This window comes from Gopherus flavomarginatus, chromosome 5, assembly GCF_025201925.1.
Source record: "Gopherus flavomarginatus isolate rGopFla2 chromosome 5, rGopFla2.mat.asm, whole genome shotgun sequence".
Classification (NCBI taxonomy): Eukaryota; Metazoa; Chordata; order Testudines; family Testudinidae; genus Gopherus; species Gopherus flavomarginatus.
Window position 1 is genome coordinate 97,701,147 of NC_066621.1, and position 288,358 is coordinate 97,989,504.

At 45.2% G+C, this 288,358-nt stretch overlaps 3 protein-coding genes across 7 annotated transcripts; 1 reads left to right on the top strand and 2 right to left on the bottom strand.

Annotated features, from left to right (window-relative positions):
- Positions 1-15,585: 15,585 nt before the first annotated feature.
- Positions 15,586-174,845, top strand: LTK (leukocyte receptor tyrosine kinase). Of its 3 annotated transcripts, XM_050954788.1 has the most exons (30): positions 34,144-34,244; positions 34,936-35,183; positions 72,741-72,854; positions 79,059-79,211; positions 80,293-80,515; positions 98,675-98,814; positions 101,952-102,089; positions 103,808-103,963; positions 104,972-105,072; positions 108,038-108,204; positions 116,823-116,917; positions 123,967-124,068; positions 127,395-127,572; positions 128,027-128,177; positions 129,333-129,464; positions 130,886-131,042; positions 132,955-133,137; positions 133,548-133,646; positions 134,169-134,321; positions 142,234-142,344; positions 144,233-144,419; positions 145,564-145,654; positions 149,052-149,116; positions 151,402-151,531; positions 155,050-155,147; positions 167,825-167,917; positions 169,167-169,268; positions 171,373-171,507; positions 172,369-172,459; positions 173,224-174,845. In XM_050954788.1, the coding sequence occupies exons 3-30, from the start codon at positions 72,824-72,826 to the stop codon at positions 173,992-173,994; spliced, it is 4,233 nt and encodes a 1,410-aa protein (XP_050810745.1). In that variant the 5' UTR covers positions 34,144-34,244; positions 34,936-35,183; positions 72,741-72,823; the 3' UTR covers positions 173,995-174,845. The 3 variants fall into 3 exon arrangements, with proteins under 3 accessions (XP_050810743.1, XP_050810744.1, XP_050810745.1); XM_050954786.1 differs by lacking the exons at positions 34,144-34,244; positions 34,936-35,183 and adding an exon at positions 15,586-15,689; XM_050954787.1 differs by lacking the exons at positions 34,144-34,244; positions 34,936-35,183 and adding an exon at positions 15,586-15,689 and having other exon boundaries at positions 103,811-103,963.
- Positions 174,846-180,207: 5,362 nt separating this feature from the next.
- ITPKA (inositol-trisphosphate 3-kinase A) lies at positions 180,208-234,772 on the bottom strand. 3 transcript variants are annotated; one of them, XR_007774631.1, is made up of 8 exons: positions 234,106-234,770; positions 197,924-198,020; positions 195,740-195,953; positions 193,060-193,264; positions 186,675-186,776; positions 185,371-185,442; positions 183,845-184,333; positions 180,208-180,461 (listed from the first exon to the last, which is right to left on the bottom strand). XR_007774631.1 is itself a non-coding variant. In XM_050954843.1 (7 exons), exons 1-7 carry the CDS (start codon positions 234,598-234,600, stop codon positions 184,130-184,132), a joined length of 1,389 nt encoding a protein of 462 aa, XP_050810800.1. In that variant the 5' UTR covers positions 234,601-234,770; the 3' UTR covers positions 180,499-184,129. The 3 variants fall into 3 exon arrangements, 2 of the variants coding, with proteins under 2 accessions (XP_050810800.1, XP_050810801.1); XM_050954843.1 differs by lacking the exon at positions 180,208-180,461 and having other exon boundaries at positions 180,499-184,333; XM_050954844.1 differs by lacking the exons at positions 180,208-180,461; positions 183,845-184,333 and having other exon boundaries at positions 185,410-185,484; positions 234,106-234,772.
- A 42,892-nt stretch (positions 234,773-277,664) lies between these two features.
- LOC127052402 (carbohydrate sulfotransferase 9-like) lies at positions 277,665-279,117 on the bottom strand. The gene is made up of 3 exons (XM_050955999.1): positions 279,012-279,117; positions 278,343-278,509; positions 277,665-278,204 (listed from the first exon to the last, which is right to left on the bottom strand). The coding sequence occupies exons 1-3, from the start codon at positions 279,115-279,117 to the stop codon at positions 277,665-277,667; spliced, it is 813 nt and encodes a 270-aa protein (XP_050811956.1).
- Between the last annotated feature and the right edge of the window lie 9,241 nt (positions 279,118-288,358).

A 288,358-nucleotide genomic window follows, 5' to 3' on the forward strand; every position in this document is an offset into this window, starting at 1 on the left:
TAATTTATTGATACATTAAAGTAAATGAATAAATTAAATAATTTATTCATGTGCCTTGATGTGTTGATTTCATTACACTAGCTGTTGGGTACATTTTTTGTAAAGGCAGAGGAGTAGTGAAAGAGTAATGGAAAAAAATCATTGTGCCATTGTCATGCAGTGACTATTCTGGGCATTCTGAGTTTCTCTACATACTCCATCCACCCCCCAGTGACTGAAAGTTTTCTAAGGGTATTTGAAGGTGATATGTATGTTCTACCTCATGTCATTGCATTGAGGTACAAAGTTTGCAGGGCTTCATTTAAATATTGTTCTGAAGCAATTCTGACTTATATTAATTCTAGCTCGAGGCCAGAATTAATTACAGTATGAAGAGAGTGAGGCATACCCGTGAGTGGCTTTATGTTGGCCATTCTCGGAATCAATGATGTTTTGCAAATGCAGACTGGGGAGAGTTGTCGAACCGGAGGATGAGGAGGACACCCCGAAGCCTCCAGGTGTAGTGGTTGAGTGTTTGTTAAGACAGGTGTTTAAAAGCTTTTCATCTGATCCATGCCTGGCTGATGCGTCCCCACACTGCATGAGAAAGCTTTGGACAACTTGCTGTTGCTGTCTTGAAAGGGTTACACTCCCGAGAAAGCCCAAATAGCAGCACATGTCCTCTGTGCTATGTATTGTGCTGCAGATAAGCTTGTAAGGGAGTGAGATGTTTTGGAATGTCAGCGAGATGTTGTGCAAGAAAGTTTGGAACAGGAATTGGAAAAACTAAAATTGCAGAACGAAAGCCTGAAATGTGACTTGCAAACTGCTGTAGAACAAAATGTAACTAAGGCTCAGCAGATAACAGCTTTATCCCATACATGTACAGGTGGAAGAGAAAGAGAAGCCCCTTCCAGGGCCTCCGGAGCCCAGCCAGTAGTGATAGCAAAAATAAAACCCCTCACGGCATATACAAAAGGAAGTAAATCATCCTCTGACTGAAACTAAAAAACAGGCACTGGCGAAACAAATGGACTCTTTGATTAAGAGAACATGTTTGTCTTGGCTGTTGGAATACATGGTTAGAAAACCTTTAGATCTTGAAGATTTAAGAGAACTGACAATAACTTGTGCTGGCCCTATAGAAGGAATGGCTTTGCTTGCAGAAATGGAGGCAGAGTTAAACAAAGGTGATAGACACATTGTTATCCAGAAGGTAGCCCGATGCTTTCTGATCTCCTATGAATTGAGAAGGATGGCTTTGTTGATACATCAGAAGGAAGGAGAATCTGTTATGGCTTATTGTACTAGGTTGTTGTTGGTATGCTCTCTGGCTGAAATTAAGGAGAAACGCTGACAGATTTAATCTATGATGGTTTAAGGAAATCTGTTAAGGTATTTATAGGATCCTGGATGAATTTAGATCAGGTTGAATTGATTAAAGCAGCTCAGGAGTCACAAAGGGTAGTAAATGGAACAGGTAGTTCTTCTCGGAAAGTGATTAGTGAGGCTCCCTACAGCAATCAAGCAGGCTATAATGGCTCCAACCACACGGATATAGGACATGATGGTTGTAATGAAATAGGACAAGGCTGAGGACGGTATGGTAGAAGACTTGGGGTGTGCAGTGGGGGATCATTGTGAGCACAGGTATGGGCTCAACTTCAGGAAAGGGGGCAGATATGTCCCATTTGGATGGGCAACTGCTGAAGACTTTGCTAGCTGCTTTAAGTGATTTGATGGCAAGAACTAGTCAATGCTGCAGTCAGGGGTTAAGGCTGTTGATACTGTGGGAACAGGTACAGAAGATCTGCTGGTGAGTTCTTATGGCTTGTTATCCCCGGAATTGGCTCAGATGAAATTGGCAGCTCCCTGTCAGGGTGGCTCCATGTTTCAGTAAAAATGCCTCGCCCTTAGCAACCCCTGTCCCCAAAGATAAATGTTAGTAGACAAATTACAGCCTCACATAATTGGTAGATCTTACATGGAAGAGGGGACAGAAGGAAACATATAACGATTGCTGGCATTAATTAATACAGGAGCAAAGGCAACTTTAAGTATTAAAACACCTGCCATGGGTAGCAGATCAAACTAAATTTGAAATAAATACAGTGGTTTGTAACAGCATAACTGAAAAAGCTATATTAAAAGTAGATATGCCACAACTGGAAAAGTAAATGATTAATTTGGCAGAAAGGCTAGTTGTGAAGAAAGAGACTGTAAATAATCAGGTTGTTTCAGAAGGATTAAGAAAGTGAGCCTGTAAAGCTATGGCAGCTGTGGCACTGCCAGACAGTAAGTGGATAAGGGAATTTCTCATGGTTGGACTAGAAAGAAAAGGCAGTGGTAAGGACAGTTGGGGGGAAATGTGTAAAGTCAGCTCCACAGTATTCCTATCCAGCAGTAGCTGTTCCCCACATAAAAAAAAACCTGTTGCAGGATCTAAGATCACAAGGGGTAGTAGTAAAGTGTCAAAGCCCCTTCAGCTCCCCAATCTGGCTTGCACAGAAACCAGATGGCAGATGACATCTCATGATTATATTATAAAATATAATTGTAGCCAACCTGCCAACTATAATGGCCAGAGCAGTGGCCAGGGCTAAATGGTTGGCTACTGAATTTATTTGTTAATTGTTTCTTTGTTATGTTGTTAACCTTTTTGAATTAATAACAGACTAAATTATCAGAATTCCTGACTTCCTGTTAACACCAAAGAAACAAATGCCTGAGTAGGTACAGAAGAAGATCTGAGTAGCAAATTTGATGCAAACATTGGAAAACATTTGGACAGAGAAATCAACACAAACAAAAGGAAGAGGCAAAGGAATAATTAAAATATTGATGAAAAATAGAAAACACAGTGATGCTTAAAATGGTAAACAAAGGTAAAATAAACTCTGTATAAAGAAAACCCTTTCCAGTTAACAGTTAAGAATATGGCCAATCCCGTGGCAGTTTTAGTAACCACTCCGGATGGAGATGTGTAAAAACATTCTGATCAAATCTACTTATACTTGCCAAGGGACTAAATATAACATTTTTCAGAAATTAATGCCCAGTATGTACTAACTTATAAGGTCTGGTCAGAGGCCTTGTGTGTTTTGTTTTTGTTTGCTTATGTTTTTTCAGGTTAATCTATAAATTTATGGAAGCAAGAAGTATGCTGTCAAATTTGCTATGGCTTGTTGGCGATGTGATTACTAGACCTGTCTGTGCTACAGGATTCCATCTGAAGAATAAGCCAGAAGATTAAGTTACTTAAATTTCAATACAGTGAGCACACTTCTTAGGGGCACAAGCATAAAAACATGCTGTGTCAAACTAAAGGTCCACCTAGCCCAGCATCCTGTCTTTTAACAATGACCAATGCCAGGTGTTTCAGAGAAAATGAACAGAACAGGCAATGATCAAGTAATCATTGCAGACCATTCCCAGCTTCTTGCAAACAGAGGCCAGGGACACCATCCCTGCCCTCTTGGCTAATAGCCTCTATTAATGTATCTCTTCCTTTTATTTAAAACCAGCTGCTTAGTAATCTTAATTGGTAACCCCTAGTTCTTGTGTTATAAAACAAAAAGAAGTAAATAACACTTATTTACTTCCTCAACAACAGTCAGGATTTCATAGACCTCTATTGTATTCCCCTCTAGTTATCTCTTTTCCAAGTTGGAAAGTCCCAGTCTTGTTAACCTTTTCTTATACAAAGTTGTTCCAGGCCCCTGATTATTTTTGTTGCTTTTTTGTGTGTGCTTTTATTTCAGATATGACTGTTGCACATTAAGTGAATGTTTTTAGGGATCTATACACAGTGATTCCAGAACTACTTTTTGGGGGTGGGGGGGCAGAGTGTGGTAGCAGCTAATTTAGACCCCATTTTTTATATATCTAGTTGGAATTACATTTTTCCAGCATGCCTTACTTTGCATTTGTCAGCATTGAATGTCATCTGCTTAGTTACCCAGTTTTGGAAGATCCTTTTACAACTCTTTAAAGTCTGTTTGGGACTAGACTATCGTGAAGTTTTGTATCATCTGCAAATTTTTGCCAATTCATTGTTTGCTTTTTTTTTTAATATAGATCATTTAACAGTACTGCCTTTTCTCAGTACAGACCCCTGGAAACACCACTGTTTACCTCTCTCCATTTTAAAAATAACCAGTTATTCTTGCCTTTTGTCTCTTATCTTTTAACCAGTTATTGATCCATAAAGGACTTTCTCTCTTATCCTATAACAGCTCACCTTGCCTAAAAACCTTCCATAAGGGTTCTATATCTTTGTTAATCCTCTCAGTGAATTCTAGTAAACTGTTCTTTACTATAATTTCTGAACTGTAAAAATGAATGCAAATTTCTTTGGTTCTTCTATATTAGCTTTATTCTTCTTGGGTGTTCAAAGGTGCGAAGGAGACCTTAATTACCCAGTGGCCTCACTGGTTGTGTAGTAGGCTGTCTGCTTTTGATATACTGTCAGTACAGGAAAATCTCAAAATTCAAAAGCAGCCTCCAGGCTTAATTCTCTGAGGAGGGGAAAGTTTTAAAAATCTTTTGGAAAGTCTAAATTCCAATATTGGGATAGATAATGGTGCAGACTAATCAAAGGCCTAGCCAGAGTAAACCTTACTGTGGGCAACAACTTGAAGCCAACCTCTGCAAAAAGTCCTGCACAAAAGTCATGTTAGAGATATTACCTTGGTAATGTTCACTCTAGCAGCATTTATTTCACTAGGATCAAAGGGAGAGGAAGAAGGCTAAAAGAAAGCAAAGTAAAAGGGAATAAAAGAAATTTTTATCCAGACAACTGATTTTCCAGTACAAAAGCTCTCCACAACTCAATAAAGGAGTATCAAGTTGCTAAACCCAGTAAAGGGGATGATAAGGAAGAATGTGGAAGATGGGGAAATCTGGTACTCTGTGGTAACAGAGTCTGTCATTCCCTTTGAGGCCATAAAAGACACTCAGGGAATGTGGACATTTCATCTACCAAATAAGGCATATATTTCTGTGTGGGTACAGGGATTAACATCCAAGATATTAACAAAAGGGTGGCAAGAAATGTCAGAAAAACAAACTTTAGTAGTTAAGAGGGAATATAATCCACCTAACAAAAGGTGTTTAGGGACCTCAAGTGTAACAAATGGTGTATATGCTTTGGAGGCCAAAGTATCCCAAGCAATTAATCCCAAACGTGGGGAATTGTGGGACCCGCCTACACCACATAAAGAAACTCTCAGACACATGAACACCATCAGGAAAAAGCAACCAAAAGAATACATAATTCAAGGGGTTTGGGTTTAAAATAAAACTAAAATTCCAATCATAAAGATAGGATCAACGGTAAAATTGTATAACATCACTGAGAATATGGAAATGTGTCAATGAAGACGTAATTGGTGCACACAGAACACATGTTTACTTGGGTATGGTAATAAATCTGTATTTAAAGTATCCAAACAAAAGTACCCTGACATAAATATGCTTTAAGATGCCATACCTCATATGGGGACAATATGTAATATATGGGAGGCTAAACATGCATTAATGTAACCAAATCAACATAAGAACGTCACAATGTTCCTAAACATATAAAATGGTTAATTCCAGATTGTAATCATAGTGTATATATACACAACAAATCTAAATGTAAGATTTCTGTAATCTTAGTCCCTAAGAAGTGGATAATCAACAGTCTGTCACAGAATCACCATGCTAATGCTCTAAAACTGCTCTCTAAAAAGCCAGGCAAAACCCTGGTAAGGCATACCTCCCCTCACACCTTTTGCTGGGGCAAAAAAGCCTAAGCGGTCTTGCCCTTCCTGTGTCCAACCTGGGGCATTTGGCATCCCCTCAGTGAATTTGCCTGGGCATGGCTCCTGGGGAAGCCACAGGGCCTGCACGTCAGCTCTGTAGTCAGCTGTAACTCTCAGCCAACATTGCAAAATGGAGGGTTTATTAATTAACAGATACACAACGTGGAACAGACTTGTTGGCATGGGAATTGGTAACTTTTAGCCAAGTCCATCTTGGACTCCCTGCCTTTCTCCCAACCACAGACTGCCCAGCTTCTAGTGACTCAGCCTCCAACACACCCATTGCCCCTCCTCCTGGTCTTTGGCTCAATTCCCAGGCAAAGTGTCAACTGGTCACATCCCCCCTCCTAGGCTTTAGATTATGAAGAGCACCTTTTATAGCTTACATGCAGGCAACTGGAGTAGCCTTATCTGTCCCCCAGGGTCTTAGCCAGTCACATGCCCTTGTTCCTACCACCTAAGCATTAGTGCAACACACAGAAAAACTAAGGCAGCACACAGTATTTATGCAAAACAGTCAAAACTCACATAGACTCACTTACAACAAAAAGTGTACCAGGTAATATATGCCAGCACCTAAAAAATAAAACAGGGTATTATAAAATAGTACCAAAAGGAAATGGATGATGGTAAATACCCAAAGTGAAATGGAAACAAATAATAGGAGCCCAGTAAAAACAGGGCACCTTAATCACAGAAGGAAATTGGAATTTGGAATGGAAACAAGGTAACCTCACCACGAATTTACAGTGGAACAATGGTTGGTGGGAATTATATAAAATAAACAAAGATATATGTTGGCATCAAAAGGAAAAAGGTAATGTAGTAATAAATGACCTGGTTTATGGACCAAGGGATGTGGTGTACTCATTGAGATATTACTCATTTCCAGTATGAACAATATCAATGGCAACCTCAGATAACTAAAACCTTTGACTTACCCTAAATTAACATTGCCAAATTTAAGGGAAATAGAGTGAAATAATACAGATTGGGATATGAAAATACAAACTAATCAAGACACACTAGACCAAATAGAATAGTCAGCTAGACACTATAATATCTGTAAAAGGTATGCTTGCTCGAAAATACAAAATTGTTGAAAAAGCTGTAGAAAAAATAAGATCTCAAATGTGTATTTGGTATAATGTTGTATGTCAAGGAATAGCATGATATGGAGTAAAAAGGGCAATATTATTTTAAATTTTTGAAACTGCAGCGTTATTCCTTGTATGTTTCTGTTTTGAATATCAGATGTGTAAGCAATATAAAAAAAACTTTGCAAAAAAATTTATAAAATTAAGTTGTTCAGTTATGCTACTAAAAATTGTAAGATAATGCTTTGAGTTTTATAAAAAAACAGAAAAGGAAACACATAGTATACTAGTTAACATACAAATTGTGGGTATGATTGATGCGATATTACAATTATCTTTGGTAACTGAATATCGAATGGGGGAACTTTTGGGATGGTGTTGAATTGCTGTGGCCATACTGAATGAATGGTGTGAGAACATGGCTTGACATGACTGAACTGTGAAAGAGGATTCTGGGAGCAGAATCCTTCTCTTAGCATCAGGCAGATGGCAGAGGTGAAACTGATTGGCTCCATGCTGCGTGTATGATCAGTACTGATGTTTGAGTCAGCAAATAGGTCCACTTCAAAGCAAACAACATGTGTAGAACATCCTGAGTGGAGCATGGGCTGACTGGGGCATCTCAACTCTGTTGAGGGACATCACATAGGTGGCTGAAGTGAATGATTGATAAGGGAGTGAATGTGGGGTAATGTTAAGTTGGCACCACCCTGCAGTCTCCTCCTAAAAATACTAATTAGGTAAAAATTAGTAACCACATGCCCACTGGACATGCCTTTAAAGATATGTAACTCCTTTGAGGAAAAAAAGAATAAAAATCAAGCAAATTAAATTGCTGTTGGAATTCCTTAATTAATGCTTAAAGAAGCAACACTGCTAAACAGAGTAGCCAAAACTCTGCTCCGTGGGCTCGAGTAGAACTGTGAACCAGAGGGGTCTCAAGGCAGCCAAGGCCTTGCCTGAAGAGAATCCAAGACAGGCCAGAAGGCTGAGAAGAACAAACAAGGAGAGAAGAAGCCATCTATAAAATTGGTAACCACCTTCTTGGTTTGCCAAGCAGGAGCTGCATGAGGCTAGTGCAGGGCCTGTTTGTGTATTTTTTTGAAAGAGAGAATAAAAGGGGAATGTATAGTCTTAATGTATAGCTCTTAATGTTTAACATAGGAGTTATGTGCTTGATATAATCCTTTACTGCGTGTGTAATTCCTTCTCAATAAAGTACTGTACTGTGCATTGAAAATAATGACTGGATGTTTTTCACTGGTATGACAGTAATCTGCTTGTCCAGGAGCCAGTAAAGATCCATTTCAGGGGTAGTAGCGCCCTCTGTTTTCTACAAAATTGAACCCTTTTTCCAGGGTCCCTGACATTAGGGTATGGTTTCATGAGCCATGACAGGAAGAGATATGCAAGGTCCTCCAGAATAACAGTTGGCACAGATTGACTGTTCATAACAGTACCATTCGTCTGGAAGAAGGTCCCTGCTTTCTCCTTCAGGTACAAGCCAGAGTGCCTCAGAACCCTGGCATCATGTGTCTTTCCTATGCTGCCAACGTTAGTGATCATGAACCTGCCTCTGTGCTTGACCAAAGCCCTGAAGAACAATGGAATAGTACCCTTTGTGGTTCATGTACCCACTTGCCCCATCTAATGGACAAACCATGGGCACGTGAGGGCCATCAGTGGCCCCACCGCAGTTTGGGAACCCCATCTTCTGAAAGTCAGCTCTTATTTCAGGCACATTTCTTATGTCCACAGGGGTAAACTCCAGTGTTAATCGCAAATCTCCACTACCACACCCCCAGCAGTTGACTTGCCAACACCAAAAAGGTTCACTGCAGACCTGTAGCTGGCTGGGGTAGCCAGCTTCCACAGGGAAATAGCAGCCCACTTCTGTTCTGATAAAGCTTCTTTCAATGGACTGTTCTTGCACTGGAGTGTTCTTGCATGTTCCTCCCATAGATCCACGTGGGTCTGTTTTCTCGTGCCCAAGTTCTGGAGCCACTGCTGGCCATCCCAAGAGTGCTGCACAATGTGATCCCACCACCCATGCTAGTTCTCCTGCACCAGAAGCGATGCTAAACCCAAAGGGGATTCCACATGACAACAGCAGCATTCCTCATGCCTGTGCAATCTGTTGTGACTGAACGGTCTTCATCTCCCAGGTCTTGCTGCCTTCAGTGTGTCAGAAACTGCTCCTGAAATGCTATCCAGCTTCTCACCTACTGCCTACCCCACTGCATAAACATTTTACTCTGAAGAAGGAGCAGGAGCTGCTCATTCAATAGATCCATGGCTTTGACCCACTGTTAAATTGACAGAAATGAGGAGTGACCTCATCTGGAAGAGCCACTAGTAAATGTGAAGGCAGGAAAAATCTCTCTTCCTCACAAGGATCCAGGAATGACAGGAACATACTACCCACAATAAACCACCACAAACTGGTTCCTAGAGTATCCGCATCTGATGCAAAGATCCTGCGATATGCTCCCTAAAATCGGAGCGCTCAGCTTGTTTCCCTAGCATAGCCATGTGGATGTGGATAAACAGGGTTCCATGCAAATATGGACTCTACAGTGGATTTGCCTGGCTTGCTCCTTAATGCACATGATCCAAGGGCATGAACATGCGTACAGTGTAGACATACCTTCAGTCTCTCTCTGTCTCCGTTCCCCCTCTGTTTAAAAAAAGGGGCAGGGATAATAGTATTTCTCTACTTTAGAGGGGTGTTGTGAAGACAAATGAATATGCTCAAATACTATGTTAATGGGGGCCATATAAATATGTAAGATGGTTGGATAAAGAAGGGAAGGGGTGAAAGAAACAACAAAGGAGAGCACAACTCTTCCATATATGGGTGTCTCATTCCAAAAGGAAATCCTTATAATAGTATAAATGTCCTCATGCTTAAGCAATGAGTGGGTTGCCTGATAACCTTATATTAACACTCAAGTCTTACTGTCTAACGGATGTCTTGCTCTACGGACAGAGATGGTAACAGGCTAGTAAGGAGTTGACTCTTCCCTATGTCCATTCCTGTCAAATAATAGATTCTGATCAATATGCATAAACACCTGCAATATTTGGTAAAAGTCTGTCTGCCTGATGACAAGATCACATACTTAGCTTCCAGGCCAGTAGGCCAAATTGAATGATAATGATCTTACATGTAGATGGACACACATCTTGGTATAAAAGTGGCCAGTTGTCTCCCAATCCGTCAGGAATAACGAGAAATGTCAGAGGACGAATTCTCCCTGGAATTCAGCTATGATGTCAGATGGTTGGTACCTCTCCCGTTAGAAATGTCAAGTGTCTGCCGGTTTTCCTTTGACCAGCAGTACTCAGCACTCAGCCTCACATTCCAATCCAGAGCAGCAAGTCTTTGAAGCCCACCTACACACATTATCTTCCCCTCACTACTGGACCAAGGTACTCAGGACCGGCTCTAGGCACCAGCGTTCCAAGTATGTGCTTGGGGCGGCACTTTTCAAGGGGCGGCACTCCAGCCTTTTTTAACTTTTGCTTTGGTGGTGGCACTCTGCCCCCCCCCCTTTTTTTTTTTGCTTGGGGTGGCAAGAAACCTAGAGCTGGCCCTGAATGCACCTCCTCACTGCCTTCATTGTAGAGTCCCTTCCTTCTCCTGCTCCAGGATCTCCAGCTGCTGACTGCAAGAGAGAACAGTTGTCTCTTGTATTCTCATGTAGCAGTCAGTCATATTCTTAGTTCTTTTACTAATGAGAGAGGCAGACAGATGCCAGGATGTTGAAGACAAGTGAAAGCTGTGTCTGTTGCCTGCTTGAAGATACTTGGCTTTTATCAGCATCACTATGTGCCTGCCTTTGTCCATGGAGAAGCTTCTTGTGGATTTTTGGAACAGTCTGCCCATCTCCTGAGGTACTTTCTGTTCCCAATCTCTCTGGAGTAATTTGTGCCTTATGACTGACAATGTAGAGCAGTGGGTCCAACCTTCTCAGTCAGTAGCCCAATATATTATTTCAGTGTGCCAAGGAACCACAGTTCAGCTTCAAGCTGCCTTTCCCACCCCACCCTATACCCTCTCTAGCCCCTTCTCTCTCCTAAGTTCTTAAGAAATTGAGCTGGGAGCCTAAAAGCAGTTCCTAACTCCAAACTGTGGGTTCAGAACAGTATCTCAGAGGTTACTTTGTACTTCATTCCCCTTTGTAATCAAATGCAAATTTTCTTCTTAACACAGTCTCCCTTGAGGGTCACAATTAAGAGCCTTGAGGGCCCCAAGGTCCAGAGGTTGAACACTTCTGATCTAGGGCAAGGTGCTCAGATAATGGGATAAATAAAGTACTACAATGTCTGAGTCTCTATCTCCAACAGAGGTCACATCAAAGAGCCTAGAAGCTAGGGTCATGGGCCTAGGATGCCTTGACTCGTAAGAGGCCAGGAATCAAGATACACAACTACCTCACTGCTGCTTTCTCTGCTATTGAAGTTCTCACTAACAATAAAAAAACCAGAAGGTTTTGTTTCCGTGACCTGGTACACACTCTCTCTCTCTCTCACTATTTCTTTATTTTTTTAATTGCATCATAAAACCTATTTGTAGTTAAACAGAGCACTGTAGGTCTATCAATATACAAACCAACGTTCCCGTTTATTATTAAATCTAAGCAAATAATTTGAGACTAAATTCTTGGCCTTTGGGAGATATCTGGAGGGAAGAAAAATTAGGAATTAGTTACAGCTTTTTTAAATTACAGTGACAAGTCTCTGAGTTTCAATCACTGCAACCTCACTCGGGGAGTTACACCAGCATAAAACTTATGAACACAGCATGGATGAAATTGTATTGGTGTGAAACTGGAGGAACGCAGTGATGAATCAGCCCTTAGGGCCTCACTCCTGCAAACACTTATGCAGCAGCTTAATTTTACACGTGAGTAGTCCCATTGACATCGTAGGAGCCGTGGACAGCTGTGTGCAGATGGCACCAGCCACACTCCTTCCCACCCCTGAAATGCCCTCTTTCTGTCCCAGCATATCTCTTGCGTCCTGCACTAGGAGTAGAGGGAGAAAAAGGAGTTCCTTGTAGTCAATGTCTGCAGCCACAATTATGGTAGTGTGGTCACCCTGGGAGAAGGGAATCTTAGTTCTGTATTTCCTGGTTTGCTATATTTGAGGGTGTTTTTTTTCCTGGTTTGCTATATTTGAGGGTTTTTTGTTTTTTGTTTTAATTTTTACATCATTGTGATGTAGAAGGCAGGGAGTGAGTGTGGGGCAGCAGCAACTTTATCTCATGCCTTATCAAAACTCTTTTGTGGGGGAACAAGTGTCTAAGTAATGCTCTTGTAACATCTGATATAAAGGGTGTTAAACCTAAGTACTGATTCAAATCTACTTTATGAATGTGTCATGAGGAACAAACTGTTCCCTCATCCACAGAAGTGGTCCCCTTATGTTAAAGATGGGGTGATAAGGAAAAGCTACTGCCATTTCTGAACATAAGAGGATTTCAGTTTTCAGGGCTATCTATTTATCTTGGTTACTTACATGTCCATATGATGGGATGTCTACCCCCTCATAGATGAACAAGGTTTAATGGAGTCTGACAACTCAGTGACCCACCTGGCTGCCTCGGTGGGCCAGCTTGTACTCTGCCCTGGTCCCGAGGCCCGCAGGGGCTCCTTCACGGGGCCGTGAGCACGGGCGTGTACTTGGCGCGGTTCACGTCTGTCCCTAGCACCTGCCCTTTCTGTGGTGAGAAGGAGACCTTGGCGCACATTTATTTGGAGTGCGCCAGGTTGCAGCCCCTGTTCCGGCTCTTCCTGAATATTTTCTTGCGTTTTTGGTTGCACTTTTCCCCTCACCTTTTTATCTACACGCTCCCCATCCGTAGCCCCACAAAGTCGCGGGATCTCCTTCTCAACCTCCTCTTGGCCCTGGCCAAACTGGCCATCTACAACACCAGGGAGAGGAGGTTGGCCAACGGGATTTCCTGCGACTGTAGGGCCTATTTCCGTTCCTCCGTCTGTTCACGCATCCAGGCTGAGTTCCTCTGGGCGGCGTCCACTGGCTCCCTTGACGCCTTCGAGGAGCAGTGGGCGTTGTCCGGGGTTCTCTGCTCAGTGTCCCCATCAGGTTCCCTTCGTTTAGCCCTATGACCTCACTCCCGATCCTGTTTTTTCATTAGTTGTCCCCCGTAATTACTTGGTGTCCCAGACGTGTGGGTCCTCCCCTTAGGCTGGGTGGAGGCCCTTTAGAAGTGGGTGGGCTTTGTCCGCCCACCGCTGCTGGACGCCAATAGGACCCACCTGGCTGCACCTGGAGAGTGTTTTAGGCTTGATTTGTTATTAGGCCCACCTGAGGAGGAACTGGGTCTTCATAAAAGGAAGGAGTGAGTGACTAGGGAGTCTAATAGAAGGATCCAAGATAGAGAAACCCAGGAGATCCCTCTCTCTGTAGGAAGGTAGACTGAAGAAGGCCACAGGGATGGAATTAATCTTTGGGGTGGGCCCTGGAAAGTGGCAAGGCACAGAGAGGCGGTCCTGAGGGCAGTGTTATATTAAAAAAGGAGCTGGGAAGACCTAGGGAAAAGCCTGACTAGGAGTCAAAGGAGGCTGTGTTAAGTACAGTTGCAAGGAAGCAGCCCCAGTGGCTCAGAGGTAGGAAGTGGCCCACAAAAACAGTGGAGCCCAGAGCACAGGGTGGGATGGGGTTCCTGTACCAGTCTGAGGAAGGGGCATACTAGCTTTATATAAGGACTATGAGCTGAGCATGGGGATGGGTTGAGAACTAGTTAAAGAAGTCTCTTTTGTTTGGGGATTGTTTGTTGGGCTTTTTATTACACCAGAAAGGGTGGGACTAAAATGTCACCTGGCTGGAGGGTTGAGTTGGAAGAAGAGGTTCACCACCACTGCGATGACCAGCAGGGGGTGCTAGAGGACACAGCACTGCTATGCCCCACCTAGCTATGAGGGGGCACACCTGCAGTGAGTCCATTCTTCCACAGGCCCCCATTACCAGAGTATCAGCCCCTCACAATCTTTAATGTATTTATTGCCATAGCACCCCTGTGTAGGTGAGCCCTGCTATTGTCCCATTTTACAGGTGGGGGACCAGAGACAGAGAGTCTAAGTGACTTGCCTAAAGTCATACAAGAAGCCTGTAGCAAACAAGCAATTGATCCAGGGTATCCAAAGTCCCAGGCTAGTGCTCTTGCCACTGGATCATCCTTTCTCTCATTAACTGCTGTTAATCCAGGGAGGGAGAGATTCTCATAGATATAAGAGAACTGGTTGTAATTACATAACAATCCTGTTCTCACAAGATTTCCCCCCATAAGAGAATTTAGAGAAGCATGCAGGTGCTGTGAATCTTTTGAGGTTCCCTTATCCCTCCCTTTGCACCAGTTGGAGTAACAATAGTGGCTGTGTCAAGACCAGATCTACCAGGGATTTGTGCAAACTTCCCATTGACATCAGTGGAAGATTCGGTGTGGATTGAGGGAGTAATGGAGTTTGGGATTTATAACCCACTCATGTGTCTGACAAAGTGGGTATTCACCCACGAAAGCTCATGCTCCAATACGTCTGGTAGTCTATAAGGTGCCTCAGGACTCTGTCACTTTATACAGATGCAGACTAACACAGCTACCCCTTTGACACTTGAACTCACTCCATGAATCATAATTTAAAGATGGAATTCAGGGCTCTCCACTGAAGGAGTTTGACACTCTTGGTTTAGAGGGAGTCTAAACTGACGTAAACTCTGCCTTCCTCCACCTCCTTCAACATGTAGGGTGTTCAGCTTAGACTCCCTTAACAGTTTAGTTTAGACTCACACTCACTTACCACTGTGCAAGTCATCTGCATCTTACGCATACACTTCCATGTCACTGGAGGTTTTTAAGAACAGGTTAGACAAACACCTGTTGGAGATGGTTTTGGTTTACTTGGTCCTGCCTCAGTACCAGGGGCTGGACTAGAGGATTTCTTGAGGTTCCTTCCAGCTCGACGTTTCTACGATTTCATCCCTCTGAATGTAAGTGAATCTAAGGGAGCGTAAATTGATGTAACTCATGCCTGAGGAACCACAGGGAAAGAAGAAGTTAATAAGTAAAGCAACTACCCAGAGGGTATCAGAAGGTGGAAGGTAAAGCACAAACGGTACTGTAACCCGCACCTCCTGCTCCATGTAACCCAAGTTAGACTCCCCTGCACATGGGTAAATGGGTGTAAGTGGATCTAGGGAAGTCTAGCTTAGTGTAAGGGAGTCTAGCTCAGTGTAAGGAGATCTGATTCCCCTCACATACCAGTGTCAGCCAGAGTAGACTCAGGCCTAGGGGAATCTATTTTACAATCACCTTACATATCACCTGAACTTGGCCCACAAACTGTGCGCCTTGGGGCCAAGGTAACGGAGCAGTTCCATCCAGGCAGCTGCAGGATGAGAGCGATTAGGAGAGGGAAAACACCTAATAAGATGCTGAATTCAGTTCTTCCAATTGAATGCAGGTGTTTGCAGAATGTATTCCCGGATGCGTTAATAATTGATGTGAGTTCTGCTCCTTGGATTCGCTGCTCTGCGCAGTAGCTGAACCTACGGGGGGGGGGGGACCGGGCGGGTTTTAGGACCCATGAGAACCTTCTTGAGCAGGAGGTGGGAATTCTTCTATAAGCCAGCAAGAGTCCGAGCCTTAACCTCAGAGCTGCCGCGGAGCCCGAGAGCGAGCGAGCTCCGCGCTGGGAGACGCACCCAGGACCCCGCAGAGTCATGGATTGTCTCCCGCCTCTGGCCAGCCCGCTCCAGCTGTTGCTATGGCTCGCCACGCTAGGTGAGTGAAGTAACTTCTGCCCCCCGGCCGCGCAGAGTCCCTCTGACCCCCAGGCACCAAGCCCCCCCGACTCACTTCCTGCCCCCGCTTTCTGTTAACTTTTGTCCGTGGGGAGAGGACAAGGGGAAAGAAGCCGGCGGTGCCATTAGCTCGCTCCTGCTGGCTAGCGACTGAAATGAGGAGGGCTGCGGCTGAGGGAGGTGAAATGAAGCCGTGGAAGGGAAGGTGCCTCTGGGGGGCAGAGAGAGGCTGGGCTGGGGGCGAGGGCACAGCTTAGGGGCGATGCAGTGTGGCGGGGAGCGGTTCGCGATGCGAAGGGGCGGCTTGGGACTTCCCACTCGCCGCGGCGCTCAGGCTGAGTTTCGCAGGGAGTCTCTGTCTATGGTGCGTTGCCAGCTTTGGTACCGAGCGGGAGGGACCAAACCGGGGTCGGCGGGGAGCTGCCAGGAGAGAAACCGGGGTTGGGGGGGGTAGCGAGTCACGCCACGAAAGCCTGGAAGGACAAGGCTCCGGGTGTCTGCCAACGCGCCCTGCGTTCACGCGGTGCAGGAGATACAGCTGGGAATGCAACTGGGGACGGCGTCTGGTCGCTGGGGCTGCTGTCAAGCGAAGTAGTTGTGCTTCCCAGCCTAGTACTGATCTGACTTCCCCGGGTGGGGGAACTATTGTTTTGCTCCTGCAGGGGGCTGGGTTCGGTCTTTGCTAGCTCTGGCTAAGTGCTAAAGAGATGTTGCATTTTGATTTTGCACTGGGCCATTCCAGGCCAGCGGCTTGGGAGCAGGTTTCAGCACTTATTGAAATGGAGACTTCTGCTTGCAAATAGATGGCCTCGCCCAGACTATCTGTTGTGTTTCTGGCTGTGTGCCGCAGTTGGTCCCATTGGGAAGACCCCATAAGTTGGCACACCCGTTGTAAGCAGAGCTGCTGTATATTTCGTTTTCGGAGAGCCCGGGTTCTTTGGTTGCCTGTGGTCTGATTCAGAGCCATTGAGTCTTGTTTCAGTCTCTGGTTTTGGTGCAGTGGTTTTCAAACTGCTGCCTGCGATGAAATCATACTTAAGTTTTCTCATGGTGCCTGTCCGTACGCTCCTAATTTAAAGGGTGGCTGTCCTAGAAAGAGGCAGATAAAAAACACACCTTTTGTTAGAAGGCACAAGTAAGGAGCTAAAAGTAAACAAACATACAGTTTGTAAGCTCTGTTCTGCCATATGCCAAAAATATTCTCAATTGTCCAAGAAGTGACTGGGACAGAGAGAGGTTTAACCATCTTAGTTGCTTTTATGGGCTTCAAAAGGGCGTAATCTGCCTTGGAGAAGGAAGATCCTGAGACTCGGCCCTTGTTTCATTTAGGGCCTGCTCCTGAGGGAGTCATGGGGAGTTTTGCTGATGACTTCAACTGAAGCAGGATCGGGCTGTTCATGGCCACTTGTTTCCTGCTGGATTTAACCGCCCTAAGTCCGGCAGTGAAGACCGCTCCAGCCCCATGCTGACTTTCTGCTGTCTGCCTGGTGAAATGCACATTCCTAGTGGGCCATGCCCTGAATGGACTATACCAGTGTCCCTCTCTTCTGCTGGTTTTAACTTTCAAAGTGCTTGCGCTTGGTGGGGGGGGGGGGGGCAAAAAGCTTTAAAAAAAGCCCAGAAAATCATATGGCAGCAAGAAGCGCAAACCAGGGTGTTGCTGGGGAGGTACATTAGTCAGACCGGAGGAGCGGGGAAAGAGACCTGTGCTGCTTCTTCAGGGGCCAAAGTGGAGGCTATAGCCGTAAAACACTGCTGGGGAGGGCAAGAGGAAACCAGACAGAATGATTGTCTAGAAAAGAGCCTAATTTTTCATCATCTGTGTTGTTCTGAATCCTCCCTGTTAGCAGGTTTCTCCTTAGAATTCCATGAAGGCCAAACCCCTAAGGAAGACTGAGTGCTGATGCACTCCCTTGATAGAAAGCTGAAATACCCTGTCAACAGAATTACAGACAAACATATGCCCTAGCAGAGCCTCCTGTTTCTAACACACTGTTTGCTCACAACTATACCATGCAGTCATTTTACTGCTGGAGGAGCAAGTGGTGGCTTACTGGTTATGGCTGCCACTCTACAGCTAAGGTTGCAGAAACTCTTCTGTTCAAATACCTGTTTTCAACCCTTTCTATTATCTGCAGTGAAATTTTTATGGGATGGGATTTCTCAAGTTTCATCTCAGATGAGAGAAGTTTTTTGGGTGGAAGAGTTTGAGTAACCTGTCCAGTCGCTTTTGACTTGTGCAACATTAGAGCAGTATTGGAATTAAGAATGTGCTGTTACTAGGTATCTCCTATCAACTTTCATTTCTTAGTAAACTTCTACTGGCAGCAGCCAGGGAGCTTTTCATGCTCTGTCTTTTGGGTTTGTCTAAACAAGAAAGTTACACTGGTTTAACTTAATGTGGAAATTGAAATGAGTTTCCTTAAATCAGTGCAAACCCCTGTGTGGACACTCTTATTTCAGTTTGAGTGGCTTATTTCGGTTTTGCTTAAGTTGCTTGAGAACAAGTTTTAGCACCTAAAATTAAACCAGTGTAACTTTCTCACGGAGATAAGTCCTTTCTGTGACATCTCAGGCATTTAGGTATCTTTCCTTCCTTTCGCCTACCTGGAGGTGAACATTCTGTGAGAGGAGGTAACCCTTTCTCCTTCCTATTGTGGAATAGCCTTCCTTTTATTAGTCCCTCAGTCCCTTTTGTGCTACCCATAACAAAGACAGGTTTGTGGTTTCATTAGACCACTCCACTAGTCCCAGGCCAGGACAGCACCAAGTGATCCTTGAAAACTGTCTTAGAAGGAGGAGGATCCAAGCTCCCTTACTAAATAGCACGCTGTCTCTGGATATGATGTCCGGCTGAGGATGCATGGTATCAGGCACAGCTAACAGCACTGAAGGTGAAGCAGCTGAGGGAGAGTGCCAGTTTGGGATGCTTTGAAATGGAAAGGAACAGATCTTTAGGCATGAAGATTGGGGAAGTGGAGGGAATCTTTAAAGTACAATGGAGCAGGTCAGGCTAACTGGAGAGGAATTCTGTTTTCAGGGGAAACTTTGTAAGGTGTGAAAACAGGGGATTTTCAGCCTCTTATGCAGGGAGGACACATCCAGCAAACAAAGGCTGGAAAGAGGGTGGAACAAAGCAAGGACTCGCATGCACTGTTCTAAAGTCCTCCACTTTAGAAGACAGATGTGGCCCTTCAACTATGGGAGGCAAAATCCAACCATTTGTCCATGCTCCTCCGTTCATTACATTGCTAAAACACTGCTTGCTGCTCACTTAGAAACAGGGAGATTCAGTCAGAGCAAAGGATGTACCAGTTCAGTGACATCACACAAACTGCATACTGTAAGTGTGTGTGTGTTTGCAAGCTGTTTATATATGTGCCTAGCGATGCATGGTGTGCTTGTATATGTATGTGCCTCTATATGCTGTGTGAGACTACCTGTTTAGATGTGCTCTATCCTGTACTATTTACTTGCGTTTGTGTGCAAGTTCTTGTCTTCAAATTGGAGTGTGTGGCAATTATATTAGTGGTTGTTTTCTTTCCTGGAAGGAAACTCCTGCTTGTAATTCCATGTGGATCATGGCAACATTCCTTCTGGCCCCAGAAAAATAGTAATAGAAACAAAGATAACTTGAACTTTTCTTACTCTTTCAGTGAAAGACAGAAAAAAGTGAGGGAGAAGAGACAGATAAACTTCCTGGAAACAGAAATAAACAGAAGGGAAATTAGAGGCTAAATTCTGATCTGATGTAAATTGATGTAGCTCCATTGACTTGAGTGGAGTTACACTAACTTGTATCAGCTGAGAATCTGGCCCTAGATATTTAAAGACCCTTGATCCAAAACTAAAACCTACTTAGCACAGTATGATTCCTGACCCAAGTGCTGGAATCACAGCAGGAAAACCACCACATTGATTACTGAACTAGACCAGGCTCACAGCCCTCCCCTGCACCTGAGCATCAGTTCCTCCCCTCTCCCTCCCATTCATCTTGCTCCCCTTCCTGTCTCCTCTCCCACATTACAGCACTGGGTTCACTGTTGGCATGACAGAACCTGTTGATGCAAAGAAACAAAAGATGGAAAGGAATCCTTGTGTACACAGCATCAGATAGGTGAAAGGTGCGAAAGCAGGGCTGCATGGAACAGCAGAAGTGTGACCACAGATATGACACATGGCTGTATGGGTTGGAGGGGAATTCAAAGCCAGATAGCCAGACTGTGACCAGTACCTTTGAGGGTGCAAGGAGCTTTCTCTGCCCCATGCACAGGGGTCAGCCACAGCCAGAGTCTAGGATCAGTGCCTACGTACGCCTTTGAAAAAGAGACAGTGGAGGTGGGACCAGAGCCTTGCACTTAATAGTGGAATTGGCTGACTGCAGGGTGGAGTGTACTTCCTAATGAGTGGCATGTCCTGGGCTAGTGAGACTCAGTGATGCCCCCTATTCAGGGCTGTAACTTATCTGCATAATCAGATCCATAATGAGCAGGGCCGGTGCAAGGATGCTTCGCCCCCTAGGCAAAACTTCCACCTTTCTCTCCTGGCAACTCCCCACCGACCCCGGTTTGGTCCCTCCCGCTCGGTACCAAAGCTGGCAACGCACCACAGACAGACTCCCTGCGAAACTCCCACCTTGCGCCCTCCCCACCCCTCCACACTCCTGCCTTGAGGCGCCCCCTCCCACGGCAGCTCTGCCCTGAGGCCGCCCCCTCGTCCCAGCTCACATCTGCTCCACCCATGAGCATCCCAAGCACGCCGTGGCTGCTTCACTTCTCCCACCTCCCAGGCTTGCGGCCCCTAAGCTGATTGGCACCACAAGCCTGGGAGGCAGGAGAAGTGAAGCAGCTCCTCCCCGAGCACGCCATCGCTGCTTCACTTCTCCTGCCTCCCAGGAGGCTTGCGGTGCCAGTCAGCTTAGGCGCCACAAGCCTGGGAGGTGGGAGAAGTGAAGTGGCCACAGCGTGCTCGGGGAGGAGGCGGGGCAGGGGTGAGCTGGGGCAGGGAGTTCTCCTGCTAGTTGCCCCCTGGCTTACTTGCTGCAGGCAGCCCTCCCCGCACTCCCTTGCCCCAGCTCCCTCCGCCTAAATGCCAGAGGCGACCAGGATGGCCGAAGATCTGGCCGCCATGGTTGCTGCTGAAGAAAATGGCACCCCCCCAAATGCTAGTGTCTGAGGCGACCGCCTAGGTCGCTTAAATGGTTGCACTGGCCCTGATAATGGGGACTGGGTAACAAACAAATAACATTGGCTTAGCATAGAATTAAGGGAGATTGAACAGCCACCTCCATCAGCAAGAAGGGAACTCTTACTCCAGTGTCTATCATAGAGAAGAGCTCTGATTTATCTCCATTGAATTTCCAGGCCAAATAGAACTCCATTAAGGAGTTGGTAGTGATTCTGTATTTGAGCCTTCAAGGTAGAGTTGGTTGAAAAACATGAAACTCTTCACGACCATTTTTGTCAATATATTTTTCTCACTTCTAATTGAAAAAAAAAGGATGTAAAGTTTCTAACCAGATTTACTTAAGGGAAAGAAACCTTAATGTCCTAGATTGTAACAAATAATACTAAATGCATCTATTAGAAAAGGAGGACATTCAGAATTAAGGTTAATATTTTTTTAGAAGTAGGGGAAATGTGGAAATACAGAACTGAAGTAACAAACAACCTGGGACTTTTCTGTTCCCACATCCCAACTCCTCTTCCAGGTAGAGGTAGATCCATATCGGTCATAAGCACCACAGATTTACAGCTAGTCAGTGTGTGAAATCCCTTATCCCTTGGCATTTCACCCAGGAATGATGCCTATTTGTATGTGTTAATCTATCTAGTTGTAGCATAGTAGGTCTATCAGAATATGGAGAACAAGCCTGTGAGAGTATATGGGGCTTGAGATGTCCACAGCTATCCACTGTTTATATTAAAAGTTTGAAATGGTAAAATTCCCACTTACAGGCAGAAGGGAATAAGATTGGGATGGGGCTGGATGGGTTTTCTGTGTGTGTGTGTGAGGGAAAATTGAGATGTTTGTGTTCCTCTCTTGTTAGGGAAAACATTCTGAGTATAGTTTGCATACACATAGATGGTGGGTTACACATTGACTGACTGGTATACTGAGTAAGATACAAAGAACAGGGTTAGACTAACACAGCTTATGCTGTCGATGTTGAAAATGAATATTGTGCAGGCATAAGACTCATGATTTAGTTGAGGATGTTTGAGTACCTTGACTCTGCAATTCCATCCTTTCCTGGGTTTGTTTTCATTGTAGTTATGTTAACTTTAATCTGTTTCTTCTAGACTTCCATTATTTGTGGTTTTCCTTAATTTTTCACACTACAACATTCTTTGGGTCCTCCCCCGTTAAGTGGTTAATGCATGTTTGCTATTGTAATAGAAGTTCAACAAACTTCTTTCTTGGGAATTTCCTTAGGCTTTTAAAAAAGGTATTTTAAGATTTGTCCTGACATTTGACTGTGTGTTGTTGGTTTATGGAATCCATGTCTCTGCATTTGTAACATTTTTAAAGCACATGATTTGCCACATGAATGCTTTTATGCTTTATATACCCTTCAGAACTGCTTCACGTGTTCATAAACTCTGCAAAACTGTGGGTTTGTAATCCCCGTAGGAGCCTGGGCAGCATTTAAAATTTCAAATCAGGAACTGGCATAAAGATTGGCACTTTAGCTATAGATTTTTAAGAAGTCATAGTAGATCATAAAGTCTACAAGCCATGATGCAATATTCACACCTGGCAACAAATGTTTGGAACTGTTGACCAAGGATTGTGGTGGAGACTCCATCACTGACAACTTGTAAGTCAAGATTAGATATTTTTCTAAAAGCTCTGCTCTAGGAATTATTTTGGAGAAGTTCCATGGCCTGTGTGATCACAATGGGCTCTTTTGGCTTTGGAATCTAGGAATCTGCCTCTATCTTCTCTCATTCAATACATCGCACTCCCAGGACCAGGAGTAGAACAGAAGAATCCTCACTCTCGGCCCCTGCTTTCACTCACTTATGAGACCCAACTCCACTTCCGGGAAAAAGTTTGGCTAAAATATGCATTTTTCAGAAAATTATTTGCCACAATAAATAAATTGAAAACATTCCCCAGCTCTAGTTATAAGTGAACAAAAAATGTTATGAGAATTTTCCCCAAAAAGTAGTTCTAATTTTTCTGTGTCTGATATCTCAGAGTTTGTCCAATTCACCTCAAAAATAGAAAGGCATAACATTTCTGGCTACAGACTCTCTGCAGTAATGGGTACAAAGGAAAGATCTGAATGTTTTTCCTCACTACCCTCAATATTAGCATCTTGGTATCATTTTTGCAGACTGGTGCTTTGGCTATCTAGGTAGTTTTAAAATACATCCATGCAACGAAAATTCATCTCTACTCAAGAGCTGTAATGCGTTCACTTCCTGCTACCAAACACATACTCACCCTTTCCTTTTCATGCTGTTCTTGCTGCTTCAAGGCTCTTAGAAAATACTTTCTGTTCAGTTACCTATTTTCGTCTTTCGTGTTTGTTTTCTCTGAGAGATCGGGGGCAGCTTTTCCACTGCAATCCCAAAATATTCCTGTCCTTTTTCCAGGTCAATATGGAAAACAAAATCTGTTTAATTTTTTATAATACCGCCAACTTATTTTGGATCCCATTTCTGCACTGATACTGAGAGCTGAAAAGATGTGGAGGGAATTCATTCATTTCTTGTTCCATATTTTTCCTCCAAAATCTGACTCACAAAACTCAAACGGTTAACAACAATATTTTGACTAATCAGCTCATTATTACTTGAGTACAGATGTAAGTAAGACTTAGGGTGACCAGGTAGCAAGTGTGAAAAATCTGGATGGGAGTAGGGGGTCATAGGTCCCTATATCCCTATATAAGAAAAAGCCCAGAATATCAGGACATCTGGTCACCCTAGTAACACTCATGTTAATATCAGAAATGGTTACATCTACCTTATCCTTTCATAGCTACTGACATGAATACCATTGTGACTGTATCAACATTAGACAAGTATCAATTTTAGTAACATTTATGACTATATTCCTGTTTTCTATGAAGCCTCAGTAGAAGTATCATGTATGCCTGTTTCAGTGTATATGTTTGTCATTAATTTACAGACAGTGTTGTAGGACATCTTTCCCATCCCCCCAGTAAATGTAGACATTAAAATGTAGAATTGCTGACTTTTTCCAATAGACTTTTTAGGGATCATGAGGGTAAGATTAGTAGTGAATAAACCTCTTCATATTTTCAAAGTTCAGGCTACAGTAAGTTAAACATTCAGATGCTCAACTACTTGAACCTTTTGATTTTGCAAAACTGACTGGGAAATCTGAGAATGAGCTTCATCAACAGATTTCCAGGACTTCCATGTGTGATTGTAGCCAGAAATGGCCCAAGAAGCATCTTTAGTAGAATTCTTCTGATTTTTGGTCCCAGCCAGAGTTTGGCCATTTAAAAGAATATGAAAATGAAAGGGAAAAGTGAACCACTGCTAAGATTTTTTTTTTTTGAAGCATTTGAATAAGATCACATTTGATTTGGGACATGTTGGATAACATGGGAAGGGTGCGATTCTTATTTTTCATGAACAGGTTCACCAAGCTCTAAGGTAGGACGAAAAAAAGAGTGCTCAATTGGCTATTCCAATTCCATTCCACTGTGGGGAAACAAATGCTAGATATGAAACTTGTTGACAAGCACACTAACCTCCCAACATCAATTTGTAACATCACAAAGACAATTTAAAAAGCCAGCAGTAGATATTTTTCTTTCTATTGGGACCTGAACTTGTTTCCATGGGAGTTGATAGCAAAACTACCATCAGCTTCAGTGGGTGCAAAATCAGGCCCTTTGCCTTTTAAGTTTTTATATTGGATTTTAATTAATTTTAAAGAAATACAGAGAAACAGATTCACCAGACCCCATAGAGCCCTAAAATAAGAAATCGCTTTCCTTTTAGCCCCATGGCTGAAATAGGCAGCTGTTTTCAGATTTGACCAAGTCACAGAGAGGCTTATGGCTAAGTAAAGAAACCTTTATGCAGCTGGGGAGTGCATTGAAGTTGTTCTGAAGAGAAAGGGTAGGACTAGATTTATCTCCTTAAAGAGAGGCAGCCAAATAGTTTAGGGCCTAGGCTTAGGTTTTGTAAACAAAAGGTTTTATAGACTCTGTTCACAGAAACTTTTTCATGATTTTTGAAAAACACGTCAACCATATTTTAAAAAACAAAACAAACCCTTAAATATTCCTTTCTAGAGACCCCAGTTCGAAAGGATTAGGCTAGTGTTTGAGAACTAGGAAGTGGAACTGAAGACCTACTTAGTTTCTCTTCATGAGCTGAGTGAAATGTAAAGGGTAAATAAGTAGAATAAATGGTGATGGAAAAGCAGTACTGGCCAGCCCCCAAGCATTCAAGAGGTCATACACCAGCCTCTCCACCCACCACCTGCCGCTTGAAAATCATGAGATTAAAAATTGTTTTTATGTGCTTTCTGGGTTTTGGGCCTTTTTATAGTTTTTGTTTTCAAGCTTTTCTCAACAATCCTGAAGCCCTGAAACTTTTTTGAACAAGGGCTGTGATTTTTCATGTAAATCGCCTGACGCCAGGAGCTGGGCCATTAAGAAAAACACCAAATGTCATGAGAATTGGCAGCACTGAGGTGATGGTAATTCTTTCAGTTTTACTAACCATACAGTGTTACTGAAAGCACATGTAGGGAACATTTTTAAATCAGCCTTTCCTTGTTGACCTAAAGCAGGGTAGGTGAACTGGAAAGAAGCACTATCTAACATTTAGAACAGGGGAGTGAGAGTCAGGATTCCTGGAATCTGTTCCCAGTTCTGCCACTGAGTTGCTATCTGATTTTTGGCAATTCACTAAACCTCAGTACCTGTTTCCTCATCTGTAAAATAGGGACAATACCATCTACCACTTGGGGGTGATGGGAGCCTTAATGTTTGTGAAGAACTTTCTGACCCTCCAAAGCAGGTGCAATACAGTGCATAGCATCATTACTTGTTATATTTTATATACTATGCTCTATTATCTATTGCAAAAGTAACCCGGAACCCTGAACTCAAATTCAAGCAGATACACATTTTAAAGTAAAATATTCCAGTATCTGTCATTCTTGTTTCACCATGTATCTTCTGTTATGGATACAGGCTTTCAAATACATTTCCCCTGTTACATCTGCAAAGGCAATAAAGCATCTCTTTAAAGACTCTCTCTCCACATAGCTAAGGTGTGTTTTTGTTATCTCATGACACACCCTGTTGCATGCTGTGCCTTCAGGATAGCAGATGTAAGCAGTGGTGGAATCTCCACCCGTTTCAGTGGTGACCCGACACTTTCCATGCCAGTTCTGCCATCTATGACTTTCTGTTAATCTTCCAGATACAGTTTCATCTGGAGGCACAGGGATTTACACAGTTTAGCAGCAGGAAGAGCAAGAGGGAGAACACAGCTACAGCTGCTAGGGATGGGCTTCTAGGTTAAACAGCACTCGATGCCCTTTCAAAAAGACAGGTGTGCTGTCAGTGCTGATTGCTCCTCCTTTAAGGAAGCACCCAGCTCTGGTGAGAGAGCCAAAAGCTCGGACTCCTCCTCATTCTTCAGTGAATTCAATGTTGGGTCTTGGAACCCTTCTACTAAACCTCTGCTCTGTCCCTCACTGCAGCACGTGGCTTTACAGCTCTTCCTCCTCCTCCTGTACTGTGCTTGTTGCCTTCTGCTGTAGCCTGTTCTCCCACTGCTAGTTTGATGTTTCTGTAACATGGTGCACAGGAGTATCTAGCAAGTCTTCAATGGTTAAGCTTATGTGACCGTGCCTAGTTATCACCACTCTTCCTCAGTACATGTGTGTGGGTGCACACCTTTTCTCCCTCTTGCTTCACTCAATCACAGCTGGCTGGATCTTTAAAAGAAAGCAAGGCAATTACTTAGTGTCTTCATGCCGTTAAATTTAAGCCCAGATTCTTTGGCAGCAAAAAGAAAAACAAAATATTTTTAAAAGGGTACAATCTGCTCAGTATGTGAATGTTTGCGGACACTGCTTATGCCAGCACAGGACTCTAGCTGTGATGCAAGGGAGAAGTTGAAATCTTGGCTGCCAAATTCTTAAACTCCCTGCTGAAAATTTTGTTCAGTTTTTACATTCCAGCTTCTTAGTGTCCTTTGAGTGCTTGTTTGATTGTTTTACTGCACTGGAATCCAGCTGGCATCAACAGGCACAGCTTTTAGGAAGCCCACATTGGGAGTCTCAGCTGGATATTGTGGATAGGAACACACATTGCTGGAGTTTTGGCTGGCACTGTTAGGCTTACAGTGAGATTCCAGCTCATGTTGTGAGGAAGATCCTAGTGTTTGACTCACCTGGGATTGACCAGACACTGCTGTGAGGAAGATCACAGTACTGCGCATTTGGCCACCTTCAATTGGAAAGGAAACTGTATCCCTTTCTCTCAGACAGACCTGGCCACTGAAACAATGCCTTTGGCGGCCCCAGGCTGGATTATAGCTGAGCACTCCAATTAAGTCTGATTGAAAAGCCACATGGAAGTTTCATCAGGACTAGCATGCTGTAGCTTTCCACCTGACAGAGACATATCAGCAGAAGCATATCACACCAATGTCTAAGATGTGAACTGGCTTTTCAGCAGACTTCAGATTCACTTTATGATCCTAGTCGAGCTATGAAACAGTCATGGACAGAGATCTGGTGACCTTGAACTATTACTGTCTATACAACCCTTCCCAAAATACACTGATCCACAGGGATACTATTATGGTTACTCTTTCGGGTGCCAAGGAATGGGCATTTCTAAAGAGAACTCTTGGCCATGACCAGCGCTTGAAGTAGTCTGAAAAAGGTAGGGAAACTGAAAAAAATTGTCATGTACTCTGCATACAATTCACAAATTCTTGTATACATTTAATTTTTAGCTCATTAAGCTAGTTCTACTTGTTTTTAAATGAGGCAACAGGCCTCAAACAAATTATTAAAATGAAATACATCCTGGGAGCTTGCAGGAAAGGGGCCTAGGGGATGCAATGAGAGACAGTGGGGTTGTGGGGACTCTTTGGGAATAGGGGCCTGGCAGGCGCAGTGACATTCAGTGAGGTTGGGGTCTCTGGAGACAGTTTCAGCAGGGTTAGGAGTCTCTGGGGCTGGGAGTGCAGTGACAGTCAGTGGGAATGGGTGGGGGCTATCCTAGGTGTGCTGCCTCTGCCCTTCCATCCTTGCCCTGTCCTTCCTGCTGGTCTGGCTCACAGCCTGTCCCTACTAGATGCTTGGCAGCCAGCAGAGGAGGGTCCAGGCCCCCCTGGGTTGTCCGTGTCCCCTCATGGCTTCTTCCTGCCTCTCCTCAGGTTCTAAGTTGTGTTGCTACCACATCTGCTGCTCCCCCAGAGACAAAAGCTCTCCTGTGCATGTGATGGACAAGTGGATGGGCCAATGAGCAGGCAGTGGCTGCCCAAGGGGGAGTGAAATGGAGGTCTGGGAACTGTCAGAGACTGCAGCTGTGATAGAAGTTCTGCACCCTTCAGTGATCCGGCAGCACTAGCTGTGGCATTTCCTTCCCCTCTACTTCCGCAGAGGTGACCAGGCTGAGCCCGTGGTGCACCATGCACATTGCACCTCTTGACAAAGGCTGTTCCTAAACAAACACCACTTCAAAAAAAAAAAAACAAAAAACCCTCCTTCAAACTGTTCTCATCCTCCGCAAATGCCTGTCCCCTATATCTTCCATAGGATTCTCTCTGGCCTGTGGAGGGAGAGGAGTTAATGGTCTTCTGATGGGTATGTCCTGTTAACAGCTGATGAAGTTAACTGGAGCCAGAGAACAATTAGTGCAGCTGGTTGTCCTTGGCCCAGCTGAAGATTGAAACCCAGCTGGGTGGTGAGCATACAGGAGGAAGGCCTAATGAGAAGAAGGTAGCAGGGAGAGAAGGGAACAGCTCCACAGTCCATCTGTGGTTGTTAGAGAATGCAGGAAAGGCCTAGAGATACAGATACTGCAGGGTGGGACTGAGGGAAAGAGCCTGAAGGAAGCCCAGGGCAGGAAGAAGTCTGAGGGAGCAGGCCTTAGCTGCTTGCTACAGAGTCTGGACTGTAACCCTGAGAAGAGGGAGGGCCTGGATTTCCCCACTAGTCCACTGGAGAAGTGGTATGGAAACACCATGACACAAGCGGGAGAAGGATGACTGAATTTGGAGCCAGACCTCCAGGAAGACAGCGCTGGCAGGTTTTGCTCTGCACAAGGGAGGGAGGATACCTCTTCAAAACCTGGGAAGAGGTGTAGAATCTGTAGAGGAGTGAGCCTGGGTAGGTGTGATGAGTGATGTCTAGTTTATTAGACAGTCTTTTTTTTATGCTGGGAGGCAGGGACTATGTGTGCCCTTGTGGGGAGGGGGGAGTCATGAGAACAGGAAGATCACCACAGTGACTGACAGTGAGTGTTGGAAGATGAAAATGAGTTATGCCATACCCAGCTGCAAGTTCATTCCTTGACAGGGCTGTTTGCAGACAAGCAATGTGTTATCCTTTTTAATTACTGTGCCAGGCTCCTTGATATTGCACTAATAGGTGCCATACGAAGTCTTTAACTCCCACCTGGCATTTACAGGACAGTTGCTTAAGATGAAGCTCACATGGCGATGGCAGTGCTTTGAGCTGTGGTGTTCTAGGAAAGCCCTTGTCCTGCTGAAGGCCATGGTTAGCCCTGCTAAGAGACTGAGGAAGTGGTTAGCATTATGTCAGCTTCCCTTTCCCTGGGAGGAACTGTAGCGTGCTGGAGCAAGGTTTATAGCCAGGGTAGTGGAAGCTCTTGGCTAGAGTATCCAAAGGCACCATTGACTTTGAAATATGTATCCAGGTCTCTCTTTGCAGACACTAATTTGCTAATTATAGCTCCATTTCAGATTTTCTTATGATTTGAAGAGGCAAAATCCAGGTGTTGGGTGAGCAGCCGAAGTCCAAACATGATGATAAAGCATGGGGGTTTGTAAGATGACAGACTCACTAGATATAATGAAGCCAGCATGACAAGGAAGCCATGGTGGTTCAGCTAATTCATTTCCATCTCTCTCTAGTGTGTGCATGGAAGAGTTTGGGACTCTCAGGTTAAGGAAACCTCCCCATCGTGCCTATTCGCTGATGAATACCTCTTCACCTTGCAATGTGCCTTTGGGAAGTGGCACCACACAGCTGTGCTGCCCCTGAAGCAGAGCAAGGCCCGAATTGCCCCGGCTGTCTACACTGCCACTGAGAGGTAGGATTCCCCGGCTCTCTGCAAGCTAGCTCAGGTACAAATAGCACAAGTGTAGTCGCAGTAGCATGGGTAGCGGAAGCATGGCTGAACCATGCCAAGTGCAAACCTGCCTGAAATTGCTGGGTATGTACTTGGCACAGATCAGCTGTGCATCTGCTGCCACTACCTGTGCTGCTGCAGCTACACTGCTATTAGTACTTGCACTGGCTCAGTGAGAGCTAGCACGTGTGGACATGAGCAGAGGAATTACGTCTCTAGCTCCTAGTATAGATGTACCCAAAGTTATTTTAGTCTCTGCTTGCCCCTTACCTCTGGGAGAAGCAAGCTGTGCCAGCCCTTCCCCTGGGATAGTTTAGTTTATTTCCCTCAATAGTCTGGCTCAGCTTATGCTGAGTGGTGCATTGGGTGGCAGAGCCAGGGCTCCACCCACCAGGGATGCTGGAAGAATTTTTATAGTGAGGGTGCTGAAAGCCATTGAACCAAACTGTAAACCCTGTAGATGATGGAAGCCACTTCAAGCTAGGGGGTGAGGCAGCACCTCTAGTTCTGGCACCTACGCAACCCACTCTCTCAGCCTGCCCACCTGTGTGAGATAGGGAGCAGCAGCCAGTGTGGTTTCTCCCTCATGCTGTAACCTGCAATGCAGGTTAACTCACACAGGGGAGTAAAGGGAACCTTCACATCTCTTCCATCCCGTTTGGGTGGGATGGCTGCCATCTTGACTGACGCGCTGGAGATCTCCAGAACTAGAAGCATGAGCTGCTACTGCTGGAGCTAAAGAATCAAGCCTCTGTAGCCAGGGGCTGTAACAACTCATCTGCTGTGATCAGCACAGAGGGAGACCTGTACCGCACACTCACTCATGGATTATATGGGCCCATAGGCTAGCTCATACTTAAGCGCAAAGGAGTCTGTCAGATTCTAGCTTCATATACCCCAAACATTTTATAAAGAAATGGCACCCTCCTTTTTAAATGTCCAGTTCTGCATAGTGGGGATTGCTGGGGTTTCTTCACCAGCAGGGGACGCCTTTCTGGACATAGCTAAAAGAGTCAGAGAAGGGACAACATTTTGCAGGAACAATAACATGATATGCAGCCTCTCACATAAGTCCCCACTTAAAACATTGCTCAAGCCAGCAATGACTGAAAGCTGGTTGCCTACGTAAAGAAGCTGGTAGCTTCAGACCATTTCCTGGCAAGCTGTTTCCACAAAGCATGGAGTGTGTTCTCATGCAATCTGCCTTGTCAATCCTGATGATTCTGAACAGGCTTAGGAAACACTTAAGAGGCTGAAGGATTAGCAGTGGAAACTGATCTGGACTGCAGCAACCACTGTGTCTCATGCCTTGCAATGCTGTGCTCTAGTAAATGTTTGTTTGGTTTGTTTTTTGTTTTTTATTTTGTTCTTGGAAGAAACAGTGCTGAGATGAGCTGTTCAGAAAGTTGAACAGTAATTCTGTCTTTCTCTTATTGTTTTGGTATCTCTGCTTACACAGCACATGTTTACAAAATACCTCCAGAAAAAGTCAACTAGCAGCAGGCTTTCTCTCGTGCCTGCAAACAGAGCTGTTCAATGGTGGTGGGAGGGGTTGTCTCCAATACTCTTCTTTTTTGGTGCCATTTTGCTTTTTAAGAGATAATCAATTCATCCATGGTCTGAAAGAGAGAAGGAAAGTTTTCCAAGAGTCTTTGTTTCTCACAGACACTCATCCTGTGTTCCTTGCTCTTTGATGCTCTCACTGATTTCATGCTGGTGTTGAGGGTCTTATGTGGTATGCCCAGTGTTATGGACTCAAGGATCTTCAAGGGAAATGACACAAGCAAGGGGCCCATGTTTTGGAATGGAATGGATTGGATCAGCACTGCTGCAGTCCAGTTTACAGTCGGTTCTCACTAAGTCACTGAGTTATCCACAATATTTCTCTCAGTTGTTTGAATGTGAGAATCAGAGGTTGCCCAGGCATGCCTCAGTGTGTTATAAAGAACAGAAGGAGGTTGATCATATTGCAACCACCATGTCCTTGCAGAGAGAGCTTTTTGGAATCTACTGTAAAACTTTTCAAAGTCTGAAGCTCATCCTTGAGCTTGGGGGAACTAGAGGCAATAAATCTGAGGCACTCATCCTGGGATTATACCCAAGAATTTTGTTCAAAAAGTAGAATAAGGTTTTCACACCAAATATCTCATTTCAGGAGATCTCAGATTTGGGGGGTGATAGTCCCAAACTCTGCCCACTGATCTGGCTTCTCAGGTGAGCAGGACATAAAGTGTCACAATAAGATGGTACACTCAGTAGATTGTGTACCGGTTCATTGGGGTGAAAGTAACTGAGGACACCTACAGGTACAGGGAGGGGGTGGGGTCTCAGGCAGAAGGGGTGGGGCTGGGGGGGGGTCAGCATCCTCCAGCTAGCCCTTGGCCTGCACCACCTGGGGCTCCCATGTTGATTTAAAGGGCCTGGAGCTCTAGATGCCGGGGCCTCGGGCCCTTTTAAATCACCGACCCCAGGGAGCTGCTCCCTTTGGTCCATCCTGCCCGTCAGTGGCAGGGGAGCAAAAGGAGTAGGGATGTTAAAGTGCTGCAGGCTCCTGTGCTGCAGCAGCACTTTAACATTAGTGGGCCCACCAATGGGGGTGTGGAGAGTGCAGCAACATTAAAGTATTGTCGTGGCAAAGGACCATCCTTAAAGCACTGGCACAGCAGTGCTTTAATGTCCCTGCCCCTATTTACTCCCCTGTCAGCGGCTCAGCCGGTACATACCCTACCAGCAGGGCTGCCGACAGGGGAGGTGCGGGGTAGGGGGAGGGGAAGGGGAAGCAATGTTAAAGCATTAAATGAATAAGGGCAATTCTTATTTCTGGGAGCTAGTGTTTCAGGCCACCTGCAGACTTGAGTTCACATTTTGAAATTTATCTTTTACATTTAGATCCTGGAGCGTATGACAGTAGCCACTTAAACTAAGTACCAGCTTGCCAAGCTGCCATGAGCTGGTCCAATTTGATCTCTGCCTTTTGGTGTGTGCAGAAAGCCCCAATACCAAGGCTCCATGATTCAGTATGACTTATGCAGGATTCTCTTCCCACCATGCTAATCACCCTCCAAGTTTGAAGAGAATTCTGTTCCTACTGTGGAGCACACTTAATCCTGGGAACTTCTATAGTACTGTAGGCATGCCTCAACCCCAGCTTGGTGAGGGTAGTGCCCTCAGCTTGTAAACCTCTAGGACCAGTATGAACAGGATGATTCCTTCCCCCTTGGTCCCAATAGAGCACACAGAGCCTGAGTTAGGCCCTGTCTACACTGGCAAGCTTCTCCACAGTAAAGCAGCTTTCTGCGGTGCAACTCCTGAGGTGTACACACTGCCAAGCCACTTAGTGCACAGAAACCGCACAGTTGCAGCGCTCTCAAGAAAAACCACTCTGAGAGGCGTACAACTTTCTGCACTGGGGGTACAGCGCTGCAGTGCCAGTGTAGACACCCTGGTCGATTTACAATGCTGCAATTGGCCTTTGGGAAGTGTCCCACAATGCCTGTTCTTGCCTCTCTGGTCATCGGTTTGAACTCTACTGCCCAGCCCTCAGGTGACCAACTATGAGCCTCACTCCAAAATTCCCAAAGAATTTAAGGAAGTCCCCTTCCTGTTTGCTCGATGATGCATGCAGTGGACCTAGCACATCTTTCCAGGTGACTATTCCTGCTCCATGCACCAGGCAATCCCCCACTTTGAGCAGTGCCGAGCTGCTGGACCTCATCAGCATTTGGGGAGAGGAGGCTGTCCAGTCCCAGCTGTGCTCTGGCTAAGGGAATTATGATACCTATGGACAGATGTCATGATGTATGACAGAAAGGGGCCATGACCGGGATGCACTACAGTGCAGGGTCAAAGTGAAGGAGCTGTGGAATGCCTACCACAAGGCATGGGGTGCAAACAACTGCTCTGGTGCTGTGCCTGTTAGCTGCCAGTTCTACAAAGAGCTGGATGTGATATTCGGTGGTGACCCCACCTCCACTGTGAAGGCCACTACAGATATTTCAGTGGCTCGCCTGCCAGTCAAGAGTGGACCAAGCCAGGAGGAGGAAATCTTGGATGAGGAGGGGGAGGGAGACCTAGAGGCAAAGGATGACTCTGAGGTCAGAGATGCATACAGCCAGGAGCTCTTCTGTACCCTGGAGGAGGCTAGCCAGTCACAGCTGTTGAATCTTGGCGAAGCGTGAACAGGAGAGGAGGCCCCTGGTAAGTGAATTTGATTTTGGGAATTGTTGAAGAGAGTTGTTGGGGGCAGGAGGGTTGCAGAAAGCAGGCTTGTCTGTATGTTGTGCGTTCCACATGCCTAGTCTGAGCGGTGGAACAGGCTGTTGATTGCCTCCCTCACTTCACGGGAATCTGCCTCAGATCTCCAGGAAACTCTCATGGAGATACTAGACAATCCGCTGCCCCAGGTTCTTTGGCAGAGCTGCTTTGTTTCTTGCCCCATTAACGGTAACTTTCCCACGCCATTTTGCCATCATGGGGTAGGGGTGGGGTGAAACCATTGCTGCCCACAGGCGAGCCACATAAGGGCCTGGGCGGAAGCTGCAGTCTTGGAGAAGACTCTCCCTTGATTCCCTGCTCACCCTCAGCAGTGAGATCTTCCATAATCACATTCTGTGGAAAATATGGAGACAGGAATGATTATCAGGCCCCCTCTACAGTGCTGGCTCTCCCCAAGAGCCACGTGTACAGTTGGGTCCAGGAACACTGATTTTTACCCTGCCCCTGTGGCTACTCACCATTTTGGGGGTCTTGTGGCTCATGTGTGCTTGCCTGGGGTCAGCCAGTTAGTGACACAGATGTGTGAATACTGCTTATGTTAAATCATCAAATCAGTGTTGCCTGTATTGCAAACAATACTGCTTCTGTAAAATGTTGCATTTAAACTTGACAGAGCTGACCTTGGGAGCCCAGCCCCTCTCTTTGTTACCGCTGGCTGAACGGCTGTACAGAACTAGAAAGTGGCCATGAAGAACCAAGGAGGACTTTCTGCGTGATGTTATGATGCACTCTGCTGCCGAGAAACAGGAATTGAAGGAGTGGTGGGACAATGAGAAGAGACCGAAAGGAAATGCGGCATGCCAGAATGAAGCTACAAAGCAGCTCTTAAATGTTATGGAGTGACAAATGGACATGCTCCAGGTAATAGCACTGCAAACCTAGCAGCTCCACACTCACCCTCCCCTGCAGTCACTGACACACAACTCTTCCCCAGGCACCACCAACACACTTATCTAGCTCCTGGCTCCCATCTGTACCCACAGCATTCCACTCCTCTCCCCCATCACAATCCAGCCCTGTGGACTTCCAGTACCCTTTGCACTAACACCCATCCCTCTGCAGTTTGACCCTGATGAAGTACAGTACCCACTGCATTGTACTGCAAAGGAGAAGGTTGGATATGATCCCTGGACATACACAAATCTTTAGCTGTCCTGGGACCCCACCACCTCCTGAGACCTTCCCTTCCCCCATCCTCCTCAGTGCTGATGTGGCTTTTTGTTTTGACTCTCTCCTCCAGTTCTTTTTTTTTTTTAAATAAAAGAATTGTGTTGGTTTGAAAGCAATCTTTATTCTATTAATTGAAAGCAAACAGAGCCCTGCAAAGCAACAGATAGTTATGTTAAGCCTTCATATTGCATTGTCTGCACCAATCATAATCTCCTCTTAGCATTACAGGCACTGCACTCCCGAGCATAGCAACAAATATTAGTGGCTTTCAGTTTCAAATTGCTGCTGCAAGATATCCCTGATCCTTATGGCCCCATACTGTGCCCCTCTAATAGCCCTGGTCTCTGGTTGTTCAAACAGCCTCCGGGCGCTGAGCCTCAGCAGTCCAGCCCTGAATGAAGCTTTCACCCTTCCCTGCACAAATATTATGGAGCGTACAGCACATGGCTATAAGCATTGAAATACTGTCGTCAGCCAGGTTCAGCTTCCCATATAGGCAGCACCAGTAGGCCTTTATACAACCAAAAGCACGCTCAGTCATTCTGCATTTGCTCGGCTTGTTGTTGAACTGCTCCTTGCTGCTGTCAAGTTGCCCCATGTATGGCTTCATAAGCCAGGGCATTAAGGGGCAGTGGGGTCTCCCAGGATCACAATGGGCATTTTGATTTCCCCTATGGTCTGGGAAGAAAGTCCCTGCTTGCAGCTTCCTGAACAGGCCAGTGTTCTGGAAGATTCGTGTGTCATGCACCTTTCTGGACCAGCCTGCGTTAATGTCTGTGAAATGCCCCTGGTGATCCACAAATGCCTGGAGAACCATTGAGAAATAGCCCTTCTGATAAATGGACTTGGTGGCTAGGTGGTCTGGTGCCAGAATTGGAATATGCATACCATCTATCGCCCTTCCAGTTAGGGAATCCTATTTGTGCAAAGCCATCCACAATCTCACCCACATTGCTCAGAATCAGTCTTTTGAAGCAGGATGAGATTAATGCCCTTGCATACTTCCATTAACATGAATCCAACAGTCTCCCCCTGCACCCACTCCGAACTCATTAGTGACCAGTCGGTAGCAGTCTAGTGTAGCCAGCTTCCACAGTGCAATTGCCACGCACTTATCCAATGGCAGGGCAGCTCTCATTCTTGTCCTTGCACCGCAGGGCTGGGGTGAGCTCATCACACAGTGCCATGAATGTGGCTTTCTTCATCAGAAAGTTCTGGAGCCAGTGCTCATCCCAGATGTGCATGACAATGTGATTCTCGCCACTCAGTGCTTGTTTCCCGAGCCCAAAAGCGGCGTTCCACTGTGGTCAGCACCTCCGTGAATGCCACAAGCAATCTTATGTCGTAGCTAGTACGTGTGGTGAGATCAATGTCACAGTCCTCTTGCCTTTGTAGTTTAAGGAATAACTCCACTGCCACTCATGATGTGTTGGTCAGAGTGAGCAGCTTACTGGTCAACAGTTCGGGATCCATTCCTGCAGACTGAAGAGGCAGGGCATGCAGTGCACAAACCATTGAAAGATGGAACCGTTACAGATTGCTGGGATGTAAAGCAATGCACCACGGGACATTGGGACAGGACCCAGGATGCTCTGTGACCCCCTCAATCTTCCTACAACTCTTAGCAGCAGAAGAGGAAGAGATGATCTGTTGGATAGCTGCTCAGAGTGCACTGCTTTGAGTAACACTGCAAGTGTTACAAGGGTGAACATGCTATTGTGTGGGCAGCTGATGGTGTGAACACACAGCAGTTTCCCTTCAGCGCTCTCTGAGCGGCGCTGTAAGTCCCAGTGTTCTAACTCAGCCAGTGTAGACATACCCTTAGTGTCAAATCTCCCCTCCCTCCTAGGGTTTGGCATCATTGGTAACTCTGAAACCGTAAGGTATAAAACCTGCACCTTAAGCTTCTGCTTGGTGGACTCTGCCTAGTTCCCTTTTGTGTAAAAACCTAATCTCTTTGCCTTCATAGCCTGGATGAAACTAAGTGAATCCACTAGCAAGCCTGACTCAGCAGCTGTTACTCTAGTAGCAACCCCAGAAGGTATTTATATATAGGCTTGGAGTACCTTGTTAGCGGTAAATGCCACTTTCTCCCCACACACACACATTCCACCAATGATAATTGAAACTTACTAGTAAGAAAAATACTTCTTGAGAACTTTGTAGTTTGATCTGTTTTGGACAGTTGTTGATTTGTGTCTTAATGGTTATAAGCCTCTAACTTTGTTTGAATCTCTATGGCTATTATTTGTCTGCCTCCTCCCCCACAATTTTCTGCAACTGACAACTTAAAATTTTTTTTAAAAAAAGGGGGGATAATGCTTAAAAACCATTGCTATTATGTTTCAAAACTATATAAAGAAAATGAATCTGCCAAGCCTAATTATATAAGAAGGTGCAACATGCTCTCCTCCTTGTTCCTGTCCAGCTCTGCCATAGACTGGCCCATTTGGGGTGGTATGCACCCCCAGGGATACTAAGATCCCTGCAAGCATGACTGGCTCCTGTCTCAGGAATGAAAAGGGAGGGTGTCAGGGTTCCTTCCCCACTCTGAACTCTAGGGTACAGATGTGGGGACCCGCATGAAAGCCACCTAAGCTTATTTCTACCAGCTTAGGTTGAAACCTGGTACGCTGCCACCACCAAGTGATTTAACAAGAAACAGGGAAAGGACCACTTGGAGTTCCTCATCCCTCCCAAATATCCACTCCAAACCCTTACACCCCCTCTTCTGGGGAGGCTTGAGGATAATATCCTAACCAATTGGTTACAAAGTGATCCAAGTCCCAAACCCCTGGCTCTTTGGACAATGGAAAAATCAGTCAGGTTTTTAAAAAGAATTTTATTAAAGAATGTGTAAATCTCTGTAAAATCAGGATGGAAAATAACTTTACAGGTAATCGGATTCAAAGAGCCCAAGGGAACCCTCTGTAGCCTTAGTTTCAAAGTTACAACAAAACAGGGATAACCTCCCTCTAGCAAAGATAAAATTCACAAGTTGAGAAAACAAAGATAAACTAATACGCCTTGCCTGGCTGTTACTTACAAGTTTGAAATATGAGAGACTTGTTCAGAAAGATTTGGAGAACATGGATTGATGTCCAGTCCCTCTTAGTCCCAAGAATGAACACCATCAAAACAAAGAGCACAAACAAAAGCCTTCCTTCCCTTTCCTCTCCCCCCCCCCCCCCACCCCAATTTGCAAGCCAGGTTACCTGAGCTGATTAACCCTTTACAGGTAAAAGGATTTTGGTACCTCTGGCCAGGCGGGATTTTATAGTACTGTATATAGGAGGGTTGTTACCCTTCCCTTTAGTTATGATCCCTCCCCCACAAATCAGATAGTGTTGGACAGCCGGTTCCACACTGGCTGTGACTTCTTCCTGGAGCTCTAGGAGAAAACAGTTAAGGCACATGCACCTTTAGATGTACTACTGATTATATAAAATTAACAAATGTCCCACAGTCCAAGAACAATTTTTAACCAGTTGATTTTGGGGAAACTGTCATGGGAGAGTGCATCAGCCACTCTGTTAGAAGCTCCTGAAATGTGTTGTATTTTAAAATCAAAATCTCAGAGAGCTAAACTCCACCGAAGAAGTGTTTAGTTGTTTCCCTTGGCGGTATGAAGCCACTTTAGCACGGTTGGTTTGTAGTTGGAAACGCTGTCCCTAAACATATGGGCGTAGCTTTTCCAGCGTGTACACAATGGCATAGCATTCCTTTTCTCTGATTGACCAGTGGCGTTCCCTCTGTTTCTTGCTGAGAAACAACAGGATGGAATTTTTGATCCGGTCCTTCCTGCATTAAAACTGCTCCCACACCACGCTCGGAGGCATCTGTGGTTACTAGGAACGGTTTGTCAAAGTCTGGGGCCCTTAGCATGGGGTCAGACATGAGTGAACCACTCTCCACTGGTGCACTAAGTGGTATTTCAGGCTCTGGCTGAGCCTCTTGTGTAGGCTTATCGGCTGCTGCTCCCAGTGCAGGCTCAGTGGTGCCCTCTGGCGTTGAAGTTGTAGATGGTTTGCAAGCACTGGACACGGTGCTGGCAATGGTTCTGGTTCTGGTGCTGGTTGCTTTGCCGGTTCTGGGGCTGGCTTTGGCCCGGTCTCTGGGACTGGATCACTACAGCAGTTGCAGTCATTGGCAGGGAATCCGGTTCCTCCACCTCTGTCTGGGTCTCTGGTAACATAGATGGGGGCCTGGTGGAAGGCTCAGGAACAGGGATAGGTGTGAAAGCTTGCTTAGCCTGGCTGTGGGTGACCATTCCCGCCCTCTTGGCTAGCTTCACATGCAGGGCCGGCACTTCCATTTAGGTGACCTAGGCGGTTGCCTAGGGCACCAGGATTTGAGAGGATGGCATTTTGCCAACCTCAGCGGCAATTTGGAGACGGGGGGGGGTCCTTCTGCACTCTGGGTCGTCGGCAATTCTGCTGCGGGTTCTTCACTCGCTCCGGGACCCGCCGCCGAAGTGCCCCGAAGACTGGGAGCGCAGAAGGACCCCTCCCCCCCCCGCCGCAGAATTGCCGCCAACGACCGGGAGCACAGAAGGACCCCCGCCTAGGGCGCCAAAAACCCTGGTGCCGCTCCTGTTCACATGGTTGGCCAAATCTTCCCCCAGCAGGATGGGAATTAGATAACCATCACAGACTGCAAAAGTCCACATTCCTGACCAGCCATTGTACTGCACAGGCAACTCCGCTGTAGGCAAGTTTAAAGATTTTGATGTGAATGGTTGAATCGTCACTTGGGCCTCTGGGTTGATGAATTTGGGGTCCACTAAGGATTGGTCAATAGCTGATACCTGTGCTCCAGTGTCCCTCCACATTGTAACCTTCCTGCCCACACTCAGTTTCCCTTCATTCTGAGGGTACCTGGGAGGCATCTGGGCCTGAAGACCTTGGGTGTGATTCCAGCATAATGAACTGCAGTCTGTTGGGGTTCTTGGGGCAGCTGGCCTTCGCATGCCCCAGCTCATTACGTTTAAAACATCGCCCAGCTGACTGCTCACTGGAGAGAGGTGGGTTGCTGGAGACTGGTGTGGTGGGACAATAAGGTGGCTGGGGTTTCCCTTGGGATGTCAGTGGGGCCTTGGGTTGCCCCTGGTGATAGGGTTTGGTTTCAGGTTGCCCCTTCTGATATTTTCTCCTATTGCTACTAGGTTTTGTTTTGTTTTTCTGCCACCTCCACTCCTTTGGTCCACTGGGATGTGACATTTAACCTTTGTTTGTTTGAAGTGATTCTATACCTTCACCTACTGGGTGGGAGAGTGCATTCCTCTTACTCAACATTATGCTGAGCTGGAAGGCTCCCTTGCTTACATCTCCTTCCCTTTCTGGCTGTGCTAACTGATATGCTGTCCTCTCAGCTTCTTCCCTTGCCAAGAGAAGTTTCCTGATTTTAATTTAGGGAGATGCTGTTCTGTCTAGTACACTTCTATAACATCCTTTAATCAACATGAAAACGCGCTCTCCGTGAGAGCAACTGGTAAGTGAAAGCTACATTGACAGACCTGTTTTAATGAACTTTCTACTCTTGCTCTTTCCTGGCTCTGATAGGGAGGGACCATTCTTCCTGATATTATTAGTATTCATGTGTTTTACAGTAGTTCCTGAAGGGAGTCCCACCAAGATCATGGCCCTATTGTTCTAGGCACTGTACATACATATAGATCAGGGCAGCCCTAGACCTGCAAAGCTTACTGTATAAATAGAGAAGATGGACAAAGGGTGGGAGAAAGGGAGCATTCTTATCTCACATTCTACAATTGGAAATGTGAGCACAGAGTGTAAGGCCAGCATCGCACAGAGTTGGCGGGAGAGCCTGGAATTTAAACCAGATCTTCCACATCCCAGTCTAGTTTCGTGACCACTAACTACTCCGTGGTTAAGGCAGGGGAATCCAGCCTCTCTCTCTTCACACATTGACATAACGTGGCCAGGATATAATGGAGCAATCTGAAGTAATTTCACTGACGTCTGTGGAGTTATTTAGGAATTACACTGGGGTTACTGAGGGCAGAATTAGTCTGAGAGATTTTAGTGACTTTCCCAGAGTTGCAAAGTAAGTCACTGGCTAACTTGTTTCTCATTTATCCCCACTTCAGTCTACTGAAAACATCTCTGCTTGAGTCATCTTTCTTTCTTTCTTTCTTTCTTTCTTTCTTTGCTGCACCAACCATATCACTTAAATCCTTTCATTCTCTTACTGTTTTATAACCCCTTCAATTCAAGGTCTTTGTCCTTGCCTTTCAGATCCTACATAATCTTGACCCTGCCTACATCTATATTATTTCCTTGTGATCCCCAGTCACTCCTTGCTTCCTGCCCTATGCTATGCTGCCTGCCATTCTTGGAACAGGATCCCATTTCTTGTCTGTTACCTGTTCTCTTTGCTTCTCATTTCTGCTTAAAACCCACTTCTCCCATAAATCCTCCCTAGCATAGACTTCTCTATAGCTGAACTCTTACCAATTTTTTATGGTATGGTAGAGCGTAAACTCTTTATAGCACGTGTAGCAGTAGTTATGGGAGTTTCTGAATACAGACCCATGTCCTGTGTGACATGGATCTTAATCTTTTCCAATCCTGCCTCATAACAGGTGCCAGGAAATAAAGTTGTCTGTTAACAGCACTTGTGTGAGCCACACACCACTCAGCATGTTATAAGTATACTAACTCCTGGCAAAAATGGCAAATAAAGCTACAAGAAACCTTCAGTCCAGAAAGGAGCCTGGTAGAGCAACTGGTTACAGCACTTCAAATTTTCCTGGAAGTGGTATTGAAGAGCAATTATACAGGATATACTGCCACAAGTAGCAGGTCCCACAGTACTGGTGACCTGCAGTACATCCCCCTGAATAAATGAACCCGGCTGCAAACTGCTAATTTAAAGTATGCTCTGATCCACGCAAAAAATCTCATGTGGGAAAGAGATTCATTACAAGAAACTTGTTCCAAGGTACGCTTGACCATTATATTATGGACACGATACAGTTATGTGAATTTGAACTGCTACCAGACAAACTAATCAGAGAATGAATTATTTGTGGAATAACTGATAGCTGGGTCAAAACAAGGTTATTATGATAAACAGGCTTGTTATTGAAAGGAGAGTGGATATTTGTAAGAGCAATGACTAGTACACTTCCCCAAATAGATGTGTTAACAAGAATTGAAGTGTATCTAATTAAAAATATATACTAAGCCATAAAGAGACCAAACAAGGGCAAATAAATAGGAGACACCAGAGCTGGTTGTAAATAACATGGAGGCAATTACAATATAATGGAGAAGTCTTCAGCACAGAGGGACTAGCACCATGCAATAAAAGCAACCATTTTGCAAAAGAAGTTGGCCCTTGATACAAATTGTAAAGAAATGAAAAAGCAAAATAAATTTAATGGACTTATAGGAGAAAACTCAGATACAGAAACACAGTTGGATCTCTCAATGCATTTACACAGCAAAGTTCTGCGCCAGATTGCTTTATGACACTGGAATAAAATTTACAAAATATGTATTTCAAACTGGATACTGGACATCAGTGATGCATAGCAAGAGTATACAAAACTACTATTGCCCATCCAATGTTACAACTGAAAACAAAACTTGTTTCTTATAGTGTGCACAAAATAAGGTCACATAGCAAAGCTACACTGATTTTGTTTGTTTATAAGAATAGGTACCTCTCCATAGAGTTTCAGTGGAAGTCTAAATTATTCCTGGAATAAATAAGTCTGCAAATACAGATGAACTATAGACAAGTTTATACACCTCTTTGAAGAGGAGGAAAAAGACATTCTTAAGGAACTTGATGAAGAGTTTAACAGACTGGGATGCAGTAAAGATACAGTATATCACATTGATAGGGATTCCAGGGGGCCATCAAAGCTACATGCACAATATAAGGTCCCAATATTACTAAGAGATAAAGTAAAAATGAAACCTGACCGTATTATAAAATTAGTTATTATTGAGACTAGAGATACCAGGTGACAGATTACCAAACAAGCTAAGGATGTATAGATCCACCAGATAAAAAATAAGGCTATCAAACCCAGTCATTGTCCCTTGAGAACAGTTGAGGAAGCTGAGTCTAAACTTCCATAAAGAAGAGTCTTTTCAATTTTACATGTAAGCCAAGAGTTTTGGTGGGTTTGACTTGCAACTTCCCTTGTGATAGATGAAGTGAGTTTCCTTGGTGATTGCTTCAGGTCCCCAAGTGCACCAAAGCAGCATGTCCCAGATCTTTAAGGACCTGGGTGCAGCTGTTAATCACCTTTTGAGTTGGAGAGAAAATAATGAACACAATGTGAGGCTTCATTCTGTTCTTCTGCATGCTAATGGAAAGAGCCTTAAAGCAAACAGGCACAAATACCTGGGTTGAAAGTAACTTAAAGGACTTAGGAGGGGGAGGGGCCTCAACCAGAAGAGGTGTGGCCTCTATTGGAAGAGGTGGGGCCTTTAAATATCTGGGTGCTTTAAATCAGGATTTAAAGGGCCTGGAGCTGGGGATGTGGTAGCAGCATCTGGGAGCTCCAGGTCCTTTAAATCACCCCTGAAACTACCTGCTGCAGAGGTGGCTGGGAGCCCTTGGGGGTGATTTAAAGGGCCCCAGGCTCCAGCTGCTGCTACCACAGTGAAGCCCTGGGCCTTTTAAATCACCACAGAGGGGGCCCCAGCTTCTGGTGGAGCTTTAAAGGGCCCAGGGCTCCGCTGCAGTAGTGGCAGCTGGGAGCCCCTGGTCCTTTACATCACCGCCAGAGCCCTACTTCTGCTACCCCAGGGCTCCAGCAGGGCTCAGGTGACAATTTAAAGGGCCCCAGAGGGTAGCAGCAGTGGGAGCCCTGAGCCCTTTAAATCACCACCCAAGCCGCGCTGCCGGAGTGCTGGGGTAGCAGCGGCAGCTGGGGGCTCGGGCGGTAATTTAAAAGGCCCGGAGCTTCGGCTGCCACTACCACCCCAGGCCCTTTAAATTGTTCCCGGAGCCCTGGAGTAGCAGTAGTAGTGCTCTGGCAGCAAGTTAAAGGGCCCAGGGCTGTAGCAGTGGCCAAGCCCCTGGCGCTTTAAATTATCGCTGGAGCCCCACCGCCGCTTCCCCAGGGCTCTAGCAGGCTCTGGGGGTGATTTAAAGGGCCCAGGGTGGTAGCGGCTACTGGAGCCCCGGACCCTTTAAGTCGTCCCTGGAGCCCTGGGGCGGTGGCGGTGGGACTCTGGTGGCTATTTTAAGGACTGGGGCTGAAGCAGCTGCCGCAGCCCCACATCCTTTAAATAGCTGCCAGAGCCCCACCACCACCTCCCCAGGGCTCTGGGGACGATTTAAAGGGCCCAGGGCCGTAGCTGCGGCAGGCACCCTGAGCCCTTTATATTGCTGCCTGAGCTCTGCTAACGTTTCCCCAGGGCTGCGGCAGTACGGCTCCGGAAGCAGGGGTCTGGCAGCAGTTTAAAGGGCCCAGGGCTCCAGCTGCTACTGGGAGTCCTAGACCCTTTAAATTGCTGCCAGGGGAAGCTGATCTACCCCGGTACAGCGCACCAGCTCTTGCCCGTACCGGCTTACTTTCACCTCTGCACATACCAGATCTGGCTGGATGAGATTTGCCACAAGAATATCTACTCAGGGCAAAGAAATTTGGCTTGACCTAAGGAAGATGGAGCCAATTGGAAAGACCCTAAAACAAATAGGCATTACAGAGATTCATGGGCATGTTTATGGGTTGAAGCAATTTCATCCCTAATTTGTCGTAATTAAGAGCACTACTCTAAATGCAGTTGAGAACAGCACAGAATGTCTCTAAGATGCCTGACAAAAGAATAGTTTCAGGGATTTTTTTTTTAAGGAGTTGCAGAAGCTATTTTGGAATTAACCTGAAGCCTAATATCTCAGGATGAGGGTGGTTCTGCAAGATGACTGCCCAAGAATATATGATCCTAAAGGGGCACTGACTAAAACAAAATGGAACTATGCCCAGAGTGAGAAATAAATGCTAGCAACTGTTTTTGGTTGTCAGCAGTTTCGTCAATATGTGTTTGGACAGAAATCAGTTAAGAAAGCAGCAGACCATGAACCACTGGAAGCTTTACTACAGAAACCATAGCACCAGCGAGGCTTCAGCAAATGATCATGCCATAGCAAAAAGGACTCATTAAATGTACAACACTAATCAGGAGCTTTCTATAGGGGACATGTTTTCAAGAGTGCCTATAAACAATGAAAATGAGCAGAAAGAAGAATTTGAAGGAAATATAACTCCAGTACTGCCCATTTCCGGAAAAGAATTGACACTCAAATAAGAAACGCAAAAAGGCCCCACCTTACAACAGCTTGCGAATGTAATTACAGATGGATGGCCAGCAGGAAAATCCCAAGCACTTTCAAGTATAAAAACATATGTCTATAAATATGAAACTACTGCTTGTTATGCCATTCTATACTCTCAGGGTTTATGTCAAAATACCATAAAGCATGGAGTCGTAGATCCCAAAGCTAACGGCTCAATGAGGTTAAAAGATTAGAACTGATACAGGTGCTGAACCTCTTCCGTGGAACTGAGAGTTCACTGGAAAAAGGCGTCAGTGACCACTCCTCCTCAGCATGAATAGGCAAAATCCTGGGGATGCTGGAAGATGCCATGGGGAGAAATCAGTTTGATGAGTCTCAGGTTGTGCATTGAACAGCTGAGAAAATCAGCGAGACAGATAAGACATTGTCACTAGCATCCCACGTTTGCTGGGCATCACGCTTCTCCCTCTTGTTCACAGTTAATTTAAAGGTGGTTAGGAAATTAATGAAGATATCAGAGATACAGAAACTGGATTGCATGAAACCACCCTGGCCCTCTGCCTTCCAAACTGAACTTTTTCTTTGGGGAAGTTCAAAAAGATTTGATTAGTTACTCCTATATCCATCCTTCTGGGTTTTGTTTGTTTCATTTTCACATACCCCTGGACATCTAAATCCTGGTATGGGTCAGAAATAGAAATGCCAAAATACCAATCTCATGCGGTTTGAGGCCCAGCTAAAAGCGAGATGTACAAGCAATATCGGAAGATAACTTGTTTTTCTGGTTTTTCCTCTCCAATTTCCCCCTCCCACCGTCCCCCAAGAGACTCTCAGGATTGAGCAACCAAAGCTTGAACTGAATCTTATGTAACCCTTCTGCCCCTCTGAGTTGGCAGCAACAAGGGCCGGGTTCAGTATCCAGGTGTTCCGTTTCAATAACACCGTGCATAACCGGCTCGAGCCCCCACCCAGTGACCTGGGACACTTACATACCACCCCCCCGGGTGCCTTTAGGAGGCAATACTTCCCCTCTCACAAGCACGGAGTCTGAGTGTAGCAAAATCCTTTTAATAAAGGAGGGAAACAATGTGGCATCACATTGGAGAAACACCACAAACAGGATTATAACACAAACCATAAGCAAAAAACCCACCTCCAAATACATTTGGCAATGTCCTTTCCCCCTTAGGGTCTTAAGTCCAATCACCCCAAAGTTCAAAAGTTTATCTGCAGATTTTTACCCCCCTCAGCCTGGGTGGAAATGGGGGGGCCCACACAGGGTGGTAAGGGGCACCTTACGTGGTCCAAGGCCAACTGCTCTGCCTCTCCGTGGAGTTCTGCTGCAGCCTTCACCACGACCAGCTCCACTACACCAGCTGTGCCACTCCTCCAGCCAGCCCGCAAGCCACTCCAGCTGTCCCTGCAAACTGCTCCACTCAGCTCACTGTTCCATGGGCTGCTCCAACATGCTGCAAACTGCTCCGCTCTGCCAGCCGCTTAGTGATAGGTCTTCAGGCTCCCCCAGTAGTTAACACTGTTTCAGCTTGTAGTAGGGGAGCCCCAGTGCTGGTGCACCATTGGCCCAACATGAATTCAGCTCAGTGGCCTTTAGATGAACTCCTAATGGAATCAAAATTAGCTCTACTCTTTAACAGTGGGGAGAGGAGGATGTGCAATTGGTGTTCCAGGCCCAGGGGCGGGGGGTGCATACCATCAGGTACACACACCAATCTCTCTCAATTCACTGGGTTTTGGAACCCATGTCCCTTGTCTAGCAAGTACTACTTAATTGAGGTTGAGTCATCTCTGTTATAAAGCAGTCTCATAGTTCCTCATTCACATAATCAGGGTGACAACACTTTATTCTTCTTGCCCCAATAACAAAGAAATTGGGGATCCCAGAGCTGTCAAAATAACCATCCCAGGCTGCCGTGGGCTATGCTAGGTGAGGTGGGTGTGCCAATGCAAATACCTGAAATTCCTTTCCACACTCCCCATAATTCACCACCAGATGTCAGGGTAGAGCTCATCCTGACTCTGCTTACACTTAATACAGTCACCCTTAGGACTTTAAGTTGAGAGTCAAAAAATAAGTAAATTCAGCTCCCAATTTACACACACACACTCTCTCTCTCTTTCACTTCTTCCTTAACTAGCAGGAACTTCCTTGCCTCACTGCTCCTTCCTGATCATTTCCCCACATCCAATGTGGCCCTTTACATCTCCATAGCTCTTTACTGACCTTCCTAGAACAGGTACCAGAAGACTCTTTCTCCACCCATAGGCCAGCATTATCGACCTGCCTTTGTTCATGGAGCCACTGGGGGCTCACATTAGTTTTTCTATAGCCCCAGCTTGCCCTCCTACATTGAGCCATCTCCTCCACTATTGGTTCTCAGCAGGGAACACTGAGTAAGGAAGAGAGAAGTGGGGGTTCCTAGCAGACTTAAGGTATAGTGAGTTCCTTTTTCAGAGTTCTGATTTGACTCCTTTTCCTAGCTGCCAAGAAAAACCTCTCTCTTCCTGCCCTGGCATTGCCTGCTCTCTTTTTCCTGCCTTAGGAAACCAGCCAGTCAAGGTGCAAAACTCCCAAGGAATACCCACTTCCCTCAGAATTAAGTCAGACTAGCAGATATTAGCATTGCTTTCTGTGTGTGTTTAGGAAGAGACCGAGAGGTGGCTGCGGTATAATTTTAGATCCTTGAGTGGCTTCAAAATATGCTTAAGAAAACGAAGGGAAACAGGCCATCAGTCAAAAGTGTTATGGCTTCAGGGAAGGAAGGCAGAACAAGGGCTGCCCTTACAATGAAGAGAGAAAAGAGCCTCTCGACCTGTCAGACATGTGATGGACATTAGCAGCAGGAATCATGGAGAGAGCCCAAAATAGAGGCTCTATTGTCTTTAGAAGAACCAGTCAGTGGGGGTGGGGGTGACTTTTTTCCCCTTTAACAAAATTGACTGCATTCTTCCCTGAGGGCTTCTGGTGTTTCTGATGTATGGGCACAAACTGGGTACACTTTGTCTCACCAGGCTCAGGAGACTACAGGCCACATGTTCCTTCCGCTTTGGTATTCTTGGGGGACTTCCTTGACTAGGCCAAATTCTGCTCTCTTTACTCATGTTGAGCAATACCCAACACTACAAGTAGTCCAACTGACTTCTGCGTAGTACGAAGGAAGATGCTACTCAGCATGAGAAAGGGTTCGAGACTCTGGGCCTTTGAAAAGAAGAAGGCAGGAAGATTAGCTAACTAAACAAGAGGTGGTTTTTTTCTCTCTCCCTGCCTTTTTACAACTTGGGAGAGAGAATATTGCAACAGTAGGTCAAATATATGAAAGAATATGAACTGTTTTCTGTCTGGAGGCAAGTACTCATATTTACTCCCTGGCTTTTCTGCTAGCTTTTCTTCTCTCTTGCTTCATAACTTGTTTCACTAAAGGGGACAAGCCAGTTTTCCTTGTAGTTTTGGGGTTGTAACCTTTTCATAATAGGGCAGCGTGAAAGGGAAAGTTGGGAACGGAAGAAGAAAGATTGAAATCTGGAAAGATCTGATAACTGTATGATCATGGGGAACTTCAATATCAGTGACATACTGGATGTCTCACATTGCCTGTACTAAAACATCTTTGGGATTAATAGAGGACAATTTCTTAGCTAAAAGTGTTCCATCCAACATGAGGAAATTCTATATTATACCTCATCTGGTCAGATAAGGAGGAATTGATAAATCTTCTGTTTGAGGAGGTTTCCATGCAAGCATCAGAAGCTCCCTAGAAATTGGGGGAACCAAGGGTGCCTGGACTGTGACCCGCCCCTCAAGACCATGCCCCCACTCTGCCTCCTCCCACAAGGCCCCACCCTCACTCTGTGTCTTCCTGACCCTGCTCCACCCTCTCACCCAAAACCCAGTCCTGCTCCTCTCCACCTCTTTCCCTGAGGCCCTGCCCACTCACTTACTCATCTCCGCAGTAGGGTTGCCAGGTGTCTGGTTTTCAACCATAACACTTGGTCGAAAAGGGACTCTGGGGCTCTGGTCAGCACCACTGACTGGGCCATTAAAAGTCCAGTTGGCACAGGGCTGACAGGCTCCCTATCCAACTCCACGTGGCTCCCAGGAAGCAGCCGGCATGTCCCTGCAGCCCCTAAGTGCAGGGGCAGCCATGGGTGCTCCATCCACTGTGTTCCCCCTCCCCCGAGTGCTGACTCCACAGCTCCCATTGGCTGGGAACCAATTGGTGGGGGTAGCGTGTAGAGCCCCTGTGACCATGCTGCCATCTAGGGACCACAGGGACATGCTGGCTTCTTCCCAGGAGATGTCTGAGATAAGTGCTCCCCAGAGCCCACACCCCAAACATCCTCCCAACCTCCTACCCCAGCCCTGAGCCTTCTCCCATGCCCCAACCCTGTGCCCCAGCTTAGACCCCCCCTCCCATGCCCAAACTCCTATGCTCTTCTCCCGGCACCCCCTGTCAGCGATTAACTTCATCAGGCAGGTCTTCAGTGGCTCAGCCCTCCGTCTAAGTCCTACATAATTTAAACACATGAAGGTATCCTTGCCAGGGTAAAAGGTCCAACAGAGCCTGTCCCTGTGCCTTTGGTAATGTGTTTAGCCCCATCTCTGGGCTCAGTCCTCAGCCCCTTCTGCGCTAGCTTTAAATCTGTGTCTGCTTGGGTATAGAGCAGTGCCCCCAGGGCTTTCTCTCTGGAGACTTTTGAAGTCCTTCCCTTTACTTGGACCTTATCAAGCTTTATCAGGGACCTTAAAAAGACGTATCTCCTTCTTGGGGCTTAGCCACCCTGCCAGTGGCTGGTCAGAGGATCCAGGCCTGCCTGCTACTCCAGGTCCCAACCCATGGATCCTATAAATAGCAGCCACATGCTGCTTCCTGTAATAGTTGCTGCTGCTATTCCCTGGGCCACTTCCCACATAGCTCTTTCCTCTTCTTGGGTTCTCTGTCTGAGCAGGGTCTCTCCCAGGCCTTCTTGCCTGGAGAGTTTCACAAGCTTCCAGTCTTCATTACCCTTCTGGACCCAACCAGCAACTGAACTGCTCTGGCCCTGCAACTCCTTTTAACTGAGACTGCTGAGATCTCATTGGCTGCTTCCCTACAGCCTTTCTAGGCAGGCCTGGAGGACTCACTTTCACTGCTTCTTTTCTGGGGGAGTCGTAAATAGTGGACAGGTCACTGATACAGAGTGAACAGAATAGCTCAGTAAGCTGGGTGCAAGAAAACAACATGCATTTTAATAGAGCCAAATGTAAGGTCATGCATCTAGGAACAAAAAATGAAGGCCGTAATTATAGGAAGGGAGCCTCTATTTTGGGAGGTAATCACTCTGAAAAAGAGTTGGAGTGTGGTGGATAATCAACTGAACTTGAGCTCCCAGTGCAATGCTGTGGCTAAAAGGATTCATGCAGTCCTTGAATGTATGAACTAGAGATGTTTTAGGAAGAGCCATGAGAATGACTAAAGGATTGGAAAACAGACCTTATAGTGAGAGACTCAAGGAACTCAATCTCTTTCACTTAACCGAGAGAAGGTTAAGGGTGACTTGATCACAGTCTATAAGTACCTACCAGGGGAACAAAACTGTGATTACAGGGGGCTAAATGATCACAATTGCCTCTTCTTGCCCTTAAAACCTATGAAATGGTTGGAAGTAGGATCCAGGGTTTTTTCTATCTTAGCTAAACTGAAGCAAGGGTCAGTCCTAGGACCAATCCTATTCAATTTATTCATAAATGATCTGGAGAAAGGGGTAAATAGTGAGGTGGCAAAGTTTGCAGGTGATACTAAACTACTCAAGATCGTTAAGACCAAAGCAGATTGTGAAGATCAAAAAGATCTCACAAAACTAAGTGATTGGGCAACATAATAGCAAATGAAATTTAATGTGGATAAATGTAAACTAATGCACATTGGAAAAAATAACCCCAACTATACATACAATATGATGAGGGTTAATTTTGCTACAACGAGTCAGGAAAAAGATCTTGGCGTCATCGTGGATAGTTCTCTGAAGATGTCCACGCAGTGCGCTGAGGCAGTCAAAAAAGCAAACAGGATGTTAGGAATCATTAAAAAGGGGATAGAGAATAAGACTGAGAATATATTATTGCCCTTATATAAATCCATGGTACGCCCACATCTCGAATACTGTGTACAGATGTGGTCTCCTCACCTCAAAAAAGATATTCTAGCACTAGAAGAGGTTCAGAAAAGGGCAACTAAAATGATTAGGGGTTTGGAGAGGGTCCCATACGAGGAAAGATTAAAGAGGCTAGGCCTCTTCAGCTTGGAAAAGAGGAGACTAAGGGGGGATATGATAGAGGTATATAAAGTCATGAGTGATGTCGAGAAAGTGGATAAGGAAAAGTTATCTACTTATTCCCATAATACAAGAACTAGGGGTCACCAAATGAAATTAATAGGTAGCAAGTTTAAAACAAATAAAAGGAAGTTCTTCTTCACACAGCGCACAGTCAACTTGTGGAACTCCTTACCTGAGGAGGTTGTGAAGGCTGGGACTATAACAATGTTTAAAAAGGAACTGGATAAATTCATGGTGGCTAAGTCCATAAATGGCTATTAGCCAGGAAGGGTAAAGAATGGTGTCCCTAGCCTTTGTTCATCAGAGGATGGAGATGGATGGCAGGAGAGAGATCACTTGATCATTGCCTGTTAGCTTCACTCCCTCTGGGGCACCTGGCATTGGCCACTGTCGGTAGACAGATACTGGGCTAGATGGACGTTTGGTCTGACCCAGTACGGCCGTTCTTATGTTCTTATGTTCTAAGACTCTGAATCTTCTGAGGTTCACCAGTTGCTAATGTGTGTAATGTATATACATACACTTGAGCTAATGCACATCTATGTGCTTTTGGTGCAGTGGTGCTGTAGCCGTGTTGGTTCCAGGATATTAGAGACACAAGTTGGATGAGGTAATATTTTGTGGCACAGGCAGTTGCCTGTAGTTGTGTGTATTCATGTGCGCATGTGTAAAAGCTGAATAAAAGACCTGTTGGGATGGGAAAGAACTTGTTGGGTAATGTATTAGAATGATAGAAAGATTAAGGAATCCCCTCTCTGAAAGAGTATGTGAGCACAAACTTGTGTGCGAACAAGAGTGTGTGTATTTAGCTGCATGTGGTTTCCTAGTGCTGGCCTCATTAACCAGAGATAAATGAGCATGTGTTTTAGCACATGAGCAAGCAGATACTCTATGTAGAAAGAGGACAGAGAGGATGCGTGAACACAAAGTACCTGCTCATTTCCCCACTTCTTGTACCCACACTAAGTGGGGAGAGAAGGAAACCCATGCTGTAGGCCCTGGACAGTCTGAAAACTAAAGATTTCTTCTTTTTGTGGGTGTATTTTATTATATTGGAAATTGAGCCCAGAAGGTGAGAAAGGGGTGTTAAGAGCATCTTTAAAAAAAAAAAAAAAAGGTTCCTTGATACAGAGACCATCTTCCTTTACTGTATTGTACAGCACCAGTCATGGTGTCAGGCTGAACAAATAATGATACAAACAAAGCCTTTGGCAAGTTTAATGCTGTCAGGGTATGTCTACACTACAGTTTATGCTGGCATCATTTATGTTGCTCAGGGGATGAATAAATCACCCTCCTGAGTGACATAAGTTACATCGACATAAGCAACGGTGTGGACAGTGCTATGTCAGTGAGAGAGCTTCTCCAGCCGACATAGCTACCATCACTTGTGGGGGCTGAAGTAATTAAGGCAATGGGAGAGCTCTCTCCCATCAGCTTACAGTGGCTATATTAGAGTAGCCATGCCCTTACTGAGCAATCTTGAAATCTTGGCCAGACACCTGGAGGCAAGTGTTTTAGGGGGAACATATTCCCAGTCTGCTTTCTTCTTAAGTGGGATGCTTAATGGAATCAATATCTTAATAACAAGGAGAATACTTTGAGCCCGTTTCTGATCTGTGGACTGGGAGTAACTCCAATGAAGTCAGTGAAATCTCAGTTGTGTACATGAAATTGGAATCATGCCCTTTAAACTGACTTTGTGTTTCTATGGGGACTTTCACTAGAAGACCCAGAATATTTTTAAACATACATTAATTAAACCTCACAACACCAGCCCTGCAAGGTAGGTAAGTCCTATACTCACTCAGTACATGGAAACAGTCTCAAGCAATAAGAGATGTACCAGGAAAGTAGAGGAAGCCAAGCTGCCTCCTATCCAGAAGGAAACATGGGGTGAAAGTGGGGGAGGACAGTGGGTCTTTTTAACCCCTTTATTTCTTCCATCTAGCCACATGTTGCATAGTTAACCATTGCATCTAATTGGCTATATTGAAGATTGGCAGCATTACCCTATTTGATTTTGAGCCTCCCAGCAGAGAAACAATAAGCATATTCCAGAGAAACCACACAAGAAATGCCTGCATGTGTGCCCAGAGACCTCACATGCTGCACTTCCACACCTGTCCACCTGCATCGACCTTGGCTAATACAAATATAAATCAGAAGCTGTCATTGTAGTGTCCTTGATGGCAGGGTATCCTCCTGCTTGAAGGGCTTTAAAAATCAGAACCCCTTTGGAAATAAAAGAGAAAGCAATGAATTCTACTGCCCACAAACAGCTTTTGGAATATAGGTATCAACTTCTCCATGGATCTCAACAAAATGAAATGGTCCAATGGCTGAATCTAGGGCTTTTGCTCTCTTACATGTTCCTTCACTCACCCCAGACATATTTTTTCTTTATGCTGCTTGTTTTTCTTTCTCTGATTCTGTCTCTGCTTCTTAATCTGCCTGTTCTCCCATTGGTCATTCTCCCTCCCTCTCTCTCGCCTGCTTTATCTGCTTCTTAAATCATTTATTTTTCTTGCTCTCTCTGGTTTTGAGACATAGAGTTTAAGGCTAGAAGGAACCACAAGATCATCTAGTTTGACCTCCTGTGTATCACAGGCCACTAACACCACCCACCCACCCACTAAACATAACAACACGAATTAGACCCAAGTATTACAGCCCACAGGAGATTAAACTGTTGTGTGCTATAGGCAGAGAATAGGAGGGATTGAGATGCACCAGTGCAATGACAGGGAATTGATGAAGTGAGATGTACCCACATGATCCTAATAAGTCACTGTGATGGAATCCCTAGGGTACACCTGGAACTGTGGGACTGCTGCGCCCCCTTAACTCTCCAGCCTGGACTGTCTCTCACAATGCTTTGCCAGTGACAAGCAGCAACCTCCTCCAGGTACTGTTATCACTCAGCCACCAGTATGCAGAGGCACACCAAGCTAAGATGCATGAAAGCTCCCCAAGCCGATGGCAGATGTTTCAGAGGGAATGAACAGAACAGAACAATTATCAAGTGATCCATCCCCTGTTGTCCAGTACCAGCTTCTGGCAGGTAGAATTTTAGGGACACCCAGAACATGGGGTTGCATCCCTGACCTTCCTGGTTAATAGCCATTGGTGGACCTATCCTCTATGGCTATGTGTATTTATATTAATTTTAACTCAGTTATACTTTTGGCCTTCACAACATCCTTTGGCAAAAGTGCCACAGGTTGACTGTGCGTTGTGTGAACAAGTACTTCCTTTTGTTTGTTTTAAACCTGCTGCCTGTTAATTTCACTGGGAGACCCCCGGTTCTTGTGTGATGTGAAGGGGTAAATAACGCTTACTTATTCACTTTCTCCACACCATTCGTCATTTTATAGACCTCTATCTCATTCCCCCTTAGTCATCTCTTTTCTAAGTGAACAGTCTTTTAAATCTCTCCATATATGGAAGCTGCTATATATCCCTAAGCACAGGCATTCACCTGCCTTCTCCTATGTTCCCCCTCATAGAGAATATGTGTGGTATCATTTGGCTATTATTCATGGGTAGGCATAGCCCTGATTAAATAAACTGAGTTCTTCCATCATTATCTAGCAGGATACTGAAGAGTCAATTATTGTCAACTCTTCTGCTTTGTTCCTCTTTTTATTGACTCACCTCTGCTGCACAAAAGCTTCACATGTGCTGCACAAACATATCATAAAGTGTACTGATTCTCAGTGACCTTCCACTATCTGATGGCCCATCAGCCCTTCCTTCCAGCATGCTAGGGCCTACCATAACGGCAAGCAGCATGAGAACTTGTTGCCTTCTTTAGATGCAAACACGGCTTGACTTTTCCTAACAATCAATGGGAACTCTTACATGCATTTTGAACTCCAAATGCCACCATGTAGGCAGGCTCTGTCCCGCTTTTAACAAGAGACACTTGTTAGATACCGCACCATTTGATTGTTGACCCAGAAATCTATCAGAATTACACAGATGAGGCTGTCTATTTTGTCTTTGTGTGGTTAGTAAAATCCTGATTTTTCCAGTAAAATAATTCTGGGGAAATTCCAATTTTAGGGCAAGAAAGAGAATTGCTATAACCAGTGCAAATTGAAAGCTGCACTAACTCCCTCTGAAAAAGGCATAGGTAGTGCACACCATTCAAATGTGTTGCACCAAGACCTAACAGCTGCTTGAATATGCTCTCCAAATGAGCACCCAAAGAAGCGGCCTTACTAGCCATAGGAGTCCCAGCTAAGGACACGTCTTCACTGTAAATGATAAGCGCCAGCGCTTTTACATGGCTGTGTGGTCATGGCATAGCATAACCCACCTCCAAGAGGGGAAGAGCTCCCAATGCTGGGAGCACAGCTCCCAGTGCTGCTGTGCTGTCTCCACTGGCACTTTACGGCACTGAAACTTACAGCGCTCGTGGGGGAATGTTTTTTCACACCCCTGAGCGAGAAAGTTGCAGAGCTGTAAAGTGCCAGGATGGACAAGCCGTTAGTGTAGTCTGAATGTAGCATGATCTCTTTGCCTGGGACAGGATCCAGCTGCTGCTAATGACTGCCTTTGATGGCAGTCTCAGCAGAAAGGCCAAGCACCAAATAGGCCATGGACATTGTAATACTCTCAATATTATAATTGGTTACACCAGGTCAGGGTTGAAGGACCTATGGGGGGGGAAGCTTGCAGTGCCTCTGTACATTCTGTTTCTGATCTGTAGATATTGAGAAAACTCCAGTCTCCAGGGATTTCAATTTGGCACCTTTCATGCAGCACTAAAATACATTTTTTAAAGGGCAGCTTTCAGACACAGGAGAATGTGACAGACTCTCTTTACAAAAATCTCATGCTGTTCAAAACATGGTGGTTTCAATTAACAGGGCCTTGTGGGAGCCTTTTGATTGTTTGTGAACCCCATGTGTTTACAGTCCAGGTAGATTTCACTCTGGTTGTAGACTCAACTAAACACAGAAATCCAAGTTCACTCTAAACCACTGTGTTTCACTCAGTTTGGCACCACAATCATGAATCATGTACTTTTTCAACACAAATCAATAAATCATGTCCAGTTCACTCAAAACTCGGGCCAAGTTTGCTCTAAATATTTTGGAACCTTAACAAAGTTTTCAGTGAACTTGAGCCAGGTTTACAATGAAACCTTAAAAGCTGGCAATTTTCACATGTTTTCAGGGCTTAATAATACTGTGCACATTCGTAGCCCTTTCCAGTCAAGGATCTCAAAGCACTTTATGAATATTCATGAATCACATTTCAAAATACACCTGCAAGGGAAAAATTATTACTTCATTTTACAGAGGGTGAAAATGAGGTACAGAGGTGTTCAAGCTGGGCACCTAAAACCTGAGCCACCCAAAATCAGTGGCCACTTTTGAAAACTTGGCTGCACGTGAATTCGGGACTTCTGACACTTAAGTGGTGTGGTTCTTTTAAAATCCTTTTGAATGTTTCAGAACCATCAAGCTTTGCACATAACTAGATGACAGCAGCAATGTGCTTATTACTGTTTCCTCCATTCCCTCCTATTTGCCGCACTCATTCAGTGTGTCTGTTTTAGATTGTCATCACTTCTAGACAGGGACTCTGTTTTCCTTTGTGTTTGTACAGCACCTAGCCCAGTGGCCCCCAATACTTATCGGGGCCTTTGAACTCAACTGTAATGCAAATGGGGATGTGACCTGCCCAAGGTTGTGCAATGGAAGAGTAAGAATAGGACCCTGCTCTTCTGGCTCCTAGGCCTGTGTATTTGCCATAGGACCATCCTGACTGTCCCTGCATAACTGACATCTCACACAGCTCTAAAAAATCACAGCCTCCTACAGTTCTATAAGGGGTTGCCAGCAGCTGACTTCAAAATAAACATTCTAATCTCGTTCATGAAAATAAACCATTATTGTAATATTAAATTGCAAATAAAATGAGGAAGTTATATTGCCTTCCATGCAAGTAATTATCGTTTGAAATCACTCGGCTTAATGAGTGACTTGAGTCACAGGAGGGTGAGCAGAAGGTGGGGGGGGGTGGAATTTAAACAAGACAACGGTATTGGTCATTTTCCATCTTCTCCATGCAGTTACTGAAACATTTGTGTTTGTATCAATTTCTTCCTACCCGCACCTTGTTTCCTCCCTTGATCACCTCCCACTCTGACTCTGCCAATGGTGTGACCAGGGAATGTCACTCAACCTATCTAGCACCTTACAAAGGTGTTTACCTCTCTGCAAAGTGGGGCTAAGAATATTTACACACCTTTGTAAGGGTCCTTTGAGTTCCTTGGATAAAATCATTGTATACCGCTACCTCGATATAACGCCACCCAATATAACACAAATTTGGATATAACGCAGTAAAGCAGTGCTCTATGGGGGTGGTGCTGTGCACTCTGGTGGATCAAAGCAAGTTCAATATAACACAGTTTCACCTATGATGTGGTAAGGTTTTTTGGCTCCCAAGGACAGCGTTATATCGAGGTAGAGGTGTATAAATGCAAAGTGCTGTTGTTGTTGTTATTATTATTATTTTATTTTATTACTAGATGGTCAAGGAAGCTTGACAATAAATTAAACTGAAATAAGGAGTGTATGTAATAATAAGACTTTGACACCTGGAAGAGCTGAACTCTGTTTCCTGGTCCCAGTTAGTAGCCTTATCAGATTGAAGGGGTCAGGGTCCACTAACACCAGTGACTACTGCTACATCTTCTCATTACAAAAAATTAAAATAAAAATAATAATAACCCTGCACTAACACAACCAATTAATGAAACATAAAATAGTGATGCCAAGAATAGAGCTCAGGGTAGAAGAGCTGTCAGATGAGAGGATTACTCTGCCTCTGACTGGCTGTCTTCCAGTAACAGCCATCTTTGAATCTTGATATTTTTCTGATCACACAGCCACTTTTATCCTTAAAACAGGTTCTCCTACAGTGACCTATTCAGCCACCTGGAGCCTGTATCTACAGACCCTGATATTTTTCACTGGTAGTGGGTATGTGTTACCTCTGTCAGCAGAATTCTAGATGTCTTCAAGAAACGCAGAACCAGTGTCATGCCTGGTTTTGTTTAGGTGTTTTCTGTTCCTTCTCTAGAACTGACTCTAAGGAGTGGTTAGGACAAATGTCCCTGAGGCAAATAGTATCACGGTTCCCTAATGCCGATTGCAAGTCACCATCTGTTTGAAATCTTCTAATGTTCCCTTTGTATCATGATCCAGGGAACTGGAGTGAGGGGAGCCATGTTCCCTGGAGGGGGCAGGACAAGAGAAAAACAACAGAAACACAGGGAGTTAGGCTGGAAGCAATGCAGACACATGGACAGAGCTGTCCACTGTGTTTAATAAAGTTCCGCTTTTGTTCAACTTAACCCGTGCTCAGCTTCACTGTTTGCAAGTGAAATATGGTGGTAGCATCTGACCGGTGAGTTCTCTGTAGTGCAGCAGCTGGCAGCGTGAGCCATGGAATTCAGCCTGAAGTCCTCTAGAGGTCTGGATTTTGAAGATACAAACACACCCCAGCAATGGACCCAGTGCAAGGAGTAGCTCAAGCTCTTCCCAGAACTGGCTATGCAGGAGAGCAACAACAGCAGGAAAGAAAAACTATTGTTTTACCTTATTGAGGAACAAGGCAGAGAGGTCTGCAGCACCCTGGAGCTCACCATTGCCTCAAGCCTCCCAGCAGGCCTAGGAGCCTTGGGACCTATTGCTCCTCAAAGCGGAATGAAACTGTGGACTAAAGCAGGTTTTTCACTAGAGCCCACTCTGAAGGTGAGGAGATAGCTCCTTGTGTTACAGCCTTATGCACACTGGCTGCTATGTGCAGTTTGGGGGATTTGACAGACTCCCTAAATCTGGACAGGATAGTCTGCGGCTCTTGGGATCATCACTTGTGGGAGCCACTGCTCCAGAAAGGCAATCTCACCTTAGACAGATGCTTAGATGTGTGGAGTGTAATGGAAGCCACATCAGAAAGGATGAAAACCCTAGGGGGCACAACACCCCCAGAAGTACATGCAGGAGACAACAGCGAAGGAAAGCAGGTGGCCAGTGTTCCATACCCACAGTGAGATGCATTTACTCTGGGAGGCAGCATGAGTGGGTAAAGAAGTGCCCTACACTAGGACAGCTCTGCAAAGAATGTGGTAAGTTGAACCATTTTAGCCATGTGTGCAAGCGTAGAGGAAGGTCCCAGAAAGATTGTCAAACTTGTCCAAGAGGAGGGGGCACCTCAGCCAGTGCTGATGACATCCTGACTCTCTCCTTGTCTGAGAGCATATCATGTTCAGGCTGTCAGGACAGGAAAGCAACAAGGCACAAAACCAACTTCCCTGGGTACAGCAATGTTAACGGGGAAACACTCTGCAATTTCAGCTGGATAGCAGGGCCACTGCAATGTGATTCCTTGGGGTGAATTGGGCTTGCACACATCCATTACAAAGAGCAGGCATAATCTAATGATATGTAATGACAGCATGGGAAAATGTGACCTCACACTAACTAATTTGAAAAATAACAGACGGTATGTCATAACATTTTTTCCCAGATCTGGACCTTAGCGTCCAAAATATGGGTGTTAGCATGAAAACCTCCAAGCTTAGTTACCAGCTTGGACCTGGTAACACTGCCACCAGCCAGGGATTTATACAGTGCCTAGCTCACTGTGGTCTCCCCAAAACCTTCCTTGGGGGACCCCCAGACTCAGATGCCTTGAGTCTTACAACAAAGGGAAATAACCCCCTCCCCTTGTTTCCTGGTTACTTCCTCCCAGGCTCCCCTCCCTGGACGACCCTAGGAGATTTCCTGCTTCCAGTCCTGGAAACACAAGTACCGAGAAAGCTAATCTCTCTTCCCCCTTACCCAGAGGGTATGCAAAGTCAGGCTTAGTAAATCTAACACAAAGAGATTTTCCCCCTGACTTCTTCCTCCCACCAATTCCCTGGTGAGCTGCAGACTCAATTCCCTGGAGTCCCCACTAAAGAAAAACTCCAACAGGTCTTAAAAAGAAAGCTTTATAAAAAGAAAGAAAAATACATTAAAAATAGTCTCTGTATAAGGTGAAAATATACAGGGTCAATTGCTTAAGAAAAAAAGTGAATAAACAGCCTTATCCAAAAAGAATACAATTCAAAACACTCCAGCAACTACACACATGTAAATACAAAAAAACAATGTAAACCTATTGTCTTACTATCTTTGTACTTACAACTTGGAAACAGAAGATTAGAAAGCTTGGAGGTAGGAAAATCACTCTCAGAGCCGAGAGGGTCAGACCCAAGACAAAGAACAAAGAACTCACACCCCAAAACTTCCCTCCACCCAGATTTGAAAAAGTCTTGTTTCCTGATTGGTCCTCTGGTCAGGTGTTTCAAGTTACTCCTTTCCAGGTGAAAGAGACATTAACCCTTAGCTATCTGTTTATGACACGGTACCAACTGAAGTTTGTGGTGGCAGATGGTTGGCACCACTGACCTCTCTTGGGGGACAGAGCCATGCAAGCCATGGATCTAATCAGGACGCAGCATCAGAATTGTATGGCTGAAGTGCAAGAAGCAAAAGGAGTCCCATGGATAATGGTAACAATTTTAAAAGTGTTTGGGAATGTTTTCAAAGGTCATGGGTCCCTTGAAGGAAAGCTGTGACTGGAAGTAGACCCCACTGTGTGCTTACCCTAAAGGACAATTCTTGTAATCTTGCACATGTGGAGCTCAAAAGCCTGCAGCTTGGGAGTATCATAGCACCTGTAGAGGCCAGGACAGCCTGGGTAAGCAGCATGGTGGTGGTAAGGACTCAGTCAGGCATGTTATGCCTCCGCATAGACCCAAAGTCACAAAACCAGGTACTGGAAAGATGCCACTGTCCACTGCCCACAGTTGATGACCTCTTGCCAGAACTTTCCAAAGCCAGAGTCTTAGTATCAGAATCACTGTGGTGTGAGGAACAGGTTTTGGCACATACACCTAGAGAAAGAGTCCAGTGTGCTGACAGCCTTTGCAACACCATATGGTTGCTACAGATGGCTGCACATGGCAATGGGCATAAGCCCAGCCCCAGAGGTGTTCCAGAGAAGACTCATCCAAGCACTAGAAGGACTGCCTGGGGTGAAAATAGTGGCAGGTGATATCCTCATTGTGCTGAATGGTTTCAGAGTAGCAGTCGTGTTAGTCTGTATCTGCAAAAGGAACAGGAGTCTCTAAGGTGCCACAAGTACTCCTGTTCTCATTGTGCTGAAGTGAGCAATGATACAGAAGCTGAATGAGACCATGATGGAAAATGACAAGTCTTTCTACAGCAATTCAAGGACAGGAACATAAAACTCAGCCTAAAAAAATGTTGACTCGAACAGCGTGAGGTGACATACATTGGACATCTGCTCCCAGCAATGGACTGAAAACAGATCCCAACAAGATCAAGGCAGACAGAGACATGCCAGCCTCAGTGGATGTGAAAGGGTTACGGCACTTCTTAGTAATGATATGTTTTCTTTCCAAGTTCTGGCCACACATGGCAGAGGTAGCAGAACCCATATGTAAGCTCACAAGACAGGATGTTGAGTGGCACTGGGCAGGTCCCCAACAATAAGTATTTGATCCGCTGAAAAAAATGATAATGAATTTCCATGTCCTCAAATACTGCCAGTCAGGAGAGTCACTGGCCCTCCAGTGCGATACATTGGAGAAAGTACTGGGCATAGCTCTTTTGCAGGAGCAGCTGGTCACTTATGCCAGCAGGCCCTATCGGAGACTGAACAGGGGTAAGTCCTGTGACATTATCTAATTAAAATATAATCATGCAAATCATTGTTGCTACCACTGTTATATAATTGCAACTAATCTTGTACAAAGTGTGAAGTATGGCCAGAAAGGGTTAAGCAGCTTGCAGGCCAAATAACCCAGAGCCAACCTTTAAAGTCATATTAGAAAGATATGCGAATGGTAATTATGGCCATTTCATGGTAAATAGGCTAGAACTTTGAAATGCAAACCTATGTTGTTAGAAGTTAGAAGTGATGCTAATTGTATATGTTTACTTATAGATGCTAGACATGTAAACAAACAGTTCCTGTCTGTCACTATAGCTATTGATTCATAAATCAAAAGGGAATATTAACATCTAGATGAATCTTGGTGCAATAGTGTCATTTTCAATATGTCTCTTTAAAGTTTGTGATAAACTGCTTAATGGATAAATTATTTTATGTTAATCCATGTAGTTAATTACCGGTGAGATTTAGGAAACAGAAGGTTACATCAAAAGCCTGTTGTTCACCCAGGACTGTATGGTCAGGTGACTGCTAGAAAACTGTATAAAAGACCCCTGGGTCCTGATCCTGTCATCTCAGATCTGTTTGAGGTTTCATGCAGGGGAAGCCTAAGCCATAAGGCAGAGGTCAGCAACCTTTGGCATATGGCCCATCAGGGTAATCCGCTGGCGGACTGCGAGACATTTTGTTTACGTTGACCATCTGCAGGCATGGCCCCCTACAGTTTCCAGTGGCTGTGGTTCACCATTCCCGGCCAATGGGAGCTGCAATATTCCTACTGCAATACTCTTATTGTTCAAGCCTGGAATTTCCAGCAATAGAGATTCTATGATACAGTTGGATTCATATAAGATTTTTACTTTGTTTGACTCTATGCTTTCTTTCACATACAGTCCCAGTGCCCCGTCTCCACGACCTGTTCTGTCATTCCTGTATATTTTATACCGATATTACCATATCCCACTCATTATCCTCATTCCAACAAGTTTCTACAATGTCTGTTATATCAATATCTTAATTTATTGCCAGCCACTAGCCACTCCAGTTAACCTATCTTAATATTTAGACTTTTAATATTTCTATATAAGCACTTGCACATTTGGTCAATATTCAGTTGCTTGCCTTCATGTGTTATATATAAATGAGACTCATACATTTGACTGTTTCTCACTAGCCTCTATATGTACTTTACCAACTTCTTTCCTGTTTTGTTTACTAAGCTATACAGTTCCCCCTTTAATAAATCCTTTCCTAAGAGTTGTCTCCACCTGAACCATGTGCACCTGTCAGCTCTTCCCCAGCCCTTAATGTAAAACATCCTCTACAACCTTTTAAATTTTACATGCCAGAAATCTGGTTCCATTTTGATTTAGGTGGAGCCCATCCTTCCTGCACAGGCTCCTCCTTTCCCAAAAGGTTCCCCAGTCCCTAATAAACCTAAACTCCTCCTCCCTACACCATTGGCTCATCCATACATTAAGACCCTGCAGTTCTGCCTGTCTTCCTGACCCTGCACGTGAAACTGGAAGCATTTCAGAGAATGCTACCATGGAGATCCTGGCTTTAATCTCTTACCTAGCAGCCAAAATTCACTTCCCCCAAACTAAATGATCTGGATGAGGCTCTTTTTTTTTTTAAACTCTTGTTGTTAAGCTGTAAAAACTGGATTCAGTGCTCTCCCTGGGTAGTAATTCCTTTACACCAGCCTTTATTTGCCTTTGTCCCATGCTGGCGGGTGGGGGGTTGCTTCTATCTAGGTGCTTATATTAGAGAAACAAGGTGGATGAGGTAATATCTTTAATTGAACCAACTTCTCTTGGTGAGCGAGACAAGATTTTGAGCCACACAGAGCTCTTCTTCAGTTTGGGAAAGGTACTCTGAGTGTCACAGCTAAATGCAAAATGGAACATATTTAGCACATATTGTATTTAGCACATATTGTAAGGGACCATTCCAGGTAGAGTGACCTATAAACACCTCTATAGTCATAAAACAAAAAGGGAGATTAGGAGGTTAAAGATTGTTGTAATAAACCATAAATCCAATAAAAACAAGGAGTCCGGTGGCACCTTAAAGACTAACAGATTTATTTGGGCATAAGCTTTCATGGGTAAAAAATCCACTTCTTCAGATTCATGGAGTCTCTTTGTTTAGTCCATGATTTTTGGTGTCTATCAGAATTATGAATTTAAGCTCCCAGGCGTGTCTTTTTGAAAATGTTGGCAGGTCTCCTTAGAGGGTGAGGTCAGATATAGAGCGATTGCTTTGTGAAAAGTATTCACCCAAAGGCGATAAGGTGTTCTTATCTGTTATCATTTTCCTGCATGAGTTCATTCAAGAGAGTAGTGAGTCTAGTTTCACCCACATAGTTTTTATTGGGACATTCAGTGCACTGGATGAGATTCACCACTTGCTGTGATAGGCATGTGTAGGACTCATGGATCTTGAAAGGTGACTTCTGGGGGAACGTTGTTGATCGTTGTAGCAGTGGAGATACGTCTGCAGGTTTTGCATCTGTTGTTCTGGCAGGGTCTGGTGCCACTTTGAGTTGGTGTGTTCTGATCTGTGGGGAGCTTGCTTCCAGCTTGGAGAGACTGGGGGTTATTTGAAGACCAGAAGTGGTACTTATATGCCCCTTGCTTGCAAAGAATCTGAATGCCTCTCAATTACTTAAAAATAGAAATAATAATAAGCTATTTCTTCCTTCCTACTTGATGGGTGGTATGCATGCATGCACATGCCTTTGTGTGTGAAGACCTTTCTGAGGAAAAGCCAATTTGAAGGGTTTTGCACTTCAGTCCTATGGCCATTCTTATCTCTGGGCGTGCATTCCACAAGCTAGGTCCAGCGCCTGTGAAAGCTCTGTCTCCTGTGCTCAGGAGCATCTCCATATAGATTGACAATTGCATGGTCCCAGTGGAACATAGCTGTTGTGGGAGGTCTCCTCTACTGCTCTTAGAGCAAAGGAATGGGAATCAGGACTTCTAGGTTCTGTTCCTGCCTCTGCCATAGAGTTACCATGTGACCGTCCTCTGAAACATCTTCAGACGAGGGCAGGACTAAATGGATTAGTGCTCTGATCTAATACGTTCCTTAGTGACATCACCAAGCCCACCCAGAGGGAATCAGCCTCAGGCCTGGGGTAAGAATGCGGTAGTTCCTTGCTCTCAATGTTATGCGTCATCCACCAGTCACATTATTCTACCAGTCGTGTTATCGAGCTGTGCCTCCTAGTATCGAGAGCCGCACTGGCTGTTCAGTAGAGGAGCTGGTGCAACTGACTTGTGTCCAGGAGAGAGCTGGTAGCATTGTGCTGGCTGGTAACCCTCCTTGACCAGATGCACACTGATCTAGGATCTCCCCAAAAAGTGAGAAATCCACCAACATGTGTTCGTGGATCCCAAATGCCAGCCCTGGGAAGATCTATGGTGAGCCCTTGAAATGAATGGAAGCAGTGCAGCTTAAATCCTTTAGCCGGCTTTGAAAATCTCAACCAAGATTAAGAAAGCACCATGAGAAACTTTCAACTCTGGTGATCAGTGCATATTTTCAGGGCTATCTCCGCAACCGAAAGGGCTGGGAACACGTTTTTTATTTAAAATAAATGCCAAGATTGCCTTAACATTTTCAGATCTGTGGAGCACGCAGCCGCAGGCTTTGTAAGCCTCGTCTGCCTGCTCCTCAGATTGTACAGATACACAGGAAACAGGCTTTCATTCTCTGCAGCGAGACACCCTAAATCACAGAGTAACAGGGTGAGGGGTGAAATTATATCTGAGACCTTACTGAGTGCCATCTGGCTATTACAAAAGATGGAAGGATGAATTCAAGGAGGATTTGTCACTGGTCTCTCATTCAGGGAAGCAAGGCTGTAAAGAACCAAAGTGTGGTGACTTTGAACATACATCTTTCTCCCCTCAAAAACATAAAGCTGCCTTATCAGAGAAGTTCACATCTCCCCTCCCCCAGAACATATGCACCTTGATTAAAGACAAATCAAGCCCTTATCTCCCCTTCCACATCCCTTCCTAGTGCTGACACTGAGCTTCTATTTAAGACAGAGTGCTCACATATTCCTTTGTTATCAGCTCCCTGAAGGGCCAGGATTTGTAACCTCTGGTGAATGGAATTTTTCTCACAACTAAGCTAAGGCTACCATTTTATTAACCATCAGAACTCTGTTTAAGCTACTGAAAGGAAGTGGGCTGGCTGCCTGATGACGGCACTGATTGGGGTGCTGGAACCAAGCATGCTGGGGGTATAGCAGCACCCCCTGGCTTGAAGTGGTTTCTATCATATACAGGATTTACAGTTTGGGTCAATGGCTTTCACCATCCCCACTATACAAATTGTTCCAGCACCCCTAGTGCTGATCAGACCGTTTGACTGGAAAGGTCTTCCTGCAGGTCAAATACTAGATACTGTCACAGGTTTCAGATAGCCGTGTTAGTCTGTATCAGCAAAAATAACGAGGCGTCCTTGTGGCACTTTAGATACTAACAAATTTCCTTGTTGTTTTTGTAGATACTGTAAGTTCTGCAATTCCAGTAGTGGGCACCAACCAACCCTGATTTGGAAGGTGAGCCCACCCCACCTTGGAGTATGGAGAGGGAGGTATTTAGTCCCCAGGTTCATCCATCTCAAATTAAAGGGAGATACATAAATCTGCAAGTCATAAAATAATACAGCACATTAAATAAAATACGCATTTCTCTTAGACAGGAGTCTCTTGATAGAAAACAAGCCCAGCTTTATACCTGTGCAAAATAGAGGGACGTAATCCACTATATCTCTAAGATCATGAGTTAATTAATGTGAATGAATGGATAAGCCACTGGAAGTAATGAATCTCATTACTGGGGGTGCTTCTGGATTTTCATGAAGCTAGGAGCCAAAAACAAAGTTGCCTTTCTGTCAGACACTGAATAGGTACCAGAGAGAAACCTTGAATGAGGACGTAGTGCACTGAAGATGAAATGTATTAGGCTCAGTATTCTAAAAAGGCCCAGCCCCAAGACTAAGGAGCTCTTTTGTTTATGTTCATTTGCTTCTTTATGTTTTTAGGTTAAGGTAGGGCTGGTGAAAGGTGCCAGATGAACAGCCCAGGAGGCTGACGTTCTCTGCCCCCAGAACAGATATGGTACAGGGAGCAACAGTGCAAATTTGCTCATGGCACCCAGTAAATATGCTTTCTCTTTAGGTGTAGGGAGGTAGCTCATTCTTAATGACCTCTGTGGAGACTGCTCCCTTCTCAAATGTGTGTATTGGTGATGTGGACACATCTGTCCACTAAGGAATGGAATTGACACCACCAGCTTGTTTCACATAGGCTATGAACCACTGTCAGGTGGTAACAACTTTCCATCACTACTAACGTGAGGCAACTTGAAATTGGGATTCTGTTATTTTAGAGGTAATGGGGAACCTCAGACTCACTGAAGAAGAGCAATGTCTGTGTATATTCTGGCATGTCAAAGTGAATGGTTACATGTTTTGCTCTGTGTGTGTTCAGCGTCTGTATGTCTGAGTATGTATCTGATACAATGGAAGGCAGAGAGAGCGGATACAGTTTGTAAGATGATCCTATCAAATGGGTTTGGTTCTGTGGCTGTTGATGATGCTTGTCCTCCAGCAGAGGGAAAGAATATTGCTCAGATGTGCTATCTGACCATATCTGCTGATACCATCGAATTCAACAGTCTGAATAGACTCCTTGCTGTGCATCAGTATAGGGCAGGAAAATGTTTTTACTAAGGGAATAGTGCAATCAACAGATTGGGCTCCATGCAATCACATTTTTGTCTTTTCTGTCCATCTCTCCAGTGATCCTTGGGTACACTTAGCCATTCTGTGTGGATTCGTATTAACAATAATTACGTATCTGAGGGAAGAGGGAGGCCAGCCCAGGTATGGGGGTGAGGAATGGGAGAGGCATTATATAATAAATGTACGAGTGGGTTTTTTATCCTAGCTGTCATAGGAGTCATAGATCTTGTGATCCAGTAAATCGCTAGGTGGCTCTCTGAGTTACTCAACATCTTTCTCTTTTGTTTTACTCTTTCTGTATTGACAGTAAAGTAATGCAAAAAACTTTCTGCACTGTATAGTTCTGATACCTTCTGGAAATGTTAATGTGGGGCAAATCATTATGTGTCTGTGGCATGAACAGGCAGTTCAAACCACAGAATCAAGCATTAATTTACAAATCAACCAGTCGGGACAATATGAATTCTAGGATATTAAGGGAATTAGCTAGCAAATTCATTGAACTGCTGGCATTTATTTTTGAAAAGTCAAAGACAGTTCAAGAGGTCCTGAAAGACTGGATGAAAGCAAATGTAGTACCAACTTTCAAAACAGGAAAAACTGGTTGGTTCTGGCCATTTCTATCTTGTCAGTCTAACTTCAATCCCTTGTAAAATATTGCAACAAATACTTTGAGAAATACAAGCTTGAGGACAGATTCTCCAGTCTGCTAAGTCCACTTGGTGCTCTAAGTGGTGCAAAATGGATTTAAAATAGCTAGAGATGACTAGTGGTTCATTGCCCTCATGCAGGGGAACATTCCATTAGTGTCAAGCTGGCAGAGATGCATAGCTGCCTATTGTGCCAACCACTGCCCTATCTCTGGAGCAAAAGGAGGGAAGCAACAAGAACAGAGTGTGTCAGAACAGAGCTTCACTGTTTCCAATACCCAAAAGATCCCTGAGCAGCCTTTTGCCAGTGGCATAAGTGAGCAATGTTCCCTTGTGGCTCTAACAGAGCTCAAGCACAATCAAAAACGTTACCTTTTTCATCTGCAGCGTGACAGAACCATGAGCAATAAATGGCAGGGGATTATAAAAAATAAATCTCTCCAGGCTAACTTGATTGTTCAGATATATATACATAAAACTACAAAATTAGTAGCCACGGGGCATGCAGTAAACAGAATGTACTCTGATTTCAGTAGAGCATTCGACATGGTATTTCTGAAGTCTAATTGGAAAATTTGTTCAAATTGATTTGGGTTGGAACACTGTCATGTGGACTGAAAACTGAATCAAAGATCCTAGATAAAGTATAACATAAACAGCAATGTGTCCAGCTGGGAGGCATCCAGTGGAGAAACCAGAGAGATCATTGTTAGATCTTATTCAACATCTTCAATAATTATCCCAACAAGGGAGTCAACAGCTCAGTATTGACATTTACGGAGAAGGAGGAGTTTCAGACATCAGGGAGGACAGAGCAGTAACGCATAATGACTGGACAGATTAGAAGCATGGCAGAAAGTAACGAACTAGATTATCCTTGCAAAATGCAGGTTAATATAGTTTGGGGGAAAATAATGTGAAATAATACATTTAATGAGAGAGAGAATCCTAGCAATCAGCAACAGTAAAAAAGTCTGATAGGTGACAGTGGGCATCAAATTAGACATGAGTTTACAAGGTAACATAGATGTGAAAAAGATCAATGCCATTTCAGATGGCATAGGCAAAATTAACACTAACAACACATCATATACAAAACAAGTACACCATTTCTGATCACCACATTACCAGAAACCTAAAATCAGGATTTTTGCCATCACATAAACCAGTGTTGCAAATTGTGGGTTAGAAGGAAGAAAATTTGGATACATATTATTTTGAGGGGGACAAATTGATACAGGTTCCTTGATGCTGTGGTAAAATACAGCACCAGAAACAGCAACATCTCAGTTCTGGAGGTCCCTGTGACAGAATGCTAGGTATGAAAGCCTGATGGCATGGCTACACTTGCAGATGTAGACTACTCTGGGTACGTCTACACTACCCTCAGGATCGGCGGGTAGTGATCGATCTATCAGGGATCAATTTATCACGTGTAGTGTAGATGCGATAAATCGATCCCCAGTCACTCTCCCGTTCACTGCTGAACTCCAGCTCGGCAAGAGGCGGAAGCAAAGTCAATGGGGGAGCTGCATCAATCGACCCCGTGCCGTGAGGATGCGAGGTAAGTTGAACTAAGATACGCTATTCTTGTAGCTGGAGTTGCATATCTTAGGTTGATTTTGCCCCCCCCTCCACCACCAGTGTAGACCAGGCCTTAGAGTTAAACCAGCCTTCGGAGAGTGCAGTAGGGAAAGCGCTGCAGTCTGTCCACATTGACAGCTGCAAGCACACTGGGGTGGCCACATTTGCAGCACTTGCGGAGGCATTGGGGGTGGTGCATTATGGGCAGTTATCCCACAGAGCATCTCTTCCCATTCTGGTGCTGTGGTTTGTGGGAAGGGGGCGGGGCATTCTGGGTCCTATCCCAATGCCTCGTGATGCATCGGTTCACATCCCAGCAATCCCTCTGCTTCCGGCCACATTTGGCACCATCCTTCAACGTTTTTTGTGCTGTGCGCTCTGTCTTCCCTTTCGGTCTGCGGGAATGGAGCCCCAACTGCTGAGGCTAAGTGCTGTTCACTCAATGCCATGACCTACCCTTCCAAAAGAGCCTGCAGTGCCTCAGCCCTCAGGCATGTGGCAGCCTATCCCTGAGCAGAGCCTCAGTCTGATGGGGTTCTCCAACCTCTCCAGAGTTGCAAATTAGTCTGTGCAACAGCACTATCCCGCCAGGAACCCACACTGCAAGTCACCAGGCAACAGACTCTCTAGACTCCCAGCCTGCTCTTCTTCCTGTTCCTGCCCCAGCCTTGCCCAAGCCCTGTTCCAGCCTTGCCCATGCCCTGCTCTGACCTTGTTTCAGGCCTGCATCTGCCTCCTGACTCCAAGACCCATGGACTCTGATCACCCAGTTTTGATCTTTGGCCTGCATCTGGACTTTGGCTATGGTACTAATTTGGCTTATCTGTGGACTCTGACCACCTGGCTTTGACTTCCTCTCCAACCACCAGGCCTGACTGCTTGGAAGCAGCACCTGACAGTTTGCACAAACTCCACTGTACCAACTCCTGCCAGGCTTGATTGAGCACCTGGGTGCTGCAGTCCCAGAGACAGTGTCCCTACTCTAGAGCCTCCAGAATCAAATTGCCCAGCTGCAGTTAGAGAATGTCTCTCTTCAAGTGCAGGTCCAGACATCTCTAGGATCCTTGGTGGCAGCCCTGGAGCATGGTCTGAAAATCTCATTGCTAGTGTGGTTTGACGACGATCACCACAAGTTTTGAGGGTTCGTTAACCAGTGCTGCTTGCTGTTGCTGATGCGGCCATCCGTGCGCCCAGGTGATCAGGCAAAGATGGGACCTTTCAACTCAAGGTTCAAATCCTGCTACCATCTGAAACTCATGTATTTGATTATGAAATTACATGGTGGCCTCTAGTTTGTGGTGCCAGTCTCTACAGAGAAGCCAAGCATTCACTCATGACAGGTGACTCATGGGTTGCTGGTGGGTAGATGGTGTTGCCTCTACCTTCTCATTTCCAGCCACTTCTAAAATTATATATTCCTCCTGTGTATAGAAACGCACACACATCACTAGGCAGATAGATGGTTACACTATAAGGAGGGTATCATTGAATGAGTATATTGCTGTTGCATGGGCACTTGGGGGGGTAAATTGTTATAGCAAGTGCATCTTTGGAGGATGTTGTGATAACAAGGGCATAGGTGGGCAGAATATATCTGTACTAAAGAGGACATCATTATGGAATTATGTTGCTATAGTGTGTGCATCTCTGGGAGCCATACTGCTATAATGAAGACCTAATTGGGGGAGCACTGTATTGCAACTGTAGGATGAGGGCAGATTTTGGTGCAATATACTGCACTAACATGGGTTATACTGGGTGGATGTTCCTATTGTAATGTAATTGGATCCCTAAGAATTTTAATCCTGGATCAATATATATAAACATTAAATGTTCCCCATTCTTTATTGTTTTGTTACAGTTGCTGTGTCCTGCTCTGGATTATATGAGGAAAACCCTTCTTTACTGAGTCCCCATCCCAGACTGTCTCCAGGCAAAAATGTGATGATGTCATCTGATCAGTCTTCCAGTCCAGGTACTACAACTCCAGTCCCTTTAGTCCTTCCTATCTCTTAAGCAGGATCCACACTGCACAGAGGAGATCAGCTTCCCTCTTTGATAATTAGAAGCCTCCTGTGTCTATGTGTGTGTCTGGTTACTAGAAAGCCAAGCTGCTGGCTTTCACAGGATGATGGAATGGACTCAAACAAGCTAGTGTAGCCGTAAGGCACTGTCTCCATTTCTGGAAAAAAAAAAGCCTAGAACAAAAAAAACTCTTCTCCATCAACACACTATGAAAACGATCAGTGTAGAATATGTCGAGTCACTGAAGCAAATGCTAATTAATGGATCTGTTTCCTCAGCAAATAGAATTTCCTTTGAAAATAACTTCACTCTGTATTACTGCCAAGGAGTTTATTTTCTTTCTCCACCTGTCTGGAAAAACCCAACAGACCTGAGCAAGTAGCTGCAAGGAAGGTAGGATGAACTGGAATTTCTGTGGTACCAGGAGTAGTTGAATGAGTGCCCAGATTTGTGAAGGGCTGAGAGAATGAGCCAAGCGCTGCTAGAAAGGTAGATAACTGTACAAAGCTGTGGTACCCACAAGGCTTCAGGAACTCTATCCTTTCTTGTCTGCACTCTCAGCATAACTCTGCTTCAGGAAAGAGCAAAGGGAGAAGGCTATTACATGAGGCAATTCCTGATACGGGACCCTTTCAGTTAGAGCAGGATATGTATATTGTTACCAGAGAAGTTATCCTCTTATGCAATAGTGCAAGTGTCCTGTAGGGCCAGCTAGGAGTTGGCCTCCTGCAGTGAGAACATACTCGTGGCCAGGGCCGGCTTTAGGAAGTACAGGGCTCAATTCGAACAGTTTCGACAGGGCCCTGGCAGGGATGACTTTAAAAAAATAAAAATAAAATAAACACATGTAAAAAACTACGTGGGGCTTGTACTTACCGGGCGGTGCTCCAAGTCTTCGGCAGCACTTCAGCAGTGGGTCCTTACAGGAGCAGCGCCAGGGTTTTTGGCGCCCTAGGCGGGGGTTCTTCTGCGCTCCCGATCGTTGGTGGCAATTCTGCGGCAGGGGGGGTCCTTCCATGCTCCCGGTCTTCGGGGCACTTCAGCAGCGGGTCCCGGAGTGAGTGAAGGACCTGCCGCAGAATTGCCGACAACAACCCAGAGCGCGGAAGGACCCCCCGCCGCTGAATTGCCGCCGAGGGCGACAAAATGCCACCCTCCCAAATCCTGGTTCCTAGTGACCGCCTAGGTCGCCTAAATGGAAGCGCCGGTCCTGGGTCCTTCACTCACTCCAGGTTTTCAGTGGCACTGAAGGACCCACCACCGAAGTGCCACCGAAGACCCAGAGCAAGCAAAGGACCCACCGCCGAAATGCCGCTGAAGACCCGGAGCACCGCCAGGTGAGTAAAAATTAAAAAGGCACCTCTAGCCAGGGAAGGGATTCTCACTGGGCGTGGGGCTCTCTTAGGCGTGGGGCCCAATTCGGGGGAATTGGTGGAATAGGCCTAAAGCCAGCCCTGCTCGTAGCACTACCCTGTCAATGTCACCCAGGAATCTTACAATGTGGAATTCTTCCCTGAAGTGGTATGTCTGTGCTGGCTGGAATCCTATGGAGTACATGTCTTCATAGCAGTTCCATGGCAACTGAAATTTCCTCTTGTGGTGATTGGGGCAATTTTTCAATATTTCCACTTCTATTTTAGATTGTTTCCCTTCATTCTTTTTGCATGTATTCCTTGTGCATTCAGCAGTTCTTGAAACCGTTCCAGGATGTGAAATGCCTAGAAGAAGGTGAACAATTAGCTGTCATTACCTCGCCATTGTAATAAAACCCAATGTCCTGGAAAGCAAGTGGGAGGAGGAGAGTGACGAGGCACTTTTATCATGAGATCCCTCACGGAGGATGAACAGTATTTGGCAGTGAGGGAGAAAACTGGACTTGTTCAACCTTAAAAGGAACCATATTTTTATTTCAATAGCATTACAATAATTCCTCTCTAGTTTATGCTCCCTCCTTTCCCACCCCACAGTTTCTAAGACATACACAGAAATATTTCATGAGTGCATCCTTTCAACAAAATTTGCATCCAGCTGGTCATCCACCAAAAAAGAGTTCTCCTATTGATTTGAATTAGGTGTGTTATAATAAAACACTCATTAACTGTACATATCAAGAAGGGCTCTTTTTCTTTTCAAATCAGTAAACTTACTCCCATCTTGCATAACTCATTTATCATATGAATTTCTTTCAAGGAAGACAGTTTGCTTACTTCACCTGAACATGAATTTCCATAACAGATAGTGGGATATGGTTAGCAAATATAAACAAACAGAGCTGCCAAATACTATAAATTAATCAAGCTACCTCTTTTATTGGCTGAGAAGGAAAAAAGAGAGATTGTTATTTCTATGTTGAATCCTTGGGAGTTGCACAGATACTACAGAGATGGAGCCATGTAAGCACCTGGATAGATGTTTGATTGATTGATTGTCTAGCAAGCAATGTTCATACTTCATATTATCTCTTTGCACGCTTCACCAACCTACTTGCAGAATGGGTGTAGTCAGGGAGGCAGGAATATGCTATGTAATCATAGAATCATGAAAATGTAGGGCTAGAAGGGACCTTCCCTTGACTCAGTGGGACCAGGACTGCCCTTAGTCCCCAAGAAGAAAATGAGCCTTTGACAAGTTGGGAGAAAACCAGTTCATAAAAACCAAGTCCTAAGCTTGTGAAATGTTCCCCTTAATATTTAACACACAAAGTTCAGAATTAATAATCCTCAGGTGCGGGGCTCTGGCTCCCCATCCCCTGGTCTCTGGAGAAAGAAGACTCACATAGATGAAATAGTCCCTGCTCTTGTCCCAGGAATGGTTCCCCAAATCCCATCCCAACCCTAAGGTACTAGCCAAAGAGTTGCATCCCAGCCTCCACTGTCATGTGTCACCTGAGGAGCAGATGCACATTTAACCTGGGACAGATATTCCTTAATACTCAGACTATTTGATGTGCACCCGACACTTCCTTGCTCTGTAAATAGCCCTAGCTATCCTCTTCTAGTTGCTGACCGTTTCCCTTCATGCCACAGGTGAGATTGCCCTTCCCGAATAAGCCCTTCATGTCTCCTTCCAGATGTCAACCACTCCCAATTTCTCATTCTGTTATAAAGCTTGTTACTCCTCTCCCAAACATCAGAACCCTCACAACCTAGAGGTGATGGCACAGGGGCTTTGTACAGCTGGAGCAAGTGGGGAAATCATCTGCTTGTCACTGTGAAAGTAGTTGTTGTAGCTACTTTATTAGTGGAGCAGTTTGGTATGTGGCTGTATATTCAAGGGGTTAAAAATACATTGCTCTAATATCTGTAACTACAAGTTCAAGACTTGGTAAGGTATTTTGAAATGCAATAATTTTCCATAAATATTTATTTTTAAATAAAATTTCTGGAAAATGGTTTGGCATTTTTGCTACTCAGACTTCAGTTTGCTATCGCCGATGTTTGACTGTAGCACTGCAGACATAGTGATTGTGTTTTCTGGCCCTGAGTGGGTGTTTGGGTGCTACCAGATATAAATAGTATCAGAGGGGTAGCCATGTTAGTCTGGATCTGTAAAAGCAGCAAAGAATCCTGTGGCACCTTATAGACTAACAGACGTTTTGGAGCATGAGCTTTCGTGGGTGAATACCCACTTCGTCAGATGCATGTAGTGGAAATTCCAGGGGCAGGTATATATATGCAAGCAAGCTAGAGATAACGAGGTTAGTTCAATCAGGAAGGATGAGGCCCTGTTCTAGCAGTTGAGGTGTGAAAACCAAGGGAGGAGAAACTGGTTTTGTAGTTGGCAAGCCATTCACAGTCTTTGTTTAATCCTGAGCTGATGGTGTCAAATTTGCAGATGAACTGAAGCTCAGCAGTTTCTCTTTGAATCTGGTCCTGAAGTTTTTTTGCTGCAGGATGGCCACCTTAAGGTCTGCTATAGTGTGGCCAGGGAGATTGAAGTGTTCTCCTACAGGTTTTTGTATATTGCCATTCCTAATATCTGATTTGTGTCCATTTATCCTCTTCCACAAAGACTGTCCAGTTTGGCCGATGTACATAGCAGAGGGGTATTGCTGGCATATGATGGCGTATATTACATGGGTGGAAGTGCAGGTGAATAAACCAGTGATGGTGTGGCTGATCTGGTTAGGTCCTGTGATGGTGTCGCTGATGTAGATATGTGGGCAGAGTTGGCATTGAGGTTTGTTGCATGGATTGGTTCCTGAGCTAGAGTTACTATGGTGCAGTGTGCAGTTACTGGTGAGAATATGTTTCAGGTTGGCAGGTTGTCTGTGGGCGAGGACTGGCCTGCCACCCAAGGCCTGTGAAAGTGTGGGGTCATTGTCCAGGATGGGTTGTAGATCCCTGATGATGCGTTGGAGGGGTTTTAGCTGGGGACTGTATGTGATGGCCAGTGGAGTCCTGTTGGTTTCTTTCTTGGGTTTGTCTTGCAGTAGGAGGCTTCTGGGTACATGTCTGGCTCTGTTGATCTGTTTCCTTATTTCCGCGTGCGGGTATTGTAGTTTTGAGAATGCTTGGGGGAGATTTTGTAGGTGTTGGTTTCTGTCTGAGGGGTTAGAGCAGATGCAGTTGTACCTCAGTGCTTGGCTGTAGACAATGGATCGTGTGATGTGCCCGGGATGGAAGCTGGAGGGGCAGTCGGTAGGTTTTCGGTATAGGGTGGTGTTAATGTGACCATCACTTATTTGCACCCGTGGTGTCTAGGAAGTGGACCTCCCGTGTAGATTGGTCCAGGCTGAGGTTGATGGTGGGGTGGAAGCTGTTGAAATCGTGGTGGAATTTTTCCAGAGTCTCTTTCCCATGGGTCCAGATGATGAAGATATCATCAATGTAGCATAGGTAGAGAAGGGGCATGAATGGACGAGAGCTGAGGAAGTGTTGTTCCAGGTCGGCCATAAAAATATTGGCATATTGTGGGGCCATGCAGGTGGCCATAGCGGTGCTACTGATCTGGAGATGTATATTGTCATCAAATTTGAAATAGTTGTGTGTGAGGATAAAGGCACAGAGCTCAGCATCCAGTTGTGCTGTGGCATCATCAGGGATACTGAGAAGGGGTATATAGTACAAGTCATGGACAGGTCACAGGCTGTGAATTTTCGTTTACTGCCCGTCACCCGTCCATGACTTTTGCTAAAAATACCCATGACTAAAATGTAGCCTTAGCCATTATTACTGTGCTTTCTGCTTTTGAAGCCTCTCTAATCTCCCTGAGCTTTTCACAGTCACTGTCACCATCCTGGTCAGGTGGTTGGTAGTATATTCCTATGGCTATATTCATATTATTCGAGTATGGAATTTCTAGCTATAGAGATTCTATGGTACAGTTTGTTTCATGTAAGATTTTTATATTACTTGTATCTATGCTTTCTTTAACACCACTCCTACTTCTCTGTGACCTACTTGGTCATTCTTATATATTTTATACCGTGTATTACCGTGTCCCATTGATTAGTCTTACTTCTCCAAGTTTTTGTGATACCTATTATATCAAAATCCTCATTTAATGCCAGTTCACCCATTCATCCATCTTAGTTTTAAGACTTCCAGCATTTATATATAAGCACTGCTACATTTGGTCAATACTCAGTTGCTTGCCTTTAAGTGTTCTGTTTAAATGGGACTCTATTTTGTTTGATTATTCCTCACTAGTTCTTACTTGTACTTTACCAACTTCTTTCCTATCCTCTTTACTAGGTCCAGGGGTGACTTGATCACTGTCTATAAGTACCTACACGGGGAACAAATATTTGATAATAGGCTCTTCAGTCTAGCAGCAAAAAATATAACATGATCCAATGACTGGAAGTTGAAGCTAGACAAATTCAGATTGGAAATAAGGCATAAATTTTTAACTGTGAGAGTAATTAACCATTAGAACAATTTACGACAGATCACAGTGGATTCTCCATTACTGGCGATTTTTAAATTAAGGTAGTTTTTCTAAAAGATATGTTCTAGGAATTATTTCGGGGAAGTTCTCTGGCCTGTGTCATACAGGGGATCAGGCTATATGGTCACTAAAGTTACTTCTGGCCTTAGAATGTATGAATGAACCTATGAATCTAGATCTGCTCATTAACATCCTGTCTGACACCCTCCCTGGAGCCAGGTGGCACACCAGTGAAAAGTTCTCTCTCTGTTTCTCATCCCAGAAACCTCTTGTACCTATGGGTCCATTTGCTCCTGGGTAACATCTACAGACACCTCCGGAAAACCAGACTGGGTGCTATCTTCAATGAGTGCCTTGGTGTCGCAGCAGCAACATCAAGTTCTGGAAAACCATTCATCCAGAGGAGACAAAGAAGGTAGACAAACTTCCAGTTCATTCCCAAAGGGATACACATATGCACACACAGATTTCTATGGCCATCTTTCCCTGTCTATCTCCGAAGCCATCATGAAATTCCACTCTGAACTCTAGAGAACACACCACTAAGAATCATGTGTATATTAAAAAAAGCCATTGATTTTTCCATAGATTTATCAAACACTAGACTTGAGCATATTGCATAGATGTATGGAATATTTACTGTGTGGCAGCCTTGCTCATACTGCAGTGTTCAATGTGAAACTTGATACATATATAACACAGCCCATTTTTATACAGTGCACATACTGTAACATTTGAAATGCGAAGACAACACTCTCAAAGAACCACAGTTATTGGCAAGTCACTTCTCTTTCATCAGCAGTGCACAGTGTAGCTACTTCCATAGGTAGCTACTTCCAGACCCTGAGAAAAGCTGAGGAAATTCAACTCCTGGTATAGCTAATAGGTTTTGGAAGGGGCCCAAGTCTGCAGTATTCCAAGCCCTTTCAGCTCATCTTGCCTTTAATGGGAATTGAAGATGCTTAGCACTCTTCACTGTTATTCATCACTTCTTGGGATTTGGCCCATACTTTTTATGTTCTTATGGTCCAGTCCTGCTCCCACTGAAATGAGAGGTTCACATCAACTTCATTGGGCCAGATTCGGGCCCTTTGTGAATTAGCTTTGTTTCCAACACAGTCAGAAGAAGCCACTTTTAACTACAGAGGGTGAGAGTCCCAGGAAATTCAGCCCCTTGACAAGGCTAAGCTGACTCATATTTGTGTGCGCACTCGTGTCTGTGTTATGTTTCTAACCAGTATTATATCTATTGCCTCCTCCCTTTTTCCTTCTTTCTCTCTCCTTGGTTTCTTTTCCTCTCTTTTCCCCTCTCTCTCTTGATCTGTTCTTTACTTATTTTCTTTCTTTTTTAACTTAATTCTTCTTTCACTTCTTTTTATCCTCTACTTTTTTCTTGTCTTTTCTTCTCCTCTCCTTTTTCACCACTGCTTCTTTCAATTCCTCTTTCCTCTTGTTTTCTCTTTTTATGTCTTCTCCCCTTGTACTCTTTCCTTCAGGGAACATTCTCCTCCTGAACACCAGCAGGTTCTTGGATAGATGTGAGTTCAGTCTGCATAGCCCCATCCTGCCATGGAGTGTGGAGTCCTGCTTGCTGGAGCTGGCCATATATTCATGGGACACTGCTCCTCCTCTCCAGGGATTCACAGTTGAAATCCGACATGTGGAGACAAACCGGAACATAATCATCCCTCTGAGAGATGGGCAAGAGGAGATCACCTGGTAAGGCTAGCTACCTGCAGCCACTTAAATGTTGCCTGAGGGGCAGTTCCCTTAGGGCATTGCTTCAAGCAAAGTCTGCTCTGCTTCTCTCTCCACAAAGTCACTGGTTCTGTGAAGGCCAACTCTGAGGACTGAACTGAGAACCTCCATAGTTAAACACTTGAGGCTCCACAGCTTGATCTAAAGAGCTAGCCTCCATAGCTGCTGGCTGTAACAGACTCTCATCCTCTGGGGATAAGATACAGAAGAGGATGTATAACATACTCTTGACCAGTGGGTTATACTTACATAAGAACGGCCCATACTGGGTCAGACCAAAGGTCCATCTAGCCCAGTGTACTGTCTTCCAACAGTGGCCAATGCCAGGTGTCCCAGAGGGAATGAACAGAATAGGTAATCATCAAGTGCTCCATCTTCTGTCGTCCACTCCCAGCTTCTGCCAAACAGAGACTAGGGACACCATCCCTGCCTATCCTGGCTAATAGCCATTGATGGACCTATCCTCCATGAATGTATCTAGTCCTTTTTTGAGCTCTGTTATAGTCTTGGCCTTCACAATATCCTCTGGCAAGGAGTTTCACAGGTTAACTGTGCATTGTGTGAAAAAAATATTTCCTTTTGTTTGTTTTAAACCTGCTGCCTATTAATTTCATTTATTAACTTCCTCCCAAAGCTTTAGTAGGTAATGATGCCCCTATTTCATCTGATTCACTTACTGTTGCTGAGATTATAGGCCTCAAATCTACTGAGTCCAAAATGCTCCCTCAGTATTGGGCCAATTTTTCTAAGCAATGTCATGGGTTATCCTGGTCACAAGAGCTAAAAATTTCACATGGTTTGGTGTAGTTTTAACTATCATCATTCTTCCCCTCTTACTACCAGTATCTGCTTGAAAAGGCTTGTCAGTGCACATTCCTGGGCAGAGCATGCAGTCTGATACACCACCAGCATAGTCCTCAGCCACTATTGGTGTGGGTGAACTTTTGGCAGAGGGAGTGTTACCCAAAAAAGAGTCTCCATAGTTAAAGGAAATACATCCATACTCATCCCATTGGACCATCAGCAGCAGTTGCTACCATCAGTCATCACCACCAAGAAACTTCCAGGGTGAATAGAAACACCCTGAAAGGCCACAGATCAAGCACAGTGGGGCCGCTATTCCTCTACCTCCAAAATGCAAAATGTCTCACACAGTTTGGGCGTCATCCCCAAATTGTTGAGCATCTACAGAGCCACTCGCCAGCTGTCCATCACCCAAAAGCTCCCCATGTGCTGTGAGAATCATCTGGTAACTGGTTAGGCCAGTTTTCTGGCTCCTTCACAATGCTAGAGGGTTCAACAGGGGCTGTACTGGAGTCAAGCATCTGGCCCCTAATGCTTTGGCCATGAATGAAAAATTCTATATCTTCTTTCTTTTCAAAAGCTGTTCCTTTCTGAGATGCCTCCCTGGGTGGATGAGTTAGGTATAACAGTAGAGCCTGAGTCACAACGTTCAGTTCCCAGTGCTGATCCAGACTTTTCCAAAGTTCATGGGTATTTGCTTCTGGTCTATCTGTAAAGCTCTGGGCAGGGTAGAAGAGATAGTGTAGAAAGAGAGAGGAAGAGAAAGCAGATAAGAAAATGGGGCAATACCAAACCTTAGCCTGGATGTTCCTTACTTTGGTCTTCCCCACGGTTGCTTTTTCATTCCTGGATGTGCCAGAATGCACATGAGATGGGAACCAAGAGGGTGCCTTGAAGTGCAACAGGGAGACTGAGTTCTAACAGAGAAAGAGAGAGAGAGAGGAGCCCACATGGCTGTTTATTTACAATCTTCCTTGTGCTTGCTATCCTTTCCTCCTATCTGCCTTTGAGGGGCATGGATTAAGTATGCTGACTGTAAGCTTTTTGTTTATATCACCTGATTGGCTCCCATGGAGAATTTCACCAACAGATCCTTGCTCTTGTTTTCCTTGAATTCCCTGTCACCACCTTTTGTTGCTATAGAGATACCCAGTCAAGACTCCTGTTCTGGTGAGCCAAAGACAGCAAAGTTTGATTTAAAATTTGATTCTTAACCCTCATATCCCTTCCTCTCCTATTTTCAGTTCTTACTCACTTCCTTTCTAGGTGGGCCCTTCCCCCTCTGGATGTCTCCTTGCCAGTGTAGCAGGGAAAAAGTTGCCTTTTGGTGTCATTCTTATCCCCAGAGACTACCCATGCCACTTCAGGCATGTGACTCTTCTCTGCTGGCCAAGGCAGCTAGATTCACAAGTCCATTTCTGCTAATTATTAAATGATTGATTAATTGAGTGCTCCTCACAAGTACCTAGTTGTTCAGTGTCAATAGTGATCACTTCATGCATCACTGACATGCAGCTATCTCTGGAATGGAAAATCGCACCTATTCCATAGCCTACCTGAAGACTGCCACAACAGCTTTAGGAGTTGAAGTTAAGATCATCCTCTCTAATTAAAATAGCAGTGGAATTTAAGTAGGTAGAACCTAATCTGCTCAATTGGAAATTTGTTAGGACATTGGGGTTTCACCTTTGCTCTCATGAAAGGAGTGAAAAGCTTGAAGGGGCCTGTAACAATCATAGGTGGTCAGGGGCTTAGGTTTAAAGACATCTAAAATATGTAATATACTTCAGTCATGTTTAAAATATGTGGAAGAAGGAAAACAAGGGGATGGAATTAGAGACTCTTGGAAAAAATATGATTCCTTTCTTTTTCTTTTACAATGGATTGATTTAAAAAATATCTACACAAGTCCAGGATGGACATATTGATCTAGCTTCTCCATGGCAGGCACATGGCCCAAGACCAGTTTCTCTTTTATATCTGAAGGCCTGTGCTATCAATTGACAGGAAGACCAGCTTGAAGTAATTGGATTTTTGGATGGTTTGGGATTTTTACATGTTTTTGTCTGCTTCTAAACAATACTGTACGGTTAGGAGTAGAACAGGAAGTACAATGACCAAATGATAGTGTAGAGATAAGGCAGCATATCATAAACGTATGGCACTGTAGAAGTCCGCTGTTGGGAGAGGGGGTTCACCCCTCTCTGGGGTGGCTGGGAGCGAGGCCGCCTCACTACCTGGGGTGACAATGACAGTTCAGGACTCAGGCCCTCAGACCAGAGCTGAGCAAGTAGTTCAGTTTATGAAGCCCAGGCCCTGGATCAGGGCGGGGCAGCAAACAGTGGTGCAGGGCTCAGACCCTCAGGCAGGGGCTGAGCAAGCAGTTCAGTTTATAGAAGGTAAGAGGCCCAGGCTTCTGGGCCTGAGTGTTGGGGCAAGGGGGAGACTGCCACCCGTGAGTGGGGTGGCAGAGGGGATGCAGGCCACTCCTCTGCATCCCAGCCCAGGGCCCTAACAGCGGCAGACAACCTGCTGCTGTGTCAGTGGGGATCCTGGCCGCAACACACTGACATTGGCTCTGGTTCTGCTACAGTCAGACTAGGGTCGGCTGCCCACAGGCTACTTCCAGACTCCCCCTCGGGGCTTACCTGGATCCTGGGGTCGTCCTCCGCAGGGTCCAGGTGCATGGGTTCGTCCCAGTTGGGGCTGGAGGGTAGGTCCGGCAGCTCCTCTGGATAACGAGCACGGGGGAGCTCCAGCAGCTCCTCTGGATAACGAGCACGGGGGAGCTCCAGCAGCTTCTCTGGATAATGAGCACGGGGGAGCTCAGGCCACCCTGGACGGCTACCCCGGGTTGTAGGAGTCTTCCAGTCCCGAGTTCCCAGAGGGACATCCGCTCGCTCCAGCCGCTGGGGCCTCACTGAGCTCGGAGGGCCCGCCTTTATACTTCCAGGTCGGCGCTTGACCCTTTGCGGGGCAGGCTCAGAGCTCCGTAGCTCTGCCCAGTCCAGCCTCCGGCTGGGCTCTTCGTCCTCCGGGGCGGCTGGGAGCCAGGCCGCCTCATTACACACCCCCCCACTCAAGTCTGGCTCCTGTGCAGCGGGGCCAGACCCTTCCATGCCTCCCACGCGGGAAAGAACGTCCGCATTAGCGTGGTCCTTCCCAGCCCTGTGGTGAACCGTAAAGGCATAGGGCTGTAACACCAGGTACCACCACTGTAGCCTAATATTATGGTCTTTCATTCAGACCAGCCATTGGAGTGCAGCATGATCAGTGACGAGCGTGAATAGGACTCCAAGGAGATAATACTGCAATGCGTCACAGGTCCACTTTACGGCGAGGGCCTCCTTTTCTACTACCACGTAGTTCTTCTCCCTTGGAACAGCTTCCTGCTGATATAGATGACCAGATGTTCTTCCCCGTCGACCTCTTGGGAGAGGACAGCCCCAAGTCCCACCTCCGAGACATCTGTCTGGAGGATGAATGGCCGGTCAAAATCAGGGCTATATAGAACAGGTTTGCGGCAGAGGCTTGCCTTGAGTGTCTGGAATGCATTGTCGCACTCTCGGGTCCACCTTACTTGCAGCGGGCTGTCCTTGGTCAACAAACCAGTCAAGGGGGCTGCAATAGCCGCAAATTGGGGAATGAACCGCCGATAGTAGCTGGCCAGTCCCAGGAACTGGCGTACCTGGCATTTTGTGGCTGGCAGAGGGCAGGTTACAATGGCCTGAACTTTTCCCACGAGGGGTTTTACTTGTCCATTCCCGATGGTATATACCCCCAGGTAGGTCGTTTCTTGACAACCAATAAGGCACTTCTTTGGGTTGGCGGTCAGCCCGGCTGCCCGCAGGGACCTCAGGACTGCGGCTACCCGCTCAAGGTGGTTCTCCCATTGGTGACTATAAATAACCATATCATCAAGGTAAGCAGCCACGTAGTCCTAATGTGGCTGGAGGAGGCGGTCCATCAGCCGCTGAAACGTGGCCAGGGCCCCATGGAGGCTGAAGGGCATCCGGGTAAACTGGTACAGGCCCGTAGGGGTGGCAAAAGCGGTCTTCTCCCTGGAGGCCAGCTTGAGGGGGATCTGCCAATACCCCTTACTCAGATCAAGGGTGGTGATGTAACGGGCCTCTCCCAATCAGCTGAGTAGCTCATCTACCCGGGGCATCGGGTATGCGTCGAACTTCGAGATGGCATTGATGCATCTGAAATCGATGCAGAATCATCAGGTGCCATCTGGCTTCGGTACCAGCACCACTGGGCTGTGCCATTTGCTTTGTGCCAGTTCGATGACCCCCAAGTCCAGCATGGCCCATACTTCCTCCTCGATGACCTGTCGTACGTGATACGGCAAGGGCCTGGTCGCGCCTTGAATCACCACGCCCGGTTCGGTCTAAATGGTGAGATGGACGAGGGTGGTGTATCCCGGTTGGGTTGTGAAGGTGTGAGGGAACACCTGTAGGAGACATCGGGTCTGTTTAAGTTGTTCCGCTGTCAGTGTCTCTCCAAGCTGGGGTCCTTCGGGGTCCTCCGAACATGTTACCTGGGGTCCAGCTCGGGTTCCGGCTGGTAGGGGTTAATCAACAGCATTTCTCGCTCCCTCCACGGTTTGAGAAGGTTCACGTGGTAGCTTTGCCTTTTCTTGCATCAGTCGGGCTGGTAGATCTCGTATGTGACGGGCCCAATCTTTCGGACCACCTCATAAGGCCCTTGCCACTGGGCCAGAATCTTTGATTCAATGGAGGAGAGGAGGAGTAAAACCTGATCTCCGGGCTGGAAGTTGCGAGTCCGCACCTCGCGGTTGTAGGTCTGGGCCTGAGTCTCTTGCACGGCTTTCAAATTCTCGCGCGCCAGGGCCCCAGCCTGCGCAAGGCGCTCCTGAAGCTGGAGTACGTACTTTAAGAGGCCCTGGGCGGGTGACGGGGCTTGCTCCCATGTCTCCCGCATTAGGTCCAAGAGGCTCCGTGGGCATCGACTGTACAGTAGTTCGAATGGGGAGAACTTGGTAGATGACTGTAGAACCTCCCGAACCGCCAGGAGCAGAGGTAGAAGTAACTGGTTGCAGCGGCGGAGATCGGCTTGGGGGAACTTACGTAGCAAATTCTTAAGAGTCCGATTAAATCGTTCGACCAACGCGTCAGTCTGGGGATGGTAGACCGACGTGCGTAGCTGCTTGATCTCCAAGACCTCACACACCTGCTGCAATAGCCAAGAAGTAAAGTTGATGCCCTGGTCTGTAAGGATTTCCCGGGGCAAGCCTACGCGGGCGAAGATCTTCACGAGCTCACCTGCAATGCTGCGGGTCATGGTGTTTCGGAGGGGTATGGCCTCAGTGAACCGGGTAGCATAATTCACCATGACCAGTATATACTGGAACCCTGCAACGCTTTTGGGGAGCGGGCCCACCAGGTCCATGGCCACTCGCTTGAAGGGGGTTTCGATTAAGGGCATGGGGATTAGGGGCGCCTTGCGGGTCTGGGCTGGAGCAGCCAACTGGCAGTCTGGGCAGGACTTACAGTAGTTCCTCACCTCCTGGTGTACGCCTGGCCAGAAGAAGCGCGTCAAAATCCAGGACAAAGTCTTCTCGTGGCCTAGGTGTCCAGCTGCTGGGACGTTGTGGGCTAGTTTCTTGATGGCCCGCCAATGGCCCTGGGGCACGAGGAGTTGATTCTGGGACTCCCCCGTATGGGGGTCCCTCTCGACCCAATAAAGGTGTTCCTGTCGTAGTTCAAAGTGTGGCCACTGGGCCGCCCGGTGGGGATCAATGACGATGCCATCGACAGCGGCCAATTGTTCATACGCCCGCTTGAGCATGGGATTGGCCCTTTGATCACGGCAAAAGTCAGTCTGAAGCAGGGGCTCCTCAACCGCTTCCGAGGGAGAGTCCTCCGATTCTCTTGTCAGTTCAGTGGGGTTGGATGCTTCTCCTTCCTCTGCCCCAGTCTCAGGGGGATCTCCTCCCAAGGCTGGCGTGACCCTCGGGTGTTCCCTGGTGTTGCAGCGGAAGACTTCTGTGAACTCTGGCCAGTCCCGCCCCAGGATCACTGGGTACGCAAGGCTGGGGCTAGACCCACCACCATTGGTCGGGTGACCCCCTCTACTGTTAGCTGGGCCCGAGTACTGGGGTATGGCCGGATGTCCCCGTGGATACACTGCAGCCGGATCATCCCCAGGCGGGTGTTGGCCTGGGGACCTAAGTTTTGCCGGACCAGCGTCTGGCTGCAGCCTGAATCAATGAGGACCACCACTGGGTAACCCTGCACGACCACGGGCACTGTGATCTTGGCTGCTTGGGGATGTTGGGCACGGGCTTCCCCAGAGCAGACCTGGCCAAAGGTGCACTCCATCGCTGGGCAGTCCCGCCGTAGATGGTCGTACTCCCCGCAGGAAAAGCAGGGCCCAAGGTCTGCTCGTCCCAGCTGGGGACATGTCCCTGCGGCTCCCTGGGGAGGGCTCCAAGTGGCCCCCCATGCCACTGAAGAAGGGGCTGGAGCTTGTCACCCCGCGGCCTCAGCGGGGTCAGGGCTCAGAACCCCAGTAGGAAACTCAAGAATCAGCCCGGGCGGGAGCCCCCCTCCTTTCGGGGTTGGGGCACCCCACCCCAGGGGTGGCTACTCAAAGGGTTGGACCCATCGGTGTCTCAGCAGCCAGGAAGTTCTCCATCAGGATGATGGCAGTGGCTAGCATCGTAGGCCGATGGCGGAGGACCCAGGCATTTCCTTGCGGCGGGAGTATGTGGATAAATTGTTCCTATATGATCTGTTCCGTGAGCTCCTCCAGCATTCGGCTTTCGGGCTGCAACCACCGCTTGCATGCTTCTCTTAGTTCATGGGCCAACATCCAGGGCCGGGCCCCGGTGGGGTAGGCCAGGCTCCAAAACTGCTGCCGGAAGGTCTCCAGACTCACATCCAGGGCATCTAAAATTGTCGCCTTTACTTGGTTGTAGTCCTGGGCCGTCTCCGCGGACAGCCTCGATAGACCGTCTGAGTGGTACCGGTCAGGTATGGGGCCAGGAGGGAAGCCCATTGGTCTTGGGCCCACCCCGCGATGACCGCTACCCGCTCAAACGTTACGAGGAAGGCTTCTGGATCATCGCTGGGGCTCATCTTGGTTAGCCGGAGAGGCGGGTTTAGCCGCGGGGTCCCCTCCGGGCCTCCCGGCTGGGGTTCCGAGGGTCGGGACAGCGCCATCGCGAACTGTTGTAAGCATTGCCGCTGGAAGTCCTGATGCTGGGTGGTCAGATCCTGAACCAGCTGGTGTTGCTGGGCTCCTAGCTGTTCGACCAGCTGCTGTTATTGCTGGAGCTGGGCGGCCCGCTGCTCCTGCTGCTGCTGCAACTGGGCCGCCTGCTGTTGCTCCTGGCTCTCTGTCAGGAAGGCGAAGAACTGGGACAGATCCATGTCTTGGGGGGGGTTTCTCTCCCCTCCAGCCCCTTTCTCACTGGGGTGGAGGGCTCGTGCCCACATTCTGGGCAGAGTCCCCACTTCTGGTACCACATGTAGAAGTCTGCTGTTGGGAGAAGGGGTTCACCCCTCTCTGGGGCGGCTGGGAGCCAGGCTGCCTCACTACCTGGGGTGACAACAACAGTTCAGGATTCAGGGCCTCAGACCAGGGCTGAGCAAGTAGTTCAGTTTATCAAGCCCAGGCCCTGGATCAGGGCAGGGCAGCAAACAGTGGTGCAGGGCTCAGACCCTCCAGCACGGGCTGAGCAAGCAGTTCAGTTTATAGAGCCCAGGCCCCGGATCAGGGCGGGGCAACAAACATTGGTGCAGGGCTCAGACCCTCAGGCGGGGCTGAGCAAGCAGGTCAGTTTATAGAGCCCAGGCCCTGGATCAGGGCGAGGCAACAAACACTGGTGCAGGGCTCAGACCCTCAGGCAGGGGCTGAGCAAGCAGTTCAGTTTATAGAAGGTAAGAGGCCCAGGCTTCTGGGCCTGAATGTTGGGGCAAGGGGGAGACTACCACCCGTGAGTGGGGTGGCAGGGGGGACGCAGGCCTGCCCACTCCTCTGCGTCCCAGCCCAGGGCCCTAACAGCGGCAGGCAACCTGCTGCTGTGTCAGTGGGGATCCTGGCCGCAACACACTGACATTGGCTCTGGTTCTGCTGCAGCCAGACTAGGGTCGGCTGCCCCTGAGCTACTTCCAGACTCCCCCTCGGGGCTTACCTGGATCCTGGGGTCATCCTCCGCAGGGTCCAGGTGCATGGGTTCGTCCCAGTTGGGGCTGGAGGGTAGGTCCGGCAGCTCCTCGGGGTAGCGAGCACGGGGAAGCTCCAGCAGCTCCTCTGGATAATGAGCATGGGGGAGCTCCAGCAGCTCCTCTGGATAACGAGCACGGGGGAGCTCCAGCAGCTCCTCTGGATAACGAGCACAGGGGAGCTCTGGCAGCTTCTCTGGATAATGAGCACGGGGAGCTCCGACAGCTCCTCTGGGTAGCGAGCATGGGGAAGTTTGGGCCACCCTGGGTGGCTACCCTGGGTTGCAGGAATCTCCCAGTCCCGAGCTCCCGGAGGGATGTCCGCTTGCTCCGGCCACTGGGGCCTCATTGAGCTTGGAGGGCCCGCCTTTATACTTCTGGGTCGGTGCTTGACCCTTTGTGGGGCGGGCTCAGAGCTCCGTAGCTCCGCCCAGTCCAGCCTCCGGCTGGGCTCTTCGTCCTCCGGGGCGGCTGGGAGCCAGGCCGCCTCATTACAGGCAGTCATTACCACATGATATTGTTGAGGGATGATTAGTAACATATGAAGAAAAAATTAGCACTCCTACCTTTTCAGGTAGGCAGAAACCAAAGAAAAGCCTACCTCAGCCCTTCCCCATAATCCTCACCCCTGTTGTCTAGCCATACCCAATCCCCAGTTCCAGATAGAACACTTCACTGGGTTCTTGTCTTTCTGGTTCTGGGGGTCTGCTGTAATATTCAGCTCTTCATTCTGAATTCATCAATGGTGCTTTTTCCCTAGGATTCTGTCCTACATTTGTGTATTATGCATGAGAAGGAAGTGCTTTTCTGATTGGTGCTTAGCTCTCAGATTGGTGAACCATCCTCAGATTGGTAGTGCTGAAGCTACTGTTCTGTCTGTCATACCCACAGTTCAGATCAGTCTCTGTAAAAGCTTTCTAGTGAAAAAATGGAGAAAAGAGATGGCTAGAACAAACCAAATATCAGAGTCCCTGGTCTAAATTTCACAGCATAGGTGAAAACCCTAAAACTGCATCTGTAGTTGCAGTATTTAGAATAAAGAGGAGCTGCTAATCCTCATTCTTCAGGGCAAAAGATGACCACTAGCTGGGGCCAGGAAGTGCTTTTCTCTTCGATGGTATAGTAATGCTCAAATATCCAGGTGTACTATGTTCATTTTTTCTTCTTCCTCTAAAATATTAGGCATTGGCCACAGTGAGAGGCAAGGTACCAGAGCAAACAAATCTTGTTTGTTCTAGTATAGGAATTCCCATATTCCTGATGATTGATCAACACCAGCTAAAGGGACAATAATCCTCACTCAGATATCAGAAGTTACTGCTGGAGTTAGATGCTGGGTCTTGCCCTACGTGTGTGAATGTAAATTGCAGGACTGTAGAAGCAGGTCCATAATCCACGCCAGCAACAGCTCTCTGCTACTGAAATAAGGCTTATGTCGGGTTGGTGCCACCAATCTATTACATTCTGGTCATGTGGGTCAATACTCTGCCACTTAATGGAAAGTGTCCAAAGTGAAAGCCATCCAATAACAAAGTCTGTCCTAGGATCAGATATGGAGAAAACTCCCTCAATCTCTTAGTTCACTTGTAACAAGGAGATTAAATCAGTGGCACCCTGGAATGCACCCTAGGTGTAGCCTCAGGGAGGAAATGGGCTTTCTAGAACTGGATCTCTGTGCTACAATCCCTGACAGGAGAAAAAATGGAACTTGGATTTCTGTGCCTCTCTGAAATGGACTTGGGGTACAATTCCTAAGAGGAGACAAATCTGAGCCTGAGATGGACTGATGTTTGACATCTTTGTCTAGAGAGCCTCTCATATTTTAGGTCATCTCTGAATAAATTCTGAAGTCCTGAAGCAATTTTAGAATCATAGAAATGTAGTACTGGAAAAGAACTCAAGAGATCATCTAATCCAGCTCCACAACCTCCTTAGGAAGCCTATTCCAGTATTTAACTATCCTTATAGTTGGAAAGTTTTTCCTAATGTCTAATCTAAATCTCCCTTGCTTCAGATTACGCCCATTATTTCTTGTCCTACCTTCAGCTGACATGGAGAACAATTGATGACCATTGTCTTTATAACACCTCTTAACATATCTGAAGTCTGTTATCAACTCCCTCCTCAATATGCTTCTCTCAGTACTAAACATGCCCAGTTTTTTAAATCTTTCCTCATACACTGTTTTCTAAACGTTTTATCATTGCATGTTGCTTTCTGCTGGACTCTCTCCTTAGTTTGCTTTCCTTAGTTTGCTTATGAGAATGTCATAGATCATAGACTCATAGATTTTAAGGTCAGAAGGGACCATTATGATCATCTAGTCTGACCTCCTGCATAATGCAGGCCACAGAATCTCACCCACCCACTCCTGTATCAAACCTGTGTCTGACCCACTGAAGTCCTCAAAGCATGGTTTAAAGACTTCAAGGTGCAGAGAATCTTCCAGCAAGAGACCTGTGCCCCATGCTGCAGAGGAAGGTAAAAAAAAAAACCAGGGCTTCTGCCAATCTGCCCTGGAGGAAAATTCCTTCTCGACCCCAGATATGGCGATCAGCTAAACCCTGAGCGTGTGGGCAAGACTCAGACAGACAGACACCCAGGAAAGAATTCTCTGTAGTAACTCAGATCCCACCCCATCTAACATCCCATCACAAGCCATTGGGCATATTTACCGCTAGTAGTCAAAGACGAATTAATTGCCAAAATTAGGCTATCCCATTATATCTTCCCCTCCATAAACTTCTCAAGCTTAGTCTTGAAGCCAGATATGTCTTTTGCCCCCACTATACCCCTGGAAGGCTGTTCCAGAACTTCACTCCTCTGATGGTTAGAAACCTTCGTCTAATTTCAAGTCTAAACTTCCTGATAGCCAGTTTATATTGTTTTGCCAACACATTATGAAACAAGCATATTTCCTAAATTCACCATTCAAACAACAATAAAAATTTGTCTGTATCCAGCACACAGAGCTGGATCTATTTTACACACACTTTCCTCCTACATTACCTGCCATGTCTTGAATGGCTGCTTGTAGCGTCATATGGGTCTTCCACCTCATATACATTTGTATCATGGTCTTCCACCACACTGCTGGAATTCTCTCATTCAAACCATGGATTTTTATCAGAAGACTGAATAAAAGGCAAGTTTTCATACTCTGGAATTTCTTCATAGTAGCGCACATTCTCATATTCTAGTGGATAATCACTTGTAAGAGAATTCAAATGTGTTTGTGACAACTGCTTCCCTGAGAATATTTGTTCATCTAAAGACTCTAATCTTGTCATGTGGGACTGTGTCAAAAGCCTTACTAAAATCAAGATATATCACATCTACTGCTTCTCTCCTATTCAGTAGGCCAGTAACCCTGTCCAAGAAGGAAATTACTTTGGTTTGGTATTATTTGTTCTTGACAAATCTACGTTAGCTATTATTTATAGCACTATCATCTTCTAGATGTTCACAGACTGATTGTTTAATAGTTTGTTCCAATGTCTTTCCAGGTATCAAAGTTAGGCTGACTGGTCTAGAATTCCACAGTTCCTCTTTGTTCCCATTTTTAAAAATAGGCACTATGTTAACCCTTTGCCAGCCCCCTGGGAACTCACTCACTGTCCATGAGTTCTCAAAGAAAATTGCTAATGGTTCTGTGATTGCTTCAGCTAGTTCCTTAAATATGCTAAGGTGAATTTCATCAGGCCCTGCTGACTGGAATACATCCAACTTTCCTAAATGTTCTTTATCCTGTTCTTTCCCTATTTTGGCTTGTGTTCTTTCCCCTTTGTTGTTAATATTAATTGTGATAAGTTTCTGGTCACAATTTACCTTTTTAGTGAAGATTGATGCAAAATTAGACATTTAAGACTTCAGCCTTCTTGATGTTGTCCATTATTGTCCATGATTAACTTCCCTTCCTTGCTAAGTGGAGGATGAAAACACCACCTGCGCCCCCAACTCCTTCACCACCTGGCCTTTCCCTTAGTCTTTCTCTTGCTCCTAACGTACGTATAGAATCTCTCCTTACTGCCTTTTATGTCCCTTGTTAGGTGTCACTCATTTTGTGCCTTAGCCTTTCTGTTTTTGTCCCTAAATGCTTGTGCTATTCTTTTGTAATCATCCTTAGCAATATGTCCATTTCTGTTTTTTGTGAGATTTCTTTTTGATTTTCAGGTCATTAAAAGAGCTCCTGATGGAGCCATATCGGCCTCTTACAATTCTTCCTATCTTTCCTTCACACTGAGATAGTTTGCTGTTGTGCCTTTAATATTGTTTCTTTGAGAAACTGCCAGCTCTCCTGAACTCCTTTTTCCCTTTGATTTTTTTTCCATGGATCCATGCCCACCTGTTCTCTGAAATGGTTAAAGTTTGCTTTTTTGAAGGCTATTGTCCTTACTCTGCTGCTCCCCCTCCTTTCTTTCCTTAGAATCATTAAGTCTATTATTTCATGATTATTTTCACTCAAATTGCCTTCAACCTTCAGATTCACAACCAATTTCTCCCTGTTAGTCAGAATCAAGTCTAAAATGGCTGTCCCTCTGGTTATTTCCTCCATTTTTTGAAACAAAAAGTAGTCGCCAGTACATTCCAAAAACATTTTGTGTTTTGCCGTATTACTTTTCCAACAGATATCTGGGTAGTTAAATCCCCCTCTATTAACATTGGGTCTTGTGTTTTGGATATTTCTGTTAATTGTTCCATCTCTTCATCCATCACCTCTTCCTAATTTGGTGGTTTACAGTAGGACCCCTACCATGGATACTGTCCCTGGTTTTTACCCTTTTTCTTCACTCAGAGACTGTCAACTCTTCTGCCCCTGACCTCCTGCGCCTCAGAACAAGTGTATATATTCTTGATACATAATGCAATATGTCCTCCCTTTTTTCCCTGCCTGTCCTTCTTGAACAAGCTATCCCCCTTCATGAGATTTATATTCCAGTCATGAGATTTATCCCAAGTCTCTGTGATGCCAACTAAGTCATAATGCAGCTCATGTACTAATAATTCCAGTACTTCCTGTTTATTCCCAATGCGCCTTGCATCTATGTATAGATATCTAAGATGATGAGCAGATTCCATCACTGTTATCCCTCTTGTTGCTCCTACAACCCAACTGTAATTTTCCATTTACCCCGCAACACTTAGTTCTCTGTTAATTCCACCTTTTTTTATACTTACCTGTGGGCTTTTGCAACCTGCCTCCTTTGAGCCTAATTTAAAATCCTCCTTACTAGATTGGCGAGTCACTGTGCAAAGATTCTCTTCCCCTTTGTAGTCAGGTGGAGCCCATTTCTTCCCAGCAGTCTTCCTTCCTGGAACAGCATCTCATGGTTGAGAAAGCCAAAGCCCTCCCATTGACACCATCTGTGCAGCCGAGTGATCATCTCCAGGATGTCATCATCCCTGCCTGGGTCCTTACTCTCAACTGGAAGGATTGACAAAAACACCACCTGCACCTCTAGATCCTTCGCCCTTGCTCCCAGAGCCCGGTAGTCACTGTTGATCTACTCAGGTTTATACTTGACAGTATCATTAATGCCCATGTGAATGAGCAGCATGGGATAGTGGTAAGAAGAACAGATAAGCTCCAGAAATCTTTCTGTAATGTCTTGGGTGCAGACTCCATGCAGACAGCACACCTGTAAGGACAGCAAGTCAGGTCAGCAGATGGATGCCTCTTTCCCATTCAGAAGGGAGTCCTTAATAACCCCATTCTGTGTCTCTTCCTCTTGCTTGTGGTGGCCATGAGCCTCCTGGATTTGGAGGCAGGTGGCTCCTCATTTTCAGCCATTGGGGTCTGCTCCTCACCTCCTTTTTCCAGTCCCAGTTCTTGACCAAGTTGCAATGGGGAACTGGATTAGGGAGTGAAGTGCTGCCGACAGCTCGAGGTGGCCAGCAACCAGTCTCTTTCCCTTAGAGCAGCTGTGTCTCCTTCCTCACTGCGGGCCGCTGTAGCCATCTTTAGCTGGTTAGCATCCTCCATCCTGAATGTCTCCATATGCATCCTATTGATGAAGTCCTCCTGCTCCTGGATGCTACACCAACGAGCCATCTCCTCCTGCAGCTTTCTTACCTACTTCCTGAGGGATTTCACCAACAGGCACCTCACACATCAGCTGGCTTCCCCTGCCTGGCTTTCTTCATCAGGGACATGCAGGACACATGCCCACCAAGTCAAAACCAGTGCCTGTGTAGAAGCCTCCAGGGCCAGAAGGCCTGTCTGGCCGGGGCCCCCGCAGGTGCAGGCAGAGGAAGAATAAGCAGTGCTGTTGGCAATATGCCATTTTCCTCCCATTGCAGGTTCTTCCTTGCAGAGTACCTGTAAATTGACCCAAACCCTACCTTCCTGCCTTCCTCTGCTGCTAAACTCAGCTGGCTCACTCCTTCAGTCTCTCAGGCAGGAGTCTGCATAGTTTTTAAAGCTTGGGCCCCACACACAGCTGGAATAAGTGACATATCCTCTCTCCTTCAGCTACCTCTAATCACTAGCCTCTTCAAAAAAACTGCTCTGCTGTCACATCAAAGAGCCTTTCTAGGGCCCTTGAAAGAGTCCCATTAGAGCCCTGCTAGGAATCAGGCACTAACTCACCTAACTGCAGGGTGATCTAGCCCAGACAGTCAGCAACCAAACTTCAGCAAACACAGCAAAGTAGCCTGGAGCCCTCCCAAACTCAGTGGCAAGTTCCCAGCATACAAAAGTTTCTCCTTTTTTGCCTCCAAAAGTTAATCAATAGCAATAAGACAGAAGTACAGATATTCACCATCTGGCTAACTCCCTTAGGGCATGTCTACACTTACCTCTGGAGCAATTGATCCAGCAGGGCTCGATTTATCGTGTCTTCACTAGATGTGATAAATCGACCACTGAGCGCTCTCCCGTCGACTCTGGTACTCCACCGGAGCATCAGCAGTTGACCTATCGTAGTGAAGACACTGCGGTAAGTAGATCTAAGTACGTCGAGTTCAGCTACGTTATTCATGTAGCCTTCATCACATCAATCAACTACCAGAGAAATGAAATAGTTGATATAATGCTTCTAATTCTAATGCTTCTAATAAAGTACTCTGATTTAGCATAGTGTCACATCTATGTCCGAATCTATCCCTCTAGCTTAGAAAACATGCTAACTCTCCTGCTCATGTAGTTGAACTCATCATTCTTAATAAAGAAGTTGTCGTCTGGACTCTTAAATATTGTTCCTGGAAATTCAACAGCAGCTCTCTTTATTGGAGATAGTAAGGCACTGAGTAGACAAGACTGGTCAGAATTGGGGGGAAGGGACTTTGTTCAAAAGAGGGAGACAGAGAGGCTGCAAGCCTCCTAGTGCTAAGAATATTGATGAACAATAGAAATTACTGGGGCCACACAATGCGTCCTGAATTATCTTGAATTAAACATCAAGTTGTTTGCACATCCATACTCTTATTCTTTCCTTGAAAATTGCCCAGAGACATGTCAGGCTCTGAGATCCCCTAAGAGTGTACACAGCAGTTTCAATGTCTGTATTTAGAAGAGAAGTAATATTAACCAGTTTACTGAGCTCTAGCCTGACATAAAATCGATAGTAAAGGTATTGCCAGGCTGGGCTTATCTGAAAGCAGCTTCAATGATCCATCTTCTGCTGTATATACTAAAGGCTTTGTTCCTGATTCCATTAAGAAAATTAAATTGGCTCTGAATAGCCCCTGTTTGGAGACCAGGACCAAGCAAAGAAAGTGCAATATTTATGTATATAGAGAACTTGCTGCAGTTGGATTTTGGACTTAATCAGAATACAGCTGCCCTAGGGAATACCTGGGCAGTGCTCCTTGATAACAAGGTGTACACCTAAGCATTCTGGGTGATGCAAAGCTACATATCACTTGCAGTTTCTAGGTGCTGTGCTGTCATACTGGATAGTGGAGTTAATGGAGTCAAGTCTCAGTGCTGGAGCTTGTTGGAGACAGTACTATAATATATAATGGAGGTCATGCAGTCATGATTCAGTGCTGGAGGTTCTTGGATGATCTGCTGCAATACAGACTGGTGGTAATGTGATTGTGACTTAGTATCAGAGGTTCCTGGCTGCTCTGGTGTGATAATGCAGTGGTGACTCAGTTGGAGAAAGCAGGCAATGTGCTGTGTTACAGTGGAGGTAACAAAGCTGTGTCTCTGTGCCAGAGGAACATGATGGCTATAGTATATCAGGTAATATAATGGAAATGGTGGCACTGTGTTCCAGGGCTGAATGGTCTTAGATTTTGTGTGGTGTTATGGCAGAGAGAAATGCATTTCTAGCTTAGTGCTGAAGATTCCTGGAGGCTATACTGTAATATAATAAGCAGCAAAACAATCACATCTCACTGCTGGAGGCTCTTGGTTACATAGCTCTGTGGCAGATGTAATAGAGTTGTGTTTCAGTGCTGGAGATTTCTGAAATGGAATGAAATATTACAATCTTGGGAAAGCTAGAATTCTTCATGAAATGCCAAAAGTGTGAAAAGGGGAAACATTTTCATCTTCTGAGAGGGCTGAGGGCTACGCTGGTTTTGATTGGGGCGGGTGAACCACCAAAGGGATGGTGAGGGAGAGAAGATAGAGAAGGATAGCAGCATCCTCTGACAGAGCAAGAGTGTGTGGTTGATGTGAAACACTGGCAATGAATTAGGTAGATAATCAGGCTGATGTAAATGGGAAAGGCCATAGACACTTAAAGCTGCTGACATTTCTACTCAATTTTGTGTGCTTATAACAGAGGTTCTCATGTTTTCATAGTAAGCACCACATCTTAATCGAGTGTCTTGTGTAAACCTCCTATTCACCATTGTGTGAACCACCTCCCACCCTTTTGTGATCCAACAGACCTTTGACAATGACGTAACATCTCAGTGGCTAGCACGGAAACTTTTTGCATGGAAATGTAATATTAAGAATGTATTTTATGTGTTTTTAGCTGTCTTTTAAAGCCATTTAGGAACTAGAAACAAGGAAGGGAGCCAGCATCATGGGCCAGATATTTAAAGGTATTTAGTTGCCTCATGATGTAGATAGGCACCTAGTAGGGTTTACAAAGGTGCCTAAGCAGGTAAGGCACCCAGATGCTCAACATATGTGTGATTGCTGTTTCTTGTCTTGTTATAGGGTGAAGTGGAAAGTACTCATGGCTCAGATCGGCGAAGTGGAGAGGCCTTTTGAGATCTCCCTGCTGTATTCAACCTGTGGAGCACAAGGGGGTGGGCTCTTGGCATTGGGCTCCTTGCAGTTCAGGGACTGCTTCCATGGTAGGTTCCAACACATCTAGCAAGAGCTGGAAAATCTAAATGAATGTAGCCAGAAATTAAAAAAGAACACTGACTAAAATTGCTGAGTATGATCTAGAAGGCCGCAATAACCCCCTCCAACTGCATACCCCTAGTTGTCACCTACCACCCCATGCTGAAATCCATAGAGGGTATCATAAGACCATTACAACCCCTACTTGATGCTGATCCCATCCTGAAAGAAATCTTTCATAAACCCCTTCTTCTGGCCTTCAAACAACCTCCCAACTAATCCAAACTCATCATCAGAAGCAAGCTCCACACAGACCAGGACCCACCAACTCAAAGCGGCACCAGACCCTGCCAGAACTACAGATGAAAAACCTGCACACACCTTTCAAGATCCATGGGTCCCATGCACTCCGATCACAACATGTGCTGTACTTCATCCATTGCACTAAATGCCCCAATAACAGCTATGTAGATGAAACCAGACAATCACTATGCTCTTGAATGAACTCACCCACTGAAATAATAAAAGACAAAAACACCATATCACTAGTTGGATGAACACTTTTCACAAAACGATCACTCTATATCTGCCCTATCAGTCCCCAACCTCAAAGGAAACCTGCACAACACTTTCAGAAGACAGGTCTGGGAACATAACTTCGTAATTTTGCTAGACACTAAAAATCATGATATTTAGAAAGACACTCAATTTGTTTTTTATTACAACAATCTGTAACCCTTTAACCCTGTTTTTTGTCCTAAGACTACAGGGGTTTTAATGCACCACTTCACCTTTAGTGGTCCCTTAGAATATGTGGTAACTATTTTTGCTAAACTATCTGTTCAATCTTGTAATTAGCTGGGACACTCTTAGTACCTTTCCCAGATCTGAGGAAGAGCTCTGTGTAGATGAAAAGCTTCTGTCTCGCCAACAGAAATTGGTCCATAAAAGATATTACTTCACCCAGCTTGTCTCTCTAACAGAGAGTGGGGCTTTGCCTACACTACTAGCACTTTTGTCTGCAAAACCTTTTTTTTCACACCGCTTACCGACATAGATTTTACCAACAAAAGTTCTGGTGTGGACAGTGCCATGTTGGCAGGAAAGGCTCTCCTGCCAACATAGCTAATGCCGCTCATTGGGGGTGGTTTAATGATGCTTGTAAGTGAGCTCTCTCCCGCCGGCAAAGAGCAGCTACACGGGAGACCTTATAGCAACACAGCTGTACCAGTTCTGCTGTGTGCTGTATGGTCTTCAGTGTAGACATAGCGCTAGAAGCACACATGAATCTTTTAAAACAAAATGTCTGTGTTGTTTATAAAGGTTTGATTTTTTTCCTTTACTTAAAGGGCCATTGTTGAGATTAAAAAACCCTTCCTGTGTCACTAACACATGAGATCAGTAGTTTCGAGTCTTTTCCATACTGTGACCCTATCTTCTGACAGAAAAAGGTTTTACTACCTCCCAATCGCCTCCATCATAAAGTCATAAAGAGAAGGAGGGTGGTCTTGTCTACATGAAACCTATTTAGCACTTCCAAGTTAAGAACCTCTCTCTTAGGCCTGGGCTACACTAGCATAGGGGTTCGAACTAAGATACGCAACTTCAGCTATGCTATTTGCGTAGCTGAAGTTGAAGTTTCCTAGTTTGACCTACCTGGCCATCCTCACGATGGCGAGTCGACTGCCAAGGATCCCCCGTCGACTCCACTTACTCTTCCTGTCGAGGTGGAGTACGGGTGTTGATTAGCAGATTGATTTATCGTGCCTAGATGAGACTCAATAAATCAATCTGTGATACAGCGAACACAGCCCGCCGATCCGGCGGGTAGTATAGACGTACCCTTAGATTATTAAAAAGAGAACAATTCAAATTTAGTTTGTTTTTCACCATGTATGCTCCTTTTTACTTCATATGGTTCATTCAGCTTGGCAATGAAACTAGCCTGGGCAGTTTCATCTTGTTAAAGGCCCTGATCCTACTAAGTGCTACATGCAGACAGACCCCTGAACCTGTGCAATGCCTCACTGACTTCAGTGATGCTCCCTACAGGTGCAGGGGTCCATTTGCTCAAAGCAGCATGCAGGATCAGGGCCTTATTCAGCTTCATTTTATGGTTCTCATGCACTAGCATAATGCTATTGATTCTGGATTGCAAACTGCAGAAAAAGCTTTAAATTTACAAATATCCAACAAAATACTGTTTTCACTGACTTTTTAAAATGTTCTGATCCTATTAGTTTTTTCTATTGTATTTACTTTAGGTTTTTTAAACAAAACCTAAATTTTGGATATAATCTTCTTGTCTGTTGGAGCATTTATGGGTTTTATGTGTGTGAAGTGTTGCATGCAAAAAATAAAATCCCACTGTGGCAAGGAACTTGAGTGATTTAAACCAGAGAGGATAATTTATAGACATGGCTGTGGTTTTGAATATCATGCAAGAACAAAGAAGTATGGAGAGATGGTGGGAGGGAACTGGGAAAAAACACAATAAATCAGGTCAATTTGATAACCCGAGTGCCCTAAGGGAATCTTATAAAACCAGTGCTAAATCTACTAGCCATAAAGATTATCTATTATCCAGGGAATGCATTTCAAGGTCTCACATTTATTGAAAGTCTTAAATGATATAGAGTCTATTAGGAGGACTATCTTTAGCAACATCTGGGAACAGCTTCACTGGAACTGCTGACAGTTCCATGACACAGTCTTGAGAGAACAGGGAGCAAGGCCTTCTCAGTGCAGGGTCTGTGCCTTTCAATTGCTGCCCCCTTTGCCTGTAGATTAATTTTTTGTTTAGGGTGGGCTGTAAGATGTTTATTTACTATTACGAAGGTGGTGCCAGTTTGGTTCATTTGCAAGCTAGTTCTACTGATTGTTCATTGGGCCATATTGCTTTTTCATTAATTTCTTTTTTGGAGACATTTTGTTACAGGCTCAGAGACTTTCTGGCACAAACATTGAAACTAAATGAGTATTTATGATTATTATTAATAATTATTATTTTATGAACTGATTGTCTTTATAATGTAGCAAGGGGGAAGGCACGTGTGAGTGTGACTGAGGAACCATCCAAACCAAAACCCTGCTCTAGTCCACCTGCTGACTCCTCTCTCTGGGCTTCTTTCTTTGTACCCTTTAGAAAAAGAAAGAAAGGATCTTTCCACATATGACAAGGGCTCCACTTTCCCCTGCCCTCACAGTGGCTGTGTCAGCCACTTGAAGGTCTGTGATTTTCACAGTGATTGCCCTGCCAAAGAGGATGAAGAGGCCATATGTGGTGAGTAAGAAACCCGCTCCCTTAATCGGTTCCTTCAGTCATTCCTCATTTTAGTCCTGCTGAAATTCTGTGCCATGCCGCAATGCAGAAGTTCGTTTGAATTTATCTTTTTCACAGAATTTTATAATTTCACAGAGAATTTGTGATTTTCCCCCAGCACTCCTGCCCACACCTGTTACATTCAACTGGGGCTCCTACTGTCAGACCTGAGCGGCTGGGGCTCGGAGCTGAGAGCAGGAGTGTGATTATCTTGTGTTATTTTGACAAATAAAATAGGCAGAATTTTAAATTATTGTGCACAGACTTTTTAATTTTGGGAGGCAGAATTCCCGTAGAGGTATCATTTGTCATCCCAATTGCATCAGTCAAACCACCCCACCACAAAAGCCAACCGACCAAGACGGCTCATTTAGGCTGGTCATGTGAGCACTTAAAAAAGGGTGTTCCACCAAATCTATAGTCAGAATTAGGATGTATTTCACCAGGAATTTCTGTGGGTCACTGTACCATCTACCAACTACTAGTATCATATAACTTGTCAAGAAATATATCCCTTGAGATACTACTAGAAGTAGACACCTCGGATTAACCTAACCACTCACTGTATGTATATATTGCTTTATATAATAAAATATACCTATCCCACACACCAGGTGCATATAGAAACAATTTTAATAAAAAATGCATACCAAAAGCTACAAACCAGACTGATATTGTTAAAAAAACCTGCTTTCTACCTATTCAGCCCATCAGGAAGAATAATAATTTAGAAAGTGAAATAGATTAATTAAATTGATTACACATAGAGATTACTTATATATTTTGTCTGCCTAGTTTAACTGGGTACCTGGACCTGGGATATCCATACGGAATGCACTCCTGGGATGAGGAATATAGGACTTTCTATACAGGATGAAACCATTAGCTTACTAAGTCTGGTATCTTTCCGGGCGCAGTTCCTGCTACTTCAAAGGAAGGCAAAAGCTCTTCTTTTTACACCTGTCTCACTGGGGGGAGAAATCCCTTCCAGACCTTATCCCGATCAACTGGAAGCACTGACCATCCTTAGAACCACCACAAATGTTACTGGTCAGAAAACTATCCTTTCAAAAATGCAGATAAGTGTTTTACTCATGCAGTATGGTCGAGAATTCCATAGGCTGACTATACGCCATCTGAGGAAGTGTCATTTTTTTGTTCTAAATTTACTCACAGTTACTATAATCAGCCATTGTACCGTCTTTACATAGGACATGGGGACCCCTGGAATATCTGTTGGTATCCCATAAAGCAGTCACCAAACAGTTATCACATGATGGGTTCTCGAGAACCACTGTTTTCCACTGCACTTAGAATAAAAAATATCTCTCATCCTACTAAGTGATGAGTATTAAGTTTTTGATGGTGACTACTATACATGAAAATAAACTAATAAGCCATTTTACTGTTTCTTGGTAGAAGACTAATATGCAGTGTTGACCTGAGGAAGAGCTCTGTGTAATCTCAAAAGCTTGTCTGTTTCACCAACAGCAGTTGGTCCAATAAAAGATATTACCTCACCCACCTTCTCTCTTGGTAGAAGACAATAGGGTATTACCTTTGTTGCTCCCTAGGGAAACATAGTGAAAGTGACCATAGCTGACTTTACAGTTTTCTTGCTCTTTTGTTCCCTAATCAGCTCTGTGTGAAATACCCCCATTTTTTCTAATCCTTTCCAGCAGACAGTCTCCCAGAAGGAGCACACTGTTCTTTTGAGCAGGGTTCCTGTGGCTGGATATTGAATGACACTGTGTCTCCCTCCTGGTCCATCAGGGGCTTTGAAGAAATGACACAAGAAGCTCCATTCATGGGATCTGCCTTGCTAGCCACCAAAGGTATGTTCCTCATGGCGTACACTCTCTCTCTCTAGTCTCAAACATGTTTTTTGGGAGATGGTTTTAAAATTCTTTAACCCACCTCACCAAATCACCTTTGTGTTCATCAGCGTTAGCTGGGACTGTGTTTAAACTGAGACCATTGTGGTTTCAGTCCTGGTTCATAGACCTATATAAAAAAGGTCCAGAAGAACATCCGTCAGCTTGGAAAGTAACACACAGGGAGGCTAGAGCCCTCTATGAACTAAGGCTAAAAACCTATCCTGGTTCAAGGTTCTCTGCCAAGATTAGGGGCATTCGTGATATAGCATGTTTTTTCTCTTGCTTGCATGAATAGAAAGCGCTTGTGATAACACTGCCCTAGCTGTGGCTTAGAACCATGAGTTAGCACAATTCTTTTTGTAACATAGGCCCTAGGATTGCACTTTCATTGCTCCTCTCTCTTAGTTCTTTTCTTTCTCCTGAGAACCTAGCTAGACCTTCCTTTCTGGGGACAAAGGACCAGAAACTGGTAGTTCAGTCCAAGTCACTCCCAGCAAGAATCACTGGAGAGAATGTGGTAGGAGTACTGGCTGTGGAGGAGCTCACTGTAAATTCCAGTTTTTGTGCCCCCAAGCCAATGTTTGGAAAGGTGTTGAAGTGCTGTCTGAGGTGCACTCACTGGTGGGCCAATGAACGTCTTGCAATTTCAGCTCCCATGCTGCTAAAATTCATTTTTCCATAGGTTTTCAGGGCACCAATGTATCTGAGTTTACCACCTCAATGAGAGATCCACACTGAAGCCCTAATGTAGCCTCTATCATGCCCTTATGTCACAGAGGTTTCAGCACAAAGTCTTGAAATTATTTTATAAATGCGTGAAAAAGAAAATGCCAGTTTTTTTTAAACAAGATTCCTCTCTAATCAGTAGGCAGTGGGTATCCAGTAAGCAAACATCTGTCAACAAAGATTTTTTGTTGACTGGATGAATGTATGCCATTTTGTTCTAATTAATTTTTCTGCTCACAGGGCACTTCCTGTACCTGCGAGCAGACAGCAATCAGACAGGTGATGTTGCGAGGGCTTACAGTGTCAGCCTGCCAGCCAGTCTTGCCAGTGGAGACTACCAGGTATATTGCTCAGTTTTAGCATCCTTGTGGGGCTAATCCTCAGTTTACAGGTCCCTTTGCCTGTATGATGGCTACCTTCCCTATCTCTCTGTATGCCAAACAGCCTGGGAACATTGGAAATTAGAGTGGCTGACCACACAGCCCACCTAACCAAGCATCAGACACCGAAGTGTGGGCATGCAGGTGCATCCCACCATGGGCAAGTGGCATCCCCAACCCAACCTCCAAAGAGAGACCTCAGAGATCTGAAGTGTTTTGATGGTCAGGGAACAAGGCACAAGTGGGCAAACTGCCCAAGGCTCAGATGCCAGGGGCCTGGCAATGCACCATGGCTAGCTAACATACAGATTGTCCAGCCCGAGGAGGGGAGGTGGGATCTGCTACTTGGCCACTGGAGGGAGTGAGTAACACAGCTGGCTCATTTGGGGCATATAGTGTACATGTGGCTGAGCTCACATCTCAGGCATTAGTACATTTGTCTCACTGTACCCTCATGGGAACAGAAACACCAGATTCCCAATGAGGGGTGAAGGCAGAAGTTAATACAGTGACATTCTGTGGTGGGGGGATACCAGCATGGCCCACACTTCTGTGAAGCCCCATCTGCTGAAATCTCATCCGGTGTTGGAAGGCAGTCAGAGTTGGCTACAAGTTCCAAGAGTAAGCCCCCCATTTGTCCACCTGTATAGATCCTTGTAAATACTCAGGAACGCTAAGGGTTGCTGGTGGTGGGAGTATTAGAAGATATTCCATCTGATATTTTAGGGAAAATTACATTGTAAGTTTGAGGCAGAATCCACTTGTACTACATTGTGAACAGGCGACTTTGATCACTTATGGAACAGGTGAGTGTCTGTGAGAACACAAATGAGCCTGTGTTGGGAGGAGGGAGGAATGCTGCTCATTTCCCTACAGGTGGAGTGAGCCAGGTGTGCTCAAGTGCAGACACAAAGAGGTCAGCTTCAGTTCCCTGCCTCCCCTTACCTTAGAAAGGGAGGTGTTACCACAGGGAACCCTAGCTCTTGACCCTCATGGAGATGGGGCAGAGAAAGGAAACAGTCCCCAGGAAGGGAAGTGGTTTCCTCATATACACACAGCCAACAGGTGAAAATCAAGACCCTGAGAAGGAATGCCAGAGCTGGGGAGCCCTGAATCCCTTCCCTACTTGAGATAGGGTAACCAGAGCTCAGGAGTTACTGCTTGCTTAAGACCAGCTTCACAGGCGGCTAGGTCTGTCTTGACCACCCAGCCTTTCAAGGGGGTGCTTCGTACACCACTCCAGTGGGAGAGAAACCCCAGCATATATTTTTGGTGGGTGGCACATTAAGGAAGGAAGGAGCACCCACTCTCTAGCAAATGAGAGGGAGGAGGAAGTGGCAGGTTCAAGTCTCAGCTTCAAACCCGGAAGTTCTAGGGCAATGGGTGTGTGTGTGAACTCCATATATATATCTGTCCAGTGTGCTCTGAAAGGGGAAGATATATGTGACAGATTTGGAACTGCTCTGTGACGTTTGATGAATACTATATGTTGGTTTGGTTATTGAGATATTTACTGTATGACATATGGGATGGAGGAATTTGCCTTGACGTATATAGTATTTTTAATGAGACTTGGAAGGACCATGTTTCCCAAGGGAAGGGCTTTAATGCCAAATTTCTAAAATGGAGTCTGGCACTCATGTTATGATATGGAGGTGATTCATGTCAAAGGGGATGCAAACATTATAGCAGATCCTCTTATCTCGTGAGGAGATGTGAGAAAGTTCCTCAAGTATGCCTTCTCCATTCCTCTTCAATGATGGGGGAGAGACCGGGAGTATGTCTTTGTCAAACTGTAAACTCCATATTGTTTTGGAAGCACCATTTTTTATTGTAATCTTCCTTGTAACCTTCACTTTGCATTGTAATCTCCATCTTGGGTTAACACATCCAGATGGTGTTGAAAACCAGTCAAATCCTGACAATCATTTGATAATTACCTGTTCTGTTCATTCTGAAGCACCTGACATTGGCCACTGTCACAAGACAGGATACTGAGCTAGATGGACCTTTGGTCTGACCCAGTATGGCCATTCTTATGTTCTTAAGAGCAGTGTATTCTGGATAATGGGTGCTTATGCCAGGGAGTTGGGACACCTCAAGAGACTCGCAAGGAGAGAGCTGTCAAGGGCTATCAATTCTGAATGAGTCTGAGAAGGGGGTTGGAATCCCCCAGTCTACGCACATGACTGGAAGAGCTGCAGTTGCCCGGCCTAACCACATAAACTAAAGAGGAGAGCATTTATTTAAGGGAGCTGCTTCTCGGGGGGGGGGAGTGGGCGCATTTTATCCCTGCAGGCCCGGGGAGCTATCTGGCCTAAGGACTCAGACCCAACCTAGCACTCACTGTTGTGGTCAGCACATTGAGGGAGAATGCATTCGGGAGTTTGTTTTCCTAAGATCTATAGTCCTAATGCTATTTAAGAATAAAAGTGTCTGTGGTTAAGAAATTCCTTTGTTAAACCTATTTCCTTATCTTACTGCGATGTTGTCCCTGAGGGGTATAATTGGGAAACCAGAGCTCCCATAGTGAGGTAGAGTCTGAGAGAACATCTCTATGCAACTGGGGTCTTGGGAAGGCTGGGGCACTAGTTCTGGGCTCCAGGCATCCAGACTACGTGGTCCCATTGCCCTGGGAGGGTGTCAGACATGGGGACTGCACCTGGGAGTGTGCTTGAGAGACTCAGAGCTAGAAACAGTGATCAGTTACTGCCCAGACACAGCAGAGCTTAGAAGCACATGGGATTCAGCAGCTGGATCCAAATACAACCATCCAGGACATGGGCCAAGGCCAGGAGGTGACATGAACCACAAAGATTCCCACTTTAAAGGCTGGTTTGCGTGGTTATTAAAGACAATCCGTCCTTTCAATTGCCACCCTCCTTTCACCACAGGATGCCATTATTTTCCTCTTATTTTATTACAGATCCAATTCTCAGTTCATATTTTTGGCAGTTACAATGGCACCATCTCATTCTCTGTCCAGGAAGAGACAGGTGGAGTCAGTATCTCCCCTCTGATGTGGGAAAGAACAGGGAGCTGGAGCGACCGCTGGTTTCTCATCACCCTGCAAATGCCAGTGCTCCAGAACAGGTAAGAATGCCATTGGTTAACTAATTTGTTTGCTGGACTGTTGTGGAGCATGATTTACATTCTTGACTTCTTCCAGTGCCTCTCTTACAGTCACATATACTGGGGTTTTGTAGGTATGGCTGTAGGAATACATCCTCTTAAATCATTGCTCTCATGGATACAGACGTTGTTATCACCACCTGATGGTGACATGTAGAACTGCCCCTGGTCCTTTCATAATACCAAAGAGAGGCAATGGATAAAATAACGAGAGGCCTGATCAAATGCCTGTTCTGAGATTCTTCCTGTTGATTTCAGAGAGCTTTGGATCAGGGCCTAGATTTACTGTTTGTTCAAGCTGAATTGTTGTTTTGCATTGGCTGCATTAACTGGGCTACATTATGGAACACTGTGTTAACTTTACAATTTGTTCTTATGACATGCAAAGTGTTTGGAAAAGGTAGGATGTTGACTGAGGGTGTGGTAAACAAAGTGATCCATAAAATGCTATTAATAAATTCTGCATTGTGAATAGGTGAATCAGTCACATAAGTGTATGAATAAATATCATTAGATCATTAGGACATAATTCACCCCATCTGTTCTGTGGATTCAGCACATCATCCAAATTACCCCATCTTTCTAACTGCGTGAAGGACTTTTATGTATCCATTGCTGTTTGAGATTAACTGATATTGGATACAAAATGACTATGTTAAGGAAAAGTCTGTTTCCAAAATGAAAAATACCCAGATTTTCAAAAGGTCACACACATGCACATTTACTAATGCACACCCCTCAAATTAGCTCAGCACAACACCCAATGGGCAGCATGCACATGTCAGTGATTTGCATGCATATAGATGCTTGTGTGCAGCAGCACTGTGTGCACGTGGATTGGAAACGTCAAGTATCTAAGACAGGCATGCACAATAGTGCTTGTGTACATTTGTGTTCACCCTTTGTACAGATGGGGCTAATGTTTATTTGTTTTTCTGAATGGACTCAAGTTTTAAAGTCTATAGAAACTCAAACCAAGTATTTTTTAATCAGACTTTTCTCATCCCCTTTCCCAGCCTCAATCAGTTTCAAACCAGGAGTAGTATATTGGCAGCTTATAGTTTTGCACAGAGAGAGTGGTTTTAAATTGCACTCTTCTGTTTTTGATTCTTCCTCAGCAGAGCCTCACCCAAATGACATTTCTGACCAAAAAAATTAGAGTCCATTTTAATTATTAAATGTTACAATGAAAGGAAATATCCTATTTAATTTTTACAACAACTAACGACTTTGAAACGTTATTGTCAAGAAAAAAGGGGACTCCATTTAACACAGAGATGGGCGCATGGATCCAGATCCAAACCTCCCCAGAGTTTAAGCATGTTGGTATCTAGGGATTTGGCTCAGCTTGAAATACAGACCAATTACAAAGTTTGGAACAAGATCCAAACTCCAGTAAAATTCAGATCCAGGATTTTTGTTCAACTCCATCTCTAGTTTAATATAGGAGCCTCAGGTTTTCCAACCCTTAGACCATAGTACAGATCTTTGTCCCAACCTATACTTAAATATAGGGTGGATCCTCATGCTGGCAATATGCCTAATGCTCGGGCATGTTTTTAAACTCCCCCCCTTTTCTTGGTTGTCAGCCAAGTTTTAGCTGTGAGCAGTGTTTTTGAATGGGGCCAGTGTTTTATTTTTAGCCTGAGCTTGCTAGCTATTTTTTTAGTTAATTTATTTTGGAGTTTTTTTGTTTTTGGCTTTTTTTAACCTACAAAGGAAACTTTTACTTTTTATTTATATTTTTATTTTTTTTAACAATGAATACATAAACATTGCCATTATACAGTATATTAGTTTTATTATTTAGTGTATGCTACATATACCCTTTTAGTAAAATAACTTTATTACAGATCTTTGGAGCAACAAGCCAGGACAAGCACACCCACTTTGAGGAGTTTACTTAATACAACCTCTGGTGTTCCATAGCTTCCCACCATTCCCAGCCCTTTGGCTAGAAATTTGAGGTAGCCAGAAGAATCCCATGTACAATATGGGGAGTGGGTTAACTTTTCATGTCCTTGCTTCCAAAGACTGTTGGTATGCAAATTTTAATAACAATTTTTAATTAAAAGATTTGGCCAATGAAGTTTTTTTTTTATTTAAGGAAATGTATTAGACTTAGTATATTACATTTTCCTGATTTATTTAAATATTTTGTATTTTAAGTTGAATAAAATATGTATTTGCATTTTAATGTAATTTTTTTTGTTTGATTTTAAACTAGACTATTTTATAAAAATATTAAACACAACAATTTTGGCCACGAGACAAACACCATAAGACAGAATATAGAACACAAAATATCATTTTTATTGTGCCAGTCAGTGCATGGTATGTTGAATGCTGTTTAGCTGGCATTAGTTTTTTTTTTATTATTTGAAAAACAAAAAACAGAGGTCTACCCTTCTTTGGCTTGACAGTAACAGTGGAGAGGGCAGCTTCAGAGTCTAGAAGACAAGAATAAACGGTTTCTTTTTGACATTTTCTTTTGAACACCAGGTAAAGGCCATTTATTTAGCATATAATTTAAAGGGCTATTTTTAGAGAGGTTTTTTTTGAGATATACCCATTTGTTTTTTGACACTTAAACAGAGAATTAAACAGAGAGCAGAGGGAATTATGGTTTAATTCAGGATTTTTTTACTTTTATTACATTGATCGCTACAGGGGACGGGACAGAGGGATCTCAATTTGACCTTAGAGCTTCATTGCACGCTATGGCTTCCACCCTGAGGAATTACGAACGAGAGGCTCAGTTCCACCCACACCCTACCACCCAAATGTATAAAGCAAAAAAACATTAACCGGTTAACCAAAACAGAACAGAGCCAGAACCAGATAGCATTTCCTTATTTTATTAGGGCTTACCTTATCAGAGCACAAACCCCAGCTGTTAAAGGGGGTCGCCAGTAACTTTCACAATATTGAGGAGCAGTATGGAACCTTGTCAATTTGCAGCTCTTTAGTTCTGATCATGTAAAAGTTTGTTAATGTAACCAATGAATTGGTTTAGAATTAAACATCTTGCAAGGAGCTCCTACTTGGCACTAATTGTTTGGAATCCTGGAAAGGAATTCCAAGGGCTGTTGAGATATAGTTAAGACTTTGTGTATTCTGCAACAAGCAGATCCTAACTTCTCTGCCTAGGGACCTTGGTTTCTGCATCATGGCAGTTCTGAATTTTGAAGCAAAATGGACATTCTGGGGCAGCATAAGATATATGGGAAAATGCTCAGAAAATGAGGGAAATGTGGAATGATACATAATATTACACACAAAAAAACCTCCTTAAATGAACATTATCAAGATTGCAAAGTCAAGAACTCAAAAGTTAAGAAATGCCACAGTTAAGGTTGCCTGTGCAAACCTAATTTGCCCCCCTTGTGAGTATGCATTATGATATAGTCTTTGATAACATGATTACATGCTATTTTTTCCACAGTACCCTGCCTCATTTAGAGCACAGGATGGATGGTGCTCACTTAATGAGCAGCTATTCAGTATTTTGTTTTATCCTCATTGTTCAATTTGTGGTGCCAGACTTTATTTACTGCACGCCAGTCCAGCCCTGCTCTGAAGACAGAATTATTAACTAACGTATGCATTTCTGTGGCACTCATCACTGTAGTATCTAAGGGTTTCACAAACATTAATTTATCTTCGCAATGCCCTGTAAGGTGAGGGGGTGGTATTATCCCCATTTCACAGATGAGGCACAGGCCTGGTCTACACTACGCTGTTAAACCGATTTTAACAGCGTTAAATCAATTTAACGCTGCACCCGTCCACACTACACTGCTCTTTATATCTATTTAAAGGGCTCTTTAAATCGATTTCTGTACTCCTACAAAACGAGAGGAGTAATGCTAAAATCGATATTACTATATTGGATTAGGGTTAGTGTGGACGCAAATCGACGTTATTGGCCTCATTATTTTACAGTAGCTACCCACAGTGCACCACTCCAGAAATCGACGCTAGCCTCGGACCATGGACGCACACCACCGAATTAATGTGCCTAGTGTGGACGCACACAATCGACTTTATAATATCTGTTTTATAAAATCGGTTTAAGCTAATTTGAATTTATCCTGTAGTGTAGACGTAGCCACAGAGAGATTAAGGTCAAAATTATCCACTAATTTTCGGTGCCAAATCTGAGATGCCTATGGCCTGGTTTTTCAAGTACTTGGCATTATAAAGCACTTTAGATATTAAAAGCACAGCTCCCAATGACTTCATTTGCAATTGTTAGTGCTCAGCACGTCTGCAAATCAGACCGTGGCTATATCAAGTCAGGAACCTAGATGAAGAACACAGAATTAGTGACCATATGTGAAAAGTTTGGTTCAAGTGACTTGCCCAGCATCACATAAGAAAGTCTGTGGCATAGGCAGGATAGAATCAGTTCTCCACAGCAGCATTCAGCTGCCTTAACCATGAGATCATCCTTTCTCTTCCTGCAACAAAGACATCAGGCATCCTATGGACAATGGCCTCCTTTACTACACAACTCTGATTCATCCCCAGTGTACAGTCCATCCTGTGCACAGATAAGGCAGGGATCCTGTGGAAATTATAGTAGGTAAACATGTAATTAGAGTGTTTTGTAACACAAAAGGGGGCCAAATTAAGGGTGCACAGGCAATACCTTCATTCTGTCTTTTCCTAAATTTTACATATTTGACTTTGCAACCTTGTTAACATTGTTTAAGGTAGTGTTTCATGTAATTACTAGGTTTTTTAAAAAGCAAACTGATTAAAACAAATATTCCATCATGTGGCATCATATTGACATCCACAGGGGTCATCAGCAAAGTTGGAACCTTTGTATCCACTGCACAGACCTCTGCTACTTTAAACTAAGGGAATAACTGATAACAGTAGCAGGTTGTCATCCTCTGTGTGGACCACACTAGTAGGGGATGGGACATGTTACTAGTGGGTTTCAAATATATTTGCTGACAACAGAGCTATGGTAAGACTCAGGAATCTTAGGTTCCATTCTAGGCTCTGGAGGGGAATGTGTACTAGTGAATAATGACCTTTTTGCCTGTTCCCACCAAGCCTGACTCTTTCTGCTCATCTTCTACGACTTGTCCTTGTCCCATTCCTTTTCTCCCATACTCTTAGCTTCTTATCCCAGTTCCATTCTGTTCACTTCCACTCCCCAGGTTTCTAATCCTAATTTCATCCTCCAATATCAGTGTTCCCCTGGCTCCTTATCCCACTTTCTTTCCTCCGCCAGTCCCAGTTCTCTCCCAACATGCTAGGTTCTTAGAATCATAGGACTAGAACGGACCTGGAGAGATCATCTAGTCCAGTCCCCTGCACTCTTGGCAGGACTAAGTATTATCTAGACCATCCCTGACAGGTGTTTGTCTAACCTGCTATTAAAAATCTCCAATGATGGAGATTCCACAACCTCCCTAGGCAATTTATTCCAGTGTTTAACCACCCTGAGAGTTAGGAATCTTTTCCTAATGTCCAATCTAAGCCTCGCTTGCTGCAGTTAAGACCATTGCTTCTTGTCTGATCTTCAGAGGTGAAGAAAACACAATTTTTCTCCCTCCTCCTTGTAACAACCTTTTAAGTACTTGAAAACTATTCAGAATTCTGCAGCAAGGACCCTTTGAGACACAACAATATTGGATCCTGCATTAAAGTGGAAAGATGGCAGCAGCCAGAAATTCATCAAAATGCAATTCACAGACCGCTCTGCTTCCCCTCCCCCACCTACACTTCCCTGCCCCACTAGTTCTCAGTCTCCCTCTCACTGTCCAACCGGCCCCAGTTTCCCTCCCCCAGCTCCTTGGTTGATCTCAATCCTCTCTCGTTGGCTTCTAGTCCATTCCGAACCCCCAGTTTCCCTTCCTGGCTTCCTGTCCGAGTATCCTTGCCAGGCCTGTCCCAGTTTCTTCCAACTCCCAGTCCCAATTTCCCCTCTCCCTCCATGTCAGCCTCCAGCCCCAGTCTTCCCCACCCCAAATTCCATGTCCCAATCTACTCCCTTCACCTCACAGATCTGTACCTTGTCCCCTCTGCGTTTGAATCAGGCCATTTTCTCTTCCATCCTCTTATTTGTGTGTATAGCACAGGAGAGACAGACTCCTTGCTGTCAGCTGAGATGCGTGGACTTGGCTCAACTCATAGTAGCTTATAGCAGCAATTACAGGGAAAAGCCTTCTCATCCCCAGGCTGGTGCATGCCAAATATAGTTGAAATCTTTGGAGATTTTAGCTGTTAAACTTTAAGAAGTCTCTACTGACCACATGCAAATTGCAGTTTTTGAAACTTTATAACTTGGCCAAATTTGAGCAGATGTTCACAAGGATGGCAAAAGGCACATCCTTGATACAAAGGACGTTTTCCTGCCAAATTTCAAGCCCTTTTTCCAAAGCATAGGGGTTCTAGATGGTGTCTTCAGAACTTTTTAACACAGGCAAGACAATGTATTTTTCCTCAGCCTCATTCTCAGAAATGACTGAGCCATTTTGGCTGAAGTTTAATAATAATGATATCAAAAATAATAATGATCAATGATCAGCCTGAGGTAGACACCCTGCATGGAAAATTTCAGCCCAAATGGCTAAAATTTGGTAAAGTTATAAACAACTAAAAGCAGGAGCTTATAAAGGCAACCTTAATAATAAGTGGTGCTACCAGCCCAGTCTAGACCAACATAATAGGTAGTGTTGTTCATTGTAATTAAATGGAAACATCTGTCTGTAAATTGCTTTTTGATGCATTTCTGGCTGCTGCCATCTTTCCATTTTAATTCAGGATCCAGTATTGTTGTGTCTCAAAGGGTCCTTGCTTTGGAATTCTAGGCCAGTATGCCATGCTCCTTCAGTCTTCTACAGGGAGACCTCTAGCCTCCTCCCTCTGCTGTTGGGTAGAGTTCCTGGCCCCTGGGACGGGGAATAGCCATGGGTATGGGCAGAGTAGGAGAAGACAGGAAACAGGAAGGAACAGTGTGAATTGAGACCCATATAATCAAGCCTGTGAGGAGTGAAAGCAGGTAAAAAGGCAGGAGCTGGTGGAGGCCAGAAGGAAGGAGTACTAGATAGTTGAGGGTAGGCTATGTGGAGCATGTAAGTAGTTTTTGGAAAGTTCAGCTTCCTGGTTGATCATTTCTTACCTTGAATGGGGAGAGGAGGATGACAGCCTAGAAGATTCAGTGCTCAATATCTTGATCAGAAGCTTCACCATCTATAAAGCTCCTTCTGGTTCTCATAACTATGCTGCACTCCCACTACAACCAGCTAGAAATCCTGCTTCTGTGGGGAGAGATGGGCAGACAGAAAACAAGAGACGCAGGCAAGGAGCACAAAAAGTCTTGGATTGCAGTAGAGTCAGCAAAACTGCCCTAATAAGCAGGAGATTGTGTTTACGAGGAGGGTTTCTGCAGCAACTGGCTCAAATGGCAAATTCCTCTGCTGATTCTCTGGCTCCAGGGCTGTGAAATTTGACAGGGCCCTGAGTTTATAGTACACCGATGCTGCACCAGCATTGTTCTTCTTGTATAGGTCTAGCTGCTGTAGTTGTGAATTTTTTCACTTAAACATACCTCAACTAGTATAAAGCAGGGTAAATCTAAGGATGTCAGTGGAGCTACACCACATTACATCATCTGCGATCTGGGCCAATGTTTGGCAGGTATATCTATTTTAATTTCTTCTCATTTAGGACAAGACTGTTCCCAAACTGTACAGTTAATATATTTAAACAGCATGCTCTGCATGTCAGTGCTCCATCTCCCATAAATCATGATGGAGTTTCATCAGTGGCAGTAGCTGAGGTTCTCCCCATGTGTTTTAAATGAGATCCAAATGTATTTAGATGTCAGACATCTATTTATTTATGATGGTAAATCAAAAACAGTTCAGTTTCATCCATTAGGAAGGGACCCTACAGCATATTTCCTCCCCTACTGAATTCAGAGTGTGTGACGTGATGTCTTCATGCACAAATTGTCTTCCTGGCATCTGTCTAGCGAAGCTAGTTAACTTATGGCTCCTGCTGAGCAAGCCTAAGAAGGGCAAGACACCAGCAAAGTAAACATGCTGGGGAGCTACTGCTAAACTTCTCAAGGGCCAGTCCCTCATCTGGTGTAAATTGGTGTAGCTCTTTTGATTAACCTCATTTATGCCATCTGAGGCTCTGGCCCAAGGTTTGTCTCTTGTTTTGTAAGTACTGGGAAAATCCTTGGGGTTTTGTTTATGGGTTTAGTTTTTGCCTTTTGTGCATGGATATTTTCCCTTCATCTTATGATGACTGAAATGGGGCAGTTTACTGGTCCCCCCCTTCCCCCCCCCCGCACTCTCGTTCTCGCTTTGTAGGTTGCATACTGCTTAGCATCCCATTAACTGTTGCACTGACGAAACTATGGTGAGTTCTTAACAACTTATGAAGTGTGGACAGGTGGTTTGCGGCAGCTCCTTGTGACTGCTTATCAGGGCTTCTCCTGAAGAAATACTCTGACTCAATGTTATCATTATGGGGTGGCTATTTTGCGAGTTTGTTTCTCTCGCTCGCTCGCTCTCTATCTCTGAAAGTTTTGTCTTGTTCCAAAGGTTTCACCTGCAGCTTCTAGCAACCTGGGGTTGGAATTCCCAAGCTGACATTGCGATGGACAATATTACTTTTGGAGTGAGCTGCTTCCCTGATGGTGAGTCACAAAGCATTCTGAGCCTCTCAGAGAATTTATATAGGATAATCAGCATACCACAGATCCAAGAGGTGCAAGTTATGGTTTTCCTACAGAAGGGACTCGGATTATCTGCGCTACATCTTATTGTGCTGTAGTATTTGGACATAGTGACTTTCAGCTCCTTCCCTGTGGAAGATTTCCTTCATTTACACAATTTTCCAGCATATCTGTGCCTTCTTAATGCTCTTTCTTTTCCCTAACCTGCAATTTCCCAGATCACATGTTTTGGGACCTTTGCCCATCTCAGCTGGAAGTACTGGCCTTGCAGTCAGTTCACAGGTAGAAAGATCATATTGCACTGCTCTTTAGTGACCCCTTTTAACCTACTTGCTCTGGAAATTGATAGGCTTCAGAGTCACATCTACCCTGAATCAACTAGTGGAAAGGTCACCATATGTATCACCTTTGAGGGCGAGGGCAGGGAAAAAGGAAAATAACAGGACCTTGAGAAATCCTTTCCTTCCCCTAGTACAAATGCTTTCTCTCTTTGACAAAAAGGCTAAGATTATGACTACTGAAACAACAAGTTTACTCCTCCCAGGTAGGAGAGGCTTCACATGTCACTGGTGGATGGGTAGTATGCAAGCAATCAAGCAAGGAAAACCACAAATACATGTAACTTATCACAATGTATTCTACCTAGAAATCCCACCAAATGCCTGGAAACACACGAAGCCACCCTCACTGGTCTCAGGAATGAAGTGGGCCTGAAGTGTCAGTGGACTGATGGGGCTCACACATTAGGATGTTGGGTAGAATGCGCAGAGGAGTTAATTTGCAATCTGCAGAGCTGGTATGTGGAAGGAGGGCAAGGATCACTAGCACTTGGAAACATCAGCAGCTGACTTTAGTTTTTAAATGCTGAAAAAACTAGCAGCTTTGTGAAAGAAAGAGAAAATAAGGAAAATACACAGTTCCTTTTCTAAACCCTGGCTTGCATTATAAGCAAAACGTGAAAGCTGTGTCTGAACCTGCTCCCCATTTGTGCACAGCACAAAATCACCAAGGAGTCTGTCATCATTCCACACAATTGACTGTCTCTGCCCTTGAGGGCTTCAGGCCTCTGATATCGAGGGTGATTGAGTTTGTGACTGAGGTGTGTTAGCGGAACTATGCAAGGGAAGTATATGCAGCACCCTGCCCACAGTGTGCCTGGCTCAAGTCAGTGCTATCAGTCCCCTTCTTTGTGCTCCATCGGGCCTGACTTTCTGAAGGGCTGAGCGCTTAGAACTCCAGTTTGAAAATCAACAGGACCTGCAGGTGCTTATCAGCTCCGCAAACGAGGCCATAAATCTACTCCAACATTTCTTCATTGCTAACTGCTGAAGGCACATGGGTGTAAACTGGACTTTGGGTTTGGTCTGTAAACATTTCTCTGCAGTCTTTGGAACATAGAGATGAAGGTTTTCTAAAGGTGAGACAGGAAATGAGATGGCAATATGAGATGTGGAAGGGACACAGATCTAGCCTCTCCTCTCATTCTTCTGCAAAAAGACGATGTTGGGAGCTCAAAGCATGGGCATGTTAAATATGTAGTTCCAGGTGTTCAGCGGGCATAAATCAGTATTGATTTCAATGGAGATACAGCCATTTATACCTGCAGAGGATCTGGCCTGGAAGGCACGATTCATGCAGTGGAAGGACAGAATGAAGAAACTGTGTTTCTTGCAAGACTCAGGTTTACCACTGTTCTTTGAATCCTTGTTGTGAGTTGACTTTTTCTTGCCTTTGAGAATAGCCTTCTATTTATCTTCTCATCCCTTTAATTCAGTTAGGTCGCGGAGAAGCCCAGCAGCTCTGCTGTATTTTCAGTAATGAAATTACTTCTCCCTGGCCAAGAGAGGCTTCACATATCACAAATGAAGCCAATTAAGATCCAAGCAGAGAGAACTACATTCTTCACAGAAAGGAGGTGCATGGCAGCCCGGAAGGCAGGATTTGCTTCTTGTTAGGATGTAAATATTAACACCCAAATCACAGAGATACTTAGGCATCTGAACACCATATTAGGCACCTAAATCTTGGGTGGTGCCTAAATCTCAGTTTTAGGCTCCACTGCAATCCACAAATCTCCCACCAAATCCTGTGGGCGCCCTAATATTCAGGATAAAAATTCCCTCAGCTTTTAAATTTCTGCCTCTGGCCATGCACACTGCTGCCTCACTCCAGGAATCTGGATACCTATCTCCCACCTAGACCCCAGAGCAATTAATGAACTGGGGGGAGGGAGATGTTTGCTTGCCTTTCTTTCATGTGGGGCCTGATCCAGTAGGTGGCCCCTGAGTATGCCTCCTTTGAATGGGGTCTCATTCAAAATCCGGCCAACTGCAGCAGCAGCACCTTTGCCCACTTTATGACTTTTAGAGTACTCATGTGGGATGTGGGAGACCCAGGTTCAATCCCCCCATCTCTGCCTGATGGGGAGAAAGGATTTGAACAGGGATCTCCCACCTCTGAGGAGAGTGCTCTAACCACTGGGCAATGCAGTATTCTGATGTAGGGCTCCTTCAGACTCTCCTATTGCAGCTGTTCCACTGGGACTAAATAATAGAAGAGTGATTAGAGCAGGGGGGCTGGACTCAGGGTCTCCCAACCACCCACCCACACACACACACACACACACACACACACACACACAAAATGAGAGATAGGCACCTAATTCAGACTTTGTGGACTCAAGTGGTGTTTCCATGAGTTTCTAGGTATCGAAAAGTTAAGTGTTGCGATGCCTAAATCCCTTTGTAGATCCAGGCCTAATTTCCTCATCAGTTCCAGTCCTCTCTCTTCTATAGAATGCAGCCCTGGCTTTAAAGGAATTGTCTCTGAGTGGAAGGGCTGGGAATGGCAGATGGGGCTTCAAAGCCCTCATCTCTGATCCAAGAGGTTAGTGGGATTTGAAAAATAGATGGTCTATTTCTGTGGATACTGAAAGCAGCTCAAGGGATACCAGTAAGGATTAGCAACAAACAGATAAGCGCAGAAATTTGGACATAAACCCTCCTGCTTCAGGGCATAAATCAGCCTCTGAAACATGTAGTTCTGGGCACTGGTGGAGCCAGGATATTAGATGAGTTGGACCTGGGGTCTGATTCAGTCTCCCAATTTCTATGAGAGAAGGAGAAGGTATCGTAAAGGGAAAGGGAACACTCTCCTGGCTAACTGGCTAGAGTTGTGGTTTTCAAACTTTTTTTCTGGCAACCCAGTTGAAGAAAATTGTTGATGCCCGTGACCCAGTGGAGCTGGGGATGAGGGGTTTGGGGTGTGGGAGGGTCTCAGAGCTGGGGCAGAGGGTTGGGATGCGGGGGTGAAGGCAGCCAGGTGGGGCTGAGGGTGAAGGGTTTGCAGTGCAGGAGGAGGCTACAGGTTTTGGGGGGGGCTCAGGGCTGGGGCATGGGGTTGGGGTCCAGAAGGGGGTCAGAGCTCTAGGGTGGGGCTGGGGATGAGGTGTTTGTGGTGCAGAAAGAGGTTCTGGGTTGGGGGGGCTCAGGGCTGGGGCAGAGGATTGAGGCACGGGGTTGAGGCGCGGGCTTACCTCAGGCGGCTCTGTCAGTGGCACAGTGGGGGTACTAAGGCAGTCTTTCTGCCTGTCCTGGCACTGCAGACCACACTGTGCCCCAGAAGTGGCCAACAGCAGGTCCGGCTCCTAGACAGAGGTGTGCAAGCGGCTCTGCGTGGCTCTTACCTGCAGGCACTGCCGTCCCCCAGCTCCCATTGGCCGGGAGCCAGTGCTCAGGGTGGTGGCAGTGCACAGAGCCCCATGGCCCCTCCTGCCTAGGATCCGGACCTGCTGCTGGCTGCTTCTGGGGTACAGCATGGTGTCAGAACAAAAAGGGACTAGCCTGCCTTAACTGGGCAGCACCACTGATGGAACTTTTAACGGCCCAGTTGGCAGTGTTGACCAGAGCTGCCACGACCCAGTGCCTTACATTCTGCGACCCAGTAGTGGGTCGCAACCCGCAGTTTGAAAACCACTGGGCTAGAGGGCCAGATGTTCAAAGGTGTTTAGGCACCTAATGGGATTACCAAAAGCACCTGGGCAGATTAGGCACCCAAATCCCATTGAAATCAATATCTGCATAGTTAGACGCCTGAATACCTTTAAAAATCTCATATTGCAACATACTTAATAGAATGTATCTTGAGCAATCACTGCCCTCTTGAGCGCTTAGAGGCTCTCTGCTTTTCCTCTCTTACCGTGCATCGCTCTGAGCTTCACTGTATCTTGTTCTTATTAAGATTGCAGTCTCTGATGTGAAATTCTGAGTTGTCTTGCCCTGCAGGATTAGATTTAATGCTGGACCTTACTTGTGCTTTCATAAAAGATTTGTTTTTATAATGGCTGGTTTGTCCCAGGGGAGCTCTGTATGGCAAGGGTTCGGTTCCTGATTTCCAGCCTACCACTCACCATGCTGGCATGGGGGAGAGGGGAAACGCGACTGTGGAGGCACTATGCTTGGCTCTTGAGATGAACAGAAGGGAATGCAACAATTTGGCTGATTTAGTAGCAGCGTTCACTGGAAAATGAATGGACCAGCAAAGAGGCTGTTAGGGAGCTGGCTATACTTCCTGATTCTCTGCCCCTGCTGCAACACAGGTTAGAGAGGCTTGGAGCTTACTTCATTTTGCACTGGCTAGGATCCCCAAGGGACCATACACCATTTGGGCCACTACCTCTCCCTATTACCAACACAACCTTTGCAGCAGAGGCTGTGTGAAAAGAGGTGTAGGAGAAAGCAACTTCATCTCTGTGCCTCCAGAAGACTCCCTTGTGCTGCAAGGATTCCCCGCAGCTCAGGCAATGATAAGAAGGCAGAACACAGTGGAGAATCTGCTCCTAGGGCTGCAGTATGGGGTATGTAGGGGAGGGTGAAGTCAGATGAAATGAAAAAGATTTCTGAGTAAGCAGCCTCACCTGAACATGGAGCTGAGTGATGGAGATCAAAGAGCCAATTGCTCTGCAGATCTCTCCAGCATACACATACCCCAAAGTGTCATCTAGCAACTCATGATCAGAGGCCTTTCGCCTTCCATATGTTTATAACCTCCCTTCCCCCCTCATACACACACAGAGTAGGGGACCAGACAGAAGATGAAATAGACTGAAACACAGACCTTTGGAGCTTACACCATCCTGTATATAGAACATGCCCTCCTATGCATTCATTTCTCTGTAGTCTATAAAGTGCTGGAATTCTGAATGCTGGAATTCTAAGGGGTAGCAATAATTAATGGGAGCAGCCTGATGCTCAGTGAGGCTAATGGATGTGGTTCTTGGTCTGGTGAGCAAGAAGGAGACAGAGAGTTTGGAAAAGGAGGAAAGGGTGTTTGTTTGGAAATGAAGAATTGCCCGAGGACATGCTGTTAGGATGCTGCTTCACTAAAGAGACAGACTGAGGCTGTATTATGGGGACTGATTTACATTCTTTCGCTCTGGCTAAAATGATTGAGTTTATTGTACATCTCTGGAGGCCAGATGCTAAGCTGGAAAAATGATCTTGACCTTCTGGATTCATAATTAATTTAACTCAGGCCCTCAGAGACCAAGAGCCTCTTTCTGACGGACCTTACAGTACTGTTACTTGGGTTTCTTTTGGTCTTTAATCCCCATAGTTTGTTTCAGTTAATTTCAGTTTTTGTTACAGCTGTTAGTTTGACAGCTCTGTCAGGTGAAGTCCTCTGTCTATCCACAGAACAGATACATTATGGAAAGAGTCAATACAACACTCTCCTTCATTGTCACTTACTAGTGTGCTTCGAGTCAGACCTGCAGAGAATACCACTAAGGGAGAGGTCAGTTCAGCTTTCATGGCTCGATTTGGTAATTGGCGTCTGCTGAGACTGCTAACGAGGGTGTTAATTAATGCTAAATGTAATGGCGGCTTTGTGAAGGGATAACTGTCCAGCTGGAACTGAATGAGCTCAGTTTATGTTGGCCACTGAACGGGCATTAGATGGTGTGATGGTGTGTACAAACCTCAGACTGGAGAGAAGGGGTAAAAGAGCTGCTGTGGGCCCAATTGGCTTCACCCTGCCACACTTGTAAAACATGCTGGTGTGTACAGTATCTGATCAATGGTGCATGTTACTGTTTCTGTGTTAAGTCATCTCTCCCTGTTTTCTCTCCACAAGCAAAATTTGTCCAAACATGGCTATCTTGCCACTTTATGAAATCTGGAACTTGCTAAATTATAAAAGAATGAAAATGCAAATTAGAAGGGCATTTCAGGAGCTGATCTGCACACACACAAAAATTGGGAATCAACATTTCTCAGAAAACAAAATTTTGAGAACTTGGAAATCTTGCAAAATGAATTAGCATAAAATGTATTTTGGAATATCATGTATGTTTTGCACCACTCTTGTTAGTCTATTATTAATATTCAGTCATTACTGAGCAGATTAAAAGCAGGATGTCCATTATCAATATGTAATATTCTATTGTCGATTTTCCTTTGCCATGCAATCCCTGAATATTTTTTGTTAATCATAGTCAAGTTTATGTTTAATACCCTTGTTTACTGCATGTAAATGCAAATCAAGGCCCTTTTCCTGCAGTTGGCTAAATGGTGATAGACCCCTGGGTCCATGCAGCATCCCATTGACTTCAGTATGGCTTCATGCAGGCAGGTCCCTGTGCCTGAGCAAAGCCAGTGATCAGGACCCAAATGATTTGTAAGGAAACTGAAAACAGAAGTTCTTTAAAATACTAAGTTTTCTTTCTCCCTGTCCCTTTCTCTGGCTTTCTTTTCTCTCCCTCTCCTCTTCTTTTCCATTCATTCTATGACACATATGCACATCACATGCACATGACAGAACTCTCTGTTCCTTTTACTCCAGTAATCCATGTGGCACAAGGGACACCATAGTCTCTTCTCTGCTGCCTTGCAAAAGGGACTTTTTTATTTAAATAAAAGCATTGTGCCTGATTTATTTATCTGCCATTTGGTTGAAAGTCTCTCTCTTTTTTGCCCCCATCTCCTTCTAATCCATCCCACACGTGGTGACAGGAAGAAGACAAAGCCATTCTGCTGGAAAGCACCAATACCCACAGGAAATCAGTATCATGGATGAGAATCTGTTGAACCCACTGGAAGAGCCCTCCCTTTCAGGTAGATAGCTCCATACCAAAGCCCTGACTCCTGAGTACAATAGATGGTCCTGGATCAAGTTCCTGCCTTGCAGATAGAAATTGCCATAGTTAATTACTGGATCCTTGTGTCTCAGGCAGATGGTCCATACTTGAGCTCTGTCTCTCACTCAGATAGACATTTCCATACCAGATCCCAGTCCCTGGTAAGTAGTCCTTGCAACAGCCCATCCTTTTTGCTTTATCCAGACTCCTGAATCTGGTAAACTGGGCCATAAATTCCACAGTGGCCATTGTTGAGTTTTTTCAAATTATTTTTCTGACACCAACCAGAGCATGGAAGTACAAGGAACACCAAAAAGTCTGGATCAGCTCTTATTTTAATCTAACTAGTAGACTCATCATTTCTAGTCAATGCATACCCAGATAGAGGTTAAATAATCATATGGTTAAACACAAAGGGCCTGATTAAATCTCAATCACCTTCTGTGAGGTGCTAAACACAACCAATTTCCAGCAACTTCAATGGGAGTTGAAGGAGCACAGCACCTTTCAGGAGATGATCAGCATCTTGTAGTATTAGGCCCAAAGGAATCATCAGAATGACTTGGTATTTTCTATATAGCCATAAAAATATGCAGACAACATGCCCTTCTTGTAAAAATAGTATATGCAAGAATTCCTATGGTGCTTAGACCATACCAAGGGCTCTTGCAAAGAATCCACAAACAGGTGCAAACATTGCATCACACTCCTCTTTTAAAAAAAATAATAATAATAGCAGGTTTTGAGCCTAGTCCTGTTCCAGTTGAAGTCCAAAATAACTTCAGTGGGAGCAGGATTGGACTTTTTACTTGGAATAAGATTTTTTATTAGCCACCCAATATTCTGCCTCTCTGGGCCACTTTGACATTATACAGACATAAACAGTCATTATCTTATATACAAGGCCTTTGTATTTCATAATTTGGTGATTCTGTTGCCTGCTCATTACCTCAGAATCATGCTTCATAATCAAATCTTTCTTCTTAAATAAAAATTTTGAGTTTAGTCTTTAATGTTGCAATGAAAATCCAGAAAGAAGGAATCAGATGCAAACCAATGCAGTGCTGTTTGCTTAAGTTTGCAAAAGCCTGGAATAATACTTCTGAGGGGTGTGAACTGCCCCATTGTTCCTGTTGAGACATGTTTCTGTGGATTTCTTAGTGACTAAACTAGGAGATTCATGAACAAACAAATGTCACATCACACCCCATTCAATAATGTTAGTAATATTTGTTTAGAAGCAAGACATTTATAAGCCAGTCAATGTTTCAGAAATATCTGCCTTCTGCAGGGTTTTAAAATCACCAAATACATTCACTTTGTCACACATATATAGATCAAGGTTTTTATTAACATAGTTATACAGTAGTTATGCACAAAAAATGTTAAAAGAATATTAATATTTCAAAGTCAAGGACTCAAAAGTTAGGAAATGTCAGAATTAAGGTTGCCTGTGAAACCTTAATTCAGTCCCCTTGTGCATATGAATTATGATACAGTCTTTTATTACATGATCACATGCTATTTTTTCCACAAGCCTCCTGCCTCATTCAGTGCACAGGATGGACTGTGCTCATATAGTTTTGTTTTATTGACTACAACCACATTTACTGCACATTATTCAAACCTTACATTGAAGACAGAATTGTTAATTTCCCTGTAGGCTTTTCTGTGGCTTTCATCACTATGGTATCTGAGTGCTTCATAAATATCAATAAATTTAATTTTACCACACCCCAGTGAGGTGAGGAGCAGTTATTATCCCCATTTTACAGATGGGGAGCTGAGGCATAGGGAGATTAAGGTAAAAAATATCCACTAATTTCACGTGCCAAATTTGAGATGACTAGGATTTGATTTTTCAGAGTATTTAGGATTATATAGCACTTCATAGGTTGAAAGTACAGGTCCCATTGACTAGGGTTGCAACTGTGAGTGCTCAACATTTCTGCAGATTAGACCCTCAGGTTTATTGAATGAGGCACATAGAAAATGAACATACAATTCATCACCACCAAAAGTGAACATCATTCTGGGATGTACTAGCAGGAATGTTGTAAGCAAGACACGAGAAGTAATTCTTCCATTCTACACAGCACTGATAAGCCTCAACTGCAGTACTGTGTCCAGTTCTGGGCACCACACTTCAGGAAAGATGTGGACAAATTGGGGAAAAGTCCAGAAAAGAGCAACAAAAATTATTAAAAATCTAGAAAACATGACTTACAATGAAAGATTGAAAAAAATAGGTTTATTTAGTCTGAAGAGGAGAAGATTGAGGGGGGACATGATAACAGTCTTCAAGTACATGAAAGATTGTTATAAAGAGAAAGGTGATACATTTTTCTCTTTATCCACTGAGGACAGAACAGGGAGTAATGGCTTAAATTGAAGCAAGGGAGATTTAGGTTAGCCATTAGGAAAAACTTCCTAACTGTCAGGATAGTTAAGCACTGTAGCTAACAAATTACCCAGGGAAGTTTTGGAATCTCTATTATAGGTTTTTAAGAACTGCTTAGGCAAACACCTGTCAGGAATGGTCTTAGATAATACTTAGTCCTGTCTCAGTGCAGGGGACTGGACTAGTGAGGTCCCTTCCAGTCCTACAGTTCTATGATTCTATGCAACCATCCTTTCTCTTCTTGCAATCCTCTTCCTCATTCACTGTACACCTTCCAACTTCTACAGCAAATTAATCAGGGACCCTACAGCCAACAGCCTCCTTCACTATACAGCTCTGATTCACCCCAAGAGCACCACTCTGCATGAGGCAGGGGTTCTATGGAAAAAAAAAACCCTGTATGCGATCAGGTAAGTAAAGTTTGTATCATAATGCATACGCACAAGGGGGCTGAATTAAGGTGTTACAGGCAACCTTAATAATTCAGAAGTTTCCTAATTTCGAAGTCCTTAACTTTGCAACCTTCATTGTCTTTTAACACAGTATTTGTGTCTGGTTATAACTATGTTAATGAAAACTTTGATGTATAGATTTGACAGAATTAATGTGTGTGATGGTTTAAAAACCCTGCACAAGGCAGATATTGCTAAAGCCTGGACTGGTTTATAGTTGTCTTGTATCTAAATTAACATCACCGAATGGAGTGTGATGTGAAATTTGTTTTTTCATGAATCTCCTAGGTTAGTCACCAAGGAATTTACAGAAACATGTATCAAGAGGAACAGTTGCTGCATTTCAATGTCATTTGCCCTGTGATTACGGAGGGGTTGTGTGGTTATTATATCTGACTATGAAAGGGAGGCAAACATCTCTAGGCTCAACTCTCACTGTTTTTGTCACAGGAAATGTGCCTAATGTTCTTTGGTGGTTCACAACCTGTGGTGCCAGTGGCCCCCGAGGACCAACTCAAGCACAGTGCGACAATGCCTATTACAACACCAACGTCTCAGTGACTGTAGAGAAAAAGGGACCACTCCGAGGGGTGCAAGTGTGGAGAGTGCCAGCAACAAACCAATACTTGTGAGTGTCGGTGTATGCTGGGGATCAGAGAGACAGTCAGCTAGCAACTCGCACTTACCATAGCACATGTATACCTTTAGTGCAACAACATCTGTTGAGAGTGGCTGAGTGTAGGGTAAATGTGAGTACCTCAGAGCCAGCAGGAGTCACAGTGGCGAGCTATGGTTCAGGAACAATGTAAGTGAGGAATTATTTGGAGGAGTGATGTAGCACTGACAATGAGGAACTCAGGAATGGAATGGCCTTGAAGCTGTGGGACTGTAGGGGTGCTGTCTGGGGGAACTCATTTTGGGGCTCTGACGGTGTTAGAGAACTGGCTGTAGGGAGCTCAGGAATGGAGTCACTTTGGGGTTGTGACCATGCCGAGCATTGGCATGGGGAGCTCATGGCTCGAGTTGCTTTGGGCTGTGGATGTAAGGTTTCTGTCTCTCTAACTGCTTCCTTTCTTTTTCAGAATATCTGCATATGGAGCAGCTGGAGGGAAAGGAGCCAAGAACCACAAGAAGAGATCGCATGGGGTCTTCATCTCGGCCATCTTCCAGCTGGAGAAAGATGAGCTCCTCTACATCTTGGTGGGGCAGCAGGGGGAGGATGCCTGCCCAGGGGTGAGGGACACACACACACTTGTCACTGAGCAGAACCACATTACAGATAAGCTGCAGAACCCCTCAGTGAGTGGGTTTAGCATTTGGCTGTACTGGTGATGAAGGGCAGGAGTCCCAGACTTGAGCGAGTAAAACTCAGAAAGGGAATTGGGAGGAACCAATAAGCTGAGCTAAAAAGAATCTTCTGAAAATAAATACAAGGAAATCTGAAATGAAAAGAGTCCTCCAAAAGCACAAGCATAAACTCTGCTTTAAAATCCCGGTGTTCAAAATAAAAAGCTGCCCCTTTCACTTGCTTTAACAGGGCAGTCACAGCCAGCTGCAAGGTCTGAGCTGCATGTTGCTGATCGCAGACAACATTTCTCCACAGTAGGGATTTTATCAGGCCTGCTAGGATTTGAGATCATTACACAAGGCCCTTGTTGGGATCATGGCCCCATTGTGTTAGACAGATATAGTAAGAAGTGGTCCCAGCCCTGAAGTGCTTACAATCTTACGGCTGGATCCAAAGCTTGTTAAAGTCAATAGGGGTCTTTCCATTGACTCCAATATTCTCTGCAAACACAAAGAAACACAGGGAAGAACAAACTCCAAAGATGTGTGTAGCTCAGGGTCCCCAAAAAAATCCAAGCTGCGACACAATTTTTCTGTATTTTCTCTGTGTAGTCTAGTGCTTTGTGCAGGGAATGGGGAGCTAGAACTCCTGGGTTCTATTCCCAGCCTTGCCACTGACTCATTGTTCAATCTTGTGCAAATCACCTCGTATCTCTGTTCTTGCATTTCCTCATCAAAACAATGAGTACGAATAACACTGACCTATCGAATAGCAGTATTCTGAGACTTAATTAGTAATTAGAAAGCATTTTAAGATCCTGGAATGTAAGGAGCTCTAGAGGTGCAATGTATTAGCATTTGTTATTAATAATAAAAATAATATGGGCTCATTGCCTTTCTCTGGTTCTGCTGTGAGCCTTTCTTATGTCTCTTGCACATGTGACGTGTTCCCAGCTCAGGAGAAGCTTGTCAGAGGCCAAGGGACAAGTCAGTTACCAAGCTGGTGGTCCCTCCACAAGGAGAACACATACTACGTGTACAGATCTGTGCATGCAGACTAGACGGTGTTGATCTCTAACTGCATCTGTTGTCTCCTTTCAGGGGAATGTTCAGACCCAGAAAATCTGCCTGGGAGAGTCGTCTCTCATTGAAGAAGATTACAAACTCAAAAAGGATCTGAAGGACTGGGCTGGAGGAGGGGGTGGGGGTGGAGGAGCCACCTTCATCTTTACAGTAAGTCTTCCCTCTTTCCAATCCCCTTCTGGACAGTGTCCAGGAGAAGAGCTAGCTTTCACTAGTGATCATGTGATATGATGCTGTCATAAACAGATAGCTAAGGGTTAATGTCTCTTTCACCTGTAAAGGGTTAACACAGGGAGCCAAACACCTGACCAGAGGACCAATCAGGAAACAAGACTTTTTCAAATCTGGGTGGAGGGAAGTTTTGGGGTGTGAGTTCTTTGTTCTTTGTCTTGGTTCGGTGATCCTCTCGGCTCTGAGAGTGATTTTTCTATCTCCAGGCTTTCTAATCTTCTGTTTCCAAGTTGTAAGTACAAGGATAGTAAGACAATAGGTTTATATTGTTTTTTTGTATTTACATGTGTGTAGTTGCTGGAATGTGTTAAATTGTATTCTTTTTGGATAAGGCTGTTTATTCATTTTTTTTCCTTTAAGCAATTGACCCTGTATATTGTCACTTTAATACAGAGACTATATTTTATGTCCTTTTTCATTCTTTGTATATAAAGCTTTCTTTTTAAGACCTGTTGGAATTTTTCTTTAGTGGGGACTCCAGGGAATTGAGTCTGCAGCTCACCAGGGAATTGGTGGGAGGAAGAAGTCAGGGGGAAAATCTCTTTGTGTTAGATTTACTAAGCCTGACTTTGCATACCCTCTGGGTAAGGGGGAAGAGAGATTAGCTCTCTCGGTACTTGTGTTTCCAGGAACCCAGGGAGGGAACACCTGGAGGGGAGGAGGGGGAAGGGAAATGGTTTATTCCCCTTTGTTGTGAGACTCAAGGAATCTGAGTCTTGGGGTTCCCCAGGGAAGGTTTTGGGGAGACCACAGTGAGCTAGGCACTGTATAATTCCTAGCTGGTGGCAGCAATTACCAGGTCCAAGCTGGTAACTAAGCTTGGAGGTTTTCATGCTAACACCCATATTTTGGACGCTAAGGTCCAGATCTGGGAAAAATGTTATGACAGATGCTATCAGCTGTTTCAGAGGATTGAAGGAAGGGACGGAATGTTTTACAGAAATGCAAATTCCTCATTCCCCCTCATTTCAGTCACCTGCTAGCTACTGCCTCCTCAGCACTGTCAGCCCGAGCAACAATACCAGTATGGGAAATCAAACCAGGGTCTGCTGCTTAACACTGAGACTGGTGCAGCCTCAACAACTGGTGTTTAATTGGACCTGCCTCAGATACTTGTCACGGTTGGCAGACTGCCCTGAATAATGGTGTCAGAAAACAATCTGTAGCGTTGCTCTGGGCTGTGGCCACTATTATATGAGCTGCTTTTATGCTTATTGATGCAATGAATAAGGTGGATTCTCTCATCTGAAAGGTTGAAGGGTTTTCTGGTATCTGATGGTTTTGAGCCTGCTGCACCTTTCAACTGTTCTGTGTATTGAATTGTATTTGTCCTTGAGCAGCTGAAGGATGGGGTTTTCGAACCGTTGCTCATCGCTGCAGGAGGAGGGGGGAAGGCATACCTGAGGAATCAGGACAGCTCCCTGGATGATGTACCCCTTGAGCAGTTTGAGAACAACACAGCAGTCCCTGGAGTCAATGGGAGAACTGGGGCAGCAGGTGAGGCCCTGGAGCAATACAAGGTCTGGATTTGATGGCTGAACACACAAAACTGACCTGCAGACATTAAGCAACACAAATCCTTTTGATTCATATTAACTTTTCTATGAGAGTAACCCACTCAGACATGAATGGTTCTTCTTCAAGTGCTTTCATATGTCCATTACACTGTAAATATGTGCATGTCCTGTGCACGGGTGCCAGACCGTCTTCCCTAGCATACCCATAAAGGTGGCCCCACCCATATCCTAGCTCCTTCTGCTCCCAAGAAGAGTATAAAATTCAGAACCACCCCTCCTCTCCTCTAGTTCCCTTTTACCATCCATGATCGTGGTCAGAGTGTCTTACTCATAAACTCATAGACTCTAAGGCCAGAGGGATCATCATGATTATCTAGTCTGACCTTCTGCTCATCACAGGCCACAGAACCTCAGCCACCCACTCCAGAAATAGGCCCATAACCTCCGGTTGAGTTACTGATGTCCTCAAATCTTGGCAAGTTACAGAGAATCCACAGTTTACTCTAGGGCAGACCAGCAAGTGACCCATGCCCCAAACCGCAGAGGAAAGCAACAAAAGCCCAAGGGTCTATGCCAAGCTGACCTAGGGGAAATTTCTTTCCTGATCCCAAATATGGTGATCAGTTAGACCCTGAACATGTGGTCCAGACCCACCAGCCAGACACCCGAGAAAGAATTCTCTGTAGTAACTCAGAGCCCTCCCCATCTAGTGTCCCATCTCTGGCCATTGGAGATCTTTGCTAATGGCAGATGTGGATGGGCCATATAACTTTGTAGACAAACTCATTCTGCCATCCCCCCCATAGACATATCAAGCTCAGTCTTGAAACAAGTCTTTGTTCCCTGTGAACAAACGTATTGCTGCTTGGCTATTTAGCTAGTGGTCTCTTTTTCATAATTTGTTGTTTGTTTTTTTTTTTCATTTTTCATTTTGTTTTAGTTCAATTTTCTACAGTCAGGTATTGGCATTATCTACTACCTGGGAAGCCTATGCCAAAGCCTCTGGGTTTCCAACCTTACTCGGGTTGTTGGAAGTCCATTTCTGTCAACAACAATAATTTGCACTGTCTCAAGTGCTCAGGCGAGGGCTGTGTTAGAGACAGGTGCTCCATTTGTTGCATCTTGAAGACCAGGACAGAAAAGCTGAGAAAGGACTGCCTTCATTACAACAAGGCAGCATTTAGACTGGTGTGAGAACCACTGTAATCATCCAAGGGAAGCTCTTCCATGACTCCTTCCTGGAATGCTCCCCCAGCTTTGTCTGCAGATAAAAGTCATCAGAGGTCCCCATCACTGGGCTTCAGAGCATTCCAGGCCTCAGAAACATACAAAAAATGTCAGCATCAGGTTCCTCGAAGATCAGGCACCAGGCTTCTTCCACAAGGTCAGCCCAGTACTGATGGTACAGCTTGTCACTCTCTGACAGTGGCTCATACAGTGAGACCTGAGCTATTGACTCTCATGCCCTCCAAGAGGCCGTCAAGACCAGCTGTTTCTTTGGCTATGACAAAAGAGACTTCTCTGATCACAGCACGACCAGCATCCATGTCAATACTGATGGTGCCGGAGGCTTATGCTGTAGCAAGGGTCAGGAGCGCCAGGGCCAGGGGGCCATGGCCCCATCACTTTTTAAAGTGATGGACACCAGTATGTGTAGTTAGCAAGTGCTTTTCACAGCTAGCTTAACAACAAATAATATAGACCCTGAACTGTGTTTGTATTGTGCAAGCTGCATTGATGGACATCCTCACTCCCTTGGTGAAGGGGGTAACTTGAATGCAAGTACATCTTAGACAACTCATAAGGGATATTTTCTCTCCCTTCACACACTTTCCCTGACTCCACTCTGCCCATAACCTGCTCACCTGATTTTCTCTCTCTTTTTTCTGCAGGTGGAGGTGGTGGTTGGAAAGACACCACCCTGTTTCCTCAGACTGGGAAGTCCCTCCTGGAAGGTGGAGAGGGAGGCCAGGCCTGTCCCCAGTCATTAGCCAAACTCCAGTGGGCCACCTCAGGTGGTTTTGGTGGAGGAGGAGGAGCTTGTACATCTGGCGGGGGTGGTGGAGGCTACAAAGGTAGGTCTGTTTGTTCTGTCAGTTAGGGGAATGGAGACTGTAGGGACTGGGAACATTGCTCTTTATCTGCAAGGATATTTAGCCATCCTTTAGCCTGCCTTTGATCTGTCTAGAGGGAATGGTCCATTTAATGATGATTCGTTCTGTTAAAAACTAACCTATTTGCACCAAGTTGAACCAAGACAGATACTTTTTGATTGAAGGGCTCTTCCAGCCCTGATGGGTCTGGGATGAATGATTTCATTGTCCTCTTTGAGGGCAAGAGATAAACACATTATCTCAGTAGCAAGTCCCAGTGGAACTCCATACTTGACGAGACCAATGCAAAGGGGGGGGACCCCACATCTTGTAGCCACCGCACCTTTGCTGCTGTTCAGCACTTGCACATGGTGACACCTCTCTTTATCCAGGTGGGCATGTATCAGATGTTGATGATATCACAGCTGATGGGCAGTATGGTGTTTCCTTTGTGAATCCAGCTGGGGAGATCTTCCTACATCCCCTGGCAGGTAAAACACACTTTTTCTATTCTCCCACCACCGTCTCTGCCTCCCTTTTATCTCCTGTCTCTCCTTTCCTTCCTTCTATCCCTTTCTATAACCTCCACACATACATGTTCTCTACGATGCAGATCCTCGGGTAATGTAAATTGTCATAGTTCCATTGCTTTCAATGATAATTTACAGTAGCTGAGGTTTTCCCCCTACAACTCTCCTAGGCTGAGAGATGACACCAATCTTCAGGTACAGTTATATGTATTCAGTCCTGGCCTACCCCATCCCTCTTCCCCATCGCACCTCAAGGTTAATCCAAAGGGGTCATGCTTTTGGGAGGTAAATTTCAGTGCCAGTACTCATTCACTTCTCCTGGCACTCCTCAAATGGGTGATGTCTGTTCTGTGTAATGTTGGGATGTGTGTTTCCTTAAGTAGGGAGACTGGCACTACAGCATCCTGCATTTGCTTTCTACTTTTACAACATGGGAGAAGATAAATTAAATCCTTCTGTTCCATCTGGCTCCTTCTCATTCAGCCATGGAGAGTCACGGGGATGTGGAGATTCAGGTCTACCTGAACTGCAGCCACTGCCACTCGGGCAACTGCAAGCGGCACCTTGACACCACTCTGCCGATCTGTATTTGTGAGATGGGAGCCGTGCTGGCCAGTGATAATGTCACCTGCATAGGTAATAGGTGGAGCTTTATACTCACAGAATTTCTTCTGTCTTCTTTGCATCTCTCCTCCTTCCAGCTTCTCAAGGTAAAGATACTTGACTCATAAATAATGATATCGTTCCTCTCTATTGCCTGCCATCAGAGATATTTCAAACATTAAACAACTTAATCCTCCCAGCATCTCTGGGCCATCTGCATATTATCTACATTTTACAAGCAGGCAAACAGAGTCAGAGGGACAGATTTTCAAAGGCACTAGGACACAGGTAGGCACCTAGTAAGATTTTCAAAGCACCTAAGCAAGTTAAGGGCCTAAATTCTATTCAAATCACTGAGAGCTATGTGTCTGACCTGGTTAGTGGGTGAAAATCTCACCAGGTGCCTATCTGCATCTTTAGGTGCCTAAATATTTTTTGAAGTCTGGCCCAGAGAGGTTAAGACATTTGCCGCAGAGCTGGAAATGGACCAAAGGTCTTCTGACTGCCATTCTTCTACTATAACTACTAGACAATGTTCCCTCATTGTAAAGTCTTAGAGCAGCAGTTCTCAACTGGGGATCTACAGCCCCCTGGAGGGCTGCAGTCAGGTTTCTGGGGGTCTCCCAAAATAAATCGGGCTTCAGCCCCAGGTAGCAGTGCTTGGAATGCAGCCCTGGGTAGTGAGGCTTGTGGGGTGTGCCACCTCCACCCCCGACTCACCTCAGCGAGCCACCCAGCGTGTGGGTCAGCAACAAGTTTCACACTATCAGAGGGGTAGCCGTGTTAGTCTGGATCTGTAAAAGTAGCAAAGAGTCCTGTGGCACCTTATAGACTAACAGACGTTTTGGAGCATGAGCTTTCGAGGGTGAATACCCACTTCGTCAGATGCATGTAGTGGAAATTTCCAGGGGCAGGTATATATATGCAGGCAAGCTAGAGATAATGAGGTAGTTCAATCAGGGAGCATGAGGCCCTGTTCTAGCAGTTGAGGTGTGAAAACCAAGAGAGGAGAAACTGGTTCTGTAATTGGCAAGCCGTTCACAGTCTTTGTTTAATCCTGAGCTGATGGTGTCAAATTTGCAGATGAACTGAAGCTCAGCAGTTTCTCTGTGAAGTCTGATCCTGAAGTTTTTTTGCTGCAGGATGGCCACCTTAAGGTCTGCTATAGTGTGGCCAGGGAGGTTGAAGTGTTCTCCTACAGGTTTTTGTATATTGCCATTCCTAATATCTGATTTGTGTCCGTTTATCCTTTTCCGTAGCGACTGTCCAGTTTGGCCGATGTACATAGCAGAGGGGCATTGCTGGCATATGATGGCGTATATTACATTGGTGGACGTGCAGGTGAATGAACCGGTGATGGTGTGGCTGATCTGGTTAGGTCCTGTGATGGTGTCGCTGGTGTAGATATGTGGGCAGAGTTGGCATCGAGGTTTGTTGCATGGATTGGTTCCTGAGCTAGAGTTCCTATGGTGCGGTGTGCAGTTACTGGTGAGAATATGTTTCAGGTTGGCAGGTTGCCTGTGAGCGAGGACTGGCCTGCCACCCAAGGCCTGTGAAAGTGTGGGATCATTGTCCAGGATGGGTTGTAGGTCCCTGATGATGCGTTGGAGAGGTTTTAGCTGGGGACTGTATGTGATGGCCAGTGGAGTCCTGTTGGTTTCTTTCTTGGGTTTGTCTTGCAGTAGGAGGCTTCTGGGTACACGTCTGGCTCTGTTGATCTATTTCCTTATTTCCTCATGCGGGTATTGTAGTTTTGAGAATGCTTGGTGGAGATTTTGTAGGTGTTGGTCTCTGTCTGAGGGGTTAGAGCAGATGCGGTTGTACCTCAGTGCTTGGCTGTAGACAATGGATCATGTGATGTGCCCGGGATGGAAGCTGGAGGCATGAAGGTAGGCATAGCGGTCGGTAGGTTTTCGGTATAGGGTGGTGGTAATGTGACCATCACTTATTTGCACCATGGTGTCTAGGAAGTGGACCTCCCATGTAGATTGGTCCAGGCTGAGGTTGATGGTGGGGTGGAAGCTGTTGAAATCGTGGTGGAATTTTTCCAGAGACTCCTTCCCATGGGTCCAGATGATGAAGATGTCATCAATGTTGCGTAGGTAGAGAAGGGGCGTGAGTGGACGAGAGCTGAGGAAGCGTTGTTCCAGGTCGGCCATAAAAATATTGGCATATTGTGGGGCCGTGCGGGTGCCCATAGCTGTGCCACTGATCTGGAGATGTATATTGTCATCAAATTTGAAATAGTTGTGTGTGAGGATAAAGGCACAGAGCTCAGCAGCCAGTTGTGCTGTAGCATCATCAGGGATACTGTTCCTGACAGCTTGTATTCCATCTGTGTGTGGGATGTTCGTGTAGAGAGCCTCTACATCCATGGTGGCTAGGATGGTGTTTTCTGGAAGGTCACCAATGCATTGTAGTTTCCTCAGGAAATCAGTGGTGTCACGGAGATAGCTGGGAGTGCTGGTGGCATAGGGTCTGAGTAGAGAGTCCACATATCCAGACAGTCCTTCAGTGAGAGTGCCAATGCCCGAGATGATGGGGCATCCAGGATTTCCGGGTTTGTGGATCTTGGGTAGTAGATAGAATAACCCTGGTCGGGGCTCTAAGGGTATGTTGATTTGTTCTGGTGTTAGTGTAGAGAGTGTCCTGAGTAGATGTTGCAGTTTCTTAGTGTATTCCTCAGTGGGATCTGAGGGAAGTGGCCTGTAGAATTTGGTGTTGGAGAGTTGTCTGGCAGCCTCCTTTTGGTAGTCAGACCTGTTCATGATGACAACAGCACCTCCTTTATCAGCCTCTTTGATGATAATGTCAGGGTGGTTTCTGAGGCTGTGGATGGCATTGCGTTCTGCACAACTTAGGTTATGAGGCAAGCGATGTTGTTTTTCCACAATTTCTGCCTGTGCACGTCGGCGGAAGCATTCAATGTAGAGGTCCAGACTGTCATTTCGACCCTCAGGAGGAGTCCATGTGGAGTTCTTCTTCTTGTGCTGTTGGTGGGAGGGTACCTGTGTATCAGTGCGCTGTTCAGTGTTGTCCTGAAAGTATTCTTTGAGTCGGAGACGGCGGAAGTAGGCTTCCAGATCGCCGCAGAACTGTATCATGTTGGTGGGGGTGGCAGGGCAGAAAGAGAGTCCCTGAAATAGGACAGACTTTTCTTCTGGGCTGAGTGTGTAGTTGGATAGATTGACAATATTGCTGGGTGGGTTGGGGGTACCACGGTTGTGGCCCAATGAGGCAGGTAGGAGTTTAGACAGCTTACAGTCCTTTTTCCTTTGTAGAGAGGTGGAGTAATGTAGATCTCCTGTCTTATTTTAGTGAAGTCCGTTTGTATGGAAGTTTGGTTATTAATGAGAGTCTCCAGGTTGGAGAGCTCTTTTATGATGTTTTCCTGTTTGCTGTATAGGATGCTGATCAGGTGGTTCCTCAGTTTCTTTGATAGAGTATGGCATAATCTCTCACTGCGGTCTGTGTAGTATGTAGATAGCAGTGGATTTTTTACCTTTAGTCCATTTGGTATGATGTCCATCCATTTGACTACCAAAAGGAAGCTGCCAGACAACTCTCCAACACCAGATTCTACAGGCCACTTCCCTCAGATCCCACTGAGGAATACACTAAGAAACTGCAACATCTACTCAGGACACTCTCTAAACTAACACCAGAACAAATCAACATACCCTTAGAGCCCCGACCAGGGTTATTCTGTCTACTACCCAAGATCCACAAACCCGGAAATCCTGGACGCCCCATCATCTCGGGCATTGGCACTCTCACTGAAGGACTGTCTGGATATGTGGACTCTCTACTCAGACCCTATGCCACCAGCACTCCCAGCTATCTCCGTGACACCACTGATTTCCTGAGGAAACTACAATGCATTGGTGACCTTCCAGAAAACACCATTCTAGCCACCATGGATGTAGAGGCTCCCTACACGAACATCCCACACACAGATGGAATACAAGCTGTCAGGAACAGTATTCCTGATGATGCTACAGCACAACTGGCTGCTGAGCTCTGTGCCTTTATCCTCACACACAACTATTTCAAATTTGATGACAATATACATCTCCAGATCAGTGGCACAGCTATGGGCACCCGCACGGCCCCACAATATGCCAATATTTTTATGGCCGACCTGGAACAACGCTTCCTCAGCTCTCGTCCACTCACGCCCCTTCTCTACCTACGCTACATTGATGACATCTTCATCATCTGGACCCATAGGAAGGAGTCTCTGGAAAAATTCCACCACGATTTCAACAGCTTCCACCCCACCATCAACCTCAGCCTGGACCAATCTACACGGGAGGTCCACTTCCTAGACACCACGGTGCAAATAAGTGATGGTCACATTACCACCACCCTTTACCGAAAACCTACCGACCGCTATGCCTACCTTCATGCCTCCAGCTTCCATCCCGGGCACATCACATGATCCATTGTCTACAGCCAAGCACTGAGGTACAACCGCATCTGCTCTAACCCCTCAGACAGAGACCAACACCTACAAAATCTCCACCAAGCATTCTCAAAACTACAATACCCGCATGAGGAAATAAGGAAACAGATCAACAGAGCCAGACGTGTACCCAGAAGCCTCCTACTGCAAGACACACCCAAGAAAGAAACCAACAGGACTCCACTGGCCATCACATACAGTCCCAGCTAAAACTTCTCCAACGCATCATCAGGGACCTACAACCCATCCTGGACAATGATCCCACACTTTCACAGGCCTTGGGTGGCAGGCCAGTCCTCGCCCACAGGCAACCTGCCAACCTGAAACATATTCTCACCAATAACTGCACACCACACCATAGGAACTCTAGCTCAGGAACCAATCCATGCAACAAACCTCAATGCCAACTCTGCCCACATATCTACACCAGCGACACCATCACAGGACCTAACCAGATCAGCCACACCATCACCGGTTCATTCACCTGCACGTCCACCAATGTAATATACGCCATCATATGCCAGCAATGCCCCTCTGCTATGTACATCGGCCAAACTGGACAGTCGCTACGGAAAAGGATAAACGGACACAAATCAGATATTAGGAATGGCAATATACAAAAACCTGTAGGAGAACACTTCAACCTCCCTGGCCACACTATAGCAGACCTTAAGGTGGCCATCCTGCAGCAAAAAACTTCAGGACCAGACTTCAAAGAGAAACTGCTGAGCTTCAGTTCATCTGCAAATTTGACACCATCAGCTCAGGATTAAACAAAGACTGTGAATGGCCTGCCAATTACAGAACCAGTTTCTCCTCCCTTGGTTTTCACACCTGAACTGTTAGAACAGGGCCTCATGCTCCCTGATTGAACTACCTCATTATCTCTAGCTTGCCTGCATATATATACCCGCCCCTGGAAATTTCCACTTCATGCATCTGACAAAGTGGATATTCACCCATGAAAGCTCATGCTCCAAAACGTCTTTTAGTCTATAAAGTGCCACAGGACTCTGCTACTTTTAAAGTTTCACACTGAGTAAGGAAAATAAAAATAATATTCAGTTTTTAATTTTTGTACCTATATTATCCTTTTCTTTTTATATATTATATATGTGTTGTGTGTAACTCCCTAATGATCAATTTAATACAGCTTTTAATCTACTGGATATGCAGAACAACAGTTGTGGTGACACAAGTGGGCCATGGAGTTTTTATAGCGTGCTGGGGGTGGGGCTCAGAAAGAAAAATACTGGGAATCCCCATCTTAGAGGGCAGAGCAGAAGTGTTAGATTTCAAGTTCAACTTCTGTCTGGCTCACGCACTTTCTGCAAGCACAAATGGTCATTTTTGTGTCTGTGGGAGACTGAAAATGGAATCGTCTCATGAGGTCGGAAAAAGGTTTTAGTTAGGTTTTTATAAGAAGGATTGATCATTCTCAGGCCTCCCTGGACCTATGTTTTCCAGCTGGAACTGGGATCAGATGTGCCAGAGCATTGAGGGATCCTGTCTCGCCAGTATTCCCAGCTCAGACAGAAGTAGGAAGTACCAGCAATCATAAAGCAGAAAATCATCTTTTTACAGAAATCATATGAAAGCCTGTACTGATGTACTTCAGGATTAGCTGTGGATAAGAAGTCAAACTTGTAGATGCTTATCTGAGCCAAACCTTCTAGTAATAGGCTCTTTCCACCGTCAGGCTGCCGATTTGGCCTACCCACTTAGCTATGCTTCTTCTGGTGTTCATGCCTCAGGTCAAGAAAGGGGGGATGAGCCAGAGAGTCTGCATAGATGGAAAGGGGAGCCTAGATGGAAGTGAGCACCCATCTTTGGAGGAGAAGGGGAAGACATCTTTCTATATTTCACTCTGGAGATGCAGGATTATGAGGAGTGTTGGGAGTAGATAGGACTGAAAACTCCAGACACCATCTCCTTGCACACCAGGATGAGTTGCACCACCCCACAGCCTCAAAAATTCAATGTTGTTTGGGCTGAAGGCACGACATCTATAAAAGAGCGCAGTGTAAATTCATCTGACAAGCAGACAATGCATTCTGAGAGAACTTAGCAGCTGAAAGTTCCCCAGTGGGGATTCAGGACAAATGATCATTTTCAGAAGGGATTGTTTTATCAGTAAGGCTACATTTTAGTTATGGGTATTTTTAGTAAAAGTCATGGACAGGTCATGGGCAGTAAACAAAAATTCACAGCCCATAAGCTGTCCATGACTTGTACTATATTCCCCTGACTACATACTGCGGGGAGGAATGTCTAGGGGGGCGCCGTGAGTGCTGGGGGGGACAGCCCGGGGACACTGCAGCTGCTTGGACGGGTGGCCTGGAGGATGCTGCAGGTGCTGGGCAGGGGGACTGGCAGCAGCAGGCGGCCCGGGACCCAGGGCCGCCCAGAGGATTCAGGGGTCATGGGGTCTTCGGTGGCAGGGGGCCCCCACTGCCGAAATGCTGCCGAAGACCCAGCACTTTGGTGGCAGGTCCCAGGACAGAAGAACCCCCCGCCGTGGTACTTCGGGGCACTTCGGTGGTGAGTCCCAGGGCTGAAGGACACCCCGCCGCCGAATCGCCGCCCAAGACCAGAGCGGAAGACGCTCCGGGGGCCCGGGCCCCGTGGGAGTTTTCCGGGGCCCCTGGAGCAAGTGAAGGACCCTGCTCCATGGCCCCAAAAAACTCTCAATTGCCCCACTTTCCACCTCCTCTGGGTGGCCCTGCTGGGACCCCTGCTGGTGCTGGGCAGAGGGAGAGGGCAAACAGACTCCCTACCCGACTCCTTGCAGCTCCCTGGAAGTGGCGACATGTCCCTCTCTCAGCTTCTAGCTCCACACACTGCCCCCACCTCAAGCACCAACTCCACAGCTTCCATGGGCTGGGATCCATGGGCAGCCCCTGGGCTAGCCGCACTGGCCACTGCAGAAGTCACAGAGGTCCTGGAAAGTCATGGAATCCATAACTTCTGTGATCTCCATGGCAAACTTGCAGCCTTATTTATCAGTACATCTTGAGTTAAACACATCTGTGATGTAACACCACCAAATAGAATGACTGAATCACATGGAGTTACACTAGAGATGAATTTGTCCCCTTCTTTTCACACCAGTTAATACTCGTTTGACTGATGTTCTTCATTCTTTTCTAACACTGTCTTCCAATTCTAAGACATTGAGCTTCCTTAGGGGAATTCCAGCTAGTGGGCAGTGCTATTTTCCATCTATCTGGAATCTGAAGAACAGAATAAGGGATATATTTGTTTTAAGCTGTTCATGTTAGGTAATTACATTGGTTGAACAGTGATTTATGAGTGTTTATGACTCCTGGGGCCCTAATGGAATTTGCTTTAACATGCAAATTATGGTTCTTCACCACCATCATATTATTTTTTGGAAGAGGGGAACCATGGCGGGTGAAGTTCTTTAATGGGGCTGTGGTTGTCTGGTGGTTAATGTGTCTGTGTCTTTGTTTTGGCCAGTTCCTCACAGCCCCATCCCAGAGGGACACCTTCCTCTTCCGCTCCTCCTAGCTGTGGTTACTGTGATTGTAGTGCTTGGAATGGCTCTGGCTTGTGGCAGCCTGTCCATCGGTAAGGAACATCTTTGGCTTGTATTAGTATACTCATTCCTGCTCTTGTATTAATTTATATGGAATATACGTGCCCTAAGAGTCAATGGTGTTACCACGACCCTGTCACTGTCCAATGTTAAACTGTTAAGCAAGGGTTAGAGTTTGGTATATAGAGACCTCGGTTTGCTTCGTTCCATGCCAAACAGACTAAGAAATGTATGCTAAAGTTTGGAGATTTAATGGTTAGGATACACGTGAGAGAAAGAGCTAAAATAAGTTATAAAGCAGTTTGAAATTGAATGATTATGTAAAACAGACTGGACCAAAATCTATTAAAAGTGCCTTTTAAAAGAAATAGAGTCTCTCTTATTTCACTAGACAACCCTTCTTGATGAGGAGGAAAGGGTTAGTTCTGTTGCTGTTCTGAGATGGGAAGGGTGGTGGCCTGTCTTGCTTTTGACAAATAGATGGACCCAAGGAGGAGAAGAGATAGGATAATAAAGGTGGGAGAAATACAGCTTTTGCTGATGCTGCCAGGATTCTGGGTGACCGGTCAGTCCCAGGCAGATGCTCTATATTGGTGGGTTGGCCAAAACAACATTTGCCCTGGGCTCAAGCTTCTCTTCTGGTCTGGGACATCATCAAGCTGGGCTGGTCCCCTCTCCTTCACCAGTCTCTTTCAGGCAGGACAGAGCTGGTTGGACTATCTTGTCTCATTGTACTGATACTGCGTGGTACAGTTGACCTCAGGATCAAATGGAAAGCCAAGAGAGAAGGAGAGAGACAGGACAGGAGGAAAAATAGCAGGGCAAAAAGGAATACACAAGGGAAAGGGAGACAAAGCAGGATCTCACGTGTCTCCAGTTGGAGTCTCCGTTGGTGCAGCAATGATGGCCAAGTGTCCACTGACATGCTGGGCTCTGGGTTTTACGATGATGCAATGACTTTTGGGGTCCACAGAAGAAGGGCAAAGTCCCTGGAGTGGAGCGGAGGCCTGTCAGCCCTCCCCCTCCACCGGGAATTGCTCAGTTGACCCGCCTGTCCTCAACCCCAAAAGTTTCTTTGTAAAGGCCTTGAAAGTGGGGTGCTGAGCAGAATAATCGATTTTCTCATTACTGTTGCAACACTGCTCAAACCCACTGTCCCCAACCTGGCTTTTACCAGCCTCTGAGTTGGCCCCACTGGAAGAAGGGAGCCCACCTTAAAGCTATATTCTACTAACCATGGGACTGATGGGGAATTGAGAGGGGCTCCAGCCAGGAGACTGGAGACTACCAGCCAAAGCCAGAGGAAGACTAGTCTGCCTGCGGACCACATTATTACTGCTGCTGCTAATAATTGGGACCAGACTGTGTTCTACCCTTGCGTAAGTCAAGTCATGGGGAGCCAGCAAGAAACATCACCATTTGCCTGGCCCATGTAAGAGCTGGACACAATGGTAGCCACATGAGCAGGGACTGCTCTGGCCTTGCTCCTTCTGGGGAGAAAACCACTTAGAAAGACCACTAGATCACTAAGCAGGCCCTCCTTTAGCAGCCACTAATCCATAGACTGTTGTCATTACCACTGGTTAAAGATAGAACTCATTTAAAGGCATGGCATGGTCTCAGTCTGATTGGCCACTTGCTTTGTTGTCTTGGTTGAGTTACAGCAAGTCCTCTTGCTTCTTGGTTCAGGGGAGGTTGCTCCAGAGAAAGGGAGATGGAGCCCAGGCCTACATATGGCCAATACTCCATGCTTGTGTATCCCATTCAAGATGCTGGGGATTTAAGAATATTACTTGGATTCATAACTGCTGACTTGGTCTCTTTGTGTTGTTGATTGTTCTGTGCTGTTGGCATTGTTTCCTCTGCTCTACCCACATGTTGACATTTCACCCTCTATTCTTTTGTGGTGTGCTTCCACAGTTTATCACCGTAAAAAGCAGCAGCTGGAAGGAGCCAGAGCACGACTGCAGAGCCCAGAATATAAACTGAGCAAAATCCGCACCTCTACCATCATGACAGATTACAACCCTAACTACTGCTTTGCAGGGAAGGCTGCCACACTGAGCGAGCTGAAGGAGATCCCCCGGAAAAACATCTCCCTGCTTCGGTAAGGCTTGCTGCTGGGCCTGCTCCTTCATTCAGGAGAGGAGTTGTAGCCTTTGGTTAAGGTGGCAGGGTCCCATATTTATTTTGTTTGAATGTATAAAATTTGCCATGGAACATGGAGAACAAGAGACTGAGGGCTAGCTGGCTGACTAACGTGGAAAGCTCACAGTCCAGCATGGTACAGCCTAAATGTGGCTTTCATGACAGCTGCTTATAACAGCTATGCCTCACTTTTATGTTCTTCAAGACACCATTTTGTAAGAATTAGGCCCTGACTTAAGGACATGTTTAACTTAAACTCATGAGTCATATGTGCCATTGACTGATTGGCTTCCAGGTAGAAGCAAGAAGATTCCCTGTACTGTTCCCTCCCTTAAACTTTTGGGAAGTCCTGGGTTACTGGGGCTGCCTGGCTCCCAACAAATCTCTTCCAGGTCCAGAGCAACATTTCATTTTCTGCATCAGAACAGAAACTCACATCACAGGGAAAGCCACCCTGGGCTACTCTCATGACCCCTGCAATCCAGCTGATGTCAGTGAAGAGGGCATAGGGAGTACAGGCAAAATTTGACTGCCTACTTGGCCTTCAGATATCAGCCCACAGCCTTCTCTCTCTGATGCCCTGATTCACTGTAACCTTAATATCATTGCTAGTAACTGAAAGCTCGTGCTGGTGCCTAGGTGTAATTCATGGAGTCACATGTAAAAAAGGTGAAAATGCCTGAGAACATAAAAATTGGATGGTAACAGAGTGATATTCTGAACAGAGACCCCTAAACCATGCTTGTAGCTGCTGCCATTGCTTCACACTGACTCAATAGACCGTCTAGGCTTCAGAGTCATGCACCGAGTGACATTCCTCAAATCTTATTATATAGATAAATCTGTCACCAAATCCAAGGGTGCTGGTGCCAGTATAGATTCAGGCGGTTACTTTGTCAGCATGCAATAGATTCCTGTGTTTTCAGTACCACTGAAGGTTCAACATTATAGCACCAGAATGGGTCCAGAGGTGATTCTGGACATTTTGATACTAGGCCATGTCTGGGACTGATTGCTTTGCCCTGGATTTCAGTTTCGAGAACAGGTCCAAAACCTATTCCTCAACTTGACACAGTAATACCTGCTTTTTCTCTTCCCTTCAGGGCCCTAGGGCATGGTGCATTTGGTGAGGTTTATGAGGGGACTGTGGTAGGAATCGCAGGGGATCCCAACCCTCTTCAAGTGGCTATCAAGGTCAGTACTTACAGCTAATGGTCTAATCTTTCCTGTACGGTAGCGAATACTGATGAGAGTAATATTACCATGTAAAAGTTCCAAATAGAAATGGATTGTTACAATTATCATATATTGCATGGTTAACAGTGTTACACATGCTGCTAATGTCACACGTGGGAGTTATGAGCTTTCCATTGTTTTGATTTTTAAGCCAGGTAGCAATAGCAGCAGATTGCAAATAAACAGTTATTGTTTGCAGCATGACCTTGTAGTGGCTACACCTGATGCTCTAATGAGGGTGAGAACTGTTGTGTTAATTTCAGTGGAATAACTGGGCCCAATGAGTCAAAGGCCTCTGCACGACAGAACCCGAAGAGAAGAGTGTGTCCCTCAGCCTTTGCTGCCAATACCAGGGAGAGAGCTCCTACTGCATCTAAGAGGAGGCTCTATGAATCTCAGTCACCCATCCATATAAAATATATTAGCTACAATTAAAACAAAGTGCTAAATCCTCTGCTAACGTCAATCGATGCAGCTCCACTGAAGTGAGGGAGCTCTGCTATTTGATACCAGCAGAGTTTGAATCGCACTTCCATGTTTGCTGAGAGTCTTTCAGTAAAGTCATAGTCATGTAAGTCACCTTTAGGGTTCGTCTACACTTGGAGCTGGGGGTGTGATTCCCAGCTCGAGGAGACATACCTGTGCTAGCTCTCATTAAGCTGGCATGCTAAAATAGAGTGCAGTGCGCCCTATGTAGGTGCCCTCAGATTCCCTAGGTGTATACTCGGGGAGGCTAGTCTGTCTCACAGCTCACACTGCCACAGCTGCGCTCTATTTTAGCATGCTAGATTGATGAGAGCTAGCTCCTTGAGATGGGAATCACACCCCCAGCTCCAAATATAGATGTACCCATAGACACTATTCCAGCAATTCCTGATACTCCAGACACCTCCTTTTTAAGAAAGGCTCCAGGCAATTCTGGCAATTATAGGCTGGTAAGCCTGACTTCAGTACCAGGCAAACTGGTTGAAACTATAGGAAAGAACAGGATTATCAGACACCTAGAAGAACACGACTTTTGGGGGAAGAGTCAACATGGCTTTTTTAAAGGGAAACCATGCCTCACCAATCTACTAGAATTCTTTGAGGCAGTCCAACAAACATGTGGTCAAGGGTGATCCAGTGGATATAGTGTACTTGGACTTTTAGAAAGCCTTTGACAAGGTCCTTCACCCAAGGCTCTTAAGCAAAGTAAGCAGTCATGGGCTCAGAGGGAAGATCCTCTCACAGATCAATAACTGGAAAGACAGGAAACAAAGGGTAGGAATAAATGGTCAATTTTTGGAATGGAGAGAGGTAAATAGTAGTGTCCCCAAGGGTTCTGTACTGGGACCAGTGCTCTTCAAGATATTCATAAATGATCTGGAAAAATGGGTAAACTGTGAGGTGGCAAAATTTGCAGATGAAACAAAATTACTCAAGACAGTGAAGTCCAAAACAAGATGGTGAAGAGTTACAAAAGGATCTCACAAAACTGGGTGACCAGGCAACAAAATGGCAGATGAAATTCAATGTTGATAAATGCAAAGTAACGCATACTGGAATCCGAACTATCCATATAAAATGATGGGGTCTAAATTATCTGTTACCACTCAAGAAAGAGCTCTTGGAGTCACGGTAGATAGTTCTCTGAAAACATCCGTTCAATGTGCAGCGGTATCAAAAAAGCTAACAGAATGTGAGCTGAGTTGGGGTTAGCACTTGAGTTATAACTCGAGCTAACTGTGTTGTAAAGACTCGGATATGTCTAGGCTGCAATTAAAAACCCATGGCTTGCTGGAGCCAATTGAATCAGGCTAATGGGACTTGGCTGCGGAGCTGTTTAATTGCAGTGTAGATGTCCAGGCTCTGGCTGGAATCCATGCTCTAGGACCCTGTGAGGTGGGAGAGTCCCAGAACTCACACTGCAGCTCGAGCTGAAATGTCTACACAGCAACTAAACAACCCATCAGTCCCAGCCCAAGTCAGCTTGCATGGGCCAGCTGTGGGTGTCTAACTCCAGGGTAGACATACCCTGAGCGAATGTGAGAACCCAGAACTGAAACTGACTAAACACTGCAAGTGAAACTGTCTATTCTAGCTTCACAGTCCGGAGTGACGTGCAAAAGTAAAAAGAGAGGAAAAAGTACATTCAGATGCTATTTATTGTTTCCATTTTAATGATCCAGGGCCAGACTGTGGCCAGCTTCTATGTGAGTGAGCAAGCACTGCTCCCTGTTAGTGCCCTGTCTGCAATCTTCCCAGGTATTCACATAGCCCCTAGCAAATGAAACTGCTGAGAATCTGCTGTACTTCCTTCTGGAAGATGATATAATGTCCACATGGTAGATGAGAGAGGGAGTGTTATTTAAGGTCATACGGGCTGCGTGCACATAAATCACTTCACAGTGCCCAGATTGGGCAATCATCACACAGAAGCTGGGTTCATCATGGTCTGGCTCTATCATCAGTCCCTTCTTTCACTGAGTTGGTCTTTGACAGAGCAGGTGGATGTAGAATAGAGAGCTTTAAAAAATACATCGAACATACTCCTTTTGTAAATGGTGCACACACCAATGTAGTAAATGGCCCAAGAGATGGTCTATTTCATTTAGTAAAATGCGGCCCCATCCTCCAAAGCCCACACTGCAAATGGCAGTAGCCATGTTCTCCCTCACAGCCTAGCCTGCATTCAGTAGTGGACAGCCAGTCCCCTCAAGTCTGCACACACAGATAGCTGCAGCCATATCATCGTCTACAGCGATGCCCACAGCGTCCTGCTCAGACCTGCACCTGCAGTTTGTATCTACCTGTCAAGGCCATTAGTACACACTGTTTTAAATCAGTGGCTCTTAACCTTTACTGCAGCCTGCACCCCTTTGGTTCTCAAACTATGTTCTCACACCCCTTAAACCTAGATATATTTTTGTTTGTATATTACAATAACCGTTAAAATGTATAATGTTAATAAATACATCAGTTTGAGGAAACAAAGTAGTTGTACTTACATGTTTGTGCTTAATTTGTGTTTTCGATGATTTACCTTCTAAAATTATCTGGCACGTCTCGCACCCCCCCAGGGGGTGCATGCAGCCCAAGTTAAGAACCACTATTTTAAATGAACTAAACAAAAGCACTGCATGTAGTTAAATGCACACACAAGGATATTCTTCACGTAGGTCAGTCGGCTCTTGTTTCTTTCCCACCTCTTGAGTCGTATATGACCCAATAAGTAGGGAATTGGAAGAGGAGAGAGACAGACACTCATACCATAGCTACCACTTAATCGTATTGTGTCTTCACTGGCTTCTTTATACTTCTCTTAAATATCTTTGTTTCTTCTGGGTGCTTCTCCCCTTTCGTTCCCTCTCAACAGACATTGCCAGAAATCTGTTCTGAGCAGGACGAGATGGATTTTCTGATGGAAGCGCTGATAATCAGGTACATTTCTAACCAGAAAATTAACTCACTGACTCAGGAGATTAATAACAGGATGGCGAGACTTTCACATTCAAATCACTGGTTCCAATCCAGCCCTGCTTGATATTAATTACAAATTGCTATAGCCAATGGCTGTTTGGCGGCCTATGAGTTAGTGACAGCTCAGTTTCTAATGGACATGTGTCCACTTTGTACATGAGACTCTTACTTTCGGCTTTACTGAAATAACCAGTAATTTCTCCAGTGGTTGTTTGGGAAATAAGCACTAAATTCTTTTAACTGTGTTACATGTATATTGTATCTTTCATCTCAGGAAATCCCAGGGCCCTTGGCCATGTAGGACTCACGTCCTGCAGTCTTTGTGTAAGGAAACTCCCTTTGATTGAATGGAAAGCTGTGTAATATGTGAACTACAGGGTTTGTCCCTATAGCCATGCAACCCTACTGAAATTCAGCCACCAATGGGGTGGAGAGCAGCAGTCAGCTGGCGCACAACATGCTGCATGCCAAGGAGAGAGTTTTCAGCCCAGGATATTGGGGCAAACCCTTCTCTTATTAAAAATGCTATGGGGTGTTTAGGAACAACCCTGGACCTGTCTCTTGCATGGATGGCTGCACAAAGAGATGGTGCATGAAGCTTCCCCTTTGTGCCCTTTAAGCAGTAGCCAATCACAACTGTAGCTCCTGTGCTCCCCTAACAACAGAGACTTCTCCCTCCCAATGCCTTCTGCAGCACTAGTCGCCCTAAAGGCCCCATGTCTCTGCCCCTCCTCTGCACCAGGCAGCAGAATGGGGCATGCTGAACCCTCGAGGGGTGAATTTGTGAACAGGGAACCAGTGTGTGCCGGGGAGCTCCAGGAGGTGTAGTGCAGCTCATCACCTCCCTCAGCGCAGGCCAGTGCTACTCAGGCACAATCTATCTTTTGATGTCTGTGCAGAGTAGATCAGACAATTGATAAGGTTGGATTTTAAAGACCTTCTCATAATGAGCTAGGTGGTGTATAATTTATCTGCCTAGGAAAGCTAGAGAGCTGAGCCATCCCCATAATTCCAGGCACTCTAGGTATTTCAAACCTGGGGTTTATGCCACTACATCAAGCTCCAAAAGGAAGTTTGAAAAAAGGGAGATGATCTGGAAGAACTCCCCTAATCTCTTTCACAGCATACAGCAGATTTACTGGGGAGGTGGCTGTCACTTACTGTGGCATTGCCCAGATCTTGCCTGGCAAAGCAATCACTGGAAAAATCCAGAAAGAGCCACACCTATTATAATTTCTTTTAAGCTTTTAGACAAAAAAAAGTGTCTGAAAGACATTGTGAAATGTATTGCTGGGAGTTACTTATTTTTATGGCTCTGCCCCTTCTTGAGTGTTTGGAATAAAAGCATTCCTGAAGGTGTTTGTATGTGGATGACTTCATCTCACAGCTAGGACATGCTGCTGGGACTCAACTATTGACATCAGTCCATCTCCCGCAGACTGTTGGAGTTCTGATTGGCAAGGCAAGAGGCAGCAGTGCTGATACATGATTTTTAAAAGCAACCCACGAGACCATTTCATAATGTTTTGATTTATTTAGTAGGGGCTACCCTCTCTGTCCTGCCACCCCTGCCAAAGTCCTCAGTTCATATCTAACCCAGGTTGGTAGTGATCAAAAGTCACAACCTTCTGATGATAGTTTGGCAGCATATGTTAAATGAGTTTATTGTCTCAACCCAGTTCCCTGAGGACAGAAAAAATTACAAAACCAATTGCTACAATTGGCATGAGCTAACCCTGTTTTTGGCAGACTGGACACTGAACTGAAACCCCCAGCTACACAGAAATTTATTTAACAAACACTGAAAAAAAACAAATCCCCACGATAACATTTCATTTCAAATAGCTGTAATATTTTGGATTTTAAGATATCATGTTTCCTTTCTCCCATGACCCTGTCACTGTTAAATCCATGAATCTTCTCTGCATTAGAAGATCATGGCAGGCGTGGGTGGAGAGAAGGCACTGTTGTATTTGGTAGCTTTTGCCAGTTTTCTCCCACTTTCTGAGGAAGTTCGATTAAGCAAAGCCAAGCAGAATCTCTTTGGGTTCCTTGTAAGCAGAGCTGGGCTGAGGGCACCATGCTTTGATTTAGCTGAGGTCAGGATTTGCTTTGACAGAGTGTTTCACAATCAGGTTGTATTTCATCTGAATCACCAAAGTTCAGGGGGGAGTTGGGTAACAGGTTTTATCCCCTCTCTGATTTTGTCTTCTCCTTTCCATGTTGCTGTGGTGGTTGATTCACAGTAAGTTCAGTCACCAGAACATTGTGCGGTGCATTGGCGTGAGCCTTCAAACACTGCCTCGCTTCATTCTGCTGGAGCTCATGGCCGGTGGAGATATGAAGAGCTTCCTTCGGCAGAATCGACCCCGGCTGGTGAGACCATCTTCCCCTTTCCACTTGTGTCTGTTTTCATTATGGCATTTTAATAGGGCTGATTTCTGATTCCCAACTCCTATAAACCTCTGGACATTTTCCACCCTTCCCTTGACTTGAGCAGATGCCAATAATAGAAAATGATACTTGATCACATATTTCAAAGGATCCAGCTTTTTAGCAATCAAGGAGGACACAGAATAAAGGCTGTTTTCCTGTCACTTCCCCTGTTCTCTGCCAGGGTCAGCTGGACAACAGCACTTGAGAATGTTCCCTCAGCCTTCGTCACATTGCTGTGTCAAGTGAAGAGCTGAAATTACAGCAAGGACCCTCGTTAATGGGAAGATGTTGGAGCAGCTCTTCAGCTGGCATAGATCAACACTGACTTCAGTGGAGCTATGTCAGTTTACACCAGCTGAAGACCTGGCCCTACATGTACCATTAGTGCTGAATGAAATAGCCAATGCAAATAAATAACAACCTGGAATTAGTCCTGGGTTTTCTGTTTGTGGGTTGATCATGAATCAATGCTGATTTCCACAGATGTATTTGTTATGGGCAAAAGGCTCCAGGAATAATTTGGATGAGCAGCTTTCAACGTATTGGCAGTTCACAAACTGCTAATTTCACCTATTTGCAATTGGTTATTCAGAGTGTATTACTGGTCATGTAACTCACATAGTATTGCTTCTGCTCCCTGAGTGGATGAGTGAAACTTTCTAAATAAGAGAATAAGGCCTACTCTACAACCATTTTTTTTTACTGGTGTAGCTATATCAATTAGCTACAACCCATAGTATGGACACAATTATAGCAGTATAAAGGTGTCTTTCAGATATATTAGAGACAAGGTGTCTGAGGTAATAACTTTTATTAGACCAACTTCTGTTGGTGAGAGAGAAAAGCTTTCAAGACACACAGAGCTCTTCTCCAGGTCCACTTGAAAGCTTATCTGTCTCACCAACAGAAGTTGGTCCAATAAAAGATATTACTTCAGCCACCTTGTCTCTCTAATATCCTGGGCCCAACACAGCTACAGTTACACTGCATAATACAGGTGTTGTTTATTCCCCTTCTCATACTAGAATAAATTATACTAGTATAAGTACATTCAACCACCTCCACAGCAAGGAGGTTGTAGGGCTTTAACTACGTCAGTATAGTGAAAGTAGTACAACTTTTGTGAGGAGACAAGGCCTATGGAACGATGAATAGTGATTAAACACCAGCGAAGAGCTAATGTTCTCATTTGCACATAGCGAATATGAGTAGTGTGAAGAACAGTCATTCCCTAAACATTTGTGTGAAAACAAACCTGTTATCAAGAATGTTTGTTAGCAACAAAATAAAAAGGGGCAAGAATGTAGTTGAACCAAAACAGCCCTTCCAAATTCAAAGAAATATGCCTAAAAAATTCAGCCAGCTCTAGATCTTGCCATGGGTTTGTTTTGCCACAGTAAAAATGAAACTCCATTGGCCTCCTGACAGAGGTATCCCAAAATATGCTGATCTCTGCCTCCCTGTCTTTCTTATTTACTCCTTCGCTTTCACCTTTATACGGAACTGTTTCTAACTGTAACCTTCAATGGCAAATGTCCAAGTGTTTTGTACAATAAAGACACGACCCATCTAACTGATTAAACACCAGCTGTCAACAGCTGGAGTACTAATTACATGGTTCCAGGCGGTGAAATGAACAAGATAACAGCATCCGGAAACAACAGGAGAAAAAAAGAGCAATTTGACCTGACATCTCCAGGAGCTTCACTGAGCTTGGTAGTAATTTCTCCCCACTTTGCCCTAGAGCACTGGAAAAGCACTTGTCATAACACCTTCCTGGAGACACACCAAGGAACTTTCCCTGCAGGGGAAGAAATGATTGCCAGAGAATAAGTGGGTGTCACAGGTGGAGGGGAGGGGGGTTTGGCCCAGTCTAAATAAAATGGCCAACACTTCTATCAAAGGTGTGAAGTAAGAACTGCCTGCTGCGGCAAGCAGTATGAAAATAACCACAAAAGAGCTTTAAAAAGTGGGAGAAGGGGGAAGTGGGCTTCTAAAGAATGATGCTGGAGATGCTAATGGGTCACACAACAAAAATTAGTGAGGTTTTTTAAAAAAACAAAAAACAAAAAACACATCCATCCAGGATTTTGAATGGAAGGAGAGTGCGGGAGAGCAAAGATGAGTGACTGCACTACTCTGTGCCAGCACCAAACCCTAATGACCTCCAGCCCTGTAACATCCCTTGTGACGGGGAAGAGGTCAGACTCAGGAATAATAAACACAAAGGGGGCTCTTTACATAGGCTGCTGTACACACACACGCACGCACGCACGTACATACGTACATGCTGTAGCTCTCCCTGGCTCGCTAGTGCACAGACTGATGGAAACACCTTGGGTCTGTCTAAGCAATCACGCAACAGTTTGCTGAATACACTGTAGACCCAATGCAGATTTTTTTAGCTCAGAGAAATCCCCACTCCCAGCACTATGGGAGTTAAGCTGTGCTGTTCTCAGTCAGTCCCACTGTGATAGGATGTCTACCCCACACAAGGCCTAAGGTGGCCAGGTGGGCCTATTAACCACCTAGGCTATACCTAGGAGTCACAGTCAAGGAACAAGAACTAATTAGAGATGAGGCTCAGCTGGAGAGGAATGGGAGGGGCCTGTATTAAGCCCAGTAGCTGAGAGATGGGGGTGGGGGTTGCAGTCAGTGTTAGGAGGGCAAGGTAGGAAGTAGCCCAGGGATACAGCAGTAAGGTTCAGGACTGTGCAGCCCTTGACTGTTTGTTGTAGGGTCCCTAGGCTGGAACCCAGTGTAGCGGGGGCTGGGTTTCCCTACCAACCACAAGGCAGTGGTGCTGTTAAGGCATAGTGAGAGGAAAGATTGCCTGGGACAGCAGGTCCCAAGCTATCCTAGAAAGGGAGGACTACAGTGACCTGGCCGGAGGGCCAAGCCATGAAGTGGGAGCAGTGAAGTCCCAAGCAAGTGAGACAGGGAGAATGAGCAACCACAGGAGGGACATTGGACTGGGAGAGTTAATCCCCAGATATGGCCAGAAGAAGGTGCTCCAGTGGTGACTAGTGACACCCTGCTAGCTTTGCATTTTTTTGTTGTGTGACCCATTAGCATCCCCAGAGTCATTCTTTAGAAGCCCACTTCTCCCTTCTCCCAATTTTTAAAGCTCCTTTGTGCTTATTTTCACACTACTCACTGCAGTGGGCAGTTCTCGCTTCACACCTTTGATAGAGGTGTTGGCCATTTTATTTAGACTGGGCCAACACTCACTCTCTCACACACTCTCAGGGGGGAATCTAATAGACTCACTTCCTGGGTCTGGCAAACTTCAACCTTAAATAGAAATCTCTTCTCTTCTTTGACTCTCCTCCCCTCACTTTTCTGTTTCTCTCTCCTTCCTTTGCTATCTCTCCAACTATTCTATTTTTCTTATACTCTCTCCCCCACCCCACCACATTTCTCCTCTTCTCACCTGGGTGCATCTGTCTCTTATCCAGAATCAGCCATCCACTCTGATAATGCAGGACCTGTTGAACATAGCCAGGGACATTGCTTGTGGCTGCAAATATCTGGAGGAGAACCACTTCATCCACAGGTGAGATGGGGCAGTCCGGACCAGTGTGAAAGTTGCTTGAACTCCACTGGGCTTGTACAAAGCCTATGGCTTTCCCTTTGCAATGGAATATGCACACGTTTTTCAGTATGGATCCATGTGGTTTTACGTTCCCCAAGATAGACTGATTAAGATCTCAAGGAGAAGCTCAATTGAACCCCTAGGGTTTTGACAGGTTTCACTGCAAAAAACATGTGGATACAGGAATTTCCCATGTTTCTGAAGCAAAAACCATAAGCAGGTTGAGATCGGACCTATCTGACTTGAAAAGTGGTCTGAAGTTAGCGCTTGGTCTAAAGCCAAAAGCAGGCAGGATTCCTTGTATACTAGGTAATCATTAAGATAACCTATTGCAGCGTCTTCACAAGTGACTGCCTAAGTGAACTGTCAATCAAGAATATAACTAATGACTAGGAAGGTCTTCCGGCGTTAGCTAATCACTGAACACAGCACAACTAATGATGTCACTTTAATAGCAAATATTATAGTGGTTTCCATGTTATAACATGACAAAATGGTGTGAACTCTGCTGCTTTGCATACAGTGCTAAAGCACAACATTATGAATAAAGATTTTCAGAGGCAAAAATGGGAGTTAGGTGCCCAAATCCTTTTGATTTTCAATGGGAATTAAGCTCTTTGCTGCCCTTCGTACTTCTAAAAATCTCTCCCTTGGCTGTGTATACTTCAGCAGTTCATCTACTGCAGGTGTAGGCAACCTATGGCACGCATGCAGAAGGCAGCACGTGAGCCGATTTTCAGTGGCACTCATACTGCCCGGGTCAGCTCTGCACTTTAATTTAATTTTAAATGAAGCTTCTTAAACATTTGAAAAACCTTATTTACTTTACATACAACAATAGTTTAGTTATATATTATAGACTGAGAGAAAGAGACCTTCTAAAAACGTTAAAATGTATTACTGGCACGCAAAACCTTAAATTAGAGTGAATAAATGAAGACTCAGCTCACCACTTCTGAACAGTTGCCGACCCCTAATCTACTGGATATCTATCGCATACACACTTGAGGTTCTTCCTGCTTTCCACTAGATGGTAGCATTACCCTATCCAAATGTGCATGAGACTAAGGAGTAGCTTATTTCTGGCTCTTCTGACCTCACTGTAATTGACTTGTTGATTGTTTTAGAGTAGCATCAGCACAGAATAACCTTTGACGTTAGAACCATTGACTAGGGAAGCAGAGAGCAGGAGATTCAGGGTAAAGCAAAGCAGGACTTGTGCAGTAGGATGCTGAACAGAGAGGAACGGTGTATCTGCACTGCAATCACAGGTGGGACCGAGGCACATGTAGTCATACCCAAGCTAGCTTTGATCTAGCTAGCTCAGATAGCAACAGCAATGAAGCGGCAACAGCCTGGGCAGCAGCCCAAACTGTGCAAACCAACCTGGGCCCCAGGGTATGTACTCAAGCAGCTAACCCACGCTGCCGCCCACGCTGCCATGCTTTCACGGCAAGTCAGTTCACCTCTTTGTGCCTCAGTTTCCTCATCTGCAAAATCAGGATCATGAGATTTGCCGCCCTACAATCTGTGGATGAAGTGCTAGAGATGAGCTAACAGTTGCTATGAGTAGCTTCTAAAAATTCCCAGTTGACTGACAGCATCTCTCAGTTTCAACTGAGAGCTGGTTGCAATTCATGGAATTCTGTCATAGCACCATAGTCACCGCCCTTGTTCTAAAGGCCACCAGGTGCCCAGCTCATGTCAGTGGAAGGAGCAGGGACCCACACCCAGGAGGAGGGAGTAGGTTTCAGATGGGATTGTACTCAGGATAGCTAGCCTGTCCCACTGCCCATGCAGCCAGAGCTACACTGCTCTTTTTCAGCAGTCTAGCTCAATCAAAGCTAGCATGAGTATATCTACCCGAGCTAAAAATTATACCTCCAGCATAGACATGCCCATGGTGTGTGTGCTACACAGTAACAGGGTGCAGCTTGCAGGTATGCCAGGAAGGGAAGGCTTCAAAGAGGCAGGCAGAGCAGAGTATCCACACCCAGGTAGAAGCACATGTGCACACACACATCCCCTTTCTGCAGAGCAAACAGGCTTAACCACTATACCGCTAGGCAAGAGTTGGAGTGACTGGAAGAAAAGGGGGAAACGAGGCAGGCAACAATCTGAGCAGGGAACTGTGAGGCTGGTGTTTGCTTTCCTCATGCTTAGCATTATAGGTGAGAATGTGCGCTTGTGGTTAGGGCAGTGGAAGAGATAGGATGCTGGGGTTCTTTGTTGTCAGTTCTGCCACTGATTCAACATGTGGCCTCAGTCAAGTCACTTCACTATGCCTCAGTTTTCCCCCACTGTAAACTGAATGTAATAAGGGATCTTGTAAAGGTCAACAAATAGAAAGCACTTTAAAATCCTCAGATGAATGTTGCTATAAAGGGATTATTATTTACTTAAGCACAATACAACATATGAAAATTCTAATAGTATCTTCTCAATGTAAACATTTCTAAAAAGGATGTCAACAACTCAGGACTGGGCTGGCTTGCCAGCTTACTGACACAGGGCAAAATTGTGATTGTGTGGGAGAGTGAAGGGATGTAAAGTCCCAACCCTAACCCCTTGCACAGTTGTCTGGGAAGGGAGCACCCGGTCTGTGAGCCCAAGCAGGCAGAAAGAAGCAGGGAGTGGGTGGATCCAGGACTGTGCTGCCCTCTCTCACCCCCCCTCCCATACTAGGCAGTAGAGGGACTAGTGGAGGGCGGTGAATGTTATGCCTGGTAATCATCCAACACAGCATATGCTACCTCCTGCACAAAGCAGGAGCTGCAGAAGAATTCTAACTCGGGGGTGGGGATGGTTCTGAGTCACACTTCCTTTCTGCAGCTCCTCCTGGGCTGATACAGGTATGTGGCACCCCTTACTCAGCATAGTCGATACAGTGAGACAAAGGAAGTGCTCATCAGATGCTGAATTACATGTGAGAGGCTGAGGAGTTTCATAGCTATCTTATAAACTGTTTCTCAGTCTCTTCCATGTCAGAAAGTCTCCACAGTGGGGTGTTCACCATCTCTATGATGAGTCAGATCTTTGCTCTGAGCCTTGTTTTCAGACTGGCCCTCAGGGAGAACTCCCCAGACTGCTTTGCTTCCAAGTGGCACATATGGTAGAATCCAGGACTCCCTCTGAAGCGGACCTGGCATAGGATTTGTGAAAGACTTTTCTCTGTGTCTTGATTTCTTCATTGCCCTCAAGGATTTTCTCCTCAAAGCTGCTACACTCAAATTCTTTTGGCTTTCTGCCCTCAGTAAAGGCAGGCAGTCGAGTAGCCTGCAGGAACCCAGCTCACATGGGGGCAAGGTCCAGACCGAGATCATTGAGCAGGTCACATGGAAATTCTCTCCATTGAGACCAGGTCAGAACCAGTGTCATGGAGTATGGGGCAATTTTTTTTTCAAACCCTCTCCCCTCCCCCAGACATGGGATCCCTATTCCCACAGCTTTCAAAGCAAGCCATGAAACATTCCAACTCCTGTGAATTCTCAGAGACCAATGGGCAAGTTGTCTCCAGTGGCTACAGCTCACTCTTCATTGGGTACAATTGGTCCCCACTTAGCCCAGACACAGCAGCAGGGAGTGCGCGGGTGAAGAAATTCAGATCCTGCTCTCCAAGAGATGGACCAGCCTCTAGGTGTCCCACCGGATGTCATGAAGTGGCTGCTGCTTTCCTTCGGGAGGCATGCAGGATTCATGCCTGCAGACTGTCCTTCCAGGCTGCTTGGTAACACACTAACCCATGCACAGGATCCCTACTCTCAGGTGTTTGGCCCAGGGACTGGTGAAGGATATTGGTCACAACCAGCTCTTAAAGAGACAGTGCAAAGTCTTAAAACCTCTCAGGAGAGACTCCCACTCTAAAGGAAAGGAGGAAATCGCTAAGGCTGAGGCTTTGAATGAGATACCTCAGACTCTCAACTAAACTTTGCAGAGTTAAGCATGAATGGGGGCTCTAGCTTCACAAATGCTTATGTTTTTTAGAAAATGAAACCCTAAAATCAAAGAAACAGGCAAAGCTGAAGAGCTGTGTAATCCTTCCTCACCTGCTTTGAGGCTGTGATGAAGCTGGAGTGGGAATTCCCTAGCAAGACCTACTTGTACCTAAGAACAAAAAAGATCTTCCTTACTCTGCCTAAGCTTAAGCCTGCTGTCCTCTACAGTGAAGTGTATAGTCATACCAACTAGGGAGACAGGACAATATGATCTTCACTCAGACTAAAATTGGATACAGCGGCCGCAGCCTGGGGAGTATTAGCTGCAGCCTCTTATTGCGCAGGTCTACATACTCCTGGGATGCCCTTGTGAGCATGTGCCCACACACACATACACTCCAAGTCCTCCATAAATCAATTTAAACTACCTTTCCCATGTAGCTTTTTCAGGCCTGGTGCTTCACCTGACTCTGATTTGCTGTACATTCAAAATTTCCAAAGACAGGTCCTGGGGGCAAGTATGACTCCAACTGAAGAAACTGGAACTGCGAGATAACATCTGGTGTCCTTCCAAATATTTTGTTGATGCTCTCTTTAGGGAGCGCAGAGACAAAGAAGTCACTGAGGCTGTATGCCAGGGACTAGTCCCTCCCTCCTTCCAGTGCGAGACTATTCAAGCTCTCTTATCTCAGCCAGTGTTCTCTTTGAAGCCATTGTCCCTCCAGGTTCCAGTATAGAGATTTATGCAGCAGGAAGAGGTCATTGCTACCTATCTTAAGAGTTGGAAGAATCAGGCTGGGATTCTCTGGAAAAACCATCCAACCCCAAACATTTCTTTTGTTTTTGAGTGTTCCAAGAGATTTTTCTCTCTCTGTGGGCCATCATATGGGGGTGAATCTGCTCAGAAAATGAGTGCTTGAGAACATCAGGGAAGAATATTCAGTAGAACTCACTCCTTATCCCAGGAACAAGTTTGTCCTTTTCACAAAGTATATTAAAAGAAACCAGCAAAGTCTCTTCATAGCATCAGAAGATGAAGGGCACAATAGTCCAACTCTTACGCACTGAAATGATAGAACCAGTTCAGTGGCAAGAGAGACATTTTGGAAGGGACACAAGATTCTTTGTGGTACAGAGAAACAATGGCATGCAGCCCATTTTAGATCTCAGGTCTCTCAACAAGTCCATAAGGAGATCAGTATTCCAGGCAGAAATATTGAAATTCATAATTATAGCATTATTTCCTAAAACTTCAGAATATGAAAATAAATCTCATGGAGATCTATTGAAGATATGATCAGGGAGAGTCACTCAGGGGATACTAGTATCAGAGGGTAGCGGTGTTAGTCTGGATCTGTAAAAGCAGCAAAGAATCCTGTGGCACCTTATAGACTAACAGACGTTTTGGAGCATGAGCTTTCGTGGGTGAATACCCACTTCCTCAGATGCATGTAATGGAAATATCCAGGGGCAGGTATATATATGTGTGCTAGCAAGCAAGCTAGAGATAACGAGGTCAGTTCAATCAGGGAGGATGAGGCCCTGTTCTAGCAGTTGAGATGTGAAAACCAAGAGAGGAGAAATTGGTTCTGTAATTGGCAAGCCATTCACAGGGGATACTGTAGCTTCTGCTACAAGAAGATGCATTAACAATATAGAGTACTTCCGTTTGGACTCAAATTCTACCTGGGTATTCACAAATTCCATATCATCCATCCCTTCAAGTGTAAGGGATACATGTCTGCTCTGGTCTGGCCAGCATTCTCATCTGATTATACAGGGCCCAGAAGACACAGCTAAAAGCCTTCGGAAACATGGCTTTGTGCGAACAAGTGGAAGGGCCAGTTACAGCTCTCACAAAATTTCAGCATCTAAGTTATCATCCAAGACTATCTTTATTTCAGAAGAATATATTGTCTGATTTGTCAAACATTAGCACACGTCTCCTAAGATAAAATCTCTGACTCAGCTGCTGTGCTACTTGGTCTCATGTGGATAATCAGTCCTATTCTTGCTTCACTTCCAGACAGCAATTGCAGCAAATATGAAGATCTTGGTACAGATCCAGTACTAGCATCACTTGGTGAATTTATTGTTAATATTATTTAACAGCTATCTGATCATAGTTTCCAGTGAAGCTGGTCTTAACTACAGATTCCGAACACCATGATGGCGGAACATATCTGGACTCCTATATGACTTGCGGGGTGGGAGGGTACATAGACCAAGTAGGAGACATGGGGTACAACCTGCCTCATGTTACGGACATCAAGATCACTCCTTTTCCAACAGACGATCTTTTTTAAGTGTGTATATAACTGCTAAGAAGGCAGAAAACCTTCAGCGCTGCTTAGAGAGGTAGCCTTGTTCATGTCAAGGACAGATGCTCTCAACTCTGTTCTTTAGGGTTCTATACCAAGAAGGAGAGTCAGGGTCAACTGGCTCAGCAGGGCACACTTAGAACTAAGGGAATGCAGTCTAGATCAGCTAGCTTTTTGGTGCATCTCTGGTCAGGTTGGAAGCCTATTGATGAACTTCTTTACACCCAAATCCCATTGGAGAACCAAAAGAGGAGAGGAGGAGATACTTGAAAGCAGAGGCTGTTGATCCTCTTGTGACAGGTTAGACCCCATTCTGGGATGCGACCTGATGTGGTGGGGTTCAGCTGAGCCTCCCCTGCTCAATCAGCCTGGGCTCCTTCTCCTTGCTTAGCTGAATTAGGCTCTCCCGCCTCTTTCAGCACACACACACACAGAGGTAGGGCCACAGCCCGCTGCAGACACAGACAGAAGTCAGCTCTGTATGAGAGGGCTCCCCAGCACTCACACGCCTACTCCTTTTGGGAGACAAACTGGAATGGGTTACCTAGGGAGGTGGTGGAATCTCCATCCTTAGAGGTTTTTAAGACCTGGCTTGACAAAGCCCTGGCTGGGATGATTTAGTTGGTGTTGGTCCTGCTTTGAGCAGGGAGTTGGACTATATGACCTCCCAAGGTCTCTTCCAAGCCTAATCTTCTATGATTCTAAATCCAGAATACTACTGTTTTGCATTGTATAGAAATATCTGTACAGCTCAAGTTCATAAAATTCTCCCTCTTCCTCAGTGTGAAGAGAGGTGTGCATGACTTCTTGCCCCCCAGCTAGACATTGCATAAACTGGGTTTAATGATAAACAAAACAAATTTTATTAACTATAAAAGGCAGATTGTAAGTGGGTCAAGGGATAGAAAGCAGAACAAAGCAGATTACTAAGCAAATGAAACATAGCGTGCAAACTAAGCTTGACACACTAGATAGATAGGATACAAATTAGCAAATTCTCACCCGGAGTGATAAACAGACTGGCAGATTCTTAAGGCACAGGTTGCCTTGGCTTTCCCAGGTTCTCATACACAGGCTAAAGATCTTAGCCTGGGACCATCGCTTCTCACAGTTCAGTCTTTGTTCCTCAGGTGTTTTCAGTTGTGTGGTTGTAGGGAGAGTGAGGACCCCTCCTGTTGTCATTGTCTCTCTTTTATGTCTTCCCCCCACTTGCTGGAAAGCTTTTTTGCTGTGACCTGGGTCAAACAGTTCCCACTGTAAAGACCTATCTGAGCTGGGTCAAACAATTCACATTGTGTAGAGCTATATCTGAGAGGTGTCTATTCACACAGTTCCTGGGTAATCCTTATGTTTGTGTGAATTTCTTCAATAAGCCACTAACAGTGTTTGGCCTCATCCACCATAGCACATTTGAAATACAGAGACATGGTCAATATTCCCAGCTTCAGGTACAAAAATGATACATGCATACAAATTGGATAAACATATTCAGTAAATCACAGCCTTTCCAATGATCAGGGCTGGCTCCAGGACCAGCGCACCAAGCGCGTGCCTGGGGTGGCAAGCTGCAGGGGGCGGCCTGACGGTCGCTGTGAGGGTGGCAGTCAGGCTGCCTTTGGCGGCATGCCTGCGGGAGGTCCGCCAGTCCTGTGGCTTTGGCAGCAATTCGGCAGCAGGTGGGACCGGTGAACCGGTGGACTTCCTGCAGGCACGCCGCCGAAAGCCGCCTGCCTGCCGTGCTTGGGGCGGCAGAATACATAGAACCGCCCCCGCCAATGATACCTTACATGAGCCATCTTGCATAAAGTATATCTTAGTTATACCACATTTGTATCATAACTATATTTCCATGAAGAATATGGGGTGTAAAGTCACACCTCTTATCTCAGAAGTGGGCTTAAAGGCCTACTTTATACCCTTCCTCCCTCAGCCACTGAAAGTAAAGATAGTGAAGATTGTGAAGGAACAGGCCACAATGATTATAAACCTCTTCTCATAAACCCTCAGGTCTTAGTTCTCAGACCTGATTCAAATATAGCTCAAACCTTCTCTCAGACTCTCAACTAATATACAAAACATAGCTCAAGAGGACCTATCCTGAACCAATATCCAGACCTGCCTAGCTCGTCAGCTGGGAAGCTGTGAGGAAAGATCTATAATCACTCATTCTGAGAAGCTGATACACACCCTCCTCACATCTGAGAGGACATTCACAGAAGATGTCTGTGGGTAACTTGAGGTTTAGATGTTGGTGTTACAACGGACGCACATCAGGGCAAAGTCAGCTGAAGCAAAAGACAGTCTAATGTTTTTACCAGATGGTTTGACCACGGGGCTCCAGGCAGCACTCTTTGGAAAGGTCAGACAGCAGAGTCAGGCATGTTGCATTGTAAGAAATTCATGAGAATCTCCTATCACTGTCACACAACAGATTCCTGAGGACCACTCCTCTTATCAGTCCTCTAGCAATACACACATCCTGTCATAATCTGGATCTGTGTGTAGGATCTACAGGTCCACATAAAACTACTTGTCAGCATCACAGCTGGTAGCTGTCTTCCTCTTCTCACTGAAACTGTCTTGTCTACTCACCACCTCCTTGTCCAAGGGACTGCAGAGGTTGGTTTGCTCTCAGTTATACTTGTTACATGTTCCACCAAACATGGTAGTTCTGTGGACTCCCCAGGTCTCCATCTCCAAGGTCACCACAGTCTTCTTCATGTAATAGGAAATGATATTGTTGCCTTTTTGAATGAAACCAAGCACTCTAAGAATGTAGAAATGCATAAGTTAGATGTGAAGAGCGCCAACAGAGGAATAAAGATTTCTATAACAAAGGCATTCAAAGCCTTAGTACAGCTCCTCTCATTACTATGCATGCTGTGAAAAGATCAGCGATTTTGTGGGCAGAGAAATCATATGTATCTTATGAGAAGGGCTGAAAGGCTAGTACAGGCTCTTCCAGCCACCTTTTCTCTAACACTCTAGACTTGACATTCCCACCTGTGCTGATGGCATTTGGTAGAGGAGTGTTTTGGAGCAGGGAGCCCCTGTAACCCATAAGTTCATTTTCAGTTCTACATGGGTAAATATTAATCCTCCCTTCCTCCTGCCCTAGGGATGATTTGTGTCTTTCTATGGCCCACTGTGAAGGCTGTCTGACACAAAGGGAACTGAGAAAAGGGAAATTCTGTCTTACCATGAATTTTCATTCTCGGACCCTCCATGTCAGACAGTCTGACCCTCCCTTGGAGGACCGCATTATATCTAAGGTTTTATTCTGACTTGTGCTTGCTTGTTGAGTAGTTTGAAAGGGAAGAGGTGTTCCTCCGGGAAATCCTTACATTTTATGTTAAGGTTCTGCTGCAAAGAGTTTGAGTTGAATAGTACTTGTATACAGTTAGTATTTCAGTTTTGGGTGCTGTCTTTCTGGAGAGTTCTTTCGGAGGGGCCATCATAATCCCAGCCTCAGAGCCAAAATTTGGTCTGCCTCCAGTCACCCTGGAATTGAGGAACACCCCACTGTGAAGACCATCTGACACAGAAGGTTCTAGAATGAAAATTCTCAGGTAATACAGAATTTTCCCTGTTAGTTATTTCTGCTTGATTTCTGCTTTTTAGATATAGACACACACGCATTTTTCAGGCAAATAACAGAACTTGCCTTAAAGTGCCCTTCTGCTCAGAAAAGTGACTATATAAAAGACACCTTCCCACTCAGCAGATCTGCCCCTGTATGTAGTCAGAGTCCTATCTGCTGATTTTACTGACTAAAATAAGCTTAACATCTACAAGGGAACAGTATGGATCCTATTCCTTTGTGTACAGCATCAATAAAATAATTGTGTACTAAGCTTCAATCTGTTACACCTATCTAAACCCACTGTAGACAGAGAGATTGCACAAGTGTCACTGAGGTTATAATTTATCCTGGAACAATTTTGTTACTGTGGTGATGAGGTAAAAAGGAAAACCCCAGCTTGTTTTTCAGATGCAGGCGGAGTTTTCAAGGCTGGCAGTGAGAAGAAATATTTTACTTGCAAAGTACGCACATTTTTCTGGCCATCACCAAGATACAATTAAACACGGACATGCCCCTCCCCCCCATTTCATTATTTTTAACAAGGTGCTTTTCAGAGCACAATGGTGCTTTAAAACAAACACAAACTCTCCAGCCTCACTCATGCATTCACCTCCTTCCTGTGTCACAAATTAAAGGCCCAGTCTTGCAAAGTTACTCTCAGATGCAACACTGTTAATTTAAATATGACTAAGGACAGATATAAGTGTAAGTGCAGGAGTTATGATTTGCTAGATCCAGCCCCAAGAAAATACAAACCTCTTTCTGGGAAATACCAGTCAAATGGCATTTTGCATTAAACAAGACACCACTGAGAGTTATGGAGAAAGTGAAGGAGTCAGAGGTCTTTCTTTAAAAAAAATCAAAGAGGAAAGGAGGCCATGTTAGCAAATGGTTAAAGCAGAACTGGGTTCTGGCCTAACTCTAATACTGACTCTCTGTGTGAGCTCTGATTCAGTTTCCCACTTTATATAATGGAGATGGTGCTTACCTTTATAAAATGCTTTGAGATTTTTGGATGAAAAATTGCATTTAGGTGCTATGTAGTAATTACCATTAATAAGAATTATAACAACATACAAATCATTTTTAATAAATGAAGGCCTAATCCTACTAGGGATTAATTTTCAGTGTGGTCACTTGTGGGAGTACGGATTACTCATGTAAGGCTCACCAGATCAGCTCCTATATATTTTTTTAAACCTAAATATGTAAGGTGTAACAGGAATGGAACTGATATGTAATCGTGTTATGAGTACTATAAGCTGTGATGTAAGAATCTAAGAATATTGATATGCAACCTAGTTACTGAGAGAAACTGTGTAACTTACATTGGTGTTATAAGACTTTCTTGTGTGAATATATTGATTTAACTTAATAAAGTCTGTGGGAAGAGCAAACAGGGAAGACCATCTAGGTATACACTAGAAAGACAATGGGTTTCAGCTGTTACCATCTCCAACACACTGTAAACACTGTTTGCCAGGCTGGGAATTAGAGATCAAAGGAAAAGCCTCTCTGCAGGGCAGATGGTATGGTTCACTGGTGAGCTATTGTCTAGCCCAGGGGTCGGCAACCTTTCAGAAGTGGTGTGCCGAGTCTTCATTCGTTCACTCTAATGTAAGGTTTAGCGTGCCAGTAATACATTTTAACGTTCTTAGAAGGTCTCTTTCTATAAGTCTATAATATATAACTAAACTATTGTTGTATGTAAAAAATAAGGTTTTTAAAATGTTTTAAGAAGCTTCATTTAAAATTAAATAAAATGCAGAGCCCACCGGACCAGTGGCCAGGACTCAGGCAGCGTGAGTGCCACTGAAAATCAGCTTGCGTGCTGCCTTCGGCACCTGTGCCATAGGTTGCCTACCCCTGGTCTAGCCAGTCAATCATAGAATCTCAGGGTTGGAAGGGACCTCAGGAGGTCATCTAGTCCAACCCCCTGCTCAAAGCAGGACAAATCCCCAGACATATTTTTATCCCAGATCCCTAAATGGCCCCCCTCCAGGATTGAACTCACAACCCTGGATTTGAGCAGGTCAGTGCTCAAACTGCTGAGCTGGCTGGCACAGACAGACTTTGCAGTGGGAGTCTAATGAAATTGGGCCTGTTCAGATCCAGGGGACGGTAAGTATTAGGGAAATGCAGGCTTTGCAGTTTAGGCTAGTTTATTAATTTTAGGATTTTTTTTTCTGAAATCCTTTTGTTCTAAATAAATGATACTTTACTTTAAGGAAGTTGCTTGGTCACTAATTACCACAGTCATCCTCAAGGGGCGGGCATGGATCGGAGTTCACGCTGCACTCCCTGTCGGTACCTGGCCCAAGCTGAGGAAACTAATGATCCAACCAGCAGACCAGTATCTGTGATTAATCCTGGTCATGTGCCACCTGAGCCACATTGCACACACACTAAGAAGATTGTCCCCAGGCAGGGGGGCTGGAACAATTTGTACAGTAAGGGTGCTAAGAGCCATTGAACCAAACTGTAAACCCTATATATGATGGAAACCACTTCAAGCCAAGGGGTACCACAGCACCCCTAGTTCCAACACCTGGTCCCCAAGGAAATAGTACTGCAAGGTCTGAGCCCAAGGCAGATCTGCTGCATTAATCACTGCTGATACAAAGGACTGCCACCTGGCCTGAGAATGAGAGAAATGCATGTTTCCACCCTAAATAAGCATGAGGCCTGACACCTAAAGTGGGGGTGGCACCTAGAGAGACCAATGTGTGTCGGAAGTGCAGTTATCCTGGTAATCATTTCATAAGGTATTATAATTCATAACTCCATTTCTCTTTTAAGGGACATAGCTGCAAGGAACTGCCTGCTGACCTGCACTGGGACAGGACGAGTAGCCAAAATTGGTGATTTTGGAATGGCCCGAGATATATACAGGTAAGGGGCAAGAGTGTTCAATTTGCTTGGAGAAAAGTAACTGAAATGACATCTCCAGAGTGTGGAGAGATCACATGTATGTCTGAAAAATAGGAGCTGTCCCATGACAGCTGAGCTAGAATCACCCCAATGGAGCCAGCCATTATCTCTAGGGGAGTTGTCTACACTAGAATATTTTCTCTAGTTAATCGCTTGTCAGTTAAGTTAGCTAATACAGTGGTTTTCAACTGTGATCTGTGGACCCCTAGGCTTCTGCACACTATGTCTAAGATTTCCAAAGGGGTCCACACCTCCATTCGAAATGTTTAGGGGTCCACAACTGAAAAGAGGTTGAAAGTCACTGAGCGAACACATTTGCACATGCTAATCTGGACATTCCATGTAGGTTTGTTCCAGGCAGGGCCTTGGGGCACACTACTAATGTTTCTGGTGTCCAGACTAGCATGCACAAATGCATTCACCAATTCCAGCTCATTGGCATTCAGTGCACTTAAGTTTTAAAAAATCTAGTGACAAATACAAGGTGTCTGAAATAAACACTGGACTGTTGCCCTGCACCTTGGACTAGGGTGACCAGACAGCAAGTGTGAAAAATCAGGACAGGGGTGGGGGATAATAGGAGCCTATATAAGAAAAAGATCCAAAAATCAGAACTGTCCCTATAAAATCGGGACATCTGGTCACCCTACCTTGGACAGTCATTGCACCTGCACAAAGTGGGTGTAAAATCCACCCCAGCTCAAAATAGCTGCACTTGAGACCTGCTCCCCATTCAGTGTGCACCGGTGCAGGTGACCACACAAAGTGCAGGCAACAGGAAAACCAGGCCAGGAAATCATTCGGGAACCAGTCTCTGTGGTGGAGTTTCAGTGATGGGAAAACAGGACACAGAGCCAAGCATTCATCTGGCCGTCTAAAAATAAGTGAATTCTTCAAGGCATCACGTTCTTCAGGAGGCCCTGGTTCAGTTGTTAGCCTCTTCCATCACTGAACCAGAGGCCAAGCTTCTTGAACTTGTGCAACGACCCTGTTTCGCCCAGGAATCATCTTTAAATAATTTGTTTTCGTCTCTTTTATCAATTCTGAGGGTTACAAAGTTCTTACTTATCAGTTCTCACACAGAATTGTCTAGGTTTATTCTGCCCCCAATTGGGGTGGAGTGGGAAAGGCTCATTATTCATCTGACCCATTTCAGCCCCATGGAATTTGATTCTAAGCCCTTAATTCTCCTTGCATTTCATCTTCCCAGAGCCAGCTACTATCGCAAAGGAGGGAGAGCCATGCTGCCTGTCAAGTGGATGCCACCAGAGGCTTTCCTAGAGGGGATCTTCACCTCCAAGACTGATACCTGGTGACGATTGCCTTTTACTCACCTCTGCAAGCCAGGGGCGGGGTTTAGGGAGTTCAATGCACCTGTGGAGATGTCAGCTGGTCATCAGAAATTGAGGTCTTCTCACCAATAAAAGCTTTAAACATTTCAAAGTTGCCCAAAGTCCTAACAGGAGAAATCAAGAAATCTTCACTTTGACTTAAATTAGTTTTTTGACTAAATGAGCCCTGAGTGAGAATTTAAGAATCTGGCTCAACATAAATAGAATACATAAAAATACGCAGACACACTCCTTTGGGTATGCAGCACTCCTTCATGTTATGCTATGAATGGCTACAATTTACAGCCTGGGGGACAGCTGTCCCAGAAGCAGAGTTCACTGCTGAGGGAAGATGCTGCTGCTCTTTACCTTCAAGGGACCGCACTGGCAGAATCTGCCTGGAAGATATGCTTAATCACTGTATTTCCCACGTGTGCTGACCCTGCTTCATCTCTGCCTTGCCGACTTTATGCCTTCACCCAGCCTTACCTACTTTATGGATTGCTCCAGATAGTTCTGGGTCATCTAGCAGACCAGGTCTTACAGCAGGTTTGCACCACTGAACCCCTGACCAACAGGAACCCCTTTCCACTGCCAGGGGCTGCAGCCTGTGGAAAGGAGGAGCTTGTTGACAGCATCTCTGTCAGCCTTGCAGTGCCCTAACACTATGCTAAGGTACTAGTGGTGCAGCATGTCCAGGTTGCAAAAGCTGGCTGCAGGACCGCACATTTGCAGTATGTGGCAGCAAAATGCAGAGAGGAAGGGCTGTTTAAATGCCTGATATTAAAGCAGTTTTAAAATCCAAACAAGCAGAAGCCTGATTTTCAATAACATCACTGTCAGAAGCTTCTAACTTGTCAACCCTCAGCATCTGTCACTCAGCATCCATAGCTGAAAGACTTCTTAGTTGCTACTATCTCCATAATCACACTGGATTGCTGAGACACTGAAATATAAAATGACAGTAGACTTATGTGGAAGCTCTAGCTAGCAGCTGAGGGAATGGTATTTATGTAAGTGCCTTTCAGATAAACTTTTTCTGTTTTAAATAAGTATCTCCATCAGTAGAGCATTTGTGAAAACACACTGGAAAATGGAAGGTGTTCAGTTTATCAAGAACTGTGTCTATCAGTGCAGTATCCTCTTAAAGCGATGCTGGCACATTGCTTCCAATGCCACGCTGATCCAGTTCCCTGCCAATGTATTTAATTAGCAGTGCCTGGACCTTCAAAAGATTAGGAATAGATTATCTGTCATATCAGAGCAGACCAGTCAGTGGCCAGCACCAGATATTTCAAAGGAAAGTGTGACAATCCCTGTACTGGGCAATTATAGATAACCTACCTTTAGCAGAAGTTTCTTCCTAGCTCCCATCAGACAAGGGTTGGTGAAATTCTGGTACGATTGAAGTCAGTGGCAAAACTCATATTGACTTCATTGGAGCCAGCATTTCACCCTTGGTCTCAATGATATCTTGTGACAGGGAGTTTGCTAGGTTAAATGTGTTGTGCAAAAAAGAGCTCCCTGTGATCAATTTTAAATGTTTGACCTTTCAGTTTAATTGGCTGTCCCCTTGTTCTTGCATTATGAACATTCAAATGTTTGGACACCTATGCAAACATCTTGAGTCTACAGAAAGTGGAACTCTCATGCAATGTCTGATACTTTTATGTTGCTAGTCAAGCCAGATATGCCACCTTAATGGTGCTTTGGTATTTCCACTTCAAGAGCCAGGTAGTGCAGAGAGAAACACCACTTTAAAAGGAGTTATTCTGACATTTTGGAACCTCACAAAATTAGGTTTGGGTGACAATCCAGATTGATTCTAAGGGTTTGTCTATACATGGAGTTATTCCGAAATAGCTATTGTGCTTTAACTTCACATCCCAACTTCATCCACATTATCTTTCCAGTATAGACAAACCCTTATTTTAGTCACACTGATTTTCCATCAGTATGATTAATCTGGAGCTTTAGGATGCTGCACCAAGATAGTATTGTCTGAAGACCTTTTACACCAAATTCTAAAGCCAACAGGGTACGAATCAAAGCCTAAGGGGCATTGTTGGCTGGTTTCTGTGGCAGGTCCTTTGGTGTGCTACTGTGGGAGATCTTCTCATTAGGCTACATGCCCTATCCTTGCAAAACCAACCAGGAGGTGCTGGAATTTGTCACTAGTGGAGGAAGAATGGATCCACCAAAGAACTGCCCAGGGCCTGTGTGAGTATCTCCTCACCCTTAGATATAAGTCAAAGGCTAGTAAACATTCAGATTGGCTAATCAAAGATGGCTACCACCCTCTCTACACCCAGAACGAAACAACTATTTACCCTAGGTTTTCCTCAAAGGTTAACACAAGTTTCCGTTAAGAACACCATTAATTGATACCCATTTAGCAGTCTCAGCAGAGAGTCCCAGGGTTCAATGGGAATGGGAGATTCAGTTACACACTTACCTCATACCAGAGAGTCCTTCCAAAACCTGATTGAGGCACATAAGCAGGGCAAAGCGAGGAAGGTTATATTGCTATTTCCATGTTATACTTGTTCTGTGAATAAAACGATGACTTCAATGTCTAGGGCTGGTAACCTGGCAACTTTCATCACCAATAAATTTCCATACAATTAAAAATACAGTCTCCAGTTCTGGGGTCTAGTACAGGCCCTCTTTGCCACCAACTACCAGCAGATTTCCTCATGGTGGTGAATACTCACCTGCCTTAGGAAGCATATCAGGTGTGTGGCCGGAGGACAGAAAGCATGACTGAAGCATGCACAGGTGCTCTCCAGAAATTCTCCATTTGTCAGAAAATCCCCTTGGAACTATTGACAGCTGGACACAAATTAGAGCTGCACTGAGTAATTGCACCTTCCCTTCCCCCCATGGCCCCAGGATCAGGGAACATGAAAATGACACATGGCTAATTTTGCCCTGCCTCTTGGGTCCTGTGCTGAGTGCAGTTCTTCTGGACCTGAAAACTGGGCCTAGAGACAGACCTGAAAAATGAATCCATATTGATTTGTGGTTTTGATTTATCATTATCTATTATTAATTGGCATAAATATGTATTTATGTCTCAAGTTACCGGATCATGACGCAATGTTGGCAGCACAGTCCAGAGTACCGGCCCAATTTCTCCACCATTCTGGAAAGAATCAAGTACTGCACACAGGTAAGTTTTTACTTGTTTATGGCACCAGATCATCCTATGATACAAACATCATTACCCAAAACAGAGGGAATGGATTGCTCTGATTGGCTAATTACTTTCCCAATTCCCTTTGTGCTTGGCGTATACTTCAGCTAGTATTTTCATTTGTGCTTCTGTACATCTATCTCATCTCACCTACCTCCACCCCACCAGCATGCATACAATCCCTTCCTATGAAAAGTGTCTGCTTCCACCTCCTAGTTCATTCAGTAGTGAAGAGTCTTTGATTTTGCGATGGACAGGTTTCCAGAGCCCATCACAATTTCTAAGGCCCTTACTTCACTCTTCAACAAGTTTTTTCAAACTTCCGTGAAAGTCACAGCTGAACTGGCATGGAAGATGGGGGTGAGAGGGCACAGGGTTGATAAGCTGCTCGCCTTTTGCTGCTGGAGACCTGGATCCAAGCCTAGTTTAAGATGCAAGAGGAAATTATTAGATGTTGATGATCTCTGCCTACTCATTAATATCAATAAGGCATCCCAAATGGCAGCCCGTGTTCAAAAGAAGCCCTAAAATGAAATGTGTTGGCAAATCATAAGTAAGGTGCACCATCAGAATGGTGCCTGGCAGCTTGCACAATGCATGGCTGCACTACACAATTGCTGGCGCTAACTACTGCTAACATCATCTCACTTTTCTGAACACTTCCCTGAAAAAGTGTGTGGAAAAGTCACAACTGGACATGCTCAGAATGTAAAATGTGATTACTGAATCCTTTGTTTCAGGACCCTGATGTGATCAACACAGAGCTGCCCATTGAGTGTGGACCAGCATCAGAGGATGAGGGGAGCTCTGTGATGTGCCCAAATAGTTCCAGTGGGATGGTCCCTTTCCTGGTGAACCCATCACTCACACCTCAGCTGGCTCCCATAACATTAGAAACCCATCATGCAGGGCATAAAGCTGGACAATGTCCACAGGAGCTGCTGGTGGAAAACCTTGGCAATTGGACTGGCAGAGGTCCCAGCCTACCATGCCTCACTGATTCCAGCAGTGGATCATGGTTCCAACAGACCTCGAACCAGAGGCTGGAATCAAGCAGTCAGCCGGCACACAGACCACACAAAACCAAAAACCTTTGGAACCCAACCTATGGATCCTGGGTGATGGAAAATATCTGTCGCTCCTGTCCCAACGCCAAACTCAAAGCAACCACAGAGCGAGAAGATTCAGGTTTTGATGGGAACTGCAGCTCCTCCCCTAGTTCTCGGGCATCTCCAGCCTCTCCAAGCAGAAGCCACTGTCCTCAAAGGAATATCGGTGGGATAGAACTGGTGAAGCTACAGACTTTCCCCTGCGGCAATGTGAATTATGCATATGATGATCTCTGCTATGTCACTGATCGGCCTTCGGCTTTGGCAGTGGGTAGAGCAGGGGTGCTGAGGAGCACCAGTCTGCACAGGGATAGGAAGCCTTTTTGTAAGCCAGAGAAAGCAGCAAGAGAGAGGGACTCTGGCCTGTCCTTGTCAGATGACCTGAATGTTACACCAGTATAATAGGAAATGTTCCTCCAAAGGTCAGGACCTCACACTAGGAGTGTATGTATCTGAAAGGGCAAACTGGAACTTCTTCTTTGGTCTCTTATTTCCTCCATTCAGCTTTCAGATCCTTTCAGATGGGTAATGTTTTAACACCAGAAGTGTTCTGCTGCATCCTCCGACACACTGGATTCTCAGTCTAATGAGGAAAATTGCATTTGCTACTTCATTCCATCAAGAGTGTTCCCTCCTATTGAGCCAGTGCCACTGATTTCAGGATATAACTAACAATGGCATTGCTGCACTGACTCAGAGTCCCGTGGTTCACGAAAGGAATCACTCTCAATCTGCTCAGGTGAAAGAAAAAACAAAACAAACCTACCATCCAATTGTTACAGTTGGCTGGAAATGACAAACAACATAACCACTCTTTTGATCTAACATACCAAAAATCATGTGCTGTGGCAGCAGCAGCAAGGCCATTGTGTTCCTCAGAGCTTTGCACATTCCAATCATGCTGGTGCCCTGACAGGGAAGTAACCAATACAGCCACGTTTGCACTTGCTTTATCGGCAGAAATACCAGAGGAACATTACATTGAAATCAATGCTGCAACTGAGAAAAAACAGAAGAAGTGGGAGGGGAAAATATTATTTCAGGCTCCTCAGAGCATGTTTTTAAAAACATGAAGAGAAAACGAATTATGCATTTTAAAAAACAAATAATGGAGTTGATTGCATCCCTTTGACTGGTGAAGAAAACTTGCTTCTTACCTCAGGGGCTAACTTACCTCACAGTTCCTGACCCTGGAGGTTTGGGGAAAAAGTTCTAATCAATGCCCAACTACACTACATTGTGAGAAATGGACTTTACCTGGGATGAACTTTATTTTTGAAAGGACTCTAGTATTCAGCAGTAATAGCCCTTATTACAGTGGCACCACTGCTATAAACTGAAGATTTAGGCTCATTACTGTAGAATGCTGGGCTCTTGATGTTGTTTATTTTAAATACATAATATAGAAACTCCTCTGAGGTGGACTTAACTGAGACGAGGACTGCATCTTGAAGGGAAACCACCAAGAAGTGTTTTATTTGAACATAAATCTTAAAATGCCTCTTCATAAAGCAGGATTGGTTACTTCAGCCACCTTGGAAGTCCAAACAACAGCTTGGTTTTATGCACCTGTCTCTCCTTGTGGGAAGTCCTTACAGCAGAATATAGTTTCTTCTTGACCTCTTAATATTGCAGCCCTGTCGGTTAAGGAGGCAGGTCCCTGTTCTGGAAGAAAGGCTTCCTACTGTAGTTTACAGATAATCTGATATTTACTGGTTAGAGCCTACCAAACGAAGAGACTGAAAAGGTAAAGCCAGCATTGGTTATATGCCCCCAAAACCTCTCAGAAGTGCTTTGCCCTGGTGCCATTTCTGAATTCCCAGCTGCCAACGTTCAGGTAACAGGGGAGGGTTAGCTGTGTGCAGGGAGGATGGAAAGGGTGCCCCAAAATTTTACTGATATGTAGAGTCTGTCCGAAGTGCAGCTGCTTCAATCGTTATCTTTGTTTAGTGTGAAAGGAGAGCCCCAAGGATACATACATGTTTCATAAAGAAGCTGTTCCCTTCAGACAGGAAACTAAAGTGTGAATACACCGAGTTCTCTGCCTTACACTTCATCTATGTTTCCTGAGTGAAGAGTGGCTGCTGCATTCATAGTGGTCAGGATCACTTCACACCCCGCATAGGCGTATAGTCTGTGTACGCAATTTTGCATAACAAGCAGTCTCCTCGAAGGAGATGGTTAACTGTAAGCACAGATTCCATTTCCTCTGCAACAATAATTCATGTGTGGTACAGAGAGGCATACAGCTGAAGTGGTTGCATTCCATTTCACACCAGCAAGAAGTGCCGGGTGTCTCCAACTCAGGGTTAAGGGCAGTCAGTGACTTACAGTTTGGCTCATAGCTTCCTCTACTTTTCCGAACCACTGGCTGTAGAATGGATAGTTTCAAACACCATCAGTTCTCAGCCCCTTTGGTGGCGATAGGTCCACTTCTACCAATGGAGCTTGCATTGAGAAAACCAAAATCGATGTAATGGAATTATAGATCTTGATGGCCAAAAATAATACCTCATTATGATCCTTGGTGTGAGGTAAATGGATGTGAGGATACAAGTAGCTCCCAGATGTGAGGGATTGTTCCAGGAGGAATGGGGCAGAAATGAAATGATTTAATAACTATTATTGCTTTTAAGAGGAACTTTTTCCTCCCTTGCCCAATTCTGCTGTGGTCTTCCTCTCAGAGCTCTATGCACCCTGTCATTTATTCACCTTCCACTCCCAGCTCTGAGGCCCTGCTTCCTGGCTACCACCCTTCCAGGTCGGGAGCAATGGACAGTGTCTATCCTGGGATCTCCTCAGTGCAGATCCTTAACTGACTAGCAGAGACACTGGTGAGCAATTCTTCCTCCTCCCAGAGCTAAGCATGTTTTCTGCCTTGCTTCCAGCTCTACATGGCCAGCCCTGGTGTATGCCAACAAGGAGCAATTACGCCTCTGTCACAACTGGCCTGAACCTATAAGCCTTGACTCCCCCTGTTCCACCTCTGCTCAGTAGCATGCCTCTGCCCTGCATTCAACTGTGTCCTAGTTCAGGTGACATTCTTACTCCCCTGGCTCACTCATGACTGCCTTTTTCCACGGAGATACACTATCAAAAGTTCTTTACTATGGTGCCAACAATTTGTGACTCACTCTCTGCTACTGCTTTATGTTTCTCACAACTGGGAGGGGTCAAGACCTATTGCAGTGCAGTTTCTTAAGCTTTAAGTCAGCTGCAGTGGAGGTTGCGCAGGGAAGGTATTTGCCCATGCTGGTGTGATTCAGATATTTACTTGCTGGTTCTCATCACACTTTCATGGGCCAGCTATGCCTACCCACTTTCAGATGGCACCGACCTCTATTATTCTGGTGGGATTGGTGGTACATATCCAAGGAGAAGGTGACGTATAGAAAACAGAGCCGGGGGGTGAGTGAGTGGGGTGGGAAGTAACATACTGTCTTCCCTTGCTGGACCTTTTCCTAGTACCAAACTGCCTAGGCACGAGACTGCAAAACTGACTATGGACTAGACAGTTCTGCTTCATTCAGCATTGCAGATGCCTGCAGGAGACATACGCACATTCTACCTCCACCCCACAATCCTCCAAAATTAATGCCTTTTAATGATGTGACAGTGAGGCTCAGAAATGAGCAAAGAATGCTGTGGAGTGCCTGTGTGCACTGTGGCTAGTTCACGCCAGTGCCATTCCCCTCCCCACCCCCTTTCAAATGTACTACATTGATTGCCAAATTTAGAAAGCGAGACAGCGATTAACAACAGGTTAGGAAGTGAGGTGGGCTAAGACTAAGAATGGGAACACTATCACCACCAGTGTTTCTCAGGTCCCCCTCACCACAGCATCTAGGTACCATTGTCTAAATGTAACAACATCCAGTCCTTCTAGGAATAGAACCAACCTCTCCTCCCTCACCCTTAGATAAAAGCCACTTACTTACACATAGTTGATTCTAGCTGGAACAGGATAGAACATGGAACTGCACAGATGGAAGTTACCCACAATAAGCGGGGGGCAGTTCAAATGCATCCAGGTTAAGCGCACCAGTCCTATTGAATTTCAATGGGCCTAACTCGCTTAGCTGCCTTGGAAAATCCCACCCACTAATATTATGTACACTAGAGGAGAGCTGTTAATAATTCCCCTCTCATGACATTGCATGTCCAATCTAAAATCTTGTTACTCTAGGCACAATTAACCATACCAATGGCACGTGCCACAGTCATGAGGGCCTAACATGCTGGGAGGAACTTGAGCCTGATAACTCATACACTCAGAATGCCCAAATTAGGATTACAGGTAACAGATTTTTAATTGCATTTATTTATTAAGACACTTTCAGTCAATAGCGAATGAACAAACCAACGTTGTCAGCATCAGGCTAGGTTAGCATGGTAGCTAAAGCCCCAAAGGATTTGGTTCTGGCAGAGGAAGTGCTTTAAAAATGGGACCCTTCCACACAGTCTTCAAACACTGGTGCCATGGGAATGTTGTATAAAAACCCTGCTCAGCTTGACAGGTCTTTTAATCTTAGCATTTAGCTCTGCGCTTTAATATCTTAGTGTAAATGACCAAAGTATTTTTTTAAGTAGACAGGTGTATATAAATACTCTTTTCTGGCATAGTCTTAAGGGCCCTACTCATCCCTCCTTGAAGTTAATGGGCATCTGTCCATTGCCTGAGAGTCAGATAATGTCTGAAGACATCAGGGCAGTAAAGATGTCCTTTGAGTTATGTGACAGGCACAAAGGAGACATTACACTAGCAGTACAGTTGTGGTCTGGAGGAGGTAATTTATAGCTTCCCCTCCACCCCAGGCTAGTGATTAAGACGGCTTCACACTGTGAGCGTTTAATACTGTCTTGAAATCAGGCCCTGCTTTTTTGCTCATTAGGTTTTAATCTTACACCCAACCCATTTGCTTTGATTGATGATTTATGTTGCTTTTTACAACCCCCTTATGTTACAGTTTCCTCTCTAAACTGTAACACAGAGAAACCAAATGAATCAGGAGTATAACTGGTCTCTCTTTTTTGGAATTACCTTTCTACCTTTGTCTGCTTCCCTCTCACAATACCTTTTATATCCACTTTCCTCGAGTCCCTATGCTCGTTCCCCAGCTAGTTTATCTTCTTCTGACACTCACTTTTAAATAAGCTTTAAGCTAAATAGGCACAGTTTAAAATACCATTGACTGAAAATGCCCTCCCCAGCCCTGCTATCATAACTCTTTCTTACGGTTGGTTTCATTCTCTCTGGTCTTCCATCTTGGGCCAGGTCTACACTAGGAGCGCTTTGCTGGTGTAGCTATACTATACTAGGAGTGTACTCCTTGTATGGATGCAGCTTTTTCCATTATAGCTACACACACACAGCATACTGCCAAAATGGCAGATATATTAGTATAACTGCTTCTACACTAAGCATTTTTGCCAGCAAAGCTATGTCAGTCACAGCCGTAACTGCCATAGGTATACTAGCAAGGGTTTGCCGTGTGAACCTGGTCTTCCTCTCTCATCCCAGCCTGTTTACCCTTCCTACCCTAATTTAGAAAAAAAACAAATCCCATCCTTGAGGGACAATACCATTGAGTATCTCTACACTGCAATTAAATGCCCACAGCTGGCCTGTGTCAGCTGACTTGGGGCTCAGTCTCTGGGAGTGTAAAATTGCAGTATAGATGCTCAGGCTGGAGCCAGAGCTCTGGGACCTCGCAAGGTGGGTGGGTCTCCAGCCCGAGGCCCAAACATCAGCCTGCAGCTGACCCAGGCCACACTGTTTAATCGCAGTGTAGACATACCGGTTGAGACCATAGAGCCTTGTCCCACTTCTTTATTTAACTGAATTGCTTTTGATTTGTTGTTACCACGGCTTATGGCAACACTGCGCTGACCTACCCTTTGGGTCACTGTAAATAAGTAGATACCAATTCTGCTTCTATGCAATTTCAAGCCAGATAAATGTATACTTCTATATTTACAATACAAAAATAAAGAGATGCTAACAGTGTCTATTTGGTCTCCTCTGTGTTAAAGCCAACACCATCTGGATACAGGGGAGAGAACTAGATCTCTGTGAAAAATTGCCAGCCCAGAGCCAGATGGTTGAAAAGACAGAGCACTGCTCTTCCTCTGGTAGCACCTAGTATGGGTTCCCTGCTGGAGTTATCAGCTGCTCTGAGTGTGGAGAGATCATCTCAGCTGCTGTGAATCATTGGGTTTTAGGACCCACTAGGGTCTACAGAAACAGCAGCAAACTCAGTGCTTCCACTCTCACCCCTTATGCTCATTCCAAAACAGCAGGATTCTTGGAGGTTGCCATTTCCAATATTTCCACCCTACCCCTTCCAGAGGCAGCAGGATTATTTGAGCAGACACGAGTGACTCAATGCCCCTTCCAGAAGTTGACAGAAATCATTCATTGGGGGAAAACTACTGACAGACAAGACCTTCCCTTGGGAGACAGTAGGATTCCTTTGTCACACACTTCCCAGTTCCTCCCAAGAAACCTTCCATTGCAAGACATGGAACATTTTCTAGATTGAGCTCAGTTTGAGTAGAAGTAATTCAAAATGACAGCACATGATGTGACCAGTTAAGGAAGTATTTGTTCTTTAGTGCTCAAGTCCTATTATATCAAATAGGTCTTCAGTAATGGGATGCACTCTTAGAATTCCCACATCAAACACCGTTCTTAGAATATTTAAAGAGCAACAATGACAACAAAATACAAGCTGTGGTGTGCTGTTGCCCTGCAAAGCCAATACAAAACATTTACCCATCCATCAGCACAACTACTGAACATTTCCTTATAGGAACTTCAAAGTCGTCCAACAGAAACACTTGGAGAAATAATCTCCTGCAGGATTTCTCTGTGGAGGAGAGAAAAAAAAAAAATCACACTTCAAGTATCAAACCATGTTGGATGGCTTTTTTCCCCCCCAAACTCATTTATTTGGTAACATACACACCTTGAAATAACAAGTACTTAAACGATACAGTCAGAATGTCAAAAATGACCTTGGTCATAATTGCATTGTAGTGTTCAGAACAGGATGCACTGTAGAGGATACAGGCCATTAGCTCTCAGTATCTTGATAATAACAAACAGTGGTAATAATAATACAAAAAATAAGCAAGGGCCCTCTGAATTGTTTAAGGGTTTGGTCCAACTCCCAGTGAAGTCTTTTCATTTACTTCAATAGGAATTGGATCAAACCCAAAGTGACTACTTCCTCTGTATAACATTATAAAAGAGATTTCAATTTGTACTTCTTGGGCTGAGTTTCATCTGAACTTGCATCCTTCAAGGATGGACAAAAAAAATCAGTTGTTTTTAATTCAGCTGAACTATTTCTTTGCATTTCTCTATACTGCATCTTCCCTCCCAGGATCTCAGAGCACCCTATGAACAATAATTAATGAAGCCTCACAACATCCCTGTGAGGTAGGTAAGTATTATTGTTCCCATTTTACAGATGGGAAAACTGAGGCAGAGGAAATTTGCCCATGAGTACAAAGCAAGTAAATGGCAGAGACAGGAAATAGTCTAGGAGTCCTGGCTCCCAGTTCCATGTTCTAATTGCTGTACAAAACTCCCTCCCCTTTCTTCTTTCATATAACTGACTCCACAGCTGACTACCAGCAAGTAGGAGATGGACTGTAGCTTCCTTCAAACTAGTTCTGGTATAGGCCAAAAAGCCACTTCAAAACGACTTTGCTACAACTATCGTTTTGAAATGGACCAAGTTTCACAGCTCTATGTCTCTTGTAATAAAGTTTCTCTTTCTGCTGTCCTCTCCAACAAGCGCACAGGAATGGATCCCTTTCCATGACAGAGCACTTTCCCCTGAGATTGTCTACTGCAAAATACCTTTTCAAATAAGAGCACTGCTGGTTTTGGAGCCATTGCTTCCGTGTTGCCTCCGACTTCCATTTGGAACTGTAGAACTGAATGGACTTGACATGAGTCCCAGATAGATCTTTGTTTCTAAATTCTGCTCAAAGGAAATTCGTCACCATTTTTTCCCTAGAGCATGAGATTGCATGAGTGCAGAATGCTGGCATATGTAATCACGAAAGAAAGAAATTTAACCCTGACTGCCCATTAAAATTAGACAGGACAAAGTTGTTAGATGAACCTTAAGTACTAATTTTGCACTTGCAGGGAGAATTGCTGCATGACCATCTCTAACTTCTGTGATTTTATTATTTTTTGTCCCTGACAGGACTGCCTGAAGTAACAATCATATACTAAAGGCCAGGGGTTTTCTCATCTAATTATCCCCTGTAAGAACTCAGATTCAAGCTGTAAAGAACAATTTGTGTTTTCTAGTCTATTACCCATTCTCTTGAATCACTGCAAGCAGGGTTGTTTTTATTAGGGCTATGGGAAAGTAGGAAAACATTTTCACCATATTTTTGGCAAATTTCACTGCAGGTCATTTTGCTGTTTTAGAATATTTCACAACTTAGGGGCATTTGGAATAAAACCATGCATGCTTTCTACCAAACACTGCATTTGCTTGAAAAGGTGCCTACATTTTCTGTAAGTCATGTCCTATTTCAAGCGAACTTGTACCTTTTCAGCTCAAAACCAGGGCCATTTTCACTGAATATAAACCCCAAACGATTCACAGAGAGAAAGTTTTGAATTTTCAATGAAATATAAAAACAAATTTCAGATTTTGAGCAATTTCAGTTTTGGTGTAAAATATTCACACTGCTCTATTTCAATTGCTTCCGTGGTAGTACCTTGTAGTAGTACCTTGTATAACTGATCTTCTAGGTCACTATTGGCATGGTCAGCACTATGAACATCAATGCTTTCTTTAATGTAGGTGAAAAATAACTGAGGTTATCAAGACTGACTGGGCTCCAACTAGAGTACATGAACCAAAGTTGCTTCCTTTAGAAGTTATCCTAGGCTCCTCAACCCTTAATACAACCATTACATGTACATTTAGCACCAAACAAGAATTGTACAGTCTCATTTATCTCATTTTGCAGTGATCATTGGTGTAGTGATTCCCGACAGAAGCAAGGAACTATTTTCAGTTATTCCAAAATTTCTGAAGTTTCTTTTGACTGCGGTTGTATTGGCAAAAGTGTGATTTCTGATCAACTGAGATTGCTTAAACATCTTTTAACTTCTAAAAGCAAGTGATTTTAATGACTGCATGGTCTTGTTACATGGCTGATGGCTCCAACTTGGAAACTACATTGTCAGATATCTGGATATGGGATGAGCACAGAAATGTTAATTTGTATTGTGGTAGCACCTAGGGGCCTCAATCAGGGGAAATGGCACAGCAATCAGACCTCTAGTCTAGCTAATGTAATACCTTGCTTTCAAAAGTGGTGAATACCTCATGCTTCCAAGGAAGAATGCCCATAATAAATATAGCCAACAGTGTAATGCTGTCTATGGGGATACAATTCCTTTCTGATCCACTCAGCCTCTGCCCTGACACTTTAGGTGTGGCAAAAAAAAAAAAAGAACATGGCACCACTAGGAAATCTGACCCACAAGCAAAAAGATGGAACGTCTAAGCCTTGGTGTAAAATGGCATGTTGCTAACTGGCTTGCTAGTATTTAGATGGATTTGGTTTTTTCTCTAAAATAACTAAGTCCTTGAAAAATAAAGTTTGTCCCCCAACCCACCTGCTACAGAGAGATGCCATTGACCTTCACAAATGCTGTCCAGCTGCAAGAGCAAGCCCTACCACGTCACCAGCCTCTCCAATCCCATACACAGTTTGAAAGTCACATGGTGCTAGAGACAACTGGTGCTATTTACTTAACGGGTTATCTATGGCCTCATTAGGAACTACCTGAAAATAGTTATGAATGTTCTTAGATAGAAAAGATAGGCCAGGGCAGGGAGTCAGAGAAAATGTCAACAGCAGCTGTCCTTTGCAGACACTAAACCGACCACTGCCATGAACTATAATCACCCTTCTCCCCATGTTTTCTGGGCCTTGTTCCTGGGCAAGTTCTCATCTTGCACACTCTTGTAATGTAATATAACAGCTGGGGCTGGCCTTGCCTAATCTGTAACATACATGGCAGCCTAGGGACTTGGGGTTAGGGAGCAAACACTCCTGTTTTCAAAGCAATGCTATCCAGTGGAGATTCTGCTCAACTCTCCCCATGCTCTCACACAAACTGCCATTTACTCTGGTTCACTAAAGGGTAATCTAGAGTCACTTTGGTTCACCTGAAATCAGAGTCACTCCAATTTACTGTACAAACCTCTTGGATTCATGCTGGTTTGGTTCCTGAGTTTGGAGACCCTGATTCACTGAGGACTAATCCGAGGTTAATCTGATTCACTAAAGACAATCCTGAGTCACTCTGGTTCATGGATGGCCAATGCAGTCACTTTGATCATGAACAGTCTGGCTCTGAAAGCAGCTCTATTTGCACTGCAATAACCCCAGGAGTTTGGAGGGAGTTAAAGGAGTTCCCCTCTAATGGAGAGATCCCAGTAGAGTGGAAGGTTACAAAGCAGCCCCATGAGTTTGTGCGAGTCTCTTCTCATCTTTCAGTGATGCTGTCTAAGATACTAATCAAATTGTCCAATCCCAGCAGGTACCCATCCTCCCGGTTGCCTTCCTGCCAGGGGATCCTGTGGTCCAAGGTCTGCCCATCAGGGAGAAGCGTGGTCTTTCCAAAATCAATCAGCCATACATTGGCATGTCCGCTGTCATCATGCACAAAAAGTAGTGAACTTCCAATGACCTGCAGGGTAGAGATTGGTGATGATATGCACAGGTGTTATTAATGTCTCCCTGACCCTCCCACAAGCAAGGCCCCATCAGCTATACCTGTACAGACAAATGATGGCTGCTGAGCTGCAAAGCATATACAATGACAAGCAGTGTGTCAGCTGCTCATTGTAACCGGACTGCACTGTACTGATAGAGGGGCACCGAGGAACAGGAGTCCGGCAGAGAGGGAACGGGGTGAATCTTTAGCTCACTGACAATGTATCTAGGTTATCTGGGAGGGGACAAGATGCCTGGAGAGAGATCATGGCCCAAACCAATTACTGATTAACAAAAATCCTGCCAGCGGCTAAGGGGGAATTACTATCAACAGTGTAAAATAAAGGGCCAAATCTCAAAGCTTCAAACACACACAGTCTGCTAAGGACCATTGTGCCAGTCACAGCCTTGCACCTGGCATCATGCAGTGAAGTTCCGAAATCTGGCTCAACCCTGCATACCCACAAATCTCATAGCTTGAAGTGTAGTAAATACACCAATAATGCTGTGTAACTACCAGTAACGTTACCTTCTCTACAACCGTGCCTGCTAGGGGAAACTAGGGAACTTATTTACACTGGTGTAAATCAGGAGGAACTCCACTGAAGTTGTTAGTCTGAAATCAGAATCAGGTTCTGCCACTGATCAAATGAGAGACCTCACGGCACCAGCACCCCTAGCCCGACTCCTTTGGGAATCAACCAGGAGTAGAGTAGCGGTGCGAAGCCAGCACTGGCAAACCATTCCTTACAGTGAACTCCTGCTGGGGAAAGCTGGGGTTGGAGGACTTGTCACCTCTCAGCTGGAACAGTATTCTCTACTCTTGGGAAGGAGACTTGGTGGCTCGTGATATTAACACGTATTAGTTCTCTGCTCAGCAGTACTCTCCTCGACCCCCTCTCTCACCAACAGGCTAGTCTAAAAGCTTATCTGAATGGCAAGCTGAGGCAGCAAGGAGTCCCCACACAGGCAGTGCTGCCCCCGGCCCCTATGTGCTCACCCATAGCTCACCTCATGTCGTTTAAAGAAGTCTGAGGACTCGAGGATGAGGTGGATATCATGCAGACGCTTGAGGTATTTTTTCTGAAACGAGGGGGAAAAAAATCCATGCACATTTTAAGGTCACTTTGGGGAGAGAAAAGAAATAATAAGAGGGAGCAAAAATCAATCGCTGGTGCAACTCCACTGAGATCAATGGTGTTATACCAAGGATAGATTTGCCACAAGCTTGTCACTTAACACATGCCCCTACAAAGGCTCACAGCTTTGCAATGCCTGAGCCAGTCTGCAGGCAGGAAAGGGGGGTCCTTGACTTACAATGGTCATTATAATGGGGAGATACCCTTTAGGCTCAGATAGTCCGAAACATGTTCTAAAAACTTTATTTCAGCAACCTGCATGTTCTCAAACCAACGCAGTAGTGTCGCATGAGGCAAAGGCTTACATCCCAACAAACTCAGCCTCCTGGCTCTGGAAGCAGCGGTGTCTCACCTGGCTGCAGAACCAGGATCTTAAGGCTTCAGCATCCCTCATTTCAGATAGAGGAACGGATATATTCTGACAATCCCCTCTCTCTCCCCACAGTGAGAAGTCTATTTTGTTAGGAGAGGGAGAATGTGGACCAAATTTGGGGCCTGTCAAACTGTTTTCCCACTGTCCAGCAGTTTTGATAAAGTGGGGGGAAAAATGCTCCTCAAATGCTACCCTGTGTTACCTGGTACATTGTCTTTGAAGTGCTGACGTTCCACTGAGGTGGCCTCTGTGTGTGTGACAGTGGAATGAGACAGCAACCCTTGAGGTCATGAGACATGTTATATCCTATCCATGGAGGCCACAGCACAGGCCAGCAGGGAAGGAGTTAATATTATCCATTCAAAGACCAGGGCATGGGAGTACAGAAGTTACTTTTCAAGCAAAGTTTCACACATGGCAACACAACGCATCAATCTCCCTCCTGCTCTCACTTCCTGGCTTTGTCTTCACTAGATTAAACCTGTGGTTCACATGTTTTCTTGCTAACATGCCTTCTGTTCAGACACCAATGCCAGAGTCATGACACATCACGAGGTAGCCACTGCACTCTGAGGCAAAGGGCAAACCGCTTGTTAGCTTGTCTTTTTGCTAACTCAAGGTGTCTGCAGTGAAAACACACAGCCACAACCAAATCACAATCACCGATGGATGATGATCTGCCAACCCCTATCCATAACCCACTCCTTCACCACTCCCACCCTCTAGATTTTCTTTGGAAGTTTCTGGTCACGTGTCACAAAGTGGTCTGAATGAACCAGAGACTAATACCACTCAAGACTCACCAGAATAGTTGTGTTGCCCTCAATGAATTCCATAAAAACCTGGAAAACTTGCTCCCGTGTCTTAGTTGTTTTGAAGTTTGTGTTACAAGTCCCATCAGCCCTCTGCACACAAACATGGAGAGAGAGAAAGAAGCGTTTATATCATGTATCATTCAGCCAATCAGTAAACCTTCCTGAATCATCAACAGCTCAGTCTATCTGTCATTAATCAATAGAAGTGGGTGGCTGGGTGGGAAGAGATGATAAATCAAGCAAGAGCTGAAGAGGAAGAGAGACAAAGACAGAATACCTTTGAATAACACTTGGTTTCCTGTTGACTGCACTTTCAAAAGACCTCTCAGATATTGTTAGCCTGTGGGAGGGTTTCCCTCTCACCTCACAAGGACTGCAACTTGCTAAGTGTAGTGGGTCAACCACAGGGTGCTCTTTGGCTGCATTCTCTTCTAGACTGACAGGTATACATACCCCCATGGCTGTGTGTGGGAGGGGATATTCTGTGTCTCTCAAACCCAGTTTGTGTTAATCCATCTCTTTCAGTGGGGAAACCACAGGGCTGTGGGTGGGACTCTTAATCCACAATAAAATATCTTTTCATATTAGCATGTCCTAAGTCACAGAAAAGAAAGTTATTTGCTGATCATAAAAACTTGGTATTTGCAACAGCGTGGCTGTGTTTGTACAAACATGCATACCAATGTACAAAGTATGTGAGTAAATTTGCAAGGGAAAATGTGTTTGGGAGCATGTATTTAATTGCATGTAGAAGAAAGTTTAGAGTATCTGTGCATTTGGAATACAACTATACAGAGCAATGGGATGCAGACACACGTGTCTGTGAAGTTGTATGTGTATGAGATGGGTGTGTGAATCTGGGCACATCTGTCAATGTGCACTCTGGATGACCTTCTGGATGTCACAATATCTACATATGAAATTAATACTTATTTATAGAGCATCCATGCATGATACAGACCAGTAACAGCAGCCGGTAGCTTACATTTGTAAGAAGGATCCAATGTTATAAAGCAACATCCCTCCTCATCATATTAATGAAATGAAATGCAGCATTTTCATTATAGGAGTAAATCAAGCACATAGAGACATTTGTCTTCCTCCTACAAGATAAAGTGACTGCACCAAAATTGGGTAAAATTCAGTTCTGGTCTAAGCAAGTGAAACACCATTTACACTACAGCAGAATATGGCATGTACTGTTAAACTTCTAGGATTATCATACAAGAAAGTTAACTGACTGCATGACAAAACTAGTCATAACACCCTCCCACTTCACAGACTATTTTACAGAAGAATAAACTACTTTTACTCAAGACTGTGGGCCAGATTTGAATGTGGTGGTGTAAGGCTGATCAGGCATGTGCATATTATGTAACTGAATGCAGTAGGTAGGCAGTGGAATTGAGGAGCAATCTTAAGTGCTGTACAGTGACACACCAATGTGTACAGAGGAGTTTGGAATTTCAATCTGCTGTCTAAAAGGCATGCTAGCTGTGCATGTCTGTGCTCCCGTGACACCAGCAAAATACCAATGGGAGGACACTTGTTCTGAACCCACATCCCACATGATTTTAATACTCTAACAAAGCTTTGCATGGCTACTATGTTCTAGCCAGGTAAAAACACTTATTTTAATTTGCGGTTGCACAAGGCACTTGCTCTCTTATCTTTCAGAAATGCCTTCATGATTTTGTTACCCTGCAGTGGCTAGTTGGGAAATACCAAGCGTGCTTGATGCCTTTATGCTCCCATTAAACACCTCCAACTCTGAGCTATACCATCCCTTCCATTCTAGATCATCTGGCTTGTGCCTTAATCCAAAGAGCAGCTGGCGTGGCCATGCTCAAACCACAACTGTCTTCCTTGAAGCCATGCCTCTGTCAATCACTCCATCAGTCCCTTACCATACCTCCAGTGTAAGGGCTTCTCCACATGGGGGGGTTACTGCACAAGCCAGGGTGTGAATCTACAGCATACAAAGGCTTGAGGCCCCATTCAAGTGCCCTCCATTACACTGCACGCCTCCCCAGTTGCTGTGCCACTCTTTGTACCTTCCATCTCCTGAGCCAATGCCATGGCTGATCATGCATGCCAGGGGGAGCAGACTTTGCCACCCTATGGGATGGTGCTGCTTGTACACTCTTCCTGCATGGCCTCTCTGCACTCCCACAGGGGGAGGTTCAGTTCTGCATTGCTTCTGCTACAGTGTTTTGGCTACATGCCACAATCTAGCCCTAAAACAATTTATCACTATTTTATTATGATATAACGCCTTCCAGGCAAGGATCTAAATCGCTTTACAAATATTAATAAATTAAAATCTCACAGCAACTGGGGAAGAAAGGAAGTATGATCATCCTCATGTAATAACTGCAGAAACTGAGAGGTTAAGTGACTTTCAGTATTGCAAAGTGAGTCAATGACAGAATGAGAAATACAACCCAGCACTCCCGATTCCTAGCCCTATATTTTAGCCAGAAGACCATCCTTTCACAAGGAGACACAGTATGATAGACTCCATTGGCGTTTACACTAATGGAGCCATCAGCCCTGCAATTGATCACATTGTTCAGACTGTCACTTGGAGAGAAGATTCTTGCTTCTGAGGCTTGCAGGCACACAGATCAAGGGCCTTGTGCTCTAAGACAACCAAAAGGCTCCACTTATCTTTCCTGCCTCTTGCATTAGAGACAAATCCAATACTGCAGTGAGTTAATAAAGGGCTGAATAAATCTTTACTTATTTCAGGGATATGGGTATGGTGTAGGGAAAGAAGATGCTGTGGGGATGGATTAACCACAAGAGTAGGTACACAGTTCAACAGGAAGGAACATATGTAGTGAATCAAATCTCATTTGGGGGTCACTTAACCAAAGGGCCTCTATGTTTTCACACTCATTGGTTTTCAAATTATTGGGTGATTGTCTCTCAGCCACCACTAGATGGCATCACTAGTTCTCACAGACACACACACACACACACCCACACCCTTTCAAAATGGGAACCTATGAGTTTTACAGCTCTGGGGACATACAATACCAGGACTGCTCACTTATTTGAAAACAGAACTGGGATGTCACGTGATGTAACTGTGCTCCATATGACAAAGTTGTAGTTCTGTAACATTTATTTTATACCAGTCCTGGTATTTTTTACACACACACACACACACACACACACACGCCAAGAGGTTAGGGCTTGAGGTTGCTGGTAGTTGGGCAGCCTGTTGTCCAAATATTGACTTGCTGTGTAGCCTGCACAACACAAACCCTTGCCTCAGTTTCCCTATCTGTAAAATAGGATAATATCACCCAGCTAACTGCCTCATAGGGGTGTTGTGAAGATAAAAGTAACGCCTGTGGAGCTCTGCAAATATTTCATGCATGATTTAAGTGCTAAATATTGTGGTCTAGATTGTGCCATTACAATACTGCCCCACACCAGGAGAAACTCCAGACAACATTGTGCAGTGGCCCTTAGGGCGGTGCATCATACTTCCTCAGCCAGCCAGATCTGGAAGAACCTGCTCCAGGATACACGCTATCATTGAGCATTTCCTGTGCAAGAAAGGGACAGGCTCCTTGCTCCCTCTCTCAGTCACACACCAGGCCCAGGGTAATCTGCCCCTGTGAGTCACCTGCAATGTCTAGGAGGCATTGGAATGTCTGCAGAGAGGACACGTATAGAATGCTGATTCCATCACAGAGAAGAACTAAAGACAGAGACAATTAACCTGGCATCATTACTGGATGGCTAATGGGTTAGCGAGGAAAAGCCAAAACCCATCAGAAGTGCCCAAGAGGGCTGAAAGTTCCCACAAGCAGCTGACTGCAGAGTTTGCTTGACAGGAGCCTGCGTCAAGAAGCACTCATCACCCAGTTTGTTTTTGAGAAACAGTGCTCAGTCCCTGCAGGTCAGGGCTGTGGGGGCAGTGTGGAGAAGCACAGCATTCATGAGCTTAGCCCTCGTCCAGACTAACCCGCGGCATCGGCGGGTTAAAATCGATTGCTCGGGGATCGATATATCGCGTCTAGTCTGGACGCGGTGTATCGATCCCCGAGCGCGCTTACATCGATTCCGGAACTCCATCAATCCGAACGGAGTTCCGGAATCGACGCGGAGAGCCGCGGACATCGATGCCGCGCCGTCCAGACTGGTGAGTACCTCGATTTTAGAAATTCGACTTCAGCTACGTTATTCTCGTAGCTGAAGTTGCGTATCTAAAATCGATTTTAATTCCTAGTCTGGACGTGGCCTTAGATACCTCATTCATCCTATAATACTAGGAGAAAGGGAAAAAGCAGCCTAAGGAAGCAGAGAAAAAGGGATAATTAAGAGAGACTTTGCTGCTACACCTGTGTGACAAAGTGGGAATGTTCTTAATGTTTTCTCTGAGTGCTGTGTGGGTGCCTGAGTTTCCTCTATGCATTTCTCGAGAGTCTAGGGGTGTGAGACTGTTGCAGAGCCCTAGGGGGGCAGTGTGATGCTGTCTGCACAGAGAATGGCCAACACCCTCCCTCCTGGCAGCTGATGGCCTGGACCCCTCCTCTGCAAAAGGTGCCAACTGAAGTGTTGGAGAACAAAGAGATCAGGTGATCTCCTGGCCCAGGAGAGAGACAAAAGCCGACAGGAGGGGCGGGAGAGTTTTCAGTTTGGACCTGGCTGGGAAAATGGAGGGGAGCCCAAATGGAGTTCTGGCCTCCCTGGCTCCCCAAGATGGACCTGACTGAGGGGATCCTGTTGTCTGTACCTGCAAGACCTGTCTTGGACTGTGTTCCTGTCGTCTAAATAAACCTTCTGTTTTACTGGCTGGCTGAGAGTCATGGTGAATTGCAGGAAGCCAGGGGTGCAGGGCCTTGTCTCCCCCAAACTTCGTAACACCCTGTACCTATCTCATTCACCTGGGCTTCCAGCTCTGTTATCTGACCCTGTACATGTCAACAGGCTGCCAGAGAGCTGAAATGTGCTTTAGTAAAAATCCTGAAGTCAAACCAAGCAACTCTGGTAACTAACTCTTTATATGCAGTCAGCATCCCATAATGGACACTCATGTTACTTCGTCACTTTAAAAACAAAGTAACGTTAGTGCTTTCACTAGGAGCTGGAGTGAGTCTCCAGAGCCCACTCAGATGAAACATCATCCCAGACCACACCTCTCCAAAGCCGTAACAAGGAATTTTTGCACCCAAGGCAAGGGCCGGCTCCAGGCTCTTCGGCGGCAATTTGGTGGCGGATCCCTGAGTCCCTCGCAGAGAGAAGGACCCGCCACTGATTTGCCGCCAAAGAATGAAGTGGAGGTGGCAATTCGGTGGCAGGTCCTTCCCTCCAAGAGGGACTCAGGGACCCGCCGCCGAATTGCCACTGATCGTGGTAGACCTAAGCCCCTCCGCTTTGCACGCCCAAGGCAAGTGCCTCACTCACCTCACCCTTGTTACGGCACAACTGTCCATAGGAAAGAAGTCAAACTAGGCCAGATAAGACCAGACCAACCTTGGGAGGAAAAGCCAAATCCATACCAGCTGGGTGGAGAAGCCAGCAGAGGCCTACCTACGGGTCAACCCTCAAGCAACCCTGACAGCTATCTCCAGTATCCGAAGGTCAGGATGGAGCCCTGTATTTTGCAGGTGGTTACTAATGAGACTCTGAGGCGGGATTTGCCCATGTGATGTACCCATTCAGGGTATGGGTAGGGCAAACAGGCCTGAAAAGTGAAGATCGTTGGAAGTTTTCTGCAACACTGAAGTAACATCATGAGATGTAAGGACCAACCCCTTCTTGCCCAAGGAGGACTGGAAGAGGGGTTAGAGCTGAGGTCTGAACATTTGGGGTTCTGGGTCTATTGTGATTCCCCTTCTCCACATACTGGATATCTGCACAAATTGAAAGCGATTTGCCTAGATACTGAGAATGCTACATGATGTTTCCACATTGCTTCAGAAATGTGCAGGGCTGGAATAAATCTGTTTTACTTCAATTCAGTCAGAATAAATCTGTGCACTCCCAGGATGGCTACTGGGTAAAGGTGAGTAGGAGGAGGGGATTATTCCACCAGTTCAGAATTTCCCCTTATCAGTTTCACTTTCTGTCTACACCATGATGTAGCTATTTGGTTTCTTCTCTCAGTGTTCCTGCTGCTGTTCTTAGAGCAGTTAGTGTGTTCAATGGGTTTCACATATTTCTTGCTTCACAATGTTCTTCTTATCATTGCCATAGAAGCTCTAGTCACAATCAAACAGACCACGCAGCTCCAGCTAGGAAGTCACATTGTCTTTTTGGAAACCAGGCTTATGACAACAAGTTGATTAAGCATCAAATCAGGCAAAGGAGTGAGTCCATTCAACAGGAAAGGACAGCAGTGGAAGTCGCTCACCTTAATCCCTTCTATCCTGAAGCCCAAGTTGGCACTGGAGCTGATGGTCTCTCTCCACTGCATGTAACGTGGCTTGGTCACAGCATGCTGCATGTTCTCCTCAGCTGTGGGCGCAAGAGGATCCACCTCAATCATCTTCTTGTACATGTCCTTACGCAGCTTTGGCTTCTCACGGGCTTTAGTCAGCTCCTCTTCCAGGTATGTCCTGCAAAACCACCAGCACCCAACAAGACAGTGAGAACCCCCTTGCAATCTGAAACAATAATACCACCTTGCATTTTGCCGCCATCTTCCAGCATGGGATCTCAAAGCACTTTACCAGCGATAACGGACTAAGCCTCACTCATTACATTCCAGCGAGGAAGCTACTTTTCATCACCACCCCCATTTTACAGATGATGAAACTGAGAAACAGGGACAAAGTGACTTGCCCAAAGTGACTTAATGAGTCTGTGACATAACCCAGGACGTCTGATTCTCCATTTTTGCTCTAATTACATCCTTACCTATAACTAAATCCTACAGCCCTCCCCTGGTTATAGGGATCGGGAGAAACACTGGATTCCCATTCTGCACCATGACAAAGGAAAGCAAAGCTCAAATAGACCAGCGGTAGTAAACCCAGGACTGAATGACCCTGATGGAGACTGAATGCCTCTCTCAGCTCAGGAGAGAGGAAAAAACTAACTCCAGGCATGGCTACTTTTTGAGGCCCCTGAAGCCTTGTGAGGCTACACACCCCACACATTGCACAGAACAGGACAGAAAATAACCCTGCAGTTGATTAAAAAGAGAAAACATGTAATGCAAATTATCTGCTGGACCAGAGCTCATAGCAAAGGGTGGCCCAGGGTCAGATTGAGAGGGTGGGAGGGGATGGGGGAAGCTCTGCCCATGTGAGTTACCACTCACTGTCGATTTTGCAGTTATTCAGAACAGAATTGTGCGTGCTTTCTGAGCTCCAGTGGGTTGCTTGAGCTAGTCTCTCCCTCACTGGGACTTGAATATGCCCACTAGCTCTTCTAGGCTCCTTGACTACGGAGAAATAAGTGGCAGCATCTCCCAAACGCCACCCCTGTGGGTCACTAAAATGACAGTCACCTTGTGCAGTGAAGACATAGCCTGTTAACCCAGGTGATTGGCACCCCAGTCTGAGCACCCGGGTTAGCCTCCCCCTCGTGAAAGCGTTCTTAGAGCAGAGCCCTTCTCATGTTACTGCATCCTCAGAAGTTTCTGCACTTGCCCGGGTGTGTCTGGGGGCATATCACCTGGTTCTTTGTGAGGAGATGCTCCAGGATTCTTCCCCAGTATTTGTGGGAGAACCTGTCTGTTCTGGGGGGGGAGGGGGGGGGCGGGAGGGGCGCATAGGAAGGCACTGAAGGGATTTAGCCGGCATCCTTACTACAAAGTGGGCAGGTTCCAGCCCAAGATAAAGTGGAGCTCGGACTTTAACCCCCAGCCAAGTAAGCTAGCATGATCTTAAAAGCATCACCAACCCCACATTTGCTGGGTTTACTGGGTAAATGGGAGTGGGGGGTTGGGCTGAGACCTGGATAAAAGCCTAAGCTAATTGTGCAGCGAAGACTTTCAGAGTAAACTATGCAGAGCTGGGCACAATTTCCGTCCTGTCTATACTAGACTTTTTTTTTAAATCTTGAGTTAACTGACTAAAAGTTTACATGAGATACTTAACATGCTTGTTATGGCTCATATGGACACTCCCTCTGCATTAAGAACTTGAGTTCACTGACAATTAACTCCAGGTAAAGAAGTCTAGTGAATCATCTGAGTCACCCGTTCACTGAGATGCATGGGACAGTTCACACTTCTCAGAGTCATTGTTCCAGGCTCTCTGCAGACTTGTTCATTTATTGGTGAGGCTTGGTCCATATTTTTTGAGGTTTTCTTCACAGCCACAACAACAACTAGACACTTAAAAATGCAAGCACAGATTCTGGAGAACAAGACAGCAGAAACAGAGAGGTGGTTACCAGACCCTGACTATTAGTCCTGTTTTCTCAGCCAGGAATAGCTGTACTCCCAGGACTCACTGGCAGCTTTGGAGAAGAGATGTCAGGTTACAATTCAGTTATCCATGTTTGGGAAGGGAATTTGACGCTTGATTTTTGAGCGATGTTTTGTACTCAGAATGGTTAATAAACTGGCCATAATTAAGCTATGTCACATGGGTTGTTTTTTTCTTTACTCTCCCTAAGTCAAGTCCTATCAGGCAGGTGCTAAGTAAGCTCACATCAATGCGCCCCACTAAATAAGTCAGACTTGACCAAGATAGCATTTAAGGAGGAGGAGGTGGTCAGCGTCCAGAGGCCAGGTAGGTCACACTACTCCAGGAATGACCCCACCCTTGACCTGGGTAGGGCCACCCTATGTACAGACTAACGCGGTTACTACTCTGAAACCTATGTGAGGAATCATCCTCCTTATGAGCTTCAGGAAATCTTCCAAGCAGAGATTTCCCACTGCACCAACGTCCATGTGATGTGTTTTGGGAATGACACCAACTAACTCATGTCACTAGTATGCCCTCTGCCCAGGCTTCAACCTGAGTCCCCAGAAATGAGTGCTTCATCCATCATGCACATCACCCCCAGCCCACCCATTCCCCAAATTAACCACATGTACTGTATATAGAAATCAGGATCCTTTTCATGTCTCCCACCTGATCCCCATCTTACAGTCCATGACACAAGGCCCTTCAAAGTCAGCGAGCAAGTCATCCAGTTGAATGTATTTCTCGCCATCTCTCTCTACCACCCCATGGAAGGCAGGGACACAGGAGCGCAGAGGATCTTTCATCAGCAGCTCAAAGCACTCCTTTTCATTCTCAGAGAAGCGCTTCAGAATCGTATCGCTGTCAGCTGCCTTGAAACTCCCTGCAAAAATCGACACATGCTGATAAGGCCAGTCTTTGTAAGAGGGAAACACCTGCACTCCCCTTTCACTCACTTCACTCTCGTGCACCAGATAAAGAGTTCCCCTGAACAGGAAAGATAACACACTCCTTGTAAAAAATAAAAGCACCCAACGCAAACACAGCTATTGGCTGTGAAAGTCCATTTGGACAAGTTCCCATACAGGAATTTATTGCTCCAAGGAGTATGGCTGGGCCAAGTTATGTTTTTTCCATGCTAAAGTATTCATAAGAGAATTAACATATCTAGCTGTGTTAAAACCCACAGGAAGTATAATGGGCCAGACTGCATTAATATGCTGACAGCTGGGCTCTTTTTAAAACTATCCAATGTTTCCAGTATGGGCTGTGCTCCTGAAACCAGCCCAATGTCGTACCTGCAGTGCTTGCGAGTAGCAAGGTGGGGATCAGTTCCTGATCATTAAACAGCAGCAATCCACAGCCAGGAGCCAAACACTGCCTCTTTAATATATACATCCCCAACACATACACCTCCATCTACTGTAATTCCTTTGGAGCCTTGCTAATCTACAGGTGCAAAGTGTAGCTCAATTGTTTTACAACGCTGGGTTTGCATGGTATACAGTGTAAACTATACAGTGCTTTCAGGTAGACAGTGGAAGTGATTAGACTACAGCAGAGGAAGCCATGCTCCAGTCCTGCACAATGGTAATAACATCCGAGGAGAGAGATGCGTTAGTCCACATGGCCTGAAACAAACTTGGGCCCTAAAGTTAGAAGCTTAACACCAGCTCTGCCTCACTTTCACTCTTTATCACACCATGACCCTGCACATTCAGCCATTACACTGGTCCTTCTCTGATGTGCCCCAGAATCCTCTGCACCAGTGCATCAGATGAGGTGCCTGGTGTAATGCTGACCAGTGATTCAGTTCATGGAGAACTCCTGGAATCAGAGAAGACTAGCTGCAATGATGGGTCAAATCCACTTCCGGAAACCCAGATACAAGGGAACTGGAGCAGATTCATATCCCTGCTCCTTCTCCAGACAAGTGCTAGCAACCACTATACTGGCTCCTCCCACCCTCACCCCATCCAGATTGCTAACCACTGTGCTAGCACTTTGGGAGTAGGGAACGTGTAGGAATCAATTGAAACAAGAGAGAAGCAAATCTGATGGCACCTCCTTGTATTTTGCCTTATGAATAACCTAAAACTTGACCTAGGGGCACCAAAGTAGACTCAAGCTGCCTGAGCAGACCCCTCGCCTGCTCTTCCCACACTTGCACTGATGCACAAATGACACAGACTTTCAACACAAACACCCACATGCTGGGCTTTTCTTTACCACCAGGTTCATTTTCCTCTTGAGGTGTTAGATTCAGAGGTGGTTTTGGGATGGATTTAGAAATGCTCTCATCACCCTGGCTGAAACATACACACATGTGGAGATGAATCCTTCTTCCCACTGCAAACCCAGACACAACCCCCAGGTAAGATTGGGAGAGGCCGCTAATGGGTTCACTGGTTACTTGAGTGAGGAATGAGACAGCAGAAACATTTTCCTAATCGACTGGGGAGGCAGCCGGGCTCCAATTTCCCCAGCCAGTCTCTTCCTGGTTCTTCCCTAATACAGATTTTCCCCATACCACCTTCTAAGGAATGCTTTATGTGGCCACTCCTTTCAGCCTGACTTTTCCCCAAATTACTGGCTTGCTCTCCTCCAATCCTGAGGTCTGACCCCACCCACTTGAGAACAGATTCTTCTACTCTGCAGAGGCACGTGGTGTCCAGACACGGCTGGCTTTCCCTGAACTGAACCAACCACCATATTACCCCATCATGACCGAAAAGAGCCTCTTCACAAAATCCCCATTCATACCAATTGAAGCTTCAGGAAGATTTGAAACCAGGCTGCTGTCTGACATCCTCCTGGTTCCAGAGCCAAATGACCTGAAATTGCACCTCTTACCTGTGTGCCCAGCCAGCTGCACCCATGAATAGCGCTTCTTGAAGGGGCTGATGACTGGCAAGTTGACCATCGTTTTAATTGTATGCCATGATTTTTTCTGTAATATAGAGAAGAAAAACAATTAAACAGGGCAACCTCTGAAATGCCCCTGCACCCACAATGTGCCAAGCAATCCGAAACATGTGCACTCAGCTCCACTCAGGGCCGGCTCCAGGCACCAGCTTATCAAGCAGGTGCTTGGGACGGCCACACCGGAGCGGGCCAAACTTGCAGATATTCAGCAGCAATTTGGCGGAGGGTCCCTCACTCCCGCTCGGAGCGAAGGACCTCCCGCTGAATTGCCGCAGATCGCGATCGCGCTTTTTTTTTGGGGGGGGGGGGAGGGCGGCTGCTTGGGGTGGCAAAACCCCTGGAGCCGGCCCTGGCTCCACTGCCCTCTGCCTGCTCCATAAGTGTCATAAATGCCCAAGGTAGATCTGGCCTACACCCAACATGATCACCACTGAAGAGATGGATGTCAAGCTGTGTGGGCTATTAAAGATACTTGATTAACTTTAAAAATAAAAATGACCCCTAAAATCCTGCTGGCCATAAGAAAACAGCCAGCAGGAAATTTAAAAGTGGCACTTTTTGATGCATATGGCATAGGCCTGTAATTCGCTGCATGGGTAAACCAAGGGTATGTCTACACTGGAAAAAAAAAATTCCTACGCTAGTAAATCTCAGAGACCAACTCACTCAACCTCATGGGGTTTGAGCTACACAGCTAAAAATAGCAGCATGCCAACAGGAGCCCAGGCTCTGAAACCCAGTGAGAGGGGTTGGGTCTCTGAGCCGGGGCTCAAGTCCATGTCTGAACGTCTAGACTGCTATTTTTAGCCCCTAGGCTGAGCCCCCTAAGCCCGAGGCAGTTGACACAGACTCTGATGTGCTTTGTGTGCCTTAACGTGCCTTGAGTGCCTTAGAATCATAAGATTGGAAGGGACTTCAGAATACCATCTAATCCAACCCCCTGCTCAAAGCAGGATCTTATCCCCAACTAAATAATCCCAGCCACGGCTTTGTCAAGCCTGACCTTGAAAACCTCTAAGGAAGAAGATTCCACCACCTCCCTAGGTAACACATTCCAGTGCTTCACCACCCTCCTACTGAAAAAGTTTTTCCTAATATTCAACCTAAGCCTCCCCCATTGCAACCTGAGACCATTACTCCTTGTTCTATCATCTGGTACTACTGATTCATTCTAGATTCATTCTCTTTGGAACTCCCTTTCAGGTAGTTGAAAGCAGCTATCAAATCCCCCCCTTTCCTCATAAGTCATGTGCTCCAGCCCCCTAATCATTTTTGTTGCCCTCTGCTGGACTCTTGCCAAATTTTTCCACATCCTTCTTGTAGTGTGGGGCCCAAAAGTGGAGGCCTTACCAGTGCCAAACAGAGTAGAATGATCACGTCCCTCCATCTGCTGGCAATGCTCCTACTTATACAGCCCAAAATGCCGTTAGCCATCTTGGCAGCAAGGGCATACTGTTGACTCATATCCAGCTTCTCGTCCACTGTAACCCCTAGGTCCTTTTCTGCAGAACTGCTGCCTAGCCATTCAGTCCCTAGTCTGTAGCAGTACATGGGATTCTTCCTTCCTAAGTGCAGGACTCTGCACTTGTCCTTTTGAACCTCATCAGATTTCTTTTGGCCCAATCCTCTAATTTGTCTAGGTCCCTCTGTATCCTAGCCCTACCCTCCAGCATATCTACCACTCCTCCCAGTTTAGCACCATCTGCAAACTTGCTGAGGGTGCAATCCACACCATCCTCCAGCTCATTAATAAAGATATTGAGCAAAACCGGCCCCAGGACCGATCTGTTGGGCACTCCACTTGATATCGGCTGCCAACTAGACATGGAGCCATTTATCGCTACCCATTGAACACAAGGATCTAGCCAGCTTTCTATCCACCTTATAGTCCATTCATCCAGCCCATGCCTCAGTATTCTTGCCAGCAAGTTAAAATCAAACGCTTTGCTAAAGTCAAGGAATGACATGTCCCCTCATCATAGAAGGCAATTAGGTTAGTCAGGCATGACTTGCCCTTGGTGAATCCATGCTGACTGTTCCTGATCACTTTCCTCTCCTCAAAGTGCTTCAGAATTGATTCCTTGAGGACCTGCTCCATGATTTTTCCAGGGACTGAGGCGAGGCTGACTGGCCTGTAGTTCCCTGGATCCTCCTCCTTCCCTTTTTTAAAGATGGACACTACATTAGCCTTTTTCCAGTCATCCGGGACCTTGCCCATTCACCATGAGTTTTCAAAGATAATGGCCAGTGGCTCTGCAATTACATCCACCAACTCCTTCAGCACCCTCGGATGCAGCACATCCAGCCCCATGGACTTGTGCTCATCCAGCATTTCTAAACAGTCCTGAACCACTTTTCTCCACAGAGGGCTGGTCATCTCTTCCTCATATTGTGCTACCCAGTGCAGTAGTCTGGCAGCTGACCTTGTTCGTGAAGACAGAGGCAAAAAAAGCATTGAGTACATTAACTTATTCAACATCCTCTGTCACTAGGTGCCTTAACGTGCCTTGTGTGGTCGCAGGGCAGCGCTGGGAGAGTTTCGCTCTAAAATAAATAAATAAATAAATAAAAAGCCCACCTCCACGAGGGGCGCAGCTCCCAGTGCCAGTGTACTGTCTACACAGGTGCTTCACAGTGCTGAAATTTGTTGCACTCAGAGGGGTATTTTTTCACACCCCTGAGCGAGAAAGTTGCAGCGCTGTAAATTGCCAGTGTAGACAAGCCCTAAGACTCACTGATGGCGGGGGGGGGGGGGGGGGGGAAGGATAGCTCAGTGTTTTGAGCATTGGCCTGCTAAACCCAGGGTTGTGAGTTCAATCCTTGAGGGAACTGGGGTAAAAAAGTCTGTCTGGGGATTGGTCCTGCTTTGAGCAGGGGGTTAGACTAGATGACCTCCTAAGGTCCCTTCCAACCCTGATATTCTATGATAGGGGTTGCCACATAGATATAGCCAGACACACACCAGGTCTGCTCAAGCTAATGCCTAAAAATAGCAGTGTGGACACAGCACCATGGAAGTCAGGCTAGCCAGCATGTTGGGCTAGCTGCTCCGAATACATATCCAGGGGGTTGAGCAGGATTATACTCAGGGGGTTAGTCTGAGCCACCATCCACACCACACTGCTATTTTAAAGCACTCATTCAAGCAGAGCTAGTGCATTTCTACCTATGTGCACTGGGAATTACACTGCCCAGTGGCTATGTAGAAGTACCATAGCGTGAGAACCACATTTTGCATAGGATGCAGATGCTCTTGTGAGTACATATGTATTCATACTCCTGCACACCTGAGAAATGGACACAGGAGGCCTAACACTGTAAGCACCACCATCTCTCACAGGCCTTCTGGCTTGTCTCACAGGCCTCATCCTAACGAGCAGGTGTCATCCGCAAAGTTTCAGAGGCACAGCTACCCTTATTTCAGTTCTGGGGCTGCCAATCTCCCTCTGGCACCCACTTAAAGTAGGATATAGAATCTTTTCCAGGTTGTGGAGTTTTTCCTTCTTCTCCCTCTCCCCCAACCTTGTTACATTTTAACAAGAGCAGTCATTGCTACTGCCACCTTGCTCTGTCACCTCTGTGCAGCTGCTCTGTTTGAATACTATAGCAGGCAGAAGGGGAAACGCAGCAGCTGCTGAGAAACAGCTGCTGAGTGGACGATCAAACGAAAATAGCCTTTAAAAAGAGAAGCCAAAAAGGTCTCACCCTCTGGAACTGAAACTGAGGTGAGTAAGAATAATAATCCATCATAACATTTACACATTTATATAGCACTTTTCATCCTGACGGATTCCAGAGTACTTTGCAAACAAGATGCACAGGAATCATTTCATCCAACACTGAAATGCATCCACTGCAGAAGTTGGACACAGCAGCTGTTTAACAACCCACAGCAAATCTATACAATATATGCTACTCAGCCTTTTGACTAAGATCAAGTGTAGCCTAAGCTTTGGGTGTGATGTTTTTTCAGATGGCTCCCAGTGACTTCAGTGGAAGCAGATTAGGTCTATGCCAAACACTTTGGAAAATCCTATCTTTAATATCTACTGTATCCTCTATCAGGGGATTTTAGCTTACAGTTGCAGGGGAACTGATCCATCTCTAACTTCTATGATCCGAGGAAGTTAAGAATACAAAAACTGACACTGCAGAAAAAAAGTCTGTAGGCAGAATGTACTTCAACAGCAAAATTTAGCCTGCCCATCATTTTCCACACATGCTCTTTTATCTTATTTATAATAAGGTCTTCTTTACTTATGTTGGTCAGCATGTGAATAAGAAAACACTATGGATGACTTACAAGTGCAGCAGGAAGTAATGTTGGTGATGCAGTAAGTGACATTTTCTTCAAAGGGTTTGCCTACACAGGAAAATTATACCAGTCTAAGAAAAGGTATGGATTTAAACACTACAGTTATACCAGTATAACACACACACCACAGACCTCTTATTCCAGAAAAAGAGAGCCCTTTCCAGGTTAGCTTATGTTGCTTTGGTAGCAGTTTAAGCTAAGCCCCACTTATTCAGAAGAAGTGTGTCCACACGGGGAGTTACATTGGCATAACAATAATGATTTAATTACGCCGGTATAATAGTAAAGTTACCCACATAGCAAGTCTTTAGTCAGTACTAAAGAAATGTTCCAGATTGATGTTAAGGGATTAGGGTGACCAGATAGCAAAAAAATCAGGACAGGGTAGGTTGTAATAGGCATCTATGTAAGACAAAGCCCTGAATCAGGACTGTCCCTATAAAATTGGGACATCTAATCACCCTAGAAGGAACATGGTGTTGCTGGAGGTGGTGTTCTCTCTCAGAGGATACATAAAACTGAGGTCTTGGACATTTCGGATCATGAAAAATCCAACAGCACTTAATGCAAAAGCAGGGATATTATCCAAACTGGAATTTAGCTAGGACACTCTGCAAGTCTAAATTCCCTTGCAATTTCCAGTGGATTTCATGTTCTTCATTATTTGTCCTAAACTATTCTGTAGCATTATGGTGTTTAACAGCTGCTGGACTTCCTCCCAGAGGCGGCTGCACTGCAGTGGTAGGGAAAATTATTCTTATATACAATTTATAAACTGTTGTGGAATCCTTCTGAATCAAAGGTACTATGTAAAGTAAAGACGTCTGATATCCTTCTTCAAGTACACAATATAGTATCTTTTTCTGTAGAGTCTACTTTCTAGCTTTAGCGGATAACAGAAACTCTCTCTCAAAACAGTAACTACTCTTCTGTTTTCATTAAACATGGCCAAGGTCCTCAAATTACCAAACAAGCAGTCAAAAATCAAAAGGGTCAGAAGACTCCCTTTGATGCGGCTTATACAGAAATCAGGCTTTTCAATCCTCCTTAGCTTTCAGTGTAGAGCTCCCCCTTTCTTATCTCATCCCTCAATGAGAAATCAGCTGTGCCCTGCACCCCTACCATATAGATCACATACTCATCTTAATATCCAACCTCTAACATTGAATGCTGTCTGCTAATGATTCATAATACACATTGTATCCAAAAACATTGAGAAGCAGAGCTTTTCTAGGAATGCACGTCAGCTTTCAATGTACACAGCACATTCCAGTGGCTTTCTCTCCTCCTCCCTCCCACCCAGCCTGAAGCAGTTACAGTGAATGCTTGCGTTGTGGGTGTGAAAGAGACACAGCAGGCCAAATTCAGCCTTAACATCAGCAGGCATAGCTCCCATTGACTTCAACAATAACTGCACCCACTTAGACTAAGGCAGATTTTGATCCGATGTGTTAGAGATGCTCCTGGAGCAGGGGCGGCTCAATGTTTTTTGCCTCCCCAAGCACAGCAGTCAGGCAGCCTTCGGCGGCGCAGCGTTGCTGCAGTCAGGCAGTGTTTCTGTGAGTGATCTGCTGGTCCGGCACCTTCGGCGTACCCACCGCCAAACTGCCACCCTCACAGCCACCAGCAGCCTGCTCCCCACAGCTTGCCACCCCAGGCACATGCTTGCTGCGCTGGTGCCTGGAGCTGCCCCTGTCCTGGAGTAAGCATTTGCCTTTCAATTTCTCAGACACTGCACAGACACTTCCCTCCGAAAGAGAAAACATGGCGATCAGGCCATCAAGGAAAGGCCTGCTGCTCTGGAATCCAGAGTGGTCCCTGGATGTTACTATCAACAGGGGTTTCCACAGATGAACTCTCCCCTCTATCCCCCATTGGAATTTCTAGAGTCCAGCCTCACTGACGTGTCTCTGCTGGCAAGCAATAAGGGTTGACTGCTCTTGGAGTAGTGCTGTTAGGAGGAGGATGAGCAGAGTGTGGGTCTGTTGGGGGAAGAATCTTTCTCACTTCTATTTCTAAAGCAGGATCTCCTCCTCTTTGTCAGCAATGGTTTATTAGTTTTCAAAGTGCAGCTTCATACAGCAATGGGAAAGGGGATTGTAGCAACTGCTTAACACGTGCTCTCTTGCACTATCTATGCTCCCTTATCCCTCTGTTCTTCTAGGTACTTAATCAGTATTCTATGCCACCTGTACACATCAGAGATGTTCCAGTTTCCCTACCCCTCTATGACCTGAAAAAGGGAAATCCTGACTCCACTGATCTATATTGATCCCATGAGGTAGATAAAAATGACTCATCAATAAATTAAAAGCCCCCAAAAACCAACATTAGAATTGGCATCTGTGAAATAATTAGCTACTCCCGTAGGGGGCCTAGATAGCCCTAAGCAGAATGCATGGTAAAATGGAGGGAAATTCCACATAAAAGTTTGAATTTTTTTCCATTTTTCAATCAATTTGAAACTTCCCAACCAGATCTAGTACCTAAGCAAGTTAGTCACAAGCAACACACAAGAGTTGGTAACTAAAGCAGTAGATCCATGATACAATTAAGTTCCACATCTTCAGCAGACTGATCTTACCAAAACTTAGCATGGTGATAGTAAACTTTAAAAATGGGGATTTGAAAAATAAAAAGGAGGAAGCCAGTCAAGATGACTCTAAAGGCAAACATGAGGACATTATAATTCTTAGACTCAGCATTGAAGCTACTGAGGAAACCCATAACAGAGACACAGATGGTATGCAAGATAGGAAGAAGGTAAAGAAGGGAAAATGCCATCTCATATCAGTATCAAGCATGGAGAGATCACCTCAAAAGACAACCTTTGCACAAAGGACATTCCAATGACACTGAGACTGGCTAGGAGTAGAGTGGAAGAGAAATTATGAACTTCATGGAGGGTGATACCTATGTAAGAATGAAGCTGGCAGATGGGCAGCAGTGAATTTGGGGACTCATGGTCTGGTATAATCCTTCTCAGCTGTTCTGGATCATCTTGAGCATTCTAAGCCCTTATTAACATGGAACATAGTGCTCAAGGGAGGCACGGCAGTAGCCCTGTTCCAGAGCAGGAACTATGGAAAGCTTGCTCTATCCTGGTGCTAAAATGCACTGGCATGACATTGGCCAACTAAGACAGGCAATTACATTGCCAACCTACTCATCGCTTGGTACACGCGGCTCCTGCCTAAATGCTTGAGCCACTCTGAAGCTCTGGAGATGGACAGAAATTTCTGGCCATTGGTTCTTGCCTAGATGGTGCCCCCTCAAGTGCTGCTTATGGTAGGTCCATTGCTTGTGTGACCATGTTTTCTGCACAGCATCCTAGGTTCAGGATAACCCAGTGTGTATGTATATGTGTGTGTGTATATATATATATATATATATATATATATATATATATATATATATATATATATATATATATATATATATATATATATATATCAAATCACTGAGTTCCCTCCCTCAATGAGTCTATACTAAAACTTTGGGAGGCAGATATACCCTCCCTCCAGGGGACAGAAGAGGAAAAAGAAGATTTCTCACACATACACACACACAGTTTTGTGAAAGGCTCACACAAATGAATCCTAGACTGACAAACACTTATGCCTGTATATAACTTTCCTCACGCAAACAACCTCACTGATTTAAAGGCTACACATATGCACAAGTACTTGCAGAATTAGGCTCTACTGAAACACAAAGTAACTATACAAAAGTGCTGGCTAATACACTAAGTAAACAAATGGAAAAACACTCCCCACTCCCAAGATCTGTCCGTCCTAATAATCTTAGGAGTTACTTGAAACGCTTGTCAGTTAAAAAAAAAAAAGTCACAAAAACATGACCTAAATTGACGGCATTCCTTAAACTATTCATTTTTTCCCCATTCTCAGCAGCAAGGTGGAGGAGTACTTTTGCCAGATTTGGTCATTTTTCACAACAATTTTGCAAGGCCGCAGTAAACACTGATCCTTGAATCCTTTTCCCAAGAAAGCCTCAGCAGCTCTTTTTGTCCGTGATCCTGCTGCTTTTTTTCCCCCTGGAGAAATCACGCTACATAATGCAAGCCTACACAAGCCTGTAAAGAGCTATTATGACAGCAAGAAACAAAAGGAAGAGGGAAGATTTTCTTTATAATCTTTTTTAAAAAAAACTTTTATAGAAAGAGTGAAATTAACTACCATCCATCATCACTTATACTCTGTTCCCCTCTTTACATCATTTGGGCTGCTTGTGTAACGTTTAGGCCCTGGTCCTGCAACTAGACCCATGCAGATGGACCTTGGTCCCACACAGAGCCCCACTGACCGCAACAGGACTATGTATAGGCATAAGGGTACTCATGTGGATTCAGCTGCAGGACCAGGACCTACAATTGTTAAAAGATTACAGTGTTGGTCTCAGGTTAATACTTAATATACAAGTGTTCACATGACACAAATCACATATTGTGAAACTGGCACTGAGTGGAACCCTTGCTGGAAAAGTCTCTGCACTAGAAGCTAACACTTGAATGTGCATGTAGGAGGCTAACCTATCTGCACATCATTGGAGTTGGCCCTAGGATTTCAAAATAACAAATTTTTGACATTAGAAAATGTAGGATAAAAGAATTGCTCAGACCATTAAAAGAAACAGCATTCTATGAGCAGGGAATGGGTAGGTAATCAGTTAATCATGAAGAATATGATTGCATTTAGGGACTAGTGCTGTGTTTCATGTATATGCATATTACTCATATTCCAGTGTCTTTTTTTCTTGTACCACTTCGTCTTTCTTTTCTGCTGTTCTCTCTCGTCCCTCGCTCTCTTCTTCCTTCATATTCATTATGGGCTAGACTCCACTACCCATATTCATTCTGGGTAATGCCTTATTCTGCAGGTAGTCCCACTGAAACCAATGGGGCTATTCATGAAGAAAGCTGCTACTCATTGTGAATAGAGTGGCAAGATCTAGCCCTGTATAATTTAGTCTTCATTAATATTTGTACTGAAAATTATAGTTCTTTTGAAATTTGCATACTTTTTGCAGTTTTAAGTTTTACTGTATGTACATTTATTTAAAAAAACAGCAAAGCTAATATTTATTTTTTAGAAAAAAGTTCATAAGCCTCAATAAAAATGATTTAACCATGTCTTAAAAAACCAAACTACTTAACTCTTTTGAGAGCATCACTTTAGGTTATTAAAAGTGGAATAATTCTGAAATCTACTTCATTTTTCATCATTCATACTGTTTGTTTACCTTTTGTCTGTAATTCAGTTTGGAGGTGAAACTAGTCTCATCAGTTTTGTTTTGCTTCTAAGCATTCTCTCTTTGTGGTTCTCATGTACTGTATTACCTGAGTGCTGCAATGTTGGACTTGCAAATGCACAGAACCTAATTACAGAGCCAAACTTACAGGGTTGGGGTTTGTTTGTTTTTTTATAAGAAATTGAAACTAACCAGGTCAAATATGGGCATTGGCCATCCCACTGCATATATGTCAATCAATTAATACCTACAGTCACTCCAAAAAGGTTTCGAGAGAAACCCACTGGGACTAGAGAGTTGCCAAGTCCATGCAGGCACTAATCTAATCTAAGTAAACTGCAACTATATCTGCTTACTTAAGAGTGACAATGACCAATTCACTGCAGCATTATACTGAGAGCTGGTCATAAAGATTGATGAAATAATTTTTTTCATTGGAACTTGCCAATTTGTCAAAAATGAAGTATTCCATAGAGACAGTTCAATTTTAAAGTTCCTCTGGATTCCAGGCGGATTCTAATGGTTTCCTGCAAGCTTACCCACCCAGCTCCTTGCCTGCTGGGGAGCCTGAGTTTCCAGAGTCCATGGCTCCAGGACAGCTGACCAGGTGGACTGCCTCAGAGCCTGGCTCCATCCCCTCTTGAAATATGGAAATCCGTCACATAGCAGAATAGCTTTCTCTACCCAATTCTAGTATAACAATGAATTTGTATTACCAAGGGAGATAGCCTCTACGTTCTTTCAATCTTGGGCTTACCCACATTACTTGTCATTCCACACTCAAGGGGTCACCTTCTCCTGCAAGACACTTCTTGTTTGCTCCATTTCAAGTTTCCCTATCCTGCCCTGCCAAGGTACCATCTTCTGCTGGGTAAGAAGAAAAACTATTCAGTGTAATTGCTAGTTCTTTCTTGGTAGTCCTGAACAGATTCTTTACAACTGTCAACTTTCATCCTAAATTCAGCCCTACCTCCCTCCTCCTCCTCCTAAGATTGCTCACCACCTTTTGCAAATATCTTTGTAAATCCCATCTCAACTGCTGTACAAAGATGTTTCTGCAATGTTCATAGTCATCCCAGTTCTCAAGAGGTCAGGGGAAAAGTGAGAAAGAAAGGCACTGAGCTTGTCCCTGAATCAAACCCACAGAGATAGACTGTACTGACAAAGTGCTGTCCAGCTGCAGTCATGCAAGTAGCAAATCCTACACATTTGCTTAATCCTGCTACACATTTGTCTGTGGCTTGTGCACTTGCACACAAGAAAGAAATGCAGCGGAAAGAAATGTAGCCACCTCTGGTTATGAAAAAATTACACTTATTAGATATTTTTTCCCTCAATAGGTACAGACCAGTTAAGTAAGGTGGCAAGTTTGTGAGGTCAGATTTTAGGACTGGGAACAGTTTTAAAATACCAGATATAATGAGTAAGATTTTGATCTCTCTTTGCAACTGAACTGTCTCAGATATACAGAAACAAGTTAAAAACACACAAACACACAAACACACATTCTCCTCACAGCCTATTAAGATTCCAGGACTTTGTCCTTTATTGCCCAAATCAAAAAAAAGTGTTTATTTATAATTAGGGCTCTCTCTATGCTCTGAGAACTGGAGATACCTACAGGACTAAAGTACACAATGAGGCAGAAATGGAGAAAAAGGATAGGGGACAATGGGGCCCTGGCCCTTCTCACATACTTGCTGGAGACCAGCATTGCTACTTCACATTTAGGGGGAAATTCTGCACTTGGATATGGAAGTGGGTCCCACAGAAGTCAATAGGGGCCCTGGGTGAGGAAGTGAGGAGTACAGTTGGCCCACAGCTAAAGAGCGTAATGTCCAAAACAAGAAACAAGCCTGCAGACACAATCTAGGGCACTGTTTTTTTCTGATTTCAGTAGCCAGTTTCCCCATTTTGGACCCTTATTAAAGGATTCCAGCATCCAGGGTTGAGGAGCTAGTAGCTTTCAAGCACACTGACCACTTGTTTGAATCAAATATGAATTATAGATTTTGAGACAAAAATCTTTTTGCGGAGGAGTAAGTCAGTAACAGGAGTGCCACCAGGGCAAGCTCTGACAAGAGACTGAACAAACATGCACACACCTCTTAAAAGTCAAGGCTACAAGCAGAACAATTGAACCAGTTCCCAAGGCAAGGCAGTGCTCTTCCCGCAAATAACATGTTTTTACCACAGCATGCTCCTTCCCCTCACTGGGGAAGAGAGGAGAAAAAAAAAAAAAAAAAGAGGGCTCTGGTACACAAAAGAGAAGACGATTATTCTTCAGCAACCCTTCCAGTTGAGCCTGTTTGACACCAGACAGCGAGGTAGGTAGGCCTAGATTCAAAGCTTAGTCTACTATGCTGACTTTCACCTGCATAGTCAGGCCCAGAGCCCTACAACAACCAACAACAACCACCACCACCAACTGGAATTTGAGGGCTGCAGTTGTAGATAATGGGCCACATCCTGGGCAGTCATATGCCACTGTAGCTCCATTGACTTCAATGAAGCTAGGCTGAGGATCAGGCCTAGTAACTGCAGCCCACTTTCTGCCATTGGATCAATGCTGCCCCAAGAGTGATTGCACTGACCAGAGAGGAAGTAAAGTCAGGGTGGCTGGATGATGCGCTGATTCAAGCATATCACTGAGCAACCTCTGCTAGTGGGACTCCTTTGGAGCCCTAACCCCACTGATATTGACACACTCCCCCCAACCCGTGGAATCCCCAAGGGAGAGGCAGCAATGTCAATACTGCCTGCCTTCCAACTGAGTGAATACTCCTGTGGTGCAGGGATGGCAGCTGCTGCAGGGAGATTTAATCTACACCTCCCCTTGCCAACATGGCTGATTTTAGCACAAACCTAAGGAAGAATGGATGGCATAGAAAAAAAAACCCAACACAATTGTGATTACAAGGACATCTCCCTGATCAGTGTCGCTAATCAGACCACTAAGCAAAAAGTGTTACTACAGCTCAACCTCACTCTCTCTCTCTTTCCCCTACTACCCAGCTTGTGAAGGTATTAACAGACTGCACCCAACCCTTGATGCTTCCGGTTTCTGCACTCAGCCATGGCTGAGGGACACAGATGCTCACACGTGCTTTGGCAGGTGTATCCTCTGTCTGCCGGGTTCTGATTTCCTGTTTGTACTACAGTCAGGACGGGCTGGCTAGTCCTTCCGAGTGATGAGAAAGATTCGGTGATATAAGCCAAAACAAAACAAAACAACCTTGCAAGACACAAACCTCGCGTCCCCACATTTTCCCCTCCACCATGACTCATAGTGCATTACTTAGCACAGTGCATAACCCCTTTGTTGTGCTCCTCTTAAGAATGCTTGGCAAATCTGCAGAACACTCGCAGTGACTAGGGGAAGCAGGACCTTCAGGAAAGAAAACCTGGGCGATACGAGGGGGAGAGGAATTGATGTTCAGCATGGGGCAGAGCTCCTAAGAGCACGTTATCTTCATTCCCAGCACACATCTGGATTCATTCCATGATTCCAGATGTGCTTTCCCTCTCCACACCACAGAGATAGTACAGCAGAGGCCTGCTTGCTATTTTGTAATTCTGGAACAGAACCTGCTAGGGGTAAAAATTTATGAATCTTAAAATTTAATTCTCTGTTTGCTGAATTATTTAAGTCTCTGGATGCATGTGTGGCATACAAATAAAACTGACAGGTTTTGACCACCTTCTCCTCCAAAGAAGAACTTCAAAACCACCAACTTCATTCACCCCACCACTACCCTCCTCAAATAATAAATGAGCCTTGCATCAGAACATGGTGGTCAGCAAACTAGAGTACTGTTGGTCCATCAGCGAAGCAAGCTCCAGAGCGGATGACCCTTGGTCATGTCTCTAGTCCCCCAAAGGTCAAACGTTGGGACTGTTTGCATAAGCACAGGAGTTTCTCTCAACAGCCTCAATGGTGCAAGGGGAGAGAGCTGGGCTCTGAAGTATCTTCTGAATACCTGGAGCAGATATCTTTGTCACACCCTCAAAATGCTTCCCTTTACCTATCATCACCACCTTCAAGCTGTCTGATGTGACTATTTCACTCAAGAACTGGGAAAGGAAAAAACTGCACTGTTCAGGTCCAAAGAAAAACACAGAACTAAGTGCCTTTCAGCCCAACACCTCCCACTGTCTCCCAAAGTGTCATCATGTCTATGTTGAAGAGGCGGGGTGGCAGAATGGGATCCTGTGGCATCCAGCATGAGAACCCTCAAGCAGCTGCCTTCATTGTCTAATCAATGCATTATAAATGGACAGATGTGCAATTTCCCAGCATCATGATCCAGGGTCCCTTAGAAGGAAAGAACAGAGCAAGACTCCATCCACCATTGCCAGTGCAAAAGGACAGTCAACAATACCTCATGAAATAGAGGCCATTGACTGATCTAAAAGCAATCAGCATGGACACTTGATTTCTGCCCATCACTAGAAGAAGGTCTACACTACAGTGGCACAGCTATGGAGCTGCATCTGTGCTGCTAAAGCACCGTAGATGCTGCCTACATGGATGGAAAAACCCTTTCCATCAATGTAGTTAACCCACCTCTCCAAGAGGTGATAGTTAGGTTGATGGAAGAATTCTTCTGTTAACCCGGCCACATCTACACAGAGGGTTAGGTTGACCTAACTAAATCACAGAGGTTGTGAAATTTTTCACAGCCTTGAGCAATGTAGCTAGGTCGATCTAATTTTTAAGTGTAAACCAGGCCAAAGTGTTCCTTAGCAAGTAAAACCACAGTTTCCATATCAAAACCCAGGCCAAAAGCCAAGGAAGTCAAAGGACATTATATGGCATCAAAGCTACTTAGTCACAATATTTTTTTTCAGTTTCATCACCAGGATATTAAAGACAGTGTAATAATTTGCAAGACTGTTGGACAATTGTTAGCCAGAGTGTTAGAAAGAGAATATTTCTTCAGCTGGGGCCAAGAGTTGCTCATTTGAGGAAAGCTGATACTTTTTCCTCCCATAGGAAGGCACAAGCAATCTCTACCAACAATCCCAGTACATCATCACCACCATGACACTTTGCTTTAACACTCTGTAAAAAGGCATCGGTCCAGTTGTACTGGCAGGATGAGCCTCTCCCATACCCACTGGAATCTCAGCAGAACTGAATAAAATTGATCCAGAGAAGCCCCCTCCTAACATGGTCCTGAGATGATCAGTTTCCTTCAGGATTGACAATATACAAGATGATAATGGAACATTCCTTACAGCCGGATACAAATTACTCACTTTCAAGGCAGAGGCAGTCAAGATTTAACCAGGCTGTCCACCACCTGGAACAGTTTTGCTGGTAAACTGATCATCATTTAGCAGATGGCAAATAAAATCTTTCCTATGCTTTAAAAATAGTTATAGCACAAGACTTCTGAGGTTGCCATGCTGACACAGAAAATGTCTTAACTTTATAACTTCTACGACAGATGATGTACATAGAGCACAGCAGATCATCTAATGCCACAGTAACCCAAGAGGTAAGGATGTTTAGGAGAGGTGATGTTGACAGTCAAGAACAAAATATCATAGTGTCCTTGTAGGCCATCAAAAGAATGGACCCCCAGCTATGTAGCATAATCCCTTAATGATGTCTGAAATCACAACAGATCCATCATTCTCCATGGGCAGACCAATATAATAGGTCCAATAGCCAACACAACCAAGAGTGGTCAGGGTGAAATTAACTATAGGCAATGCAAAATATAAATGTACTTACTACAAAATGCCAGTGTTGGCTCTGCATAACAGTCAGAGATATGATGCATGGGCAATGAGCCAGGAAAGATCCTAATTTGCCCAGGGGTGTGCACATGGCAGGGGAAGGGGGTGTGCTCTGCATTATTCATTAGGACAGTGCAGATAGTTAGCCCCGCTCTACCAGCTGGTACAGAGCTGGGGGCTAAGTCACAGTTCTACCCCTTTGGGCCACCCTGTGGGTGATTTGCTTACCCTGAAGAAATCTGTAGTTAAGGTAGAATGTTGATGAAAAGTGAGGAAATTCTCAAGTCTTAATACAGCCCCATTATCCTTGAACATACTTCTCCATCTGCCACTCAGATATCTGCCACATTCCAACATTATCAAAGAGAGAACTTTGCAGTTTTCAAGCCAATATGATCTCATCAGCTGCTTATGGACCGGAGATATTTGCCTTCTCAACCCAATAAGCATGGACCAGAAACCACATATTTCATATGTTAATTGTACCACAGGCTGCCTCCATCCATCCTCCTGCAATGAGCACTGACCACAATGTAGTTCAGCCGCCCCATACTGACAGACACACTAGAGGCTAACCACTACCATGTTCACCCAGACACACAGGCCATAAATACATATAGTACCAAATATACTCTCCAAATACCTGTCTGAGTTCCCTCCCCTGTACCTAAAAGCAGGGCAGGGGACATATGGGTTATAACATCATACGATGAAAGACAACAGTGTTGTAATTCATGTATGCAATAGGAAAGAAGGGGAAGGATGACAGCAGAGTTAGAGCTACGATAGGAACCTTAAATGTGATATTCCTAACATTCATATCATTGGTTTGTTTTGATAACTTCATGTTCTAAAATGCTGAAAATAAAATAAATTAATGATCCATTTACATTAACTCTCTCCAAGCAAGGTTTGTCTGTAAATTAGCATTTTTTTAAAAATAATTGTAAATATGTGAATCGTTCATGGATAAGTGCATCTTCAAAAAATTTAAATACATAGAGATGTTTTTTCTTCCCAAGCACAAGAAATAAACTCCACTAATGAGTTTCCAATAGTTATGGCAGGGGACCAGAAGTCAGGATTTATGGGTTTTAGTCAGAGCTCTGCCACCAACTCACTGTGTGACCTTGGACTAGTCATATATTCTCTCTGCACTCCAATTCCCCCAATTAGAGAGAAGACCACCTATTTCACAGGGGTACTGAAAGGGCTGATTCATTAGTGTTTGTAAAGCATTTTGAGACCTTCAGATAGAAGCCAGTGTATAGTGTAAGTGCAAAGTGTTATTCAAATCTAAAAAATAAATGCCGTGAAAGGGGCTGATCAAACATGCAGATTGTAGTAACAGTTCTCCTGCTGCTGTGCTAATCTACCACAAAGCAAAGTCCAATATTACATCTCACTTCTCCGCCTTTGCGTCCTCCAGGCCAACACCCAATACCCCTCTGAAAGGTTAAACAGTTACTGTTTCATCTAGTATGTACTCTAATGTATAGATAGGGCCCAGCCTCTGGAAAGGAATGCAACTGTCAACATACCATGACATCGTTACTAAAGGGGTGTGGTATTTACGTACAGGAAAGCCACATCCTTAAGCAATTGCTTTGCTTAATAACCCACCACTTTAAGGTCATCATTGTGTGAGTGTTCCAAACAACTGTATTAAAAGCAGGGTGGATAAAAATCAATGATTTTTTTATCAGTTTTTTTTATTTAAATCAGATTTTTTTGATAAAAGGTTCTCTTTTCCTCCAAAAGCATATCTAAAAGATAGTTTTAATTAAGATAGCTCAAAAATATCTCATCATGGAATAGGGATTATAAATTCTAATTCTATAGTATGAGACAATATATTCATGTAATGTTTAAGAAAAGTTTTGTAAATGAGTCCCAATAGTTCATGGATTAGGGACCCAATCTTATAGGGTTCCAGGCGCTTCTGTACAGATTAAATTAATATTTCTATCTACCCAATGGGACTCAGTGCTCAGTCTAGAAGATACCATCAGAGATGCTTAGTTTTGCAGTTCTCAAACTGTGGATTTGTCTCTCCAGAGATAACATGCTTGTTAACAACAAAAATGTTTTTAAAAATAAATAGAGAGGTGAGGAACAGACCTCAACCCTATTATCCCTCTACAAATTTGTGTACACAGAGTCAATCCCTTACCTCTCTCTAAAAGTGCAAACTTTCAAAAAGTTCAATGAATTGAAGATAGTTGGGGGCAGAATAGATCTGGACAAGGAGGAGAAGTCTGGAGATAAATGTGAGAAGGGAGGGACAGGCAGTAGAAAAAGTGAAGTTGTTTGAGCAGCATATCCCAGAAGTCTTGAGGTCTTTGAGTGCAGCCTTCATTGAGATCTACCACACCATTCTCTCACTAGAAGGGAAAACCTATAAAAGCACCAGGCTGTAAAAGAGACCGAGTTTGGGAATAAGAAGTATTCAAGAAATATACGTTTGCTGATAATGTTTTAAAGCAAGTCACACCAGTGAACTGGTGGAAGTCACTTAGGCACTTGGATTCAGAGACTGTTGAAGTGATAATCTCACTTTTAACAGCAGTAGCTTCTTCTGTCAGTGTAGAAAGAATATTTTCTTCCTTTGAACTAATTCATTCCAAATTGAGAAATCATTTGGAACCTGAAAAAGCTGGAAAACTTTTTTCTTTTCCAGATTATGAACAAACAGGAAAACGAAGGTGAAGATGGCTGAGTTAGCTGCAGAAGCCAATATTTTAAGCTTCTCATGTTGACCTGGCTGACATAGTTAAATATTATTAAAAAATAAAACAAAAATTAATCGACTATTTTAAAAACAATTTTAACAAAAACAAACCTGATTTTAAAAAACCTGAATGTTTAACTAAATTCAAAAAATTCATATGCTTGTTTTGTTAAAATATTGTATATTTACTGTGGAAGAAAAAAAGTCCAAACTATGTAATGTTGTTTTAGTTAAATAAAACAATTTAAATGTCTGCCCGGTGATCTTCTCCTCCTAATACAGCATGCCAAGAAAATCCTCCAAATATTAATGATTAGCCTGTTGAATTGGAGATAGTTCACCTCCCAATGACTTCATAAATATCTGCTTCAATTACCTTTGGTAAACGAAATAACCAAACATTCACTCATTTTCTGATATAGCTGTAAAACTAACCTGAAAAGTTCTCAAAATAAATCACTTTAAAAAATGTATCGTGTGTACCTTCTAAAAATGAAGCCTACATCTCTGAATTCTGCAGAATATGTATTAAGGTTATAACAACCAACAAGAATGCACTTTTATGTAGAAATCCATGATTAAATAGAGTCTTCCTGACTAGTGATTTAAATCATGATTTAATCAAATTGATTTAAATCAAATCCACCCTGATTAAAAAAGGGATTTATATTACTTACTCATACAGTAAGTTTTGGTTTTATATCAAAGCCAGGCGAGCAAGTCTGCTAATGCCAGTCAGGAGCTGGGCTTCATGGCTTAAGCATCACAAAGAGCAGGATAACCAGAACAGAATGAGTATGGAGAATTACAGAAGACAGCAGTTCTTCCAGGTCAGCAAGAAAGGATGTATGTATGTAGACCAGGCCTGAGTGTCTTTGTATAGCTGCAGACCTGATCCAGAAGTCTGTCAGCAACACACCAGTCACACTCTGGCTTCCACCAACCTAGGTTACTGCTTGCATAGTGACCCCAACACATTCCCAGTCCTGATTTTTCCCAAAAACACTGTCCAGCCCTCTCCTGCACAGTCCAGATAGTAAGATTCATTGCCCTTGTAAGGAGTCAATATTCAACAGTTTGTTACATTAACTAGAGCTATGCAAAAATTCAGTTTAAACACAGCACTGGATTGGTTTAGATTAGAGGTAAAACAAGTTTAACAAAAGAAGATTAAGTGAATTCAAGTATTAGAAAGTTAGAAACCATTACAAGAAATAAAAGTGAAAACATGCATCCAAAAGTCTAAAACTTAAATCAAACAAGTTTTCGTTCAAGCTTTCTTTAAGTTGGCCTTTCACACCCACAGTCTTCCAGGAAGATGGTGACTGACCCTTTCCTTGGTCAGGATCTCTCCCAAAGGCCCAAAGATGCTGGTCTCTTTGTCAACACCAAGTTTATTCAAGCAGTAAGAAGGTGACATGGAGTCTGCTGGTTAAGGAGGCTCCATGCTCTCTCTCCTCACCTGTGTTTGCTGAAATACAAATTTGGTTTCTCTCCTTCTATATTCTCCTGCTGTCTTGTGGACCTTATTTGCTACTTATACGTAAACTGAGGTAAATGCACTTTCCTTTGTTTAGGATAGACATGTTTAACAACTTTTGCCTAGGCAGGACTGTGTGGATTTGAACATGGGCTAAGATCATACGGGGGACTTCACACCTTCGCATATAATGTTGCTACATACATTTCATCGTGATGTTACTGGCCAGCGAGTTACCAGCATTCAAATGATATCTCAACAAGATGTATTTTGTATAAAGATTATTACAATGGTGCGTAGGGTGTGAATACAGTGGAGCTTTTGCTCACATACCCCCAAGGCAGTGTTGGGTCTGTTAGTGAAACAGAGTAGGAAATATATAGGATAGAAAGATTCCCCTCTTGCCCCAGGACCACTATGCTCAGGGCTATGTTCTGTTAATGGACTAGCATAGGAAAGAGAAGCTGAATTCCTCTCCTAGCCCCGGCAAATCAGGGGTTATTTAAAATGTTCCCTTCCAAACAATAGCCTTGATGCAAGAGGTTAATTCAGACCTTACGTAAGTGGCTGAGAGTCAGCTGAAGTCAAAGAAATCACACCTGCTTGCATCAGACTTGAAACTGACTCAGAGTGTCTGGGTTTCCGAGATACTGTGGATGTGTGTGCTGCGATGAGTAGTACTTTCTCTGCCCTCTAGGTAAACAAAGGGTTTTACCATCAAGATCCTGGGGATCCCTCACCTTTTACAAACACAAATGTCAATTGCAAATTATTAAGAAAATCTGTTTACCCTGCTAAGAAAGTAAACACATGCAGCTTACACGTGGTTACTACCTGTCATTCTGTACCTCACCCTTTCAATAAAATAGACAGACACAAAGACATACTTTACTATCATGGACTCCTAGCAGCAGAACTGCAAGCCAAACTTAGTCTGCCTTGCAGAACCATACAATCTAGTTGACTAAAAATTTGGAATGAGAAGCAGCCTCCATGCCAGATTGGAAACAAGACAGCAGAATCCAACAATGACCAACAACAGTACTCCAAAGCACAGCAGCTGAGGATAGGAAAAGTAAGATCACACATAAAATGTCCCCGCAGATTGATTATGGTTCATGCAAGGAATGAGCAGTTCACCCAGGCTACTTCGCAAGCCAAGATTGAATTTGCTGCCCTGTCTGTATCATTTTTCTTACTTAGTGAAACATACATAGAAAATAATTTGCTTGACTTCATTCATTCCATGCCATCCCACCTTCTACCCATCCCACCCCCTGACTCCTCTCAGACAGAATTGCTAAACCTGGCCTCACAATTTGAGGGCTTAAAGCAAGATTGGGAACACAATGCTTAAATATTTCTGTGATAAGTGGGGAATAAATTCTAGACAGACAGAGGCTGAAGGAAAAGTCAGGGAGAAAGAAGGGAAATTAGATCAAGAATTACTTCCCACTTCAGTCTGGCTCCCAGACTGGGAGAAAAATGTATCATTTGACCCTACAGTGGGAGTCTGGGCCCAGGTGGGATTTAGCAATCCAGTGAAGGATCACTGGGATCCTAAAAGTATGTGGCTTTCCCCAGTCTCTGGTCCCCTGGTTGGAGGGGGAACATCAGGCCTTGCCCCTTTGGTCCTGCCATGATTCGTGTGGAATCAAGTCATGAGTTGCTGAGACTGGCATAGGCCCCTAAAGCACAGGGCCTCAAGCAATCATTTGCATTGCTTATGCCTAAAATCCACCCTGATAGGCTGGAGAGATCCTCACAGACAGGCTCTCTGAAAGCATTTATAAAAGGTTTTATTATCTTGTCTGCACTGGGACACCCCAGCACCTGGGGTAATAGCCAGGAGAGGAGATAAGGGAGCCAGCGATTTCCTCCTCCAGGGTCTTCTCCTGCAGATTTTACCACAGGAAGGGATGATCTGACCTTAAGCAAGGACTACAAGGAGTAATTTTATTAATCTGTTTGGATTTTTACCAGAAGGCAAAAGAGGTATTTATTCCTGGACATCAGGTGCCCTTACCAAACAGCGAACAACCAAAGTGGATCAATTACAAATCCAGCATACCTGATGCCCAGCATTTCTCATTGTATTAAGCTGACAATTGGGAAGGTTGCCTCGTTTCTGCAGACTAAAGTCTCCTCTGAATAGAGCTGATCCATTGTGGAACCAGTATCTGTTTCCTTCCAGGACTTGTGTGGCTCGAAAAAGCAGGGAGTCAGAATCATGCCGGATTAGGAGCCCCCGATAGGCAATGCTTATCATGAATACATTTACCCCACCCAAGTTCCATGAACAACAGGACTCCTATTAGCAAACAGCCAATTTGCATGCACAGATGCTGTTTGCTCACCCAAATTCTGTCCTTTCCGTCTTCATCTGATACATGAGTGCACAGCTGTGGGGACAAATTCTGAGGCCATTTGTCTATATTTACCCTTTCACCATCACAGTATCGAACGTGCATAAAGCCAGATCATCCCTGGCCCTTGGATGGATGCAGTGAGGAAGACACAAGGAACCTTCCTGCCCTACATGTCTTATCCACATGGGGTCTGCACCCTGTGTGTCCCCTCACCCCCAAGGAGTGCTGACACCCCAAAAGAGTAGGATCAAGAAAGTGGTAAGGCCATGCCAATTTCCCCAGGCACCAGCCCAGCAAGCTGACTGTCTTAGGAGCAGGGTGCACCACCCAAAAGCAGGGGTAGTCAATAGGCAGACCACGGGCCAAATCTGAACAGCCAGATGCTTTTGAACGGATCTCAAAATCCTATTTACTTCCCTCCCTCCCCCCACCCCGGAATCTGGACCTCGACTATACCTGAACCAAGAAATCTGGACCTTGACAAAAAAAAAATTGACTACCTCTGATCCAAAAGGGTGCACTGGGGAATGGCTGTGCCTCTTTGAGCCCCCTGTGAGCCTCTTTGAGTTCCAGGCCCCCTTTTTAGAGCTGTGCTCAAGTGACTAACCTTGGAATCCCCATAAACTTTGGAACCCGCTTACTTTACTGATGGCTATTGCTGTTGAAGGTCAGTCAGAACATCCAGGGCACACTGGCATCTATTTGAAATGTGAAAGTGTATCAAAGGTTTTTCTGTGAGTGGGATAAAGCAGGATGTGAACCTGGCTTTAGCTTTATGTTGCATTTGAGCTTCAGGCTGATCTGACTGATCTCTGCATCTAAATCAAATATGGGCAAACTATGGCCTGGGGGCCACATCCGGCCCTTCAGAAGTTTTAATCTGGCCCTCGAGATCCTGCCAGGGAGCAGGGTTTGGTGCTTGCCCCATTCCACACATGCTGTGGCTCCTGGCTGCCCCTATGCATAGGAACCGGAGGATGACATGCCGCTGCTTCCAGGAGCTGCTTGAGGTAAGCACTGCCCGGAGCCTGTACCTCAGCCCTCTCCAACGCCCCAACCCCCTGCTCAGCCCTGATCCTGTAACCCAAGCTCCTCATTTCTGGTCCCAACCCAGAGCCCAACCCCCAGCCAGAGCCCTCACCCCCTCCTGCACCCCAACCCCCAATTTCATGGCCCACCATACAATTTCCATACTCAGATGTGGCCCTTAGGCCAAAAAGTTTGCCCACCCCGATCTAAATGAATAATGCTACTAGTAACACTGAACGCATACACTGGGATTTATATCTTTCCTAGGGTTTAGAAGAAGTGCCAGAAATGTGGATCCAGATCTGAACTGCCCCTAAGTTTGAGAAGGTTCAGATCCATTGTTCCAGGTCCCACTGATCTCAGAGAGTCTGGGCTAAGACCTACAAAGTCTGGATCCCAATCCAGGAGTTGTGTCCCTGACCATCTTGGCTAATCACCACACAGTTTACTGTGTGACTTGCCCAAGGCCACAGAGTTAGTCAGTCAATGTAAGCTTTTATTAAAGAGCTCTCCTTAATTAAAATCAGGGCGGGGGGGCGGAATATTCCTTTTTATACCTTTGTAGTTTGACCTCTTTTTATTCAGTACTTTTTCTTAATCAGGCATAATTCTGTTAATCCCTATACTTTGTACTGGGAATACTGCAAATGGAGCCTGATCTAACCCCCACTGACTGACAGTCTTTCAATTGACTTCACTGGAAACTGGATTGAGCCAATACTCAGGACACAATAATAGCTTGCAAGCAGCAAATTTGAAGATTTTTATAGTGACCACTCTAGGCAAAGCAATTAATCTTCGACATGCACTAATGGGAAAGGCAAGTTTTAGGTTTTACAACTGGAAAAGAACAAAAATTTGATTAAAGGAAGAGTAAGTTAGACTAAAATTTGTCTCTCTGTTCAAGTAACTAAAATGCTAGCCAAACCAACCTTCAAATTTCAAACTTTTATTTTAAAAAAGTCTCAGTTCTCAAAATAAGACCAGAAAATTTCAGCTTGAAACAACCTTACATTTTCTTTAAATGTATGCTTGAAAATAGAAGTCCCTATCCACCTTAACTAAAATAAGGTCTCCTATATAAACACCCCAAAACTTTAATAACTAAAGAGTCCTCAAGAGCAAAAATGTCATAAGCAAAACAAAAATAAATCTATTGCCATTTTCTCTTTTTTGTTTGTTTGTTTCATTTTCAGTCACATCTGAAGTGAAGCAGAAGAAGAACGAACGATCTCCAGGAATAATGCCTCACCTGTCTATGTAGCCTATCATATAAGGATCAGCAAAGCACTGTACATTCATTCAGTTCACAGCACCTCTGTGATTTAAAGATCATCATACCCATTTTACAGAGATTATGGACCTGAGGCATACTCTGAGTCAGTTTCAGAGTTGGGGAAAGAACCTAGGAGTCCTGAGACTCACAGTGTTCTGGTCTGACCATTGGACATTCCAAATGCAGAGGATGCTGAGTATATTTTATTATAGGCGGGGCTGGTAGCACTACCTATTATCAAAGCTGTCCTTGATAATCCTTTAGATCTCTTAGTGACCTGGAGCCAGCAAATCTAAGTGCCTTGAAAACGAGGACTGAGACCTTGACCCAGTGTGCTGTGGGAAGCCAGCATGGAGAGTGGAGGACAGGTTTGACGTGTCTGCAGAAGTTCTTGTTGCTGAGAAACACATTGCAGCATTCCGTACCACCTGGAGTTTCCTAAGGGCTGATGGCTTCACACCCAGGTATATTTACATTGCTGTAGGCCAGACAGGAGGTGACGAAGATGTGTATAACTCAGATCAGGTCATCATCCACCAAAGCAGGACAGGGTGTCCTAACCCTCAAGAGATGGTAGAAAGCATTACTTACAGATGCTACAGTGTGAGCACTTAGCACCAGAGAGGAACTCAGAAGCATTCCAAAACTATGGATTCTATTGCCCTTCCACCAAAGGAGACTGCACCATGGCTGCAAATGCTTCAAAGTGCTTTGCTTACCAGCATCACCTCAGTCTTACTCAGGTGCAGCTTCAACCAGTTGTTCACCAGAGAACTGATCTGATCCAAGCACTGAACCTTGGTGGTAGGAGTAAGGTTGCAGGAGGTGAAGGATATGTAGAGAAGCGTGTTATCTGTTTGTTGCTGATATCTGAGTCCATGTCATCTGACCAGTTCCTCTAGTGGCTCCATGCAGATGTTGAAAAGGACAGAAGAGAGAATTGATCCTTGTGGGACTAATGAAAGCAAGGGGTCTAGTGGTGGAGCTGCAGCTTCCCATCGCCACTGCTGGGTATGTTAACTTCAGTTAGATTAGCTTTGCAGTTGGCCTTCAGCTAGCTTCTCTATAAACCTGCTCAGGAATAGAAGGTTTGATACCATGAGATAGTTGGCTAGAACTGATGCATCCAGGATGGGTTTCTTCATTGCTGGATGTTGTCAGGGTTCCTTCACCACTCTGAACCTTAGGGTCCAGATGTGGGGACCCGCATGAAAGACTCCCAAGCTTATTTACCAGCACAGGTTAACAGTAAGCTATCGCCACCAAGAGTGTTCCAAATCTCAGGGGAGAGAGTCACTTGAAATGCTGCCTTCCCCCAAATATTTTCCAAGTCCCTAACCCCACCCCCTCTCCTGGGCAGATTTGAGACTAATTCCTCTTCCCCTCCTCCCCCGAAATCCTTACACCCCTTTTCCTGGGTAGGCTTGAGAGTATACCCTCACCAGTTAGTCCTGGTGAACACAGATCCAAAACCCTTGGATCTTAACACAATGAAAAATTAATCAGGTTTTTAAAGGAAGGATTTTATTAAAAGAAAAGGTAAACTTCATCTCTGTAAAATCAGGATGGAAATAACTTTACAGGGTAATCAGATTAACGAGCCCAGAGGAACCCCCTCTAGCCTTAGGTTCAAAGTTACAGCAAAACAGGGACAAACCTCCCTCTAGCAAAGGAACATTTACAAGTTGAGGAAACAAAGAAAACTAACACGCCTTGCCTGGCTGTTACTTACAAGTTTGAAATATGAGAGACTTGTGCAGAAAGATTTGGAGAGCATGGATTGATGTCTGGTCCCTCTTAGTCCCAAGAGCGAACAACCACCAAAACAAAGAGCACAAACAAAAGCCTTCTCCCCACCCTCCCCCAAGATTTGGAAGTATCTTGTCCCCTTATTGGTCCTTTGGGTCAGGTGTCAGCCAGGTTACCTGAGCTTCTAAACCCTTTACAGGTAAAAGGATTTTGGTGCCTCTAGAGAGGAGGGATTTTATAGAACTGTATACAGGAGGGTTGTTACCCTTCCCTTTATAGTTATGACAGACGTAAGAAGGGAAGATTCTGTCCTTACTGTAATATTCAGTTTATTGTGCAAAAAGAAGCTGCTGTTTTATCCCAATAGCATTCCCCATTAGTGACAGGGCAAATCAGTTTTACATAGGAAGTGATATATGAACCGAGTGAATAAATTACTAGAAAGTTACTGGATGGGTAGCTAGCCCAGAGTCTTCACTATGTTGTTCCTACTGCTGGTAGATAAATGCAAGGTGAAAGGATGAGGATTAACTCCTGCTCATCAAAAGTTCTCCCCCTGCCTAAATGTGTTACTATATGAACATGCAACACCTTTCTGTCTGGTATACACCTGTTAGAAGGGACACTGTTGATAGGATAAGGGTAAAAAGGGCTGTTCACAAATAACTGAAATCAAAAACTACCCTACCTGAGCTCCACCATGTAACAGGTGGACAGGTTGGTTCATTCTGTCTCTGTGAAATCATGTGTGATCCCTGGTTATTACACATAAATGTCACTAATTTCAAAAGCACCAAAGTCACCAAGTTTGGGCCTTAGCTTACTTTCATGGCGTGACAAATGAAGAGTCCTAAGAGCTGGGTCAGCACTCTGACCACTGTAGCCTCTACTAGTTTCCCCAGCAATGGCTGACCAAGGAAATAGGGAGGAATTAACTAATCAGATGGGTGCATTAAGGAACTAATTGGTCCATCAGCTGAGTAGCTTGATAAAAGGCAGGAAGGAAGCCTCCCTTTTCCCTCCAAAGGACAGAGCTAGCTGTGCCAAACTGAAGCAGATCCCAAGCAAGGAAGATCTTTTTCTCCCTGGGCCCTGATGAATAGGGGCTGACAGTAATACTGTTTGTAAGTATTGCACTGCGCAGTTGTTGGAGGAGGGAACTTGAATAAGTTATACGGAGTGGACACTAAAAGAAAGGAGTCTGGGCGGTTTCTGCAGTGATGGGGAGGGTTGGAGAGGAAGATACATTCTTAATAATATTTAAGAGGGTAGCCATGGAAGCTGGATAGGGAAGGGAAATATGGGCCCTCCAGTGCCACTCAATCTCAACTAGGAAGCTCAAACAGATTATACATCCCTGAGCAAGGAACAGACCTGTGACTATGACTGTCATGAAGGCTGCTGTTTTAGATCAGGTGGAACTCTGCACCAAAAAGCACCAGCAGAAATTTTTGGCCACTAGATGGGCTGAAGGGGTATGACCCAGGGCATAAGCAGAAAAGCTAATAGACTCAGCTACGCTTTGACTAGGGCCAGATATTTCATCTGTAGGTGAAATTATGGACCTGGTGATACTGGAACAATCTCTCCATAGCCTCCCTGAGAATACTAGAGTCTGGGTGAGGAAGCACCAGCCCAGCATCCTGCAGGCTGCAATTAAACTCTCCAAAGAGTTCCTAGAAGCTGACTTTCCCAGAAGAGAGGTCAAAGGGCCCAAAGCCAGGGAGAAGGGGTAGCAAACTGAAAAGCCCCAAGAAATTATTTCAGGGACTAGCATGCTATAAATGTGGAAGGCAAGGATATATAAAAGAGGACTGCTCCAAAATGGAACGAGGGTTTGCACAATTCTGTGGACAGACTGGGACTGGGCAGGGTTAAAGAGGAAAATGCCTAATGTCCCTATGAAGGCGAGAAGGAAGCATCTAAGGAGGGGATCATGGATGCTGGCTCAGGATGTTCATTGATCTGGGGGAGACTTAGTGAAGGTCCACCGGAGGCTCCCAAGGGAGAAGGCAGAGCCAGAACGCATTCATGGGGAGAGGAAACTCTGCCCAATGGCAGATAAGGTCGTAAGTATCAGAACTGTTGTACAGTACAGGCGTTGGTGGAGGGGACTTGAATAAGCTACATGGAATGGACATTAAAAGAAGAGTCTGAGCACTTTCTGCAGTGATCAAGGACGGGGGAGATGCACACTCCATTATACATGGGAAGCAAACTCCAAAGGGACTAAGTCCTGTGGCACCTTATAGACTAACAGATGTTTTGGAGCATGAGCTTTCATGGGTGAATACCCACTTCGTCGGATGCATGCTCCAAAACGTCTGTTAGTCTATAAGGTGCCACAGGACTCTTTGTTGCTTTTACAGATCCAGACTAACACGGCTACCCCTCTGATACTTGGTCCAAGGGGACTGACTCTTAGCTAAGGGAGACATAGACCTGGATATGGAAGACTGGATCCATGAAGGCACTAGAGTGACCAGATGTCCCAATTTTATAGGGACAGTCCCGATTTTGGGGTCTTTTTCTTATATAGGCTCCTATTACCCCCCACCCTCCGTCCCGATTTTTCACATTTGCTGTCTGGCCACCCTAGAAGGCACTCAGGCACCTAAGTCCCAGTTTTGGCTCCACTGTGAGCCATAATGCTCTCACCAAACCCTGCAGGCACCTAAACTCACTCAGCACTGAGGTTTTCCAGGCAAAAGTTCCCACCTCTGAACATGCATACTGCTGCCTCCCCTCAGGCATTCAGATGCCTATTTCCTGCCTAAGCCCCACAGCAATTCACAAACCAGGGAAAGGCAGCCATCTGGCCACCTAACTCACTCAAGCAGCCTGATCCTGTAGACATGTGCAGAGGCAGCCTACCAGCTCACATCACATTCAAACACCATAAATAGTGGTGGTGCCTGCCTTACAACTCTTAACCCATTGGTTACAGCACTCATCTAGGATGTGGGAGACTCAGGTTCAATTTCCCTCTCTCTGCTAAAGATCTGAATAGGAAGTCTTCTCAGGAGGATGATCTAATCACTGAGCTATGGGATGTGGGGTTTCCTCTCTCTCTCCTGTTGAAGCTGTTCCATTGTGACTAAATAGAGAGATTGGAGCAGCGGGACTGAACACAGGGTGTCTCACATCCCAGGCAGGTGTCCTAACCACTGGACCAGACTGTCATTCTCTCTCTGTGGCCCCATGGCTAAATCTGAATTACTGGAAGATTAAATGACTTGCTCAAAGTCAGAGGGATCTAGTGACAGAACCAAGAATAGACCTAGGAGTTCCTGGCTCCCAATCCATTGCTCTAACCACTAGACAGCGTTCCTTTTAGTTATAGATATTGCATGGCATCACATGGAGTATTCTCCACCTCCACTGTTAACCAACCCCAACCTACAAGAGATCTGCCCAGAGGATTTTTTTTTTAAAAAGAACTTACCCCTCCTTAAACATTGATACATCTCCTGATGATACAGACTTGTTTTCCTCTCCATGCTCCAGATACACCACACCTTGCAAACAGGTTTCAACGGCATTATGAAAGTACAAGGAAGAAAACAACCACACAGCCTTTCCATGAACAGTTATGCAACAGTGCTGCATCTGCTCGTCCCAGTTCATCCTGCGGGGCCAGGCAGGAACTGTGCCCTTTTAAATATTTAAAATAAAAACCGTAATAGGAGACTGAATGGCTCAGGAGACTAATGATGGGGTAAAGGGTCTCTTAACTCCTAGGTCATAACTTCAAATCCACCCCAGCTCAGAAATAACTAAAGGCTAATGGAACGGACGGGTATATAGAAGACTATCAGAAATTAGTTACTGGGTCTTAGTTCACTTCCTACTAGACAAATGTCTCCATTAAAAGTAAGAGGCCATAAATTAAGAATATAAAAGCAACCATACTGGGTCGAACTAATAATCCATCTAGCTGAGTATTCTGTTTTCACAGCGGCCAACACCAGATGCTTCAGAGGGAATGAACAGAACAGGTAATCAACAAGTGATCCATCCCTTGTCGTCCACTCCCAAGTTCTGGCAGTCAGAGGTTAGAGACACCCAGAGCATGGGGCTGCGTCCATGACCATCTTGGCTAACAGCCATCGATGGAGCTGTCCTCCATGAACATATCTGAGGGTATGTCCAGACTACCCACCTTATCGGCGGGTAGCGATCGATTTCTCGGGGATTGATCTATCGCGTCTCATCTAGACGGGATATATTGATCCATGAACGCGCTCTCCGTCGACTCTGGAACTCCACCAGTGCAAACAGCAGTAGCAGAGTTGATGGAGGAGCCACGGACGTCGATCCCACACCGTGGGGACCCAAGGTAAATCGATCTGAGATACTTCGACTTCAGCTATGCTATTCACGCAGCTGAAGTTGCTTATCTTAGATCAATTCCTCTCCCCCTCAGTGTAGACTAGCCCTAATTCTTGGAACCATGCAGCACCCATACTGTTGGCATGTCAGTATGGGGGCACCATTTAAAAGTGTGCTGTGAAAAGGGAACTATCCTCATGTTAAAAGACCCAACTCTGGGTTGAGGCACATTAAAAGGGTGACATGGGAAAGCTTGCACTGCTGCTGTTCACATCACACTAAGGGCTTATCTACACTGTCACTTTACAGTGCTGCACTTTACAGTCTTGCTATGGGATGTGAAAAAACACACCCCTGAGCGCTGCAAGTGTCAGCACTGTAAAGTGGCAGTGTAGACAGTGCACCAGTGCTGAGAGTTGTGCTCCCAGTACTGGGAGCTACTCCCCTCGTGGAGGTGGGTTTTTTAGAGCACTGGGAGAGAGCTCTCCCAGCGCCATGTCGCGACTACACAAGTCATGTTAAAGCGCTGTTGCTAGTGAAGACATGCCCTTAGACTGTGGACAAAGAGGAGACTTCAGAGTATAGGGATATCACTGTCAATCCAGCATCTTTTAGAAGCATGACATTCACACAGTAAAAAAAATAAATAAAATAAACCCCTTAGGGTCCCTTCCCATCTCAGTTTAAAAATAAAAACTCTTCTCTACTGGATTAGTTTATGTAATCAGCTCCTGAGCTGAAACTGTTCATACTTTTAGTCCTTAATTATGGAACATGTTTGTCTATTTTAAAGTTTTATTAAGGATGAAAAAGGAAGAGAGAGAGAAAGGACCAGCCAAAACAGATATGCTATAGGTTAAATACCCTGCTACTCCAAAAAAAAAAAATTTCTGGGCTACTATCACTGCAGGCAAGAATCTAATGCTTCTTTCTGGCTGTCAGCTGTTCTCATGGTTACAGTGACTGGAATATGTGGTTTGTGTATTTGGCACATTTCTACCTAGTAAATCACATTCCTCTAACATAGTACTGCAGCCGTTATATCACATCTCTTACTTGCTGAGCAACACTTTAAAGGGACACTGTCCAATATGAAGATCCTAACCTGATCTGTTTATTTTTCCTTATCTCTGTTTGAAAGCAGTTTTTAGAAATGCTAGTGACTCATGACTGAGAGTGGCTTGACTGGTCTCTCAGTGGAAATTACCATTGTACATATACTTCCCCAACAGGGATCTCCTATCTCATGAAGCAAAGTAGGAAAGGAAAACTGTAGTCGCCATCTGAATGCATGGGAAAGCAGAGACTTTTATAGCTGTCATAGGATAAGATCCAGCATGTATTTTGACAGTTAGTTATTTTAAAACCTATTGCTTAATTAACCACAAAATATAGCTGTCATGTAGCTGTGCAGTTCCATGTATGGCATTTTATGCAAATATAATAAATTGTACACAGCTACAAAGTCTGGCTAACAGGGCAGCAGTAGAATAAGGTTCCCACACATGCTACCCTAATCCTGACAGAGAACCTTCCCCTAGGGATCACAGGGATAATTCTGTCTCCATAGCCCACGCAGTTCTTGGCCTCTCTTTGGAGTTTGTCAATTAATACAAAGTGAGGTGGTGAGTTTGGGAGGTGGGCAGGAGTGGCGCCAGGGTTTTTGACACCCTAGGCGGGGGTCCTTCCGCGCTCCTGGTTGTTGGCAGCAATTCTGCAGCGGGGCGAGGGGGGTGTCCTTCTGCGCTCTCGGTCTTCGGGGCACTTCGGCGGCGAGTCCCAGAGCAAGTGAAGGACCCGCCTCAGAATTGCCACCTCCCCAAATCCTGGTGCCCTAGGCGACCTAGATGGAAGCGCCGGCCCTGGAGGTGGGAGTTGAAACTCAGATCAATGAAGTTCCACTTATGGTGGGGCCAGTAAACCTCCATTAGAAGGGAACAACTTTTAATCCCTAACTGACAGCCTACAGGCATAAAAGCCTCTAAAGCTCATTAGAGGTGCCCTGAGGCACCCAGTCCCTGGCTAAGTGCCATTACACCTTCAAGGGTGAAGCTTGTTTTCTGGAAAGGTAAGTTCAATAAATCAAGTTCTGACCTTTCTGGTGCTTACAGAGATAGTCTTCCCTCTGCACACACAAGCAAGATCTCCTCCAGGCACTGCTCTCAATGTGCCCTACCCTGCTCTTAAAAGGGCAGCTCATATTAACCAAAATACCAATACTAAATACAACAAAAAATAAATATTAACATCCAAAAACTCACCTCTAACTAACTATAAGGCCTGGCAAAATAAAGTCATTTCACTTATCTCAAGGCCCTCCCACTAACTTACATGTATTTCACCCCATGAATCACAAGCCAGCCTTGAACCCACAACCTTGAGATACACAACACAGAATCCTGCTGTTAGGGGAAGGGGGGAATCATTTTTCTATATAAAGAACAGGCCATAAAAAGGACACAACCCACACTTTGCACATATTTTCTATTTACTTACTGGTTCACAACTATTTGTGAACTAGCATTGGAGTGTTGGCTATCAGGATTCCTGGCCCTGGGAGTTAAGTGTGGTCTAGTGATTAAAGAGACTAATAGGGTCATTCTGCCAGGAGCAACCTGGGATCAAAAAGCATGCACTTTAACCATCTGAGCTAAAGGACAACAATGCACACTAAATTCATGTAGGCTGTAGCAGACTCAAACCGTTATATGTGGTCCAGCCCCACTGGGTACATCTACACTGTAGCGGTGAGATGTAATTCCCAGTGCAGGAAGATGTACATGCACTAGTTCTGTTCCAGCTAGTATACTAAAAATAGCAGTGTAGTGAGCAGCATGGGTTAGCTGCCCAAATACGTACCGATTATTTCCAACTGGATTGTACTCAGGCTGATGGCCTGAGTCGCCACCTGTGCCACAATGCTACTTTTTGCAAACTAGCATGTGTACGCTTCCCGAACTGGGAATTACACCTCTCAGCTGCAGTGCAGACATAGCCACTGTTTTAGGATCAGTTAGACAGACACAGAATTTGGCCCACTTTACCTGAAAGGCAGTGTGGAAAAGCTGATAAGCCTTGGGTCTGTCAAAATAAAGTCCAGGATTCTATTTTTAGCTTTGCCTACAAAGAGTTGTCCAGGCTCACACTTATCTGTAAAATGGGTTGTCTCCCCTACTGTAGGAGTAATGAGGCATCGGTTACTGAGGAGTGCAAAGAAGTACTAAACCCAATCATAAGAAGAGCTTGGATTAGAATGAATGGGCTCTCAGGTAAATAGCTCAATACCCCTTTCCCTAAGATACAGGCTCTTGCGTGTGGGTAGGGTCTCCCTCATAAAAAATGTGAGACTTTTGACCTGTTCTGCAGGAATGCATGACACTTGGTAGGTCTGCAAAAACATTTTAAAGAAACAGAACTTATCTTAATACTTGAAAAGTCCCGGATTTCCCATGCACTCGAATGAATGCTGTTTCTCTCCATCCTACCATAGCTCAAAACATTTAAGATGGCTGCTTTCTATTTATTTAAACACTTTTTTCCCCGCCATTAGTTAGTATTATTACATTTATTTGTAATTCGATGTAATGCCTTCTCTGAACTCTGTCTAGATTTAAATAGTGCTAACAAACTTAAAAGCATTTTAAATGGGTAACAGTTTACATCCAAAACATACACTTATGTTTTAAAATGTAAGTATATGGGGTAGTAAACTGTTCTGACTAATGATTTAGGGCCTGATACTGCACACACTGAAGTCAATGAGAGGTTTACCAAAGACCTCAGTGGTGCCGGACCTGGACCAAATTGCATCCAACAGGACACTTGGCTTGGAGGATAGTTTTGCTTCAGATTATTCTCAGGAGACAAGTTAGCCTGGGGCCAGCATGGATGGCATCAGGTTCTCTGTATTGATAAAGTGCTATTAACCACGCATCCAGCCCACAGCTCTCAATGATGGGCGTTCCAAGCTAACAGTGTTCCATCATCATACCTACTCACCGCCTGCAATAGCAGACAGGAATGAACTAGATGATCTAAAATTCCATCCCCACCCTGTCTTTAATTTCTATTATTCTGTAATTCAAAGCCAAATGTCATGGGCTATGGTAATTATAAAAACAACATTAAAACCATGTTCCTGTAATAATAATAGTTTGTCCTTCTACAGGGGATTCCATCTGAGGATCATAACTTTATCAATATTAATTAAGCCTTGCAAAACCCTTTACAGGATATTATCCTACATAATTGGGAAACCAAGGCACAGAAAAGTCAATTTTCCCCAAGGTGACAAAGCACATCTATGAGAATAGAACCAAGGTTGCATAATTCTTTGGCCTGTACTTTAGCCACTCAAACATACTTCCTCTAATTTAATAATCCTAAAACTCTCAGGAAAATAACCCAGCTGGAAGAATTACCTACAACACTGGGTCGCTTATTTTTTATCTTGTTTCACAATATACACTGTTTTTCCTGATTCAATTCACTGTCAGTGGCCTTGTAGTCATGAACAACCCTATAATTATAAAACATTGGGTAGTCTCAAGAATGGTGGATGGGGGAATTTGCTAAGGAAAACATTTCAGTTTCAAAGAGCCCAGAGAGTTGTTATAAACACAAAGTAAAATATGTATTACCACGGTGAAAAACAAGCCAATTGCATGTCTTCAAAACTGCCCTTTATATGTAAGAGCAGCTGGCAAATTACATAAGGGATTTACTGGGAAGAATGTATTACTGCCAAAATGGATAAAAGCATGCATGCTAATAATTCCAAGCTCCTCCCAATTTTCTGTCAAGATCACAGCACGAAGTAGCTCAAAAATTGACAACCAGAGACTCCCGGAGTGGGAGAGGTCGAAATACCTGCTTGTAAATGCCTGGAAAAAATGTTATTTTTAAAATCCCACAAGAGAGACTGAAAAATGACTGATCAAAAAATGCCAAAACAATTTTTAAAAAATCGTAATAGGTCAATGGCAATTTCATAGCAAGAGAAACAGTAGCAGCACTTGGCTGGGTTTCAAGAGCCTCAGGTCCCCAGCAATGTAACAGAGAATCATGTAGAATTATCACTGATCAGCATGGTGGATTTTTCAGTTTATGTGATTGGGTAAGGGGAAATAGTTTCCTTTTAGTTAGGTCACTGAAACCTTGCTTAAAAACACCAGACTGGTGAGCGCTCAATGACACCATGCACATTCCGAGACCATGGGACTGGAAGAATAGCTTGAATTGTGTATTTCTCCACAGCCACAGGCATGCTATGCTGTTTGCGGTACAGCAATACAGGAACACGAGTAACTGAGGGGGAGTAACTTGAGCTGACCAGTGACTGGATGTTGTTGGAGGACTGTTATCAAGTTGGTGTTTACCACGGAGTACAGTGGAGCTGAGAGCCTGATATCGTAGGCACCTAAGCAACAAAGAGCCCTTCGGCTTAGATTAGGGCAGACTTGTTTTCATTTTAACAGACTTCATTTTAAACTAACCCAGTGCCGATGAAACGTGCCAGATGGACAGTCCGGTGGAGACCCAGCCCCAGAAGTACAGCAGGGGCAGTGGAGGCCTCCCCTAAGCTAGCCCACAACACGGTCGTCCATCACCATGGTATCTGACCCCTGCTGTTATATCCCCAGCCCAGGCTCACAGCACTCGCTGTCCAGCACTGCCAGGAGGCGCCGCTTTTAGATCGGCATATGGACCTGCGGGCACGTGGGTGCTTCTCCCAAACGCCCGGCCGTGGGAAGCAGCGGCCCGCCCAGGATGGGCCGCTCGGCTAGTCTGCCGCTGGGTGGGGGGGGGCCTACCTGGTTGGTGTCCTCCCCGTGCTCCAGGTGCACGATGCCCTGGCTCCTACCCTCCGTGTCGCTCAGCAGGTCGTCCTCGGAGTCCTCCAAGACGGACGAGGAGCCGGTGGAGGACAGCGAGGAGTTGGAGAGCCGGCGGGACTGCAGCAGGTGCAGCGAGCTGCCCGTCCCCAGCCAGCCGCTCTCGGGGTCCGGCGGGAGCCCTTTGGGGCTGCCCTGCGCCTCCTCGCTCTCCTCGGGGGTGACCGTCAGCTGCGGGATGACAGGCGGCAGCAGCCCGTTTGGGGGGCGGCAGCTCCTCTTGGCCGGGTCCGGCAGCTCCCTTGCGGCAGCGGCGCAGTGAGCCTCGAAGAACGAGCGCAGCTCCCCGACGCTCAGCCGCTTTCCCCTGCCCAGCTCCGGGCTGCTCTGCCGGCCCCAGCTAGAGTCCATGGTGGGGCCGGTGCGGGGCGCTTCCTGGGCACCGCTGCGGAGCCGGGGGCTGTGCGTGTGCATGGGGGGAGCGCCCGGCCGCCGCTGCACCCGAGCAAACTTCCTGCTGGCTGCGTCTGCCGCGCGGAGCCGGGGGCCGAGGAGCGCCCAGAGTCATGTCCCAGCTCGCCCGCAGGGAGGCTCCGAGCCGGGGCCGCCTATCCTGCCGCAGCCAGGTCCATCTGGGCTGGCTCAGCCCGCCCGCCGCAGCAGCTGAGCGTAACCGCCGGAGGGAGGAGTCAGGCCCACGCCCGCTCCTGGCTGCGGCTTGGCCCCTTCGTCTCTTTTGCTTTCAGTTTCCACGGCGCCACCCAGAGACGCCTCAGGAGAAAGCTGCGGGGCAGCCAGGCCCACGCCGGGGTCACAGCCCGGCTCCGGGACCGAGGCCCGCCGCTCGGCTTCCTCCGGGGCAGGGCGCAGAGTGCAGCCTGGCGGGCGCTGTTCACGTGGTGGCGCGCAGGGCTCCAGCCTCCATCTTCCGCGCTCCCCTGTCCCGCCGAGAAGTTTCCCGGCCCAGCCTGTGCTGTGTCCCAGGCGATGGGTCTCTGGACGGCAGCCACACACACACCCCCGTTCTCGTCCTGGGTGATTATCGCTCACCAGTGTGCCCCCACCTCACCTGCCCGCAGCCTGGGGGCAAAACCATCAACAGACACACCCTCCCATCTTCCCCTTGTTCGCTACTCCCACTGTCCAGCCTCAGGCCAAATCCTGCTCTCACAGGCCAAGGGGAGCTCAGGATGGACAATGACAGGGTTGGCAGACCTGCCCCCAGTCTCCCAGACACATTTCAATAGTTCAGTACATGCCCTTGGGTCCAATTCTGTAAATTCAACAACCTGCCCCAATTCTAAACTTCTACAGACATCAATAGGAGTTGCAGGATCTCAGCAGCTTGCAGGAGCTGGTCCTGCTTTAATGTTTAAACTGGTCTCTTCTAGGAAAATACTTACTGACTGAGGTGCACAATGTTAATGGCCTAGTTACTCAGGCTGGCTGAACTGCATTGTTCAGCAGCTGAAGGTGCATCTGCTGTCCTGAAGGGGCGGTGCATTTTAGGGTTGAGCTGGATACTTTAGATGGGAGGTTCTCACATATTTTGCTAGTCAAGCATTCATCCGTAGCATCCTCAGGCTGTTTTCTGATGCACTAGCATACTTTTGTGTGTTGTGAAAGCTGAATAATATGTGGTTTGGGCTCATATGCACCAGAGCTTAGTTTGTATCACTATTTCACCTGCTGACCTGCACTTAGTTCAGTTTTTCTAACCCACGTCCTGTCAAGATATAATTCCATTCAGTAAAGGAGGGTACCCTGTTACATCAGAATCCTTTCTACCTCATTAACCTTGCCAGTTATCTCCCAGTCTCTTTTCCTCACAATACATAAGATGACAATTTATCTCCTACATTGTAAGACCTTTGGAGCTAGTAAGGTTATATCACTATAGAGTTGAGTAGTACAATGAATAATTTGGAGATCAAATGGTGACATCTTTAATCAGTTTTTGCTTATTAGTTACTTGACCTTTATGCCCACTGAAGTCAGCTGGAGCTTTTTCTGAGTAAGGACTTCAGAATTTGTTCTTTTTATTTCTCATGCACATGCAGAGAGAGAGGGAGAGACAACCGTGAGCCTCTAATGGAATTCCTCTTATTTTTCTGCCTTCCCATCCTCCAGTTCTAGCAAAACTTTCCTAGAGATCCCGCATGATAGTGCCTATCCTTCTGATCAAGGAAGAGTGGCAAGGAGACCTGCTGGAGCCCATAAAATACCTCTCCCTAATCAGCCACATGGGATCTTATTGAGTAATACAAAGCACTCCTCTGTTCTTCAATCAAGTGCACCATAACTAAATTGTTGCTTTTTCTGCCAGCCTAGGGAGCAGCAGCGCACATGGACTTGTAAAGTGTTACAATTGATTCCACTTCTGGTTGATTTATCTGATTTAAAAGTCAGAGGCTTTACTATATAAAAGTGGCAATAAATCTGACAGAGAACCTCTAAGGCAGAGGTGGGCAGCCCATGGCACAGTTGGTTTACATTAACAGCCCACAGGCACAGCCGCCCACAGTTCCCAGTGGCTGTGGTTCACCGTTCCCAGCCAATAGAAGCTGCGGGAAGTGGCATGGGCCACAGGGACATGTTGACCGCCACTTCCCGCAGATCCTATTAGCCGGGACCAGTGAACCACAACCACTGGGAGCTGCAGGCAGCCATGCCTGCGGATGGTGAATGTAAACAAACTGTCTTGCCACCTGCCAGTGTCCATGGGTTGCAGGTTGCCCACCACTGCTCTAAGGGGCATCACAGGGGATAATAGCTGCTGGTAGGCTACACCATGGTGATAAAGTGTGCAAGAAAATAGAATGATTTAGCTGACTGTCTCTCAGAAACAAGCACAGGCCAAAACTAAGGAGTCTGTGAGCAGACATTCCCTTATGATGGACAGAATTATGGAGGAAGTCTTGGTAGGCTGAGAATTGATATGAAAATATAGATAGATGCACAACATTTTTAAATTAATTTTTAAATGACTGTAACACTCACTCACTTCAGAGGAGGGAGGTTGCTGAAGGCTGGCAGTAGCCTGCCTCCACTCTTATCTCAGTTTAACTGGACCTGGGCTTGCAGGGCTCAGGCAGCCAGCAAACAACAGTCTCAAGGGGGCTGGCTATAGCCTGGGCAGGGCTCAGGCAGCCAGCAAAAAACATAGTCTTACAGATAGGCTGGGGCCTGGGCTTACAGGGCTCAGGCAGCCAGCAAACAACAGTCTCAGGGGTCTGGGACCACTCATCTTCAGAGCAAGAGTCCCTTGCAGAGGCACGAGGGTCAGCCACCCAAGGGGGAGGGGCAGACATAGGCACTCCCTACTCCACCACATCCCAGCCCAGGGCCCTAGCAAGGGTGGAATCAGATGCCCCAGGGTCAGCAGGGATCCAGCCGCAACACTCCATTGTAGGGGCTCAGGGTTTTGCAACTAGTCCTCCGGGGGCTGCCCCTGGGCCACTTCCTGCCTCCACTGGGGTGGGTACCTCTGGCATCCAGTCATCGTCCGGCTCCTCCAGGTAAGCGGCACAGGCACTCCGGACCAGTTGTCCACATCCGGGGCTTGGGCCAAGCCAGGTGAGGGATCCACTCCATGCTGCTCTGGAACCAGCAGGACATCCTTCCCTTCTACAGGCTTCCCCCTGAATGGGCTGCGGGTCTGGTCTTTTATTCTGCTGGCCACGCCCCTGTCCTTCCAGCGAGGGAGGCGGGGCAGCCTAGGCTCCGCCCTCCAAGAGGCATGTAATGCTCACTCACTCACTCTGGAGGAAGGTGGTCTGTCTGCCTCACCACAATGACATTTTAGTACTCAGGAAGGTGCCATATTGATATGCCTGCAGGCTCAGGCCTGGTCTATAAGCTGAGTTGTACACACTTAAATGAAGGTATGATTTTATACAGATTTAGTTAAACTGGTGTGGCTGTGTGTGTGGATGCTCTTGTATTAGCTTAAGCCTGGTTTATATTAGTCTGGCATGCATCTGAAAATTTACAGGCCCAGCTAAACCAATGTAACCAGTTCTAAACTGATGCAAGAGACACCACATACACAAGTTGCACCTATTTAACTAACCTGATTTAAGTTATATCAGTATAACTTGTGGTAATTCAGCCTTCTTCAGATCAGCCAGTCAATGTGCCACAATCTGCACTGTCTTCAAGGATCACCTTTGAATGTGAGATGGTAATTCAGTTTCCAGGCCCATGCAGTCCTTGACCTCTGCTGAAACTGTCAACAAGGCTGCTAGCTGTGATTATATGTTCTGTGATGTGAACACCTGGCTGCCAGAAATTGTACTCGGACCACCAGCTCATTTTACATAGGGTACTAAGCAGCCATCAGATGGCACCCCGTTGGAGGAGCTATTGATCTGTGTTAGATTTGAACAAACATTATTTTTACAAAATCTTTAGATCTAGGTTGAAGAGTTAGAAGACTAGCAGAAGATACAAGAGATTCTCCCAAGTCACACTATCACAGCTTCATTAAGTAAATGTGCACCCAACACAGGAACTTAATAATAATTAATAACACTTTAATAATATCTTCATGCATGGTTCCAAAGTGTTTTAAACATTCATTAATGAAGCATCACAACAGTCCTAAACTTCAATATGTACTTCCTTATTTTAATACTGGGTAAACTGATATACAAAAATTAAAAGTCTTGACTGAGGTCATGCAGTGAGTCAGTGCCAGAGATGCAAACAGAACTAAGTTTCTGACTTCCAGTGTGCAGCTCTAACCATGAGATCACGCTCCCCACCCACTTAGGGTTTTAAGTTTTGTTCATTTCAGTCATTATGATTCATTTCAGAACTATTTCTTACTGCTGTGGTTTTCAGTTTCACAGCGTCCTGCTACAGAAGGAACTTTCTGCCTTTGTTTGAATTTGCAAAAAAATTGCCACTGCATCCCCATCAACCCCCTTTCTCAGCATCATTACCTATAATGTATTGTTTGCTTTCACTCCTTTCGGTTTTTTTACTCCTACAAAAAATTGAAACACAACATTTCATTATAAAGATAACAAAGAAACCCCTCTTAGGCCTTATCTAAACTAGGACAAAAGATGTACTGTTAGAGTTCCAACTAACACATTTGACAAATCTAATGTGTACAAGACAACTTTTATTGTGTGCTAAATCTGTTGAGTTACCACTTAGAGGGAAGCATTGGCTTTAACTTGACCAGATTAGCACGTTAAACTATATATGCCATCTTGTCTACATTAAAGTTCTCAAACATATTGATTAGGATACCTTAGCCAATGCTTTGTGACATCACGTCTTTAAATTCTAGTGTACTTAGATTGTAATACAAATAAACAAATGATAATAAATAAGATCCAAGAGGATCTGAAAAGTCAGAGAATTTTAGTCCAGAGATAGTGTAAGGTTGCCCCCTTGTGGCAGGTATTGACTACATTTCCAACTGGAAAGTAAAATCTTATTTCTGAGAAAAGAGAATACTGGGTGTGTCTACACAGCTCAGGTGGACAGACATGGGCTCACACTACTGTGATAAAAGTAGCTGTGTAGACTGTTCTTTGGAGTTGCCCCTTGTGCTCTGAAGCCCACCTCCCTCTTTAGCTTCAGAGCATGAGCTGCAGCCCAAGCTGCAATATCTACACAGCTGCTTTTAGTATGGTAGCACAAGCCCCTGAGCCCAAGTCCGTCAACCTGGGCTGGGAGGCTTGCTGCTGCAAGGTGTGTAGACATACAGGGGTATTAATCTGGTGTAATTCTGTTGAAGTCAATGTAGTTATGCAGGTGAATAGCTGGTGTATGTGAGAAAAGAATCAGGTTCTGAAGCCATGTTATACTTAATTAAGGAAATTGTCCATTGTTGCAAAGAGGATTATGGAAGCAACAGATTTTCATTTGTATTATGACTGGATGAGGATGTATATAGTCATTTTAACACTGAATGTACAGTCATATGAACCCCATGTACACTACCTGCTGAATCAGTTGAGACACGGCTGTTAGATGCCAGCCATCTGCTCCAACAATTCAATAAAAGTGATCTGGAAAGTCACTTATCTAAACAGGCAATATGGCCTGTAATAGTTCTGCACTGAATAAGTTACCTGTATTATAGTACGTGTGGGTTACTCAATAGGAGCCAGTGGGGTTAAGTCCCACAAATAACATTTCAGCAGTCAGCTACACTAGAGACTCAGGACCAGAATCTCTGGGACAGCCAAGCTGCATAAACCACCATTATGTTCCTCAGTCCTGGTGTCAGCTGTGCGGGGCAGGGTGCATTCCAGCCATCAGCATAAGTTAGGGCAGCCTTAAGGTTGGTACAATTTTTCCTGGCTAGCAATGATTCCAAGAGGTGGGGAAAGTTTGAGCTAAGGAAAGAGGGGGACCGTTATCTGGTGGGGCAAAGCTGGAAGGATGCTTTGGGTCTGAGCCTGGAGAGCAAGGATAGGTAAGAGGGGGATTCTGAGGATGTAGGAGTTGGACTGGAAGGAGCCAAGGGGACTTGAGGAGATTCAGAGCTGGGAAAGGTCTAGCTTGGCAGGATTAAATGTGGTTGAATGGCAGTGAGACTAGGTGTACAGGATGAACTGGTGTGAGAGGATGAATTGTGTGTGAGAAAGGATGGTGGGTGGCAAAGAAACAGTATTTTGTACAATGACATCTGGGGCATAGGAAGGTAAGAGCTAAATTGGAGGGGGAGAGAGAAGAAGCTGGGTCTGAGCAAAAACAGTAAAGAGGTCACAGAGGGGTAAATATTGTTTCTGCCTTTTACTGTAAAGCATCATAGCTTTTCATTCTCAGTAAGCCCATTTCTTCTCATTCCTCACTGACGATCTACCAGCAAAACCTCTCTCCTTGGCTTCTCCCACCAGTGTCTAAACTGACCGCTTTGTAAACCTGCCCAGCTTTCAAGGGGAGGGGATGGAACAAGCAAGAATAGGATGAAGAAAGCTCTGATACCTGCAACTTCACCTCTTAGGGTATGTCTATTACATCGATTATTCCGATTTTACATAAACTGGTTTTGTAAAACAGATTGTATAAAGTCGAGTGCATGCGGCCACACTAAGCACATTAATTCGGCGGTGTGCGTCCATGTACCGAGGCTAACGTCGATTTCTGGAGCATTGCACTGTGGGTAGCTATCCCGTAGCTATCCTATAGTTCCCGCAGTCTCCCCGCCCATTGGAATTCTGGGTTGAGATCCCAATGCATGATGCTGCAAAAACAGTGTCGCTGGTGATTCTGGGTAAATGTCGTCACTCATTCCTTCCTCCGTGAAAGCAACGGCAGGCAATCATTTCACGCCCTTTTTCCCTGGATTGCCCTGGCAGATGTCATAGCATGGCAGCCATGGAGCCCGTTTTGCCTTTTGTCACTGTCACTGTATGTGTACTGGATGCCGCTGGCAGAGGCGGTACTGCAGTGCTACACAGCAGCATTCATTTGCCATTGCAAGGTAGCAGAGATGGTTACCAGTTGTTCTGTACCATCTGCTGTGCCGTTGTAAATTGGCAATGAGATGACCGTTATCAGTCGTTCTGTACCGTCTGCTGCTGTCATGGGTGCTCCTGGCTGGCCTTAGCTGAGGTCGGTCGAGGGCGCAAAGACAAAAATGGGAATGACTCCCCGAGTCACTCCCTCCTTTATGGTTTATCTAAAAATAGAGTCAGTCCTGCCTAGAATATGGGGCAAGTGTACTAGAGAACCAGTGTATCAGAGAACCAGAGAGCACAGCCGCTCCATGTCAGATCCCGCAGAAATGATGAGCTGCATGCCATTCACGGGGGGTGCCCCTGCAACAATACCACCCGTTGATTCCCTTCTCCCCCAACCTTTCTGGGCTACCGTGGCAGTGTCCCCCATTTGTGTGATGAAGTAATAAAGAATGCAGGAATAAGAAACACTGACTTTTTAGTGAGATAAAATGAGGGAGAGGCAGCCTCCAGCTGCTATGATAGTCCAGGCTGGACATTAAACGGTGGGTGGACGAGGAGCCCAGCATGCCGCTGTTATGATAGTCCAGGCAGTACAGAATCTTTTCTTTAGACATTAAAGGCTGGGGGGCTGATGGAACTCAGCCCCCAGTTGCTATGATGAGGATGGTTACCAGTCGTTCTGTATCATCTACCGGGAATGACTAGGAGTCATTCCTATTTTTACCCAGGAGCTCCCGGCCAACCTCACCTGAGGCCAGCCAGGAGCACTCACGGGCTGATGATGACAATAGATAACAGTCATATTGTACCATCTGCCACTGGGGAGGGGTGGGGAGGGGAGAGGATGCTGCTATTCATTGCCGCAGCACCACGTCTACTAGCAGCATGCAGTAGACATAGGGTGACATATAAAAAAAGGCAAGAAATGATTTTTTTCCCTTTTCTTTCATGGGGGGGCGGGGGGGTAAATTGACGACATATACCCTGAAATACCCGGACAATGTGTTTGACCCTACAAGCATTGGGAGCTCAGCCAAGAATGCAAATGCTTTTCGGAGACTGCAGGGACTGTGGGATAGCTGGAGTCCTCAGTTCCCCCTCCGTTCCTCCATGAGCGTCCATTTGATTCTTTGGCTTTCCATTATGCTTGTAACACAGCACTGTGCTGTGGCCTCTGTCTATCATAGCCTGGAGTTTTTTCAAATGCTTTCTCATTTTGTCTTCTGTAACGGAGCTCTGATAGAACAGATTTATCTCCCCATACAGTGATCACATCCAGTATCTCCCGTACGGTCCATGCTGGAGCTCTTTTTGGATTTGGGACTGCATCGCCACCCATGCTGATCAGAGCTCCACACTGGGCAAACAGGAAATGAAATTCAAAAGTTCACGGGGCTTTTCCTGTTTACCTGGCCTGTGCATCCGAGTTCGGATTGCTGTCCAGAGCAGTCACAATGGTGCACGGTGGGATACTGCCCGGAGGCCAATACCGTCGATTTGCGGCCACACTAACCCTAATCCGATATGGTAATACCGATTTCAACGCTACTCCTCTCGTCGGGGAGGAGTACAGAAACTGGTTTAAAGAGCCCTTTATATCGATATAAAGGTCCTCATTGTGTGGACGGGTTCAGTGTTAAATTGGTTTAACGCTGCTAAAATCGGTTTAAACGCGTAATGTAGACCAGGCCTCATTTAGGGCAGCAGCCACCACCAGAAGAGTTGGTGAAGATTATACCAGCATCTTTGGTTGCAGGATTCAACCATTGGCTCATTAGTTTGACATCAGTCCCTCTTGTTTAGGGCTGATGTACGTTGGTGGAACAGTGTCTGTGCTGTCCTGTGGATAAACAAAGGATTCAGCCTCCAAGACTTTCAATCCAGCACTAAATTCACTTTAAATGTAAAAACAAAAGGGGAAGTCTTGTTCTCATACAGACAGCATGATTAAAGGTCACACTTTATTCACAATTCCCTGTGAATTCTGCTCCGTCGGAATTTCTTGTGTTACCATTGTGATGATTTGACTTCAAGATTGTTCAGTATTTAAAAACAATCCCTCTTGTTGAAATTCCTATTAGCCCTACACTTTAAGTAACCACATTTGTTATTTTTCATAAATAACTCCCCAAAATCATTAGGCCATATTCTACTGTCACTTACACTGGTATAAGTCAGGAGTTGCTACAGTGGATTTATTCCTGGTTTACACCAGCGTAAACAAGAACAAGCAGAATATGGCCCATTATGTGTGTATATATAATACATGTCATACAGTTTCTAGAAGTTCATAGGGAGATTTATTCCTATCTCTTATCCCTGAAACCAAAGTAATTATGGGAGGAGAAAGATCAGTGCATCTCCCAATTAAAAAATATTAAAAGGGTGGTAGAGTTCTGTGTGAGCTGCATCTGACTGTAAGATATATTCCAATTTGAACATGATAAACTGTGAAATGGAGATAAAAAAGGGATTTCAGAGCAGTGAGAAAGCACAAGATCATAATTACCTTGGAATACTGAAATCAGAGAAGTTAGGTCTAAAACATTTTCTAATCCAGGGGATCTCAACTGTTTTCTTTCTGAGCCTCTCCCCCACCCCACCCCCCAATACTATAAAAAACTCTAGGGCCTCACAGAGGGAAGCGGGGGAGGGGGAGGCTCCAGGCTTCAGCAGCTGGGGCGGGGCTTGGGGATTTAGCCCTGTGGGGCACCAGGACTCTGGGCTTCAGCTGCTGGATGAGAGAGGGCCTTAGGCATAAGCATAGTTTGATTTCTATTTTCGGGAGTAGGGCCTAGCAGAGCCCAGGCCAGGTCAGCACAGCAGGGCCCAGGGAGGGAGTGCCATCTCCATCCCCTGATTCACCTCAGCAGGCCACCCAGCCACTCTGGGTTGGGACCTGGGGGAAAACAAAAATTATAACTCAAGGGTGGCAGAGGGGCTCAGCTCACAAAGTTTGAAAACTGCTCAGGGTGCAGAGAGGGGGATAGCTAAGGGTTGTGTGCAGAGAGGGGTAGGTCAAGGTGCAGGGAGGGGGGATAGCTGGGGGCTTTGTGCAACAAGAAGTGCAGGAATGGGGTAACTAGGGGCTATGTACAGCGAGGGTTGTAGCTCAGGGTGCAAGCAGGGGTTAGCTAGGGGCTGTGTGCAGTGATGGGTATAGTGAGGGGTACAGGAAGGGGGTATCTAAGGGCTGTGTGTGGGCAGGATGTAGCTCAGGGTGCAGAGAGGGGGGTAGCTAGCAGCTTTGTGTGGTAAGGGGTGTAGTTCAGGGAGGGAGGTAGCTAGAGGCTGTGTGCAGCAAAGGGTGCAGGGAGGGGGATATCTAGGGACTGTGTGTAGGCAGGGTGTAGCTCAGGGTGCAGGGAGTGAGTAACTAGGGGCTGTGTGCCAGGAGCATTGCAGTTGCTGCTACCCTACAGGCTCTACGGGCCCCGGAGCAGAGTTCACTCAGCTGGGCAGCTCTTACTGGCTGTGCGAGCAGTCAAGGGGGGCTGGGAGATAAGGAGCAGCCACATGCCCGGGCACCAGCTGCAGGAAGAGGAGGGGGGGCACCGTGACTGCCCACCCCATGGCACCAGCCAGAGCAGCAGATGCCCCACCTTGCCCTGCCTGGCTCCAGCTTCCTGCTTCCGACTTCGCCAAGGGTCTGGGCCTTGGTGGAATGGGGGAGAAGAGGAGGAGGTGGGGTGTGTGGAGCTGCCTCTGGGTCTGCCCCACTGTGGCACTGCAGTGGGGGGCAACACCCCCCCCATGTCCCCTCCGCCTCCGCCCATGAGCTTGGGGCTTATGGATCTGAAACCTGCACATGGCCCCACAGGGCATTGAAATCTATGCTGATTTACACCAGTTGAACATCTGGCCTGGTAAATTAACTGAACTGGTGTAAATCAATCCTTTCCATTAGGCATATTGTTTGGGGAAATGCAGTCAAGAATGGATATGTTTAGTCTCAAGAATAGCATTTCTCTTTTTTTAAAGAGAGAGAGATGGTGGGAGCTATTGGTGGATCTTCCCCTTTCAATGGCAAGACAACAGAATAGGGTAAATTAGAAGTTTTTATTGAAACAACTGAGTAGTTGTCTGATCTTTATTTTTTTTTAATACATGGGAAATAAAATAGCAACTTAAGGATCTTCATATTGGCATTCTAGCAGATCATCTGAACATGCCACTCCACTAAAGGTCCAGCTCTAGTTGTGTGGTCATAATTAGGCACTCTGGAGAGCATAATGATATCAAAGACAGAAGAGTAGGTCTTCAGGTAAAGAACAAACAGGAGCAAATTCATTCTTAAATAATAAAGATCCTGTTTTCATGGAAACGTCCCTGTTATATTCACAAGCAGAATTATTTCTAAATAGAATGTTTTATGAGGTTTTCTAGGAAACATCAGCAGCTATTTAATATTCACATTCTTGGATGTTACTGTCCACTTGCATATCCTAAAATGAGCACCCTTCTCTGCATATGCCTAACTACCTACTTGTACATGCATTTGTCCAATTTGTGCAAACAACTACATTGCACTCTGATGGTTTGACCAGTAGTTGACAGGAAAACTCGATTCTATTTCCAGCTATCAGAGGGGTAGCCGTGTTAGTCTGGATCTGTAAAAGCAGCAAAGAGTCCTGTGGCACCTTATAGACTAACAGACGTTTTGGAGCATGAGCTTTCGTGGGTGAATTCATCTGACGAAGTGGGTATGCATCTGACGAAGTGGGTATTCACCCACGAAAGCTCATGCTCCAAAACGTCTGTTAGTTCATAAGGTGCCACAGACTCTTTGCTGCTATTTCCAGCTCTTTCACTGATTTGCTGTGTGACCTTTGCAAGTCACTTGGGCCCAGATCCTCAATGATATTTGGGTACCTAACTCCCCTTGATTTCAATGGAAGTTAGACAGCTAAATATCTAGGCTTTAAACTCTTTCCACTCAGTTTCCCAGTCTTTAAAATAAGGATAATAATTAAAAATAGGATGCATAGTTTGGAAAAAATATAAACATTTTGCCCATTTTCGAGGGGGATGTCAAAATCTGAACATTTGTGACAAGCTCTAATATTAATATTTACTTGCCTTTGAAAAGCACCTAGACTGTTTTCTTCACTTGAAGTCACAGGAACAAATTCAGCTCTGATGTGAGCGCAATTCCTAGTATCTTCAATGGGAGTTGCAGCCATCTATACCAGGCCTGAATAGACTTTAAAGAAATAGAGAAGTATTGGATAAAACATTACTTTGGCTTCATCCCCAAGGGAATCAAATAGTTTCCAGGAATATAGGATGGATGGAAAATCTAGTAAAAGACTGAAGTTCACAAAGGGGAATAGCATGATTAGAAAGCGGTTGAAAAGGGATCTTGTACACAGTCAGCCAAATTCACTACTGACATAAGCTTGTGCCAATACATTGAGAGCAATAGGGTTGTACTTGTTTATGTCAGTGGTGAATCTGAGCCAATGAATGTCTCCTTGCTATAAAAGATATAAAGCTATTAAACACTCTGGATCATAAGATGGACACTTCATGGCACATAGTGGCAGGCCACATCCTATGGACTAAGCTGCCGTTTAAGCTGCCACTGAATGTTTTTTCCTTTACCACTGGATAATTATATCTGTTCTCTAAGGATCATAAAAAAAATAACTCAAGCTTCACTTTATCTAGCTCCACAGAGTGGTCTTTTTTATTCTGGCAGCCTTTTGCCGCTTCATACTCATGGAGCTTTGACCTTCATTTCAGCACCTTGGATAGTCCATGAGTGTCCAATATCAAAAGGGTGTGAAAAAATAAATGCTGCTATTCTAAACCAAAACCTAAGCCCTAGAAGAAAAAATCTTGAATGCAGCCAGCAATCTTCTGTCATACCAATTCTCTTAACACTGTGGTTTTCAAAGGAAAAGATGGCTAAGACAGAAAGAAAATGTACCAAAAGGTCAAGAATGGATTAACTTAGATGGCTTCTGCCTCTGTCCAAAGCAGAGATCACACAGCTCCGTGTCAGCTACAATACCATAGCAGCCACTGCTTTACCAGTGCAAAGCAGGCTTAGAGCCAGCCTACCCAGCTACCTGGGATTTTCCCTGGCATAGGTGAATCCCAGCATGTCATACAGCCAGCATGGATGGTTCTACATGACATCCCTCTCCACCCCTCTATAGTGTGGGGGAAAGAGCCAGGACCAGAGCACTGCATTATGGTGATCTCCTGCTGCTAGAACAGTTCCTTGGGAGCTGCTGCAGCTGGCGCACCTTGAAGAACCCCTGAGGCTGCTAAATTGCTCCTTGGGACCAGATGAGTGTCCAACAGCTAAGAGATCATGGAGATACAGCTGGCTCACAATCATTTTTGCTATTTTGTTGCCTCTCCAAGTTGTGCAAGGTACCAAATAGCCAATGCTGAGGATGTGACTCATTGACTTCAATGGTACTGCTCACATGAGTAAAGCCTGTAGGACTTGTCCTTATAATTAGCAATCACTATAACAGTCTTTCAGAATTTCCATGTAAACTTACAAGCCCCACCACAAAAATCTGCTCACCTGCCCTTACTATGATGAAGAAGATAGTGAAAAAACCTAAGGATATTTTACTCACCCATCAAAAAAAAGTCATTTGCCTTGGGTAAGTAAAATTTTGCAAGGCTGCACACACTATGACAAGAAGTGAAGGAGACTACCTGATCCTGTTAGGAATGCCAGAGAAAGATTAAGTAGGGAAAAAGTAATAATTCCCCAGTCAATGATGTTGCCAGCTGAAAAAAGTACCATATGTTTGGCCTGATTTCCCCTTCCCCGCCCCCTCAATCTAGTGATTTTAAAAACTCCTACCTGTAGTCTGAGTTTTATTCCATGCATAGCTGAATAGAAATGGAATCCCCCTTTATCCAAAAGTTATAAAATCAAACACAAATGGAGTTAGAATATATCTCCATATGTAGAGAACATACTTCACAAATGGAAATGTTGTGGCTGACATGGTTTTAGTAAAGTGAAATGCAGTTTCTCTGTTTTGTTCCTTTTTCATTTTGGTAACTGCAGATGCCTCACAATCTTCAGGGTCATTTTAGGGTTTGTCTTATTCCTATTGATACCCTTTTCCCTTGATATCCAGACACAGGGGTTCCTGAAGCTAACACATTGTTTGAACATAGCAACAGCAGTGAAATATTTATAAGATTAGTATCTGGTATATTGATGCAAATGATCACAAAGTTACAGCATAAACAGAGAATCAACAGGAGATATATTCAACTATTTCAACATGTTGCGTAACACTGAGGTGCAAGTTTACTTTCTAGCTCCCATGCAAGGATCTAGATGGTAAAGGAAAATTCAAAGAGAGAAAATGTTAAATATCTTTAAAAAATGGTGCTAGTGGTGATAAAACTCAGTGAATCTTTGAGCCTAAGCACACAAAAGAAAATTAGGGTGGGTAATTGTTAATCACTAGTTATTTTCAGGTCTTGCAGAACAGGTTTCCGTACAGGTAGGACACAATGATCATTTAAAAGCTTAATGAGTGATCTGAAATGGTCGAATTCACAGAAGACCTACTTACCTGTCTTGGGAAATAATCCCTTCATATGAATCAGAGAGTGACAAGCCCAGAAAGGCAAAGAGCAAACTTTAGAAATGGAAGAAAACAAGGTGAATCAGAAGTACAAGTAACCTAGTTGGAAGTGAATCCTAAGAGTCATAGCTCCGAGGGAGAGATCCAGTATTACATTCCTGTAATGAAAGACACTACAGACAAGAAAAGGTCAGCTTTGTGGGGAAAGAATTAAAGAGTTCACAGGTGTTATGTCTAACAGGTGTGTTAATTCCTGCAAAGACTATAATTCACCACCAGGTGGCTCTGTATGAATGAGAGTAAAACTGGAAAACTTGGATGTGGATCCTAATTTCAGATGCCTTGGACTGCTTGAATCTGGGGTTTTGGTTTAATCTATAACTGTAGGAGGTCATGTGCAGACCCAGGTTTGAATTTTGAAACCCCACATAGTTCAAGGTGTTTGTATCTGGGGATTTTGTTCAGGCCCATCTCAAGATATACGACCTATGTAATAGGGACCCCAGCAATAAAATCAAATTCAAAAAGGGCATTAAAGTGATCTCTAACTTCCTCCTTTTCAGGTTTGTACATTTCAGAGGCTGCCAAATTGCCAGTAAAGAAATACAGGATTCCCTTTGCCCTACCTGAGTCCAGTGAATCCAGAGTAATGTGGGTTCTTACTGTTAGCTTTCCTTGATAATATGAACCACTTCAAGACTGAAGGGGAAGGTCAGTGAACAGGATAGAAAAGAAAAATGGTTCTGTTTATATCAGCAGGTCTGGGCTGCTCTGTGGAGCTCAGAGGCTTTGTGAGCCAGCTTTTCACAGCCCACTTGGTGAATGTGAGAAAGAGGCCTGAGAGTATCATCATGGAGAACAATCTTGTGTCCCTGAAGAGATAAGTCAGAGTCAAATGCAAGTCAGAGATGTTGAGAAACGTTGGTGGATGAACCACGCATTTTCTAAAAGTTATTGTATCTGAACACAGTTCCTGCCCCCACGGCTCACCTTTCAGAGGTAGAATCTTACTGGCTGTCAGTTTTTGTCAACTATTACAGATAAGCTTGCTTGTTAGCTCCACATTGCAGCCCAAGACCAGATGCCTTAGACTAGTGACATGTCTAAGAGGTTGCAATGAGCAATCATTATCAAAACTTCTGTGTAATAGGGTCCTTGATGGACTGGGTGACGTACTGGCTAGGACTATAACAGCGTTTAAAAGAGAACTGGATAAATTCATGGTAGTTAAGTCCATAAATGGCTATTAGCCAGGATGGGTAAGGAATGGTGTCCCTAGCTTCTGTTTGTCAGAAGACGGAGATGGATGGCAGGAGAGAGATCACTTGATCATTGCCTGTTAGGTTCACTCCCTCTGGGGCACCTGGCATTGACCACTGTCGGTAGACAGATACTGAGCTAGATGAACCTTTGGTCTGACCTGGTACGGCCTTTCTTATGTTCTTACGTTCTTACTGGTTAGCGCCTACCCAGTCATGGGCACAAAGGTAGGGGAGCTCAGGCCCACTCGATCAACTGAGCTCTGACGGAGAGCCCTAGGCGGATCAGCAGCATTTGGTCTCCAGGGGGCCCTCTGAGCTACCTTCCCTGCATCACTTCCCAGTGTTGCTTCACTCTCTCAGCTTCTGGTGCCAGAAAATGAAAAAGAAAGCAAACTTTTTGCCCCAATTGAGCTGAACATATATTCCTGTTCCATCAGGGAGGCTTCTCTGGCCCTTGTGGCAGGATCCTTCTGGGTAAGTGTACACTTTTCCCCAGCCTCCCCCTTCTGAGCACAGAGGCTCATTTTTTATATCTGTCTCCAGTTGGAGAATGCTCTGCAGGGTTGGAGTGGTGGAGCTATTGGGCCTAGTACTGCCCTTTAACCCCTTCTGGTCCAGTATACCCCATCAGCTCAAGTCAGAGATGGAATTCCAAGCTAATCAGATAGAGCATTCATTTCTAGCCCTGGCAGTTTGCAAGATAGCTGCTCTTCAAAAATCACAACACGCAGATGTATTTTAGAGGTATTTTAGATGTTTCTCTGGTGCGCAAAGGAAAATATAAGAGTTTGAAGTCACAATGCAGTCTCCTTTGATTGAAAGTTCACATTCATAAGTGGTCAATTCAGTCCATAGTCTCAGAGTACTCTTGGATTGCTCACTGATGCCAAGCGCTCACATTGTAACAGCCATGACTAACACTTTCTACCATCTCTGATTGGCTAGGATATTCGTCGCATTCTGGCAGACAAAGACCTGGCCTCAGTTATTCAAGCCTTCATCCCCCCTCATCTGGACTACAGCAATGCAATATAGCTGGGCATGAACTCTTCCATGCTTAGAAAACTCCAATGAGTAAAAAAATCTGGAGCATATCGCCACAGACTCCCATGAGCACATCAGACCCATCCTCTGCTCCCTGCACTGGCTTCCCATAGAATTTTGAATCAAGTTCAAGTCTTGGTCCTTATCTTCAAATGGTCTATGGCCTGGGCTCAAAGTAACTAAAGGATCATCTACAGATGGACATGGTAAATAATACACCTTACAAAACTTAAAGGACCAGATCTTCAGCTATGTCAGTTATTACCAGCTGAGGATCTGGTGTCGCTAAGTCTCTAAAATATTTTTTAAAACTTGTACTGTGTAGCCAAATGTATAACGTAATATCAAGGTTTTATTATTATTAACTTAAGCATGAATCACTCACTTATGCACACAAACTGCTCTAATACAAAGAAGAAGAGGAAGAGCTCTGTGTAAGTTCAAAAGCTTGTCTCTCTTGCCAAACAGAAATTGGTCCAATAAAAGCTACTACTTCACCCACCTTGTCTCTCTAATACAGAGGATTTAACAGATATATAATATACAAAAAACATTATTTGTGCAGTTAGGGTTGGTTCACCTATAACATACCTGACTCAAAACCACAAAAGTAAATGACAAGTTAAACCATCTAAGAGTACATATGCTCTGCTCCTTCAGCCACAAGCCTTTATCACTACCACAACTATTATACATCCCAGACCATGCACCATGAACTTAACTTCCACTTTCAGCAGGCTCTTCCACACATACCTTTCCATCGAAATACCCCCTTCTAACACTATGAAGTGTGGATATTTGATGTAGCAATGTGTTATGTCCACATGCCTCCGTGTAAACCCAACATATGGGAAAAGTGTCCCCTCAGTTTATCTGTCATTAGTGTAAAATATTAAGCACTCTGGCATACCCTACAGAAAGAAAAAGAGTAGCATTCCAATGAACTTAATTAATATGGCTTCCCCTCATTTCTAGACATAGATGCAGGGGGTTTCTGTATCACGTTCACAAAGAGAGAACAAGAAATAGGCCTGTCCATTAAACAAATCATTTAAAAAGTACATTGTCCGGTAAACAATGCAAAGCCTCACAGCAATTCTTGTAAACACTCCAGACCTTTAATGATAAGTATTAGTTTTCAACTGTTATAGTTTTGACAGGGTGGAAACAAAGCAGTAAAAAATATATATCCCCCAACAACATCCTATACCTTTATACAATGAAAAGGTAAAACAGGCCATCTGTAGTCTACACAGTAAAGTTGAGAAAGAAAAAAAGTGGGAGTTTCTATATGTTTAACCTACTTCATCTGGGCAATGAAGGGAGTTAATTAGCCAAAGGTAGAAACCGTGAGTTAATGGACAGCTACAAGAAACTAAAGCAAGTCAGAACATTTTTACCTAATCAACTCTTGTGGAAAGGTTGGAAAGACTTTAGCCTACTAGGGACACGTAAGACTGATGATTAATGAGTGATTTTTGATACTTTTAGTGTGGGTTTAAATCTGTTTATTTTTTTTCTAATATGTTTTTTCTGTAACCTGTTTTCCCAAAGAATAAATGAACTTTTCTTTGGAAATGCTGAGTGGTCACTGGTGAAAACACTGTCGATCTCAGAGAGAGAGCACAATGCCCAGGTGATGGCCTCTAGGCAGACTGGCTTGCCAAAGATATCACAGTGTATGGTAGGGGGCTGTGTAGCCTTCAAGTGCCAGGTCAGGCATGAGAGAGATGCGTGTCTCTGCCCAAGAGAGGTGAGAGCTGTGAGCAGAAAACCTTAAATGGGTGCTCTTGGCAGACCATGGAAGGAGAAATACAGGTGCAGCTACTATGAAAATGGGACTGATCTATCTTATAATGATTTGTATTAGTTACCAAAGAGTGACTCTTGATTTATACATGTGTAAGTGAGAGCAGAATCAGGCCTAGTGTATACAGTGTTGCACCTTCTCTAGCGATTTTAGTGCAGGAAGTATTAAGTGTAGGACTTATCAAGAAATATCAAGAATTATCAAAACCTTAGAGAGCAAATGGTTGTATTAGGCTGTAGAAAATGCATGAGTAATTTTGCCACAAATTTCCCACATCGGGAAAATGCCATCTTTGACTTTTCTTATATATTTGGCAGTATTCAAGAGGCAAATTAACAATTATCCTCTTTGTGGATCAAATGAAATTATGCAAAGACCCAAAGGGCTTTTTGTTTGGCTTTTTTTGTAGTCCATGCCAAACACAGAAAACGTGGATTTCTTCTCTATTTGTTTTCATTTGCTTGAATGTGAGGTTCTTCTAAGCACTGGGTGAACCAGACACAACGTAAGCAGGCACTGTGCAAGCTCCAGCTGCACTGCTCTGCCAATACATCTCATACCTGGGGTTGCTATGTCCATTTTGGGGCTAAGTCAGTAACTGAATTCTGATGAAAAGGCTCTTTTTGGCCACACAAGGATGGCATCTTAGCTTTAAAACATCCTGCAGCTTGAAGAAAAGAGAACCCAGGAGTAGGACTAAGTCTCAGAAAACAGGGAGGAAAAGCTGAGAATTCTGGCATGGATTTCTCCCTACATCATACTTTTATGGGAGCAAAATTTCCCCTCAGAAAGCAAATTGCACTCCCATCCCGCACAGCCTGTAGAGCCCCTTATCTTAATTTTTTATACTGTAGCATTACTGTGGCATCTGAATACTTTCCACATAAATTCAATAACCATAGCAAAGTCCCTAGTGAACTTTATGGAGAGACTGGCACTCCTCCCTTTCCAAGGTAAAAAGCTACCATTGGAGTAGAGGTTTGGTTTTGATTATTTTTTAACTTTATTAATTTCCTTTTCATTTTATTTTATTTTACTGTGGGGTATGATCTGCCTCATAGTTCTGTACATTAAAAAAAAATGAGCAGGGAAAGATACAGCTGGGAGAGAACATAGTGGGTTTAAACCATCAGAAATGTACAATGACCAGACTGCAATCTGAATTTCTTCAAACATACTTCACACGTTAGGCCTCCACAAGATGAACAAAACAAGAGCAACTTGAGGTTGTGAACCTTGGTAGTTTTGGAAATATGTGAGCATCAGTGTTCTAAATTAAGAATTTTAGTAGGGGCAGGGCTAATTTCAAACCTTATCTTTCAAACCTTTTGCTTTCGTGCATTGAGGACTCTAGTTTTGTACTGAATATCCATAACTTGTATAGGCAAGACTTATTTAGTATTCTATTTCTTGGTCAGAGGAAACTTTTATGCAGTAATGAACAATCAAAACTGCTTCATTCAGACAGAACTACCATCCAGATCATGCTGATCACAGTTGTCTAGCTTTGGAAAGTTTCCTCTTTCCATTGAAGAGATTCTGAACAAGAAGTCATTATTCAGTCTTCATCTATTATTATTGTTGCTGTCAGATGCTACCAGTGTGGTCCTCTGCTCTATTCAATGTTGATATTTATCGGCTGCGTGCGTGTGTTCCCTCTGTGTGCTGTCCCAGCTCTGCGCAGGTTGCTGACACAGCAGACCCCAAGAGAACCCCCAATGACCACAGACTCTAGTAAGATATGAAGGCACTTCGGCCTGGTTTATTGTCAAACGAAGCACAATGATAGTTCCCTCTAGACTTTACTCTACAGGACATACTACCAATATGTGCCCCCTGGCAATGGACTCAGCTCAGTCACTGGCGGGACTTTCCACTGCCCCCTAGGCTGGACCAAGACACCGCCCCAGGGACGCATTCTTATACACAGGCACAAACAAGGTACATATCACTCCTGACATATTGAGGTGCAACCCCTTTACGTAGCAAGGTACAACTCCACTACGTAGCAAGGTGCCGCCTCTCACCTTGTACATGTTCGCTTGAACAAAACAACTCTATCCATCATATTACCCTTTTGGTCCTGTCATTGGGATGAGTCAGCTTGTTCCTTGTTATCTGTGTGGAATGTACAAGTATGCGAATGTTCTGATATCTGGTGTCCAATACCTTTTAGGTATGTCTCTTTTTGCAGCATCAGCCCTTTCCTTGCCAGCTTCTGTGAGCAGGGCCTGCCTCTGGCTCACAGCTTAACTTTGCTTTGTGTTAGCAAAGTCTTGACCATTACTTTAGTTCAGGCCTTAGGCCTCATACCGGGCCTCTGATACCAACGGTTTATATCTCAGGGCCTCCTCTTACTACAATTATTATTCCCACATACACAAATATTATTAACAATTAATTAAGGTTGCAGTAAAAAAGCAGGGACTCACCTCTGTGGCACCTCCTGCTGGTCTCTATCGGGAATTAGCTTGTCCAGGTTCCGGAGCGCCCTTTGCAGGCCAGTGATCCACCTTACCACTGGCCCTCGTGTCCCTCCCAGGACCCCGATGCCCCTTTCTCTGGGGTGCTGCCTCTCTGGCAGTAACCCCTCAGTCTCAGGGTCTCCCCACCCAGGGGAACCCCCACCCCATCCCCACCTCACCTCAGTCATAGGCTACTGCCAGTCCCCAACTAGCCCCTGTTCTCTGGACCAGACTGCAGTATAAGCCACTCATCACTGGCAAGAAGGATTTGGACCTGCTGCCTCTCTCTGCAGCCTAGTGCCTCTATGGGGCCTTGGACAAGGCCCTGCAGCCTGGAGCTCCCCAGCCCCTTGGGTCTTTCCCCAGCCCTGCCTCCCTCTAGGTAACCTGAGCTTCCCAGCACCCAGGCCTCTCTCTCTCTCTCTGAAGGCAGAGAGAGACTGTCTGTGCTCCTGGCTCAAAGCCTTTTTGTAGGGGTTGGCTGTGGTCTGTTTGGGGCATGGCTCCCAGCTGTGCCTACTTCCCCAGTCAGCCTGGGAGCTGCTTCGCCAGCCACAGCCCTCCGCTTCTCCGCGCCTTGGAGCTAAGGCCAAAGTGCAGTGTCTGTTCTTATCAGTTTAATTTCTTCTGATGGACATCTACAACACCTGTCCTGAAGATGGAGTCTCCTGCTGCCATTTTTGAAAAAAAATGATGCTGCCTTGAAGATATACTCCACTGCTGCTACTTTGGAAGAAAATTCTTTCTCACCCTCAACTACACTCTCATCAGCTGCTGCTGCTCCTACATCCTCTACTTCTCAGAAAGCTCAGCGGAAGCCTATCACAAAGACCACCCTTGGTGCCTCATGGAAGACCCGGACCACCAGCAAGGATGAAAAAAATCAGCACCTGGCCAAAGAAAACCCCTGTGGATACCTCTGCAGGGAAACATAGCACCAGAAGGACAGCTCTTCGGGGCCTCACATCCAGGAGCAAGAATATCTCACCAGTTCTTCAGGAAGAGGACCCCTGGAGAACCTCTCCCACTTCCCAGGACCCAGGATGCTGATCGTTGCCCTGCTGGGAAGGATGCTACCAGAGGAGCTCCCCCAACAACCCAGGACCAGGATGCTGATCACTGCCCCACTGCTCCAGAGAGGGATGCTCTAGAAGGAACCACCTCCTCAATCCCAGACCCCGAAACTACTTACCACCTGGCTGTCCGGAGGAGGGCCGCTCAAAGGGGAATGCACTCCAGAGCCCAGGATCTTAATGCTGCACACTGTCCTTCAAGGCAAAGAAACATCATGGCCAGTGAGTCCAGCCCTGCCCAGGAGCGACCTCACCTCCTCAAGTTTCCCTACCAGACCCAGAGGAATCACCTGGTGAGCCTTCCGGCACAACAGAGGAACGCCCCACAGAGGGTGAGGCACAGGAAGATGACTGCATCTACCTCTAGTACACACTCCCTACAGGTATCCTCCTCTGTCCCTTTTGCCTCCCCATCCATGAAGTCCAGACCCTCGGGGCCCTCAGCAAACACGTTTGCAAGACCTGCAACAAACAGATTGCTTTCCGGGGTAGACGCTGCGATCTACCATTTGAGACTCAAAAGAAATGTAAGTTCCATCAAACCACATGCAAGGGACCTCTCACGACTGCAAAGGTCAATCCCACTGACACCGTGAGGGTTCCAACCCTGACCCCCACCAATGGTCCGGCTTCAGCACTCCAGCCAGCATCCTCAGAGTCACAGCAGGTAAGGGGGGACCAACCGCCAACTGAGAGAAGCACCACCCCTGCCTCGAGGACTGACAATGCCACCAAAAGAACCAGCCCTGTCTCCAGAATCCCCACACTGGACCCTCCTGCAAGGGGGATCACCGCCACCTCACAAGTCAGCAACCTCACCAGACGTCTCAGCAACCTCATAGAAACCATCTGGCACAACACGGATACAAGACAGGGCAGTGCTCCCCCACAGGTAACCTCATGCCGCCCTGCCATAGGAGCAACTAGAACCAACCCCAGGCCACAAGGCGAGACCGAGCCAATGGAGCAGCCTCCTGCAGACTCCAGATCCTGTGGCCGGACCCCACCCCCGCAGGACCAACACCTCCTTCAAGGTTACCCAATGATCCTCCGACCGCCAAAAACCCCATGCCTCACCGAGGACCCCCCAGCTGGATACCACCCACAGAAGAACCAGAGCCATCCCCAGCACTTCCAGACATGACTGTAGCCCCCCAAAGCCCAGCACCGGTGCTTCCAGAACCCCACTCCGTCCCAGAAGATCCAGTGCTGCCTTAGAGACACCAAGAGCTGCCCTCCACACCGCACCATGACCCCCGCCCCAAGAACCCCCTGAACACCGTCCCCCAGTCTGAGGGACAACAAGGCCACAGACTATCCCCACAGCACCTGAACCTGTGGAGACGATGCAGCAGGAGGAGCAACGGACACGAGCGAGGGTCGCCACGCCGTGGCAATCCGCCTGGATGGACTAGCTGGCAAAGGCTGAGGACTTCGAGAACTTTGACACTCTGACGGACAGATTGACCGCAGAACTGTCTGCAGAAATTACAACCAGAAGGAGCTAACCCCAGGAGGCTGCACGGACCACTCGCGGATTCCCTGTGCCGAGCCGTAACAACACCACCAGAGAAGGTAGGAGAGGGGATGTCGGCCGCTGCTACGATTTGGTGGCTGCATCCCATATTCAGAAACTATACAGGATGAACAGGACGAAAACCGTGAGGGAGATCCTCAATGGGACCTCCTCCTACTGTGCCATCCAGCCCCAGGGGCTCTACTCCTACTTCAAGGATGTGTTTGATCACAAGGCCCAGACCAACTTGCGACACCCAGAGTGCCTTCTCCCACTACCCAGGATTGAACTCACAGAGGCCCTAGAGAGAGATTTTTCCCCACAGGAAGTGCAGGCGAGGCTGACGAGGACCAAAAACACTGCCCCTGGAAAAGATGGCATCCGCTACCACCTGCTGAAGATGCGAGATCCCTGCTGCTTGGTGCTTGCTGCCATCTTCAACAAATGCAAGCAGTTCCACCACATTCCCCGCTCCTGGAAAAAGTCCATGATTGTGTTCATCCACAAAAAGTGTGAACAGGATGACCCTGGCAACTGGAGGCCCATCTCCCTCTGCTCCACCATCTACAAGCTGTATGCCAGCTGCCTCACGGCAAGGATCACAGACTGGTCAGTGTGCGGGGGCGCCATCAGCTCAGGGCCTGCCTTCACTTGCTGACATGTTTCGACACCATGATAAGGAACATCGCAGTGAATGCCCTGCGTGACGCAACAGAGAAGCGGATCAGCAGAGGCCCCTCCAACCAAGACATCATCACCTTCCTGAGCAGCTCTCTGGATGGGGAATTCGGACAGGATGGGCGCGACATCGCTTCACTGTGGTCCTGCACTGGCAACGCCACGCGTCACCTGAAGAAGCACATCGGCTGCTGCTAGGAGTGGTGCAAGGAGCACCAGGAGCTGGGAGTCGGGGTGCCACAGATCAGGTCCATCGTCACCCCGAGCTCCAGGGGCTTGCTGGAGAGGTTCCTGAATGCTGCCATCCACTCGTTGTATGTGGAAACCCTGAAGCACAAACCGGACCAGGGTAAAGCCTTTGAGTTGACCAGCAAGTGGCACACCAGCAACCACTTTCACGCTGGGGGCGGCTTCACCCGCTTCGCTATCTGGCTGTTCATCCACCGTGCCCAGCTCAACTGCGTCCTGCTCAACGCAGCCGTCCACCATGGGAACAGAGGCAAGTGTTGCAGGAGGTGCGGCTACTCCAACAAGACCCTGCGCCACGTCCTGTGCAGCTGCAAACCCCACACCAGAGCCTGGCAGATGCGCCACAATGCCATCCAGAACCGCCTGGTGAAAGCCATCGCACCACGCCTGGGGGAGATCTCCGTGAACTGCACCATCCCTGGTACCGACAGCCAGCTACGACCTGACGTCATCGTCACTGATGAGGCCCAAAAAAAGATCATCCTCATCAATGTCACGGCATTTCATGAAGCCCGAGATCATAAGCTGGAAAAGTACGCCCCCCTGGCCGACACCCTGAGAGCAAAGGGCTACGAGGTGTAGATGGACACCCTGATCGTCGGAGCCCTGGGCACCTGGGACCCTGCAACAAGTGAGTGCTGCGGACCTGCAGGATCGGTTGACACTACACGTGGCTCATGCAGCACCTCATGGTCTCAGACACCATCTGATGGTACAGGGACATCTACATCGAGCACATCACCGGCCACCAACAGTACCAGGGAGAGTGAGCCAGAGTGACATTGTTCTTCAACTATGAGAAAGGGACCAAGACACTTTCTCCATTGGATCATATGAACTGGAACCATAAACTTCCTGAACATTAAATCTCACCAAATGAGGGTCAATCCGTTCTCATCATCATATCCACTCATTATACTCCACACCCAAACATAGCCACTTTATGAACGTCATACCCTCATATCTCAATGTCTGTACTTGGAACCATCAACCTTTTACCCCCAATCAGGGATATTACAGATTATGTATTCCTTATGCCACCCGATCTTAAACCAACTTTGCACCATCGATAATCTGTATGTTATTCCCTGACAACCAGAAACTTCTATGCTTAAAATCTGTGCTGTTCACTTTTTTTTAACATCATCTTAATACAATTTTTAAATGATTCTGTTTGGAGCACTGCACCTTTACTTGTAAGAAGTCTACCTTCCTACCTGCCTGCTAGAGGTTGGAGGGTCATACATGGTTAGGGACACACACACTGCTTTGGATTTTTTTTAATAACTGAAAATCAAAATAATCTAGACTCAAAGTGGACACTCTGGAACATCTGTCTATGGAAAGGCCTTATTCCCCATTCTTTACCCCAATCATGCCAACGGACTCTGTGCATTTCAGATACATTCAAGGCAATCAGATCAGCAGAAGGAAAATATCATACAGCTGGAATGTTTCTTACATTGATTCAATAGAGGAGTGCATATAACAAATAGCTCCACGAGCTACAAAACAATAACATTGCTTGATTGCTACGATCAACCACCTGTAATCATCTTTGTAGACAACTTCATGCGATTGTCTATGAATAAAAATGTCCCTCCTGTTCATACTGTATCAGTCTCATAAAGGTTCATTTTCAAATCATAAGGACAGTTGAACAAAGCAAAATCCATCTGGTACAGCTTCTTGATCTTTTCAATTTGCTCTGAGATCAGCTTTCTGAGATATTCTAAGGTGATATAACCACTAGTACGTTTCTCTGAGCTATGTGTTTTAAAGTTAGGGTAGTGCAGATCCTCTGGGGCTCCAATGTTCCTGAGAACATGTTCAGAATCTTGCTCCAAGGTCTCAAACTTCCCCAGGATGTCATAGTGAATGTTGCAAGGATCACAGAGTAGAAACATTGGTTTCCAATGAATATCCAAATGTTCTTGTTTTTTTGTCAGAATAAAGTTAAAAAACTCCTGGAGAGTCACCTTTTCAGCTTAATTTTTGTTTTTCCTGAACATGGCCTTGATCTCATTTACCACAGTGATACTATAGTATGGCTCAGAGTGCAGAAGCTTGTCTCTGTAAGCTGAAACCAACCGTTCCAGGGGATCTCTAGTGAACATCACTTTGGTGTAACTGGTCAGCAATTTATCCTAGTAGTCAGAAAAGTAAGAACTCAGCCTCTTTAACAGTGAGGTACGGTGGATGAGGTCCTGTTGGACTTTGTCAGCCTTTCTGCTCAGGTTCATTGTGAGGAGAATGATGATTTTTTTCCAATTGGAGAAGCCCACCTTGGGCACCTCACAGTAGATGAACTTGTGGTTATGTTCCACAAAGATCTGTTTTGCAACATTATGTTTCAGTTTGCTTTGTGAATGAGAAAGGTTGTTCATCACGCAGGTGGAGTTCAGCATGTCTCTGTGATAGACTTGACTCATCAGCCAATCTTCCTTAGGAACTGGAAAAGAAGAGTGTGCAAGAAAGGAAGATACACCATCAATTTAAAGTAATTTCGCGGAATTCTCTTTTCATTCAGAAAATGAATTAACTCAGATTAATCACTTGTGGAACTAAAATAGCAGCTCAGGATTAACACGAATCTCTGGTTCACTGTCACTTCTCTACATTGTTACAGGCATGCAACACAAGCTACCATGATTATTAAAAGCCTTGTTAGAAGGAGAACCTGGGAAATGAATAGCAGGAGCAATATTCTTAGGGAGAATCCTGCCATGCATCTTCAATCACTTAACTTCAGTGGCAAATGTGGCTTTTTGTGGGTTTCTCTTCCCTACACATGTCAGGATAACAAAGAATTTGACAGGACAGGCCCCTCAGATATTTTATTTGTGTTATTTGTACATGCACCTTCATTGTGCTACATATTTTATATGCTCCAAAAAGATGGTCACAGTTCCAAGAAACGAAAAATCCTTCTATCTATATATTCTTTACTTACTCATCATTTCTGTTTGCCTCCTGTAGAATACTCCAGAAAGAAGACTTCCAAAAATGAAAATGAGGACAAGGAAAATGAACACCTTCCGGAGCACCTTGTCCACCATGTTTTCCCAGGAAGGAGAAGGATGTGGCCTTTGTGTAAGGAATCTGTCTTCCTAGCTACAAGAAAATGAGAGACAGTTTATTGTATGAATTTTGCTACAAAAATGTCACATGCTACACAGAGTATAAGAGATCAGAGTCAGTGAGGTGCAGGAATGTGCTGTAGAGGGAACATGAGAATGCCCCTACTGGGTCAAACCAAAGGTCCATGTAGCCAGTATCCTGTCTTCCGACAGTGGCCAGTGCCAGGTGCCCCAGAGGGAATGAACAGAACAGGTAATCATCCAGTGATCCATCCCCCATCACTCATTCCTAGTTTCTGGCAAACAGAGGCTAAGGACACCTGGCTCATAGCCATTGATCGACCAATCCTCCATGAAATTATCTAGTATTTTTTTAACACTGTTATGGTCTTGGCCTTCACAACATCCTCTGGCTAGGAGTTCCACAGGTTGACTGTTCGTTGTGTGAAGAAATGCTTCATTTTATTTGTTTTAACCCTGCTGCATATTAATTTCTTTTGGTGACCCCTAGTTCTTGTGTTATGAGAAGGAGTAAAAAACACTTCCTTATCTACTTTGTCTATACCGGTCATGATTTTATAGACCTCAATTATATCTCCCCTTAGCCATCCCTTTTCCAAGCTGAAAAGTCCCAGTCTTATTAATCTATCCTCATACGGAAGCCGTTCCATACCCCTAATAATTTTTGTTGCCTTTTTCTGAACCTTTTCCAATTCCAACATACTTTTTTGAGATGGGGCAACCACATCTGCACATTGTATTCAAGATGTGGATGTACCATGGTTTTATATGGACGCAACATGATATTTTCTGGCCTATTTTCTATCCCTTTCTTAATTATTCCCAGCATGCTGTTCACTTTTTTGACTGCCACTGAACATTGAATGGATGTTTTCAGAGAACTATCCACAATGATGCCAAGATCTCTTTCTTGAGTGATAACAGCTCATTTAGGCCCCATTATTTTATATGTATAGTTGGGATTATGCTTTCCAATGTGCATTACTTTGCATTTATCAACATTAAATTTCATCTGCCATTTTGTTGCCCAGACACTCAGTTTTGAGAGCACTTCGCAGTTTGCCTGGGTCTTAACTATCTTTCGTAATTTTGTATCATCTGCAAATTTTGCCATCTCACTCTTCACCCTTTTTTCCAGATCATTTAGGAATATGTTGAATAGGACTGGGCCCAGTACAGACCCTTGAGGGACACCACTATTTACCTCTCTCCATTCTGAAAACTGACCACTTATACCTACCCTTTGTTTCCTATCTTTTAACCAGTTACCAATCCATTGGAGCACCTTCCCTCTTATCCTGTGGCAGCTTACTTTGTGTAGGAGCCTTTAGTGAGGGACCTTGTCAAAGGCTTTCTGAAAATCTAAGAATACTATATATCCACTGGATCCCCTTAGTCCACATGCTTGTTGACCTCCTAAAATAATTCTAGTAGGTTGGTGAGACATGATTTCCCTTTACTAAAACTATGTTGACTCTTCTTCAACAAATTATGTTCCTCTATATGTCTGACAATATTGTTCTTTATAATAGTTTCAATCAGTTTGCCCAGTACTGAAGTCAGGCTTACAGGCTTGTAATTGCCGGGATCACCTCTGGAGCCCTTTTTAAAAATTGGTGTCACATTAGCTATCCTCCAGTCATCTGGTACAAAAGCTGATTTAAATGATAGGTTACAGACTACAGTTAGTAGTTCTGCAATTTCACATTTGAATTCCTTCAGAACTCTTGGGTGAATACCAGCCGGTCCTGGTGACTTATTGCTGTTTAATGATACCTCAACCTGGGACAGTTCCTCAGATTTGTCACCTAAAAATGGCTCAGGTTTGGGAATCTACCTCACATTCTCAGCCATGGAGACCAATGCAAAGAATTCATTTAGTTTCTCCGCAATGACCTTATCATCCTTTAGTGCTCCTTTAGCACCTCGATCATCCAGTGGCCCCACTGGTTGTTTAGCAAGCTTCTTGCTTCTAATGTACTTAAAAAAAATTTGCTATTACTTTTTGAGTCTTTGTCTAAATGTTCCTCAAATTCTTTTTTCACCTTCCTAATTGTGTTTTTACAATTCCCTTGCCAGAATTTATGCTCCTTTCTATTCTCCTCACTAGGATTTAACTTCTACTTTTGAAAGGATGCCTTTTTGCCTCTCACTGCTCCTTTTACTTTGTTATTTAGCCACAGTGGCTCTTTTTTGGTTCTCTTACTATGTTTTTTAGTTTGGGTATACCTTTAAGTTGAGCCTCTATTATGATGTCTTTAGAAAGTTTCCATGCAGCTTGCAGAGATTTCACTTTTGGCACCGCACCTTTTAATTTCTGTTTAACTAACTTTCTTATTTTTGTGTAGTCTCGGTTTCGGAAATTAAATGCTACAGCGTTGGGCCACTGTGGTGTTTTTCATGCCACAGGGATATTAAATGTAATTATATTATGGTCACTATTACCAAGCGGCCCAGCCATATTCACCTCTTGGACCAGATCCTGTGCTCCACTTACGACTAAATCAAGAATTGCCTCTCCTCTGGCGGGTTCCAGGACCAGCTGCTCCAAGAAGCAGTCATTTAAGATGTCAAGAAACTTTATCTCTGCATCCCATCCTGAGGTGACATGTACCCAGTCAGTTTGGGGATTATTGAAATCCCCCATTATTATTATTGAGTTTTTTTATTTTAATAGCCTCTCTAATCTCTCTGAGCATTTCACTGTCACTATCACTATCACTATCACCCCCGCCTCTGCCCGATTGCTAGGAGAGCCAGGAGACTGCTAACGTCATCGCCGCGCTTCTTGCAGTTGATCAGACTGACCCTTCAGTTTTTTGTATAATAAACGGAGTGCCTACCTCTTGCTTAATAGATACTGGAGCCTCGCGTTCCACTCTTAGGGTGCAAGATTTCCCTTCAGCACCTCGTTCCTCAGAAGTTATTAATGCCATCGGTGTGGGAAATACTCCCATTCCCCACCCTGTTTCCACTCCTTTGTCAGTCTCAATCGGCCCTCTCACTGAGCACCATGCGTTTCTCCTCAGTCCTTGCTCCCCTGCTAATTTGTTGGGAAAGGATTTGTTGTGTAAATTAAGGTGCACTATCTATTGCTCCCCGGAGGGGGTGTTTCTGGAAGTGCCTGATCCCGTGCAGAACAAAGTTTTAGCCCTGTTACATGAGGAACAAGCTCCTGTAGGGGACATCGACTCCAGCCCTTCCTTGTTGCAACAGGAACTGTTGGCCAAGGTCTCCCCTACACTGTGGGCTGAACATGCCAACCAGGTTGGGCGTATTGGCTCTGCTCAGCCGGTTGAGATTCGTTTAAACCCAGCAAAGCCTCTTCTCAAAATTCGGCAGTATCCATTGTCTAAACAAGCTGAGGACGGAATCCGCCCTGTAATTTCGGCCTTGCTTGAGCAGGGAGTTATTGTGCCAACTGTCAGTAAATGTAACTCCCCAATTCTGCCTGTGCTTAAACCAGGCAAACAAACCTGGCAGTTTGCACAGGACCTCCGAGCCATTAATGCTGCTGTAGTTCCGACTTTCCCTGTGGTCCCGAACTCGGCCACAATTCTTTCGTGCATTCCCCCAACCGAGCAGTATTTTTCTGTAAATGATTTGTGCTCTGCTTTTTTTTCCATTCCGATTCATGAAAATAGTCAATTTCTATTCGCTTTTACTTATCAGGGATCCCAGTACACTTGGACCCAGTTGCCGCAAGGCTATACTGAGTCTCCTACCATTTTTTCTCGAATCTTAAAAAAGGATCTGGACGATATTCGATTCCCAATGGGCTCAGTTCTAGTCCAGTGTTTGGATGACTTATTATTGGCATCTGAGTCTTTAGAAGCCTCTAAAACGGACACGTTGGTCTTGCTCCACGCTTTAGCCCAAAAGGGGCACAAGGTGTCCAAAGCTAAATTACAGCTCTGCTCCCTTGTGGTGCATTATCTGGGACATGATATTTCTATGGGCAAGCGAGGCTTGTCGCCCTCGCGCACTCAAGCCATTTTGCAGGTACCCAAGCCACTTACTAAAAAACAAATGCCAGGATTTCTTGGCATGGCAGGCTATTGCCGGCAGTGGATCCCAGGCTATGCCTCTCTTGTTCGCCCTTTGCAAAACCTAACCCTAAATAAAATCTCTGACCCTATTCCCTGGGATGAGCATGCGGAGGAAGCATTTCAACAGGTTAAAGGTGCACTGGCTCAGGCCCCAGCCCTAGGCCTCCCTAATTATACCAAACCGTTTACCCTTTATTGCCATGAAAAGGAGGGTTCGGCTCAGGGGGTTCTTACACAATTACATGGGGATAAGCACAGACCCGTCGCCTATTTCAGCTCTTCTTTAGATCCTGTGGCAGCGGGTCTGCCCCCATGTCTCAGATCCGTAGCTGCTGCTGCAACGCTTGTAGAAGCTTCTGCTTCTCTTATATTGGGGAGCCCCTTAACAGTGGCTGTTCCCCATGCCGTTATGGCCCTCCTTACCAAAGGCAAGACTCAGCATCTCTCAAATTCCCGGCTTACAAAGTATGAAATGATCCTTTTAAATGCTGTAAATGTTAGCTTGGTTAGATGCTCAGTACTAAACCCCACCTCCCTCTTGCCCACGGCAGAGGATGGCGAACTGCATGACTGCCTTCTTGTAACTGCTGAGCTTTCTACCCCTAGACCTGACCTGCAGGATGTTCCCCTACAGAACCCTGACTTAATTCTTTTGTTGATGGCTCCTGCCTTAGAGACTCAGCTGGCTGACTTGTGACAGGTTATGCTGTGTGCAATCTACATGACACCATAGAGGCCTTCTCTCTTCCAGCAACTAAATCTGCCCAGGTTGCGGAGCTGTTTGCCCTTACTAAAGCCTGTCACTTGGCAGTCGGAACTACTGTTACTATTTATACCGACTCCTGATACCCCTTCGGGGTAGTGCATGATTATGGACAGCTATGGAAATACAGGGTTTTCCATACCTCTAGCGGGACACCCATCAGATATGGCCCATATGTTGATGCTTTACTATGTGCTCTTCAATTACCCTCGGCTATTGCTGTTGTTAAATGTTCAGCCCATCAGAAACCCTGCAATGACATTACGCGAGGAAATGCCCTGGCAGATGCTGCTGCCAGGCAGGTGACCCTTTCCGGGTCTCCGGCTCCCTTTGGAAACAGTTCTCTTTGTCTGCTTCAGCCCTTCCCTGCGGCCGGCTCCCTGTCAGACCTTGCACATATGCAGGAGTCGGCATCTGAGAAGGAGAAGAATAGCTGGAAGCAGGCAAAATGCCGTCCGAACCCGGACGATGCCTTGCGGCGCGCCCCTGACAGTCGCCTGGTTGCACTCCAGGCTTTGCTTCCATACTTTGCTCGCTTGGCCCATGGCTTAGCTCACGTGAGCAAGGGAGGAATGATTGCATCAGTAACACGGCATTGGTATGCCCCAAAAGTTTTCAAGCATGGCTCAGCAATATTGTAATTCTTGCCCTATCTGCCTGGCACATAACAGTGGAAAACCAGTCCGGACTAGCCAGGTGGCCCACCCTACACCATGGGGGCCTTTTGTAAATATTCAAATTGATTTTATCAGTCTACCAAAATGCTGCTCCTATGAGTATGTGTTAGTGTGCATCTGTATGTATTCTGGGTGAGTTGAAGCCTACCCTTGTGCAAAAGCTGATTCCATTACAGTTGCAACGAAACTGTTAAAGGATTTCATTCCCCTGTTCGGATTACCTGTCTCTAACAACAGTGACAGAGGCACCCACTTTACAGGTCAAGTCATGCAGCAAATTTGCAAGGCTCTCAATATAGTACAGCACCTGCACTGCGCCCACCACCCCCAAAGTGCGGGGGCAGTGGAATGAAAGAATGGGGAGCTGAAAACAAACTTGCCAAGCTTTGTGCTGAGACAGGCCTTAAATGGCCAGATGCTCTGCCTCTGGCTCTAATGCAAATGAGAAATACCCCTATGCGGAAACATGGCTTATCCCCACGCGAAATTCTCATGGCACGGCCCATGAGAATGCCTGTTTCCCCACCCCTGCTCCCCAGTCAAGTGAACTTACAGTTAAATGACTAAACTGTTTTAGATTATTGCAGATCACTAATTTGCCATGTCAGATTTGTTCACTTGCAGGTCCAAAGCGCCTTGCCCGATCCGGCGGAGACTGAGTGCCATCCTTTACAGCCTGGAGACTGGGTTTATCTCAAGGTCCACCAGCGCAAGTCTTCCCTGGAACCCAGTGGAAGGGTCCATATCAAGTTTTGTTAACCACCCATACCGCGGTGAAGTGCCAAGGGCTCGCCAGTTGGGTCCACGCTTCTCACTACAAAAAGATTTCAACGCCTTTGGACTCTACCAGCATACCCTACAGCCCCGCGAATCAGGACCAAGGTGTTAAAGAGACTCTTCCTCCACCTGAGCCCCTCGCAACACCTAATACACCAAGAAAGGAACTAAGATATAATCTCAGAACCCACTCGAAAACCTAAAGGAAGGGGGTTGTAGGGCCTCTGTTGAACAGTTCTTGCTATGGCTGGGCTAGAAACTGCAATGCAAAATCCCGCCATGGTATGAAGGTTGTTAATGCTCTCTTGTTGTTTTATCTGTGTAATCATATTTCTTTTGAATTGGTTACCTTTCAAAGTTCACAGTACCTTCATGTATCCCTGGATGCCCAGAGGGACCGGTACTCCGGGGCTTTTTTAGGGGTAGGAAGGAGTGGTGTGACCCTTCCTGCGCCTAGAAACTGCCCTAAGGTGCCCCTAGACCTCCCATGGCGTGGAACCAGACCGGTCTCAGCCCTGGAGAAAAGGACTGTGCGATCGGTAGCAAAGCAACAGGAGAGGAAGTCCCTGACTGTCAAGGACGTTGAAAGTTGGCCGTGGTATAAAAGATGTAACATCATCACTTGGCAAGGAAGTACTTGTGGCGGGGGGACTGGCAATGTGGCACGGATTGGTATTTGGGATTCATCCCTGTTCCCTCACAATGTAAGCCACCACAAGTGCCGTACCCATGTCAGACTATCCCTGAATTGTTAGATAGCCCTAAAACCCCGACCATCCCTCTCCAGTAATTTGTTTTTTTATTGTGTAACTAGGTTTTTTTTTCAGTTCAAAATCTCCTTTACGAACAGGTGGTGGAATGGGAAACCTTTGGAATGGTATATATCTTCTTTGTAAACATAACCACGAACTCTGACCGCAATTGGCGGACTTCGCATTCCTGTAAAACCATTTATTTCGTTAATTATTGGTGCAATAATGTAGATTATGTGCTCATCCCAGGTCTTTGCTCTACTCATGATACACAGGGTTCTACATGCTTTCTAGTCACCCAGGTAACCAGAACTTCTGTATACACACAAAGAGTTTGTTCTTCCACCGTTGCCTTCAGCTGTATGGAGGAACTTCCCCTTACCGAAAATATAACCTGAGCCTTAATTCAGTATACCCCTGCTCTCACAGCCAATGTCTCCTTATCTAAAAAAGGCATTCAGGTGCATGATCAGCAACTATGGTACGAACCTACGGGAAAACCAGACTCGACAGAATTTAAATGGACCATATTAAATGCCACTCTGGGAACTATTAGGTTTTCCCTTCCCCTAACCCATTTCCAAATTACTGCTACATACCCTAACTGTTCCCGAGGGGTGGCCCTAAGGCTGGCGCAGCAGCAGGCCTGGAGTACTACCAGGGGAAAGAGGGAAATAACTGACACCCTGTGGCTGGGAGCAAATAGTGCTGCTTCTGCTTGGAATATTTATAAAACCCAGCAACACGAGGGTAGACTAGGACAACTGGAACAGGCCGCAGGCTTTATTACTGGGGCACAGGTTGCCGGAGTACGGGCTGGGGTGGGTGAATTACATGTGGTCTCCACCCTTAGTGCCATCACCCAAAATGTCTTAAGACAAATGATCCTGCAAGCCACTGAGGCGGGAAAGGCATTGCAGTGGGACCATGCTTGCTCTGAGGTACAGGATTTCCTTAATGTTCAGCTGGCCTCCATTCAAGAAGATCTCAAGCACCAGACCTGGCCCACTGCCCTTACTGCTGCTTCAGGTGTACCATCACACTTGTGCCCATGGAGACACACTTGGAAGTTCTCAGGGTGGAAATGCTTGGGCTCCCAGTGCTTCTTCCAGGCCTATGGTCCTGTGAAGGGAGTGTGGGCTCCCACATTCTGCATTCTCCCTGGCCCTTGGGCCGGTTGTTTATGGGATTGGGTGATCCACCGAGACGTTTGGGAAATAAACCCCCCCCCCCCCAGGGCCCTAACCGCTTCTTGGTCAGTGCCACAGCAATAACACCTGATCTCTGGATAGGTCTGGGTAATCTATGGATGTATTGGCCTCTAGAACCTCCACAACTCCAATGCATGTGAAAACTTAGACCCGGTGAAATCGTTACTGTCCACCAACATGTGTGTTGGGAAGGTAGCGGAAATATAACAACCCTCGCCTCCCAACCCCTCAGTCGGGCCAACAACAGCTGTGTCACCATTAATTCATCTGTCTTGCAAAATACAGCCTTTAACTTAATCACAGCCACGCGCACTCATAATATGTTTTGGCCCACAGGCAAATCATACAATGTTTCCCTGCATTTCCAGGTTCCCTTTAATTGGACAGCTATAGTTCCAGATCGTTTTCATACCTTACTGTCCCTTCTACCAGAAGTCCAAATGATCTCCCGGTTACAGGAACAGTCCCATCTCATTGAGATTATGTATCAGGCCGAACTCAATGCCTTCCAAACAGCTCATAAGGTTATCACTCTCAGTGTGACTACAGATATTTTGTGTTTGGTTACAAGGGCCCTCCAGCCATCCCATGCTCATGATTATCTTCTGTGGGGATTAGTGGGAGGAGGGCTGTTATTAACTATTTGTTTTTGTTCCTGTTGCCGTAGAGCATGTTGCCCCTGCCCAATATCCACCCCATGTGCCCCGCCACAAATAGTTGCCCTGCGTTCTATAAGGGAAGAAGACCCCAGCCCAACAGACTGCAACAATAACCCTCCTTATGTAGAAATTCAAACTTTAATGGACATCCAGGTTTAAATATTTGATGCCGTAAGAGGCATCAAAAGGAGGGAATGATAGGGAATGTAACCCCCCACTCCAGCATTGTTAGATAAGATTTGCTATTATTTTATAGTTAAATGAACTTTGCAATTGTTTTTGCAGGCCCCTGTGTGTAGGCTCCGGGCTCTAACTAAACAAATGCTAAATAAAACTGGTTTTGTTTGTCTGGATCCCGAGACCTGCGTATGGGTTTATCAGCATACTCAGCATTAAGGTATGAAGAAATAGGGTATGACACACTGACAAAAGAGGAACTGGGAGGAGGACAGAAGATCCCTTGGGGGCCAGCACAGCTTTAGGCAAGTATAGTGTGGCAAATATTGCTTACTTAGGTAACCGCAGGGAGGGGACACAAAATGACCAGCACAATCACTGCCAGAACACATGAAACATGTTGAAATAGCTTGCTGATTTGCAATATTTTATACCAGATACGGTGCACATGAAACATGTTGAAATAGCTTGTTGATTTGCAATATTTTATGCCAGTTATGGTAAAATATTAATCTTAATTTGCAGTGTTAGCAATATTAACCCAAATATGGGCATGCTTATATGTGACGTTTTGCGGTTTTAACCTTTATAAGCTTGGTGAAAATTGTCAAGGGGAGAGCAGCCTACCTCTTGCGTGGGGTTACGCTGTCTCTCCCTGTATGCACACTTGTAATCTTGTAGTCTTGTTATAGGAATAAAGGTACCTCAGGCTGTCTGATCCAAAACCAACCGTGCTGTCAATTTTCCATGACAGAGCTAAGACGAAAGTGCAGTGTCTGTTCTTATCAGTTTAATTTCTTCTGATGGACATCTACAACATTTGTCCTGAAGATGGAGTCTCCTGCTGCCATTTTTGAAAAAAAATGATGCTGCCTTGAAGATATACTCCGCTGCTGCTACTTTGGAAGAAAATTCTTTCTCACCCTCAACTACACTCTCATCAGCCACTGCTGCTCCTGCATCCTCTACTTCTCAGAAAGCTCAGTGGAAGCCTATCACGAAGATCACCCTTGGTGCCTCATGGAAGGCCTGGACCACCAGCAAGGATGAAAAAAATCAGCACCTGGCCAAAGAAAACCCCTGTGGATACCTCTGCAGGGAAACATAGCACCAGAAGGACAGCTCTTCGGGGCCTCACATCCAGGAGCAAGAATATCTCACCAGTTCTTCAGGAAGAGGACCCCTGGAGAACCTCTCCCACTTCCCAGGACCCAGGATGCTGATCGTTGCCCTGCTGGGAAGGATGCTACCAGAGGAGCTCCCCCAACGACCCAGGACCAGGATGCTGATCACTGACCCACTGCTCCAGAGAGGGATGCTCCAGAAGGAACCACCTCCTCAATCCCAGACCCCGAAACTACTTACCACCTGGCTGTCTGGAGGAGGGCCGCTCAAAGGGGAATGCACTCCAGAGCCCAGGATCTTAATGCTGCACACTGTCCTTCCAGGCAAAGAAATATCATGGCCAGTGAGTCCAGCCCTGCCCAGGAGCGACCTCACCTCCTCAAGTTTCCCTACCAGACCCAGAGGAATCACCTGGGATCCTTCCAGCACAACAGAGGTCCGCCCCACAGAGGGTGAGGCACAGGAAGACGACGGCATCTACCTCTAGTACGCACTCCCTACAGGTATCCTCTTCTGCCCCTTTTGCCTCCCCATCCATGGAGTCCAGACCCTTGGGGCCCTCAGCAAACACGTTTGCAAGACCTGCAACAAACAGATTGCTTTCCGGGTTAGCTGCTGCCATCTACCCTTTGAGACTCAAAAGAAATGTAAGTTCCATCAAACCACATGCAAGGGACCTCTCACGACTGCAAAGGTCAATCCCACTGACTCCTTGAGAGTTCCAACCCTGACCCCCACCAATGGTCTGGCTTCAGGACTCCAGCCAACATCCTCAGAGTCACAGCAGGTAAGGGGGAACTGTCATAACCTAGTCCCAGATTTGGACCTTAGCGTCCAAAATATGGGGGTTAGCATGAAAACCTCCAAGCTTAGTTACCAGCTTGGACCTGGTAAAGCTGCCACCACCCAAAAAATTAGAGTGTTTTGGGGCACTCTGGTCCCCCCAAAAACCTTCCCTGGGGACCCCAAGACCCAAATTCCTTGAGTCTCACAACAAAGGGGAATAAACCATTTCCCTTCCCTTCTCCCTTCCAAGTGTTCTCTCCCTGGGTTCCTGGAGAGATACACAGAAGCAAGCTCCGTGAATCTAAACAGAGGGACTCCACCCTCTCTATTTCCAGTCCTGGAAACACAAGCAGAGAGAGCCAATCTCTCCCCCACTCCCCTCCTTTACCCAGAGGGAATGCAAAGTCAGGCTAGTAAATCTAACACACACAGATTTCCCCCTGACTCCTTCCTCCCACCAATTCCCTGGTGAGCACAGACTCCATTCCCTGGAGTTCCCCACTAAAGAAAAACTCCAACAGGTCTTAAAAGAAAGCTTTATATAAAAAGAAAGAAAAAATACATAAAAATGGTCTCTCTGTATTAAGATGACAAATACAGGGTCAATTGCTTAAAAGAAATATGAATAAACAGCCTTATTCAAAAGAATACAATTCAAAACATTCCAGCAATTACACACATGTAAATACAAAAAAACAAACCTATCTTTTTGTACTTACAACTGGGAAACAGGAGATTAGAAAGGCAGGAAACAGAAATCCTCTCATAGCCGAGAGAGAGATAGGCACAAGACAAGAACAAAAAACTCAGACACAAACTTCCCTCCACCCAGATTTGAAAAAGTCTTGTTTCCTGATTGGTCCTCTGGTCGGGTGTTTCAGGTTACTTCTTTCCAGGTGTAAGAGACACTAACCCTTAGCTATCTGTTTATGACAGGGACCAACCGCCAACTGAGGGAAGCACAACCCCTGCCTCGAGGACTGACAATGCCACCAAAATAACCAGCCCTGTCTCCAGAATCCCCACACTGGACCCTCCTGCAAGGGGGATCACCGCCACCTCACAAGTCAGCAACCTCACCAGACGTCTCAGCGACCTCATAGAAACCATCTGGCACAACACAGATACAAGACGGGGCAGTGCTCCCCCACAGGTAACCTCATGCCGCCCTGCCATAGGAGCAACTAGAACCAACCCCAGGCCACAAGACAAGACCGAGCCAATGGAGGCGCCTCCTGCAGCCTCCAGATCCCATGACCGGACTCCACCCCTGCGAGACCAACACCTCCTCCAAGGTTACCCAATGATCCTCCGACCACCAAAAACCCCATGCCTCACCGAGGACCCCCCAGCTGGATACCACCCACAGAAGAACCAGAGCCATCCCCAGCACTTCCAGACATGACTGTACCCCCCCAAAGCCCAGCACCGATGCTTCCAGAACCCCACTCCATCCCGGAAAATCCAATACTGCCTTAGAGACACCAAGGGCTGCCCTCCACACTGCACCATGACCCTCGCCCCAAGAACCCGTTGAACACAGGGAATTGGTGGGAGGAAGGAGTATGAGGGACAACAAGGCCGCAGACTGTCCCCACAGCACCTGAACCTGTGGAGACAATGCAGCAAGAGGAGCAACGGACACGAGCGAGGGTCGCCACGCCGTGGCAATCCGCCTAGATGGACGAGCTGGCAAAGGCTGAGGACTTCGAGAACTTTGACACTCTGACGGACAGATTGACCGCAGAACTGTCTGCAGAAATTACAACCAGAAGGAGGGAACCCCAGGAGGCTACACGGACCACTCGCAGATTCCCTGTGCTGAGCTGTAACAACACCACCAGAGAAGATAGGAGAGGGGATGTCGGCAGCTGTTACGATCCGGCGGCTGCATCCTGTATTCAGAAACTATACAGAATGAACGGGACGAAAACCATGACGGAGATCCTCAATGGGACCTCCTCCTACTGTGCCATCCAGCCCCAGGGGCTCTACTCCTACTTCAAGGATGTGTTTGATCACAAGGCCCAGACCAACTTGCGACACCCAGAGTGCCTTCTCCCACTACCCCGGATCGACCTCATAGAGGACCTGGAGAGAGATTCTTCCCCACAGGAAGTACAGGCGAGGCTGACGAGGACCAAAAACACTGCCCCTGGAAAAGATGGCATCCGCTACCACCTGCTGAAGATGCGAGATCCCTGCTGCTTGGTGCTTGCTGCCATCTTCAACAAATGCAAGCAGTTCCACCACATTCCCCGCTCCTGGAAAAGTCCATGACTGTGTTCATCCACAAAAAGGGTGAATGGGACGACCCTGGCAACTGGAGGCCCATCTCCCTCTGCTCCACCATCTACAAGCTGTATGCCAGCTGCCTCACGGCAAGGATCACAGACTGGTCAGTGTGCGAGGGCGCCGTCAGCTCAGTGCCTGCTTCCACTTGCTGACATATTCCGATGCCATGATAAGGAACATCGCAGTGAATGCCCTGCGTGATGCAACAGAGAAGCGGATCAGCAGAGGCCCCTCCAACCAAGACATCGTCACCTTCCTGAGCAGCTCTCTGGATGGGGAATTCGGACAGGATGGGCGCGACATCGCTTCACTGTGGTCCCGCACTCGCAACGCCACGCGTCACCTGAAGAAGCACATCGGCTGCTGCTAGGAGTGGCGCGAGGAGCGCCAGGAGCTGGAAGTCAGGGTGCCACAGATCGGGTCAAAATACACCACCATTGTCACCCTGTGCTCCAGGGGCTTGCTGGAGAGGTCCCTGAAGGCTGCCATCCACTCGCTGTATGTGGAAACCCTGAAGCATAAACCAGACCTGGGTAAAGCCTTTGAGTTGACCAGCAAGTGGGACACCAGCAACCACTTCCACGCTGGGGGCGGCTTCACTCCCTTCGCTATCTGGCTGTTCATCCACAGTGCCCAGCTCAACTGCGTCCTGCTCAACAGAGCCGTCCACCACGGGAACCAAGACAAGTGCTGTAGGAGGTGCGGCTACTCCAACAAGACCCTGCGCCACGTCCTGTGCAGCTGCAAAGCCCATTCCAGAGCCTGGCAGCTGCACCACAATGCCATCCAGAACCGCCTGGTGAAAACCATTGCACCACGCCTGGGGGAGATCTCCGTGAACTGCACCATTCCCGATACTGACAGCCAGCTACGACCTGACGTCATCGTCACTGACAAGGCCCAGAAAAAGTTCATCCTCATCAATGTCACGGTCTCCTTTGAGAACAGGACCCCGGCATTTCATGAAGCCTGAGATCGTAAGCTGGAAAAGTACGCCACCCTGGCCGACACCCTGAGAGCAAAGGGCTACAAGGTGTAGACGGACACCATGATTGTCAGAGCCCTGGGCACCTGGGACCCCTGCAACAAGCGAGTGCTGCGGACCTGCAGGATCAGTCGACACTACACATGGCTCATGCGGCACCTCACAGTCTCAGACGCCATCTGATGGTACAGGGACATCTACATCGAGCACATCACCGGCCACCAACAGTACCAGGGAGAGTGAGCCAGAGTGACATTGTTCTTCAACTATGAGAAAGGGACCAAGACACTTTCTCCATTGGATCATATGAACTGGAACCATAAACTCCCTGAACATTAAATCTCACCAAATAAGGGTCAATCCGTCCTCATCATCATATCCACTCATTATATTCAACACCCAAACATAGCCACTTTATGAACGTCATACCCTCATATCTCAATGTCTGTACTTGGAACCATCAACCTTTTACCCCCAATCAGGGATATTACAGATTATGTATTCCTTATGCCACCCGATCTTAAACCAACTTTGCACCATCGATAATCTGTATGTTATTCCCTGACAACCAGAAACTTCTATGCTTAAATTCTGTACTGTTCACTTTTTTTTTAACATCATCTTAATACAATTTTTAAATGATTCTGTTTGGTGCACTGCACCTTTACTTGTAAGAAGTCTACCTGCCTACCTGCCTGCTAGAGGTTGGAGGTTCATACATGGTAAGGGACACACACACTGCTTTGGATTTTTTTTAATAACTGAAAATCAAAATAATCTAGATTCTAAGTGGACACTCTGGAACATCTGTGTATGGAAAAGCCTTATTCCCCATTCTTTACCCCAGTCATGCCAACGGACTCTGTGCATTTCAGTGCATTCAAGGCAATCAGATCAGCAGAAGGAAAATATAATACAGCTGGAATGTTTCTTACATTGATTCAATAGAGGAGTGCATACAACAAATAGCTCCATGAGCTACCAAACAATAACAGCGCTTGATTGCTACGATCAACCACCTGTAACCATCTTTGTAGACAACTTCATGCGATTTTCTATGAATAAAAATGTCCCTCCTGTTCATACTGTATCAGTCTCATAAAGGTTCATTTTCAAATCATAAGGACAGTTGAACAAAGCAAAATCCATCTGGTACAGCTTCTTGATCTTTTCAATTTGCTCTGAGATCAGCTTTCTGAGATATTCTAAGGTGATATCACCACTAGTACGTTTCTCTGAGCTATGTGTCTTTAAGTTAGAGTAGTGCAGATCCTCTGGGGTTCCAATGTTCCTGAGAACATGTTCAAAATCTTGCTCCAAGGTCTCAAACTTCCCCAGGATGTCATAGTGAATGTTGCAAGGATCACAGAGTAGAAACATTGGTTTCCAGTGAATATCCAAATGTTCTTGGTTTTTTGTCAGAATAAAGTTAACAGACTCCTGGAAAATCACCTTTTCAGTTGAATTTTTGTTTTTCCTGAACATGGCCTTGAACTCATTTGTCACAGTGATACTATAGTATGGTTCAGAGTGCAGAAGCTTATCTCTGTAAGCTGAAACCAACCGTTCCAGGGGATCTCTGGTGAACATCACTTTGGTGTAACTGGTCAGCAATTTATCCTAGTAGTCAGAAAGGTAAGAACTCAGCCTCTTTAACAGTGGGGTACGGTGGATGAGGGCCTGTTGGACTTCATTAGCCTTTGTGCTCAGGTTCATTGTGAGGAGAATGATGATTTTTTTCCAATTGGAGCAGCCCACCTTGGGCACCTCACAGTAGATGAACTTGTGGTTATGTTCCACAAAAGTCTGTTTTGCAACATTATGTTTCAGTTTGCTTTGTGAATGAGAAAGGTTGTTCATCAGGCAGATGGAGTTCAATAAGTCTCTGCGATAGACTTGACTTATCAGCCAATCTTCCTTAGGAACTAGAAAAGAAGATGTGTGCAAGAAAGGAAGATACGCCACCAGTTTAAAGTAATTTCGCGGAATTCTCTTTTCATTCAGAAAATGAATGAACTCAAATTAATCACTTGTGGAACTAAAATAGCAGCTCATGATTAACATGAATCTCTGGTTCACTGTCACTTGTCTACACTGTTACAGGCATGCAACACAAGCTACCACGATTATTAAAAGGCTTGTTAGAAGGAGAATATGGGAGATGAATGGCAGGAGCAATATTCTTAGGGAGAATCCTGCTATGCATCTTCAAACACTTAACTTCAATGGCAAATGTGGCTTTTTGTGGGTTTCTCTTCCCTACACATGTCAGGATAACAAATAATCTGACAGGACAGGCCCCTCAGATATTTTATTTGTATTATTTATACATGCACCTTCGTTGTGCTACATATTTTATATGCTCCAAAAAGATGGTCACAGTTCCAAGAAACGAAAAATCCTTCTATCTATATTTTCTTTACTTACTCATCATTTCTGTTTGCCTCCTGTAGAATACTCCAGAAAGAAGACTTCCAAAAATGAAAATGAGGACAAGGAAAATGAACACCTTCCGGAGCACCTTGTCCACCATGTTTTCTCAGGAAGGAGAAGGATGTGGCCTTTGTGTAAGGAATCTGTCTTCCTAGCTACGAGAAAATGAGAGACAGTTTATTGTATGAATTTTGCTACAAAAATATCACATGCTACACAGAGTATAAGAGATCAGAGTCAGTGAGGTGCAGGAATGTGCTGTAGAGGGAACATGAGAATGCCCCTACTGGGTCAAACCAAAGGTCCATGTAGCCAGTATCCTGTCTTCCGACAGTGGCCAGTGCCAGGTGCCCCAGAGGGAATGAACAGAACAGGTAATCATCAAGTGATCCATCCCCCATCACTCATTCCTAGTTTCTGGCAAACAGAGGCTAAGGACACCTGGCTCATAGCCATTGATCGACCAATCCTCCATGAACTTATCTAGTTTTTTTTTAACACTGTTATGGTCTTGGCCTTCACAACATCCTCTGGCTAGGAGTTCCACAGGTTGACTGTTCGTTGTGTGAAGAAATGCTTCATTTTATTTGTTTTAAACCTGCTGCATATTAATTTCATTTGGTGACCCCTAGTTCTTGTGTTATGAGAAGGAGTAAAAAACACTTCCTTATCTACTTTGTCTATACCAGTCATGATTTTATAGACCTCAATTATATCTCCCCTTAGCCTTCCCTTTTCCAAGCTGAAAAGTCCCAGTTGTATTAATCTATCCTCATACGGAAGCCGTTCCATACCCCTAATAATTTTTGTTGCCTTTTTCTGAACCTTTTCCAATTCCAACATACCTTTTTTGAGATGGGGCAACCACATCTGCACATTGTATTCAAGATATGGATGTACCATGGTTTTATATAGAGGCAACATGATATTTTCTGGCCAATTATCTATCCCTTTCTTAATTATTCCCAGCATGCTGTTCACTTTTTTGACTGCCACTGAACATTGAATGGATGTTTTCAGAGAACTATCCACAATGATGCTAAGATCTCTTTCTTGAGTGATAACAGCTCATTTAGGCCCCATTATTTTATATGTATAGTTGGGATTATGCTTTCCAATGTGCATTACTTTGCATTTATCAACATTAAATTTCATCTGCCATTTTGTTGCCCAGTCACCCAGTTTTGCGAGCTCTTCGCAGTCTGCCTGGGTCTTAACTATCTTTAGTAATTTTGTATCATCTGCAAATTTTGCCACCTCACTCTTCACCCTTTTTTCCAGATCATTTAGGAATATGTTGAATAGGACTGGGCCCAGTACAGACCCTTGGAGGACACCACTATTTACCTCTCTCCATTCTGAAAACTGACCACTTATACCTACCCTTTGTTTCCTATCTTTTAACCAGTTACCAATCCATTGGAGCACCTTCCCTCTTATCCTGTGGCAGCTTACTTTGTGTAGGAGCCTTTAGTGAGGGACCTTGTCAAAGGCTTTCTGAAAATCTAAGAATACTATATCCACTGGATCCCCTTAGTCCACATGCTTGTTGACCCCCTAAATAATTCTAGTAGGTTGGTGAGGCATGATTTCCCTTTACTAAAACCATGTTGACTCTTCTTCAGCAAATTATGTTCCTCTATATGTCTGACAATATTGTTCTTTATTATAGTTTCAATCAGTTTGCCCAGTACTGAAGTCAGGCTTACAGGCTTGTAATTGCCGGGATCACCTCTGGAGCCCTTTTTAAAAATTGGTGTCACATTAACTATCCTCCAGTCATCTGGTACAGAAGCTGATTTAAATGATAGGTTACAGACTACAGTTAGTAGTTCTGCAATTTCACATTTGAATTCCTTCAGAACTCTTGGGTGAATACCAGCTGATCCTGGTGACTTATTGCTGTTTAATTTATCAATTTGTTCCAAAACCTCCTCTAATAATACCTCAACCTGGGACAGTTCCTCAGATTTGTCACCTAAAAAGAATGGCTCAGGTTTGGGAATCTACCTCACATTCTCAGCCATGAAGACCAATGCAAAGAATTCATTTAGTTTCTCCGCAATGGCCTTATCATCCTTTAGTGCTCCTTTAGCGCCTCAATCATCCAGTGGCCCCACTGGTTGTTTAGCAAGCTTCTTGCTTCTGATGTACTTAAAAAAAATTTGCTATTACTTTTTGAGTCTTTGGCTAAATGTTCCTCAAATTCTTTTTTCACCTTCCTAATTGTGTTTTTTCACTTCACTTGCCAGAATTTATGCTCCTTTCTATTCTCCTCACTAGGATTTAACTTCTACTTTTGAAAGGATGCCTTTTTGCCTCTCACTGCTCCTTTTACTTTGTTATTTAGCCACAGTGGCTCTTTTTTGGTTCTCTTACTATGTTTTTTAGTTTGGGTATACCTTTAAGTTGAGCCTTTATTATGATGTCTTTAAAAAGTTTCCATGCAGCTTGCAGAGATTTCACTTTTGGCACCGCACCTTTTAATTTCTGTTTAACTAACTTTCTTATTTTTGTATAGTCTCCCTTTTGGAAATTAAATGCTACAGCGTTGGGCCACTGTGGTGTTTTTCATGCCACAGGGATAGTAAATGTAATTATATTATGGTCACTATTACCAAGCGGCCCAGCCATATTCATCTCTTGGACCAGATCCTGTGCTCCACTTACGACTAAATCAAGAATTGCCTCTCCTCTGGCGGGTTCCAGGACCAGCTGCTCCAAGAAGCAGTCATTTAAGGTGTCAAGAAACTTTATCTCTGCATCCCATCCTGAGGTGACATGTACCCAGTCAATCTGGGGATTATTGAAATCCCCCATTATTATTATTGAGTTTTTTTATTTTAATAGCCTCTCTAATCTCTCTGAGCATTTCACTGTCACTATCACTATCACTATCCTGGTCAGGTGGTCTGTAGTCTATCTGTACTGCTATATTCTTATTATTAGAGTACGGAATTTCTATCCATAGAGATTCTATGGTACAGTTACATTCATTTATGATTTTTACTTAATTTGATTCTACACTTTCTTTCACATATAATACCACTTCCCCACCAGCATGACCTGGTGGCTATTTATTCTAACCAATATATATTATGTATTTTCTGTAACAAAAATACCTCATGAGCTGGTGTGCCAGGTTCGACCTACCTTCCAGATGGCACGGCCCTCTCCATCCTAAAGTAAATGTGAACCCACACTCCCTCACACCTGCTGTATAGTCCATGCGGTGCTGGAAAGTTCCACATACACCGATGAGGATCTTTGGCTATATCTACACTACAAACTGTGGCCAACGCAAGTCAGGCAGGGTACAACTGCTGCAGTTAGTATATCGCTCATGTGCGTGCATGCTTGGCACTTGGCACTTCACATGCTCACCAGGAATGCTTATGTCAAAGCAAAGTGTGGTGCACCGGGGACTGGTACCTGAGTGTCCCATGCACCATTCTCTCGTGTAAATCCTTCTGGAGAATTTTCCCAATGTGCTGGGGGTCACACATGAGTCACCAGGAGAGGCTGGAAGCAAGGGGGTCAAGTTCCCAGCATGCAACTTTCTGCATCCAGTAATGCCATCCCTATCCCATAATTTTTGCACCGCCTTTAAAAATCTCATAAACGTATGCAGCTGTTAGGGGCAGCTCCAGTCCACAGCACACCAAGCGCGTGCTTGGGGCAGCAAGCCGCGGGGGGTGTTCTGCCGGCGCCGTGAGGGCAGCAAGCAGGAACTACCGCAGGAAGTACTACAACAAGGGGGGACATGACAATTTCTGTGATTATACTTTGCTAATCAACATAGCAAAAAACAATTCAAGGTTACTGACATTCACAGAGCAGCTGCAGAGGGGGGAGCAACGCTTCTGAGCCTGAGAAGGAAATATTAACTGGTGGGATCATTTTGTAATGCAAGTTTGGGATGATGAGCAGTGGCTGCAGGCCTTTAGGAAGCACAAGGCCACATTCCTGGATCTGTGTGCTGAGCTCGCCCCTGCCCTCCAGCATGGGAATGGCAGAACGAGAGCTGCGCTCACAGCGGAGAAGTGAGTGGTGCCGCACAGTGGCGGCTTCCAGCGCCGCATTGCTGCTAGTCATTGGAAAATCGTTTTAGTGTTGGAAAAGCCACAGTGGGGCCATTATCACGCAACTGTGCAAGGCCATGAATTGTATCTTACTGTGCAGGACAGTAACTCTCTGCAATGTGCAGGACAATGTCGATGGATTTGCAAGCTAAGTGGTTTCCAAACTGCAGTAGAGCGATAAGTGATCTGCACATCCCTATTTTGGCACGAGCCCACCGTGTCAGAGAGTAAATCAGCACGAAAAGCTACTTTTCCATGGTTATGCAACTGTGGGTGGAGCAACTGTGGCTGGAGCACCATGAATACTTCCCTGGTATTAACACTGTCTGGTTGAGAAGGGTGCATGATGCTTGAAGCTTTAAGAACATAAGACTTTTCAGGAAACTGCAAGCGGGGACAATTTTTTTCCCACTTGCAGATTACCTTTGGTGATATTGAAATACCAGTAGTGATCCGAAGGGACCCAAGCTACTCACTCTCTTGACTCATAAAACAGTACACTGGCTACCTTGACAACTCAAGGATTCAACTAGCTGCTTCACAGGGGCAGAATGACAGTTGAATCTGCTTTCAGGAGATTGAAGGGATGCTGGCAATGTTTACTCACTGGATTAGATCTCAGTGAGAAAAATTTCCCAATGGTTATAGTCAGGGCCATCCCTAGACATTGTGGTGCCCTACGCAGGCCCCCCACAAGGGGGGGACTGGCCCCAGGCCTGTGCAGGGGGGTCCCCAGGCATCCGCAGGGGGGAGGGCTGTGCTCAAGGTCTATGGGGGCAGGAGCAGGCTTAGGGTTTGGAGGGCAGGGGGGAAACTGCCCCCCTCCAGCATGAGCTCCACTTCCTACCACCCAGTGATTGTAGGCCAGGCCCGACCTGCACTCACCGGGCAGCAGGAAGTGGAGTGACCCACACCCAGCCCACTCCACTCTGCTCCCCTGGCTCCCAGCCTTGGGACTTGGGGGTCAGAGGGGAACCGCCTCCCAGCACTCACTGGAAGCACAGCTGGGAGACAGTGGCTCAGAGTGGGCTGGGGCCGGGTCATTCCACTTCCCACTGCCCGGTGAGTGCAGGGAGCGCCCAACCCCTGCTGCAATCCCCCAGGGTGTAGCTCAGGGGAAGGGGTGGAGTGGGGGCAGAGCAGGGGTGGGAACTGGGACAGAGCAGGGGCTTTGGGAAAGGGGTGCAGTGGGGGCGGGGCTGGGCAGGTTTGGGAAGAAGCGAGGCGGGGCAGAGCAGGTATGGGGCTTTGGTGAAGAGGTGGAGTGGGTGCAAGGTAGAAGCGGCAGCAGCTTTCCTGGAGGATTGGGCTGACCACTGGAGTAGCATGCAGCTGCGTAGAGCACCAGGAAATTTGGTGCAATTTGGTGCCCCAAATTTCCTGGTTCCCTATGCAGCTGCATAGTTTGCATATGGGTAAGGCTGGCCCCGGATATAGCTGCCTTTTGTGTCCTGCATAATATCTGTGAGGCAAGGGTGACAAGTTGCTGCCAGAGTGGAGGTGGAGCAGCTGTCTGCTGGCTTTGAACAGATCAAAGGGCCAATTGGAAGAGTTTCACATGGAAGTAGTGGCTGAGCGAGGCCTTGGAAGAGCATTTCAGTGGTCCACACAGTAATGTGCCATGCCGGACTGTGCTCTACCTGGCCCTGAAGGGCGTTGGGTGTTGCTAGGAATTGTGTAGTGCAGGGGTAGGCAACCTATGGCAAGCATGCCAAATGCAGCATGCAAGCTGATTTTCAGTGGCACTCACACTGCCGGGGTCCTGGCCACCGGGCCGGAGGGCTCTGCATTTTAATTTAATTGTAAATGAAGCTTCTTAAACATTTTAAAAACTTTATTTATTTTACATACAATAATAGTTTAGTTTTATATTATAGACTTATAGAAAGAGACCTTCTAAAAATGTTAAAATGTATTACTGGCACTTGAAACCTTAAATTAGAGTGAATAAATGAAGACTTGGCCCTCCACGTCTGAAAGGTTGCCGACCCCTGGTGTACTGCTTGGTGTACATTTATGAATATCACTCTGTCTTTTAGTGAACCTATGAATTATGAGGTGCTCCCTGTACATTTATAATTGTTACACTGTGTTTAATACTCAACCTCTGAGTTCTGTGGACCTGTACAATTACAAGTAGAGCGTGCTTTGAATAGCACTAGGCATTCTGCAGTATGTATTATGAAGCAATAAAGATTAATTTATTTCCAAAAAATAAAAATGTATTGCATATCCAAAACAATGCAAAAAATAGTGTGCAATTAAAAAACAAACAAAATAAATTCACAGAACTCTACAATTAGAACAGTACAAAACTTTCATATCCATTTCAATCCATGCTGGCAGGACTGTTTGTCCACGATGGACTCTCGAATGGATCCTGGCTTGTGTCAGAGCTGGACCCCACTGCCACTTCTCCTCCTATTCTTCCTGCGCCTCCTCACTCTTCCTGTCAGGGATCTGTGTCTCGGACTCCTCAGAGGTATCTACAGTGCATTACGGGGTGCTGGTGGGGTATCCACCAAGTATGGTGCTCAACCCATTGTAAAAGCAGCAGTCTGTGGCCCAATACTGATTGTTGGCCTCCCTGGTCTTATGGTATGCCTGGCACAGCTCCTTGGCTTTCACCCGGCACTGCTGCTGATCTCTGTCACACCCACTGCCTGCATCCACCGTGCAATCTATTTGTAGATGTCCCCATTTCTACAACTGGTCTGTAGCTGTGCCCAAACAGCCTCTTCTCCGCACAGGCCTAGAGAGCCAGTACCTGCTGTCTACTCCAGGCAGGAGCACATCTAGAGCATGTAGCCAGCATAGTTGGGCAGTTGCACACATAATCCTTCTGCCAGGCAGAGTCAGCAGCAACTGGGGCCAGGTTCAATATCTAGGGGTCCATCTGAACAATACAGAACAGAATTGGCTCGAGCCCACACCCCATAACCTGGGAAACTAATCACCCCTCAGCACCTCTCAGAGGCAACACTTCCCCATCCACAAGCACTGAGTCTGTGTATAACAAAAGAAAGCTTTTATGAAAAGGGAAAAGGAACCCAGCATTAAATTGGCAAAAAATCATAAGCATGATTGGAAAGTGCCTAATCATAAGGAAACTACCTCCCTGCACAGTATTTTGGGCAGTCTCCTTTGCCTCAGTTTTCCAGTTCGCAGGGTGAAAGTCTGACAAACAAATGTTCCTTTAACACGCCACTCCCCTTCCCTCCAGGGCACCCCATTCACAGTTTGTCGTCCACAGGGGCAGCTCTAGACATTTCGCCTCCCCAAGCACTGCAGCATGCCGCGGGGAGCCACGGGACCAGTGGACCCTCTGCAGGTATGCCGCCTAAGGCCGCCTGCCTGCTACCCTCCCGGCCACCGGCAGAGCGCCCCCCGCAGCATGCCGCCCCAAGCACACGCTTGTCATGCTGGGGTCTGGAGCCACCCCTGGTTGTCCGCAGTGAACAAAGACCCAGCCTTCAGAGGTGTGTTCACATGAAGGGGAGACATCAAACTGCCACCACTACATATGCAACTGCTTCATTGTTCTGTCGCTGCCACCGCTTGCCTCCTGTGCCACAATTATCCCTGCTGCTGTAATCACTACTGGCCACACACTGCTGTGATGCTGTGTTGTGAGGTTCCACTACTGAGCCCAACTCTTACTGGTTTCACTGAGTAGAGAGGAACCTCTCTGTTGCTGCCTCTTCATCCTTGTTCAGCATAACTCTGTCCCCACACCAGGTCTAAATAGCATCAATAATAAAAAAATAGTTGGTGCAAAAGACAATTTGGAGGCATCTGTTTGCATTCCACCTGCATTTTCAGGCATTAGAGGAGTCCCTATATTAATGTAAAAATGGATTTCTCATAGCTTACAGTTGCTAAAAATCATATTTAAGGCTCTGGAAGGAAAGGACTGCTTTGTCCATAAGAGGCTTTCTTTATGTCTTCCAGCTATGCTTCATGTAGAGAAGCAAATTATGGATTAGAGAACAAAATGGAATAGTTAATAAAATGATGAGCACATTTTTAAATTATGTAGAAAAACAGAAATTAGTAATTATGGGGTGTGGGATCCAATGAAGTTTGAAGTAGTCTATATATCTTAGTGCAGTATTTCTTTTTGCCATGTAACTCTTACCAATTATTTTTTAAATTATATGCTAAAGACATAGAAGTCACATCTTTTCCCTATATCTATTTTTCATTTATATCCATGGATTATATTTTGAGGGGATACAAACTGTTCAGAGGACTTCTAGCTATAACATTATATGCTTGGGCTTTTCTTTTAAATGTAATTATGGTATCCTGTCAATATCAATAAAAAAGTATCATCTACAAAATTATGCCTGAGCCTGTGGGAACCTCTAAAAATCCTATCATATTCTCCCATCACAAAATCTAATGATAGAACTCAATGTTTGAAACACAGGTGACAGCGAATAAACTGTTCAGTTATTTAGAAAACCTGCAGGAGACAAAACAAAAATCACATTAAATTTTATATATTCAAAGAGCAGTAGAGAGAGAGCAAGTTTAACATACCTGTACCATTTCATTGGACCCAGCAAAGCCTGGACACAGAATGCCTCCCCTTAAAATTTTGCACACCTCTAGTTCAAATTTGCTTTTTGTTTGCTTAAGAAGTTAGCTCAAAAGAAAAGAACGTGTATCCATGTGTGATATATGTGCACTACAGTCTATACACTATAATACCTTCCTGTTACAGATGTCTATGGGTCTTATTCTCAGCTGCATTAAGACAGTTGGCAATGATAAAGTATGGATTAGCAGAAATCTTTGGTCTCTCTTTTAACCTTTTCCTTTACTGCATGTTCTATTATGCTTGCATTATGCAGCCTGTTGACTTCTTATTCAACTAGAGCAGTGGTTCTCAAACTTTTGTACTGGTGACGCCTTTCACATAGCAAACCTCTGAGTGTGACCCCCCTCATAAATTTAAAACACTTTTTTATATAGATTAATACCATTATAAATGCTGGGTTTGGGATGGAGACTGACAGCTTGCGACCCCCCCATGTAATAACCTCGTGATCCCCTGAAGCGTTCTGACTTCCAGTGTGAGAACCCCTGAACTAGGGTGACCAGATGTCCTGATTTTATAGGGACAGTCCCAATATCTGGGGCTTTGTCTTATATAGGCTTCTATTACCCCCCACCCTCTGTCTGGATTTTTCACATTTGCTATCTGGTCACCCTATATTCAACAAGGACCTGATTGAAAGACCACTGAAATCA

Excerpts from the sequence above, each read along its gene's own strand:
- LTK (XM_050954786.1), top strand. The coding sequence starts at position 15,629 with ATGGATTGTCTCCCGCCTCTGGCCAGCCCGCTCCAGCTGTTGCTATGG. Across the intron at positions 72,855-79,058 it reads TGATCAGTCTTCCAGTCCAG|AAACCTCTTGTACCTATGGG; the intron begins GTACTACAACTC and ends TTCTCATCCCAG. Across the intron at positions 80,516-98,674 it reads GGGCAAGAGGAGATCACCTG|GGTGAAGTGGAAAGTACTCA; the intron begins GTAAGGCTAGCT and ends GTCTTGTTATAG.
- ITPKA (XM_050954843.1), bottom strand. The coding sequence starts at position 234,600 with ATGCACACGCACAGCCCCCGGCTCCGCAGCGGTGCCCAGGAAGCGCCC. Across the intron at positions 193,265-195,739 it reads GACTGTAAGATGGGGATCAG|GACATACCTGGAAGAGGAGC; the intron begins GTGGGAGACATG and ends GTGGTTTTGCAG. Across the intron at positions 185,443-186,674 it reads AGGGCAACACAACTATTCTG|AAAAAATACCTCAAGCGTCT; the intron begins GTGAGTCTTGAG and ends CCCTCGTTTCAG.
- LOC127052402 (XM_050955999.1), bottom strand. The coding sequence starts at position 279,117 with ATGGTGGACAAGGTGCTCCGGAAGGTGTTCATTTTCCTTGTCCTCATT. Across the intron at positions 278,510-279,011 it reads GAGGCAAACAGAAATGATGA|TTCCTAAGGAAGATTGGCTG; the intron begins GTAAGTAAAGAA and ends CTTCTTTTCTAG. Across the intron at positions 278,205-278,342 it reads TCTACTGTGAGGTGCCCAAG|GATAAATTGCTGACCAGTTA; the intron begins GTGGGCTGCTCC and ends TCTGACTACTAG.